The sequence below is a fragment of the Columba livia genome, chromosome 22 (assembly GCF_036013475.1).
Source record: "Columba livia isolate bColLiv1 breed racing homer chromosome 22, bColLiv1.pat.W.v2, whole genome shotgun sequence".
Classification (NCBI taxonomy): domain Eukaryota; kingdom Metazoa; phylum Chordata; class Aves; order Columbiformes; family Columbidae; genus Columba; species Columba livia.
In genome coordinates, this window is record NC_088623.1 from 6262136 (window position 1) to 6525225 (window position 263090).

At 57.2% G+C, this 263090-nt stretch overlaps 14 protein-coding genes and 2 long non-coding RNA genes across 48 annotated transcripts; 10 read left to right on the forward strand and 6 right to left on the reverse strand.

Moving 5' to 3' along the window:
- The first annotated feature begins 9680 nt into the window (after positions 1 to 9680).
- CIMAP3 (ciliary microtubule associated protein 3) lies at positions 9681 to 17908 on the forward strand. Of its 2 annotated transcripts, none has more exons than XM_021298309.2 (6): positions 9681 to 15474; positions 15810 to 15952; positions 16274 to 16372; positions 16836 to 16963; positions 17238 to 17364; positions 17743 to 17908. In XM_021298309.2, the coding sequence occupies exons 1-6, from the start codon at positions 15456 to 15458 to the stop codon at positions 17755 to 17757; spliced, it is 531 nt and encodes a 176-aa protein (XP_021153984.1). In that variant the 5' UTR covers positions 9681 to 15455; the 3' UTR covers positions 17758 to 17908. The 2 variants fall into 2 exon arrangements, with proteins under 2 accessions (XP_021153984.1, XP_021153983.2); XM_021298308.2 differs by having other exon boundaries at positions 9684 to 15474; positions 17754 to 17908.
- A 1536-nt stretch (positions 17909 to 19444) lies between these two features.
- On the reverse strand, positions 19445 to 24980 carry TAF8 (TATA-box binding protein associated factor 8). Its single transcript, XM_005510322.3, has 9 exons — positions 24892 to 24980; positions 24061 to 24217; positions 23463 to 23561; positions 23188 to 23250; positions 22822 to 22946; positions 22391 to 22538; positions 21548 to 21690; positions 20974 to 21118; positions 19445 to 20693 (listed from the first exon to the last, which is right to left on the reverse strand). Exons 1-8 carry the CDS (start codon positions 24949 to 24951, stop codon positions 20975 to 20977), a joined length of 939 nt encoding a protein of 312 aa, XP_005510379.2. The 5' UTR covers positions 24952 to 24980; the 3' UTR covers positions 19445 to 20693; position 20974.
- On the forward strand, positions 24565 to 59780 carry CCND3 (cyclin D3). 3 transcript variants are annotated; one of them, XM_065038999.1, is made up of 6 exons: positions 36405 to 44804; positions 44901 to 47179; positions 48786 to 49001; positions 54975 to 55134; positions 55665 to 55807; positions 58025 to 59780. In XM_065038999.1, exons 2-6 carry the CDS (start codon positions 46982 to 46984, stop codon positions 58184 to 58186), a joined length of 879 nt encoding a protein of 292 aa, XP_064895071.1. In that variant the 5' UTR covers positions 36405 to 44804; positions 44901 to 46981; the 3' UTR covers positions 58187 to 59780. The 3 variants fall into 3 exon arrangements, with proteins under 3 accessions (XP_064895073.1, XP_064895072.1, XP_064895071.1); XM_065039001.1 differs by lacking the exons at positions 36405 to 44804; positions 44901 to 47179 and adding an exon at positions 24565 to 24986; XM_065039000.1 differs by lacking the exons at positions 36405 to 44804; positions 44901 to 47179 and adding an exon at positions 25557 to 26122.
- LOC135576062 (uncharacterized) lies at positions 49008 to 51684 on the forward strand. Its single transcript, XR_010467652.1, has 2 exons — positions 49008 to 49489; positions 51453 to 51684. It is a non-coding gene; the product is annotated as an uncharacterized LOC135576062 (long non-coding RNA).
- A 1013-nt stretch (positions 59781 to 60793) lies between the features above and the next one.
- On the reverse strand, positions 60794 to 63581 carry BYSL (bystin like). Its single transcript, XM_065038998.1, has 7 exons — positions 63296 to 63581; positions 62775 to 62937; positions 62566 to 62704; positions 62174 to 62307; positions 61880 to 62040; positions 61590 to 61692; positions 60794 to 61432 (listed from the first exon to the last, which is right to left on the reverse strand). Exons 1-7 carry the CDS (start codon positions 63579 to 63581, stop codon positions 61084 to 61086), a joined length of 1335 nt encoding a protein of 444 aa, XP_064895070.1. The 3' UTR covers positions 60794 to 61083.
- A 10-nt stretch (positions 63582 to 63591) lies between these two features.
- MED20 (mediator complex subunit 20) lies at positions 63592 to 67307 on the forward strand. 3 transcript variants are annotated; one of them, XM_065039003.1, is made up of 5 exons: positions 63592 to 63743; positions 63841 to 63995; positions 64547 to 64568; positions 64725 to 64926; positions 65585 to 67307. In XM_065039003.1, exons 1-5 carry the CDS (start codon positions 63730 to 63732, stop codon positions 65798 to 65800), a joined length of 609 nt encoding a protein of 202 aa, XP_064895075.1. In that variant the 5' UTR covers positions 63592 to 63729; the 3' UTR covers positions 65801 to 67307. The 3 variants fall into 3 exon arrangements, with proteins under 3 accessions (XP_064895075.1, XP_064895076.1, XP_064895074.1); XM_065039004.1 differs by lacking the exon at positions 64547 to 64568 and having other exon boundaries at positions 63593 to 63743; positions 64673 to 64878; XM_065039002.1 differs by lacking the exon at positions 64547 to 64568 and having other exon boundaries at positions 63601 to 63743; positions 64673 to 64926.
- A 2416-nt stretch (positions 67308 to 69723) lies between these two features.
- On the forward strand, positions 69724 to 89149 carry USP49 (ubiquitin specific peptidase 49). Of its 8 annotated transcripts, none has more exons than XM_065039006.1 (7): positions 69724 to 69826; positions 81720 to 81855; positions 82749 to 84159; positions 85958 to 86162; positions 86384 to 86492; positions 87214 to 87419; positions 88164 to 89149. In XM_065039006.1, the coding sequence occupies exons 3-7, from the start codon at positions 82777 to 82779 to the stop codon at positions 88352 to 88354; spliced, it is 2094 nt and encodes a 697-aa protein (XP_064895078.1). In that variant the 5' UTR covers positions 69724 to 69826; positions 81720 to 81855; positions 82749 to 82776; the 3' UTR covers positions 88355 to 89149. The 8 variants fall into 8 exon arrangements, with proteins under 8 accessions (XP_064895078.1, XP_064895082.1, XP_064895081.1 ...); XM_065039010.1 differs by having other exon boundaries at positions 87214 to 87268; XM_065039009.1 differs by having other exon boundaries at positions 87298 to 87419.
- A 3420-nt stretch (positions 89150 to 92569) lies between these two features.
- TOMM6 (translocase of outer mitochondrial membrane 6) lies at positions 92570 to 93422 on the reverse strand. Its single transcript, XM_065039028.1, has 3 exons — positions 93243 to 93422; positions 93035 to 93136; positions 92570 to 92864 (listed from the first exon to the last, which is right to left on the reverse strand). The coding sequence occupies exons 1-2, from the start codon at positions 93374 to 93376 to the stop codon at positions 93040 to 93042; spliced, it is 231 nt and encodes a 76-aa protein (XP_064895100.1). The 5' UTR covers positions 93377 to 93422; the 3' UTR covers positions 92570 to 92864; positions 93035 to 93039.
- A 59-nt stretch (positions 93423 to 93481) lies between these two features.
- On the forward strand, positions 93482 to 104840 carry LOC102091949 (collagen alpha-1(I) chain-like). 9 transcript variants are annotated; one of them, XR_010467654.1, is made up of 15 exons: positions 98504 to 98952; positions 100275 to 100379; positions 100640 to 100753; positions 100958 to 101110; positions 101201 to 101353; positions 101580 to 101671; positions 101840 to 101976; positions 102079 to 102167; positions 102250 to 102378; positions 102486 to 102520; positions 102664 to 102762; positions 102911 to 103114; positions 103237 to 103428; positions 103907 to 104014; positions 104313 to 104395. XR_010467654.1 is itself a non-coding variant. In XM_065039017.1 (14 exons), the coding sequence occupies exons 1-14, from the start codon at positions 96460 to 96462 to the stop codon at positions 104493 to 104495; spliced, it is 1764 nt and encodes a 587-aa protein (XP_064895089.1). In that variant the 5' UTR covers positions 93482 to 96459; the 3' UTR covers positions 104496 to 104840. The 9 variants fall into 9 exon arrangements, 7 of the variants coding, with proteins under 7 accessions (XP_064895089.1, XP_064895092.1, XP_064895086.1 ...); XR_010467653.1 differs by having other exon boundaries at positions 98505 to 98952; positions 103237 to 103395; positions 104313 to 104424; XM_065039017.1 differs by lacking the exons at positions 98504 to 98952; positions 102486 to 102520 and adding an exon at positions 93482 to 96465 and having other exon boundaries at positions 104313 to 104840.
- A 184-nt stretch (positions 104841 to 105024) lies between these two features.
- On the reverse strand, positions 105025 to 112337 carry PRICKLE4 (prickle planar cell polarity protein 4). Of its 4 annotated transcripts, none has more exons than XM_065039024.1 (8): positions 111877 to 112337; positions 108049 to 108201; positions 107751 to 107858; positions 107540 to 107677; positions 107247 to 107447; positions 106800 to 106986; positions 106314 to 106625; positions 105025 to 106046 (listed from the first exon to the last, which is right to left on the reverse strand). In XM_065039024.1, exons 2-8 carry the CDS (start codon positions 108196 to 108198, stop codon positions 105556 to 105558), a joined length of 1587 nt encoding a protein of 528 aa, XP_064895096.1. In that variant the 5' UTR covers positions 108199 to 108201; positions 111877 to 112337; the 3' UTR covers positions 105025 to 105555. The 4 variants fall into 4 exon arrangements, with proteins under 4 accessions (XP_064895096.1, XP_064895094.1, XP_064895093.1 ...); XM_065039022.1 differs by lacking the exon at positions 111877 to 112337 and adding an exon at positions 110210 to 110662 and having other exon boundaries at positions 106362 to 106625; XM_065039021.1 differs by lacking the exon at positions 111877 to 112337 and adding an exon at positions 110210 to 110662.
- Positions 112338 to 114318: 1981 nt separating this feature from the next.
- FRS3 (fibroblast growth factor receptor substrate 3) lies at positions 114319 to 124470 on the forward strand. Its single transcript, XM_065039025.1, has 7 exons — positions 114319 to 114547; positions 115595 to 115729; positions 115923 to 116011; positions 116536 to 116722; positions 118657 to 118818; positions 119390 to 119547; positions 119909 to 124470. Exons 2-7 carry the CDS (start codon positions 115720 to 115722, stop codon positions 120830 to 120832), a joined length of 1530 nt encoding a protein of 509 aa, XP_064895097.1. The 5' UTR covers positions 114319 to 114547; positions 115595 to 115719; the 3' UTR covers positions 120833 to 124470.
- A 141-nt stretch (positions 124471 to 124611) lies between these two features.
- Positions 124612 to 130865, forward strand: PGC (progastricsin). Its single transcript, XM_065039027.1, is given in 10 exon segments — positions 124612 to 127259; positions 127261 to 127361; positions 127647 to 127785; positions 128191 to 128308; positions 128878 to 128996; positions 129358 to 129557; positions 129708 to 129830; positions 129916 to 130060; positions 130305 to 130403; positions 130524 to 130865. Coding segments are annotated over 10 exon segments (1266 nt in total). The 5' UTR covers positions 124612 to 127190; the 3' UTR covers positions 130677 to 130865.
- Positions 130866 to 132910: 2045 nt separating this feature from the next.
- TFEB (transcription factor EB) lies at positions 132911 to 148128 on the forward strand. Of its 4 annotated transcripts, none has more exons than XM_065039029.1 (9): positions 132911 to 133067; positions 142826 to 143095; positions 143171 to 143425; positions 143513 to 143593; positions 144261 to 144381; positions 144591 to 144647; positions 145050 to 145125; positions 145229 to 145376; positions 145711 to 148128. In XM_065039029.1, the coding sequence occupies exons 2-9, from the start codon at positions 142901 to 142903 to the stop codon at positions 146143 to 146145; spliced, it is 1368 nt and encodes a 455-aa protein (XP_064895101.1). In that variant the 5' UTR covers positions 132911 to 133067; positions 142826 to 142900; the 3' UTR covers positions 146146 to 148128. The 4 variants fall into 4 exon arrangements, with proteins under 4 accessions (XP_064895101.1, XP_064895102.1, XP_064895104.1 ...); XM_065039030.1 differs by having other exon boundaries at positions 132928 to 133067; positions 142851 to 143095; XM_065039032.1 differs by lacking the exon at positions 132911 to 133067 and adding an exon at positions 133117 to 137332.
- A 17877-nt stretch (positions 148129 to 166005) lies between these two features.
- Positions 166006 to 180198, reverse strand: MDFI (MyoD family inhibitor). 2 transcript variants are annotated; one of them, XM_065039034.1, is made up of 5 exons: positions 180046 to 180198; positions 179468 to 179555; positions 170543 to 170716; positions 167590 to 167844; positions 166006 to 167164 (listed from the first exon to the last, which is right to left on the reverse strand). In XM_065039034.1, exons 2-5 carry the CDS (start codon positions 179535 to 179537, stop codon positions 166908 to 166910), a joined length of 756 nt encoding a protein of 251 aa, XP_064895106.1. In that variant the 5' UTR covers positions 179538 to 179555; positions 180046 to 180198; the 3' UTR covers positions 166006 to 166907. The 2 variants fall into 2 exon arrangements, with proteins under 2 accessions (XP_064895106.1, XP_064895105.1); XM_065039033.1 differs by lacking the exons at positions 170543 to 170716; positions 179468 to 179555; positions 180046 to 180198 and adding an exon at positions 170044 to 170529.
- Positions 180199 to 185598: 5400 nt separating this feature from the next.
- Positions 185599 to 238644, reverse strand: FOXP4 (forkhead box P4). Of its 6 annotated transcripts, none has more exons than XM_065039037.1 (17): positions 238421 to 238644; positions 220289 to 220493; positions 213729 to 213818; positions 206348 to 206470; positions 204498 to 204584; positions 200377 to 200524; positions 199684 to 199888; positions 199297 to 199401; positions 196986 to 197073; positions 195009 to 195092; positions 194353 to 194554; positions 194174 to 194250; positions 193863 to 193964; positions 190123 to 190244; positions 189932 to 189998; positions 189647 to 189813; positions 185599 to 189438 (listed from the first exon to the last, which is right to left on the reverse strand). In XM_065039037.1, exons 2-17 carry the CDS (start codon positions 220475 to 220477, stop codon positions 189294 to 189296), a joined length of 2001 nt encoding a protein of 666 aa, XP_064895109.1. In that variant the 5' UTR covers positions 220478 to 220493; positions 238421 to 238644; the 3' UTR covers positions 185599 to 189293. The 6 variants fall into 6 exon arrangements, with proteins under 6 accessions (XP_064895109.1, XP_064895110.1, XP_064895113.1 ...); XM_065039038.1 differs by lacking the exon at positions 238421 to 238644 and adding an exon at positions 237447 to 237582; XM_065039036.1 differs by having other exon boundaries at positions 188094 to 189438; positions 195003 to 195092.
- Positions 235451 to 236713, forward strand: LOC135576064 (uncharacterized). The gene is made up of 2 exons (XR_010467655.1): positions 235451 to 236206; positions 236292 to 236713. It is a non-coding gene; the product is annotated as an uncharacterized LOC135576064 (long non-coding RNA).
- Positions 238645 to 263090: the final 24446 nt, after the last annotated feature.

Sequence of the window (263090 nt, forward strand, 5' to 3'; positions counted from 1 at the left end):
AGTTAGTATCAAACCAGGCTGGGATTTCTGAATGAATATTCTTTGGCAGAGAACTGGGATTGTTTCAAGCCATTGTCTCGCAGCCCCGGATGCCTCCCTTGGCGTGCACCGGGGGAGGATCTGAAGCCGCAACTCTGATGCGATCCCCAGCGAAAACGCCTTCTCCTCCTCTGGCCGGGGCCTCATTTAGCATCTCCACAACCAGTGGGTGCAGCTGGAGAAAACGGAGGCCGGGAATGAGATCACTGGGGTTTGGCTCTGCCCGGGGTGCAGCCCCGCGGAGGCTGAGCCATCGCCGTTCCCACCGCGCCGCTGCCGGCGCTGGCACAGCGAGTTCACCGCGGCGCTCCCCTCCAGCGCGGCTCCCCCATATCACAGCTCCCCCTTATCACAGCTCCCCCTTATCACAGCTCTTATCCACCCTAGAAGAGGTGGCTGTAAGAGATCCTGCCCAAGCAGAGGTCTGTGCTGACCCCATTTTGTGTTCTGTGCAGCTTAAAGGAAGAGCTTTGGGCAGCAGGCGCAGAGCAGGGTCAGCCCAGCAAGGAGATAGAGCCAAGGGGTCCCCAAGTCCTCCCCCCTCCATCTGCCACCCCATTCATCCACAGAGCACAAGGAATCAAGCAAATCTCTCGCTATAAACCAGATTTTCCTTTGTAAGCTTTGAAATAAACCCAAGGATTAAAGTCTAAGGACTTTTTTGTTGTTGTTGTTAAATCAGCAACACACATGAAAGAGCACACGGGTGCATGTGAAACACAGAGCACAGCACAATGCAGGGGGGTTATTTGTCCTGTGGCAGCAGCCGGAGGCCCGGGAAGAGGATGCACAAAATTACGAAGCAAGCAAAACCATCCTGGTGGAAGACACCTGCATAGAAATACCTCAGGAAAAGCCAAAGCAAAAATAAAGTGGTTTTCTACTGTTGTAAAGCACAGGAGGCTCGAGCAGAGCTTGCGGTGTCAGCAGAGAGCAGGGAAAAGGGCTCGTTTCCCCACCAACACATCCCACTGGATGGGATCACCCAGTCCTGAGTCACTGGGTTGGAGCAAGAGCCGTCCTGCCCTCCAGCCTGCCAAGAATAGCGCTAATGGCGAGTGCGGTTGGGTTGCCATTAGGGCTAACAGTGCTCAGCAAGCGCTGCCGATGACCCAGCCCCGGCGAGCAGGTTCCCCTGGTTCCCCCGGCTCCGCGAGGGGATGAAATAAGTGGTGGCACCATTCTCCAAATTCAGATCCTCCATTTATTCTTAATCATCGTCTCTCTCCAGGCCGGGTTCGCACGGCTTAGGGCCTTTGTCTTGTGTGTGTTCATATGGTCTGACACAGGCCCCGGTCTCCAAAATCAGATTGTCTTCGTTAAGCCCTCCCAATAAGAGATTTCCTGTGGAGCTCAAGGACCTCTAAGCGGGTTACGTGCCCATAATTTCTGGCCCTGTTACAAGACTGCAGCCTTAAAGACAGGGCATAAGACTTAATACATGTTTGCAAATTGCTTTGAGGAGTTACAGAGTAAACAAACAATTAGAAAATAAAATTCATTTAAAAAAAGAGAAGTTAGAGCTGGTTTTAATTCTGTTCTGGCTAGATCGGTTTCCGCCCTGTGTTTAGCTGGAAATGGCTGAGAGCATTTAGATTTCAATTTAAAAAAAACAAAGCAAAACAAAAAACCAGAACCCAATAAACCTCCCCATAGCAATTGGCCAGACTGGGTTTGTAACCGGTTTGACAGGACCCAGGAGTTCAGATAGGCCTTCAAACGCCCCGGCCCTGTTTATCCAAATGAGGTTCAAAACCAGTTGAGCTGGAACTTTTACAATAAAAGGGGAACATTTGGCTTCCAATCAAGGGTTAAAGCTGCGCACCGACAGCCCAAGCTGCTCAAGAGTCAGCAACTCGGCGTTTTACACACACCTAGAAGGCGGCTGTTCCCACGCTGCGCTCGGACTCGTCAAGTTTTTTGGGGGTGACGACATCTTGTTCAGTCTGCTGGGCTGAAGTTCAGGAAGCATGAGACACAACCCGATTTCGAGCTGTCCTCGAATACCGGCGGTGAGCTGCCCGTCAGAACAGCCACGGTGTGAATTCACATCCCCCCTTATCACCAGTAACGTAGCTACACAGAATTAACATTCAAATCCCCCCCATCAGACGTGTCCCACACATTGCTAAATTAGCTGTCACTTCTCCCGGATGTTCCCTCCCCATTACCCTAGAGGTTGAGAAGGATTTTAAGGGTTTTTCTGTGGATTTGGGAAGCCAAGGGCTGGCTTTCTTTGTAAGAAGAGAAAAAACAGACCCAGGTCTCTGGGAACAGTTCTGAACTGTAAAAATATGAGACGTATTGGGCCAGTTCAAATCTCATTATCTGTCTCTGCCGGACAAGGCACAGACAATGGTGCGGGCAGTGCCAGCAGCACCTGGTGCTGACACCAGCTCAGCACAATCACTGGGAATTTAAGGGGAAAAAAGCCAGGGGTAAGCTGGGCTATATGTTTAATCACAGCTGTAATACGTAACCTGGGTCTGACCCCAGAAACAGGCCTAGCAGGCAGGGTAAACAATAAAGCAAGAGTCTTAAGCCCAGCCTACACTTAGAGCTAATAAGTCCTTTCAAAACACGCAGTTGTGAAATAGGCTGTGACTGAACCGTGTGAAATGCAGCTGAGGGGGGAGAGGGAGGACAGGGACAGAAAACAAAGCCTGTTAACCTGTGAGCTGCTACATCGGACCATGTTCCACAGCACGTATCGGCCCAGGTGGCCTGGACCTCGGTCGGGACCAGCACGTCGCCTCTTCCAGGCGGGCTGAGCTCCGAGCAGCTTATCATCCCGCATGACTTCATGGCGCTGGGCTTCGCCAAGCACCTCGCCTCTTGTTGTGGTGCCTGAGTGTCTTTTGTCAGCTCGGTCCTTTGTTCCGGCTGTGTCGCCTGTAACCTGACTCCCCAGCTTGTGCCTTGGGATTTGGGGACATGTCCGGACGCATTTTGGGCATGTCCGGGCCCAAAATTCGTTCGTAGACTATCAGGAAGCTTTGAGTGTTCCCCTCAGCTCCTGAGCAGATCTGTGTGCGGACTGAGAGCTGGATGCTCTTCCCCACGGCATTCAACACGGTGGCGTTTGCAGCCCAAGGCCAGGGCTCCAGCGAGGGACCGCACGGTCCCCAGGAGCCGTCTTTTGCAGAACAACCTCCCTCTGATCCACTTTCCTTGCTTCATGCCATGTTTCCTCATGGAAAACAACCCATCTGACCCACTGCGAATGTCACGTCTGTTCAGAAGTATTTTAGGAAGCAAACACTGCTGTACTCAAGGGAGACACTAGTAGAAAGAGTTGCTTTTTATTCAAGCTCCCTAGGACTTTGGACCTAGTTTTCCAATGGTGCTGAGCACTCGCTGGCTCCAGCTGCCTTCAGCGCACTCTGGGGTTTTCTCCTGGGCCCTGCGAGCTCCTTGCTGACCCCACGCTGCCCAGCGTCTTGTGCAACAGGACATGCGTTCAACGCTCAGTATTATCGGCCAGAGACAAAGGCTCAGCCTACAGCTCCTCCTGAAGCCGCCTCCTTGGGGAAGGTGTGCAGATGACCTCATGCTGATTTCAGAGATGGTTTCCTGTTCTTTCTTTGCATTTGGTTATTGTTTTTTTCCACATCCTCTCTGCAGGATGCCACTGCCCTCGCCCACCTCTGTTCCTGTTGAACAAAGCTCGAGAGGGTAGATGGGGACCAGAGAAAAGGCCCAGCGGAGCGCTCGCCACGGCCGCGGCCGCGGAGCAGGTGGGGATGGAGGTGTTTGCACACTCAGGTCCACAGAACCTTGTCAGCTGCGAAGGCTGCAACAGGCTTGTTAGCTAATGAGATAAAGGAGTCCTGAGCCCTGTCTCAACCTCGGAAATGGAGCAAGGAGCAGCAGTGCTTGTCCCGCTCCTCCCGTCCTGCCCTTGGCCAGCCCTTGGCAGTCACATCTTCCTCCAGCACAGGGTCAACAACACATGTGAGACACCGACATGCACAAAGTGCCCCTCGGTAATTCACCCGTATCGCAGCACCCTGGGGTGTGTCTGCCTACCCGGGCGCTGCTCTTTGCCCCTCTGGAAAGTCCCAGACTAAATACCGGCTCTGGTCAAAGCGTGATTTCCCTCCCCACAACTGGGAACATGTAAACCCACCACTGTGGGCAAACCCACCGACAACACACAAGCACCACAAAGACACACACGAACAACCACATGAAGTGAGGAGTTATGGTCTAACGTGGGAGAGACAGACAGACAGACAAGCAGCACGGCAGGAAACCGAGCCCAAGAGATGCTGTGTGTTGTTGGGAGCCACAAAGCCGAGGCACAGGGCCCTCCCCTGGGCTGCTGGGGCCACAGGGCGAGGGGCCGACGTTCCTCCCGGCCAGCTCGGGTCTATCTCACGCCATTCTTGCTGCGCGAGGCTGGAGGGTTATATATGGGGGTTTCACCCGTCACTGACGTGCAGCCATGCTATGAAAATGGGACTTTTCTTTTATTAGAAATGAGAAGTTAAAACAAAAAACCCACAACCCTCTGGCCGAAAGCACAAGCCGGGATTTTTTAGGTGGTGAGAATGTGACTCGTCTGCCAAAGTCCAGCTCAGGCGGGGAGCAATGCTGGACGAGCTGCCAAGCAGCACACCGCCGAAATCTGCCTTTATTGCTTATAAAGCATTAATGCAGGATAACGTGTGTTGCTGCACCATAGCAACCCCGATCATCGGCCAAAAACAAAGGCGAGGGCACCAAAGGCACTGTTGCTGTAGCAGCTGGTAAGTGAATCGAGTGACCCTGCTCGGAGCCGCTCGACATCTCGGCCCTGCCTGGGGTCTCTGTGGGCTCGAATGTGTTTTCTGGAAGCCTGTGAAGAGCAGTCGGTTTACCCACACTTGAGAGGAGAAGAGCAGGGGACACTTACGGATTAAAGCAATTTCTATTGCGGCATCAGAGACCTGAGCTGCCACCACAGTGTTCTTTGCTTGGGGGTTCAACATACAGTGTTGAACAGAAAACGAAATCTTTCTGGGTAATTCTGTGTCTTCCACAAGGCTGAAGAGATGAAGCCAGTCCCACAGAGACTTCAAAGATCCAGTGTAGCAGATGCTGCTTCGCAAAAGAGAAGAGAAGTAGCTTTAGGTCTTCCAGATCTTGGCCGGCTCTGGTTTGCGGCAAGCTGACCTGGTTGGGGTGATCTCCGGAATCTCATCACCATCCCAGGCGATGGATCAGCCCCATGGATCTGCCTTCCCCTCCTCTCTCTCCCCACCAGCCCCTTCTTGGTCCCCAGCTCAACTTCACAGCATGGATTATGTCAGACACAACCTATAGCTGCTATGCAGGCAAAGCTCTGCCCAGTCTATATGTCCAGAGTGCAAATCTATGGGGGGACTTTTGTCTCACACCCAGCGAGAGCTGCAGCGTGTGGATGGTCCAGGCTCCAGCGTGGGAGAGGAGGGACACTGGGAGAAGGTCCTTGGGGTTCTTCTCAGGCTACACCCACAAATATGAAAGAACCCAGTGCTTCCCAGAGCCCAGCAAACCTCCCAAGCCCTGCAAACATCAATTAGCGCACGACGACGGCCCAGATAAAGCAGGGCAACACCCTGCAAGGGCTTAGATCTGGGTGGTGCCCTTTCCCAAGCGGCAGGTTGATCCCTCCTGGGCAGCAGGTGGACTCGGCAGGGCTGCTCCGGGCTGTTCCCAGGAACCCAGGACTCCTCGCCCTCCCTGGCAAAGGCAGCTAATTGGGTTTTGGTGGGTGCTGCACCTGGGCAGGGGGCGGCTGGCACAGGGTGTACCACACACACCCACCGCCCGGGCTTTGCAAACCTCACTATCCGCAATTTCGCCTGCGCCCAGCGCGCTCTCCCCACCACAACACAAACCCTTGGCAGGCAGCGCCAAAGGCCGGCAGAGCATCAGCGCCGGGCAGAGCCGGGATCAGCGCCTGCAGATCGCTGCCCCGTTTCTCTGCTCGCTGCCTTGCAGAGAAACAGACGTGGTTTTCTTCACTCTGCGCGTTGCAGAGATCCCACAGGAAGTTTTGTTGTGTGAGAAAGGCAGGGCGGCCGGAGCCGAGCAGATATCTGGAGCTCGCCCTGCGCTGCCAGGGTGTGTGCGCCCAGGGAGGGAGTTGGTCGGTTATTAAAGTAGGGGTCATTTACTCAAAAATCTGGGTTTAGGCATGGCTTTGGATTGCATACAGAGTTCATCTCGGTTCGGATCCCAAATTTCAGGTTAGAGCCACATTTATTACTCATAGAAGCAGCACATAAGCTCTCTCTTCATATTTCTGCATTTCAGCAACAGCGAAAGCTCCAGCAGGGTCTCTGGGGACATCTTTCCACTCATATTTAGAGGAATTAGGAGTCATGATTTTATCTGTGTACATTTGAGGGCAGGAGGTGAGGGCTGGATTCCTGAGCCGTTTTCAGGTCAGACCTTGGTGCCTGTCCAAGGCCTTGATCTATTGCTCAATTTCTGCTCAGGACTTTGGTCTCGGCTTTACGAAAACCCAGGAGCTTCATGCAGAAGCTAGGCTGGGAATGAAGCAGGCACATTTAAACCTGCTTAAGCTAAACATAACTTCAATATCCTGGGAACAGTCTCCAGGAGGCTGCTCTGGGGTCTGCCAGGCATGTGATGGCTCCAGACCTGGCCCCGAGGACTGTGCTAGAGCACAGATGATTCTGAGGGACCAGCCACCCTGGCCCAGGTGGCTTCAGTCCACCCCAATGACCAGTGTTCCCCAGAACTCCTCCGAGTGATGGTCCTGCACACGCTCATCACCAGCTCACACTCTAATTAATGCTTTTGGGCGCCCAGTTATACCCCAGCCCTGCCCCAGTAATGGCAGGGACGGTCCCACTCCCACCCCAGCCAGCTATGTCCCCGTGTCCCACAGCGAGGTCAGCGAAGCTGTCTGGGATCTCTCAGCACCAGAAACAAATACGGCGTCTGAGACATGCCAAGAACAGCGACTGGAAATCCAGCGCACGGACGCTGTTCCCCACGAGGTGACAGAGCCAAAGGCTGTGCAGAGCAAACACTGAGCATCTGCGATGCCACGGCGTGTGGGAGGATGGAGACGGGGCTGAGCTGTGTCACAAGGGCAACAGCTACGTGGTTGTAAAAGAAACAATGTGCAGCTCACTTGTTGGCGTAATTCCCCCCCAAGGAAGAGCTACCCTCGGAGCAGGACGCTGGAGAGAGGCTTTGGCAGCAGGGCTTTGCAGCCACATTCCTCAGGAAACAAAAGGTTTGGAAAAACAAGGACAACAATAACCCACTTTCCCCTTCCCTTACCGAGCCCTGGCTGAGGCCGTGCTGAGTGAACGATACGTGGGGCTCTGTCGGGAAACCTTCTGCACAGCTGGGAAAGCCGCGGGACAGCAGCACCGGCCAGGGGACAGAGTGCCAGGCAGGGATGGATGGGAGTCTAGGGCAGGGATGGATGGGATGCTAGAGCAGGACACGTCCCGCTGCCTCCCTGCACAGCCAGCACCGCCCGGCACCGCGGGCTCAGCATCTCGCCCCCTGCACGGGGGGTGCCAAGGCCTGCGAGACTCACCTGGCTTTAACACAGCTGTCCCCCGGCATCAGCCCACAAAGTAGGGTGCTATTTCTTTTCCTCTATTTCCCAGAAGGTAAACTGAGTCACAGGAAAACAGAATGGCACGCCTGGGGCAGGCCGGCGGTTTGTGATGAACTGAACTGAGACGTCCCCCCAAAACTCAGATTCCTGCCGACCAGGTCACACGTTTGTTGGCAGCGTCCCCAGCAGCTCCGGTACCAGCTGAGCCCAGCCCGCGGTGTCGCACGCGGTGGGGCTGATTCCCCTGCTGCCACCCGCCTGCTCCGGCTTTGCAAAAGCAACTCACTTTGTCCCAGTACGTGCCTCAGTTTCCTGACACACATGGAGCCTCACTGCCCATCATAACAGCACCTGGGGACTTCTGAACATGAAAAGGTGCGTTTCTAATGAGTGGAAGGGCCTGGAAACACAGCTCTGAGGCACCCCCTGCTACAAAGAGGATGAGAGACACAGAAAGCACTGTGGAAGAGGAAAGGAGAAAATCGCCTTCCAGTCTCCGTGTCGCAACAAGCCACATGGAAACACAAGGCCCAGGTGTGTTTTCTTGCAGCCCCCTCAGAGGGGCTGCTCTGAACCCAGGTCATGGACGCTCAGTGGGAAATGGCCCCGTGGAGCAGCAGAACATCCCCTGGGAGCATCGTCCCGCTGCCAGGGCTGCAGGGCTCCCGCTCCTCCTGCGCCCGCAGCTCTCCCCATCATCACCATTTCGGATTTGCCTCATATACATGCCCTTGAAACCTGCAGAGCCTGGAGGAGTAAACAGACCTTAAAAGGGTCTCGAATTCCTGCCTTCGCTCCCTCATTCTCAAGAGCACTCCTGAGCAAAGCAGCTTTTGCAGAGCCCAGGCAACTGAAGGCCCCTTTCACCATGCAAAGCAGCTAATAATAACTCACAGCCTTCACCCTGCCTGCTCCAGAGCCCAGGAGGGCCCTCGCTTGGCAATTGTACACATTTGTCTGCCATAAATGGCCGCTTTCCCACTTTCTAGCAAGGCCGCATTGTACTCAATCTGCGCTGTTCCACCATTAGAAATTCCAGCTCCAAGTTGCCAATGCTTGAGATCCCATCACAAGTCTTCTCATGTTTGAAGCTTTTCCTTCCCTCCTGCAAGGGGTGAGCTTTTAATTAAAATAAAAAAGATTATTGCTAAGAGGAAAACTGTGCAGACTGGAACATATGCATTAGAAAACACCCCAGGTGTACACGTATGTGCTGCTGGCAAGCGAGACGAGGATCTGGTCCACCCAAAGAGCGACCAGGTGCCCTGTGGGCAGCTCTGCTGAGTCCCAGACAAGGACCCTTGTGCTGATGACACCCCCTCCTCGAGAGCGAGAAGGGGTCCCCCACAGCCAGAGTCTGGGCTCCAGTCTGCTGCAGAACCGAACCACCATACGAAACTCCTTTTCTGCACGAGGGAGTTAAACCAGAGCACTTCTCCAGCCAGCTGTTTTCTCAGCAGGAGCTGAACAATAACGTCCACTTCAAAGGTGCCAGCTCAGACGCACCTCAGATGACTGCTTTAGAGACATGTGAGCAGGTCAGTCATTTGAAGGGCCACCTTGGGCACTGTAAGTGCCCCTGGGTATGCAAAAAATTGGCCACAATTACTCTGTGGGGTGCTTACCTTACATAATTGTCTTAATTATATGGGGCTGCCTAATTACACTTTATGCAGCTCTAACTATGCAAAGAAAGGCATCACACGTGGGATAGAGAAGATTCTGACCGCGTCTTGGCCAACACGAGAAAAACAGGAGTATTGGTGTTGTCCCTGTGCGTCCGGCCCTGTGACCGCGCTGGGCAGGTCTGCAGCGCAGCTCCCATCAGGCTGGAGAGCTGGTGTGACCCCAGGTACCGCAACCCCCAGAGCGGGGAGCGCTGGGGCCCCGGGACGGGGCTGGGAGGGGAAAAGGGACTTTCCAGCTGAGCAGCGTATCCCACAGCGGCAGCACTGTAATTGTGCTTCATTTGGGGCTGTTTATGCAAGGCTGGAGAGCTGTTCTCAGATTAACTATCTCCTCCTCACAGCTCTGTCACCTTGGTAGCCGGCTCTTGTTGTTTATTTTAGACTGCGCCACGTAGGCGCAGAGCAGAGCTGGCTTATCTCACAGCCACCCGCACGACGGCGAACGGAGCAGCGTCCAGCGCGGAGCTGCGGGAGGGCAGAAAGGCCCAGCCCGGCCGGCGGGCAGGATGAGTGCGCTGGGAGCGAGCCCTGCGATGATGCTGCATCTCGCTCAGGCTTCTCCCAGCAGCTGAGGCGCAGTCAGGTGGGGATTTGACTTAATCCTGTCTTAAAGACTTATTGTAAACTGCCCGGATTTCCAAATGTGTACGTGTACATATAACCCACTTTGAATAACATGTCAGTTTAAGCGTGCTCTGCTCCAGGGCTGGTTTGTCCCCCATTCCCAGGCACCCAAAAGCCCCCAGACTGAAGCTGGCGGTGGGAGTGGTTCTGCCTGGCCACCCCAGTTCTCCTGCTCCACAAACACAGACTTTCTGAACCCCCAAAAGTGCCCCAGTTCAGGTGCTGCCTCGGGACACGACACTGCCAAGATTTATGGAAGGCAAATGACAATTTCAGTTTCAAAAAGCAGGGTAATACAGCTGCACTAGAGAAGCTGGGATGGGGGAGTGCCGTCGGCGGAGAAAATCTAAATATAACTGTGGAAGAGCATTCCACTCCAATTAATTATCAGCAGTGAAATAACATTTTTAAAAGAGAAAGGAAAATATTGTGCTGAGCTAAGAAAAAAGAGGGAGGTCTGCCAGTCCTGGAGTGTGTTTATCCTGGGTATTGTTGAAGCTCTTAGTGCTAAATTACTGACAGAGCCCAGCTGTTCCCGAATCTCAGCCCTCTGCTCCGCTCGGGCCAATAGACTCTGCTCTTGTCTGCACCCAAAAAAGGACCGCGCTTCCCTCGGCGGCCGTGCCTGACGTGGCCGGCTCCGCAGACGTCAGCAGCACCGGCTCCTCAGCAGGAAGCTGGCGAGAGCTTCTCAAAAACATGTGACGTCGGGGACGGCCGCGCCACCCCGAACCCTGCGCGGCAGAGCGGGCGCGACGAGCAGAGCCGCGCTTCCAAACAAGGCGAGCCGGCCTGCCGCGCCTCGGCGACAAAACCGGGCGCCGGGCTCCGCAACCGGGGGTTGTGGTGCTGCAGTGGGCACCGGTGGATCTGAAAGTCTTTATAGAGGCTGGCATGGCAACAAAGGGCTGCTGGGGAGAGGCACACACGTGGATGCTTGGAAGGATCCTGGGAAGGCAGAGAGGCACAGAGAGCACCACAGGTCCATGCAGGGGTGGCTCCGTCCCAACCACAGGTGGGACAGGGTGAATTCATTTCTCTGTGGGTAAAATAGTCAGAAAACTGAAGTGAAGCCCCTCCACACCCCCCCTCGCCGTGTCTGATCGACGAGGAGAAATTATTGTTGTTGCAAGAGACTATCACCCAGATGCTTCTGTCCCACTCCCTCCTCCACCCCAAACCCCCCTGGCAGCCTCTCCAGGCTCCCTCTGCCCCAGAGCAGCCCCAGGAAAGTCCCTCCCCATGCTGAGATACGAACACCAGATTAACCAGGACAATGCCCTCCTCTGACTTCCCTGCTCCCACGCAGAGCTGCGCAGAGCCCCGTGCTCCCCTCCCTGCAGCGGGGCCCTGAGTGCAGTGAGTCATTGGGAGCTTCTTTGATGAACTTCACTTTTACTGCTTTCAAGTTCGCCACAGTCCTCAGCCTACCTGGCTCTTCTCTCATGTCGGCAATATTCAGAATGATTTGATGATTCTGCTTCGAGTGACACCAGCCAGCAGAGACTGGGGCTTGTGAAATGCGGTCTGGCTTCAGACAGGGCCGAGCAGGGCGAAGGAGAAGCTGCAGCTCTCCCAAGCTGCTCTGAACGAACTTTATACAAGCAGCAACTCGCCAGCCAGCACAGAGGTGTCCCTGCTGCCCGCTGGACCCGGGCTCAGAACCACGGTGTGCACGTCCCCGCCGGGTACACCCTGCGTACACCCTCCCTGCATGCACCCTCACTGCTCAGAAAGGTCTGTAGGCAAGGCTTCACCCCTCTGTTGGCACTGATTGCTGTGAGGGGAATGGGATCTCGTTCTCTGTGCCAGCCCTGAGATGGAAACCTTGACTGGGGAAACAAGAAGATGCTCTGCGAGATAAAACCCATTCCAGCAAGATTTTGAAACAGAACTGCTCTTTAAAAACAAGGACAGTAACTGATGAAGCTTGGGGACACAGATAAGGTCTCTGCTGAACCAGGGGGGGTCACACCAACCCCTGAGCTATTTTAGGCGTTTGAGGTTAAAGAGCATCTCGAGCCGCTGCTTCAGTGGTGAATGTTTTATTTAAAGGCTATTTGGTTGCTAGAACTTCTAGGGCCACAAATGCTATTGAATTATTTTAAAAACCTTCACTATGCTAGTGAGAGCATTCACAGACGTAAGCGAGAGGACCACGTACCCTTTTGGGGGCGTGTGACGGTCCACGTACATGTTTAGACCCCTGTATTTTTCTGGTTCGACGGCCGCGAGGCGGCTGGAGGCGCGGGGTCAGCTCCTCCCGGCGCGCAGACACTCGCCTGGGTTGTCTCAGCAACAGTTGCTTCAATACTCTCTTGTTATATCCTGTAAATGTTTAATGGGAAGCTTATCTCTCTTACCTATACAGATGGCTCAGGTTACTGAGCTTGTGAACAAGGATTAATTGGCAATGGGCAGATGTCAGCTAACCAGGAAAGGAGCTTAGTCAGTAATTAGATGAGCTGGGATGCTGCTGTGGGGGCAGAGCCTCCTCTGAAGGGTTCCGAGGAAAAAGGACAAGCCCAAAGGAAGTTCCCGTAGCCCTGCTCTAAGTTATCGCTCCCATCTGGGCCCCACGGGCGCGGGATGCGGACAGTGCCCGGCTCGACGCGCTGCGCTGCGGGATGGACCAGCACCCAGCGCCCTCAGCTGCAACCCAGGGCAGCTGGTTCTTGCCTCACAGATAATGGGGATTGTCGGGGTGAGATGGATGGGGAAAACCGGTCACGTTGCAGGGAGCAGCCTGCCGGAACCTGCCGCTGGGGTCCTCTCTGTAAGGAGTTCAAGATCTGCATGCCTGCTGCTGATATTTTTCTAAATAATAGATTATAATAGTTTAGACTCTAATGTGCATTATCAATCTCAAGTGGGGTTTTGAAGATTACATACTTTAATAAATCCAATTTTGAAAAGATCAGACTATAAAAACGTGCATGTGACAAAAGGTGCATAAAAACAGACGAAGAAAAATCCAGAGCAGCTGAAACAAAGCATTCTTCACGTGATACTTCCTTATTAGCTGAAATGACAGCCCTGTGCATGTTTGTTCATGCACATACAGCCTTTCTGCAGTATGTTTTGCCCACCTGCACACACCTGCACTTGGGCACAGATGTTTATGTGCAAGGCAGCAGTCTGTGAATCTATATCCTATGCACACATGCCCCCTTCCGAAGGCCTGTCCTCATGTCCTCACTTGCCAACGGGCCAGGAAATAGTTCTTGGGGCTAACACTTGGATACCAGGGCAGGTGGAAGGATCTGCCGCCCGTCCCTCGGCACCGAGAGCACCATTCTCACCGGGGAGCGGCTGAGCGCGCCGCCTCAGTCCTGATCACCAGGGAATATTCGTAGGATGCCTGCAGTGCAGAGTCAAGGTTTATTTGAGGAACAGGATGGCCAGAAATCAAGTTCGAGTGTTTCACAACATCAGAGAAGCTTGAGATTTGTTTACGGCACCTAATTATAGCAGTTTAGTGCCAACAGAGAATAAGGAAAGATGAAAGATGTGCTGTAAGGGAAGAATATGCAATGGCTGATTGCAGTACTGCATCAAATTCCTCATGAAAAGAACTCTGCTAAATCCTTATAAAATATACCTGGGGACAGAAGGCGAATAAACGATGACGCTCTGTGGAAGCAGCCAGGGAAATGGCTGCAGCATTTCGTAATCAGCGTGAGTCACGGATGATATTTCTGGGAATGTACATGCAGAAGGCAAGAATTTCCCCGGGGGGCAGGGAATGGTTGGTATCTGAAAATCAGCAGTTCTTTAGTTCCACTCAATGAGCTGTGGAGGGAAGGGAAATCAAATGGAAGATGTGTGAAGCAGAACAGATCCAGCCTTTGCAACAAGGAGTTAGCACTGGGGAAAACAGGCTTTAAACCAGAGATCTTTAAACAAATGTGCCGGTGTCATAACAATCAGAGAGATCTGAGTCCCTCCTGGCTGTCCTGTACAGGAAAAGTGCCCTGAACGCCGGTCTGCACCAAGTCCCAGCCCAAGACCTACGAGATGTGATTGTCTTCTGGAGGAGGAAATCCGGGGAGCTTTAAAGCTCCTCATTTCTTGCTGTGAGTCTGAGCAGGAACAGATGGCAGACACCCCCCGCGCAGCCCGCGCTCCTGCACAGAGCACGTCACGCCGCAGGTCGCGGTGCCGGCTCCGCAGCCTGGGCTGCACGCAGGACGGTCCTCCCGGCAGCAGCAACATGAGCCTTTCGGCTACACCAAACAACCTGTTTAGGAGAACAAAAGGGATTTGGAGCAGGACAGCTCCCAAATCGCTCTCCAAGCTCTCAGCAGGGCAGCAGACGCCAGACCCACAGGCTCCAGCTGTCTCCTCTTTGCGCAGATATTATTACACCGGCCACCAGCAGCTCCATGTGCGCACAGTGAAGGACACGTCTGAGCGTTACATGACTTGGAGGTAGCACAGATCCTTTTTCAGGACTCCATTTACAGGCATCGGGTTATAGCGGCAGTAACTTATGCGTACACGTACCCAGCTGGATGCGGAGCCAGATATTCACATGTGTGGCCACTGGCTCTGCAGCCATATTTCCTTAATTCTCTGTCAGATTCCTGAAGTGAAGAGAGTGGGACAATTTCCCAAGCAGCTCAGCAGCCCCCAAGGACAGCTCAGCCATTAAAAGCTGTTAAGCCATTGAGAGACCAGCAATATCACCAAAGCTCTTGATAGGAGAGCTGGAAAACCACTCACTGTATCGACAGGGCTGGGAAGAGCAAGCAACATTGACACCTACTGTTGGATATTTTAATTGCTGATAGCACCCAGCCGCTGACTCCAAGATCCTTGTAAAGCCAGAGGAAGATGCTCTCATTAGTTAAAACACCACCTATGCAAGTCCAACCAACAGGAGCAACTTCTACAGCTGCGTTAATGGTGAAACCTTGGTGCAGAGCTGCCAGGACGGTCTCGTGTTTGACACCAGCTGCTCCTGCTGCAGCTGGCCGTGAAGACACCCATCCTACTACAGCAAACAGACCCCCCTGATCTAATTACACGGAATAAGATTTATTAAATAAAGTGTGCTGCAAAAGCAGCAATCCTCAGTGTTTCAGCTCATCTCACTCTTAATATTTGATGCTCCCTCATTCTCTCATGGCACTTACACTTGCGCTCAGGGAAGGGCCTGAATCCACAAGCTGGACTTAATTCCAATATAGCATTTTCCAGGGGTTTTTTGCAGCTGCACCATGGCAGCGAGACAGGGAAAAAGAGAGCAGACAACGCGCAGAGCAGGCTGTGTCACAAGGGAGATCACACAGAAGGGTCCTGACAGCCCAACCCATAGCTTGCTCCCCCGGAGACCTCTCCCCACTGACCCAGGGGGTGCAAACAGCAGCTCCTCAGAGTAGGACCCAGCACAGCACGATCCAGGGCTTTACTAATCCTCCTCTTTTCCCGCACCCCGAGGTGCCGCCACCACCAGCGTTCCCTCCAGCAGCCTCTGCTCCGCGTCTATGGCAACTGCAGAACACGCACAGTGACCGTGGCAGGGCAGCATGGCCTGGGAGCCCAGAGGTGAGCCTGGCCAGGCGCGCGGCTGTGGGCACCAGCGCTTCCCTTTCCCGCAGCCCCCGCTGGCACGGGGCTGCCCGGGAGCCTTCCCCACAGCTGCTGCGCTGCCCCGTGCCCCGACGGGGAAAACGAGCCTCTGCGGCAGGAGGGAACAGACATCCAGAGGGCAAGACCCCTCACGAACATCCAGGCTCAGGGAAATTCCCATCTGGGAGATGAGGGGGTGGTTGGCCTCAGGCAGAGAGCAGCAGACACTTAAGATGGTAAAAAAAGCAGCAAGCGGTCACCTCCGCGTGGGTTTATCACACTGGTGGAATCTCCATCTCCCGGTCCCACAGATGCACAAAAGCGGATCTCGTTCGGGTCATGCCAAGAACGGAAAATCTTCCCTGCCCACCAGGCCTCGGACAGGCTGGGGATCCAGCTGACAGCCGCTGGGGGGAACCCTTCGCTGGGGCCAGGCTGCTACCTCAGCCAAGAGGTAAATCCTTCAGGGATGTGCTCAGAGCTTTCCCTTCACACAACACACACGGTACAGGAGCGACAGGACCATGGCCAGCCAGACACGGCATCCCCCTCACCTCCAAACCCATTGTACAAGGGCTCCACACATACCTAGAAAAATAAGCTCCACTTCCAAAAGTACCAGTCCTCAAAGCTCCAGCTGCCCTAGCGCCCTACATCAGTGAGAAATTAGAGGTATTAATAAAAATTATACCTGCTGCTCATGTACTTCTGCCCTTCCCCTAATGCAAATGATGTCTTAAAAATGCCAGTGAGACACTTTGGTTTTGACTCGCAGAAAAGCAGCCTCAGATACTCTTTGGGAAACAGACCACTGAGCAACAAAGGCTACGTGATCGGAGCGAGAACGGCCCAGCGCTTCCTGCCGCAGCCCCAGGTAAGAAAGCACACCTCGAAGGGCAGAGCTGCAGCTTCCAAGGGTTTGTAGGCTGTTCCCACCTCCAACATCATCTATAGGGTAGCTATAGATCTCCTTACACGAGTCTAGTGGGAGGTGTTGAATGTAGAGACTGATCACATGAGCTCTGGCAACACCAACACACGTATTTGTATATACCCATTTCTTTGTATCACATACACATGTATGTAAACCTACATATACCGCCTGAACAAACACTCTGTTTTCTGACCTAATTTCTCCAGAACAACAGCATATTAGGAGCAACAACACAGGACACACTGGGTGAGCAGCAGGGAGTGCATCATTGATTTTTTCAGGCTATCGGGGTGGCCCAAGCGGGCACGGAGCAGCAGGTCTGTCCCGCCCCGCGGGCTGATCAGAGCACGTACGAACGGTCTGCAGAACCACATTTTCCATACAGAAATTTCATCTTTTGCAGCCTGTGAGTCCCGGCCCAGCAACGTACCAGCCATTCGGGAAGAAAAGCTGCCAGCCTGCCCACGCTCCATTTTCTGCTAAGACACCACGATTTCCAGACAAGCCTTCAGATAAAGAACTTATCCCTGGGTAATGGAACTCATTTTCTTACACTTTTAATAATAAGCAGGAGTACTGGCAGAGAGAAATACTAAGACACAAACGGGATGTAGGTAACTGAGCTCCTGGTAATGCTTTTTCATCTTCAAAAAGCTCCACTGCTTTAGTCTTTGACTTAGCGTGACGACTAGAATACCACAACGTGCTTCTCTCCCATGGATCGAGGCAGGGCTGGTAAATTCCAGTATAACAAACATCATACACCAGCTCCAGAAATTAGATATTTCGTGCCTGTTTTCTTTAGACCTGGAACTTACGAAGCAGAAAAGCAACTACACAAGAAACTCACTTGGCCAATGAAGTTTGGGTCTCCAGACTGGTCTTTAGTGCCAATGCCAGCAACAAGGATGCTGAAAACGGAGGTACAGAAGGTAAGGGCAGGGTAAGGGGTGTTAATCCCAGCTCAGTGCTTCTGACAAGTGAAATTGTGGGATTACTTCGATGCATTCGCGCTATGTTTTGTCATCCGTTCCTCACCAGCCTGCTGGGTACAAGATACAAAGCAATTTTCTATCAAAAAAATGTCAGTTTACAAAAAGTTACAGTCCTTCAAAAAAACCTCCTAATAAGAAATGTACTCTGGAAGTTTCCATCCACAAAGTGAGAGAACCAGAACACAGACTTCACTGTGTAGCTCTGCTGAAAAGAAAACCTTTCCAATTTAAAACATAGGTTAAGGTTCTCGACGCCGCCCCACATCTTCCTGCGCTTTCCTGAAGCCATTGTCACTGCTAATATCTGACGGATAGTTGTCTTTCAGCTGAGCTTAGACAGAGAATGGAGGAGACAGCGGGACCGAGCGGCCTACCTGAGCCTGTACTTCAACTGAGGAGCCGGGGCCGCCTGGCCCCTCCGGCCAGCCCTGGAGTCGCCTGCACCGCTCAGCCTCTCCAAATAAAACCATCATGAAAGAGCCATTTCTTGCCACTGTTTGTGCTTCCCTGCTATCGTGCCAGGTGTCTGCTCTGCCCCTGTGGGTGTTTGGGTGCTGCTGGGTCCCACACACAGCACCCCGAGCCCGGTTCCCTCAGGCCCTTGGGCCTGGCCGCCATTTTCTCTGGGTCGCCATGGAAACACATCACTATCTCCCTCCCTGCTCCTTTTCCACCCCAAATCCCACCCCTGCTGACAACAACCAGGAGTCTTATTAACACAGATAGAACATGGCTTGGCTGCTGCCCTGTCTCCTCAGCACTGGGAGCAAATCCACCATCTTCTCCTCACCACCATCCCCTCATCTCCAGCGTGCTCCAGGCTGGGCCCAGGGCTTCACCCTCAGCCCAAGCAGAGCTGCGAAACACGGCGGCGTACATGGCACAGCCACCGGTACCACGGTGTGTTCAGAGAGAGTATAACGGGTTTGTGCGCAGCCAGCAGCCGTATCAGAGCAGCAAACGTCCCAGAACGCGGCCGTGCTGGGACCGGCTGCAGCACCGGGCCTGCAAAACCTACATTTGCATCACGAGCTTTTCCCTGCTGACACGAGGAAGACATTCTTGAGCAAGGAGCAAGCAACGTGCTGCTAATTAAGAATATGGCCACAAAAATAACTCTAGTCTGAAACAGAAAGGTGCTGGTATTCGTCATTAGTCATTTCTGTAATGTACAACTCGGACTGTGGGGATTTCTATAAATGTTTACAAATCTTCACACACAGGCTCAATCTGTCTGATCACAAGCTTGATTCAGTCTCAGGGGAAACTAAGAGCGGGCAACATTCAACCTTGGTGTAACTACCAGTCACAATGAAAGCTGTCAAATTTTCTAGCTCTGTTTAGCTGTTTCTGTAGCAAATTTCAGCTGCAGCCCAATTTCAGCTATAAAACCAAAATGCATTCTTCTGATTTCCCACTTTTTGCCTCCGAGTGCTCTCACATACGCACAACAGCTGCTCGGGAGGTGTCTCCTTCCCTCCCAACCACGAGACACCACGTTGCCTGCAGCCGTCAAACAGGGAGGTACCTGCCGATCCACAGCTGCCCCTTCTGCTGAGACCTTTGGAGGGACGGGGTGAGACTCACTGGAAACTGTACTCTCCTAAGACCTGGGCTTTACGGCTGGTTAAGGCTCCATCTTTGTATTCATGGCCAATACTGCATAATTCACCTCCATCTGTCTTGGTTTTCTAATCAGGAGAAAAATACACGTGTAAGAGGAGATGTAAAAGAACGCGAGCAGTACCTATGATCCTGCAGTTCTCAACCACACGTTCCGCTGTGACTGGAGAAAGCTTTCACAAAACTGACGGTATTTCAAAAGGCACTTTGTCCTCACTCAACGCGCTTCTAACAAACCAAAGGTCTTATTGGAAAACTCCCAACTTTCCCAGCCATCACGTGTTGCTGTGCAGAAGGGAGGAGATGCAGAGAGAAGGACAAGATCTGCTTGTAGACCCCACTGAAAACACACTCGGGCGTTTTTCTACTCCTGAAACTTTAAGGACTCAGCCAGTTTTGCTTGTAGGAGACAAAATTTCTTTTATTATGAACATAAAAATGGCTATTTTCATTCTACAGTTTTCCCCTACCTAGTGAGGGATTTCCTCATTATGAACAACACTTAATCCAAGTAAAAAAAGATATAAACTTTTATATTTACATACATACACAACATCTCTGTACATCTGTTATTCTGTACAACCAAGGCACCAGCAGAAGTGACAGCGGCACGTGCAGGACTTTTTACACTAGAGATCGCACTTCACACTGTTTGGCAGCAACAATCTCCATTCTCACAGCAGCAATCGCTCCCTTTCACCTTCCCTCCCTGGCGCGGGCGGATGCTCGGACTGAACAGGGCTGAACACGTACACACCTAACGCTCGTCTCCCGCGGTCTGTGGGACTCGGCGCGTTCCCCTGCTGCCTTCCCAGCTCCGCATTCTCATCCAGACATCATCCAGGAGTCTTTTGTCATTGAAATTTAACCCATATTTTGCCTAAGCAAGGGCTGAATGAAAACTAAAGCAAAGCTCTCCAAAACCAGCCAACAATTACAATACTCCCATCACCAGCCGTTTTCGCTGCTGAAATAAAGTCTTCTGCTCTGGGGAAATAAAGAGGGGGGAAAAAGAGCAACTTCTGTTGATAAAAGCCCGTATTTGGGAACGGACAAAATGGAAAGGTGCGATCGATAGCATGGCCTTGCAGACTGCCATCAACAACAGTTTTATTCCATATTCCAAGTTTTTCAGCACAGCATCTTCCCAAACAGCTGGCGAAGGCGTGAACTCCCGAAGGAGCTGTGCTGTGTTCAAACTAACAATGGAACTGAAAACCAGCCTGAGGCAGCGGCTGAATCTTGCCGTTCATCCTGCTAAAAATTATCTCAAGGCAGAACAGCGTAAACACCACACTCAGCGCTTTTAAGTTAGAAGTGCAGCTGCAGTCAGAAAAGTGAGAATAAAACGCCATCTTAGCTCTGTATTTACACTTCACTCTCCTACTAACACATCAGACACTTTTGGTTTATAAAAGAAAAGTCTGTTTGCTTTTACCTGCCAAGAATCCAAAGAAAGAAACCTCTCTGGGGTTTTTCTGTCTCAGTTAACACACGCTCCTGAGATTCTGAGGCAAGGTTGATTGCAGAAGCTGCTTTTCCAGCCAGCCATGAACGAATGGCGCCTTTGTGTGCTGCAGAGCCCGCTGGGAAGCACCGGGCAGCCAGAACCTTTGTGTCCGCGTCTCTTCAGAGAGCAAATCCTGCCGCCAGCGAGAACAAACCACCGTGAACGAGACAATTCCCGTCTGCAACCCGGTGGCCTTCGCCGCTTTTGAGGCCATCGGCCATTGACCGTTGAGAGTCAGCAGGAGAGCAGAGGGGAAAGAGGGAGCGTTGCAAAGCGGGAGGGGAGTGCGGTTCAGCACGCAGAGATCACCCCTCTGCCTCCGCTCCAGCGGGATCGCCCCTCCTGTCTCACCGGTGCCCTCGGCCCCAGCAGCGGAGGTGAAGCCCCGTTTCCTCTCCCTCTGCTGCCCGCACCTCATTTCTTCCTGCGGATCTTGGGCTTTTTCACCGGCCGGAGGTAGGGATTGTCTATCACGTTTTCCTCCCCGTTCCGACTGCCCGACAGGGACGTGTTCTGCTGTAACACTGAAGCGTTCTCCTTTTCGGGTCCTGAATCATCCTGCCACGTAAAAATAACCAACATAAACAACCCAAGTTACGCTAAACAAGCTTAGAAGTTCAAACCACACAACCAGCGGGCAAAACAGATAACCAACTGCCAAGATAAACAGCAGCACATGAGGAGCTGCGTTCAAGGTGAGGACTCCCGATTCCTGACACAAGATTCCCTTTGGGAACAGTGCATCCCAGGAAAATCCTCTCTCCTCTAACATGAAATGAAGCTTGTACTGAATGCTCCTGATCCAACCTCATTTTGCTGCAGAAAGAACCGTAACAACGTTTAGTCATTGACACCTGGTAGAACACAACCCCCTCTGCCAATTTCCACCCACTCTGCCCAGCTGCAAGGAAGACGGGCAAAGAACCGGGTTTCAGAAGTGTCAGAAAGCCGGGCCCAAGAGACCTTGATCTCTCGGGCCGGACGTACCGTGCTCATGTGCAGGGGCAGGTTCTCGGTGTCTGTCTGGTCGTCCTGCTCAGATGAATCCGTTTCTTCCATTTGCTGCATTTCCAGCTCGGAGGGGAGCAGAGCTGTCAGGTAGGGCACGGTGAAGGGCCGGGCGGCAATCACTGGGGCGAGGGACAGGGACACGGTCAGCACGCTGGGACAAGGCTCCTCAACCCAGAGATCATGAAGCACAAAGCCAACCAGTTACTCAGAGACCAAATGCTTTCACTGGTTCTGGTTTTAAATACCAACACTCTTTTCCTCCCGCTCCCAGGGATCAGGAATGAAATATACTGTCCCTAAAAGAGGGCAGTCTCTCCTTTCCTATTTGCTGAAGCCTCATTATGCTTCCAGCCAAGCACATGGCATTATACTAACTCTAAATGTCCTTCCTAACTTGCATAAAAGTTCGATTATCTGACAGGCTGAAGCATCATCCCTTAGTCCCCCTCAAGATAACACTGACGCCTGTGCTGCCAGCGAGCCTCGGGAGGTGGGAATTCTCATCACCGCTTTGCAGAGAAACAGGAAAATCTCCACTGCCCACCACAAAAACATCAGAGACAAGAAATCACTTGTTTAAAAGTTACAGGGGGTCAGAGACAGGACTGGGATGAGCTCTGAATTTAGCACCTGTCAGCCAACGCCTTCTCCACCAGCAGAACAGTGACCCTTTGGTTTTCATCCCCATTTTAAATAGAAAATTACTCATTTTCCAGCCTTCCCGTGCCTCAAAGGGCAGACACGATGTGGTCGGTCAGTGGAGTGTCTGTTCAGCCAGGCAGCTGCCATTTATAGCACAAAGTGTCCTGGATAACTCACGTGGGAACGTGCTAACGTCGTCTTTGAAGAGACTCTGTGTTTCTCCTGTCTTAGCCATGAACCGAGTGAGAGCTCTTTCCACGTCGCGCCGTTGAGATGCTGCCTTTTCCCGTAGGACCTGATAATCAGATACCGGCTCCCGGTACGTCTGGAGCAGGGAGGGAAACAAAACCACCGTTAGTGGATGCACGGCCGACAGCTGGAGTTCCAAACGCTATGAGGACGCAGATGCTACTGGTGAGCATTGACCTTAAACACACGCAGATTTTCAGGGAGCTACAGAAATCTACAGCAACCCACACAAAACATCTTCAGCCAGGAGAAATACTGTTTTGGTTAAATGGTATCAGCACTACAGTAAAAATATCGATGCTCTTGGTGTCACTGACTTCAGACAGACCCGAACAGCACAGAAGTCTCTTTTCACTCACTGGGGTCTTGATGTAGGTGTGAGGATCCGGAAACTCCGGGAAGTGACCAGGAATGTGAGGAGGATGCGGCTTGTTCTGTCCGGCTGTCAGGGCTTTGGGAGTCACGGGCTGGTTTGTCACAGGAGCTGCAGTTACAAAACACGCACACACAGATCAGGCAGCTTTGTTCTGCCAAGGGTTCCGCACAACGTGCTCCCAAAAGGCAGCAAGGATTACTTGACCGTCTCTCCTACATGGGAAGAGCAAAACTATCTGGAGGATTCTCATGTGCAACGAGGAAGCTGAAGCAGAGGGGACATTCCTCCACCAATTACACAGCCATTATATACATTTCCTGCATAAGAAGAGAAAGAATTTCTGACATACGGGCAGTGATGACCATCCTCTGGGAGCGCTTGGCATACGCAGGGAGCGTTTCAACGTTGAACCCTGAAATACAAAAGAGGAAATGGAAATCACACCAGGAATTTATCCTGTTGAAAACACCTTCACTTACGCTTCTCTAGAATTCTTCTGAGAGCTCCAAATTACATGAGAAAGAAAATCAGAACAGAGGGTGTCACACGAACACCAGAAATGTCAGGGACAGATTTTCCTACCAAGGCAGGCAGCTGGAATTAGTGGGACCATCAACTACTCACCCATTTCCACCAGAGTGACCACGATATCAGAGAGTGTCGGCTGCGTTCTGGCCGTGTGTTCGCAGTAGGACTTTGCACTTCTCCCAATTTCAGAAATATCTGGGGGGAAGAAAAAGCCACCACCACATATTGGATTCAGCCCATGACCACACACACGTATCGGCCCAACCCTGGCTTCAGAGACCTGAATTTTTAGTAAATTCAGCAAGGAATTAAAAATAGCCCCTGGAATCCAGTGTCTTACAACCCGGGTATCTAAAATTAAAGCACGTGCAAAGTATGGAAACACTAAAGATCAAAGTATCAGACGTTTTCCACAAATGCAAGAGGCAAATCTGCATCGCTGGCATGAAAAACACAAAACATAAACACCTCTTGAGTTCAGAAGAATAAGTGACCTGAGACCCTGGGCACATCACCCAGCAGAGCAGGAACTGCTACAGCCCCAACCACCCGAACGTCTGGAGCTTTGTTATTCCTCTATTTATTCTGGCAGCGTCTCAATATGTGGAGCTGACTGGATACCTAATGAGTAGGCCAATTTGAAAACAGAGAAACAAGAAGCCTCGGGGGCCCGGAGCGGCACTGCGACACTCACAGCTCTGCAACATCTCCGTCAGCGTCTCCACCGCCGCCTTCTCGGCGCTCTCGAAGCCGGCCTCGGTGAGCAGCGAGCTGACCACCACCTGCAGCGTCCTCCTCCGAGCCAGGTAGTAGTTATCGGCGGGCGTGCTGGCGTGCTTGCTGCCCGAGCGCTGCGGACACAGAGCCCGGGGCTCAGGGACACGGGGACGCCCCAGAGCCCGGGGAGCAGCGGGACCCCCGACCGGCTCCTGGATCCCACCCGCGCTGCCCTGGGATGGGCTGCAGGCAGGGCTGCCTGCGTGATGCCTGCACCCGGAGGGCAGGGGCCGGCCTGCCTGTCCCCCACCGCAAACACACACCTATATACACGTGTACATACATATACACGCATAAGTCTATACATATACATACACACACATATATACACACACAAACACGTATATACACACAAACATGCACAAATACACACACATACATGCATAAAAACACATACGCACATACATACGTACACATACAGACATATACATACACACATAGAACACCGTTTGGAGCGCGGCCCCTTTAAAAAATCCGCCGCACGGGCACCCCCGACCCGCTGCGCCCTCCTCCAGCCAATCAGGGCGCAAGAACTTGAGCCAATCAAGCCCCGCTGCTGGGCCCCGCCTCCCTCCGGCCACTCAGCCAATCAGCGCCTCCCTCTCATCAGCCACCGCCTTAAAGCCCCACGGGCAGGCCACAGGCGCCTTAGCACCATGAGAGGAACAGACCGCTGCAGTTCTGCCCGGCCCCCGCGGGAGCCTCCACTCCACCACAGCCCCGCGTCCCGCCGAGGAGCCGCCGTTACCGTGCCGGAGCCAGCGGACGCTGTGTCGGCCATCTTGGAGCCATAGGAGGTTGTGCGCATGCGCCAGATGCGGCGGCGCCGCGTACGCCCTGAGGGTGGGTGCGTGGGGCATTGTGGGATTCGTAGTTTGGGCGGGAAGGGGACACGCGGGGCCGCTCCCGCCGGGGGTCCCTGCGGCGCAGCTGCCGGTCTCGCCCGTGGGCTCCGAGCACCGGCTGCAGCTCCGTGGCCCCGCCGGGGGCCGTGAGCCAGCGGGCCCAGGGGTGAGAGATCAGTCTGCCGTGTTCCGAGGTGCTGAAGAGCCTCTGTCGTCTGCTGAGCTCTTCTCTCTGGTGACCAGTGACAGAACCCGAGCGTGTGGTAGGAAGATGTGCCAGGGGAAGGTCGGTTGGACATGAGGAAAAGGTTCCTCACCCGGAGCTGCTGGACACTGAACAGGCACCCCAGGAAGGTGTCACAGCCCCACCTGACAATGTTCAAGAAGAGACTGGATAATGTCCTCAGGTACACAGTGTGACCTGTGGGGTTGTCATGTGCAGGGACAGCAGCTGGACTCCATGATACTTGTGGGTCCCTTCCAACTGAGGACATTCTGTGACTCCGAAGCTTGTGGTTTTCCCTTCTTGGGGGCACACCCCTCATCCTGCCTCTACCAGGTAACCGGGAAAGCAAAACCCCGTGTAACGGCATTGCAGCGGCACTGAAACAGCCCGTGTTCCCATGAGGGTATTACCGAAAAAGCTTGAGAAGTGCCAGCGGTGTGCCAGGAACCCTGTAACCATGGGAGCGCTTATGGTTTTCCTGTTGTAAGCAATGTGTACTCTTAGCTGAACCTTGGTGTACCAGCTCGTGTGCTTAGATCTTTTGATCAAAGCTTTGGTGTCAGTTCAGTGTTTCAGAAAGACAGAACAGGAAACCCCCAAGCTACAACTCCCACCCCTCGTTTCCTGTTTAAGTACATGTGTGGGAGAGCAAGGAGGTTGTGAGAACCAATTACTGTGTGTGAGAGGGGGAAAAAATGTGATGTAAACAACAGCTGCCACGCTGGAAATTAAAGGTCCTGATCTCATTTGGTTTGGATGGTAACACAGCTTCCACACGCTGCTGCTTTTCAACAACAATAGCAGCAAAATCCGTTAAGAGATAGGGAAAGCAAGGAGGCAGAGGAAGGTGGAGGCTGGATTGTTCAAAGCAAACATGCCTGCAGAAACAAATTTCTTGATCATCAAAGGTAGGAGGCAACATATCTTCAGAGACTGAAAAGTGGTGTAGATGCCTTGCCTGCTCAAGCAAAACCGCTGGGGGAGGATAATTGTGCTGACGATATTAGAAGTGCCTTGAAATGGCTGTATGGGGTCGGTGCTGACTGGGGATCTTGTTGCAGTTTGTTGATGTGATTCCCAGGGTGTTGTTCTGCCAGACTGATGCAGCCACTTTGCCACCCCTGGGTGGGGATGTCGTGTCCCCAGGGCTGTGCAGCGGGGCTGGGACGGGCTCTCAGCCCCCTGTGTGTTAGGAGAGATGCTGAGCCCTTGTAGCTTCCAGCTGAGGAGCTTCTGGAGGTCTGCACGTAAATGAAGCTACAAGAGGGGAAATGTGAGCACGTAGTGCTGGTAGGTTGCAATCTGCTGGGTAACTATTGAGAAATGTCTGACCCCAGTTGTTTGGGGAGTGAGCGCAGACAGGTCTACAGTGAAGATGTGGGTGCAGTGCTGCTGCAAAGACAGGCTTGAGCTGAGCCAGAAACGTCTGCAGGAGACAGGAGGGGAGCAGCAAAACCGCAGCACTTCAGTGCCACACTGGAGGATGTTGCCAGGGATCCAGTTTGAAGGGGATGGAATTTGGAAGCAGAACTCGGCTGGCAGCTGGTGTCCATAGGTGGAGGGTGGGATCTGCATTTCAGAGCCCATGTGAAGTGGAAATGACATTGCCACTGGGAGAATTTGCCAATTCAATGTGCCAGTTTCCCTAGGCGTGCTGTGAAATTGGTCATCTGGCAGCCAAATGAAAAAAAAGCAGGATGGCAATAGTCTGTGTGCCTTCCTGGGTATGTCGTGTTTTCCCAAAGGTTGGAACATTTCCTCTTGTTTCCCATTTTTTAGCAAAAACAACAAAAAAACCCATTTTCACATTGGTGCCAAACTGAGAAGGAAAAAAGTTAATGTGTTTTTATTCTGGATTGCAAGCAGATTATTTAAAAGAGGCAGCAGCTGGGATTCCCAGGTCTGCTGACACTAAACAGCTGTGTAACCCCAGACAAAAAGGATATTAACCTTGTTGAGATACAGTTGTATAGTTATTCTGATCCGTACAATCCCAGATGAGAAGCTGTACATTTGGAATTCATATTTGAAAAGAATAGTGGGAACTGATGACCTGGACCCTTCGGACAGCGGAAGCCCAAGCTGCTGCTGGTTCCTTCAGCCGCTGCCACCAGCGTGGTCCGTCTGTCTGTCCCAACCAGCAGCGGCGCTGCCACCAGAGGGCACGGTGGCACCGGCATGTGCTTACGTGATTCTTACAGCCCAGAGCTGTGAGGGTGCCACCAAAATCCTCCCTGCACCCATTTATTGCTGAAGGGCTCCTGTGAGCCCCCAAATTCCTGGGCTGACCAGACCTGAGGGGGTTTGTTGCGCAGTTTGACAAACATTTACTTTGTGTGATGTCTTTTTTTCCTCTGACATTTGCTTTTGCCTTGTGGAAATGAAAACTCAAATGCAGAGAGCTTATAGCTGTGTTGCTGCTATTGGTTATTTACTGTTTTATTTACTATTTGAGAAGTATTGTTTCTTTGCTAGTGGTATTATCCTCCTCTCTAAAACAGCTGTGGAATGTACACGGGGAGGAGAAAAGCTTCCAGAATGCTAAGAGCATCTGATTGTGTGAGCTGGATGTTCAGCTGTGGAGTTTCTCTCAGTGAAGCTTGAAGCTGTTTAGTCAAACCTATAAATAATCACAAGGGGAGAAGGTGTCTGGTGGTGGAGGGCTCTTTGATCTAATGGCTCATAAAAAGATGCAGGTGCTGGAAGAGCAGATCAGGTCAGTACAGTTAAAAGAGGAAATAAGATGCATTTCTTCATGGGAGATGTCATCAGGCTCCTCAAGGGTGCAGCACACTCCCAAACATACCAAGACGGTCTGTCCAGAAGATAATGCTGTGGCTCAGCTGCAGGCTGCTGAGCTAGGGACAGAGATGAGGTGTTTATAGGCGGCTCAGAGCCAGGTGCCACTGTCCCCTGTGGGGCAGTGACCCTGGTCCCTGGCTCAGCTCCCTGCCACTGTCTCCTTTTGCAAGCCATGCTCTGTAAGGATGAGCCTACAGCAGCACAGAGGATCCTGGGGGCTCTGTTTGGCCAAACTGGAGTGTCAGAGCATCTTCATTGCTTAAAGCAGGTCCTGGGTGATTGATATTTACTGGGCCTTTTGTTCCAATGCTATTTAGCTGATGTAAAAACTGTTCCTTCCCACTGTACCAGCTCATAGCTGTGTTTCTGAGTCAGTGCCGTGTCTAATCCCCCAAGCATGTGAACCCACACCTCTGGGCTGGCCGGAGCCGCCGCTGCCGAGAACTATTGCAGATCTCTGGTCAGCTCATCCCGCCTCAGCAGTGACTCAGGGTTCTGCTCTGCCATCCTGTCCCTGCCTGAAGCTCTGGGGTCCACAGGTGATGAGGAGATGGGTAAATTCTGCTTTTGTGGAGCCGGTTAGATGTGGATTTTATTTTCTGCGGAACAGCAGATGGTAGGGTTTGCTGAGGAGAGGAACACTGCCAGGTTTAGGAGGTGTTCTCTGGTGCAGATTCCTCCAGACAATGCAGATTGTCCTCACCTCCCTTCCTGTGCTAGAGAGGACAAGAAGTTCTCTGTCCAATCTTATCTGCAAGCTGTCATTCTGACTTCCCATCCTTGCTTTGGGCAAACTGCAGCTGCTTTGGACTTGCCAAATGCTGGATGTAACAGCCACTGATGCAGTCCCTTGGTATCAGGGATGCTGTAAATCAGAACATCCCCAGCGGTGTCAGGGAGAGCCAATGGCAGGCTCAGCACAGCCAGGACTTGTCTGGCCCAGTCTCACTTCTGTCTCATCAAAGGATGATGATGATCTGGCTGCTGGGGACCCTTAAACCAGCTGGAGGGACTCTGGGAGGAGACTCATTGCCTCTGCCTTGTCCTGATCATGGATTCATGACCCTAAACTTCCTTGAATCTTCAATCCTTCTCACTTATCCTTGCCCAAGAAGTGGCGAATGTGGTGTGTAATTGCAGCAGAAGCAGAATTATCTCTGTTTGCTGACCCCTGTATCCACACTTGGCATATTTTGCCTTGGGCTGTGAGCCTGTTCCCCACCTCGAGTATTGGCCTGACTTTTAAATGTCATCTGCAGAGCATCAGTCCTTGGGGAGGAGGGGAAGCGCTGCACAGCAAGGTGGACACTGGCTCCCTTGCAAAGCACATACCAGCATCAAAGCTCGGCCAGGACAGCGTCTCCTGTGTTCTTTGTGCGCTTCCCCCATGGCTAACAGCTTGGCAGCTGCAGCCATCTCTGCTCCGAGCCAGAGCTGCATCGCATGTGCCTTTGATATCTTGCAGAGGGTGCAGTGTTGCCGGCGGCCCCGCAGGGTGACAGCCGTACCCCAGAGCACCGGCAGCTCTCGGCTCCAAAGAGGCCACTTACCACATCTGAGTTTCTTGCTGCTGGCTTTGCCGAATATTGCTGTCGTTTCAGGAAACCACACAGTGGGTGGTATCTTTTCAGGGCAGGGTTGGGGGAAGGAATCCTGCCCCTCCATGCAGAGGCCCGGGATGGGACTGGGGTGGTGGGACAGTCTGCTCTCTGGGATGAAGCTGCCCATGCTTTTTCTGGCATGGAGCATCCAGAGCCAGCCTGAGGAATTCCTGCATGGGCTGCGCTGTGAGCGGGCTTACCTGGCTCTGCCTTAGAGTAGAACACCGTGAAAGTTTGGAAGACTCCTCTGAGCTGTGGTTGTGCACTGCTGCCTATCCCAGCTGGGCTTCAGGTCCTTTTTTTGAGCTCTTATCTCCAAAGGACAGGGAAGTGGTTTGGATGGGTTCTGAAGAGCCCACATGCCTCAGCTGGGTCCAGATCATTTAATGGAATAAGCCTGAGCTGGGAGAACTTTTTTTCTCCAAATGGCTCTTTCCACAGGAGCCTGACCCAAAGGCTGTTGGTCTGTGCAAGTCCTGAATCAGTCAGACCTGCCAGGAACCCCAGACTGGATCCCTCCAGCACCCCAGAGCCAGGCTGAGCTGTTTGTTTCTCTGGGGGCTTCAGGAGCGGCAGTGAGAGACACGGGTGAGGCAGAGATAGAGGGTGGCAGCAGCTGTTCAGGATGTGTTGCTGATTCTGTGACATCTCCCACCCTTTTTGGAAATCAAGAGTTTGGAGCAAGACAGAAAAAAAGAAACAGTCGCTGATAAAGCTTCCCATAGATGACAGCCCTGTCCTCAGTGAGCTGTGACCCACAGCCTGGCTCCGGGGACCCACACCAGCTGGGAGGCACCGATAGGCTCTGGTGCTTATTCTGGCTGCTCACCCCCTGCTCTGGCCATGGGGATGGGTTCATCTCCCTCCCTCAGGTCTGTGGCTCTTCCTCTCTGTCTGAAGCTCTCTCCACAACCCCTGTTGAACTTGCAGAGTTCCTGGCTCTGCTCACTGACCCTCTGTTGTGCAGCTCCCCAAGGACTTGTAGCCTTGGTCCCCGAGGGTGTCGCCTAGAGATGGTGGGCTGGGAAATCCCAGAGTGTGCTCTGTCCTAGGAAATGCAAGTCTCAAGAGACAAAAGGAAAATAGCGAAGAAAATGTTTGTGGCTGGAAACTGCTGATGTTGGACCATGTTCCCTGGACAAATTTTTCTTCAGAGCACAACTGTGTGTCACTTGGGTTTGTTTGTGAGGGACTGCAAGCCAAGAGGATGTTGGTGTCACCCCAACAACTGATCTCCTGTGGGTGGTGGCAGTAGGACACCTACTGAGGGACAATGGAGAGGCGGTATCTGCTGAGCTTGTGTGGCAGAGAAGTTGGGAACGTGGAGTCTGGTAGAGCATGAGTTTCCTCGGCCTCACTGACAGCAGGGTCTATTTTGGGGTAAATATTTAAGACTGGGTCTTTGAGAGTCTGATAAACCGAGTTCCCACGGCCCAAGCAAAGATCCTGTGGCTTCAGGGTATACAGGGGGCTACGGGCCACATTTCACGTGCAGACAACTGTCACCACATGCAAATTGCTTTGTTTTGTCTTTTTTTTTCCGCTATAACAAGTGAAGAGGGTCCCCACATCTGGCTGTGGCGGTTAAACAGGCTTGATTTAATCACAGACTGCTCTAGGAGAAAGGAGATGAGAGGGGTGAGAAAGGCAGAGCACCTGCTGAGCCCCAGCGCCATGCTGGGAAATGCACAGCCCGCGGGGAGGGCACGGGAGAAATGAGTCGCTCGGGTCCTGCCTGGGGGAACGTGGGTTGGTTGGGCCCTTTTGCAAAGGTTTTCTGCAATCTGCACCTGGGCGGAGTGGAAGCACAACAGGGATGCTGGTGAGGGCTGGCGGAGGGCTCGTGCTGGTCCATTGCACCGCAGGAGGCTTCCAAAGGGGCACACGCGCTCTAAGGAATGCTTTGCCCAGGGAATGTGGTCTGGGATAGTTTGTGGGTGAAGTGTCATCTTCCCGGCTGAAGAATTTGGGGAAATGCAGGAGCATGATGTGTGGTGAGAGGGGAGACAAATCCAGCGAGAGGAGCAACTTGGCTCTTCTGTGAGGAGTCCCCCAGAACCAGGATTTTGGGGCTGGAACCCCAAACTGGAGCCTAAAAATGGGCTCCTCATTGAGGAGCTGGTCCTCCCACCGGGATCCAAGTGTGTTGCTGAGACGGTGATGGGTTTTGCCATGCAACCAGCACTGGGTTTCTTTTTCCCCTTCCGCTCATCTCTTGCAGCGGGTGAGCACGTTAACTGAGACAACAGTGTTGCCAGACCACCCCCTCTTTCCTCCCTCCACCCCCAACCTGGTTATCAATTAAAGCAGATTTGACATATGATAGGTCCCAAGATAAAAGCAACATTACAAGAGAATGTAAGCAACAGCGCGGGGGGACAAAAAAATGCCCCAAAATAATGCAGGCACGGGCAGGGTATGTGGTGGCAGCCCAGTGCGCTGGGCAGAGCCCTGCCTGCTGCAAAGGGTTAATGCCAGGACTGCTGCGAGACTTTGGAGCCCTTTTCACAGTGGTTTTGAAATCTGATTTTCTTTCTGCAACCAAGTGAGTTTTTTATCGACTTCCTATTTGAGAGCAGAAGTCAGAGCTGGTGCAGGGAGGCTGGTGCAGGAGTTCTGGCTCGTCCTGCCCCGTGCCTTTGCATTTATTCGTGGTAAGCAGTGTGCTGGCAATGCAAGAACCGCAGCTTGGGCAAATGGGAGGTTTGGGGTGGGGAACAGCCCTGCAGTTCGGTGAAATCAAGGGTCCTGGTTTATTCTTGGTGTCAGCCCACAGGCCAGCCCTGCTGAGACCTGCACTGTGCCTCAACTCCAAAATCAGAGGGGCCACAAATCAGCTCTGTTGTGGGCTCATAGCCTAACAGCACCTATATACGTATATCAGCGTGAGGAGGTGAGGAGCAACATCCCTGTGCAGGCGGCTCCATCCTGCACTGCTGTTGTACCTGCGGCCACCGCAGCATTGTCTCTGGCGCTTTGTCGGCACACGCAGAGTGGAGCGGGTCCCTTGCTTCACGCAGATGTGCACGAATCCTCTTGCTCTAACCCAGGAGCTGTTTGCACAATTTGTAATTGCTTTCTGGATGTGGCTGAGGCTTTTCACTTGAAGTGTCTGTCCCAAACTCAAGCGCTCAGGGACTTGCACTCTTCCATGCTCGTGTTTTGTGGAGGAGCTGGGCCCAGGCAAGCACAGACGCACTCGAGGCTTATGGAAAGTACCTTTCAAACCAGCCCTGTTTAGATTTCTAGCCTGAACCAGAAAATAACTAAATAATGGAGCTCTGCCCTTTTTTGTCTGATGTATTTTATTTCATTGACAATCAGAGCCCGGGTCAGCCTCTCCGTTGGAAATACCCCAGAAAGTCTCAGATTTTGCAGAGATTTCCTAAATTCTTCAGCTGGGGAGGTAACACTTCTCATCTTTATCCAGTAACTATCTCAGCGCTTTTCTGTTCTCTCGCCCAGGACAGAGCCCATGCTGGCTGTCCAGGCCGCCCCTCCAGCCCTGGCACGCACAGACACGGGTCACCTGCCCTGGGTGACACGGCTTCGTCAAAGCAGGGAAGGCTGTGATCCTGATATTGCTTGTGATGCCCCAAATCACAGATTCCATCAGAGCAATCATAGGATTCAGCAGAGGGGAGTCTCAGTTCCGCCTGTGCTGCTGACACACGAACAGCTAATGGAGTGTGAGGGCAGCACTGACAGCACCAGAGCTGCGAGAAGCTGCTGCGGCTGTAGCTGTGACAGGGTGTGCAGGGAAACTGCTGCCGGGATGCTGTGTAATGTTCAGGCAACTGTCTCTCTTCAAAGGTCTTGTGCCATGTTTTTCTGCCTCGCTTGCGGTTGTTTTTCTAAGCTGGTGCCTCTGTTAAAGCTCATTGAAACTGTCAGCTTGCGAAGCTGAAGGGTTAAACACGGGGTGTTGGGTGGGCCTAATAAAGCAGGCTGCTTTGGCTGGGGCCTGCCAGCTTCATCACTGCTCTCAAAAGGCTGTCTCTGCCCCAAAGCAGGTTTAGCGCAAAGCATCATCCACGTGTGCAACCAGATGCATCTTCCTTGGGCCCTAAGCTGTGCTGGCAAGGGCCTTGCTGAGCCAGAGCTGCAGGTGCAAAAATGACAAGAGATGGGGAGTGGAAATGGGTCTGTCTTTAGGGCCGCAATGTAGTTTTCAGCTGTGCATCCAACCATCAATCTCTGCAGGTGAGCAGAGATCGTTGCTGAGCATCTATTTTCTCCTTCTTAACTTTTACTGTGCAGGAAGTAAATAAACACTTATGCATGCTTTTAACATATTTGTCAAGTAATTGTGGTAAAAGCAAGTTTGCATATTGTGGGGCTGAATGGGCTGAGAGCTGCTTTGTGTTGCACATGGGAGCCCGTTGAAATCAGTGGGGTCTCAGGGGTATAACTGGTGGCAAACATCAGCCCGTTTTTAAGCCTTTTGTGTCGCTGTCCCAGCTGTTGGCACACGGGGACGGTGCCCTGCAGTCCTGCCAGCACCCGTCACAGGCTGTGCGGGGGCTGAGCGCTCCCCTGAGCGCACCAGGGAAGGAATCATCCGGGATTTTGATGCTTCTAACTGTAAAATATAGGAGTCTGGTCTTTGCAGCATCTCTTACTCCCATCTCATAGGAGAACCCTGTCAGGTTCAGAAGTACAAATGCACAGTCCCTTGTATACAGTTTATTACTAACTAGGATCAACTGTAATCTCAAGCAGTGTATGCCTGAAAAAGATCTGTTTCCATGGGCACCAAACTGGTATACAGAGCTGAGTAAATCTCCTGACCCGAGCAGGGCTTTCCAGGGCCTGTTGTTAGCTGCTGGTGTCCCTGGTTGATGCGTTCCCAGTAATAGCTGACACCAAGATGAATGTGTCTCCCCTCTTTCAGATAGATCATAATCTCCGTCCCGAAACAATTCATGCAGACACTTGGCATCGCTTCATACCCAGCCAGCAGCCGGAGCAGCGATGCACAGAACACGGCTGTAGGAGAAGGGAGCTGCCCCGGCGGAGCCTGGCGAGTCTCAACAAAAGGTTTTTCCATGTGGAGATATAAAAAGAGTTGGATAACCAAGATTTTTTTAACCAGGTCACCACCTTACCAAGCAAAACCATAGTGTCTGTATTTCCTGTAAACCTGGTACCTTTGTTTCTTCAACAAATTCAGCACAGCGAAGGGGAGAAGCAGCATGTCCAGCTCACTTTGCTGAGAAGGTTGTAGCAAGGGCAGGAGGAGGTGGTTGGCCAACAGCTCCCAGCCCTACCGTACAAGAGATTTTGGATAGGAAGTGAAGAGCAACTTTTCCCATGGGAACTACAGAGGGAGGCAAACTGGACTGAATGGAGGCCTCATAAATCAAAGACATACGCCTTTGACTTGCTGCACTATAGCCTTGGGCAGCTGGTATTTATATGCCCAGTCAAGAACTTAAAAAAGAAAAAAAAAAGCCACAAAATGCACAAATTATTAAAGAAATTGCGTTCTGTGAATGTCTCCATTAGCGTCAAAGTACTGTGGAAGGGGAGACTGAGGCACAGCTTGGGGAGTCTGTTTGCTGAGGGTCATGCAGAACCTCAGCCCTACAGGGATGGGCACAAACTGCTCTTAACCGCTTGCTAAGAGGCGAAGGGCTCCGGCAGCGCCACTGGCAGGAACATCTGTTAAGTTAAACGCATATTCCATGTGTTTTCTTCACCCAGAAGCAGCAGCACTTGTGCTGCCTGCTTGAGGAATCTACGCTGTCCAAGCACTTTGCAGGTAGTAACTAATTCACCGCTGTTGAACTGCGCTGATGGGATTTTCCAAAGCTGTTGTTATTGGCCTAAGATGGGAGCAAAACTCACAGCAGCTGTGATGGAAATAAAGTTAAGCACGCTTCAAAATACACAGGCCTAGGGAGATGTGATTCAGTATGGATGATACTACTTCTCCATCAAAGCACCTTCTAGCCTCCCCCTTGTTAAAAGCAGGAGTTATCAGCAATCAGTTCTCAGCCCCCCCAGCTCAGAGCCGATGACCAGCGAGGGTCAGCCTGGACACCAGCTTGGTGTCCCAGCCCTTTGACCCATCACCAACCCCAGCTTGCGCTGTGGAGCTAGGTCCAAGCTTGGTGTTGTCGTAGCTCTCGGCACCTGCGGGAATCCCACTCTGTTTAAAAGCTCCTTTTGCTCACAGACCTCCCTGCCAGCCTGCAGCATCATCCCCACCTCTTGCAGGCCACGGGTGGATTCTCTTGTGTCTGTTCGTATCTTCCTGTGCAAGCCGATCGCCTGCTCAGCCTGCAGGTTTGATTGCACAGCTACCTCTACAAGGCAATCAGCTCTTTCCCCACCTTGCTGCCATCAGTCGTCCCTGTGCGTAGGGATATGAGCCTGCCAACACCTTGGGGCAACCTCTCCCTCTTGCCTGGGCATTGGAAGACAGTGCCAGGGGCGTACAGAAGCACTATCAGTCGCTGTACCCGTGCAGTTGTTTGTCTTTTTCTTTCTGAGGGCAGCTAGATTCTAAGAAACCCGGGCAGGGAGACAGGAGCACAAAAGGACCTTTTGCTTATCTCTGACCTTGCTGGCATGGATGTGTGTTGCGGGGTGGCCTTTGGGACCCAGATAATGCAAAAGCTGGGATGCGTGATTAGGCATTGAGACACCATCTGCAAAGGTCTGGTAAAGACCTGTGGGGTGACAGCGAAGAGAGAACAAATAATGAAAGGCAGTGTCCTGCAAAGTGGTGAAGAGGCAGGGTGGAGGGATGCTCGCTGTGCCCCAGTGCTGATTTTTCTATGTGTTATCTGGTGTCTGAAGGACTGGATCGATTTCTCAGTGGTAGCGTGATGTGGGTCTCTCTTCTCCCGAGCTGCCTCCTCGTCTGAGACTTGTGGGAACATAACACTGGTGGAACCTTTACCTGATCAAGTCAGACTTGGTCAAAACTGGCCAAAGGATTAAGAATTTACGGGAACGGGAGGACGGATGCACGCAGCAGGATTGCATATGTCTTTTTGCTTTAGAAAACAAGGCGAGAAGCGCTGAGAGGCCTTGGCTTCATCCTGGTGCAGAACAGGAAGATTTTTGTGGGATGGGAAGAATGTTCCCTGCCCAGCTCTGGTCCGTGCCGCAGCGCAGGGAGACCCGCTGCGGTCAGTCTGGGCTGCAGCGCTGGGGCCGGGACAGACAGACAGCACCACAGGGTGTGTTTATGTCCAGTAGCCTCAGTAAAAATCCCCCTTCACGGTACCGCAGCCAAACGCTGCTGCTTCCACCCCAGAAAGGACGGGCAGCATGGCATGGCCTTGAGGGAAACACAGAGAGATGAACTGGGCAGAATATAACATACCTATATGCTTATTTTCAGGTAGAAAAAATCAAATACTTTCCCAGCCTCTTTGGAGAAAAACATCCTCTAGAGTTTCTTGTTTTGCTGAGGCTTCTCTGTCTCTCGAGCCGTTTCCAGCTGCTGTGGCGGGCGGGGGCCAGAGCCCCGTCCAGATGTGGCAGCTCCACCCTGCCCGCCCGGGAGCCGTGTGCTCAGTACCAGGGTGACGAGGGGTCAGCTGGGGTGTAGCCTCTGATACTTATCTTTGTGGGGCCTTGAGAATATTATTTTTTCCCCCAAATGGTTTGTTTTTTCCCCACTCTTCTGTGGTTAGGCTCTAGTGACCCAGCTCTGATTTCCTATTTTAATTAATTGCAGTAGTCTCGGTTTCTGTGTTTCACATGGTAACGAGCGTTTCCCATGTTGCAGCTATGATTTATGCAGCGTATCTGCCTGCTGCCTGCCCCGGTAACCACGGGGGCTCAGAAGATGCAGGTCTGCTCTGCGCTTCGCCAACGTAAACAGCTCCCGAGCCGGGGGAGGAGGTTTATTTGCCAGCAGAGTCAGAGCAGTAGATGCTTTTATACAAATATGGTCATTAACATGGTTTATTTTACATATATATATACTAATTTAAATATAGTTACATTTAAATGGTTTTGCCACCACAATATTCTTTCCGTGGTGAAATGAGTGAAGTTTTTGCGTGGACGGATCAGGCGGAGCCCACCCAATGCTGGCAAAGCTGACCCGGGTCTCTCCGGGCACGGCGCTCCTGTCTGCACTTGCCCGCTCCGTAAGGCAGCTTTGCAGCCAGCCAGGTCTTGTTTTTTACTGTGAACATTTATTATATGTTTTTATTGTACATCACACTATCTGGGAGATGGGAACAATGCGCCTCGTTCTCTCTGGGAGACTTGTAAAGATACTCAGAAAGAGCGATGGCTGCGCTGATGAAACCCAAGGATCACTCACAGCCTCCTCGCCGAGGAGGAGGCAGAACCACCCCGCACAAGCAGCCCAGAGATCATTTGTGAGAACCGTTATTGGTGTTGACTCTGAAGCGTGTGGTTTAGCATCTCCTCTCATGCATTTTAGAATACAAGGTAGTCTTGATATCCAGAGAATATCCAAGTTCTTTCTGGCTTGTAATCTTGCTTAGGAATTGCAAGAAGTTGGCATTGTAGGCTCAAAAGGAAGTGGCAGGAGCCAGGACTTGTTGTTAGCTGTCAAACCCCCAAAGGTCGTGCTTAGGTTGGGGCACTGAGAAGAACGAGGTAGAAGTGCTGTTGCAAACGGAGAACATTTCCATGCGCTGCACTGTTGTCTCTAGGAAACCTTTCAAGCACTCCCAGGCCCAGCAGTTTGCTAAGAAGACCCAGATCTCAGTCCTTTCACTGTGGTTGCCAGCAGAAAGGGGTTTTTTTCCAAGTAGAATCTGCTCCTGGCTCCACTGATGCTGGTCACAGCTTTTGTTCAAACATTAAGCCCTTCCGTCTTCAGCTGTGCTTTATGCGGGAGCACATCGCCTGATCCTCGCCGGGGCAGGACGGGGTCCCGCCAGCCCTGCGTGCTGAGGGGACTGTGGCTCCCTGGTCACCCAGCACTGCATCTCGGCCCAGCGGTAACTGCAAACGTGCCCACAGCTCCTCTGCGCCGGAGTGACCGCAGGAAAGGGGCTCCGGACAGAAGAGCAAGCGATGCATTGATGTCATACAAGAGACTGAAGTCGTGCTGAGGTCTGACTGTCACCTCCCGTCCCCTCCAACTTCTTTACGTCCCTCTAGGGCCTCCTGTTCTTTCCTCCTCTGTAGCTGTTAAGACTTTGTTCTTCTCTGGCAAGGAAAAGACAAGATCCCAGCTGACCTGGTGTCTTTTGGTAAGTCCTGGAGCTGGGTGCAGACTGACTGTGCTCCCCAGCCTCTGAGCTCAGGACAGGACCTGAACGCATCAGTCACCGTTTGCAGGAATGAACTGCTGTGCATTCGACTCTCTCCCAGGTGTTCAGGCCATCACTGAAAAGCTGGCTCAGGTACTCCCTGTGTTTTTACACTCACATTTTGCACTGCAGGGCCTGTGAGCTGTGAGACAGTGGTGCTGACACAGTGCAGGGAGGCCGGGTCACTGGAGAACACGCGGCCTGGCACCTGCTCCCAGGTGGCTGCGTCAAGGGGGACGATGAGTCTCTCACAGCTTCTGTTCTGACACCCAGACCTGTGCATTACATCTGTGACCACAGGATCATGCCTTTCAATCAAACAGATCTGCTCTCTGTGAAACCTTCATCAGAGGCGTGGAAGGGCAGGGGGCAGGCTTCTAAAAATGCTCAGAATAATCCAGACCCTGCTGCTTCCACCACTGCCTTGAGAACAAAAAGATTTGCTGGCTGCTGAATGCCTTTGAAAACTCAGCCCTTGATCTAGCTTTTAGTTTTTCTTGCCTTGTGCTCCCTTTTCTTTCTCCTCCTGGCTCTCTGCGCATGCATGCGTCTTCCCAGCTTCTGTCTGCCTGGGCTGAGAAGTCAAAATCTCGTGCCAATTTGACGTTTGCTTTTTCTGAATGCAAGAAGCCCCTGGAGCTCAGGTGGGAGGAGAAACAAGTCACTCTACTTTCCATCATGTGTGCTGCTCAGAGCTCAGCCTGGGAAACGAAAGTTCCTTGGCTGGCTCTGACCAGCCGTCTCCTCTGTCACCTTGCCAGTTGAGCCTCACGCATTCGTCACAGAATGAGCAGAACAATGCGGCTCATCTTCCTCGCTTTGCCCGGTTCTCCGCACGTTTCCTCCACTTGCCCTTTGCAGCTCTCCACCCCTTCAGTTCTCCCTTGGTCTGCTGGAGGTGTAGCTGGAGCTGTCCTTTTCCTCTCCCTGGGGTCACATCAGCAAGTCCAGCTTGGCCAGGGACCAGGCTGGTCCAAAACAGAAAGAAAATCCAAAGGGGAGCCTCTAGAGATCTGTTCCAAAGTCACGCTTGCAGAACAAAGGCAGGGCATTCCAGGTCAAGGAAAAGCAAAGCTGACACCGCTGCGCCCGCTGGGCCGTGACAACCCCTGTGTCCTTGTCCCCATGTTTCTCATGAGTGTGCCACATACTCCTCATTCCCTCACAGGCTTTCGCCGAGACATTTTCACGGTAATGACTGTTGTAGGAGGTCTGGTAAGCCCCACGCTCCTCGCTGTGCAGATAATCAGTGGCTCCACGATGGGCTGTTCAGCGGTTCTGCGCTTCCCGTGGTGCGGAGCCCGACGGGGACTGGCAAGGTGGCTGAGCAGCGGGAGCCTCCCCCAGCACGCAGGTGAAGAGGAGCCAACAGCAGCTGCAAGGTCTCCTTGTTTGCTGGGCTGTGGAACAGACACCACGCTGGGACTTGGGATTTGCAGGCTCCCTGTCTAGGCCTGGCTTTCACCTGCCAGGGTGTGAGAAGCAAGTCGTTCCAGTGCCTCATTTTCCTCATCCATAAGCAGGAATGCTCCTGCATTTCTCTGCAGGTCTGCTAAACGCTGCCATCCCCGCGTCTTTCCTCCCGCAGCTGCTAATGCTGTGCAGTTTCAAAATACCAGTAGGAACAGAGGGTTCTTCAGCGTGGACCCGACACTGGATTCATCACTGTGCCAGCAGCCGCCCAGAGCCCATCCAGCAGGATTTCGGGTCTTCCACCCGACATCCACAGGCTGCTCCTGCCCAGACGTTAACGCTTGGTTTGGGGACATGGTCTGCCAGCTACAAAAATAAACTCAGCAGCACTCATGCCTGAGCGCAGGAACCTCTTTGTTTGGCAGTTTGCAGTGGGAAGGAAGTTTGTATTTCAATTGCTACAGACCATATCCTGGTAGGAGGCTGACTCGGGTGTTGCACGACAGTAGATCTGATTCCCTTCTGCTCAGGCTCTTGTAGCCAAGTGACAATGACAATATTTCTGCTCACACACACAGGGCATGGCTGTAAACTGAAGAATTGCTTTCGGTGGCAGGTCTAGTTGTGGCTGTCCAGCAGGAATACCAGTATAGGATGCAATACCAGTATAGGATACAGCCCTTTAAACCACTACTAATTTCAGCTTGTGGTGTCTCAGGAGGCATCTTCTTCACTGCCGTGATGCTGGGAGAGGCAGGAGCAGCAGCTCCCGTGCTGCAGGCTCCGAACAAGTGCAAGGCAGTAGGTTAGTGCTGGAAGACCTGGTTAATGTACCAGGCGACTGCTGGAATTGCTCCACCCAAGATCTGCCTAAATACAGGGGAATGCTGCTTGCCCAGTGATGTGTATGTGTCCACCAAGTGTAGCTCATTAGCGCGTTGTTAATGTCAGTAATTACTGATGACATGAATGCAGAAGCATATGTAGATAATATACAACCACCAGAACTGCTGGGAGAAACACATCCGTATTTTATTACAGATACTAAATCTCGGTGAATTTGATCTCTCTGCATCTGTTGGGATATACAGAGGTACAGGCACAAGAAATACAGGGAGATTTGTGCCCTCGGGGAAAGGCGTTCTGAGAAGGAGACTTCCTGAGGCTGCAGGTTTTCTGAACGATGGCTGCGCTTCTGTGTGGATTATATTTTATTTCCATTTGTTAACACAAGGCTGTGACGTTCCCTTTAGCCCGTACTTCATCACTGCGGCTTGTAGGTCCTTGAAATTTTCCTCCTTTGCAGTTTGGAGGGCCGAGCGTGCCTCACAGCACAGTCCTGCCTCCGGAACCAGCTCCAGCACAGACTTGACTGATGCCATGAGATTCCTGCCTGAGCCAGAGCTGTTTCCAAGGGCTTTCCCTTCTCCCTTCCCATCGCTGCACCGGGCCTGGTGGATCTTCTCTCCAGCACGAACTCCCTTGCTGCCCGTGTGGCTGGGAAGCCTCGAGCTGGCCCCGAGTCGCCGACTGGCAGTTTGCGTTGGCAAACAGGCACCGGGCACCGGGCTGGCCACATCAAACGCCAAACTGCACGCAAGCAAAACTTCTTAGAAAAACCCAAAGGTGTCTCATCTCCCGAACAGGGTGTGCGAGATGTAGGCAATGAGATCAGGGCAGGGAGGATGGACAAGGGAAGGGTGTTGTAAAAAAGTTGTACTTCATATGTAAAATTTCAGGGCAGTATTTTTTAACAATTTGCATAATTGGCGACCACAGATAATCCCCTGAAATGAGCTAAATATATCACAACTGGGGGCTTTCCAAGCCCAGTTTGCTTTCTGAAATTGATTGGTTTCAGCTTTGCATTTTTTTTTCCTATGGTCTGTCTTTCTATCTTTACCAGCTGAATTTGCCTGGTTTCTAAGATGCCTGATTTGGGAGCAAAACTGAAGGTTCACCTGGGGATGGCTCACTAGGGTACGAGTTTGAGTCAATGAAAATGTGACTTAATTTTAGATTTCGTTAGGAAAAGGGAACTGAGGCAGAAAACAGCTGCTAAAGAGACAGATGAAGACAAACTCGTTCCAATGCTCTTCATAAAAAGTCAGGTGAAACTACATTTAAATCTCTGGCCTAAATCATCAGCTGAGGCAAACCGGGCTGACGCCACTGGAGTCACATCTGGCGCAGCTGCTCCGAAATGGAGACGCTCCAAAGCCAAAGCTTTGGAAATTTACTCCTAAGGATTTGCCAGAAGACGTAGCAAATTGCCTGTTAAATGCTTGTTTACAAATGCGTCTCTTTCCATGCATTTATACCTCTTCCCAAGCACTTCTTTGCTCTGTTCTGGAAGCCACCTAAGCAACGGGCTTCCCTACATCCAGCCCTTTCCCTCCTTTAATAAGCCCGGTTAAGGAACGCATATTATCAGATTGATAAATATCCCAGGAACGGGCATGCTGAGATACAGAAGTGATGGATACGGCGTAAACCCAAAGAGTATCAACAGGCACACTCGTGTTTAAACAGACAATTGGTCCAAATTGTACCCAAAGCTGCTCTAATAAGAGGATTTAAGTCAATGATAAGTTACATTTGGCCCTTCGAAGCAGCAAGCTTTCTTCTTTGGGATTCTCATGTGTATCATTACTGGGTCTATTTAAGCATTGCTGAGATCCAGTATTCAGATGATATCACTCCGAACTAATTAGTTGTGCTCAAAAGTCTGACCAACTCAGAGGAAAGGGAAGGGAAGGCGGTGCTTGCCAGTAATGGGAAAGATATTAGGAAACACATCCCCGGGGTCAAATGTTGAACTTGTACTCCACCAAACTTCCCTTCAATTCAGCGAAAGCATTTTTTCTAAGTTACAAATGAACACGATGAGGGAAAGGAGAAAGAGCCAGCTACGGGGGCCGGTCTTGTGCTTAAGCCTGGGACCGAGCCCAGGAAATCCCGGGCTCTCCTGGCCAGCAGAATGGCTGAGGAGCGGGAAAATCCACGTGAAATAGAGCAGATCAGGGTGTTTGGAGTGCTCTGAAATCCTCACACCAGTGAATGTGAAATACCACCTTCGCTCTTTCTCACACACGCACAAAATGGTACCTGTTTTTCAATTTATTTTGGGGATTTCCTACAGCAAATTATATAGTTATTTGCTCATTGGATTTGGTTTTCAAGTCCTTCGTGTATGTTAAGCAGTTTCATTTTGATGTCACCGATGATGCCGTAGTTGCAGGATGACCAAGGCAGAAGATGGCTTAGCTCTTGCTATATCAAAAATTGGGCAGAAGGGAGATATAAAGTGTAAGACATAGAAAGCGGTGTAGAAAAGGTACTGAGCACGTTTGTTGACGGCCTTTGGGGCCAAACCCGCTGCTGCGGAGCCACACACGTAAGAACTTTCTGCAGAGGGGAGCAGGCAGACCTGCCCCTGTGGAACAGCTTTAGTCCGGACCCACGGGCAGGGCTGGCACCGGCTGCCCCTCACAGCCCGGCCTGCAGCCGCGTCGCCCCTTTCAAAGCCCCAGCTGCTGGTCACTCTTTCTCAATTCATCATCAACATACCAAAAAAATGAGCGCCCTTTATGATTCAGCAAAGAATAACATTGCTGGTTGGAGATCCTGGAAGTCTGGAGGCCATCAGGTTTTTTTAATTTTTACTCTGAAGGAATTTCCTTTTATAATATTGCTGTGCTCTCTCTTGCCAAACCAGGAAGCTGACTATCTATGGACAGCAGTGACCAACATTTGGTTTTCCTGGAATTTTCTCCTTTTCCCTCCGCACACCCACACAATAGGCTTTTTAGGATGCCTGCAGTCTGTAATTTGCCTTTCTAGCCTGATAATGTGGCTTGCAGAGGCATCGGTTTTGCCAAGTCATCATCTGGAAGGGACGCGCTCTTATGCAACGTGCTCCAGCCGAGCGGGCTGTCGGAACCACGGGCAGACACTGGGACACGGGAGGGCGACCCGCAAGGCTGGGAAAGGGCCCGAAACTTTCAATTTCAAAAGGCACAGCCCAGAAACCAGAAAGACCGAGACCCCGGTGCTGTGGTTTCCCTTTGCCTGACTAAAGAAAATAGCTGCTATTTTTACTAAAAATGTGGGACGTGGGGCCCTTCTCTTCCCCTGCACAAATGGGGGATGCTGCTCACAATGAGTGGGGGGGGTCATCCCGGATTAAAACCAGCTGACTGGTCCACAGAAAAATCTCCCATAGATTCTTCAAATATTTCTTGCCCACACCACCGGAAGATTTATTTGTAAGGTGGAAGTGAGTGAGTTGGGAGGGGGATTTGGGAATCTCATCTCACCTACAGAAATTCTTTTTCATTTTAAAGCAGGGATGGGATTGATGGAATTCTCTCCCCCTTCCCTTTCTCCGGTTCTGCGTCACTGTGCCGTGTGGTGCTCCCAGGGCGTCCAGCACAACGAGTCAATGCTGACGGCATCATGAACAAATTGCAGTGTTTCCTGTACCTCGCAGAGGATGGAGGCTGTACCGCATGGAGGTACGGAGGCTGTACCGCATGGAGGTACGGAGGCTGTACCGCATGGAGGTACGGAGGCTGTACCGCATGGAGGTACGGAGGCTGTACCGCATGGAGGTACGGAGGCTGTACCGCATGGAGGTACGGAGGCTGTACCGCATGGAGGTACAGAGGCTGGCTGTGCAAGCGTAGGGATGGGATTCCAGCGCCTGAAATGTGTGTTATGTAGGTGACCTTTGGGTTTGCTGTCAGGAGTGGTATTTTGCACCTCTAAACCTCTGATCAAAAAGATGGTTTTCATTTCCAGCACACACAGAAACATCCCAAGCAGGGAGAACAAAGACTTCAGTCTTGTTTTACTTACACTTATTAACTTCATATGTTTGTTCTTCATTAAGAGACTCTTTTTAGATGACTGAAAATATAAAAAAATACTAAACTTGTGAAAATGGCACACATAGAAGTGACTTGTGTGTGGGGAGTAGCTACTGTGGCCATTCGCTCCACTTCTAACTCCTTCGGTTCTCTGTTCATTGACCATTAAATACACACAAGTGCGTGGACCGAGGTGAACTCCAGCAGGACTGGTCGGAGATGTTCCAGCTGAGTCCCCTCTGTATGATACCACATCCCAACAGTCCTCAGTTTCTACAAATTCCATTGCTCCGTCCCCTTTGAACACAAGCGGCTTCCTCCCCAGGGCTGCAGATACGGGTTACTGCTGTGAGAGGAATCTGGGTTCATCTCCATTGATTCCCTGCCCCGTGCTCTCAGCCCCGCAGTCCTGTGCTGCAAAATGGAACACACTGCCCTGTGCAATACAGCGCGTGCGGCTGCGGTGCTTCAGCTGAGAGGGTACAGCGGGCAGGGTGGGCAGGCAACGGTGGAATCAAGCAGAGAAAGAGATGGTGCTGGCCTGGAAAGTATCTCCCACCTCTCACATGGGGGATTATGATCATTTGGTTCCAGCTGCTGCTGCAAATGCCACATTGTGGCACCGTCACCAGGCAGGTCAGCCCATGTGACACATTGCCTTTGCAACAGGTATGGGCAACTTTTGCTAAAAATGGACCTCCTGAGCTCTTTCAACTCTGCGAGGAGCTTCTCATTTGCAAGGTTGAAGGCAATCCATCCCCCCCTTCCAGTTAGAGAATATGTTGTACATTTTATCCTGTTTTCTGACCCTTCCCATTGGCACTTGCAAAGTCAAGACATTGCAGTTTTTGTAGCCAGTGCCAGCGTGGCCAGAATTACAGCCCATTGTCTTCAGTTTCTCATACCAGAAAGCAATTACTGCTGGGTCAACCAGAAGCAGACTTGGGTACTAACTCCGAGCAAATCCTGTGCTCTGGAAGTCACAGCGCAAACTTACTCGAAAGACTTTTAAAATTCCTAGAGTAAGTAGCCATTCAGTGTACAATTTGCAAAGGTATTTCCAAACAATTGTTAATTATTCTGAGAAACCAGCCAAGCCTGACAAGCCCTTATCTCAGCAGACACTGAAGTTGCTATCTCCCATGGAGCTGCACCAGTAGTAACATCACAGTAACTTCTGGAAGACAACAGGCTTAGTACGGACCAGCTCCAAGTACGTACACAGCCAATTATTTTCATAGCCTTGAAGGAATTTGGTCAGACACACACACAAAAATGTATGGGACTAAATACTGAAAAAGTTACTCTTAAAAACTTGCAAATGTTGGGTTGACAGGAGCCTCCCTGCGAACTCCAGGACTGTCCCTCCGCAGCCTGGGCACCGGGGCGCGGCCCCTGCACACACGGGGGGATCCCGTGCGGCCGCCGGTGCCGCAGCAGAGGGACAGGAGGAGACCCGCGGGTGGCCGGTCTCAGCCCCCCAACCCGCGCCTCCAACATGGCAGCAGCCCCCACGTGCTGCCAGCCCGCCGGCGCGCCCTTCGCCCCGCCCCTGGCAGGCGTGGCCACCGCCCGCTTTCGGCGCGTCGCTGCCGGTCGGCTCGCGGATTGGCCGGGAGGCGGCGGTGGCCCCGCCCACTCGGCGCACTTCGGCCGCCCGGGCTCGGTGGGGCGCCCCGGGGTGGGCGGCGGCCCCGCCCCCTGGGAGCGCGGCCAGTTCCCGGCGTCCCGCGGCGGCTGCAGCGGAGCCGGCGGGGTGTGCGGTGCCCGACTGTGCGTTCGCCCGCGCTGCCCGCCCGCGCTGCGCGCCCTGCTCCGCGGCCATGGAGCTGCTGTGCGTGGAAGCCGTCCCCCGTGTGCCCCGCGCCGGGCGCGACCCGCAGCTGCTGGGGGACCGGCGGGTGCTGCAGAACCTGCTGAGCCAGGAGGAGCGTTACAGCCCCAACGTCTCCTACTTCCACTGCGTGCAGCGGGAGATCAAGCCCTACATGCGGAAGATGCTGGCTTTCTGGATGCTGGAGGTACGGGGCTCCCCGCTGCCTCCGCGCCCTGCCCGGCCACCGCCGCTTTTCCGCGCTTGCAAACGTGCGCGCTGCTGCTGCTGCTGCGGCGGGAGAAGCGCGGGGCAGGGGCGGGCGGACCGTGTGCAGGGCTGCAAGGGACAGTCCAGGGGACAGGGAAGTCCTGAGGTCCCAGGGCTCGGTGTGCGCCGGCGGTCATGTCTCCGGTGTGGGGGTTATGCCGGTAGGGAGGAACGGCGCTGCACATGGAGGGTTGGAGGCGGGTGAGGAAGGCGCTCTGCACCGTGCAGTGTCTGTGCTGGGAGACGCGATTGTCCCATGCAGGCGGAGCAGAGAACCCCGAGCCCACAGCCTGTGCTGCCCCGCTACAGAGGGACCCCAGTTTGCGCCCTGCTCCGCCAGACTGGGCGGAGAGCTCAGCTGTGCAGCGGCCGCCTGGAGACGTGCGTGTCCTGAATGGGGCTGAAAACGCCCGATTAAAGGGGGAGAATAAGATCACTACCGTTTACTTCCCTAAATGAAAAATGAATGCAGCTCGCTGCGGGATGCAGTTCAGTGCAGGGGAAACTTCATGGGTCTCTTCGTGAGACCGTCAGGGCAAACAGTCTCCATAGAGAAAGAAAGAACAGATTTTGCAAAGGACAAATGACGTTGGGATCAAGCCTGCCTGCTCTGCACCCCGGCCACCGTTGCAAGAAGCTGCCTGCTTCTGTCAAAAGAAATAATGAACGTTTTGCCTTCCCCCCCACTGCTATTATTGTTCTGTTTCTGCAATTCCCTTCCTGAGAAGCGCAGATAGATAAATGCTGCTCTGGAGCCTGTTCCTGTGCAGCTCTGGTGGCTGTGGAGGAGCGGGTGACACTTGGCAGTTGTCAGGACCGTGTCGGTGTCCCCAGGGCAGCTTGTGCAGGGGGAGGCGGCTGCTGCTGTGTGAGGAGAAACCTCAGTATTTTTATGGTTGTGTTGAAAGAAGGAAGTTAAATATGTTTTGGTATTGGTTAAGAGATAAGAGCAGAGGACTGAAATTCAGAGCTCCTGGATTCCGTTCACGGCTGAAGGAGGAGATCTGTCAGACTCAACCACTGATCCGGGCTCTGCTGTTGATTCTTCTCGTGTCTCTGGACCACTTAAGGTGGAATTGCCAAAAGAAACTGTGGATCCTGCTCTGTTTGGGCTCCAGCTGGAGATCTGCTAAAATTCCTCATTTTCTGCATAGGTCCCCAGTCCCCACAGAGCAGAAGGTGGCAGCTCTGCTGTACAGCTGCCCGGAGACCTTCAAAAAGGGGCCAAATAATGCAATTTTGGTCTTACCTTATTTGTGCACTTTTTCTAGCAACACATAAGTTCTGCTTCTTTCCACAGGAAGATGAAGTCTTAGGGCATTGGTCAGCCTTGTTGCTGCTGTAATCCCCCCGAAGTCATCGGCTTCGCACCCATAGCTCATTTATTCCTTAGCACCGAGGTGCCTCCAGGGCCCTGCAGACAAGTGTGAAACACCATCACAACCAAAAGCTTTGAAGCTGCGGTGCAGGCAGGGTCTGGGGAGTCCTGTGCTGATTAAAACTTCCTTTTCATTTTATTTATTTTTGTAATTGGTTTTTGTCAGGTGTGCGAGGAGCAGAAGTGCGAAGAAGAGGTCTTCCCCTTGGCCATGAATTACGTGGATCGCTACCTGTCGTCGGTCTCCATGCGGAAAAGCCACCTGCAGCTGCTGGGAGCGGTCTGCATGCTCCTGGCGTCCAAGCTGCGCGAAACCATGCCCCTGACCGTGGAGAAGCTCTGCATCTACACAGACAACTCCATCACGCCGCAGCAGCTCCTGGTAACCACCCCTATCTCCAGCCCTCCGCCTCCTCCCCAGCTCGCTTTATCTCCTGCATCCTGCTGCTTGGCAGCACCCTGGCCTCCGTGTCTCCTCCTGTTCTCTTTTTCCCGGTTCTTCACCTTCCTCTGCGTTCCTCAACCACCCTCCTCTGTCCTTGTCCCGGTGGGTGCGGTGCCAAGGGGAGGGAGTGAGCGGGACCTTCTGCAGCCCAGGTCCTGCTCTGCACCCTCCAGCTAGAGCAGGTCTGCTTCGCCTCCCCCACCGCACGCTCAGGCAGAAGCTGTGTAGGCTCTGAAAGGCAAAGCATTTTCTCGTCTGATAAAAGTTCAGAGCAAAGATCCAAACCTCAGAGTTCAACTTTGCCAATGGGGGAGGAAATTGGAGAACCCCTTTTCTTGGGGGCCTTCTGTGCTGGGAGGAAACAGCCACCTCGCTTCGAGTGACAAACACCCCTGGAGACAGTTTGCCTACGAGAATTTCTCAGGGTTAGTCATCGCCTTATTAAATACCTATTTTTTTTTTTCGGGCTGGGGTGGGTGAGATGATCTGAGTGTGATTTGTCCCCAGGGTGGGGAGTGAACCCACAAAACTCTCAGATGTGAATCGGAGGGAGTTCTGGTAACTGGGGAACTCTTGTATGAACGTGGTTTTTCCAAGTGCCCGTGAAGGTTGGGGAAAACCCCCTCAGCTCCATCCCTCGCTCCCCAGACTCACTTGTGGGTGGTTGTTGCCTTAAGTAGCACTCACAGAAAAAGCACGTGGATCATTACCACAAATACCGGTGAGGGATGGGAATGCGCAGAGGAAACACGACTGCTCGTTGCTCCTCTGAATGCTGAGCTGTGGCGGTGCTGCGGGGTCTGCCACAAAACCTCGGTGTGCAAGGGCTTTCTCCTGCTTTGCCAGCACAGCTTCGCCCTGGAGAGGGGAATGGGACTGGCCTGTGTCCACTTTTCTGCTGGGACGGCAAAAGTTGCCCCAGTTGCAGAGGGAACAAGCTGAGCAGGAGGTGCCCAGCAGCCTCCTTGGAGGCAAACGGGCTGCGTGTCCCAGCGAGGCTGCTGCTCTCTGTGTTCTCAGGAGCGTGGAGCTGATCAAAACACGTGTCGTGGGCCAGGGTCAGGTTTGTGTCCCTTCGGAGCGCTGGGTGAGCTCTCTGTCCAAGAATACGGGTTGCAGGAAGGCAAACTTACAGCCATGCTTCACCTCCATCTCCCTCTCCGGTTCAGGCTTTAAAGGGGGTCCCGCTGCCATCACCTCTGCAGAGCATCCCAGCAAATTCTAGTGATTGCTGCAGCGTGGACCTTGGGCTACAAGGAATTGGACTTGGTGTGCACCTTGTGCATATCTCATGGTCCCAACTGTATTTCATTGTGATTTATCTGTTGGTTTATTTTTGGTGAGGGTTGGATTTTTTCAGCTGAATCCGGACCGTTGTAGCAGGCTGTCCCAAGGAGAACGGTTAGGAGACGAGCGGGCAGAGCACGTGCATCATCCCTGGAGCTTTCCCTTCACTCTCGCACTCAAACGCTGACGCCTCCTCGCTCAGAGTCTCTTTTATTTCTTTCCCCCAGAGGTCTGTCAGCAGGAAGCTGTGGCCAAGCGGTGCCACAATGTTCATCTTCCTTTCTCCCTCTGGGCGGTGTCGGGGTGGGGAGGAAGAAGGGAAGTGCTGTCTGCCGCCTGTTGCTCGCTCCCGCTGGTGCAGGTTTTGGTACCGGAGTTCTTCTCCTTTCTGGCGCCTTTTTCCCCACCAGGATCCCAGGACACGCACAACGGGCGGCACAGCTTGACACTGGGCGCCGAGCTCCTTCATCCTTGTGCTCCAGAGTCAATGTGCAGTTGAGGCGGACAAGAATGGCTTCATTTTGGGGGTCAAAAGTCCTTTCTTGGGATAGCCTGAGACAGCTTGACATCCTTTTTCTCTTTCCCAAGGGGGTGCCCGTGAGGACTCAGTAACGTGGGGTTTATTGCTGGTAGTCGGTGCGAGCAGAAGGAATCGCAAACCTCAGCAGAGGTGCTGAGGCGTTTGCGGGTGTCTGGGCAGGAGATGCTCTGCACCCCAGATCCAGGGTCGGCTTTCCCTGCCCCACACGGCTTTCGGTGGATATTTAACCCTGTTGGGAGCAGACCCTGCTCCAGCCTCCCATCGCTCCCCACTCTAAAAAGGGATTGGAGGTAACACCTTTGCTTTGGGACCTGACGAGCGTTAATGCCCTGATTACAAAACCAGGGCGAGCTGCTGTTTTCTTCCTCTGTGCTAATCGTGGTAATGTTACTTCTCTTTCACAATCCTGCAGTGGAAGAGGGTGGGGAGGGGAAGGGGAGCTTCTCCATCCAGGTTTGGACAATGGTGCATCCTGGATCGGTGCCGTCGCAGCGTCCAGCGCGTCCCGTGGCCCTGAGGAAGCGGCTCCCTTCCCGGTGCTTTGCTTCCTTCTCTTGCAGGGATGCTTGGCACCAGCTCGGCGGTTTGGAAGGGACACATTTGAAACAAAATCTTGATGAAGTTATTCTAGGTAGAAGGAAATGATGCAACGAGGGACTTGTCCATTTGGAGGAAGTTGGATTTCCGTCAAGGGTGTTATCTAACCTGCCTTTTTTTTGTAATAAAGGCTTTTCTGGCCTGTGCAAGAGGGTGTTCAGCTGCCTGAAGGCTGGGGAGAGCAGTTGTAGGTCACCTTCATCCTCCTGCTTTGCCACTAATACACTGTCTTGCCTCTGAGGTCTTTGAGCAAAGGTCAGTGTTGCAAACCACCAGGTATTTCCTAGCAAAGACCTTCAGCAGGATCAAGCCACTGGGCAGATAACGGAGCAGCAGTGCCAGGAGGCCACAAAGAGCAGAAATAAGGGCAGGAGGTAACAGCTGAGTAGGAAGGGATGTTCACTTGTGGCAGAGCATTGAGCTCCCAGCAAACATGCTTGTGTTTTACTGCTCATTGCACGGGTCGGGTAGACGTAACCGTTCCTGCATCTGAAGTTGGCACCTTTACCCTTGACATCCAGACTTGAGCTCTGGTCAGGCGACAGAAACAAACGTTTGCCCCAGATTTCCTGTTTGCAGCTGGACTTTCATGGCTGCTCATTTCTGTAGCTGTGTCTCAGCGGCTGGGGACGGTGGGCGGCCACCAGCAGCAGCTCTTTCCACCCGCTTTCTGAGTCAGCGCAGCCTGCTCCCGCTTCGCCGGTGTCTCGCTGAGCCTGCGATCGTGTGAAATGGGACCTGATCAACGGGAGGGACAAAATCGAGCGCAACCTTCTCCTGCAACCAGCGCTGCTGCAGCGTGGAGCTGGGCGCTGCTCCGGCACCACCAGCTCCTGCGTGTGTGGGTGTGCTGAGGGGAGAGCTCCATGTGCAGAGTGACTGTCGCTGCATGAAAAGGGGAGAAACTGGCATGCCTGTCACATCCTCAGCTGCGTTTGCAGAGCTGTAAATGGAGTAAAACCGTCTCTGCTTGTGCCGCGGGTCTGTCTGAGTGAGAGGGGCAGAGGCAGCAGCCAGGGCTGTTTCAGTGCGGTGGGGCTGAGCTCCGAGATCACCGTGTCAGGGCAGGCAGTGGGAAACGCTCACTGCTTCCCTTCCCTTCTGTTCTTTGTGGTGGGATGGAGGGGAGCCAGCCTGTGGCGGGGAGCTCTGTCCTGGGCAGTGTCTGCCCCACAGATACTGGCTGAGCGTGGGGAGCTCTGTCCTGGGCAGTGTCTGCCCCACAGATACTGGCTGAGCGTGGGGAGCTCTGTCCTGGGCAGTGTCTGCCCCACAGATGCTGGCTGAGCGTGGGGAGCTCTGTCCTGGGCAGTGTCTGCCCCACAGATGCTGGCTGAGCGTGGGGAGCTCTGTCCTGGGCAGTGTCTGCCCCACAGATGCTGGCTGAGCGTGGGGAGCTCTGTCCTGGGCAGTGTCTGCCCCACAGATGCTGGCTGAGCGTGGGGAGCTCTGTCCTGGGCAGTGTCTGCCCCACAGATGCTGGCTGAGCGTGGGGAGCTCTGTCCTGGGCAGTGTCTGCCCCACAGATGCTGGCTGAGCATGGGGAGCTCTGTCCTGGGCAGTGTCTGCCCCACAGATGCTGGCTGAGCGTGGGGAGCTCTGCCCTGGTGATCTTGCAGTAGGACCCGCTGCATTCCCAGCAGTGGGGTGCTCGGTGGGCAGCGCTGGCAGCTCACAGCCCTTCCCCAGGAGGGTGGGCTCCCCAGGCGGGAGAAACAAAGGGACATTTTCCATTTTCTTCCTCTCTTTCATTAGCCAGGCAGAGGCTGATTTAATTAGGTGCAAAACAAAATGCCAGGAAAAGGATGTTTGCTATACTGAGTGGTGCCGTTACAAACCTGCTCGCCTATCTCTTGCAGCCTTTTGTTCTGCTTCTTCCACAGATAAGTGATTCAGAGATTCTGACATGCTGCTCTGGAGCGGGGAGTCCCCAGGGTGAGCAGGGGAGGCAGGAGCAGGGTGGGTTGGCAGGAGAGCGGCTTCCCTGAGCTAAATCCTGTGAGCCGGTGACAGTCCTTGGCGCCTGGCGCCTTCAGCTGGCACCTCAGCGCCGGCTGGGGCCGGGACCAGGCCTTTGGAACAACGAGGTTTTTAAGAAGACGATGAGCCTATGTACTGCCTGGAAAAGAGCTGCTTTTGTGCATTGCAAGGGGACGGCCGTTGTCCCCGAGCAGCACTGGTGTGGCAGGAGCCGGCGTGTCCCAGGTGAGGTCTCGCAGCCGAGCTGATCTGCGCCCTGGACCTTCCGAGGACAAAGCGTGTCCCGGCAGGGCCAGGCTCGCTGCCACACGTGCTCTGCTGGCTCCCGGGAGCTGCCGCAGCTCTGGGGAGAAACCAGGGAGCAAGAGCCGGGCCATGCTGGGCTGCTGTCCCCTCCGTGCTCGGCTGCTCGGTTTCTTCTTGCTTTTATTCTGCAAATTTGGCTTAAAAATATGGTGCGTTTGGCCTTATGGGGGGTTTGGAGCAGGTTGAGCAACGCTGCTCATTTGAGCAACCCAAACTGGTGCTGTTGTGTAAGGGGAAAGTGGGTTTAAAGAAAAAAACAAGAGAGAAAATGAAGATGTGCCCTTACGAAAAATCTCACTTCTTCAAAGCCATCTGTTCCGGCAGCCCTTTGGCACGGCTGCGGGCAGCGCTGGGCTTGTAATCCTAGACTGCTTGGGAACAGAATAGATGTTCTGCTGGGTAGGACTGGGCCCTGAAATGGAGACGTCTGATACAAATCCCAGCAGGGAACTGAGCACAGGCGTCCCAAATTCTGTGCTAAGGCTCGAATCGTGGGGTCCCCTTCCTTACACCGTGCTGGGTGGCACCTGGAGCCCGTCGGGTTTGCCGGGTGGTGGCTCTGCCAAGCGCTCTGCGCTTCGGTGGCCTTGGCGGTGTCAGGACTAACGCCCAGAGCTGGCGGAGCCCGAGGGGCTGAGCAGACGAGAGGAGCCCCCAGGGAGCACCTGGCTCTCCCGCCATCTGCTCCCGGTTGCAGCTCGTGCAGAGACCGGATCATGGGAAGTGTCACAGCAATCCCTGCGAGATGCTCGGAGAGCGGCACAACACGGGACGGAGCCGCCGGCGCGTCGCTGGGCAGCACCAGCAGCTGTTGGGTGTGTGTCCACAGGAGAGGAGCGGAGCAGCAATGCGGGAATGGGGTGTCCTCGTGCTGGATTGTCCTCTGCGGGCTGCTGCAGCCACCTTGCAATGCAGAGGCTGTCAAAGGCTGATCCCACTGCACCTTGGGAAGAAGAAACCAGATTTATCGCTTCCTCTCCTGATCTTTATTCCCAGCTTTGCAACAGCTCAAGGCTGGATTTGGGCCATAGTCGCAGGGCAGGAACGTTCCCCCTTTTCTCCGCTGTCTCGTGGATTGTGCTGTTCTGCCGTCCCTTCCCCAAGTGCTGGCCTTACCTGCCCTTGAATCTTGTGAGTGTTTTTGCCTGGTCGAGCCCCGCTGAATAATGTTCTGTCTGTCTGTCTGTCTGACTCTGCAGGACTGGGAGGTTCTCGTCCTGGAGCAGCTAAAGTGGGACCTGGTCTCGGTGATAGCAAATGATTTCTTGGCTCACATCCTCCATCGCCTCCCGCTGCCGAAGGACAAGATGGAGCTGGTGAAGAAACACGCGCAGACCTTTATCGCACTGTGTGCCACGGGTGGGTGTCTGCTTGGCCGGAGCCCCCGGGGTGGCGGGGGTTGGTAACCGGGGGCTGCTCTGCAACCCCCCGGCTTTCTGGGGCGCTGAGCACCTGCCTGCCTTCAAATCAGAGCGTTCGGCTGCTCAGTGACATGTTTTCTGCCCCTGACAAAGTGGGATAATGGTGCTGGGGGCTCTTAGTGGGTACCCAAAAGATGCCAGGGAAGAGCAAAGCTGCCGAGCCACCCCTGTTGCGGCGGGAGAGCACCAGGGTGAGGGCTGGGCTGAATCTGAGCTGTCATCAGCCTCGCTCTGTCACAAGAGCAGCCTTGTCTTCAGGATTTGTTTTGGTGGATGGACCCAGAGAAGCAGCTCCGTGCAGCCGCTCCGGTGCTCACCCTGTCTCTGTTCCTTCACCCCTGTTTCCCTGTGCTGAGCCAGAGACCCCTCTGTCTGCCCTGCTCAAGTTTTCCAGGCACATCAGTGACAAGAGCTCACCACGTGCATCCCTGCTAACGGCCGCTTCTTGTGTCCCCTCCCTGGCTCTAGACCACACTTTTGCCATGTACCCCCCCTCCATGATCGCGACGGGCAGCATCGGGGCAGCGATCCACGGCCTGACGATCTCTGTGAACGATTTCAGTGGCGAGGCCGTCACCGAGCTGCTGGCCAGCATCACGGGCACGGAGGTGGTGAGTGCTCACGGGGGACACAAAGCGGTTTTGCTGCTGGATCTGCTGGTGAAACCTTTCCTCTTTCTGCTGCTCGTTCTTAGAGGGAGAGGCGGTTCGGCTGTTTGTAGTGATGCCGACTTTGCTTTGAGGAACGCCTGGAGATAAGGGAGCATCTCCAAACGCGGTTTGTCGGTCCCATGGCTGCAGTTGGCTCCTGGCTCCTGTGCTGAGCGGGACGAGCTCGGGAGCCTTAGAGCGGCGGCACAAAGGGGAGCGGCTGTTCCCCACGGGCAGGTGGCTGGGGGATCGGGTTGACGCAGTGGGATGGGGCAGCAGGAGAACCCGGGCTCGGCATCTGCTCGACCTGCGCCGGTGTCTGGTTGCAGGTGCCCAGCCTGGGGCGGGAAGGGGGGAGCGTTCCAGGATGCGGGCACAGCGCCGCTATTGGGCTCCCATGTCGCTCCTGCCGCAGTGCAGAGCTTGGGAGCTTTGCTGCTGCCAGGGGCCCCTTTTGATCTTCTCTTGTGGCCGAGCGCTGCGGCCGGCAGCCGGGCGGGTTGGTTACAGTCCCCTGACAGCCGCGCCGGGATTTGGAAAAGGTGCCGGTGCCGCGGCGGGCGGGAGGCTGCGCCGGGGCTTTGTCCGGCCAGGAGAGCGTCCTCATCTATTTGTGCGGCTTGCATTTTTTTAATTGTTTGTTTACCAGATCCTTTTTAAAGAGTGAATCAGTGCAGCCAGCTGCTCTCAAGCTGCTGTGGTGAATGGGGCCGGTGCTGAAACCTGTGCTGGGCCGGGGCTGGTGCAGGAACAGGTGGGAAGCAGGAGGGCACCAGAGGGAGTGAAACGGAGCCCCCAGCCTCCGCTCCCCCTCCCCAGTCCGAGGGAGCATCTGGCCCGCCCGGCGAGGTGCCGCACAGACAGGACCGCGGCAGCTCCCGGGCCACAGGGAGCCCTGGGGACGTGTCCACAGCACTTCAGGGCTCCCGGGGAATGATGCTGCTCCCCAAACCTGGCCTTGCCATTCCCCTTTGGCTCTGCAGGTCCGTGGGGGCGGAGGGGACGATGGCGCAGGTCTGTGGCCGGCAGGAGCTGTGCCATCGCGCTGACCTGGCCTGTGGCAGCTCTTGGGGTGAGGCTGGGGGCCGCTCTGGACCATCCTCATCCCATGTGGGGCAGGACCAGACCCCCGGGTGCCACCCAGAGCCCTGGGCACGGCGGCAGAGCAGGGGGCTCGCAGGCTGGACCAAGCCCAGCTGCCTGGGCAGCCCCTGAGGCTTGTCCAGCGGGGCAGGAGCCAGGCTGCCGCCTCTCAGCACCTCTGCCGAAATTGCCGACCGAGAGCCCGTGAGGCCCCGCAGCGAGCTGCCCGGGGCGGCCGCGCTGACGGGAAGCGGCGCGGGGAAGGGGAGGTGGGCGTTGGGGCGTTTGCTATTTTCGCTCCCCACATCCTCTGACAGTTTCTAAGAACCAGCAGCAGATTCCTGGTAAGAGATTTCGGGGTGTGACAATATCCAGCCAGCGCGCGCGGCCCCGCGGCGTCCGGCTCGGCCCTGGGGTGCAAAATGTCGCCTCTGGCCCCTCGGTTTGAGCCCCACGGGTGCAGGGCCGGGACAAACCCGATAGCGATGCCTCCGCGGCTCTTGGTGCATCGTGGTGCTCTGGTGTCGAAGTGGAGGAGTTTCCTCCTCTGGTTACAGCTCGTGTGGGGAGCACGCAGCAGGTTTGCTTGTATTACAAGAGATGTGCGCTGCTTGCAGTCCCAGCACGGGGCTCCCTGCACCCCCGGGAGTCACGGGGGCTCCCCGGGGATGGCGGGACGGGAGAAGCCTTGAGAGAAGCTCCGTGGCTGCAGCATCACTCTGGTGAAACCATCGCTCGTGGGGCTGGCGGGTTTGGGCTGGTCCCAGCCCCACGGAGCTCGCCGGCTGTGCCGCGGTGCTGGAGCCACGCGCTGCGTCCAGGCGGAGCCCGGCTGCTTTGGGAAGCTCCGATGGGCACAACGTCTGCTCCTTGAGAACGTGGGGAGGTGGGGTGAAGACAACCAGAGCGTGGGGCTTCTCCCAGAGCACAGCCACGCTGGAGATGCCCCTTGTTGGAGAAAGGCGGCTCTGTCTGCTGGGTTTAGATGCTCCAGCAGCCACAGACGTAGCCCAGCAGCTCCTCAGAGCTATTGATAAGGCTCCCACCTCTGCATAGCAGAGAACTGAGGCCTCTTGTCCCTCTCGTGTCCCGCAGGACTGCCTGAAGGCCTGTCAGGAGAAGATCGAGGCGGCCTTAGCCGAGAGCCTGAAGCAGGCGTCCCAAAGCCAACAGGAATACAGCGCCGCCAAGACTGCTGCTTACCCGGCCAGCCAGCCCACCAGCACCCCCACAGACGTCACGGACGTCAACCTGTGACCGGCCCCGCCTTCCCGAGAGCCGCCCGGCCCCGCCGGCCCCAGGGACCCCAACGTCGCTGCACCCCCTGCCCGCCCCTCGGCGCCCGCCGAGGGTCCGTTCCGCTCGCTGGCGGCGCGGAGCAGGATGGGCCGGCCGGGCCGGCGGAGCTCGACGCCGTTCGTCGGCTTCTGTTGGCGGCCGGGGTGAAGCGACGGTTTCCACGGTGGCCGCGCACGGGGGCAGCTGGGGAGGGGGAGCAGGACCCAAAACGCAGTTGTAAGATGTTGCTCAGTTCGTGTTCCTGGGAGCCCGGCCGCTGCTCGCTGTCTCCGCAGGGGTGTTCACCGTGACGACTCCCAGCCCGCGAGGGCGATCAGTCATGGCTAACGAGCCCTTTCCCCAGCCTCCGTGACCAAAATCCCTGTAACCCCCAACCCACGCGGCTCCAAGACAGAACTGGTGTCCGGGCAGAGGGAGCAGGTGCTTGCTGGCCCCGTGGTCCCCGTCGCTTTGTGCCTGTTTGCTGCGGCTCCGGGGCGGGTGGTGCAGCTGCTTCTGCTTGGAGGGGGAAACGTGTGGCTTGTTTGTTGTTGCCGTTAGATTTGGGATTTGTGGGTTTTCGGCTTGCTTGGGGACGTGCTCCCCGTCTGCACGGACGGCAAAGTCCCGGCCTCGGGGAGCAGCTCCCGGGTGAGGTTTGGGCGCAATCCCCTTGGCTTCCCGCTGCCCCACTGAGGCTGCTTAATTTATTGTTAACTGCTGGGAAACAGGGAGGGAGGAGAAGGCGGCCGTTCTTGCTGTGGGGCCCGGACGCCGCTCTCCTCTCCTTCCCAACGAGTGCCTTCGCCCTTGTCCCCTTCCCTTGTCCCCTTCCCCGCCTCCCTGGGCAAGGGGAGACTCTCACTTGGAAGCTGGTTGTGTTTTTGTAGGTAGCTTAGACATCAGACTAGGTTTTAAGAAATCCCTTTGAATGTGCTGCTATGGTCTGAAATGCGTCTTCAGCTCCTCCAAGGCAGGGACCTCGGATCGCGCTCGGGGGCTGCGCTGGGGGTGGCTCCAAGTTGTGTCCTCATCCAGCCGAAAATTTGCTGCGCACTTGAGTTGAAAAGCAAATATTGCAATTTTTGTATTGTTGTTGATCCTGTCTGTTAGGTTTTATAAAAAAGTGTTTAAAAAAAAATAATGCTGCTTTTCTAAGAGGAAAACCATTAAATAGTAGGATTGTATTAACAAGGAGAAGCCAGAGAGACCCCGCGGGAGGGGAGGCGGATGCTGCTCCGTGAGCTCCGGATCTGTGGCTGTTGTCCCGCGGGGACGTGGAACGCGAGGTAGGAATCTTCCTTTTTGGATGCCACTAGAAACAAAAGTCGTATCAGGTGGAAAAGGATGGGGCTGCTGTTCTTCCACCAGCCTGGCTGCTCCAGAAGAGCGTCTGCTGCTGCCTCCCGCTACCGGGGGCTGGGGGCGCAGAGCCTGTCTGTACAAAATTTTTTTTATATATATAAATGAGTTTTAATTTAAGAGTAAAGTGGTTTGGTGTTCACACGCAAGAGGCCCGCTGCTGGGAGAATCAGAGGACCATATGATGTTGCAATAAAGTATTTTAAACAAGCGCGAACGCCTCGAGGGTTTCCCTGCGCGATCCGCTGGGGCTGCGCTGCCCTGGCGGAGCCGCTGATCTGCCCCGAATTGTGCGGGGGGCCCGGCAGCCCCTGGGCTGCTCCCCGAGGCCCCAGCCCCGTGTTCCCCAGCCCCAGCACAGGGTGAAGGGAGCGGGCGGGACAGCGCCAGCTCCAGCCCTGCTGACGCTGCAGCCCCCGCGGGACTCACTGCGCTTCCCCGGGCCCAGGGCAGCTCATGGGTGGTGCTGGTGAACACGGAGCCCAAACGCCTTCCTGTGAGCAAGGTGGCTGCGACTTCACCCCCCAGCAGCTTCGAGCCGCCCTCCCTCTCACCGACAGCGCACGGGGTGCGTGTGAGCCCGGGCTGTCGCTGGCGCTCATTGGCTTCTGGCTTCTTTTTAAAGAAAGGAGATAGAAATCACAAAGCCAAGGAAAAGGCGCTGCGGTGTGTGACCAGCCCGGGGCGGCCGGGCTTCGCGTGCAGCTCCGCTTCATGTGGCTTCTGCTCCCACCGCTGTCACGGGAGAAGGTGGCGGCTCCCGGGGGAAGGGGGGGCGCAGCTGTCCCAGCACAACCCGCTGCCGCGGGGGCTTTTCCCCACAGGCAGCACCAGCAGCACTTTGTGCCTGTTCAGCGGCACAAACCGCGGTGTCGCAGCATCGCCGTCAGCAGCTCCGCAGGGTCAGCTCAGCGCCACGTGGGACACGGGAGGAAAAGCCCCCGCAGGGTTTTCCCGCAGAGGTGGCCCGTGTGCGTCGGCTGGTCGGGCACGCGGCTCCACCAGCCCCACTGGGCAGAGCTACAGCCGGGACAGATGGGGGAGTGTTTTGGGGAACTCCAGAGAGGGCAGAGGGGGTGTGCAGGGGTCCCTTTGCAATCTGGGGACAGGTGCGCAGGGATCCCTCCGCAACTGCAGCACCAGCGACTCCACCTGCAGCTCTGCAGAACCCTGGGGCTGGTGGCTTTGCTCTGCCACCTGCTGGGGACAGGACAGGGACGTGACTGACAGACACGGCTTTGGGTTTTATTTTCCAATACAGGAACAGGCCAAACCCTCGCGGGTGCTGGTGGCACCAGGTTCCTGGGTGGGACGGGGCTGCCCTGCCCGTGACGAGCAGCAGGGAGCACAGTCTGGCTCTGTGGGCACAGCAAACCCGGCGCCCGCGGGAGCAGCAGGACCCCGGCTCCAACGCTCCCGCGCTGCTCCCCGCACTCCGCTGACACCGCGCTCCCAGCCGCACAGACAAGCGTCCCGGGAGCAGCTCAGGCTGCTCTTTTCCCGGCTCTCCCCGCTCACTCCACGGCCGCCGGCTGCTGCCCCTCCACATCCCGCGTCTTGGAGTTCACCAGCTCCCTGCGGATCTCCGGCGAGATCTGCGGGTGGCTGTGGAACTTGAGCAGCTCCAGCAAAGCCTCCTTCTGCTCCGAGGACAGGTCCTCCTTGTAGCGCTGGGCGAAGGCCAGGAAGCTCTGGTGCCACAGCACGGGCAGCTCCCGCTGGTCCGTGCGGAAGGCCAGGAAGTGGAAGACGAGGGCGTCCACCACGCGGAAGGGCAGCGCGTACTTCTTGTCGATGAGCAGCCGCAGGAAGATGCTGTTGGCACCGCTGTACTGCATCTCGGCGATCTTCAGCATGGCCGCGCTGCGGGATGAGGGCAGGAGCCACCCCAAAAAGTGACAAACCTGTCCCTGAACCTTGAATCTCAGCCGCGCAGGGAGGTGAGCGAATCCCCAAGCCCTGAGATGCCGCAGAGGCTGAGGGACAGCCCCGGTGCCCCCCGCAGCCCCCAGCGCGTTACCTGGAGTGCAGGACAGGGATGGAGCACTTGGTGAGGATGCTGCCGATGATGATGGCCTCCCGCAGCGTGCAGGTCCCCGACTCGCACAGGGGGATGAGGATCCCTGCGAGCGGAAAGAGGCAGCGCCTGCGTTAACCGCAAAACCCTGCGATCGCCGGACACACCGCACGTGGGGAACGGCAGCTGCCAGTGCTGGGGCTGCCGCATCTGCCTGCCGTGCAGCCAGCCCCAAACCCCCTCAGATCACCAGACAAGACCGAGCCCGCTCCCAGTTCGCAGGGAGTCCCCACCTTTGAACCAGGCTGCCGGCTTGAACAGCGCCTTCTTCAGAGCCATGTAGAGGTGGAAATTGAGGCGCTTGTACTCGGCGATGTCGTCCCTGACCCGCGGCAGCAGCACCAGGTTGTAGAACCGCTGCGCCATCCTCTCTTTCAGGTTGGATGAAAATATCCTGGGAAAAACAAAGCACAAAGCGAGCTGTGGGGACAGGACTGGGGACGGGCTGGCGTTCTGTGAATCTGCTTCCAGGTACAGAAAGAAAATCTAAAACGTCCCGCACCAGCAGCTCCCAGGGATGATCGTACCTGGTGGCTTGGTACATGGCAGCTGCTGTCCACGTCTCCGGCTCCGTGATGTAGAGGATCTGCTCCCACTTGGACAGGGCAGGAATGATTTTAAACGCCTTGGGGAGTTTCCCGCTCCTGTATTTGGACAGCACCTTAAAGACAGGGATACGGGCCAGGCAGTGACAGGGGCGCTGACAGGGAGGGCTGCGGGATACGTCTCAGGACCATAAGAAAGTTGTCCCCTCCCTTGGCATCTCTGGTAAGAAAGGACCATCCCAGGTCCTAAGAAAGGACCATCCCCGGCTCATCCCGAGCACCGTGCCCAGGAGGTCGACACTCAGTGACTGATACAAACGCCGCAGAAGTTCCTGCGCAGAGCGAGGATGGGACAGCAGCGGCTTTGGGCTCACCTCCCTGACGCCCCTGTAGACCTCCAGGACACGCGGATCCAGCTGGGCCATGGGGCAGCCCGACAGCTCCGACAGCGCCGTCTCCACCTCCGTCTGCTTCTCCGTGATCTTCTCCATGATGACGTCGGCCAGCGTGCGCCTGGGCCGGCGGGGGGACAGTCAGAGACGCCCCGGGGAGCGGCGGCCCCGGCCCGGCCCCTTCCCCTCACCTCAGCGGCGGGTTCTTGTTCATGAACATCTCGATGGCCGCCTCGTCCTCGGGGTCCACGGCCACCTCCCCGCCGTCCTCCCCGCTCCGTCCTGCTGCCAGCGCCGCCTTCTCCAGCGAGGGCCACTCATCGTCCTCCGAGTCCGAGCCGCCCAGCGCCGGGCCTGGGGGGAGCTGGATGAGCCCGGGGCCTCGCACGGTGACATGGGGGGAGCGGGGGGAACGACCGGGGAGAACTGGGGGAGGACCGGGGGAAATCGGGCGAGAACCGGGAGGGGACATGGGGGGAATTGGGGGCAAGACTGGGGGAGGAACTGCAGGGGACAACCAGGGAGAACCGGGAGAGGACCGCGGGGGAACCGGGGGACGACTGGGGAAGAACGTGGGGGGAACCGGGGCAGGACCGGGACAGAACTGGGGGGAAACCAGAAGAGGACATGGGCGAAACTGGTGGGAGAATCGGAGCGGGACCCAGGAAAAACGGAAGGGGACCAGGGAAGAACCGGGGGGACCGGGGCTCACCCAGCGCCGTGCTGCGCTGCCTGGGGCCCGCGGGCTCGCCGGGCCCGTGCTCGGCCTCCAGCTCCTCCTGCTGCCGCCGCGCCTGCTCCAGGATGCGCCGGGACAGCCGCGGCTCCACATAGGCCTCCCCGCCGCCGTCCGCCTCCTCGGGGCCGCCGCGCCGCTTCCCCCGCGCCGTGAGCCGCGGGGCCGCGTCCTGCAGGATCTGCTCGGCCAGCGGCAGCACCGGCCCGGGGCCGGAGCCGGAGCCGGGGCCAGAGCCCCGCGCCCGCCGGGCCTTGGGCATCGCGGGGCCGGGACCGGGACACGCACACGGGACACGGACACGGGACAGACACGCGTGCGCCCCGGCCACGCCCCTTCCGGCGGCGTGGCGGCCACGCCCCTTCCGGCGGGCGGCGGTACTTCCGTCCCGGCGCGGCGGGCGGCTCAGCATGGGGGTGACCTGGTACCGGCGCGGAGCGGGCCGGGGGAGCGGGGCGGGGCGGGCCGGGCCGGGCCGGGCCGGCCCGGCGGGTCCGTGAGCGGCTCCTCTCCGGTTGCAGCGTGGCGCAGGTGCCGGTGGCTGAGGGGAAGAGCGTCCAGCAGACGGTGGAGCTGCTGACGCGGAAACTGGAGCTGCTGGGGGCCGAGAAGCAGGGGACGTTCTGCGTGGACTGCGAGACCTACCACACCGCCGCCTCCACCATCGGCAGCCAAGGTCGGTACCGGGAGCACCGGCACACCCCGGGTCCCTCCTTCCCCGCCCCCCGCAGCCCCCGCCTTGCCCGGCCCTTGGAGGAGCTTTCCTGTGGGGGTTCACAGAACGTTTTGATTGGAAAAACCCTCAAGCTCATCGAGTCCAACCACAACCCACCCCCAGCACTGCCCTGTGTCCTGAGAACCTCATGTCCGTCTGTCCAGCCCTCCAGGGCTGGTGACTCCAGCACTGCCCTGGGCAGCCTGTTCCAATGCCCCACAGCCCTTTGGGCAAGAAATTGTTCCAAGATCCAACCTCAACCTCCCCTGGTGCAACTTGAGGCCGTTTCCTCTGCTCCTGGCGCTTGTTCCTGGGGAGCAGAGCCCGACCCCCCTGGCTCCAAGCTCCTTTCAGGCAGTTCAGAGATCAGAAGGTCTCCCCTCAGCTCCTGTTCTCCAGCTGCACCCCCAGGTCCCTCAGCCGCTCCATCACACTTGTGCTCCAGGCTGTGTCCTGGGTTTATTTGCTGTCTGTGGGTTTTTCTGTGAAACTTCTTAAAATGCGTTTTGCAGGCTGCGTTTTGCTCTTGAGAGGGTGGGTGCGAGTCCCTCCATCCAGCCCTGCCGTGCCCGTCCCCGAGGGGCCGTCGCTGTCACTCGGGGGAGGCGGGAGCCCAAACGCCGCCGCTGTCGTTTCAGGGCAGACAGGGAAGCTGATGTACGTGATGCACAACTCCGAATATCCCCTCAGCTGCTTCGCCCTCTTTGAGAACGGCCCCTGCCTCATCGCGGACGCCAACTTCGATATCCTGATGGTGAAGCTGAAAGGGTTTTTCCAGAACGCCAAGGCCAACAAGATTGAGAGCCGGGGCACCCGCTACCAGTACTGCGACTTCTTGGTGAAGGTGGGCACGGTCACCATGGGGCCCAGTGCCCGCGGGATATCTGTGGAGGTGAGAATTGTCTGCGGAGGGTACGGAATACAGGTGCGGAGGGTACGGAATACAGGTGCAGACGGGGAAATCCCGCAGTGGAGGCCAGATGAGAAATCCCGAGTCCCTTCTGCGTCTCGGTGTGTTGCTCGTTGCTGGTGGTTTGTCCTGGATGTGTTTGTGTACGCGCCAGGCAGGGTGCTTATCTCCTGTTCACAACAAGGTTTAATTTAGGCAGGTGTTTTAGTACTTTGAGTTTAGTAGTTTTTTCAGGGTTTGCGTTTGAACTTATTCCTGGTTTGGGGCCAGATTCATATTTAGTAAAATGCTTTAAGTCCAATCCCAAGGCTTTTTCCAGCTGGAAGATGTCACAGCCACACGAGTGGTCGGACCTACCGGCACACGGGAATGGAGTTTGGGTTTGGCAGGGTTACTGTTAATGTGGTGTTTGAATCGGTGTCCTGAGAGCTTAATTACTGGGGATTTAATAAAAACAGTGCCCTCACAGGGTGTGGTTCACCTTCCCTTTCCTTTGGGAGGGGTGGCTTGCATGTCCATCCTCTGTTGGTATTTGTCCTTGTTACATGCAAAACGTTCTCTGATGTTTCTGTGGAAGGGATTGTCTCTCTAGAGGAAGCACGTTGCCTCCTGCGAGGCTGAGGCCGTGGTTTCGCTGCAGGTGGAGTACGGCCCCTGCGTGATCGCCAACGACTGCTGGAACCTGCTCATGGAGTTCATGCAGAGCTTCATGGGCAGCCACGCTCCCGGCGTCCCCTCCGTGTTTGGCACCAAGCACGACAGCGTCTACGGCCCCGCGGACACCATGGTTCAGTACATGGAGCTCTTCAACAAGATCCGCAAGCAGCAGCAGGTGCCCGTGGCCGGGATCAGGTGAACGGGAGTCCTGGAGCTGGAGCCTCCGCGTCCTTCGGCCCCTGGGGACCGGGGGTCCCTCTGAACAGCCACGCTGGAGGCAGCCCCAGGTCGTGGGTTTTGTTGTTTTCAGTCTCTTTCCCGTCTCAAAGCAAAGTTCTGTGCGTGTTTCTTGTTCTTCTTCGTGGTTTGGAGCGTGTCTGGGACCGGGCCCGTGCTTCTGATGGTGCTTTGTACGGCGCTTTGCGCAGGGGCTGCTGTTCGTGGAGGGGAGAGGACGAATTCCAGCCAAATGTGTGCGAGGGCAGAGCTTCCCGATTGCAAAGAGCTGCAGGAGAGACTTTTCATTTTTGTTTTTTAGATATCTGCATCAAAATATCTTGTTATTTTTCATCAAAATAAAAAGCTGTATTTTGTGAGGAGGTGGAGTCTTTCCGCATAGGAAGCGTTGTGCTGTTTCGTATTGTTTATTTACAGCTTTTGAAACTTTCTGTGGAATGGAGACAATTCTTCAGCATGGTTTTATCTTCAATTTGGCTCGAGAGCTCTATATCCCTGAAGCAAACTAATATTCCTGTGGCAAAATCTGCAGGAATTCTGGCATTCCTGTTACAGCTGTGTTCTTAGCTTGCCTTCATCTTTTATATCTGATGGGAGCATTCAACCCTTCTACCTCTCAGCTTGAAGCCTCGTGATGAATAAATGAGGCAGGAGCCCTCTCACGCGTTGAAGAGAACACCAGGCGTTTATCTCGTGTTTGACTGGCGCGTGACGAATGTCCCATCCCTGCACACCATCTGAGAACCGTAACTTCACCAGATTGAATGGAGGAAGGAATGATTTGGGGAGGAAGAGCCAAAAATTTACTATAAGACTTAACAATACAATATCTCTTGAACATTTTTCTTGTAGCACTGATTTCTTTTTACAGCAACCAGGGAAATGCGATCCCTTTTGCGCTACCTGTCCCATGGGTTTGATGTGTTCTGTATCTATCTGGCTCGCAACTGTCCTTCTTTTAATTCTCCTGCTCGGTCTGGGGTTACACAGAAACACCCTCATTGCGCCCCCCCCTTTGCGCGGGGCTGCCCTCCCGGTTTCGGGGATGCTGGGAGCAGCAGGTTCTGGCTCTGCAGCCCGTGTCCCGCACACGACGGGCGGGCGCGAAGGAGGCGTGGGGACGGTGTTAGGACGGGAGACTTGCAAGAAGGACGGTGGTTCCTCGGGAGGAGCCGCGAGCGTCTCGCTCACAGAGAATCTCGTTGGGTCTTGAAGAGTCTGAAGAGCAAATAAAACAGAAATGGATTTCTCCTAAATGGATTTTCCCTTCTGAAGCAGGACATTTGTGACTTGATTGCTGGTGCAGAACTAGTTATTTACATTTATACCTTTAAGTCTAATTAACTGTTAGAGTGCTGTAGCTTTTAGTCTGGGCATTTAATAAATGTAAACAGCACTGGGTCCAGAAGGATCCGGTTAATGAGCCGTAATAAATGGCATAATGTGCCAAAAGTGTGTTAGAAATTCCAGCACGCTGAATATACTGGATTTTTGCAACTCTTAGCTCAAGTTCATGACACGTGCACTGACTTCAGTGGGACTATTAATCTTCAGTGATGAAAACTCAGCGAGAATCTGACCTGCTGTTGTTCCACATAGTGAAACGTGGCTGGGAAAACTTAGGAAAACAAACTGCAGCCTTTGTAGGGGTGGTTGTTTCTGTCCTGTTGCCCATTTTAAGTCTTCGGGTTAAAACAAAATACCTTTTAATGACCAGATTAGTCATGCTGAACGCTGCTAATGGTTTGTTAACTCCCGAAAGATGCGTTCCGTAACCAGAGATGTCAAAACTCCGGTCTTAAAAACATAAAGTGTGTGCTGGAATCTCTGGGGACTTGAGCGCTCGTGTTAATACATTGTGCTGTTCCTAGAGCAATGAAACGGGACCCCTCGGGCTACGTTCTGCCTTCAATTACCCGTTGCAGCGGTTGACGTCAGCAGCTTTCCACGCGTGTGAGGATGGGTGGGATTCGGCCTTTTTTGTCTTGGCAAAAACGTCTGTTGCTGTAGCTGCGTTTGTGAACAACGGGATCAGCTGCCCCGCCTGACGAGCTGCGTTCACACCCAGGCTTTTTACTTTCTCGATGGACAAAATGACCGTTTTTCAGTGTTATTAGCTGCAGTAATCCTCATTCTGCCCCCCACCCCCAGCATCCATGTGGCAGGTTAACGCGGCTTGGAACGTGCTCGTCTGCATCTTAACAAGTCTTCAGGGGGCTTTAAATTGTGTTACGTTAATGGATTGAACCAGCATAATTGAAAACCACCCTAATTTTGCCTGTCAAGGCGCGGTGTGGAAGGTTGTTCTCCCGCTGCTGCCCGGTGTTTTCTCAGAGAATGCAAGATCTAGAGGGAGATGTGGCCAAGCTGTAGTCCTGTGCCACTCTGGATGCTCTTTGCTGCTCCTGTACCTCTCAGAATCGCAGTGGTGTTGCTTTCCGTGAGTTGAAGCCTGACCTAGACAGGATCTCGGGGGTGTGGGTCTCACTCTTGTGTCGTTGCAGCTTTTCTGGCTTTAAGTAGAGCCTTGGTGACGTTTCCAGGGTCACCAGCACTTCAGCGGCTGAGCCCAAGTCTTGCTGCCACCCTGGGGGTGCCGTGGGCTTTTGTCCTGTTTTGTGCTGTGCTGTTTTTCACGAGGAGGCGCTTACTGCTGCACCCTGCTAAGCTTTACAAAGAGAGCGAGGACATAGGGGCCTCATCAATCTTCAGTTTTGATTCTTAGCAGACTTTGCAGAGTGAGGGCTCATTCCGGGGGGGCGGTGGTGCAGCTGAGAGGTGTGCGATGGATTGCTGTGCAGGTATGGGCTCTAAACGCACCGGGCGCTGGGCAGAAAGGGAAGGTGTAGAGGAGGGGCAGCACATCTCACAGGAGATGGAGTTTGTGGGGAGGCTGGTGAAGGAGCTCATGACGGAGACCGCAAGGCTGTGGAGTGTCCTCTTGCCATGGCAGAAGCAAGTGGGCTCCCACCTGTCGCTCTGCTGGATAACTTGACGGGACGGGAGGGGAACTTTGTTCCTGTGCAAAGGAATTGTGTCTGTGGCACCGCTGACCTGTGCTCTGTGGGTCAGTGTCTGTGTCACCACTGACCTGTGCTCCGTGTCACTGGTGTCTGTGGCACCGCTGACCTGTGCTCTGTGGGTCAGTGTCTGTGATACCGGTGACCTGTGCTCCGTGTCACTGGTGTCTGTGGCACCACTGACCTGTGCTCCGTGTCACTGGTGTCTGTGGCACCGCTGACCTGTGCTCCATGTCACTGGTGTCTGTGGCACCACTGACCTGTGCTCCGTGTCACTGGTGTCTGTGGCACCGCTGACCTGTGCTCTGTGGGTCAGTGTCTGTGACACTGTTGGCCTGTGTTCACCTCAGGGTCCCCGCTTTTACCTCAGAGCCCCCGTGGGGTCCCCCCATCACCTTTGGGGTCCCTCCCCTGTCACCTCGGGGTCCCTCCCCTGTCACCTCAAGGCCCCTCGGGGACGCGTCAGCTCCCGCGCCGCCCCTTTAAGAGTCTCTTTGTCTCCTAAACATCCTTATTTACCCTCTCGTGACTCAACCGAACTTCAGCCCGGGATTCACAAAGCCCGGTACGTCACCGTGCGGGGCGTGGCCCGCGCAGTCCCCGCCCCTCGGCGCGGCCCGCCGGCTACCCCACCGTAAGCCATTGAAGAGCTCCCCCTAGCGGCTATGCAGAGCCTGTAAGCTCCGCCAGAACTCTCCCCGCCGCGGCGCAGGCTGCGCAAACGGTGTCCGCCGGTGCGCCCGCCGCGCCGTTAGCGCCCGGCTCCGCTCTACGGAATCGGCGTAAGCGCCGGCGCTGGATGCGGAGCGGGGCGAGGGGGCGGGAGAGAGCGCTGTGTGGCGTGCGCTGCAGCCAATGGCGAAGCGGGGCGGGGCGCGGCGGGCGGCCAATGGGCGGGGAGAGGGGCGTGGCCGGCGGCCGTTGGGGTGTCTGGCGCTGGTGACAGCTCGCGCGTGCTGATGATGGCGGTAAATAAAGGGGCCGGGGGGGGGGGACATCGCGACCCGCCCGAGGGGAGGTGGGAAGGGGCTGAGGGGGGGACACCCCGCTGTGAGGAGGGTGCTCAGGGGTCCTCGGTCCCGTCCCCCCAAAGGGGCCCCCCTTCCCCTCAGTGCGGTTGGGGGGCGCGGGGGGGACCTGAGGCGAACCCCGATCCCCCCCCCCCGGCCCGGCGGCCGCCGCCTTTGTCTGCGGGCGGGAGCCCCGCGCCGGCCTCGGCGGCTCCGCAACTTTCCCTTTGTTGAGGCGCGGGGGCCGCGGGAGCGCCCCCCCCATCCTCCCCGTCCCTCTGCCCCGGTACCGGCCCCTCCCGGGGGCTCGGCCGCCCCCGCGGGCCGGAGCGGGAACAGCGCGGGGGCCGCGTCCCGCGGGGGGAGAGCGCCCAAAAACTGCCCGCAGACCCCCTTGCTGCGCTCGGACCGGGGGTGGAGAGGGCGCAAAAATGGGGAAAGTCGATGCTGATTTATGTTTGTGTGAAACAAGGAAAAGCCGCGGGGTTTGCGTCCCCCGCCCGCCGCAGCGGTAAAAGGCTGAAGTTAATCGGGGGCCTGGGGGTTGGGTGTCTCGATCGCTGGTGTCTGCCCAGGGAGCAAAGCATCCCTTAAAATCACGTTTTAAACACAACTCGAAGCAGAGGGGGCGGCAGCAATTTGTAGCCTCCTCCCGCGAATGCTCGAGTGACCAAAGCAAATAACGAGCCAGTTTTAGCAAAGCTGCTGATTTTAGGAAACGCGCCCGCTAATCGTCTTGCGTGCGGTTGTACGTAGGAAAAAGAAGCGCGATCCGTGTGTCAGAACAGCTCCTGATGTGCAGGTACAGCCCGCGGGGACACGGAGACGCGGCGATGGAAGCACCCGCTTGGTTTGAAAAATACAATGGGAGGGGGGAGAAGTGTCTTTACTTTTCAGAGCTGCACTTGTAGTTTTAATGAGGGAAAGATGCTGTGAGCTCTTGAAGGCGCTGAGCTCATCTCGTGTGGAATGTTGCAATATTTGGTTCTTTTATGTCCTGCTGCTGCGGAGGAGCCGCTCGCCGGGACCCGGGGAGCGCGGGGAAAGATGCGATGGGAGCAACCGGCTCCTTAGCCCGGGCAAAACTCCAGTTGGCTTCGGCGGGAGCTGCTCCTGAGCGGTGTCGGTCGTTCTCGTGCAAAGGCAAGGCGAAAAATAGGGATGAGATTAGAAGGGATGATAGGTGGGAGTGGAAGCAGAAATAGGGTGCCGGGGAGGGAGAGGAAGGTGGGGATCTGAGGTGCTCATCGAGAGGAGATGCACGGCTGGGATGTGGAAACGGGGAGGGGAGAGGGAGCTGCAGGAGAGGGTGGAACTGCGAGTATATAAACTGCGTGTATGTGTGAACGCCGGGGATTAAACTTGCCCTGGGATCACGCAAGTGTCGGTGTAACAGAGCGGCTGAGTTGCGCCGCTGGGCTGCTCTGCCCTGGGCCGCGGCGCTCGGGGGTTGATCTTGTTTTACAATCATCAGATGAGTTGGCATGGTTAAAAAAAAAGCTGGGGGGGCGGGCCAGCAAAGCACTTGGTGTTTTTAATTGCTTTGAAAGTATTCTAGGTGCAAACATTCGAAAATTATGTGCCAAACATGAGCAGCATTTGATGTCTCTGAGCTACGTGTGCTTTCAAACACGAGGCTGCAAACGGTAAACGCTTGTTTATTTTTCCCCTAATCATTTTTCCTGTTAATATGAGCTGACTTCAAGTGAAAAGGGTGTTTTGAAACTGGCAGCTTTTCAGCTCTGGAATAGCTCTTGGTCTTGTGCAAGTTCTGTTTGTTACAAAGAATTTTGCTTATTTGCGAGCAGGGCTTAACAATAGTCACATATGCAACGGTTTAGAGAGTGTTGCAGCTAGTATGGCAAGCCTGGGGATTTATTTAGCTGTTGTGTGTCCAAAGATCGTTAGTGAAGAATCTGTGGCCGCGGTTCCTGCGTGTGGTGCAGAGCGCTGTGGTCGACGAGGCACGCGGGAGGCCTGAAGGACGGAGGAATGGTCAACAAGTCTCATGTGCTGCAGCTTGCGAAACAAAGCGGCGCTTGCTCCGGTTAGTACTCGGGTTTGTAAGCTCGAAGGGAACGGCAAAGCATCTCATTTGTGCATTGAACTGTTAATCATAGGAATACTACTGATAAAACATGTAAAAGTCACGTTTAGCTTGGTGTACGGCCGCTCGTCTGAGAGCCTGAGTGCTGGTTCTTGCGACTAATCGTGATCCTTCGCACGGCGTTGGCTTGTTTGCGGCTCTGTGCACATCAGACATTGCAGGCTGCTTTTTTAAATAAGGCTCACTAGAGAAGTTCATTTAATTAGGTGATCATAACATGATGCACTGCCAGGTCTGTCCTCTTGAGAACTTCACTGGGAAAGCAGAAGACAAATACAGAAGCAGCGGCAGCTCTTTCCGGTGCATCCCCGCGCCTCCCGCCATGTGCTCCTCGCTGCTCTCGCCGCTCTGGCTGTGTCATTCAGCCGCGTTTTCAAACGAAGACAGAGAACTGGAACCCGCGGCTGTGACAGCTCAGTTAGTGTGAGTGCAGCTGAAACGCGTCTTGGTGACGTATCAGTCGTGACAAATTACTATTGTAGAAAAGCGTTCCAAGGAGGTGCTTTCTCGACGTTTTGTCGTTTTGCTAGCTGGAATGCAGAACGGTGCTTCAGCCAAAGCAAAACCCGCGTACTTGGATGTAGGGATCCCTACAGAAGGCAGGAATTACTAAATAACGTGCTCCATCTCGATCCTTAATAGCATGGTTGCTCATATTGTACCTCAGTTTGTTGTTTGTATCACGAAAACTTTTACACTCAACCTCTAAACAAACACCCTGAAAAAGGAACTTTTTGTTTTGGCCTCTCTGGGTGAAGGCAGTTTAGAAAGGACCAATTTAATGGAGAAAAGCTTTAGCTCACTTATGTTCTTTTCAGGCTTTTCAGTCGAAGCATGGAAGATCAAGCCAAGAGTTATGGGCCACAGCTGTGTTCCTCCATTGAGACCTTCTATAGCGCATCAGCTGAGCTGATTAAGAGATGGTGACCACAGCTCCCTTCCCTTTTTCCCTCTGAAAGGCAAATCCGTCCACTTGATTGAGAACCGCTGCGCTGCAGCCGTGTTTCCCCATTCACTTTGCGGTGGGCGGCTCAGATCTGATGAAGAAATGCTGTCCCGTAATTGCGTTGTGCCCCTGTCTCGTGGCCTGAGGAGGCTCTGCAGACAGCTCGCGGTTCTGAGCCGCGGGCGGAGCGAGCGAGGCCGGCGCCGCCTGCGAGCTGGGGATGCGGATGAAGAGATAAGCAGCTTGGAGCCAGAAATACGCGGTGTCCTCGCGGGCAGCGAGCGCCTTTCTGCTCCGTTTGTTCCCCTGTCCGGGGCTCCGTGTCGCTGAGCTCGCTCTGCTCGATGCGTTTGTGCCAAACGCGCTCGCCTTTTCTCCAAACAGCAAAACTGTGTTTTATATTGAATCCGTTATTTTAATGTGATGAGCCCTGTTTGTCTCTTGCCTCGTGCTGAATACAACTTCACCCGCTAATTTTAGATAGTTTAGAATTCCACGTTCTGTTGTATATTAAATGCGTTCCAGCTGAATAACAAGAGCCGTGTGAATTAAGAAAATGATAAGAGATTTGTGGCTGCCTTCTAGCTCGAGCATTATCTGCATAAACACCGAACTGTAGCCTGTCAGAACCAACAACTTTCTCATCCACTAAACTTCAGCAAGACCAGTTCTGCACTAATTCCTCCCGTCCCCCCCACGCAGGTTTGTGTAACTCAGTCAAACGAGGAGCAAACATTGGTTTTGGCTAATTTGGCCTTGCATTTGTGTTCACTGGGAGGGTTTTATACTTGGTAAGAGTTGGTGGCTCTTCTGAGTGGAGAGAGATATCTAAATATTGATTTAAACAGACCGCACGTCTATATGCTTGTGTGTGTGTATCTATAGATACTGGACAGGACAATGTGCTTTGGGATGCGTGGGGGTTTTCAGTCATTACCAACCGGTGAAAAGCGATGTGTTCTAATTCAGAGATGGCAGCTGGTTCAGTGCGAGCCAGGGGGACCCTTAACGATAAATTAATCAAAACTTGGGCTGTGCGTTACTTAAAATTAAACCCCGTTGTCTGGGGATGTAGATCGGTGGCTTTTTCTCTCCTCGCTGTCCCATCCGTGCTTCCTCTCATGGAAGCATAGAGAGCAAGAGCAATTAATTAAGGTGGTTTGTTGGACTTCTGATTAAATTGAGAGAGTGATGGTTAAATATCTCTGCAAAGATACAAAAGGAGGGGAAAGACGGCTCCTCACTCTCCTTACTGGTGCCTTTCGGTTTTTGATGTGCTTAAAACCCACACAAACGTGACAAACATGTTTGAATTTTGAGTGTTCTAGACTTAGCATAGTATTAATTATTCTCCAAAAAATCCGTGTAAAACTCTGCTGTTCTGTACAAGTTGAATCAGCTGTTTATTCAGTGGAGTTGTGAGAAAGGGCCCTTAGCTTGGGTTTAATGATGTTTAATCATTCTTTCAAAAACACAAAGGAGGTACTAAAAGCCGTTCAGCTAAGCTTTAAAGAACTAATAGCTGTAACTCAAATTCAAAAGTGATTTAGTTCAGAGGTAAGTCTATAATCCTACCAGTCATGAGTTAATCTGTCATCAGACTAAGACTAGAAGCAAATCTATTTAACTAAGAATAGTTAATTCACCTGAATGAGAGCGAGGCTGAAGATCCGTCTCACAAGAGCTGATTTATTTGCAGAAAATGTCACTCTGAGGCTGGTGAACACAGCGAGTGCTTCTCAAAGGCGGACGCAAAAACCCCGCGTGGACGTTTGCGCTGCTCTTCGGCCCCGCGCAGGGCGGCTCGGCAGCGCTGCCCGGCCTGCTGCCTCGGGCGCCGCGCAGGTGACTGGCGCGGGTAACATCCTGCTGCTTATCAAACGGGAAGGCTTTAGGAACAGCTTTTTGAGGCACTGGATCGCGGCATCAAAACCAAATCCACCCCCGTCTTCACAGAATCACAGAATCGACTGGGTTGGAAAAGACCTCAGAGATCATCCAGTCCAACCCTTGGTCCAACTCTAGTCTGTTTACTAGATCATGGCACTAAGTGCCATGTCCAATCTCAGTTTAAAAACCTCCAGGGACGGTGAGTCCAGCACCTCCCTGGGCAGCCATTCCAATGCCTGACCACTCTCTCTGTAAAGAATTTCTTTCTAATATCCAGCCTAAATTTCCCCTGGTAGAGTTTAAGCCCATGCCCCCTTGTCCTATTGCTGACTGCCTGGGAGAAGAGACCAATCCCCACCTGGCTATAACTTCCCTTCAGGTAGTTCTAGAGAGTGCTGAGCCCACCTCTAAGCCTCCTCTTCTCCAGACTAAACAAGCCCAGCTCCCTCAGCCTCTCCCCATAGGTCTTATGTTCAAGTCCCTTCACCAGTCGTGTTGCCTTGTCCTGTTGTTTCATCTCGAGACAAATTGATGCGATGAACTCTGACCTCTTAGGAGGATAGTTTATTAAAATAACAGATGCTATAGAATCGGGCCGCGGTTGATCTTCCATTCTTAAAGAAGATTAACAACCTGATATTCTGCAAATCGGGTTCCCCCTTCCTGCATCGTTCTGTTACGTCGTGTTGTGGTGAGGACAAAGGCGCAACTCAGATATTGCCCGTGATTTATAGAGAAGGATTTCAGCCCAAACAGGATTCCTAGTATGCAAATTGGGAATAATTCCATCAGGAACAGGGGAGAAAAACAAAAAGGTGCATATGAGCAAGTGAATTATTCCATAGGTACCAGAAGTAGAGGCTCAAGCCTCGCCTGCCAGCTGGACGTCGGGAAGGGTTGAGGTTCTTAGTTTTGCTGCAGCCACTTCAGGTCTCCTTCTGCACACCCGGGAAGAGGCAGGTTTGCGTTTATTAAAACCCATAGAAAATGTTCTTGCTGCTGCTGTGTTTCGCTCACTTGGGGTTTTAAAAGGCTGGGTAGGGGCTGATTGGCAAGGGAAGGGGAGGAAATGATGGAGAGGAGTGTGGAAACCCGTCGTTCTTTCATCTGGTAATCCCTGCTCCTCGAAGGCACCTCCCCTGCTCAAAGCGCAGCCCAGTGTGGCTGTGGCATGTTGCACTTTATATTTAATACTCTTTGCCTATTCATGACGGCTGGGAAGATAATAAGCCCCAGTCTGCTGGGTTGTCTTGTTCTTTATTGCTTCAGTAGATGGCACTGACATGTTCGTCTGACTGATCGCTTTATGTGTTGTATCAGCTGTGATGTTGTTTTAGATTAGTTAATAGTCTGTCTAAGATTTTGCCAGGATGAATATGAATTAAAATGGGGGAGGAAGAACAGCAGAGGACTACCCATAACTTAGCAAGTATTCAGTGCCTGGGATAATCCGTCTTTGTGTCGATCACAAAGAGATGGTGAAGAGGCTGCTGAATGCCAGGGCTGTTCAGTGCTCTGCAGCCGCCGGGATTCTCCGCGGTGCCGGAGCCAGAGAGCTTCACCTCGTACCTGTGCCACGGGGCTCCGGCCTTGCTTTGGTGTTAGGAAAGTCGCTTGTCTTTTGATACAAAAACCATCAGGTTTTGCAAATGCTGGGGGAGCGGAGCAAGGTACCATAGGTCAAAATCTGACGGGTCCTGACCTTGCTGATGGCTTTGCCAGCAGCCGAAAGTTACGTTTAATTTGTTGATGTTGTTGTGGAAATTGTGTATAATTTGCCCTATCAACGGTGGAGTTTTAGTATTTTTAATATCTCATGTCTGAACTATTGCTGTGAGCGTCAACTCTGTATTGTTCGCGTGACAATCTGACGAATGTGATACGCACTGGATGTGAGAAATAACGGTTACAGAGCGCGGTCGGAAGGAATAATGCTTTTTGTGTTCTGACAAACGCAGCGCTTTGGCTGCCTTGCAGTAGGCCAAGACTAAAAGGAAGGGAAAGTGGGGCCGTAAGAAAGCGGCTGTTTCTCTCCTCTATTGCTGCTTTGTTAGGCCTTGTTGAAACATAACATGGCTGGTTTTGTTTAAGTGGTACCTTGTTAATTATTCCCAAGCTGCCCTGTTCGCCGTGCCGGGTCTGGGCCCGTGAACACGTCAGCGCATCCTCTGTCCGTTCCAGCAGCCTCGCTGAGCTCGACTCCTTGCCCAGCTGGGCAGTGCTAGGAGTGAAAGGAAACAAAAAGGCACCAGTTTGGGTACAAACCCCGGCAGTTTGGGGCTGGTGGGGAATAAAATCTGCATTTCCAAATAGTGAGAATTGCTGTGGCTCGGAACTGGGAGTCGGTGCCGCTGATTCTGTGTCTGCTAAAGCTGTTACTGCCGGTGCCAGCCGAGTGTTGTTCAGGGGCAAACATGTAGAACACTTCAAAATGCTGTGGCATGTCGCAATTATGGAAATTACATGAAAAATATATGAAATCACGTTGTCACAATTATGGAAATAGAATTCGTTGGGAATTCATGGATTCTACAAAGCTGGTTGCTTGACCCATAAAGTGAAATTATTGCTTTCTGTCGGGCAGTTAGCATCTACTCGCAGGCCGTTGTGACGCCAAACATTTCGTCGTGTTGGGTGGCTCCGGTCGTCTGTGGTTGCTCTGGCTGCCCCGGGCTCGGCGGGTGCGCGTTGCTGCCCGGGCGCCGTCCCTCGCGCACCAGGGGAAACGCTGCCAGTGGGGCTGATGGAAAGCGGGGCCTCCGCTATACGTGTCCATATCGTGGTGCCCAACTTATTGACGCTTCCAAACGCCAAACCGAAAATCAAACCCGGGAAGCCTGTGAAAGGGGAGGGAGGGGACTTAATGTTTCTCCGTTTATTGCGCTACATAAACTTCTAGGAAGCCGGGAGCTAAGGGGTATATAGCATTTTAATAATGCTTTTTACATCCAGGGCTGCTATGGAGTAACCGCCCACATTTTCAGGGAACTGCAGGACATTGCTCGTTTGTTTTGTGGTGTCCTCTAAAATCGGATACAGAGCAATATCTGCTTATTTTAGCTTCCTGAGATGATTCAGGGAACAAAGTCCCGCAGAAGTTGCGTTCACCACTGAGGAAGCCTGTGCAGGAAACAGGGTTTTCTTCACCGTTCTATTTCATTCATCGCTTTGCTTGTCTTTTCAAAGAGTCGCTGAATCTTGAGTCGTCTGTACCATCTGTAACTCTTCCTCACGTGTTTTCCTTTGTTTTCCCTTTGTCCGCTGTGTTCATTTGCCTGTAACTCACTCGATAGCGCGTCGCCCTGGGTAGAGAGAACCCGGCAATCGGGGGACAGAAAGCTGAGAGGTTTCAAGAAAATCTGCTTCCAGAATAACTGAAGAATTCTCTGGGGCTGTGGTCGCTCTTTGGAGACGCGATGTGAAGGTCTGAAAGCAGCGGGTTTGAACTGGAGGAGCCAAGTGGAAACTCTTCCTGCCCGGGCGAGCGGGCGGCTCTGGGAGAGAAGAGCACAAAGAGCTTTCTGGGTGTTTTCCGGGTGGGTGGGTTAAAATAACCAGAGGAATCAAGTGTTTGAGTAGTTCTATGCAATTTTAACATATATATATATATACTCTCCAATATCTCCTCTATTGCATTTTTGAGTATTTGCAGCAGGCTGGAAATTCTGCTCTAGGTTTGTCCCTAGAAAGTTGTTCACTGGAGGCGAGAGGGGAAGGCACTTGTGGTTTTGCACCCGAGGTTTTTAAACCCATTTGGTCAAAAGCGATATATTTGTGTAGGGTGTGTAGTTTTGACCACAAGAATACCCCCAGCACCTTCCCTGGGCCCTGCACTTCTCTTTTCTTTGCTTTGTGCACATTTATTGAGAAAAAGCAAGTACCTGGTGTCAACGGATCTGTGCAGATGTCTTTAATCAGTTTCCAAATGTGTAACAATGGTGCAAAGAGACATAATAAAGTCATGTGGTTTATTTTAACACTCTTTTAGGGTCAAGAGCCAAATTGTTTCTGCTGCGTTTGGTTCTTGAAGCTATTACAGGATCTTGCCGTAGGTTTCTCCAGGATTATGAGGCACGGCGAGAAAAGCAAGCAGGGTCCGACCCGCTAGTTAAACACCGCAAGTGATTTGCAAGGGAAGAGTTTTTCAAATTGTCTCTAGAACATCACTGGGAGTCCAAGAACAACTGGGGAGTCCACTGTCCTTATTTTCCTTGTATCTCCTATGCTATTATTTCAGCTTTAACTCACCGTTAGTGGCATTGCGGTGCAGCCCCATCCTTCTTCTGGTACCTCTGCTCCATACTGAGCAATCAAGTTGTTCCCCCAGCCCTTATCTGGAAAAGAACAGATCTAAGTAGGTGAGAAAGGACAACTATACAGATATTTCTTAAAGTGAGATCTACCTTGATGGAAAAAACTGCACAGCCAAGAAATAAACCTGATGTACCGTACTTGCAAAGAGTTTTTGTTCATTTCCAAGACCTTAACATGTGAGGTGTTAATTCTCCATCATTAAGCGCTCGTGTTGCTCATGGCTTGTCCTGGGCTGTCACGTCAGCCACGTGAGTTACTGTTCACTTGCAATATCTTAAATACTTCCACCCCGGCGTCTTTGCAGGGTTGGTTTGGTTTTCTTCCCCTTGTGCAACTCTTTACAGGTCCTGACTCATCTCTGTGTTTTCCTTTGATCGCGGCGCTGTAATTTCTCCCGTTGGTGCGTTCTTTGTACTCTCGCTAGTAGGTTATGACAAGCCGTTTGTTTGCTGATGGAAAAGAGGAGCACATTTTGTTCTGAGTCGTGTGCGTGTCTCTCAGTGACTTATTTAACGGTTGGACCCGCAGACACCCGTTAGCGCTCGCGTCTCACGGTACCGCACAGCCCGTCTCATTGCAGTGCTCTGGGTTAAATAAACTCCGTTTATTTCTAACTCGCAGAGCAGCCGAATGTACGTGGGGTCAGGGCTCAGATTTGCGAGAGGAGTATCCAGAGATGCCTAAAGAGAAACAGGTGGGGAATATCACACGCAGTATCAAAGATGCTTTTGTGCTGAGAATTGCTGAATTAAGGTGTAACAAAGCTGCTTTGTTAACTGACCAACGCCGTTCCATTCTCTGTCCTTTCTCAAACAGGAAATCTTGCCGGCCCGCACAGGAAAAGCAAAAGGCTTGTAATTTATATCCTGACAGGCCGCTTCATTGTTAAACATGATTCGGTGCCGCGCCGGCTCTGCCGGTGATTGATTTCCGCGCAGCCTGTTACCCAGCTGAAAGCAGCGACGTGTCAGCGGTGTTCCTTTCTGCTTGGAAATTAAGGATCAATTCAGTGCTCTTGGACAATCTCGTGTCCTGAGCCCTTGCAGGGCTGGCGAGCGACTGCGCTCGGGCCCTGTTTCATCGGCCTCTAGGAAATGGTGTTTAGTAGGCCTGGTTTTTGTTAGACGGTACAAACCTGGTGAGACGCAAGGGTTAAATTCCCAGCACTGTCGCATATGGCAGTGAGCAGAATCACAGATGTTGATGATACAACATAATTAGTATTCTTTTATGTAAATGAAGGCTGTCAATGTTACCATAGTGTCTATACTCTTTGGAGCTGGAATCTGTGCCACTCGGTCTCACCAAGGCGAGACGGGATTATTCCACAGTTCTCTGTCAAGACCTGAGCAGGAAAATTAAGAAGAAAGAGGGAAAAAAGGTCAGAGAGGAAGGTGGGACGGGATGTTTCCAGTTTGGAAGGAGGAGACCCAGTGTGTCCTTTGTTTAATGCGGGATTTCCCAGAGTGTCTTGGCGGGGTTTGTGAGGGGACGAGCGCAGCGCTGGGCACGTTCTGGGCTGCTTTAAATCAATAACGAAAACGGTGATTTAGGCACCGCAGAATCATTCTGTGCAGATGGATTCTGGAGTGGCCACTTGTGTTTCAAGTTGAGTTCAATAGTAGAAGAGCTTTGATTTTTGTCTTTAACAGATCCCACCTTTAGCAGCAGCATCACTGGAAAAGGAGAGTCATTTAAGTAAATTAGCATGATTTGGGGACCACTATCAAGATGTTTTCTTGACGTGGTCAGGTGGGTTTTCTGCGGCTGGTTGGTGTCTGCCCTGAAGCTTCGGGGCCTCCGGGGTGCTGGACTCTGCCCCTTGTAAACGGAGTTTTGGTCTCAGTGTTCGGTACGCAGAGCTGACGCTCTGTGACATCTGTAACCGCTTGTGCGTGCTGCCGCTGTCCCTCCCGTCACCACGTTCTGTTGCGTTCAAGTGCTGTAGTTGTAGATGTGTAAGCCAGGGAATTTAGTCTTTCTTGGATTATGACAACGGATGTGTGTTTTAAATCTTTCCTGCCTTGGGAAAAATGCAGGTTTTTGCTGTTTTTCTTTCCTCTGTAGTTCTTATTTTGTTGCCGCTCACATTTGAGAACTGTTCATTGCTTCATTTTTATTGTTTGCAAAATCATCTAGAAACCAAATTTAATTCAGGATAGATTTCCCTTTCTTTTCCCATCTCCTCCCTGCTCCTTTCCCCGAGTTACGGAAGCAGCCAGAACGGGCGCGATCACGGGAGCTGCGTGTTTGCGCCCAGTTCTTTTAACTCACATCTTTTCTTTGCCATATGCTGGGGCACCCACTACTAAAGACTTGTGGAGAGGCCACGTCGTCAGCACGTTTATAGATTATCAGAAAATGAAAGCGGGAAGATGGAAATTCCAGACTGCCTCTTCCATGTGCCGTTTCTTACCATCTCTGTGTTTGTGTCCGAGCTGCGTTCATGCTTCGACTTCCAGAAAATTCTGGTTTCTGTAATAAACGTGTTCTCCGCTGCAGCGCTTGCACCGAGGGGATTAATCGTGTTGGAAAGCAGCTCTGCCCGCGTTCTCACTTTGTGTATGTGCATCACAAGAATATTCTCTCTCCAGGGCTTTGGAGCTGAGCTGCCTCACAGCGAAGACTTGAGCAGTAATTAACCCCTGGCAGAGGCGCCGCGGCGGACATGGGGCGGGCGGGCGCCCCGGAGGCGGCTCCGCGGAGGGGAGGATGTTCAGCCGGGACCCCGTGAGTAGCCGGTCCTGCCCCCGGTCCTGCCCCCGGTCCTGCCCCCGGTCCTGCCCCCGGTCCTGCCCGCGGCGCCGGGCGGCGCGGGGACGGGCAGAACAAACCGCGGCGCTGGCGCACGGCGGTTCGGACACGCTCTTTGGGTCTTTTATACAACACGGGGGCACAGGACACGGAGTGAAAGGTTTTTGCAGCTTCGTGTATCCCCGATTTGATTTATCTCCACTCACACTATAGAGATTTAGTAAATCAGTTGCTTTTACTGCTTGTGCACTCACACAAACGTGCACATGTACAGATGTTCCTTTAGGTTTACTATAACATGGTCTTACATATTTCATTTTTTTCCCCGTTGATTTTCTTTTTAAAACATGGGAATGTGCGGGACGCTGTGGGAAATCGGGGAATTCGAGGATAGAACGTGAAGCCTGCAGACTTGCAAATGCTCTGGTTATGACAATTATCTGATCTTTTTGTGGCTTCTGTGGGAAGTTGGTAACCTCGGCCTGGTTCCCGATGGCATGCACTCCGATTCCAACTGCGTTTCGTATGTATCAGTTTCACAAGGGCAGCCAAAGATCAAACGTGTGTGTGGACGGAATGAATCGTTTCCCCGGGGGGGCCGCTCTGGTTGGGTGAGGTGGCGGGGGCCGCCTGGGCCATCCTGAGCAGACACAGACACTTTTCTTCTGTAGACCTTGTCAACCCAATATCTTTTGCTGCTACTAAAAACCACTTTTAAAAAACTAAGCAGAAATAATGCAAACTGCGGTTGGGATTGACAAGACGTGACGTCTGTATTTTTATAGATCTTTACAGCTGGTACAAGAGAGAGAATTTTGAATGCGTATAGTGGCTCTAAGACCTTCTCCTTTCTCTTTTTGCCCCCCAAGGTCGAAGCAGCGCAGACTCCTGTGAGACATGGATAGATGCAAACATGTTAGGCGGCTACGACTCGCCCAGGACCACTCGATCCTGAACCCGCAGAAGTGGCACTGCGTGGACTGCCGCACCACCGAGTCCCTCTGGGCTTGTCTCAAGTGCTCCCACGTGGCGTGCGGGACGTACATCGAGGAGCATGCCCTCAAACACTTCGAAGAGACCAGGCACCCGCTGGCCATGGAGGTCAACGATCTCTATGTCTTTTGCTACCTTTGTGAAGATTACGTCTTGAACGATAACCCGGAGGGCGACTTGAAGTTGCTGAGAAGTTCTCTGTCGGCGATTAGAAGTCAAAAACATGATCCGTCGACAAGGAGCGGCAGGACGTTGCGATCGATGGCTTTGGGAGAGGACGTGTGCAGCCACCCACGGAGCCCTCAGGGACAGTCTCAGATGCTCACCGCGCTCTGGTACCGGCGCCAGGCCCTGCTTGCCAAGGCGCTGCGGACCTGGTTCGATAAGAGCTCTAGAGGCCAGCTGAAACTGAAACAAAAGAGGCAAATGGAGGAGTTGGAGAAAAAGAAGGAGGCGGCTCGGCAGCGGCGGCAGGAGATGAAGAGGCAGCTCCTGGAGGAGCTGGCGAACACTCCTCCGCGCAAGAGCGCCCGGCTGCTGTCTCACGCGCACAGGGACAACTTGATTCCAAGGAAATTCAGGGAGGTGGCGGCCGCTTCTCCTACCTCAAGGCAGGTGCAGAGCAGCAGGTTCAAACAGTTCTATTCCATCCGGCGTAAGCCTCTGATGACTCCCGGGGTGACAGGTCTAAGGAACCTGGGAAACACGTGTTATATGAATTCTATTCTGCAAGTGCTAAGTCACCTCCAGAAATTTAGAGAATGTTTTTTGACACTTGATCTCTGTGAAACAGAAGAACTCTTAGCCAAAACTGTGAACGGGAAGTCTCGGATGCCTGGCAAATTGGCAAACGGGTCGGCCGCTAATGAGCCGGGGAGGACTGACAAAGTGGGACCCTGTGGCGCGCAGGGCCTGCCAGCTGCCTTAAACGGCGGCTCCTCCATAAGCAGGAGTTTAGAGCTCATACAGCCCAAGGAACCGAGTTCAAAGCACATCTCCCTCTGTCACGAGCTGCACACCCTGTTCAGAGTGATGTGGTCGGGGAAGTGGGCGCTGGTGTCGCCGTTCGCCATGCTGCACTCCGTGTGGAGCCTCATCCCCGCCTTCCGAGGCTACGACCAGCAGGACGCGCAGGAGTTCCTCTGCGAGCTGCTGGACAAGGTGCAGCAGGAGCTGGAGTCGGAAGGAACCAAGCGCAGGATCCTCATCCCGTTCTCGCAGAGGAAGCTCACCAAGCAGGTCCTGAAGGTGGTGAACACCATTTTTCACGGGCAGTTGCTCAGTCAGGTAGGCACCTGCTTTTGCACAGAAATCAACTGGAGCCGCTCGCACCAGGGAGCAAAGGCGCCGATTCTTGAGGAGCCACCAGACAGGGAGAGAAGTTGCTTAGGAGCGCCTCCTGAGAAAGAAATCTGTTGGGTTGCTGTGCAGGTTGTCACGTTTTTGACATTTGTCACGTGTATTGTAAATGCAGTTGGCTTCTGCCACTTCAGAATGAAATCTGCACAAGTACAGTAGTTCTGTGCCCTTAGTTGTAAGGTTTTGCCGTGTTTTAAAGTGTCTTTGTAATTTGTTCTGTCCCTGCCTGGTTTTGTTTCTGTGGCTAGAAAGAACGTGATGAAGGACAGAGGGAGCAGTCATCTCGTGCTATAAAGAGTCAGCTCTCCGTGATCATTTTTCTTTTTGCAGGCATGTCAAAGTCATCTTGCAATACTGACCGTGCTTACCAGGGGTTTCTGGAGATGAAAGCGCCGGTCGTGCTGCTCCCTGCGGTGCTCGTGCGCAGTTCCGCTGTCTAAACTCGCTGTTCCCACGGGGCACACCCTGGCAGCCCAGAGCGTTCTGAAAGTCCTCAGTTGCGTTTGCTTTCCAGGAGAAATGAAACGTGTGCACCGCTCAGCACCGAGGGTTGGCAGGACCCGCCCACACGCAGTGTCACACGTGTGTGTTCTCACCACTATTTATATCGTCCCTCTCAGTGCCAATCTTACCGAGCTTACCGCCCGCAAGAACTTACGTGCACGTTAAAGATTAAAAGGTGTATTTTCCAAGTTAAAGCTTTTGGCTTTTCAGGGAGAGGAAGTTTGAAGTCGTGGTTCGTTGGAATCATCTCTGCAGCGCGTGAACTTCTTCTGGGCTTCTCAACTAAAAGCTCTTTGTTGGGTTGGCTCTTGACTCTGGACGTGGCGCGTGTTCTGAATTCAGCGGTAGGTCTGTGTTAACAGCGTGAAGATGCTCACAGATCAGTGTAGTTTATCTGCTGCTACGATACACTATAAATAACTTGCCAAGCTTTTTATTCTACTTATGTAACTCCCGCGTACACGTGCTGGATTTAATTTCAAACCCCTCCATGCGCAGAGTTCCTTCCCCAACTACGGATCCGTCTTGAAGCTCCTGGTGCCGTCAGCGGATGAAGCCGCAAGGTTGGGAGTTGGTTTCTGGCAAATAGTTCTCGCAGTGACACAGAGTTTGAGCAGATTTGCTTTCCGGTTTTGTTACCTCCTGTTCTCACGTTCTGCCTCTGAGTTTAATTGAAAACTTCTCTGCTGTTCTTACTGAATGCTCTGGGATGACATAAGGAAACAAGCGCGTCTGAAATTTGTCCTTTCATGCTCCATTCAAGAATAATTTTTATATAGTTAGCAGATAAAACACTAAGGGAATTATACACTTTGAAATATGCAAGGAAAGCAGAGAAAATGTGGAAGTAGGATTGCATGATAAACGCAAACGTGTACTTTTTGTAGTAGAAAAGAGATCCAGGGTGCTTGTTACCAACGGTGAACTGGTGGTGTATCTGTGATGGTGTTTTTCTCTGTAATGGTGTTCATCCGAGGCAGTGAAGGGAAACAGTGGCTCTATTCAAAAACATGAATCGGGGAAGTAGTTTAAATGATGTGCTGCAGACAGGCAGCTTGCAGACTGGAGTGAGCAGCGTTTCTTCTGCCTCGCAGGTCACCTCTGTGCGCGAGAAACTGCGCTGCCCTTTGGCCACAAACCGGCTATTTACTGTGGGCATAAACGCCCGTCTGCAGGTGTATGCGTTCATAACTTCATCTGTGCCTATGCATTTCATTCCCAGGTCACCTGTATAACATGCAACTACAAATCCAACACGGTTGAGCCCTTTTGGGACCTTTCCCTGGAGTTCCCTGAGCGCTATCACTCGATGGAGAAGGGGCTGGTCCCGGTGAACCAGACGGAGTGCATGCTGACCGAAATGCTGGCCAAGTTCACCGAGACGGAAGCCCTGGAAGGGAGGATATACGCGTGCGACCAGTGCAACAGTGAGTGGCGCGCTGCTGCCGTGTTTTAAACCTGTGCGTTTTGATCCTAGAGGTTCCTGCTCTGCGAGGGGATTAATGAGAAGCGTTTCCTCGCGTGTCCGTCCTGAGTGCATGCGTCCGGCCCGCCGCCTCCGGAAAAAGAGCTCACAATGTGCTCTTTTCCCCTTCTGAAAATGAATGACACCCTCACCCCCTTTGCCTTGATTTTGTTTGTTTGGTAGGCAAACGGCGGAAGTCTTCTCCGAAACCTCTTGTTCTGAGTGAAGCTAAAAAGCAGTTAATGATCTACAGACTACCTCAGGTCCTCCGGCTGCACCTTAAACGCTTCAGGTGAGTGGGGCGCGCTCCGTGGGCAGCACGGGCTCGCGTGGGCGCCCAGCTTCCCGCGCTTTCCGGGAAGTGCACGTGTGTAGACATTTGACCCAAACCAGGTGTGCGATGCCCTGCCAGTACTACTTACATTGCAATCAGTAGCTTGTTTGGAGCACGTGTTCTATTATACACACAATATAATGTTTTGTAGATGTTAATGCTGATTTCCGCGCATTGTATTCAATGATATTTGTCTGGGTTTGCAGACGATTTGAAACAGTGGCTGTGAGGTGGGTGAACTGACGAGGGAGAGTTGTTGAAGCTGGGAGCCTGTGAGAGTTAAATCCCAATATTCTGTATATACCTGCTGAATTAAACGCAGCAAAGTTCAAAATGTTATGGAAAGCTTCTAAAGGGGTTAGCACAGGGAATCGAGGTGTGTGGGGGTGGTATTTATGTAACTGAGTATTTAAAGTGCTGTTAGACCGTCACAGTAGGTGCGTGTCCGTCTCTGGCTGTTGCAAATCTCAGCAGTGTCCTAACAAATAACAAATGGGCGTCAGCTGTATGCAAAAAACGCCGATGTTAGAGTGAAAAGAGAGGTGAAAGCCCCCTGCCGCCCGCTTGCCCCGGCGCAGAACGCTCCTCGGGGCCGTTCAGCAGCGGGTGCTGTGTGCGCGGCTCCCCCGGCCCGAGCCGCCGGCCGGACGCGGCTTTGACGGTGCCCGTGTGTTTGCAGGTGGTCTGAGCGCAATCACCGTGAGAAGATTGGGGTCCATGTCCTCTTTGACCAGGTATTAAACATGGAACCTTACTGCTGCAGGGACTCTCTCTCCTCTCTTGACAAAGAGACCTTTGTCTATGACCTCTCCGCTGTGGTGATGCATCACGGGAAAGGGTTTGGCTCAGGACACTACACAGCGTATTGCTACAACACAGAGGGAGGTGCGTGTGCCTTGTGACGAGGAAACAAATGCAAGAAACTCGTGTGCTGTGCCATAGACGTAGTGCGTTGTAAAGCTTTATCATCCAAGTTGTTTGGAACCAAGTTTCCTGACGCACGGTAGTTTGTTTCCCAGAACGTGTTGCTAGTAGCATGTTTTCTTTTTCTCTCTTTTATTTTCCCCGTAAAGCACGGGTTGCTGCTCGTTGCTTTGCGGGTCCCTTTTACCGCTCGCTGTTAACAGCATGAATGCCTTTCCCATGCGATGTAACCCCGTGGAGCTGCTCCAGCTGGGCGTCTTTTCTCAGTATCCTTGGGATGATGAGATAAACAGAACGTGTTTTGAAACTGGACAGGGACTATTCATGAATAACATCCGCAGGGTTCTGTGATTTTCCAGCAGTCCTTTCTGCAGCTGAATTAGTATTGACTCTGCCTTCTGACGTGCAGAGAAAGACGTACAAATTGGCCGTCCCCAGGGAAGTTTTATTTTCCTAATTGAGTCTTGGGGCTATAATTTACAATTGGTTAAATTATGATTTGGTCTTTCCAAACTCAGTTAACAGCACAGAAACTATCTAAATGTTTTCCAGATTAGCGCCTCTGTTCCAAAGCATCTGTAGGGGAAAGACAGCGATGCCTGTCTCCCGTTTTCTCTGTGGATGTTTCCAGTGAACAGTTCCAAAATGCCCTGGGAAGGAGCGCCGCCTCCCTCACTCGTGTCCTCTCTCTCCTTTGATCCCCAGGTTTTTGGGTCCACTGCAATGACTCCAAACTGAATGTATGTAGCGTGGAGGAGGTTTGCAAAACCCAGGCTTACATCCTTTTTTACACTCAAAGAACAGTGCAGGACAAAGCAAGAATCTCAGAAAAACAACTTCAAGCTCAGGTGCCGTCCAAACATAGCGATAAGGACAGAAGGCTGACGTTCCCATGATGGGAGCTCTGCAGCTCCATCAAGTCTCAGTTTTTTCAAGAACCGTTGGCGCTGGCATCTTTCCTCGCCGCAGGAACGAGGCTGCGGGAAGGGATCGGGTCCTGGTTGCCGCCCAGGGTCCGGAAAAGCGTTACCGAGCTGTGCAATTCTGACACGTAAGATTGTCCTCAGAATCTTGGTTTTAAAGCATCTTCTTGTTAAATTATGCTCACAAAATCCAAGGAGAAAGATCGACGCTGTATTATTCATCTCATATCAAAAGGGAATGGCGTAAGGTGTGTAACAAACGAGCACAGCCAGGAAACAGAAGCATTCAACTGGCTTCAAACCCCACTGGTCCCAGTAATGCTGGTATGACTCCAGAAGGAGCAGGTACAGAACCCTCCCCTCTCACTGCCGTGCAGGTTTCCAGGGTTTGGATCACGCAGTCACCCAGGTATTTATTGGACGGTTGTCGGGTAGATGGGGGTGACTGTCTGCAGAGCCGTTGTGCTGCAGAAATGTTCCATGTTCTTCTAGCAGAGAAGATGTTCCCCCAGGCCCCCGCCAGCTCTGCTGTCCCAGTTGCTTTGCCATCGTTGGAGGGCAAACCCAAGGCCGGGGAGCGTTGTCAGCAGGTTTCACACTGTTACCGAGGCTGTGCGCACACTGGATGGTTTATTCTCTGGGCTGAACTGAAGTGGCAGCTCAGTTCACTCCGAATGTGATCTTAAAACCAGTTCTGCTCTGGAGAAAGTGTGTTTAAAAGCAAAAAACCAAACCCCTGTAATAAAACGGGAGCGTTCCTGTGTGTCACACCCGTTTACAGTGGCAGCAAAACCAAAGCCTGCGCGAGGGCTCCTGCAGCACGACTTTGGTGAGCGGGCTGAGCGGAGCCTGAGCCCGGCCCGCGCAGCCCTGGCAGCGGGAGGGGACGTGGGGGCGCCTCAGGCCGCAAACCAGCACGCGGTTCAGCCCCCAAAGTCTTTATTTCTGCTGGGACGTAAAGGGAAGGAATGTAATTAAATCTCAAATTCCATGTTGAGTTTGGAAGGCTGGAGAAAGGTCTGTATCCATCATCATCTTGATTTGAGAATTGTGTGTGAAACGCAGGGCCTTAGGTGACTGTTCCTAGTCACCGCTCAACCTACAGTTGCACCTCAGGTGTTCTTATAATTTGGGGTTGGCTGTTCACCTTTCATGTTTCAATCAGATCTGAATATGTAACTGCAGAGACACGACCTTTTCAATCGTGGTTTCTTGAGTTTTTAAAGTGGTTAAAGGTGAAGTAATCTAAAACACGCGGCTCCTCAAACAATTGGTGTCCCAAATACCATTCACTCCTCTCTTTCCACTGCCACTACCACAACTCTGAATCTCCTCTCCTACGGGTGAATGGATCTCTCTTCCCTTGGCTGCTGGTGATGGCTGCGGCCACGCAGACGTGAGCACGGCAAACAAGAACCTCCTGCTTTGCCAGAGCACGCTGTCGCACCCGCTCTCCTCCGTCCTTCAGGTCCCCGGGGCTTGTACGTCTGAGCAAGTGCTGCTTTTCGAGCCAACAAAACCCACCTTCTCGACGGTTGAGTATAACTTGGAGATCACATGCTGTTATTTTTTGGAAACAGTCCTGTGGGAACCGATTAAGAAGTTTGGGGTTGGTTGTCTACACGTGGCAGGGTCCGGAAGGATTTCTGATGAATGTCTGCCTTCAGGTGATGGTTCGGTGCCTTGTACCCCATAATATTTGTCATGGGACAGAAACATTTGGGAAATGTCATGAATTTCCCCCTCCTGACGGAAGCGGCGGGTTTGTGTGTTTCCACCCGTGCTCGTGCTCACTGGTGTTATTCACGTCCTATCTCTGTGAGCGCAGTTACCAGCAAGCTCAGCAGCTCGTGCTTTAGATGGTTGAAGTCTCTGTATTTGTCATAGCGCGGTGTCTGGGCTGTGCAACTCCCCACCTCTGATTTACGGCGATGTTTTCATAACGAGTGTCATCTTCGCGCACCTTTAAGAAACGAGCGGCCTCGAGGCCGTTTGCTGCTGCTGCAAGAGGAATGGCACATTTCCCTGCGAAAACCAAGTTTCCACCTCGTTTATCAGACGTGTCAACTACAGTAAGTTACCGCTGCCAACCTGGAGCCACGTAAAAGAGAGTTAGGTCCTGTTTTCTTCCCTGCTTAACTTCGCGTTGGTTAGGCAGTCAGACTCTTTAAGCCACATCTGTACATCCAAGGAGCAGTTTACAGGAGAGGAGCAATGGATGAGTTTGTTTCCCGTAAAACTTCCTTTCTACGAGTCTGTCTTTCCATAGAAGAAACTTAAACACATCTTAGAAAGCTAAAACAGCTTTTCGGAGAGGAGTGTTGGGCTGGGGCAGGATGCTGCCGGGACCCCCCAGTGCTGTCAGGACCCCCAGTGCTGCCGGGACCCCCCATCGCTGCCGGGAACCCCCATCGCTGCCGGGAACCCCCATCGCTGCCGGGAACCCCCGTCGCTGCCGGGAACCCCAGTGCTGCCGGGACCCCCCAGTGCTGCCGGGACCCCCAGTGCTGCCGGGAACCCCCAGTGCTGTCGGGACCCCCAGTGCTGCCGGGACCCCCAGTGCTGCCGGGACCCCCAGTGCTGCTGGGAACCCCAGTGCTGCCGGGAACCCCCAGTGCTGCCGGGACCCCCAATGCTGCCGGGACCCCCAATGCTGCCGGGACCCCCAGTGCTGCCGGGACCCCCAGTGCTGCCGGGACCCCCCAGTGCTGCCGGGACCCCCCAGTGCTGCCGAACCCCCCATTGCTGCCGTGACCCCCCAGTGCTGCCGGGACCCCCAGTGCTGCCGGGACCCCCCAGTGCTGCCGGGACCCCCAGTGCTGCCGCCCTGGCCGCGTCACTCCTGACTTGAGCAGGGCAGAATTAAAGCGCATCTTTGGCACTTTACAAAGTTAATCCTGCTCTAGGAGACGGGTGCTGGGAGGGAGCTGTGGGGAGGAGACGAGCGGTTTTGCTCCGGTGTGAAGCGCTGCGCCGTGTGCTGGGGAGAGGAGCCAGGGGGTCTGGGAGGGTCTCCTGATTTTTCAGGGACTCTGTGGGGTCTTTAGGTCAGAGCAGCGTGTGGTTCCCGCCTCACGTTCCTGGTACTTGCGTCACTAACGACTTAAGCCGGTGCCGCGCTGTGCTCGCAGCGAGGCCGCCGGTGCTTCGAGGGCGCTCCCGGGCAGCAGCGAGTGACGAGAGAATCCAATTAATTACCGAATGTTTCTGGCAATCTGTCCAGCTGTCTCACAGCTTGGGGCAGCCGCGCTGCTCCTAATCGCAGGTTCAGCAGCTTTTGTTTTAATCAAGGTTTGTTAAGACAACATCCAGTAAGTCACCTATGGCAGCCTTACATACTTAACCGCATGAACTGCCCCCCGCCTGAACCCAGGCCCTGGGAGGAGATTAGTGTGCTCTAAATCAAAACTAAGATTAACTATAAAATGATTTAAATGTTCTAATTAATCCCCTTGTCCCGCAGAACTGTTTCTGTATAACTCAGATTATCCGTACTTCAAAAGAGCTTCATTTCTCTACAGGATGTTAAAAAACCCGCTTTGAAAACAGCGTTTTTCTGGGTAGCGGATGTTTGGCTCGGGGCGGCTGTGGGGCGGCTCTCGGTCACAGAGCGCAGAGCAGCGTTTTAAACCGAAAACCCGACAAACGCATCCAAAGAACCTGAGCCCGTGCTGTGGTCCCGCTGCCTAACGCTCCGGGCTGGGAATCAGTCCTGCTTTATACCCAGGAGCATGGTGTGGGTTCACACCAGGTTAAATCGCGGGCGCAGCTCCCTCGGCCTCGCGTGGCGCTTCCCCCGTCCCCTCCGCAGCTTCAGCACCCGCTGCACCGCTGGGAACGGCAACCTGGTCCCAGTCCAGGGCGCTCCAATGCTATGCAACGCCAAACCGCTTCTTCCTGCCCCGCTCACCCCTCCAGCGCCCGACCCGGGTTTCTCTCCTCCACACACCCCCAGGAATCCTCCAGGGGCCGAGTTCACCTGCGGCTTCTCACAGGTTCGTTTGTCCTTGGAATAATTAGCCGATGGGTCCTGCTCACAGCCCGGGACTGCACTCGTCCCTTTGTCTTTTGGGTGTGAAATATAAAACACGTTTTTATGATTTTTTTGTAAATCTTTACTCTTTTTACACCTTGTTTTTGTAAGCTGAAGTTTTCTTATTAAAAAAAAAAAAATGAAATTCCAGTGGGTTATGTCGTTATGCTACGTTACTATTTATTAAACACCTCGGGGGTATGGAAGCAAATTCCACACACGCTGGCTTCCCGTCCTCGAGGAGCATTCCCGTTGTGCCTTGTAGAACAAACTGAAAATCGACTCTCCCTCTCACCCCCCGTGTCTTTCCCCCTCGCTGTAGCTTCACGCAGGAGCTCAGGAGCGCGAGCCGCAGCTCTGCCCGGCAGAACGGGCTCCCGAGCGCACGGCGGCGCGAACGGCCGGTCCCGGCGTGCGGGGCCAGCTCCTCCCGCCGGCTCCGCCGCTTTCCTGGATCGGAGATTAAGCGGAGTTAGACAAGCCTGTTCCTAGTCCGGACTAGTGCTGTGCAGCGATTGAACAGCTTCGCGACCCCCGGTACAGACCAGCCTGGGTCGGGCTCTCGCCCGGTCCGGTCCCCGTTATTCTGCGGGTGACCCCCCGCTGTTCCCCGGACTCACCGCCGCTACGGGCCGGGCTGCGGGGCCATCAGGTCGATGTCCGTCAGGTTCCTGGCGACCCAGACTCCGGCGGCGAAAAGCCCCAGGTTGACCAGCAGATTCCTGAGAGACAAACCGGCAGCGCTGGCTCCGGGGCCCGCTCCCGCCCCCCGACCCCGCTCCCGCCCCCCGACCCCGCTCCCGCCCCGCGCCCGCCGGCGGCACCCACCTGCGGAAGTCGTTGCGGTCGGTCGCGAAGCGGTACGCGCTCCGCAGCCACCCGCGCAGCCCCAGCGGAGCGGCGCCCGCTGTCCCCGCTGCCCCCGGCCCTCCCGCCACCGCCGCCCCCGGCGCCGCCGCCATGCCGCCGCCTCGCCTGGCCCGCTCCGGCGCTGCCTGATGGCGTCACTTCCGGCGCGCGGAGGTGGGGGCGGTGCCCGCGAGGCGCGTGCTGGTGCGAGGACCCCGTGCAACAACAACAGCGTGCGACAACAACAACAACGTGCGACAACAACAACAACAACAACAACAACAACAGCGTGCGACAACAACAACAACAACAGCGTGCGACAACAACAACAACAACAGCGTGCGACAACAACAGCGTGCGACAACAACAACAACAACAACAACAGCGTGCGACAACAACAACAACAACAACAACAGCGTGCGACAACAACAACAACAACAACAACAACAGCGTGCGACAACAACAACAACAACAGCGTGCGACAACAACAACAACAACAGCGTGCGACAACAACAACAACAACAGCGTGCGACAACAACAACAGCGTGCGACAACAACAACAACGTGCGACAACAACAACAACGTGCGACAACAACAACAACGTGCGACAACAACAACAACGTGCGACAACAACAACAGCAACAACGTGCAACAACAACAGCGTGCGACAACAACAACAACAACAACGTGCGACAACAACAACAACAACAACAGCGTGCGACAACAACAACAACGTGCTACAACAACAACAATAACAACAACGTGCGACAACAACAACAACGTGCGACAACAACAACAACAACAACAACAACAACGTGCGACAACAACAACAACGTGCGACAACAACAACAGCAACAACGTGCAACAACAACAGCGTGCGACAACAACAACAACAACAACAACAGCGTGCGACAACAACAACAACGTGCGACAACAACAACAACGTGCGACAACAACAACAACGTGCGACAACAACAGCGTGCGACCACGTGCACCGAGCGCGTGTTTCCCCGGCACGGCTGCGCTGGTGCTCGGGAACAGCGGAGCACTCCCCCCGCAGCGCCCGGCGAACCCCGGAGCCCTGAGCGCGCGGCGGAGCTCGGGGCTCCTGGAGCCGGTTTGCCCGGCGGCGATAACGGCAGCGGCTGGGACGGGGAGAACCGCGTGGAAAGCCGGCAGGGTGAGCGGGCGGGGGTCCCTCCCGCCTGACCGAGCGTGTTGGGGCGCAGGTGCTGGACCCGGAGCGGGACGGGCGCTGCCGGGACAGCGCAGCCCTGAGCACCGGCAGGACTTGGCAGACGTCCGCCGCTCCGTTCTCCCTTCCCCTCCGGCTCTTTCCCGCTCTTGCGCTCTGGTTCGTGGGTCTCGACCGGCTCTGCCCCCGCGGGTCCGGCCGCCAGCGACCCCCCCGCAGCCTTTGCGGCTCTTGGGAAAAGCAGAGACCAGCTCTCTGCCGCTCGAGGCGTCGCAGCGTCCCCAGGAGGCGCCCGTTTCCACCAGCAGCAAAACTCACGTTATTAGCGCTGTTAAGTCTCACACATGTACCCGCTGTCAGGGCACCCTGCGCTGGCGCTTGCCTGGTTGTTCATCACCTTTTCCCAGCGCCCCAGCACTTATCTCACTGTAATTATGGCACTTTCTGCCTCCATTTCCCCCCTCTTTGTCAGCACATGATATGTTACTGTGCCCACGTTCCACGCCAAACAATGCAGGAGCAGCAGCCGGGGTCACCGCGACGCCGGGCACTGCAGGACGGGGCGCTCACCGGGGAGCGGATGGGGCACCGGCTCCTGTGTTCTGCTCTTGTCCCCAGCAAAAGCCGCCGGCGGGACCGAGAGCTGCTGGGGTGACGCGGCCCCGCGGGGACGTTCACCGCAGAACCCCAACCCCAGCGGGGTTTGCACCTTTGGGGTGTCACCCGGTGCTGTGGGGACAGGGAGGTTCCTATAAGGATCCTTGATGGAATGAGAGCTGCTGCTGTATTCCTTTCCCAAATCACAAAGAGCTAATTGATCCATCCAGTTAATTAATTGATTTATAGCTATTAAAGACTATAATTAACTGACCAGCTGGGAAGCTGGGTGTTACCTGCTCGGTGGGAGCAGGCTGAGAAGCAGCTCTGGTGCGCCCTTGGCTGCCCCGTCCGTGCAAACAGCTCCACTGTTTGGGCTCTTTGAGGGGTTTTGCTCCAGCTCAGACTCTGCGCTTTCCCTTTTATCTCCTCCTGTGTTAACATTTGGCGCAGGAGCTCAGCCGAGCCTCGCCGTTCTCCCTTATCTCCTCCCGCATTCCTGCAAGGTTGCAAACAACTCGTCTTGAGGAGTTTGCGCAGCTGGACAGACCAGTTGGGACCAGCTCGTTATCAGAGCGCTCCCCGCCCCGCGCAAAACCTCCCGCTGCTGTCAGACCCTGACACCACACAGATGTTCCTTGGGTGACGCATCTCATCGCTGGGCCGCAGAGATGTCTGTGCCTGGTACCAGCACATCTGGCTGATGCTAACGAGCTCCTTGGAGTGCTAATGAGCTCCTGGGAGTGCCGTTCCCTGTTGGAATGCAGGGAAACAGGGAGGAGATGCTGTAGGTTGTGGCAGAGGCTCCCCAGAGGCCATGTGCTGGCAGGGCAGTGGGTTCTGTCCGCGGGGCTGCTGGGGGGCGGCGATGCTGCGAGCGGGGCCCAAACCCGCTGCAGTGTGAGAGGGTGAGCGGACACCGGCAGCCAGAGCTGAGCCGCAGCCTCCCGGCTGTGCCAAGGGTGGGTGCGCTGGCAGCGACCCTTCCCGCTGGGCCCCGTCCTGCCAGGCCCTCTCGCCCTCTTCCCTCCCCTGCTCGTCCCTGCAGGTTGTGCTGCAGCCCCTGGGGGGGACCCTGCTCCCCCAAATCCCCCGGCACAAGGCTGGGAGAGTCTGGGGGAACCGTGTGGCTGATCCAGGTGATGCTGGAGCTGCATGCAGGTGGGTGCTGGGAGTGGGGGCTGGAACAGGCACTCAGTTTACCTGAAGCTTAGCCGTTACTTCCTTCTCTCAGTTCCATGCTTTATTTGGTTAAGAAGGGTTCTTATAAGCAAGCGCTATGGCCTTCCTGTAATTGTCCTTGCAAGCAGAATAACTCCCTTCTTTTAGCACAAATCATAACTACATTTTTCATAGGAACATCTGGGGGGACCGTGTGGCTGATGCAGGTGATGCTGGAGCTGGATGCAGGTGGGTGCTGGGAGGGTGGGCTGAACGGGCACTCTGTGCCCTGGGGGTTCAGGGTCCCCCTTGCATGGACACGGTGCCCTGGGGGTGCAGGGCCCCCCTTGTTGGACACGGTGCCCTGGGGGTTCAGGGTCCCCCTTGTTGGACACGGTGCCCTGGGAATGCATGGCCCCCCTTGTTGGACACGGTGCCCTGGGGGTTCAGGGTCACCCTTGTTGGACACGGTGCCCTGGGGGTGCAGGGCCCCCCTTGTTGGACACGGTGCCCTGGGGGTGCAGGGCCCCCCTTGTTGGACACGGTGCCCTGGGGGTGCAGGACCCCCCTTGTTGGACACGGTGCCCTGGGGGTGCAGGGCCCCCCTTGTTGAACACGGTGCCCTGGGGGTGCAGGGCCCCCCTTGCCCCGCAGAGCAGCAGAGGTGGGATGGAGCAGGACCAGGGGCTGCACCCAGAGGCTCATGCGGTGCAGAGTTTGCAGGTCTTGCACCAAGCTCAGCTTTAAGCCAGGTTTGCTGAGTGTGAGAAATGCAGTTGTGATTCGTGCTGAGAAGATGTTTGATGTTTACAGATAAAACCAAATGAGGCTCTGAACCTGGAGAAAGGAAAAGGTGGTTAAGCTCGATGTAAAAAGTTGTGAAACTTGTTTATGAAGTTATATTGATAGAGGGAAGTAACATTTTAAGGGTTAACCCACCACATAATAAGGGCCTACTAACAAACTAACACTTTAAGCCACATAATGAATGCCTAGTTTAGAGCTTTGTGTAACCAGTTGTGTTAAGAAAAACCAGAACCTCATCGAATGCCAAGATAAGGAGTTTTACAGCACCAGCTGTGAGCTTTGAGGAGACAAGATAACCAAGATTTACAGCAAAAGGGGGCGCCGGTCTGGTTTGGCAGACTTGGCAGCTCGGGTTCCAGCCAGCTCATCATAATGAGCCAAAAAGGTGAAAAGTTCACTGTGAGGAAGCTGAAGGAGCTTCATCCACAGACCCCCAAGGACCCTCCTCAAAACCACCAAGTGACACTGCGCAGGTGAACAGGGGAGACTATGGAAATGGTTATCTGAGACTCAGAAGTGGGGAAAGGTTATGAATGTGTATAGGTGCTCCTGGGGTCATTATGAATATGTAACACCTTACTGTATGTTATAGACGATCGCGATAAATAGCACACACTCGTCGGAATAAATTGCTTAGAATTTATTGCGGCAAGTGGGCAGAACAGCGCTGGGCGGCCGGGGAGTCTGTGCTCCACCGCGGCGCGCCTTTCCCGTAGCAGCAAGCCTGGTTAAATGTGCTAAAGGATTACGTATTCATGGTTATTCCAGGAACACCTATACATATTCATAACTTTTTCCTTGAAACGGCCATTCTTATTAAAATCAGTTCCAAGGAATTATATCTATAGTGGCCACCTTTGGCTCTTTCCTGTTGTGCCTGCGCAGTGTGTCCGGGTGGTCACGGGCGGGGGTCTTTTGGATGAAGGCTGCAGTCTGTCTTGTGCTCTTCTTATCTTTGGCCTAGCACGCCGGGTTTGGCCAAGGCTCCAGCGGCTTGAGCTGGTTTTCCTCCCGCTTTCTGCTGAAGCCCCCCCTGTTATCTCGTTCACACAAGGATGCAACTGGGCCCTTATCCCTGTCAATCTCTTACTGAATGTTCTCCAGGGTACACTAAATTAGGCTTTTACACATATCTGTGGAACAAGTTTTTTACAAAGACTACATACAGGTTGCATTGTTTAATGGCAGCATGTACTAATATCATGTTATATGCTCGGGTTTCACAGCCACTGATAACATATCCATTTAGACCGGTTTGATTAACAAATACATCGTTAAGTCTATTACACTGTATTTAAGCACACCTCATTGTTAAAAGGTGTGCGTGTTGGGCGGAGCGAGTCCCACCCCCCCTGTACCCAGCGCTGTTTTGCTTGTGCTTTAATGAACCTGCGTTTAAGGAATACAGTTAAGGAATTGGATTAAATGCTGTTTATTCATGGAAAAAGCGTGAGGTACGTATTTCACTGAGGGACGTCAGGTAACCAGAGGGACTGGGCTGTCCCTGGTGCAGAGGCCAGTTTGGGCAGAGGTCTGTGCAGCCCCCAGGGGATGCAGGGGAGTCCGTTGGTCCATCAGTGCTGCTCGTTAGCGAGTGTTTGTTCTCGGCAGCTGAAATGGGAGTGAGGAGACGATCTGCAAACAGGAGCGAAAGCTCCTGGAGGGGATCTCGGCTTTCAAGGAAGGGAAACCGAGTGCTGGGGAGGGCTCGGCGGGAGCTCCCTGGGCGGGAGGCAGCACCTGGCCGCTGCTATTGGCTCGCGTTGGGCAGCCGCGGGGCGGGGGATGCGGGCGGGCCGGAGGGATCGGGCCGGAGGGGTCTCGGTGGCTGGCTCTGCGATGGAGGGCTCTCCCTTCGGCGCTCCGCGGGGCTGCGTCTCTCCGGGCGGACGAGCTGCTTTCCAGGTCCACCTGGGACCCATCTGCCAGGTAAAGCCTCCGCGTGGGGACAGGAGCGTTCTGTTCTTCCTTTTCCTCTCGGCACCACCTGGTCCCTGCCGACCTGCGAGACAAAGCGTGGTGCCGGTAACTCCTGCCAGCCTGGGGCCTTACTGGTGTTACTGGTGGCTCTGGGAGCCCAGTGCCCCGGCCGGGCTGGGTCTGGGTCCGGGCATCCCCTGCTCACTGGGACGGCATCCGGACACACTTACTGCACGGAGCAAGCAACACGGGTTTACATACGTGATCATTATATCCAACTCCAGGTGGAGGAGTTAATATGCGGAAGGCAATTAAGCATGCTCACTAAAACCGAAGGGCACAGAAGTTCAAACTGTGGTTTACAAAAACAGGGGATCTCCCTGGTGATACCTCCTGTTAGCTGGTTGGTCAAGCTTAACTTTCCTTTTCTTATCACAAGCTGCACGTTTTTGTGAAGGCGTGTGGTGGTCGTTGGGACCATGACGATCGCTGGTCTTTCACGCAGCCCCTGTGGCCCCGTGCTGTGGAAACCACAGAGTGAGGAGCGCAGGGTTTGGACCCTGTGCCCTCGCAAAGAGCCCAAACCTGCCGCGATGGAGAGCCGGGACACAGCTTGATGCAAGCGAAATGTCAACTTTATTGTAATTGCTAACATATTTTATACCTATCCTAAACAGCGCGTCACACGCTGATTGGTTTGTTATTCTTGCTGGATACCTCCTGATTGGCTAATGTTTGTTTAGGCAGTTGCCCTCTTGATTAATGCACTCTTCTTAGTGTAGCAGCAGCAATTCCTTCTTGACAACCTTAGTAACTCGTGATTTTTACCTACACAAAGGGTTTAGCACATCCTGTCTTTAAGTACTGTTTCTGTTTTTTGTCACCAGGGTCTGTGACCAACAAGCTCCAGCATCAGTTGATAAGTGCTGGGAGTTTTGCTGAGGCCAGCCAAATCCTGTCCCACACCTGCCCAGCTGGCCCCTGGGACAATAGCGGGAGGTGCCACTGGGTGCTGTGACCCATGGGGTTTGCACGGGGCCATTGAAATGTGGCTGCGGGTGGGGGCAGGGACGGGGTGCCTGATGCCAGGGGAGCAGTCCCAGCACTGCCAGGAGCCGTGTCCCCTCCTGGGACGGGGAGCGGGTCTGTGTCCCCCCAGCTCAGCCACCTCTGCGTCCCGGCTGGTGACGATGCCGTGTGGCTCTGGGTGTGACGCAATGCTCGGGGCTCAGCAGAGCTGGGGACACTGCGGGTGGCACCGAGCTGGCATTTGTCCCCAAGCCGGCAGTGACGTCTGGGGGACGTGCTCACCCTCGCCTCTTCCTTTGCAGCTGAGTGCTGACCTCCCCGGGGCCTCCTCACTGGGACCGGGGCAACAACCGGCTTTTGGCAACATGTTCCCCCCGCCAGGTGGCAGGAGGGGCTTCCCCAGGGAGGTAGGCGGCTTTGCAGCCCCCCTGCTGCCAGCGAGGTGCGAGCGGAGGGGCTTTGTGGGGCGGGATGGGTGTCTGCTGCTCTATGGGTTGGGATGCCAAAGAGCCAGGAGGAGCAACCCTGTGGCATGGGGAAGAACTGGGAATGGTCTGGGACCTTGGTGGGAGAGGAGGGTGGATGGATGGGCTCCGGGCTCAGCATCCAGCCAGTGTAAGGGAGACAGGGAGGGTCCGATCCTGTGTTCCCTGTGTCCTCTCCCCAGCCTGGTCCGTGGAGAGCCGGGCCCCCATGGCCCCATGGTCCCAGCCCCCAGGACATCCGGGACGAGCCGCCCTGGAAGCCCCCACACAGGAGAGGCCACCGCGGGCGGCATCCGGTAAGGGAACACAGGCTGGGATGAGCAGACAGGGGAACGGAGCTCCCGGGGTTCACCCACCAATCTGGGTGGCCCAACCCAGGGGCTCCCCAGTGAGCAGGAGAAGCAGAAAGAGCTGGGGGCTGCGTCAGGAAACGGGAACTGCAGCAAAACCAAAACGCCGCGGCGAGCTGCTGGCCTCACTGGTGGCGCTTTGTGCCGCAGCCCCATCCCTGGGAGCCCAGACCCTTCCGTGGTCCTGCCGACTTCCACGAGGACGGGAGCTGGGCACCCCAGGACTGTCCCCCGCCACCCCCCTGGGACAACTGGGAAGACAACCAAGGACCTGAGGACCATTTTGGAGAGAGCTGGCACCCGGTGAGGGGGAGAAGGGCTGGGGCTGGGTGGCAGCTGTGTGGCTTTCCCCAGCATGTCACCATCCTCACCAGCAGCAATTTGCCATTGCAGCCTGGTCCCTGGGACCCCAGAGACCCCCCTGGCCCTCCTGACTTCCCTTGGAAGGAGGAGGACAGGAGATGGGCACCCCACGACTGTCCCCCATGGGTTGACACAGAATACAATGGAGGACCAGAGGGCAGCTTTGCAGAGGACTGCTACCTGGTGAGGGGGTGGCCGTGGGACTGAGGGCAGGGAGTGGGTGACATGGGGCAAGGGCCATTGCCTGTCCTGGTGACAAGAACAGCATGCAGGGACAGACCAGTTTCCCTGTGTGGCGCTGGGAGCAGCGGCAGCCCGGCTGCTCCGCTCTGCAGGCACAGTGTCCCCATCCTGCCCCATGTCTGAACCCCCCCCATTCCCCATGTCTGAACCCCCCTGTTCCCGGCAGGATCCGCCACCGCCTGGCCCCGGCTCCTTCTCCCGGCCCGAATTCCCCGCAGAGGAGCAGTGGCCACCCTGGCCCCCCGGCAGCCAGCACGGGTGGGTGTCTGTGCCAAGGGAGGGGGCACGGGGGGGGCTGCGCTCAGCTCTGCTTTACAGCCCAGGGCTGCTGCAGCGATGCTGCTGGCCCTGCTCAGGGTGGGGGGGTTTGCACCGGAGACCCTTTCCAGCCCCAAATCCCCCCCGGGGCTGCTTTTGCTGCTGCAGGGAGCAAGGGGGCTTCCAGGATGGCTGGTCATCTGGGGGCTACCGTGGCCTGGGGAAGAAACGCTGCCGACGCCTTCGCCAGAGCTGCCGACAGTTAACCATGGTCCGCCCGGCCCCGTGTCACTGGCCCGCCAGAGGTTTGTGTGACCCCGTAGCGGCTGCCAGGAGCCCTGAGCTGCTCCCCAGCATCTCCAGGTGCAGAGCGAGGAGTCACTCCCGTCGTGTTTCGCACCCTGCAGGGAAGCAGCCACCCTTCAAGTCTAATGCTCCCCGGCCACTTCCATCCTCCAAAGATGCTGCACAGCACAAGGAGCAGACACCTCCGGTTGTAGGTTTTTACCCCCCATCCCAGCACCGACCCCGGTTTGCACCGTTTGCTGCCGTGCCCCTAACCGCTGTGGTTTCCCCAGGGCCCTCCGGGAGTGAGCGAGAAGGTCCCGGAGCCCCCCAAAGCGGCTGACACCCCTCAGGACAGCCTGGCCGCGGGTCCCCAGGCTGCGGCAGCGGGTGCAGAGCCCGAGCAGGCAGGAGTGACGCCGGTAGGAGAGCAGCCCACTCGGGGGCTGGCAGGGGGTCTCCTGCCCCGGAGGTGCCTGGTGTTGGGGTCTCTGCAGCCACTGTGACATCTTCCTCCTCTTCCATCCAGCCCTTTCGCTCTTCACTTCACTGTCTCTTTACCAGGCATGGACGTGTTCCTGACTCTTCTCTGGAGCTGCAAAGCCCCGTGGTTTCCTTTGGGTTTTTGCTCCCCATCCATCCTGTCCCCCAGCTCTTCTCCCCGGGCCACGCGTGTGTCCCTGCCTCACGCCATTGTGTGTCCCCAGGTGGAGCCGGGAGCCGGGCAGGACCCTGAGGGCAGCCAGGACCCCTCTGCTTTGCAAACAGAGGAGGAGAGCTCTGCCAGGACGGGGCAGCACCCTGAGGTACGAGCTGATGTGTCTCTTCTTCCCACCTGAAAGCAGCACCCGGGGGAGGTGGCACCTCGCCATCCCCTTTGCAGACCTCTGGTTTTGCCCGGCGTTGTCAGCACTCAGCGCAGGCTCTCTGTCGCATCTGTAACGCTTTGTGCAGGTGGAGCCCAGTAGCCCGAGTGTCCCCGAGGCTGGCGCAGGCGGTGGGTCACGTCCCCAGACGCCCACAGCCCCCACGGAGCCGGCCCAGAGGGTCTGCGCGGCCACTGGAGAGGGGGACGCTGAGCTCTGCCCACAGCCCCCGGGACGGCAGCGTCTGCCTGGAGCAGCTGGAGCAGCCGAGGCAGGATCTGCCCACCATGGGGTGCGTCTCGGTGTGCGGGGGCAGCTCCCTGGCGTGTCCCCCCAGCAGGAGAGCCCCCCCAAGGCTCCCCGCACTCCTGTGCAGCCATTGCTGTCCTTCCCCAACCACCTTCTCTCCTGCAGCTCCTCAGTGACCTCCAGACACCCGAAAACTCGCCAGTCCCCGCAGGAGCTGCTGCCGAGCCTGGTGCACAGCCTGGCCAGGCTGGTTCCGACAGCTGCACCGCACCAGTGACCTCGCCAGGGACGTGGCACCCTCCCGGGTCTGCTGAGACAGAGCCGGTACGAGGTCCAGGTGCCTCTGCTCCCCCTGAGGTATCCCCGTGTCCCCCTGTTTGCAGGGTTATGGAGTTAAAGTGCGGCTTTGTCTGGAGGCAGAGCCCGTGTCAGCCCCGCTGCCGGCTGTGCCGGACATGCTGATAAACGGGAGACAGCTGGGAAAACAGCCAAAAAAATAACTGGAGGCTTGAGAGTGTGCTGGAGCGTGAACAATCCTGGGACTCGAGCTTTAACGAAGCAAACGAGACCATTGCAGAGTGGCTTAATTACTGCCTAATGGGGAAGAACAATCTGCTGGCAGGGCTCTTGGGGCGATGCCGCCAGGACTGGGGTGGAGCGGGGGGCGAGGGGCAGCTCCCGCACCCACGGAAGGGTGGCAAACCAGCACCCCAGAGCCGAGCGTGACCAGTTCCTGGCTGGCAGTGGGTGCCAGCAGCCCCAGTTTGGCCCCAGCCTGCCCAGTCCCTCTCCCCTTCGAAGCACCTGATCCTTCCTCGCCTTTTCCACCGCCCAGGCTGCAGATGGCCAGCACCAGCTCTGCTCCGTGCCCCCGGCATCCTCCCCGGCCGGCACCGACCTCCGCTCCGCCACCGTCCTTGCCAGGAAGGAGGAGATTGAGCTGGTGAGTCCCGGGGAGCCCCGGCAGAGGTGTGGGGGGGTCTCTGAGGACCCTTTGGACCACAGGATGAGAAATTATACTGGGTGAATTTGGCATTTTGGGGTCACTGGGGAGAAACCCCCCCTCCAGGTGACGGTTGTTGCAAGGGAAGGTGCTCGTAGGCAAGAAGGGCTCTGCAGGGGCTTGGACACTGTTATGGAGCTCATGGACCATCCCCAGGGGGAACAAATATCCCAGGGGGGCACATACTATGTGGGGAGGTCTAGGGGCACCCCTGCTGAGCCCGTGTGCTCCCCGGCAGTCGTACCAGCAGTTCAGCCTGACCGTTGCCGTGGTGGCCACGATGCTGCTGCAGAAGGAGCCGTCCATGGAGGCGGCGCTGGGGCTGGCGCTCAGGGCCAACCTGCGGCAGCGCCGGCTCCATCACCTCCGTGAGCTCGAGAACTTCATCGACAGCTACGACTCGGCCGCTCTCAGCCGCTGAGGGGTCAGGCGGAGCAGACAGACCCCCCCCCCGCCACCCAGGGCTGGGGAGTGATGGGAGGCCGTGCTGGCACATTGGGGTGATGGTGCTGAGCCCTCGTGTCGAGGTGGTGTGGATGTGTTGGCACCGTCCCACCAGCTCTTGGAGATGGAGGAGGTGGGTGGTGCTTGGTTTTAGCCCCTCTGTATGTGCAGGGAAAGGGGGAGCTGGTTTCAGTGAGAGAGAGCAGCTGTGTGGAGCTCCCGTTCCCCCCCAGCTCCTCACTCCATTCCCAGTTCACAGGGATGTGTCTGGTTCACAGGGTTGTTCTTGGTTTTAAATCTAAAATAAACTATGGTCTTTGCAGCCCCTGCCCTGCCATTGCTCTGTGCCACGCACAGGAGGGGTCCCGCGGTGTCCCCCCATCCCAGACACTATGGGGGACCCCAGCTCCAGCAGCTGTCCCCAGGGATCACGCCCCTCTGGTGACATGGCCAACACCGCAGTGACCCCAGAGGGGAGGAAAGGGGCAACCGAGGTGGCTCCTGCGTCCAGGTCTCAGCTGAGCTTTATTGGAGCATCGTCTGCATCCCCTCCCACCCCTTCCCCGCTGTGCCAGGGGTACAGGCTCCCCCAGGGCTGGAGAGCATTTGGCAATGGTGCTTGTCCTTCCAAGAGGTGTCCCAGGGAAGGCTCTGGCCCTGGCTGCCAGCACCCCTCCTGTCCCCCAGGTCCCTGCAGCAGAGCCATGCAGGCAGCTGCCCTTGTCTGGAGCACCCGCTGCCCCCCCGAACGTGGCTGCTCTTGGAGCTGCCGCCTTGCCCGAGGTGGAAGCCCCGGTGCGGGCTGCAGCGCTGGGCTCCCTACCTGCTTTACCTGTTCCTAATTGCAGGGGAGGCCGGCAGGAATTGCAGGCTGAGCTTTGCCAGCAGCCGCCAGGGGGAAGGATCCCAGCGGCTCCCACCAGTCTTGGGCTGCGTCCAAAATGCACTTGGAACACATTCAGACTGTGGCAGGACCCGGCAGGATGGCAGGACCCGGCAGGATGGCAGTGCCGGTCGAGCACCCTCTGTCCCCTCTGCTAGGACACACTGCAGTGCTTGCTGCTGCCCCACGGCTTTGCCGTCCTGCCCGCAGCCCTCCCCGGGGGCTCCCTGCTCAGGGAGCTCATCCCAGGCTTGGGGATGGGCTTCCCGAAGAAGAAACCCTCCTCCTCCGAGTCTGAGTCCGAAGATGAAGAGCAGGTGGGACACCAGGAGTCATCCTCCTCTGTGATGTCCTGCAGGTCGATGTCCTCTGGCCATGGGCTGTGTGGGGCAGGGCACATGGATGGGAAGTGTGGATTCCCATGGCCTGTGGGTGTTCGGGGGTCAGGGCCTCCCAGAGCTGTGTGATTGTGGGCTCCAGCCCCATTGGGACCCTCTGTGTTGGGCTGGGGGGCAGAGGGGTCTCCAGCCGGAGGTCCCAGCATCCCTGTGTGTGCAGCAGCATCCCTGCTCCGCTCCTTGGCTGCCCCGCGGTCCTCCGGGCTTCGGAACGCTGGATGCATAGACGCCTGGTCCAGAAATGTGTCTAGAAGAGGGAAAACAAGGCTGGGTGAGGAAGGGGAAGGCTGAGCCAGCCCTGCCACAGCCCCTGGTTCAGGGATGGAGGGCTGTACCCACCAAACCCCGGCTGCCAGTGCTCACCCTCCCGCGGGAGGCGGCTGGGGGCTCGTCACCGCTGCCCCAACCCTGGGGTGGGCTGTACCCATAAAACACACCCCATAAAGTACCCAGGGGCCAAGCAGAGCCGGGTTGTGCTCCCACACCCCGCGAAGCAGAGCAGCAGGACCCCTACCGGTCCCTTCCCCGTGCCGCCTGCAGCCCCCGACCACCGCGGTGCCACCTGTCCCCGCCGTGGTCCTGCCCATGGGGCCAGCTCGGGGTGTCGAATTGGGGGACGGAGCTGAGGTGAAGGCTGAGTCCGAGGAGTCGGAGGTGGTGGAGGACGCGTCCCGTCCCAGGCTGCAGGTCTCGGAGCAGAAGAGGCGGCCGCGGCGGCAGACGAGGGGCTGCCCGCGCAGCGGCTGGCGGCAGCGGCTGCAGCAGAAGCAGGCGGCGCGGGCATGCCAGCGCAGCCCTTGGTGGGTGGCCTCCTCGCTGTCGGCACCTGGGGGGCAACCTGGGGTGAGGGGGAGGCTCTTCCCACCGCCCTGTGCCAAAAACCCGGCCCCCGCAGCGAGCCGCGGGCCTCTGGCTCCGCAGCGCTCCCAGCCCACGTCCCACCTGCCCGGGCGGGGATGTCCCGCCCTGCCCTGGGGACACGGGGACAAGGGGGCAGTACCGATGGGGTCCCCGCAGGCCTGGCAGGGCTCGGCAAAGAGGCTCTCGAAGCAGCTGCAGCAGCAGGGCCGGCCGCTCGTCATCACGTAGCGCTGCCCGCGCAGGGGCACGTCACACTCCAGGCAGCAGAAGTGCTCCAGGTGCCAGCGCCGGCCCTCCGCCTCGATGCACTCCTCCATGAAGATCAGCTGCAGGGGGAAAAACAACCTGTCCTCTCAACCTCTAAGCACCCAGCGAGAAAACCCGTAGCCTGGAGGATGCTTTGCTGTGAGGAGGAGCGAGGGGGAGCCCCCGTGCCTTGGCAAGGGCACAGGGCTCTGCAAGGCTCAGAAGGAACTTTCCTCCTGCCCACCACAGCTCTTGCTGCCTTTGCAGCCCCCAGCCAGGCACAGGAGCTTTAATCAACAGCAAAAGGGGGGGTGAAAGCCTCTCCCCACTCAGCACCCACCTGGTCGCAGGAGGCACAGCGGGGCCGGAAGAGCTCGGCGTGGTGCCGGCCGCAGTAGATCCTCCCGTCCTGCTGGAAGTAGATGAGGTCGACCAGGGGCTGGTGACAGAAGTGGCAGGAGAAGCAGGACGGGTGCCAGAACTGGTCCCCCAGCCGGGATGCTGAAATCCCCGGGTCGCCTTTGTTCAGCCTTCTGCCACACTGCAAGGCAAAGGGACGCGGGGTTCAGAGTCCGGTTGGCTTTTGGGGACAGATCCCCACTCAGGAGTGGGTGCCTGGGGGGGATGTCTCACCTTCTTGCAGGGACAGCCATGGCAAGGACCTGGCACGGGACACGCCAGCCCCTGTCCCAGCGCCTCCCGTCTCCGTCGGGCGCTGAACGCTCGGAGCTGCCTCCTCTCCTCCTCGGCGAGGTCGGGGCAGAACCGCTCCTGCGTGGGGAGGGGGGTCAGGGGATGCTCGGTGGGGGAGCGCGGGGGCAGCACCCACCCACCCGTGTCTCACATCGCAGTCCTGCGGCGGCAGCTGCTGCAGGAGGGCTCTGGCACGCAGTCGGATCCTGTCGGCGGCCGAGACGGGCTGCGGCGAGCGGCTGCCGGGGCACAGCGGGACCTTGGGGTGTTGCACGGAAGAGAGAAACACCAGCAGATTTTTAGGGGGATTAAGCTGTGTTGCTCAAGGTTGCTAAAATGCATTTCATTCTGGGGTGTTGGGCTGCAGGTACCACCCAAGGATGGCACCCACAAGGCTGGGGGAGAGCGGGGAGCGAAGGGAGCCCTGGCAGAGCTGCGGTGCTGCCCACCTCGGGGAGTGCAGGGTCTGCGGGGGGCTCCGGGTACTCTTCCAGGGCACAGCCGGAGTCGCTGTCGGATGAAGCCGGCGGGAGGCCGGTGGCGGTGCCGCAGGGCGGTGGCTCGTCTCGCTGGGGCCATGCGGGGCTGGGCCGGGACATGAGCTGGGGAGAGAGCGGCAGAGCTGGTGAGAGCCGGGGGAGCAGGGTCCATCCCCAGGACACGTGTCATTCCCATGGCAGCGGGACAAGCAGCCCCTTGCCCACCCCAGCCGGGGTGATGCTCGGTGCCACCGCAACCTCAAGGCCCTCAGTTGAATCCCTGCTGAAATCCAAGGGCTTTTGGATGCTGTTCCTTTCTCTGCTGGGGTGATATGCAAACCCACCCCGAGGACATGGGTGCTCGGCAGGGCAGGGGTTTGTCTGCAGAGCAGGAGCAGCTGAAGGGATGGTGACGGAGAGAAACTGGGCAGGAAAGACCCTGGATGTCTGTGCTGAAGCTGGAACAGGTTTTTGGGAAATAGTTCTGGCCATTCGCTCACCCGCAGCAGGAGATTTTCCCGGCTCCCGCCAGTCCTTTGCCGGCACGGAGAACCCCTGGTCTGGTGGCCAGTGAGCAGGGCTGTGGGAGGAGACCGAGGTCTATCCCAGTTCAGTGGAAAATAATTTATTCCCCTCGGGCTGCTATTGTTCTGCCCGGAGCGGCTGTTCCTGCTCGGGCAGCCAGCTCGCCCAGCCGTCACCATCTCGCCCGGCTAATGGTTACACGGTGGAAACCCGGCCGGTCCCGTCCCCTCCTCCCCACGCCGTGCTGTCCACCGCTCGCTTCCTTCCTGCCTTGGCTTTCCACAACACAGGCGAGATGGTGATGGGGTGGCTCCTGGACACCGGCCCAGAGCCGGACGGCCTCTGCCCAGGTTTCCTGCCCTGGCGTGGGGAGCAAGGGTGGAATGTGGGTGGGATGGGGCTGAGCCGCTGCCCCAGGGGACAAGTCCCAGTGCTGCAACCAAACAGCCCCAGGACACCGCCGGATTCACCCATGCAGTGCCCACTATGGACTGATAACTGCTCTGGAAAGCGTTTTATACAGCAAGTGGCTTGGCAGGGGCTCAGGCTGAGGTGGCAGTAACCCCCAGGTCCTCCTACATCGCTGTCACCACAAGGACCAGTTCATTCTGCTCTGGGATGGTATTTCTGCATGTCTGGTTTATCCCCCGGCCAGCACCAGCACCTGCATCCCCACTGCTCCCACTAAACAGCTCCAACACCCCCAGCTCAGCCCCTGCTCCCACCGTGCTCCCCCCTCCACAGCTGCCCATTTTTGGGGTGCTGCAGCGGGTGGAGCAGCTGGGGCAGCTCAGGTTTCCCTGCCATGCACCTGGGTCAATGATTAACGCTGCAGATTGGCTGATCAGTGGAAGAAAACAAAAGCGCTGCTTACTCCTTCCTGGGGCTTGGGGTCTGCCAGCCCTGGGGTTGATCTGGAGAGGCTGCAGGGCTGGTCACAGGGGGCTTCTAAAGCTGTGCTCAGCTCTAGGACCTGCACCGGGATGGAATCATCTGACCCAGCTCTATGTATCCACAGCCCTGGCCTTGCTGACAGACCACTGTACCTGGGGACCTCTGTGGGCTCTGTGACCGGTCCCAGCTCTGCTGCTGCCTTGTTTGGGTGACACAGGTCTCTGCTTTCCCTCCTGGTGGGAGGCGGATGGCAGTCCCAGGCTCTGCTTGCCTCATTAAGCCTCCAACCTGCATTTGTTTAATCTGCTGGGGCTTTGCTGTAATTAGAGCCCTCAGACAGACTCAGCAGAGCTGGGGGTGCCCGTGTGGCCCCAGCCCCATGGCAGGGTGCACAGGGCACCTCATCCCAGGGACAGGGAGCCCAGTGGGTGATGCTGGGGGAGAGTGGAGGGCAGGGCTGCTGGAAACCCATGGGCTGTGCTCAGAGCCCAGCCCAGCTTGATGTGATTATGCTGGCTGGCAGCTGTCTGGGCTGGAGGCAAGTCCCTGTAATTAGCCCCAGACGGTGACAGTGGTATGTGCCTCCCATGCTAAGGAGCCAGGCAGCCCCAACAGGTCTGTCTCCTCTGCTCCCTGTCCCCTCTTCCTTCCCGCCGTCCCTCCAGGCACTCCTGCTATTGCCCTGCAAAAGGGATACAGGGATGCTCCCCACCTGCCAGGCTGCAAGCAGCCGCCCCGGCTCCGGTCCCAGTGCTGGCACCGCCTGGCTCGGTGGACCCTCAGGATTCCCCTTCCTACTCCAAGCACATTTCCCACAGTAGCTACAGCCCTTTGCAAAGTGGTTGCATCTCCCTGGGTACAAGAGGCTAAAATTCACAAGAACATTAATCTCATTTGGCTCCCTGGGAGCAGCCCCCGTCTCCAGCTGGCATGTGTGGGCTCCCAGCCCTCTCCTGCCAAGGTCACACATTAACTTGCAGCGCAGCCACCCCGGCCCATTCACATTCAGGACAGCTGCTCCGTTCCCAGCATGGCCAGGGGCTGGTTGGCATCTCCCCCACAGCCTTTCGGTTTTCTGAAGTCACTTCTCCATCTTACAAGAACCCGTTTCAGACCCCTCTAGCCTATTTTTCAGAAGCACCAAACGCCCCCCAGCTCTGCAACCCTGAGGAAACACAACAGTTCACCGTCACCAAACCCACCAGATCCCCTTTCAAGCACCCAAAAGCACCGGCAGCTTTCAGAGGTGCAGCTCTGTGTTCACCACCTCACCCACAGGATAACCTGTTTTTGCTTGAGCTCCTGTCAACACAGCTGCAACGAAGGTACGTGGAAATAGAGATGAAGAGCCAGAAAGATGTATCTTTTCTGGGGTGAGATAAGCTGAGGTCTGGCAAGGCGAGCCCGAGCAGCTAGTTCTGCAGCGCAGCCCAAGCCAGGCTGCCCGAGCTGGAGCCTCTTGGGAAGGAGCCCACGGTGGCTCTTGGGGCTGCGGTGGCACGAGGTGGAGCAATGCTTGGATGCTGCTGTCTGGGTGCAGCCATCCGTGGGCTCACGATGTGGAGGGACAGGGTCAGCACAGCCCCTCAGTGACAGGGGGTCTCAGCGTCCTGCTCTACCATATGGCATCGTGTTGCTCACGTCACCGGAGGGGACTGTGGCCAATGCGGTGGCTTCTTTGCTCACCGGGGAATGTGCCAGTGCTGCAAAGGGCTTTTCTTAGTGTGTTTTCCCCCATCCGGAGTGCACAGGCACGGCCGGCTGCCCTAGCTGGGAGCAGTAACCCATTAACCTGCCCAAACTCAGCCATCCATACACAGTCGGGGACAAACGGAGAGCCCCCCACCCACCCCACCTGCCCCCACAGCCACCAGATCCCATCCGGCATGTCAGTGTACGACGGGGCCCAGCCAACTCCAGTGGAAAACTCCATCGCTAACCCCAAAATACCCCGCTCCTGCCGAATCCTGTCTGAAGGAGGGATGGCGGAGCCAACACTCCTTCCTGGGGTCCCGAGGGACGTGGGCAGCCCTGACCGCCCTGCCAGTCCCCTGCCCGTGGACCTGCCCGCGCCGGAGCGGCCGCACACCCGGGATGGCAGAGTCCGGTAGGATGGCGCAGATGCCGTCTCCTGCTCTCAAGAGACGTTTTCCCATAAACAAAGACCGCGGGGGCAGCAGTACCACACTGCTTCTCCCATTTATTTCTCCCAGGACACCCCCAAATCACTCCCTCTCCCCCCCTTCACCTCCTCCTTGCAGCGATTCCCAGGCGGGGATTCTCCAGTGTCCCCCCCACTCCCAGGCACCTTGTCCCCCCGCTCCAGCTCAGCTCGGAGCTCGGAGCTGTGGCCCCGTTCCCGTTCCCAGCCGCACGTACCTGCGGTTTCCCCGCGCTCGGCTCCGCGGGCTCCGCCGCTCCGCGCTGCGCCGGCCGCTCCAGCGCCGCCGGCCCGCCCCGCTCCGGAGGCGGCGAGCGAATGGAGCCTGAGCAGGGGAAACTTTGCAAAGCGAAAGGAAAACATCCAAGCTCGGGCAGGGAAACAATTATATTATTTTTCCTTCTCTCTCTCTCTTTTTTTTTTTTCTTTTTTTCAGCCCGCCTGCCCAGGAAACCGGAGCTGTGTCAGCCAGGGTCCTAATTACAGGCTTTTTAGCCTAAACCTACAGAGACAGCCAATGGCAGGGAATCCCAGCGGCGGGCAGGGAGGGGAAGAGCAAAGGATGGCGGAGGGGGGGGCATGTTAACCCTACAGGGGACAGAGCTCTGCGTGACATCTGTTTTTCTCGCCACCTCTCATTTTCCGAGCGTCCGCGCCCTTCCCTCCATCTGCGGCTCAGTTCACCCCAGGTTGCCGTTTTGATGACTTTTATGATCCACGCGGTGATTTATTTTCCTACGTAGATCAGAAAGAGTCAAAGCTTCATGAAAGAGGGGAAGTGTCATTACACCCCAATTTAGAGGTGGAGAGACTTTGGCTGGGCTCTCACAAAGGAGTTAGCCAGGGGCAAGTCAGGATGTCCCAGTTTTCACAAGCCCTGGACACCTGACGAGCCTCCTAAAAGCCATTTAGAGGCCTTGACTGAAGCAATTGCACTTGAGCACGAGTCAGGGCAAAACTGATCAGAGTCTCCAACACAAGGCAGAGCGTCTTTGTTGTATTTCTCACATGCCATAAAATTTTCCTGCCTGATGATGTGGCTTTGGGGATAAGCAAAGCCACAGCATCCCCCAAAACCCCTCATCTGCAAGGACTGGCCCACATTGCTGTCCCCCGCGTGGGCCGAGCAATTCGCTGCCCAGGAACCGCACCTTGTTTTGGGGCTCCCCGAGGGGTGCGGGTGGCTCGTGTGTTATGTAGGTCCCTGGGACCAGGATCGGGACTGCAGTGTGAATCTGCAGGGGTGGTAATTTGTCAGAGGAGGTGGCCAGGCTCCCCGGCAAACCGGTGGCACTGCCAGGAGAGGCCACGCAGGGCTGTGCTGGTGCACAGCTTGTTGCACTGGTAGTTTATATCTCTTCAAAATCACCCCCCGGGCCGGGAAGGAAGCAGGAGGAAAAGGAAATGAGGCAGGTGAGCATCTCTGCAGGGTCCCGCAGGGGCTGCTAAACCAGCGCCGCAGTTCCCCAGGGACCCTTTAAGCTCTCAGACGTGCGCTGGGGAGGTTAATCCGCTGTTTGGCTTTGGTGGGAGGTTGGTCTCCACAGCTTTATCTAGACCCGTTTGCTGCTATGGACTTTGTACCTGCTGCTGCCTGTGCTCCATGTCCCTCTGCACGGCAGAAAGATTAATGGGCAAAGTGCTCGTTAGGAGACCAGCCAGGCACAGGGACTTGGACTGGACAGATGGGTCACTCAGGGCTTCCCAAGGAGGGACCAGCTGCCACTCCAGTGAAGCCACTGCCCTGGAAACGCCACGACATCCCCCACGGGCACTGGGTGACTGTGCACGTGTGATGGGCAGGACACTGGGCTTCTCTGCTGCCAAAACACCGCGGAGCAGCCGGCACGTGGCCGGCAGCGTCCCCACGGAAAGGGCAGGGCTGCAGACTGCGGCTCGGTGACTCGGCGCTGGAGCAGACTGGGAGCATTCACGGGTCACGAGGAGCCAGCAGCCCCTCCGGATCCACAGCTGATGTCCAGCAGCTCTGTGGCATAACAGCACGGACAGGATTGTAGTTGCAGAGCGTTCACAATTGTACAAATTGCAAGTGTAAAAACAACAAGTGTAAAATCTGCAGCCCAGCCTGACTCTCCCCGTGGCCTCCCTGTGGTCCTGCTGTGCGGCAGCCCCCTTGCGTGTACCCAGAGCCTCCCAGGGACCGAGGCTGAACACGGGCCACGGGTGTTATTGTTGAGCACTCAGGAGCGCGGGGGCCGAGTCGGGACCCCATGCAGCCCAACCGGGAGCAATCGAAGGAGCCCAAGGGTGCAGCCGCCTGCGGGACCCCAGCACGGAGCTGCCATGACTGTGCTGGTTTAGTGCTCCGATACTGGTGGAGCTGGGGCAGGTGGTGTGCAGGGATGCTGTGGATGGGGGGGCTGGATGCAGAAGGCAGCCCTCAGCACCCCGTCCTGCCCCAGACCCCCAATCCCCTTTCACTGACCCCCCCCCTAGAGCATCCCTCCACCCCAGACCCTCAAGTCGCCCTCCACTGAACGCCCCAATAAAACCTCCTGCCCCTCGCTCCCCCCAAACCTCCCGCACGTCGTTTTCCCGCCCCTAGACGGCTAACGAGGCCACGCCCCCTCTGGCCCCGCCCCCGCGGCGGAGGCGCTGCGGACCCAGCGCGCCCCCTGGCGGCCGCGCTGTTCCGTGTCTGGGTCCTCCCAGCCCGAGACGCTCTAGGCGGCGACCGGCGGACTCGCTGCTCCCGGCGGGCCCGGCCCGGGCTGGGGACGCGGCGCTGGCGGGGCCGGACCCGCTCCCGGTCCCCGAGCCCGAGCCCAGACCCGGCGGGCCGGGCAGGGGACGGGCCGGGCTGGGGACCGGCCGGCAGCGGGGGCCCGGGCCTCAGCTCCCGGACGGCGGAGCCGGGCAGCGCCTCAGGTACCGACCCGCGGCCCGGGCCTTTCCCCGGCACCGCCCGCATGGCCCCGGCCTCCCTCCCGCCTCCCTGTCCCCGCTGTCCCCTCGCAGCTCCAGCCGCCCCCCGCTGCCCCCCGGGACTCGCCCTTTCCCCAGGCCCCCGGACGCACGGGCTGTGCGGGCCCCTTCGTCCCTCCGGCCCCGTCCTCCCTCCGGCCCTTCCCGTCGCCAGCAGCCCCTCGGTGTCCCCGGCAGCCCCGCCGCTCCCCGGTGCAGGCGGGGGTCGCTGGGTCCCGGTGGGTCGGTGTGGGGCGGCGGGCACCTCCCGCCGGGTGTCCCCGTGTCCCCGGTCGGGGCTGTCCCGGGGGTCCCGCCGGGGCCTTTGGGGTCAGCTGGACCCTCATGGTCAGTCCCGGCTTTAGGAGAACCACAGGGAGGGGTGTTCTGCAGGCTGGGGGTTTGGGAGGGTGGGAATCCCGGCTGTGGGGCCAGGAGCGCCGAGCTGGGCCCAGGAGGCTGCAAAAGCTTCTGGAGGGTTTGGTTGGACTGGTCGAGGCTCTGAACGGGCAAACAGCCGTGGGAAAGGTGCGTTGAGAGCGCTGAGCTCCCGAGGCTCTGTGTCTGCCACTAAAATATTCGCAGTGAGGAGCAGCAGGAAGCCCTGGGGGGTGCTCAGGGATCCCGCTATGATTTTTTGTTTCCTTGTTTGTTCAGTTCTGACCATAATAACTGTTGGGGATGGGCGACAGCGCTCCAGCCTAACCCCCTCAGCGGTTAGACAGGTGTGGGTGAAGGGAGCAGCAGGGGGACAGAGGAATAAAGAAGAAAGAGTGGGCAAAGGTGACAGGTTTTCTACTAGATTTTTAATTTTTACTGATGGAATTGGTGAGATGTGAATGGGAGGGCAGAGACAGGAGAGGACGAGGACCCTAGTGACCAGATTAGGTGAAGCGGAGAGGGATCTGTTGCTAAATTATAGATCAAAGCCTATAAGGTCAGCAGGGAGTAAATCCATACTGAGTCTAGAAAGCTGTTTTTTAATTTGTTTAATTGTATTTTCCTTGTCAGGTGGAAGATGGGGCAGTTTGCCTGGTGTTTTAGGTGACTCTGACACCTGGTCACCATGAAGTCCCAAAGGAGATAGAGGGACAGCGGTGGGAATTTCTTCTCACTCCTCCAAAAAAACCCAACAAATGCCTAATGGTAAGAAAGCTGTTGTTTTTAATTAGCCTTGTATTGCATGGCATCCATGAGTAAAGAAAGGTATTGAAGAGTTTGAGATCCAACCCCCCTGGGCCACATGCAGGACACAGGCTGTAAATGCTGTGTGTCTGGAGAGGGTGGGAGGAGCTGGTTCCCAAACCTGATTGCCCTCGGTTTTGTGTCCCCTCCGCAGGGATTTCCTCTTACGCTGGCGTCATGGGGAGCTGCTGCAGCTGTCTGTGCAGAGACAGCATCCCAGACAACCATCCCACCAAATTTAAGGTGAGTATTGCACCCTCCTCCGCATCAGAGAGGCTGTGACAGCACCGACAAAGCCCAGCATGGGTTGGATTCCAGGCCTGAAAGGCAAGAAAACCTCTGCTCTTGCACAGGAGTCTTTCACTTGATAAGATTTGCAAATAAGTTACTGTTTTGGTGGTAGTGTTTTTTTTTCTTTCCTTTCCTTGAGCAGCCTCTGCTGCAAATGTGTTTGTATTTGCAGTAAAAACTGCCTTTGCACTGAGATTCAGCTTGAGTGAGGAAATAGGGAACTGGAGAGAAACCTTTTATTGCTCAGGGCTGTGTTCCAGTGTCTGCTGAGACGCGGCAGCGGAACTGCCAAGCGCACAGTCTCCAGGTCTGCCGGCTTGGCGCCTTCTGCCAGCAGCAAATTCATGCTCCCCGCTGAAAAAAAGGCATCTCAGTCAGCGAAGGGGGAATCCGTGGGAATTACAGTGCCTTCGTGAGTGGGTTTTTTTGATACCAATGCACCGAGTCTCCTGACGTGAGCTCTCTGGGCTCTGCAGGTAACGAACGTGGACGATGAAGGTAACGAGCTGGGATCTGGGATTATGGAGCTGACGCAGACGGAGCTCATCCTGCACACGCACAAGCGCGATGCCGTCAGGTGGCCCTACCTCTGCCTGCGCCGCTACGGCTACGACTCCAACCTCTTCTCCTTCGAGAGCGGCCGGCGCTGCCAGACGGGGCAGGGTGAGTGTGGGGGCTCCTGCAGGAAGGAACTGCTGAGCTTTGTGTTCCCGGCAGCCGGAGCGAGCTGGTGCTCGTGTCGTCCCATATTCCTGCGTTTCATGAATCAACAGGTTCTTTAGTGTCTTCCGTTCTCCCAGAATACCAGAGCGTGCGTGCACATATAGTTAATAGTCCTGATTAAAACGCTAGTGAGAACAACATCGTGGCTCAGGACCTGGGCTTAAATTTAATGGTCTCATTTTGCCAGTGCGTCGCTGCTCATGAGGCAATGGGTGAAGCAGGCTCAAGCGCTGGACAGGGCGTATTTAATGTCAGGGAGGGTGCTGGTGACACTGTCTCTCCCAGTGATGCACAGCTCTGGCAGGAGGGGCTGCTGGACTAGAAAGTGCTTTTTGCAAGCCTGAAGCTTTATTAAGCATCTTTTAAATCCGGGGATAAAGCAAAAGGGCAACACCGGCACCTTTTTGCAGGTCCCTCTTCGGGTTTGCTCGTTCCCCAGCGCACGTCAGCAGCAGTGCTCGTTTGAGCACGCTTGGTGTTTCTCACCGAGTTTGTTCTGCCTCGGTTAGTGCAAGTTCTGCTCCACGCTTTGCGTGTGGTGTCTGGCAGCACGTTGTAACGTAGAGGGGAAGGAGTTTTCCTGATGCTGTGCAGGGGGATGCTGTGCTCAGGGAAGGGAAGTGAGTCACCCAGGAGCACATGCCAAGTCATCAGCAGCGCTGGGAACAGCCTCCAGTTTTACAATGGCGCCTGTTCGTTCCTTTACCAGCCTGTCTCTCTTGCTTTAAAGAGCTGAACGTTTCCTTGGCATCTCCATCCCCGGGAAAAAAAAAAGTTTGTTTCCTCATTCTGTTAATGTGTTTGTAAACTCCTCCTTACCCAAAAGGGCTCCACATGACTGTTCGGTGTCTGTGTAAAGCGCCCTGCAAATCTGTAGTGCCGTATGCTGCTTTTTAATATTTATGAAGCGGGGTTTTCCTCTCCCGGAGTCGTGTGCGTATCCGTTGCCAGCGATGGGCGCTGCTTGTCTTCGGTTTCCGGTTTGCCTTTTGCAGTGATCAGAATTCTGCCCTGTGTGTGTTTTGGTTTTGTATTTGATCCAGGTAGAGGGCCTAAAGCAGAACCGTTTGCTCTTAATGTATTACAGAATTTTTAGCAGACACACACTTACTCATCAGTCTTAACGCAGACAGAAGTGAGGGGGAAGGCATTGTGTTTTCATCAGTTTTCTCCCTTCCTTGCAGGATTTTTTTGAACCTAGTTAATTTTATTGGGCGGACTCCTTCCTTATGCTGCTCCCCACTTTATATAAGGCAGACGTAGCTATTTTTTTTGGCCAGAACGTTTAAAACCTTATTCTTTGGGGTAGCAGCGGTTGTTGCCATGCCGTTCTTGTTGCTATGGCTTTGTGTGTGTGCGTGCCAGTTTGGGATTGGTTAGCTCTGGTTTGGGCTGCTCGCTGTTTAATTCCACACGTTTTGGAAATAGGGTATTGTCCCTCCCTCGCGTGCCTGCTCCGCAGGGCCCAGTTCGGCTTCAAGCAGTCGCTGGAGAGACTTTCCCTGGTAATGAGAATTGGACTGCACACCCAGTGAGTTAAAATAGAACGTGAGAGATGAGACAAGACTGGGTAGCCTGTCCTTTTCACACCTCTGCTCGTGCAGGATTGGCGGTCATAAGATAACTGGAGTGCTCGCTGTTTTCTCGTCCTAATGCCCGTTTGCTCAGACGGCTGTTGTCCCGCTGTATTTCTGTTGATGCAATAAGCCACTGACTTCTTAGTAATTCACCTGTGGCTTGCGGGGGTTGATTGTGTTAAACACAGCGAAAGAAATCCAAATTGCCTGTTCATTTAGAGCTGAAAATTACATAAACTCTGGTTGAAGCAGAATCACTTTCTTGCTTTTCTGACCCTCCTCTTCGTTACCGTGCAGGGATTTTTGCCTTCAAGTGTTCCAGAGCAGAGGAGATCTTTAACCTGCTTCAGGACCTGATGCAGTGTAACAGCATCAACGTGGTGGAAGAGCCTGTTGTCATCACCAGGAACAGTCACCCCTCGGAGCGGGAGCCAGCCCGGGCCCCCCAGGCGCCCAACAGTGAGCCTCCTTCTGCGGGACAACTGGGGGGACACAGAGCCGGGGGGGGCTGCGGTCACGCGACTGAAACTGCCCTTTGCAGCCCCTGCATCTCTTCCCTGCGCGGCCTCACTGTTCACCCGGTTCTTTCTGTCTGTGTGTGCCCCGTACAGCGTGTTTATTTTAAGGTCCCACTTGTCTGCAATGTGGTATTTTGTTTCCAAGGAAATGACAACAAAAAGCCCTTCAAATAGTCCACCGAGGTGTCGCTCTTCGGTTGGTTTTCACCTGGACCGCTGCCAAGCGGCCTTTTTAAGTAGCACCTACAAGGGTCAGGTGGTTCCAAGAGGAAACCACATCTGGAAGAATTCGGGTTTGCTCAATTCCTGTCTCCATTAGAAGTGGTGTAAATAGATTTAAACAGGAGAACCCAGCCCTTGTATTGATAGGAGATATTTCATGGTGGGATCTTCCCCGCACAGGGTGATTGTGACGTGCAGGGTGCAGTTCAGAGCCCGCCTTGCTGTGAAAATGAATCGACTCTTGTACCAAACCAGCGCTCTGATTGTTTTCTGTCCCGGTTCTCTCCCAGGTCTGGGTTACGCTGTCCCAGGATTTCCCAATGGATTTCCCAGCTTCCCCGGAGAAGCGCTGTCGTTCTCGGCAGGCCGGCAGCCCTCGCTGAGCAGCCTCAGACATTCCTCCGTGGGCGAAGACTCTACTCATGCCCTTATTGGGCCCGATGAGCAGGTAAACCTGCCTCTCCTCAATTCTGCTATTTGCAGGCAGTGAACAAGCAGTTTGTCATCCTAGGAGTCCTGCGCAATTCTAGATTCTCTTACTTGGGTGCTCCTCTTACACTGTCATCTTTTTTTTTTCCTCTTTTCCTTCATTTTGCACTTGGAGACTTCTGCTCCCTGGCACTTCACTACAACAGACACTCTGTCGAGGCCGACGGAGTTGGCTGCTTTGATCCAGTAGTATTTCCATGACAATTATTTAACAACTATTAAATTAAGAATTTTCCAGGCCTGTTGTTTTCTCAGCTGGTGGCACCTGCTTTGCTCTTGTCTCTTCTCCTTTCACTGTCCTTCTGCTTCTCTCCTTGCAGTCGCACACCTATGTCAACACGGCCAACGGTGAGCAGGAGCCGAGGGGCCGACACTGTATGCACTCCTTGCCTGAAGTCCACCCTCCTTTCCCCCCTAGGAACCGCAGCTGCTCCCTCGAGGACCGCAATCCCCAGGTCTTCCTGCAGCCGGGGGAGGTTAAATTCGTGTTAGGTCCCACGTCCAACTACAGACGCGTCTGTCGGCAGCACCGCGAGTGCAGGACGCACTTCTGCCCCCCCAACAACAACAACGAGTGCGAGGGGGAGTGCCCGTCACCCCAGTGTGTCTACGAGAACGTCAACGGCTTGCTGCCCCCCAGCACCTCCTCTCTCTGCCGAGGCGGACGCTTGAAACTCAGCCGGGAGGACACGGGTTTGTCTGGCTGCTCCCACCGCAGAACGGCCTTGCTGCACTATGAGAACTTGCCGTCGCTGCCGCCGGTGTGGGAGTGCCAGCCGCTCCGGCATGGCGAGGAGGACGTGGGCGCCGCGGATGTGCTGACGCCTTCTCCCAGCGGCTACTCGGAGGCTGGTGAAGAAGAGCCCCTGCAGAACTACATGAACTCGGAGAACACGGCGCTGCACGGGGGCAGCGGCCAGCGGCGCAGCAGCTTCTTGCCGAAGCCTCGCCGCGGCTGCGTGCCCAGCGTCTTCAGCTTCGACTTCCCCCGGCCCTGTCCAGAGCAGCCACGACAGCTCAACTACATCCAGGTGGAGCTGGAGGCCGAGCCGCACAAGGGACATCAGAACCCGCCGGTCCCCCGTGTCCCCCCTCCTGCCACCCACGACGCCCGCCGGACGGACTCCTACGCGGTCATTGACCTAAAAAAGACAGCGGCCATGTCCAGTTTGCAAAGGGCCCTGCCGAGAGACGATGGGACTTCGCGGAAAACTCGCCATAACAGCACTGACCTGCCTCTGTGAGGGGAACGCCAAGTGCAAGCGCCGTGTTGTGGCTTCAGTCCCTGCTCTTCAGTGTAATTCCATCCCCTGTTGCCTCTGCTTCCCCATTCGCCCCATTCCTGGTGTTTCGGGGTGGCTCCTACAGCTGATGTTGAGGCTGGTCTGTCTGTCTGTCTGCCCCTCTCCATCTCTCCCCTGTAGTTCATTTTTAAAGCCTTGTGGGATATTTGAGGGTGCAGTTTGAAGGTTGAATCTCTGGTGAGAGGGGCAGGAGGTGCCGGCAGGAGCGCGGGTGCGGTGTGGATGCAGCTCCAGGTTTTGCCTTGTGGTTTCGCCGGTTTCTGCTGACGGAGCTCGTGCTGCGGTCTCTGCCCCCTTGACTCGCTCCTTTCTCCCCTCTGCACTGTTACCGATTATCTCGAAGCACGTAAAAGCTTTTAATACTCCCGTCCCTTTCTCAGATTAAATTTAAGTTGGGCGGTTCTAGAAACCACTAGAGGAGGACAGAGCCATGGGCACGGACACTGTGATCACATAAACCCCATTTCCTGAAGAGACCTCGCTTTGAAAGAGGGGGGCAAGACCGCAACTGTGAGAGAGTTTGGAGGTTTGAGATAGAAAACTTTGATCATACCGTATCCGGTTTTGATTTTTAAGGGTTCTTTTCGGTGGCTGTTCAGAGGTGTTGTCTGTCTATTTATTTGTTTACTTATTTATTTATTAAATGTTCTTTTCACCCCAGTGGTAATTGCCAAATCCAGTGCCAATGTGAAACACGTACTCGCTGTGAGTCGCTCCTTCCATCAGGAGACATATCTCGGCAGAGGTGGGCGGCTTTGCTGAGCTGCTGTTGGGGAAAAGAGCAGCTGTGAATCAAGAAGTTGGTTTTTAGCTGGGACTGAGCGTCAGGGGGTGGGTGGGAATGGCCCGGGAGCCGTGGGTGCGCGAGCGGAGCTGCCTGGAGCCCTATCAAAGTCATCGCTGCACCCACGTACCCGCCTGGGTCCGCGAGAAACGTTTGATGCGTGTTTGGGGTGAATGCGCAGTTTGTTTCCTAAGCTGCGGCCTTGGAAGGGCTGAGTTTCAGCTCTCGGGTGTATTTGTGGCCTTTGATGTGGATTTTGCTCCGTGGGTCTGAGCTGTCAGGCGGGTGGCGGTGCTGCCTGGGCTCTGTGCCCCCTCCCGCTGCGGGGCGTCCCACCCTCCCCGGCTCCTCTTTGCCATTAGCAGGTGTTTGGAGGGGACGGGAGCGCTCGCGGTCACTCTGGCGTCCACCTCTGCTGTCTGTGTTCTTCATCTCCTGTCCGTCCAGCTGCAAACCGCTGCTGAGCTTCCCATTTCCGGATTGTTGAAATTTGGCCTTTTTTCTTACTTTGGTGCTGTAATGTCGTATTGAACCGCAGCCCTTTGAGGGGCAGGGACGTGCCATGCCGTTCAGAAGAAGCGACAGGAGTGTGAGTAATGCCAAGCCTGTGGGGGTAAACATGGATTTCTTGGCTTGCCGTTGCACTATAAATTCAAAGTGCACCACGTGCTCAAAATCCCTGCTTTTGCCTTTTTTTTCTAAGTCCTTGTGCATGTCTTCCATTCTTTTTTCCACCCAACCCTTGTGTAATCTGTAAGTGAAAGGAAACGCAACTAATATATTTTTATATGTATACCAAATGACTTTATTCAAAGGACACAAAACCCCAACAAGTAATAGGTCCCCGTAAATCTAGCTTTCATTTAGGAAAGGGAGAGAATAAATTATTTATATTAAAAAGTGCATTAAGCTTTAAATAAACTGTTTGAGTGAAGAGTTTCTGAGCTGTAGGTGTCACCCCGGGGCTCCCCCAGGGCAGGGCTCCGGGAGCCTGGGGTGACCCTGCCTGAGCTGGGAAATGCAACATGCTTGTTCCCCTCTTGCCCCAAAAAAGGGCAAAAAGGATGAAAGGGCCGTGGTGGAAGAGGAGAGGGCCCTTCCCACCCGCGCAGGCCTTGGCAGGGTGGTTTCAAGGGAAGATGCTGGGGTACAGGTGTCCCGGGAGGACGAGGTGATACTGCAGCTGCTCGGCTGTTCTTCATGCCCCAGGTGCTGTGGAAGCGCCGGGAAGGAGCGGAGCCGTGTTGGGACACGGGCGGTGGTTCTGGAGGCACAGGGAACAGAAATGTCACTTTGGGCTTCCTCCCTGTGTCACAGCCCCGGCTGGGTCGCGGCTTCCTCTAGTGGCCACGTTTGAAATGGTTTTGGAGGAGAAACCAGGACTGGGTTGAAAGACAGGACATCGCAATTCGCATTTTCTCGTTCCTTCAGCCCCTTGGTTTGGGTGACGGGCGGGAGGGATCTTTCCTTGTTAGCCTTTGCTTTGGTTGGAAAGCCTGTTTGTGCAATATGCTGTGTCTTTATGGCACCTCGTGAACTATCGCGTTTGCTCAGACTTTGGTTCTGAACGAAGCTTTAGGCAGCAGGATGCCGCTGGCCGGTTTGTGCGTTGAGTCCTCATTGCGCTCCCCCCACCACGCGTGAGACCGAAGTTCAAGGGACGGCTCGCTAAGCAGCCCCATCCAGACAGTTTCACTGTCTTAACCTTTTTGAGTGATTCTTGTTTGAGCTTTGAGTTAATCAATGGGAATTATTCCCCGGTGAACGCATAAATAGATCTTTTACCCTTCCCTTTCCCAGCGACCTGTTGGTAGGAAGACAGCTTCCCCCAGCACTCAGTTGTCTTTTCATTTGTTTTTAACCCAATTTATGTGTCTGCATTTCCCCGGGGAAGGAGGTTGGGACGTCAGCTGTACCTGCCTTACAGGGCGAGGATGGCAAAGGAGAGCCTGGGTGGTGAGGGTTAGGGGATCAGTATTTCTGCAAAGAGACTCGAATGGGTCAGTTCTTACTGAAATATTGTTATTTTTATTACTTTAAGCCATGCTGTTCACTGGGGCTAAAACACAGAGCTCGGTATTAGAGCCATCTGTTCTCAGCCATTTCTCCCCAGGTCTTTCCTCTGTCCCCTGTGATGCTTCTCAGCCCTCTCGGGTGGTGTCTTGACTGTGAAGTGTCATTAACCAATGATCGTTAATGAACGCATTGCCTAAATCTAGCTCCTGGGAGGGCTGCCATCCTTCTTTCTGGGAAGTTTGTCTTTCCCTCCAACTTGGCCGGTCTTGAAATGCCGTGCACAGGTAGCAGAACAGGTTTACATTCCTGTACTGAACGGGTGAGTACATTAGTGGAAATCCTGAGAGCTTTGAAGTTGGCAATTACAGGCCAGGCTATGGAAAAGGCTAATTGTAAAGAAGGGAGTTAATTTATTTTCCTTCCACAAGTGGATGTGATTTTGCAGTTGAAAGGCGCAGATGCACCCGTGTTATCTCCAGCTCCTCTCCCACGCGGTTCTGCGTGTTGTTCCTTGTGCCGGTGTCTTTGATACTGAACGTTTCTGATGCGGCAGAAGAACGAAGGCGCTTCGGGGCCGTGGCCACCGGGGTTCGCTGCTCCGAGCAGGGCGTTGATCTCGCTGTGTAATTGCTTCTTCGGGTTATTTCTGTGGAAATCCATTCCACCCCTCGATCCATCCCACCGGGGTAACCCCACAGGCGAGGAGCAGCAGCAGCGCTCGTGTCTGACCTTAACGTGCACCATGAATGTATACAGAATAAACCGAGTATGACGATCGGCCCGTGGTCCTGTCGTTTGTGTGTGCTGCAGAAAAACAAGTGTCGTTTCAAACCGAACTGTACTTCTTATTTGAAATGGAGAGGCCAGCAGGCACCAGTTGTCCTCATGCAATTCAGGCTGGATTTCTTGCAACCTCTGTTTTCCAGGTCTCCCTCCCCTGAAGCAGTAACGTCTCTGTCCTCCTGTGTTCTGCCTGGAGCAACCAACCTGCTGTCTCCCACCCGGCTGGTCCCACTGCAGAGAGCTTGAACAAAACAGAGATCATCATCATGGAGCGGCTGATCCCCGCCCTGGTTTGGGAAGTTAAATGTTAGACCGAGAGCCCAGCAGTTCATTTCAGGAGCCGTTCTCATGGTTGCCTGGGAAAGGAGGAATATTTAGATTAAGGTGGCTGGAAGCGGTTCATCTGCGTAATACAGCCGGTGTTTTGGAAATAAACCGCTGAAAGCAGCTTGGGCAGCGCGGGGCGCAGGGGACGTGTGTGCGGTTCACACACAGCTGCCCCGGCCGTGCCGCCGCGGCTACCGCCGCCCGTTCTCGGCTGGCAAACCGCGCAGAGAGCAGTTCTGCTCCAGGCAGAGCCTACAGAGCTGCTTCAACTTAACCACACCGAGCAAGGCTTTTAAGTGATGAGAGCGTTAACTCCAGTGGGGTTTGGCACCTTCGGGAGGGGTTTGAGCTGGCGCGGTGCTTACAAGAGCAACAGGGAAGCTCCTGCCAGTCCCGTGTTCGTGGTTGTTAAGCTCCGTGCTGCTGTTTGTTGAGGTGAACAGCAAGAGCGGGTGTCTGGGGCAGAGACACAGGAACCAGGCTGGTAAATTGTGCTGGAGTCGGGACCGGTCACTTCTCTGTGTTTTTGCCGTGGGTAGAGGGGAGCCTGGAGCAGAGCAGGACGTTCAGGGTGATGCCGAGGTCCCGGGCAGGTGTCTGTCCCGGTGGCGCTGCTGTCCGCAGGCAGGACGGGGCTCCGGGCCCTGGATCCCGCTGCAGAGCCCGTTTCTAACCCTGCGAAACGCTCCGTCGAGAGCTCCCGGCCTTCGGGAGACGGTGCCGCCCCTGCCCCGGCTGTTTGCTCTGCTGGAGCCCGGCACACCGACAGCTGCCGGCCAGCCTGGGGTCAGGAATCGCCAAAAGTGGAATCCGTGTGTGTGCTGTAGAGGGCACCTGATTCCTTTGTCTTCTGGCAAGGCCGAGTCCCCGTGGGGACCTGCAGATAACACTCGCTATATCGACGTTTTGATAACTGCTCTTTGCTTTCAGCCAGAATTTGCTTTTTTTATCCCATCTTAATAAGTTGATCTTCCTATCAATTCTGCTAACAAACAAGATAATTGCTTTATTATAGTCTCAATATCCACCAAAGGACACACACTCCCAGGTGCTCCCGAGGGAATAAAATCCGTGCGGAGCGTCGACACGGGATGAGGACAGTGACAGTGACAGTGGAGACACCAGCGGGACCAGGAGAGCTCTAGAAAGCATTTCATAGGATCGCAGAACACTTTGGGCTGGAAGGGACCTTAAAGATCACGTAGTTTGAACCCCCCTGATTATTTTTGCCTGGCTCCCTCCTCGCTGAGACGTGTCGCTCCTGAGCTTGGACAAGCTGATCCTTGAATACTAAGCAGAGTTTTGGGGCCCCTCTTCCCTCCAGGGCTTTGTCCCCTGATGTTCTGCAAGCGGGTCCCTCGAGAGGCCACATTTGCTCCCTGAGCGCCGGGCAGGGCTTTGCTGTGCACCCTGAACCACGCCAAGGCTGCCCCGGCGCTTCGGCTTCTAACTGCAAACAGCTTGCTCGGTTTCCTAGAAAATATTTAAGTTGTGACCAAAAATATTTTGGTCCATTTGTTAGAAAAATATTTGGGTTATAACCAAAAATATTTTGGGCCATTTGCTAGAAAATATTGAGGTTATAACCGAAAACGCCGGGGTGTTTGTTGGCAGTTCGGGAGGTCTGTGTTTGCCGTGCAATTTTTCCACAGGAAAAAGAAAGTGAATGGGGAATTTCCTGGTTTTCTGGGCTGGTGCAGGACCCGGCGGTGGGTTAAACCGCCCCATGCAGGAGGAACAGCACCTGCCTCCTAACGCAGGGTGGAGAGGGAATTGGTTGCTTCAGAAAATTGTTTTTAAAATAAAATAAAATATGGGATTTCTGTCTAGAATAGTGTGAAAGCGGGAGCAGGATTGCGGTGAGTGACATGTGGAAATGAGCAGTACCCGGAGGAGAGGATGCTGAAGGACTGGGAGGCTGAAGAAGAGCTGGGGGAGCACAGAGCAGCACAGAAACCACGGCTGGGGAAGCACAAGGAGCCCCTGGGGCTGGGGAGCGGAGCTGCAGCCCCAGCCCTGGGAAAGCGCCCGCGTTTCCATCCCTCCTCCCGCCAGAAGGTCCCGGCCGGGCGGAAGAACCGCAGACAAGAGTCCGACGCGTTTTCCATCCTGCGCCAAAAAAGCCGCGAGCGCCTTTGTTTTGGGCAAAGGTTTGAGGCGGTTCTGACGAACACGATAACGCCCCAGCGCGCTGACGTTGTGGGTCACTCCTCTCCCCGCGGCGATAAGAGCCGGGCGCTTATCGGATGGTAACGCTTTGATCTCGCTACCCAAGACGTGTGCTGCTCTACTCTCACCTGAGCACCTCGCTAAGGACACAAACTCCTCAACATCCTCCTGGCCCAAAATACAAAGAAAGCCTTGAAGCCGGGGCTGCGCGGGGTGGTAATGGAAAACGGAGGTCAGCAGATAAGCGGGTATAAAAGCGGGGAGCCCGCGCAGCTCAGCCGGCTGCTGCCGTCGCGGAGAAGGCGCTCGGGGAGCCCGGGGTGACAACTGCAGCATGAAGCGCCTGGTCCTGGCCCTGCTGTGTCTGCAGCTCTCGCAGGGGCTGGTGAGGTGGGTGTTGCAGCAGAAAGAACAGGGAGAGGGTGGGTAACAGCCAGGCTGCAGCTGGAGCCCACACAGGCTGCCCCGTGTCCCCAGGGTGCTGCCCACGTGTCACCGGGGTGACTCCAGCATCCTGCATCCCGCAGAGCAGCGGGGCCGAGGGGACACGAACAGCAGCCCAGCGGAGGGTTCCACGGAGCCCAAAGCACTCATTAGAAAATGCCTAAATCTCCTAATTTATTGCTGTGCCACGTTCTTCATTGTTTTGTTTCGTTTTGTTTTTCCTCTGTACAGAATCAAGCTGAAGAAAGCCAAGTCTATACGGGACAAAATGAGGGAGGCCGGCGTGCTGGAGGACTACCTGAAGAATGTTAAATACAAGCCAGCCAGTGAGGCCCAAGTTGTGTATGAGCCGATAACCAACCACCTGGATGTGAGTCCCAGCTCCCCTCTCCCGCTGCCCTCCTGCCTGCAGAGGGATCTGTTCACCCCGAGCCCCCGGGAGTGAAAGATCTGCTCCTTTCCATTCTTTTTTAAAGCTTCTGGTTTAGACTTTAGAAAAGTTCCCCCCGCCCAGCAGTCAAACGCGATGGTTTTCTATATGTAAGAAAAGGCATAAAAAAGAGAAATATTTAATATTACATCTTTTGGGAGAAAAAGCAAGGTGAGAGTTCGCTCCATTCCTGCCTACTTTGTTATGTGCAAGAGCGATCCTGGTGTTCCCCAGCACTGGGGACGCTGGCACGGGGCTGGGATGCGAGAGCCTGGTCTGCGCTGCGCCCGTGGCCAACGCGGCTGCGCCCGTGGCCAACGCGGCTGCCCCCTCTCTCGCCCGCAGTCCTCCTACTTCGGGGAGATCAGCATCGGGACCCCGCCGCAGAACTTCTTGGTGCTTTTTGACACCGGTTCCTCCAGCCTCTGGGTTCCCTCCACCTACTGCCAGAGCCCACCGTGCTGTGAGTACCGCAGCCCCCCTCGCCGGGGAAATGGCGATGCCAGACCAAAAATGACCCCGGCACGCTGCTCTGGGACAGTGGCTGCCCAGGACCAGCTGCTGCCTTGCTTGGGAAGTGCAGAGCTCCCAGCCTGGCGTGCTTGGCTAACGAAGACGGCCAAATCACTGTGGCCATCGTGGGTGTCCCCAGAGTGCAGAAATCGCGGGGGTTGTGCCTGAGCTTTCGTGGCCAGGCTGAGGGGGAGCTGCAAATGGTGGAGCTGGTGTCCCGCTCCCCGGCAGAGCCCATCGACGTAACTCGCTGCTGGCGATGGGGATGCAGCTGCTGATGGCTTTGCTCCTGCTGGGCTGTGATCACAACAGCTGTTCCCTTGAGGGGTGCGGGCAGTACTGGGATGCAAACCCTGCCTTGGAGAGAACGGTGAGAACACCCGTTCTGCTCTTCGCAATCTGCTCTCTGCTGGGGAAGCCGCTGCCCCGGGCGTTATCCCAACAGAGCAACTGGCACCGAAATCCCATGGGGGCCAGGCCAGCGTGTGCCCAGGAGCTTTGTCCTCTTCTCTCACGCAGACAATCACGCCAAGTTCAATCCCAGCGCGTCCTCCACCTTCACCAGCAGCAACCAGACCTACAACGTCTCGTACGGCAGCGGCACGCTCACGGTGCTGCTGGGCCGCGACACGCTGAGGGTGAGCAACCGGCCTTGAGTTACACCAGGGGAGGCTGAGGTTGGATCTGGGGAACAATTTCTTCCCCAAAGGGCTGTTGGGCTTTGGAACAGGCTGCCCAGGGCAGCGGTGGAGTCACTTGGGCAAACCAGGGCCTGAGATGGGCAGAACCCCTCTAAAGTGGTTATTGCCACCCTCAGTTACCCAGCTTTGTTTCAACCCAATTCCTGCATATTTTCCCAGCTGCCTGGTGATGTTTTCAACAGCTGTGACCATGCACTGTGCTCTTTGGGCTTTCAGAGCACCAGCCATCCCACCTGACGGCCGCTCGGTGGGATGTCCCCAAGCATACGGGCTGACCTGGTGTCTCGTTCCCCTCCAGATCCAGAACATCACGGTCACAAACCAGGAGTTTGGGCTCAGCAAGAACGAGCCAACCCAGTCGTTCTACTATGCGGATTTTGACGGGATCCTGGGGATGGGCTACCCCTCGCTGGAGTCGGGAGGAATGGCCACCGTGCTGCAGGGCTTGCTGCAGCAGAACCAGCTCGCCCAGCCCATCTTCAGCATCTACTTCTCTCGGTAAAACCCTGCCAGGGATCTTTGGACATCTTCTTGTGCTCCAGTGTCCCCTTGCCTGTCCCTATGCAGATTCTTGGGGACTCTGTTCCTCGCTAGCCCATGCGTATCGCCCTGATTTACCCATCTCTGCTGCTGTTACTGTTTTTACAGCGAACCCGCCTACAACTATGGGGGAGAGCTCATTCTTGGGGAAGTTAACACTCAGCTCTTCCGTGGGGACATTCTGTGGGCAGCGGTGACCCAGCAGCGTTACTGGCAGGTGGCACTTGATGAGTGAGTTGTGTTTGTACCTGATGGGGACAGGTTCAGTTGCCAGCGGGTGCCTGAAGTGACGCCCTTCTCCCCGTGCTCCTGCCAGGTTTGGTATCGGAGACATGGTGACGGGCTGGTGCAGGCAGGGCTGCCAGGCCATCGTGGACACGGGGACATTCCTGCTGACGGTGCCCCGGGAGTACATGGGCAGCTTCGTTGAGGCCGTGGGTGCCCAGCAGACCAGCTATGGGGTAAGTGCAGGGGGTGCTGTGGAGGTGCCCACAGAGCAGTGGGGACACTTGCGAGGGAGCCAGAAACTGTGGGCTTGAGCAGATCCTGCAAAACTCAGGTGGCATCTGCAGAGCATGTTGCTGCAGGCGTGTCAGAGAGGTGACGTGGCACTGGCAGGGGACAAAGCGTGTGTTACCCCACATATGGGGGTATCTCTCCTTTTGCTCTTCCAGCCATAACCTCCTCTTCACCCTTTCCCTGCAGTATGAGGTTGAGTGTGATGAGATCCAGAACATGCCCACCATCACCTTCATCATCAGCGGCGTTCAGCTCCCGCTCTACCCCTCCGCCTACGTCCTGAACGTATGTATCATATCAGCTGAGCAGCTTCCGCCTGCTGAGTCCTTGAGGGCCAGGACTCCATCCCCGCTGCTGTCCTGGGGCTCGGTTGGGGCTCTGACTCCCCGTTGTTCCCCCCTACAGAACAAAGGCTACTGCATTCTGGGGGTCGAGGCCACCTACCTGCCCCCCCAGAACGGGCAGCCGCTCTGGATCCTGGGGGACGTCTTCCTCAGGGAGTATTACACCGTGTTTGACATGGCTGACAACCGCGTTGGCTTTGCCCCGGCGGTGTAGAGGAGCGCAGCAGCAAATCCAGCCCCTCTCCTGGCCACACACAGCACAGCCAGCGTTGCTGGAGCACGACAGGGTTCCTATGGACCTTTATGTCCCTTTACATGCCTGCGTGGCTCCCCATCCCTCCGGGATTTCTGTGTAAGGGTGTTCTTACAGTCTCCTGTTACAAATAAACCCCAACATCCCAAATTGTCTCTGACCTTCTGAGTTTGTTGAGTGATGCCTGAGCACAGAGCGACACGTTGTGTGTCTCAGCTGCTCTTTCTGCAGCAAGGTAAGTGCCGCGATAAACTCCCGGGCTGATTTCTGCCAAGTCAGCACGGGAAGGCGGTGGGGACGCTGTCCCTGCGTGGTGCAGAGCTCAGCACTGATGTTTCTTGCAAAGGGGTACGGTGTGTCAGCTCCGCCAGGGGCTGCAGATTTGGTGCGGTGGGAAGCAGGCGGCTGCCGTCCCCCAAATCGCAGCCTTTGTGCCTGCACCCCACTCCTGTCCTTGTCGCCAATGAGGGACAGGCCCAGAACGTGGGTCCTCACCTTGTTCCTGCCAGGGCTTTGCTCCCAGGCTGTGCCGCTCGGCCGAGGGTAGAGCCATGGGGCCGGTCGGTCCCCACCTCCGTCCCTCTTGCTGGGAATCGGGAAACCTCGTCAGAGGTGCGTGTGGGAAGCAATTAATCTCCATTGCAGCTGGATAAGGTTTAATAAAGTCCTCTGATTAAGTGAGAGCAGGAATATGAAGGCAGCTTAGGTGAGCCATGACATTCAAATGACCCCTAAATCCTGAAATGGGGCTATTCAGTCGGGTAAAACAACAGCCACTGTATTGGGAATCACGATCTGTGGCTGAAGGGGACGGGGAACACCTTGGCTGGGGGAGGCTTGGGCAACACTGCTCTTTCCTGGGCTCCAAACTCATTTCTTAGAAGCTCTTTATCATTGGAGCTCATTATCAGATATATTAATAGCTCTGTCATTTCACCAGAGAAAGGACACAAACTCCTCTGTGCTTTGTGTCAAAATATTGACACAGGCTGAGCGCAGCGAGGCGGAGATCAGGCAGACGGGGTAGCAGGGACAGACATCGCTCCTCCCTGTTCCATGGGGAGGTTTCGGAGAGCCGAAGCTGCTCCGGCAGGACGGGACAGGTGACAACCGACCATGTCCCTGCTGGGCTTTGCTCTTCCATTTGCTCCCCGTAGGGTCTGTCCAAGCAAAGGCAGATCCACCGGGATGCGGGGGGGCGGGAAGGGCCACGGGGGTTTTCCTGAGCAGCTCTGGATCCTCAGCACCCTCCTCCTCCTGCAGCATCGCTCAATCTTCCACGTGGCCAACAGCAGAGCTGCCTTTGCCCTGTCACCATGGGGGTGCTGGGGCTGGCTGGGAAACCAGGGTGACCAGGAGAAATTCAGGCTGTAGCATGTGCTCAGCAGTGGCCCAGGGACCCCAGGGCTGAGCCGGTGTGGTCGCTGGAGGCTTCAGAAACCAGTTTGGAGCAGGATGTGCAGAGACAAGCTGCGTGTGAACAGCGCTCAGTTCATCAAGTTTGGGGGAATTGCCCGCACATATTTGCAAATAAATTAAGGATTGGAAAGGGCCATGCAAAGACACTCAGGCTGAGGAAAACACCCTGGTTTTCTTCTCCAGGGGTAAATCTCTTCATCGCTGCAGCCTTGAAGGATGGGGGATGAGAAGGAAGGGGGTGGTGTGCCTGGGATACAGCTGTGACCAAAGCTGTGACTGCACAGTTCCCCCGGCAGCTGCTGGTCCCCAACAGTCCCATCCGGAGGGGCCAAGCACCCCTGTGGCTCGAGCAGGCACACGCTGCTCCTGCTCCCACCACCCTGCGCGGCTCCAGGTCACTGCTGACCCTGCATGGCTGCAACGGGCCTCTGGCACCAGTGCAAGGAGCTGCATAATCCTGGTGCAAGGGGCTGCATGACCCTGGTGCAAGGAGCAGCATGATCCCAATGCAAGGGGCTGCATGATCCTTGTGCAAGGGGCTTCATGGCTTTGGTGCAAGGAGCTACACGATCCTAGTGCAAGGGGCTGCACGATCATGATGCAAGGGGCTTCATGGCCTTGGTGCAAAGGGCTTCATGGCTTTGGTGCAAGGAGCTACACGATCCTGGTGCAAGGGGCTGCACCCCCCACCCTCTCGTCTCGCTGTGGGGGTGGAAACCCCCCATTTTTGGGAAGGAAATCCCCTACCCCGAAGTGCAGCTGTGGCCGAGGGGGGAACTACAAGTCCCGGCAGGCGCGGGCAGCGCGGCCCCGCCGGCCCGGCAGCTCCCGGCGTGCAGCGAGGCCCGGGCGGGGCGGGCGCTGCTGCCACCCCCGGCGCGGGAGCAGCGGGGCCGGCCCGGGCGCTCGGTCCCTTCGGCGATCCCCCCGCCGGTGAGTGCAGCGGGGGGGAGCGGGGCAGCGGGGCCCGCGGCTCGGAGCCCGGCGGGGCAGGGGGGTGGTGGGTGCTCCCGCTCCTGCCCCGTCCGGGGGCGCTCGGACTCGCAGCCTTGGGGTTGTTGCTTTTTTTATTTTGTCTCCTTTTTTTCCTTCTTTGCTGTAAATAATGAGGATCCCCCGCCCGCCCCCGGGACCAGCCCCCGCTTGCAGGAGGTTCCAGCCCGGCTGCCTCACTTGAGCAGCTCGGGGGGCTCCGGCAGCTTGGCCGGGTGTCCCCTCCGAAAGGCCGGGGGTCCTGGGCGCTGCGGGCCCCCCGGCAGCCGGGGGTGACTTGCTCGGGTCGCCTTTACAAGCGTAACCCCTCCCGCCCCCCACACCGTTTACACGGTGCGTGGGGAAACTGAGGCACGGATGCTCCAGCCTTCGGTGCTGACACTGGGAGCGCTGGGTTTGCTCGAGGGTTTCTGTGAACCCCCCCGGCTGCAAATCCTTGCCAGCCTGGGGGGACGGGAGCTGGCTGCCCCCAAACCCTTCTGCTTTTGGGGTCTGCAAAAGGCAGGGAGAGGGTTGGGGTATCCCCGTCACGCAGCTTTTAGGGGATCACAAAGAGGACCCCCCCATCCCAGCCTGCAGCTCGCTCCTCCGGGGCAGCAGGAGTTTGGCGGGGGCACAGGAGGGGGCTGCACCTAACTGCCCGCCGCCAATTAATTATATTCATGAATTAATTGCAAAGCAGGAAGGATTACGCCAGCGTTCATCCCCATGTCCTCTAAAGCTTCAGTGAGTCAGATGATGGGGAAATTTCCTTAAAAAAAAAAAAAAAAGTAAAAGAGCCAAAATATGGTGGTTATTGTTGTGCTTTTCTAAGACAAATAAATAAGCCCGTGCAAGTCCGGGGACAAGCAGGGCCTGTTTCCAGGATCGCAGCGCTTCTGCGCGTTCCTGGCCCTTGGGGCATGGCGGAGTTTGTGATTTGATTTTTATGTAACAGCAGAGTCGAGCGGGCAGCAAAGGTGTGGGGTTCGGGGGATTTCATTTCCCCGGCCGTCCCCTGCAGTTTCTCCTGCCATGTTTGCTCGGCCTCATGCACGGCTGCTAGCCCCGGCCCGCGGAGGGAGCAGAGCTGGTGCCTCCGGCCGCTGGTGCCTCCGGCCGCGGGTGCCGGTGGCGGCTGAGCCTGCGCTCACCTGCACCCGGGGATCCGGCCGGAAAAACCATCCCGGGGCCCGTGGGCCTGTGGGAATTGTGCTGCTGGAGCTGCTAAACCTCCCGGTTCAGGCGGCAGGGTCGGTGCCGATGGCCGCGGCGGGTGACGCGCGGGTCCCGGCTGCGTGAAGGGCGGCCGGCGTGTTTTCCAGGGATGCGGGTTTGCCTCCCCAGGGATGCCACCTTTGCCTCCTGCCCTTATCAGTAGGAAACCACTCTGGGGTGGAGCTGGCGGCAACGGGGCGACTCCAGCATCCGGGTGTTTGGGATGGAGGTTGTGATTCCAGCCAGGTCTTTTATTTCTTTTTCCACGCTCCACAGCACCGAGTTTATGGCACATGTGTTCCTGGTCCCCCTGCTGCCACCGCCTTTGCTGTGACGAGGTTTCCCCGTTTGCCGGTTTTCGGCAGCGCTGTGGGGAAAGGGAAGAGCCCTGAGTGTGTGCGAGCGACAAAGTGATGAATCATCGGAGCAGGGGGGACATTTCCAGGGCTGAGGGTGGGGTGGCCGTGGAGCCTGAGCAGCACAGCCCTGCGGGGACACAAACAGCCGCTGCAGGGAAATGGGGCTGGGGAGGCCATGCTGGGGGTGTCCCCCCCAAAAAGCACATGCACCCAGGGCAGAAATGTCCTTCAGGCTCCCTGTTGCTCTCTGTGTGCTGGGGGGGTTATTGGGATGCTGGTGTTGCGATGAATCTCAGCCCTGGATCCCTGTTTCTTCCTCCTTTCCTGGGGGTACCGATGGATGGTGGGGAGGGACGGAGCTCTCCCAGTGCTGGCATGGGACATCCCCACTGCGCCATGGGACATCCCCATCGCCTCTGGGCTCTGTCCCTGGGGGCAGCAGGAGTTTGTGCTTGGTTTCTGTGGGGGGGACCTTGAGCTGCGCCCACCGAAAGGGACCTGTTTCGTAACTGCCCCACGTGGGGTTGTCCTGCACCCCAGAAAAGCGGAACCGGCCCGGGGGGGGAAGCGACTTGCCGGGGCCGGCTGAGTGCAGCGTGTCCCCGGCGTGGGACTGCAGCCCGGCAGTGGCACCGTGCCGCTGGCGCGTCCCATAGCTGCAGCCTGCGCCCGTGGTGACCCGTGGCACCCGTTCCGTGGCAGCTCTCCGACCGTCTCTTTGCTCTGGGAGATGTTACAGGGCACTTGGTGGCTGCGGGAGCCAGCGCTGGGTGTTTCGCAGCCCTTTGGGAGAGGAGGCTGATCGGGGGTGTGACGTGTGGGGCATCCCGGGGTGGCCTTTCTGCAGTGGCATCACCTCAGTGAAGCTCGGGGAGGCAGCAGCTGGGGCTTTGCCGAGCCGTGGTGCGGTCCCGGTGCGGGCTGGCCGGGGTGCATCCCCTCTTGGGACCGGCCACGGTCATTGTCACCTCTGCAGCTGAGCCAGGGGAAGGTGCTGTGGGTTTGATGCTTGGAGGGATGAAACAGACGATCTCTCTGTGAATGTGCAGACAGGAACTATGTGCTCATCTGTTTTTCCCCCCATTGGTATGGCCAGAAAGAGCCCCGGCGGTTCCCCCAGATTCACTGCAAGGTCGTGCCGCGCAGGGCCGTCGCCTGGCGCTGGCGTTTTGGTCAGAGCGGGTTTTCTCTGGGGATTTGCGTGTGCGTAGGTTCCCGCGGCATGGCCAGCCCAGGGGTGCAGGATGCTGAGCCCTGCGCTCCAGGACGGGCTCTGGTTCCTGCTCCTCACCTTCCGGGGAGACCCGCGTGTTGGCCGGAGGTGGAGGTGGCACATTGCTGAGAACACCAGGAATGCCGGCGGGAGGCCGGCACCGTGCCGGCCCAGTCCTGTCCAGCTGAGGCTGACAGCTGCCTTGGAGGGAGCCATCCCTTCTCCAGACGTCTTCCCCCTCACTTCCTGATGAACAAACAGGCAGCGGAGCAAAGCTATAAATACTAAATTTAAAACAAGAAAAAAGAGAAAAGAAACCAGACGATTTCCCGGGGGGCGGAGGAAGAGCAGGTGAGGGCTGAGCCCCGGTGACAAGGGCGCGCAGGGCCGGCCGGACCTTGCCAGGAGCAGCTTGGTGTCCACAGCCTTTGCAAGGAGTCTGTGCCATCTTATTTTTAAACTCTTCTCAGAACTGCTACAGGGGTTTCGTCACCTTTCCTACAAGCGCATTTAACTCTGAACAAACGCCCGGCACTCTGCAGCCTCCTTAAATCCCTCCTTTAGGTTAATTGGTGCAACTTTTTTCCAGATAAACCTGAAACGCCCAGGCAGCATCCTTCCCTGCTGGTTACATTCCTCTTTTTCCTTCCCATACACGCACACTATTAATGAAAGTGATTTACTTCGCGCATAAACAGTTGTGAAGCCGAAGGTTTCCCATCTCCCTGCCCCGGCTCAGTGTTATTCGGGGACTCCTCTTGGGTTGTAAATTCTTCTTTCAGCACATGGCCGCATCTCCAGCGCAGTTTGTGCAGCTGCTGCAGTAGCACCCAGGTGCCAAAATCAGCAGGGCCGAGGGGGCACCCGACCTGGGCACCTTTGGACCCCCCTGCGTGGCACTGGGAGCAGGCAGAGCTACTGGGGGTGCTCCCTGGCGTGGGATCCAGGCTGGGACATCTTGGTGGCAGTGGCTGGCAGTGAGCTTGGGGACAGCCAGGGGAATCCGTGGGGCCTCAGGGACAGGGAGGGCAGCGGCTCTGGCGTTCACAGGGCTGTTTCCCCGGGGTTTTGGGGGAGTCGCATGGTGCTGGCTGCAGCACCCCCCATCTGCAGCAGGGTAGGTGCCACTGGGCACCGCCACCGCTCCTCAGGGACCGCTCCGGGCTGGGGACAGGCAAAAATCTCACCCAGAGAAACAGCCCAGCCCGATGGGAAAAACCTCTGGGCTTCTTCATGGTCAAACTGGCGTAACTCGTGCCGGGGAGGCGGCAGCAGCCGTGGTGAGGACCTGACCCGGCTGCAGCGGCACCGTGCCAGGGCAGGGGCTGGGTTGGCAGCAGGGGCTCCCGACAGCCCAGTTTGACCTTCACGGAGCAGGAAAGTGCCGGACTGAGCCTGGGGGAGAGGAGGGGAGAGCAGAAACCTCTCCTGTGCGGGTAAGCGGCGATGGCCGGGGCTCCCCTGGGCGCGAGAGCTGCTGCTGGGGCCGGGATGGCGACGGGAGAGCCCCAGGGCTGCTCGGGAGGACAAGTCACAGGCTGTCCCCAACTTGTTTATTCCTGGGGCCGGGGAACAGCTGTGGCTCCCATGGCCGGGGCGGCCGCGGCGCTGGGCTGCAGCCACGCTGCGGTGACATGAAATCCGCCCTCAGGAGCCTCCTGGCCGGGTGCTGGGGGCTGGACGCGGCGTATTTATAAATATTACCTCCTTGCAGCAGCACGGGCCCGCGGAGGGAGGAGGGAGCGGGGCGGCACTGGGGGGTACAGGGCGTCTGCTGTCACCTCACGCCTTCTGCTCGCAGCAAGTGGCACCATGAACTTGGGGTGCGTGGACCTCAAGGGCTGGTTTTGCTGAGCATCCCCACTTTCCAGGTGCGGTTTCTAGGATTTGGTGGCATGCGGTGCCTCTAAATCCCATCACCATGGTGCATTGCATCTGCCCTGCTGGAACCGAGCTGGGTGGCGGGGATGGTGCTGTCCTGCCCGTTCCCCTTGTTGCTTACTTGTGCAGTTATTAAAAAAAGAGACACCTACACCGTCACCCAAGTTGTGTGGAGTCGGCCCACGCTGGAGCAGGACGGGTTTGCTCTTTGACCGCGGGTGCGCGCGGGGCCCCGCTCACTCCTGCAGAGCCCGTGACCTTTGCCGAGGTGAGCGGGACGTGGTGTGTCCGTGTGTCCGTCCCCACCGCGGCCCCTTCAAGGTCACCCTGCTCCCCTGCTCGTGCCCCTGCTGGAAGGCGCCACGATACGGGGCTGTTGCTGTTGAATCACTCAGCGCGGGGCGTTGCTGGGCTGCGCCGTGTCCCCAGCGCCGGCGCTGCCGTTGGCTCCTCCGCGCCCAGGAACGTCCTTCTGCCCGTTAACACTTTTATTTATAATTGCGGCTGCGGCGGGGGGCGGGAGGGAGGGCAGGCACTTGTCGGCTCGGGCTGTTGTTGCTGTTGGGCTGTGAATTCCCCGGGTGGTCAGTTGGACAGTGATGTTTCAATTGGGATAACCGCCCTGCGGGAAGGGCTTTTGCTCCAGGTGGGGTCCCAGGGGTCCCCAGCCCTGCTCCCGGCGCTGTCGCAGGGGTGACAGCCTGTACCCGCTGTGCTTGGCCAGGAGGGTGGCGCTCCTGCTGTCCCCCTGCTGTGCCACGCGAGGCACAGGGGCTTTTTGGGTGGAAGGAGAGACTTTTTGGGCTAAGGAGAGGCGATGCAGCAGCGCTGTGTGTTGTTAAACCCAGGCACAGGTGGGATCTTGTGGCTGCACCTTGGTGCCACCAGAACAAGGGGGCTTGTTTATGAGCCCCATTTATTCTGCTCTGGGGTGACACTGTGACAAGGGACACTCAGCCCTGACTCTTGGTACCCAGGAAATGATGCTTTTCCCTCTGCAGGGTCCCTGATGCCTCCCTGGCGAGGCCGGCTTACCTGAGCAATTATGGGACCGCTTAACCAGGATCCTGCTGCCGTACCAGACTTGCGTTAATGTTTTTACTGTGCTGGATACCTGGGCCGCTTCCAGGAGTTGTATTTAACTCATGGAAGGGAAAACATTTGGCCTCTGACCCAAGCGCCTGTTAACAACACCACGGTCCACGTTTCTGAGATGCCGGGGCTAAAAACAGTCCCGGTGACTCAGTCTCTCGTTGATGTTGTCAACTGACCCCGGCGTTTTTTTGCCAAGTCCCTCCGCCTTCTCCTTCTCCCTTTCAGGGCTGCGTGCTCGCCGCGGGGGAAAGCACCTCTGGGGGGTAAAGCACCTGCCCAACCCACCTCCTGCCCGCCCAGTGGCTGATGGGGAGGGCACTGTTGCTCTCTGAGCTTGGGAATGGGGCCATCCACCCCTTTCCCCCCACCCCATCCTCATCCCAGAGGAGCACAGGTGGGATGGGACCTCGGGAGCCTCTGGTCCATCCCCAAGCGTGACCAACAGTTGGGTTAGATCAGGATCTCCAAGGATGGGGGTTGTTCTGCTACCAGGGTTTGGCCACACTCGTGGTGAGGAATCCCATTCCCCATTCCCCAGGTCAGACCCTGTCCCGCTGACCCTTTCGGGGCTGCCAGCCACGGCACCGCACTGCCCTGCGTGCCGATGAGGATGAAGGACCCTGGCCTTCCTCCCACTGGGTGCTGGCGTTACCCGACCCCTGACACTGGCACGGCATAAATCACGACCACGGTGGCCTTGCCAAGTCAGGGCGAGCACCCCGAGGGAGCGGGTCCCAGCTGCACGGAGCGGATGGGTGCCAGCCGCGTTGCTGGCGGGGTGGCATGACCGCGGCTCACCGGCCCAGCCTGGCGGGGCTTCCCTGCCAGGGGTGGCTTTGCACAATGGGGGTCCCCGGCACCGTGCCAGGTGTGTTGGGGCATCACACAGGTGTCCTTGTCATCCCCTGGCTTTGCCATCTCCATCCTGGTTGGTGGCAGCCAGCACTAGCATCGCCATCCTGGTGGGGACCCGCTGTGGGTGCTGGAGGAACCCGGGTGCTGGCCGGCAGCGTGTGGAGGCGCGTCTGGCTGCGTGATGCTGTGCACAGGGAGGGTGAGGGGTCCTGTGTGCCACAACCCCTGCAGGGACACGGGACAGCTCTTGCCCCTCTGTGCATTGGCAGGCAGGGATGTCACCGCAGGCAGCTCCACAGCCGCGCTGCCGGCAGCTCCTGACGGGACGCGATGGGGCACACCCAGCCGGGGCTCCGGCATCCTGGTGCTGGCTGCAGCAAGTTTTGCCACGCGTTTTCTCAGCTCGACTGCTAACTCGTGTGCTGCAGCGAGACGAACAAGCAGGTTGGGAGGTTTTTTGCAACTTCCTCCCCTTGGACCCTGCGCGGCTGCTGCTGCGTTAGAAGCAGGGTCCTGAAAATGAGGAAACGCGGGGCTGGCGCAGGAGCCGGGCTGGCCCCAGCGAGGAGCACAGAGGAGCTGCGACCTGCTGGCCCCGGCGCCCAGAGACCCCCCTGGCCCTGCCGTCCCGCACCCAGGTAACCCCGTCCCCACGCAGCGGGGTGGCAGCGGAGCCTGTCCCCGGGCTGCGGGCACCCACGGGGCGGCTTCGCAGGTGCCCGGCGGGGTGGCAGCTCGGTGCTGCCGGAGCAGATCTCGGTGCCGCCGGGGCAGATCTCATTGTGGAACAAGCACCACCGTGCATCCTGGCCGGGATCGCAGCTCCCGCCCCCCAGCAGCCCCAAAACGGCAGCGGGCGCTTGGTCCTGCCCGGGCTGGGGTGCGCTGGGCTCCCTCGCTGCCCCCACATCTCTCCCCCCGCCACATTATTTGAAAATGAGAAACGAGGAAGGAAGGCTGGGCGGGCACTTGCTGCCGGTAGCAAGAAGCGGAGCTGTTTTCACTTCTTTCTTCTCCCTTTGCTTTTCGCTGCCCTCTTGGGTATCAATGAGGTGGCCCAGAGTGGTGGGTGGGCAGTGTGGCCCCCACCCTGGCCCCCACCCTTCCCTGGGGTCCCCACTCCCGGCTGAAGCTGCTGATTGATTTTTCCGCTCATAAATGGCCACAATTGACTGGGAAATAAACACACGCGGGGGAGCGGGGCCGGGCAAGCGGCTCCTCAGTGCAATGAGTTTGGGGTTCTCAGCTCTGGGGCTGAGCACGGCATCGCCCCCCTCTTCTCCCTCCAGCTTTTGCAGGGGTGGGCAGGATGTTGCACTTGCTCTGTATGTATGTGTACGTGCCCATGCGTCGCAGGCAGGACAGACAGCGCGGGTGCCCGTGGGCTGCCCGGGGCGGGTAACGCGATCCAGGGGCTAAATCTGGAAACTGCCTCACGGCGGCTTTGATTTCTAACCCGCACCTGGGCGCAGCGATGTGTGCGGGGAAGAGGTGCTGGGCACTGCGGGGGCGCAGGACGGCGCTGTGCTCCGGGCACTGTGTCACTTTGGGGTGGCACTGGGTCCCCACACCGTGCTTTGTTTCTACCCCCCAGACTTGCTCAGGCTGGGTCCCCATCCTTTCCCTCCCACTCGCCACCCTCCCACTGGGGCTGACTCAGAGTGAAAGCAGAAGCTGCTTGGTGTTTTGGGGGCCGGGGTGAAGCCAAGCAGAACCAAGCGGGTTATTTTAAACCTGACCTAATTTCCCCCCTCTCTTTATCGGGCTGGGCTCTGGCCACCCTTCCCCATCCTGCCCTGGGCAGCTCCCATCTCCGGAGGTTCCCGGGGAGAGGGCAGCGCTCCGGGCTCCCCCTGCCCTTGTTTTCTGTATTTGGGGTTATTACTTCTCCTCCGTGCGTCAGCTGTGATTTATCGCCCCTCAGCCTTGTTTTATCTGCTGTGGCTGTCCCCGGTGTCTCTGAGTCCTTTCCCAGGGCTCTGCTGTTGCTTCATCTCAAATGTCCCCATGTCCTCCTCTAAGGCTGTTTGCGGCAGCTGTCTTAATGAAGCTCCGATTGATAACTGTCCCAGGCTCCTCTTCTCCCATCCCCCTTAGATGGGCCACCATGTCTAATTAATTACCCTCCTCTTGCTGTTCAATAGCTGGCTCTTGATCCATGTAATCATATTTCTGTCCATGCTGGCTTGATTTAATTTCCCCCTTAGGAAATCGCGTAGCACTGTGCATCGGATGCCTCTCCGAAACCCCGGTGTGCTCTATCCGCTGTGGCCTCTTTGTCCACAATTACACATTGTATTTAAACAGCAAAACCCTCCAGATTTGTCTGGTTATGCCGCTGCAGAGCAAACCCTGGCTGTTTGGCTCCTGCCTGTTCCCCCGGCAGCGTTTGCTTTGGGTCCTGTGCTTCACATCACCTCCCGCCCTGTGGATGCTGTGGGATCCCCACCCTGCACAGCATCTCCCGCATCCCCATCCCCGTCCTTGAAGACCCATCATCGTGCCCAGGAGAATCTGGCATCCTGGCATCATCTCCCCCCTCCATGGGCCACCGTCCCCTTTGTACGGGGGAACAAGGGCCGTTCTGTGCGGCGCGGGGGCCTCGCACGCCTCCCCCCGCCTCCGCGCTCGCGTGCCGGCCCCGCACAGAAGCCGCGTTGTTCGCCCCGCGCCCGAGCCGCGGTTTCGGGGTGGCCAGGCTGAGGGTTAAACTCTGCCTCCCTGGGACCCGCCGGCCTCTTTCCCTTTCGCTCTGCTCCCGGGCTCTGGTTTGTCCCAGCCCTCCTTGCTTTGCTCCGGTGGTTGGGAAGTTGGTGGCTCAAAGCTGCAGCTGGACCCAGCGGTATGTGAGTCCGTGTTGCTGGGAGCGGAGTCCTGGCCACTCCCTGCCCTCCCTGCCCCCCCTGGGGTGCCCCGGCTGTCCGCAGGGAGAGTGGTGACACGGTGGGGAGCCGTGGCAGGAGGGCAGAGCCATCCAGCTGGCGTTGGGGCGATCATCCTGGCTTGGTCACTGGCTGGTACGGGTGCTCCAGGATGTCCCGTGCCGCGGTTTCCCTGCTGCGATATGCTGTTCCTGATGCGCCTTGTCCTCCTGTCAGGGTCACCTCCGTGTCCTCCTCTCAGGGTCACCTCCGTGCCTGGTGGGCGCCTGCGTGTCCCGCCCGCAGTGCACCATGGCGTCCCGCATCGGGCTGCGGATGGAGCTGATGAAGCAGCAGGCGCAGCAGGAGGCCGAGCGTGAGCGCGCGCAGCAGCAGATGATGATGAACTACGTGCAGCAGCAGCGAATGCCAGTGGCCTCCACCCCAGCCATCAACACCCCTGTCCACTACCAGTCCCCACCGCCCGTGCCTGGGGAGGTCCTCAAGGTACAGTGCTGGGGGTGTCCCCACTCCCCGGTGCCGAGGGGTGCGCAAGATCCTTGATGGTTCCTGTCCTCACAGGTCCAGTCCTACCTGGAGAACCCCACCACCTACCACCTGCAGAAGTCACGGGACAAGAAGGTTCAGGCTTATCTCTCCGAAACCTACGGGAACAAGTTTGCTGCCCACGTCAGCCCCGCCAGCCACTCTCCCAAGCCGCCCCCCGCCGCGTCCCCCGGCGTCCGACCCGCCCACGTCATGTCCTCCTCAGCGGGCAACAGTGCGCCCAACAGCCCCATGGCCATGCTCAACATCGGCTCCAACCCCGAGCGCGAGGTGAGGAGGAGCCGCTGGGCTGCTGGGGGTGCATGGGGCTGGGAGGCGTAAAGATGCCCATGAACACCTTACACCTTTCTCTTGCAGTTCGATGAGGTCATCGATGACATCATGCGCCTGGATGACGTTTTGGGCTATATGAACCCCGAAGTCCACATGCCCAACACGGTGTGTCTCTGATGTGTGTTGGGAAGAGATTGGAGCCTGGGCTGTGGGAGGGAGGGTGGCCTGAGGGTCCTGCATCCCCCTGCTTGCTGGGATGGAGGTGGCACGGAGGGGACCTGTCCTGCCACATCCCAGCAGTGATGCCCAGGTGGCCCTGGGAACCTGGGGGAAGAGAGGCAGCAAGATCTCCCTTTTGCAACTATAAGAGCCAGTTCTTCAGCTTCTTTGCCTCTTTAATGGCAGTGGGGAGCCCTGAGAAAAACCCAGAGAGACAGGAAAGGGTGCCGGGACGGACCGAGTGTCCACTGCAGGATAGGGGGACATTGGTACCGGGTGAGGTTTCCCAGCCAGAAGTTCACTCAGAGCGGCATCGTCTCCTGGGTCAGGTCCATACGGCAGCTTGTGCCTCCCAGTGGGATTCATCCTGCCGAGCACTTCTCGGATGTGATTCATCTGCCCTATTTTAGATGCTGGCTGTGGGAGGGGATGAGCTGCGTCCTTTGAAGTCCTGTTTTCTTTGCTACTCTGATTATAGCTGTTTTAAGGGCCCAGGAAGACAATTACACCTGCCTGGGCTACGCACTCGCGCCCTGGAGGCCGAGCAGCTGGGCTTGAGCCCCAGTCCCACAGCCCTGGATGGCGCTGACCCGCCTGTCCCTCTGCCTTTCAGCTCCCCATGTCCAGCAGTCACATGAATGTCTATAGCGGGGACCCCCAGGTGACGGCCTCTCTCGTAGGTGTCACCAGCAGCTCCTGCCCTGCCGACCTCACCCAGAAGAGAGAGCTGACAGGTATGTCCCCAGGGAGCTGGCAGGTCTGTCACCAGCCCTGGAGCTGGCAGGTGGTGATGGCGAGCACCAAAGCCGGCTGGGGCTGCCCTGTGCGCAGGGGCTGGGGGTGGCTCTGGGGGTGCTGGGGTGCTCCGACACCAGTCTGGGATGCTCGTGGGGCGAGATGCAGCTTTGCACCCTCTTGGTGACGTTGTGGGACTCTGTTGCAGATGCTGAGAGCCGGGCCCTGGCAAAAGAGCGCCAGAAGAAAGACAATCACAACCTGAGTGAGTTCGGTGCTGCCTTTCCCTCTCCAACCCCCCCAGCCCTTTCACCATCACTCTTCATCCTCGTTCCCCTTCTTTCTGAGCTGGGTCTCCCTTCCCATCCCACCTCGCCCTCTGGAAACATCCCACAGCCCCTGCCACGGCTCTGCAGAATGCCCATGGTGCAGGAGGGACCCTGTTGTCCTCATTAGCACTGGGAAAAGGTCAGACTGACTCGAGCAAGGTCCCAAAGGCTTGGTTGGCCCCAGAGGTTTCTCATCCCTGAGCTCCAGGAGGGTCTGGCCAGGGCACGGCCAGCCCCACGTCCCAGGAGCAGCAACATGGCCAGTGGGGCTGGGGAATATCGAGCTGCTCCTGCTCCTGCTGCCTCCTCATCTCCTGCCCTCTCTTCTCATCTTGCAGTCGAGAGACGGCGAAGGTTCAACATCAACGACCGCATCAAAGAGTTGGGGATGCTGATCCCCAAGGCCAATGACCTGTACGTATCAGCAGTTTCTACTTGCTTTTTGGTGGAGAAGTGGTGAGGGGACACACGTTGCTGGCGTGCAGGTGACAATCTCTTTTTCCATCCTGCACGGCAGAGACGTGCGCTGGAACAAAGGAACAATCCTGAAGGCATCTGTGGACTACATCAAGAGGATGCAGAAGGACTTGCAGAGGTCACGAGACCTGGAGAATCACTCGCGGCGTCTGGAGATGACAAATAAGCAGCTGCTGCTCCGCATCCAGGTGAGCGTCCCCCTGCTCGTCCCTCCCTCTGCTCCGCTCCAGCCCCGCGAGCAGGTCCCTCCCATGCTGCAGAGGGATGGCAGGGGCTCTGCTCCCTCTTATGGCTCTCAAGTCCCCGGAACAGAGTCTTCAGACAAACGTCTGAGGTTCAGGTCACCATGACAAGTGTTGTTGAGCTCTTCATGGGACACCATTTTCCATCCTTCATCTCATCCATGGGTTCCTTCCCTGTGAGCTTCTCGGTCCCTCTGTCCCTGCCACCTCCGTCGATGCCCATGTGCTGTGTCCCTGTGCATGACGTCCCCAGCAAAAACCTCCCGCGCTCTGTTGGCAGGAGCTGGAGATGCAGGCGCGTGTCCACGGGCTGCCCACCTCCTCGCCCTCAGGTGTCAACGTGGCCGAGCTGGCTCAGCAGGTCGTCAAGCAAGAAGCCAGCGGGGACGAGGGGACACTGGAGCCACTGCTGCCACCCCCAGACCCCGAATCGCAGCTGGTGGTGCCTCCACCACCCCAGTCTCCCTACCACCAGCTGGACTTTACCCACAGCCTGAGCTTCGACGACGGCTCCCGCGGCTTCCCAGACAGCCTGGAGCCTGGCCACAGCGCGTCCTTCCCGGCCCTGTCCAAAAAGGAGCTGGACTTGATGCTGATGCAGGACACGATGCTGCCCTTGGCCTCCGACCCCTTGTTCTCAGCCATGTCCCCGGAGGCCTCCAAGGCCAGCAGCCGCCGGAGCAGCTTCAGCATGGAGGATGCCGACATGCTGTGACGAGGAGCTGCTCCGTGCTGGGGACGAGGGCTGGACCGTCAGGGCTGGTCAGTGGAGCTACAGGGCGCTCTTCTCATGGAAGGAGCCCGTTCTGCCACGCACTTGAATGGACTTAGGAAGACCTTTTCTCTATGCAACGGGGGGCTCGGATCGGGGCTCGCTGGGTACCGCTGTGTCTTACGCAAGCTTTTTTTTGCCAAGAGCTGGAGCGGACCTTCTTGGTTTGCCGTGGTGTTGGCCTGACTGCAGATTCCCCAGCCCGGGAACGTGATCTTGGCTGCTTTGCCTTTCAGCGAAACCCTCCCGGACCGAACCCCTTCCCAGGGTGCTGGCTCAGGGCCGGAGCGGGCGGGAGCCGCCGTGTCCCTGGGAGGAGAGGGACGATGCTTTTTGCCTGCTTGCTGCCTCCTTGCCACCCTGCTCCAGGAGCCCACGTCCCCAACGAGTTGTCCCAGCAGTGGCCTCCGAGCCCTGCGGATGCTTCACGGTGCCAAGTCCTTCATGGTTCCTCCCTCCTTGGCACAGCTGCTGCCTCCGAGGGTCACAGGGCAGGAGGGAGAAGAGGCGTTAATTGGAGCAAGTTAATTCATGGGGCACCAGGGGTGTTTTCCGAATGGGTTGGGTCTGAGGCTATGAATTTGCATTGAGGACTTCTAGAAGAGCTGGGATGGGGTGTTGGATGCTCAGTCAACCCCTTGCTGTGGCCCCCACCTTGAGGGGGGACCTCCCCTCAGGATTCGGCAGCACCCACTACGCCAAAAGCTCTCGCTCTGGCCAAGGATGAAGGAGTTTTACACTTCTCTGGGGGGATACTCGTTGATGTCTTGTCCCACATCTGGGCAGGAAGGTCCAGGCTCTGGCCGGGGACCAGGAGGTGGTTTGTACCAACTGCCAAACCTGAGCTGCCGCTCGCTGCCTTTGGCTTGTGGGGTGTCTGCCTGGTGTCACCAGCTCGTTCCCCAGCCAGGATGACTCGGTGACAGGGATGTGCTTTGGGCTCTGTGTCATCTTCTGCCTCATCAGCCTGGCTGGCAGTGGGGAGGGAGCTGGGCGGGGGTGAAGGACGCTGTCCCGCATTAATTTGTTGTAAAGCACAGGGAGGGCTGGGGGGAGGAGACCCCTTTGTGATCCCACATGATAGTGCAGTGTCACCCCCCGGCTGTGAGAGCTGGGGCTGGATGGCCGGGAGCCCATCGCGGGGATGGGGGTCACCGGGTGCACCCCGTCCCGGACCAAGGATGGGGGATGTTGCGGGGTTGGGACTGCAAGGGGAGAGCCCAGCCAAGGAGGGACAAGCTCACTCTGTTGTAGCTGGATTTGGGATGGCGAGGTGGGGGCAGCCCCAGTGCCCCCCCAGAGAGGTGCCTGTTGGATGTGAGGGTGCGGGGAGGTGCAGAAGGTGGGGAAAAAGGGGGAAAGAGGAGATGTTGGGGGGGTCCCTGGGGCAGGGCAGGCTCTGGCCGCTGCCCCGCAGGGGGGCAGGGAGGACACCGGGGGCACATGGGGGTTCACTGGAGGCCTTGGCATCCTTCCTGTGCTGCCGTTAGTGCCTGTAAAGAGAATAATCCCCTGGCAGGGCAGCAGCAGCCCGTACGCTGCACTGGGCACCTGTAGCTGCGGGTGATCTGTGGAGCGTGCGGGGGCTTCGGGGCAGGTGTACGGAGCCCCCGCTCACCTGGGGTTATCCGGGCTGGAGGTGGTTGTGCTGGGCCGGCGCTGGTGGCACACGGCCCATGGGGGGCACAAGCCCCGCTCCTGGCACCGTCCGCTGCTCATCACGAGACGAGGCGTCTCCCCAGCCCTGAGTAAACAGTTGTGGATTATTATGATTTTTTTTTTAATCTTTTGGGGTTTTTGTTTGTTTTATTTTTTTTTAATGCACTGTGCTCTGATTAAAAAATTTTACTACTGTTTTATAAATAAATGTATAAAAGAATGAACTGGAATGGAAGAAGAATCATTAAAATATATTTATTTACAACATCCCGGAGCGTTGTGGCGTGAGCTGTTTCTTCTCGTCCCAGAGGAGGGAGGTTCATGCATTCCAAGCTTGGAGGTCGGGTCGGGCTGCAGCAGCATCCCCATCTTAGAGGGGAGCTGCCCTGGATTTGGGGGGCTGCTTGGGGGCTGGATTTATTTGTGCAGACAGGCCTGGCTCAGTTGCAGGGGGGAGTGCTGCTGTTCCGCTCACTCCACCTGTCCCAAGGCGGTTCAGGGTATTCAGGGTCCCTCTGGAGCTGGATGCTTTGGGTGGGTTCGTGCTGAGCACAGTTGGGACTTGTTAGGTGCTGGTCCACCTGCTGATTGCTTAATTGCTTAAGGGGCGTGGTCCCTTAATTAACAGTAGTCACAAGGCCCTAGAGAGCAGAGCTGGAAGGGGTTGTGTCCCTGATCATGCTGCCAGGGTCAGAGTGGGTTTAAAGTGGCTGTCCTGGTCTGTGCTGGGTGACAGTGGAGCATCCCAGGAGCTCAGGTGTGCTCCTACCTGTGGGGTGGACCCTGGGGCTGAGTGGGGGCTTTGCTGCCCCCTCCTTACTGCTGGGGCTGGCTCAGCATCACCCCTGGGTGCTGCAGGGCCCCTGGGACAAGCAGGGGAGGGGTGAAGTGTCCCCCAGCTGCAGCTGGGACCCTCCTGCCCAGTGTGAGCGACAGGAGGAGTGTCCTTGCAAAGTCTCCTACGTGGCACATTTCCAGACCCTGCCTGTGCTCCCCTTGTTCCCGCTGCCCCTTGCTCCCCTCCGCGATGGTGTTAAACACACGTGCACAAAAGGAAAAAAACACACCTTAAAATAGGCTTCCCAGGCTGGAAAATCACAGGGGCTAATCTTGGAAACTTTATTAAAAGGAGAAAGTGGGGGGGGGGAAAACAGTGTGAGGCTGTGGGGAGAGAAAGAGTAAGTAGTTTCAGACACTTAAAAAAAAAAAAGTCCCTGATTTGATTTATCTGGGGAGTGTGAACACTAAATAGAGAACAACGCCTGAAGTGTGAATTATTTCCTATATTAACACAGAGAAAAACTGATAGCCTTTTCATGTCAAGAGAATAGCGCGGAGGGGAGGGAGGGGGGAGAATGACATTGTTCAGTCTCCGGGTTTGCTCACTCTTTATCAGACTGAGATCAAAATTTATTCCCAGGATGAGGCCTGCGGCCCAGCTGAGGCCCTAGAGATTTTTAAGGGCCTAATTAAGAAAACAGGATGAAAATGGCGAAATAAGAGGGCAATTTACTTCTTGCAGAATAGGGAGATCAAATCAACTTATGAGCAATTAATGTGCACAAGGAGAGAATAAAGGGATGCCGGGATATGGTAGAGGGCCTCATTTTAATGACATGCTCTGGTGTTGGCATAGAGGATTACTCTGAAGGTCAGATGTAGATTGAAACGACCTTGCAGATTCTTAACCCTCCTTCCAATTAACAGAACCAACTCAGAAATGCAAAAGACCCTGGCTTGGAGCACTGTCATCCCTTTATGTTCAGAAAGGAGAGGGGAAAAAAATTATAAAGGAGAGAGAGGACGAAAGGGGGTTTCCTTTGCTTAAACAGCAGCTGCTGGAGATGGGCGCTGCGGCAGGCGGGAGAGAAGGGCTCTTAATTACAGTCTGTGAGCCACCCACGGAAAAAAAATCAGTGTCAAGGCTCCAAGTGGGATATAAAAGGGAGGGAGTGTCGGCTGAGGCTGTGGCGGGGGTGATGAGCTGTGGCTGGGTTTGCCTGTGGGGATGGACGGACAGGGCAGTGGGATGAGGACCGGGCAGTGGGCGGGCGGGCGGGCTGGCTGGCTGGCTGGATGGATGGATAGGGCAGCGGGATGGGGACGGGGCAGTGGGTCCCTACTCCTCCTGGTGCAGCCCCTTGGCCATCGCACCGCGGGGACCTGTGGTGCTGCACCCGGGGAGTCCTCGCCTCTGTCCCCCGCCCGTGTCGTGCTCTCTCACTCTCACGCAGCCTGTGGCACCTTTTCCGCGCTGCCCCACGCAATATTGCGGCTCCGGAGGAGGCGCCGGGCGGAGGCGTCATGCGCGCCCCGGTCCGGGCGGGGTCCCGGCGGGAGCAGAGAGGCTGCACCGGGGCTGAGCAGCCGCCAGAGAGAGCCAGACCGTTGCCGGAGAAGCGGGGGCTCCGGGGGGGCGGCCCGGCCGAGGCTGCGCAGCCCCGGCTGCTCCCGGGACCCGGCGCTTACGGAGCCGCTGCAGCCGCGGGGGCAGGAGCCGCCCCGTACTAAACGCAGCTCTCCCAGCAGCTGGTGCTGGGGTTTGTATGTCCTCGAGAGCCCGAAAAATCGTTTAGGTTGGAAGAGACCTTTAGGATCATGGAGTCCAACCTTAACTCAGCGTGTTATACTGCGGCTGGTGCCTCTGTGAGCAGCAGCATCTTCCGCTTGCCCTCTCAGCATCCCCACGCCAGGGCTGCTGCCCCATCTCCCTCTTTGAGCTGGCTTTGGTAAACTCGGGAGGGTTACACCTACCAGGCTGGCTGGTAGAGGTGCTGAGCGGCTGCTGCTCGCTGCAGGGCATGTGCTCAGCATCTCCCACAAACCAACCTGCTGAGCTTTTAACTTCTCTGTGTGCAAAGTGCCAGGAAAAGCTGGGGGAAGGGAAAATGAACCCCTGGAAGAGGCTGGGGGTGACCTGGGCTGGAGAAGAGCGCAGGGGCTGTGTGATTGGGGTGATGAGCACAGGGCCAGCACCCAGCCGGGACAGGGTTGAAAGCCACTGATGTGTGGGGACAGGAGCTGAGCTGTGGGCATCGCGCTCTCCAGGAGGATGCAGCCGCGTCCCCTTGGGCTGCTCCACGGGAAAGGTCTCAGGCCTGGGTTTGGTTTTGTGGTTTTGTTGAAAATGGAGAACAGCCTGAAGAGAGCTGGCACATCCCCAGCACCATCCCTGTAGACGTGTCTATAATCCCACTCACAAACGCTGTTGGCAAATTGTTTCTGGAGTCCCAGAGAATTTTCTACAAGAAGTTTTCTTGGGGAAGGCAAGAACCTTTAGTAAAACAGAAGATAGGCTTGATCCCAAAGCAAGAAGAAATGAGCACAGCCCAGCCCAGTCCTCAGCTCCTCTGGAGCAAGATGCTCAGCCAAGCAAGGGGACCCTTCCCCAGAGACTGGAGCAAAGAGCAGCGCAGAGGCAGCATGAGGAGTGGGAGATGGCACAAGGGCTTCCCCTGCTCTGGCCAAAGGCACCCCTGCACAGCTCCATGGCATCCCTGGCATGGGACCAACCAGACCTGCAATCTGGAAGCCATCCCATGTCTCGGTGTTGGGCTGTTGCTGAATTTTCCTTCTTCCCCTGTCTCCCTTCATTTCCTTTCTGGCTCTTGCCGGAGCTCCTTTGATGGGTTGAGCACTTCGGCTACTCCTGCTGCTCCTTCCCCACCTGAAGCCCTAATCCTCCGCCGGTGACGTCGCCAGGGGTTGTTGTGGCAACGGTTGGGATGAGGTCAGGAGGAAGGGATGGCTTTTTCAGGTGGGGGAATACACAGCGTGTCAGCCTTGGCTTGGAGAAACCAAAGCAGCTCTTTGCAAGTAAATCTTTGTGTGTAATAAAGAGGGAGAGACTGGAAAACCTCTGATGCCTGTCCAGGGATTGCTTCCAAAGAGAAGGGGCTAGGCTGGTCCCTGGTTGAGTCCCTGGCTCGGAAGGGTTACTCCCTGAATGCATTTGGCCTGTTGTTTTTCTGTCAGCAGCTTTTTAAAGTCGTGTGGTTGGGGAGCCCTTGCAGACAGTTTATCAGCTGTTGGGGCAGCAGGAATTTGCACCCCAAAATCTCCACCAGAGCCAAACGCCCCTGCTCCACTGGCGGGGCTGGGACTGCTGCCAACCGGAGCTTTGGCCCGCGATACCCGATAGACTTGACTGCAGCAGCCCAGCTGGATTTTCCATGCCCGATGTTGAATTTACAGTGCTGGATGCTGGAGCATTTGCTGGCTGGCTTGTTGTTGGAGCACGGTCTTGCTGAGAACAGAGCAGCAGAGCCCTGTCCCTGCAACCAGAAGAAGGGACAACAGGCACTCGGAATGACAAGAGCAGCAGCTGCAGCAGCAGGAACCCGGGAGCAGCGGTGCCAGGGCCCACGGGGGTGCCGGGACCCCCGGGAGGGCCAGGCTGGGATGAGCAGTGCCCCGTTCATCTTGGTGTCTAGAAACCCCCTTGGAAATGCAGTCCTCTTGTGCTTGTGCCACACGGGCACCCCAGAGAGGTCGCTGTGGACATGCTGGGACCCCTTCTCCCACCAACCCCAAATTCTTGGCAATCAGCTTTCCCGAGGATGCTTGTGTGGGAGCCACCCTGCATCCTGGGCTTGGGATTTGCTTCCCAGCTGGGATCAGGGGACTGCAGGGACCTTGGGGACACAAGATTCCTTGTCCCAAGCCCCTTCAGGGTCCTGCTGTGGGTTTGTCCGTCTCCCAGGCCACCGTGGAGTCCTTTTCCCTCTTCCCCCCACACTGCAGAGCTGGTTTAATCAGCTCATAGTTTTCATTTCATGCCTTTCTCTCTCTCCTTTTTTGAGGGGGCAGTGAAATTTATACAATATTTAAGCAGCATAGTGGAGTCCTGGAAGATATTATTAATGTAAAAGGGACAGGCTGGAAATGCACTTGAACCTGGTTACAATTAGAGGGTGATTTTTCTAAAGGTCAATGAATTCAGATAATATCCACAGGGGGGAAAAGAAATTTAATACCTTTTTAGTGAATTAATTAATTATAATATTATATCGGCTTGGGGTTCTTTTCCAGAGTGATTAAGGGAACGATCTGTCTTCGGAGAGGCTGGGGGAAGGCAGCGAGCGAAGGGAAGACTGACAGAGGGAAAGGAGAGAGGGGGAGAGTTTAATGGGAGAATAATGGAGCCTTTTCTTTCCTTTAAAAACTTACAGTATTTCCAGGCCACACGATCCCTGCCTGCCCAGACCCTTTCCTTGCAGTCTCTAAAGGCTGTTGGAGGGATTATTTTATATTTTTACCTTTCCAAAGTGGCTTTGGATGCTTTAGCATCTCGGATACCGGACATGGTGCAGGGGCGGCCGGACCCCCTTTGGTAACCACATCCCTGGTGCCACCAGCACGATGGCCCAGGGCTGGAAAAGGGCTTTGTGCTGGCTCTGTGTGTGGGGACGCGGGGTCCCCAGGAGCCATCGAGAGCCGCGGCCCTGGCACGGTGCCGCTCCCGGCCCCAGCGGTGTTGGTTTATCTGCAGCCTGAGCTCAGGCTGGAATTTACACTCTCTGCTAATCCAGCCAGCCCCAGAAATTAATTACAGTCTTGTACATAAAAAATTAACATAACCTTTCTGGATATATGTTCTTATAGTACAGGAGTGGGCTGGAGTCCCTCGGCTGCCTGTAATTGGAGCTGCTTTTCTTCTAATTCTTCCCTTCTCCCTGTTTTTTGAAGATGTGGACCTGTGAAGTCATTAATCATGGAGCCTGGTAGCTGGTAAAGTTTAAGCGGTTTGTAGCTGTGTTTGGTCCTGGCAGTTTGCAGGGAAGGGGGAGAGGAGGCGTCTCGATCATGGAGGGTGAAGGGGTGTGGGGAAAGGGGTGCCCGTGTTTTCCTTACATCTCCTGGCACGGGTGAGGCACCAAAAACCCAGCAGGGAGGTTATCAGGGCTCGGCTGCAGGAGACATGGGCTGCAAGGGCTTTTGCAGAAGTTGCTCTACGATCTCCCATGAGCCCCATGCAGATGTGATTCCAACAGCCACTTTTCCTCTCAAATAAAGGCAACTTTTCCTGGGGGCCCATGCTGTTTTTCCACTCTTCTGCAGAGCCACAGGCTGCAAACACCCCGGCCCAGCAGGTCCTGCACTGTCCCAGTTCTCCCGCTGCTCCCAGGGAAGCCTTCATCCCACAACAGCCTTCCTCCTCCTCTTCCTCCATTGCCTCCAATGGGGCACAGCACTCGCCGGACCTTTGGGCACATCTTCTCTTCCCTCCTTCCCCATCTCTGCTCCTTAAAACCCCACCATCTTTTATCAAACCAGCCCTTTCATTTCTCTTTCCTCCCCCCCTCTGCCACCTCCACCTCCCTCAGCCAGCGACTGCTGGAGAGAGCCAGCTCGCTCCCATTGTGCTATCTTTGGGTCCTAAATTAAAATTTATGACATCTTGAAATGAGCAGTGAGGGTAATTTTGCTTCTGAGCGAAGATGCTAATGAGTCCCCTTAATGGCGTGAATAAGGAGTTGACGGGTCGTGTGTCACTTTGCGCAGACCGTGCTGGTGGTGTAATGGCCGCAGTAAGTGTCTGTAATTATACCCTGTCTCGCTGTATTTTGGCAGCCGTTGTGGGAGAGCAGGCGGCTCAGCCGCGTACAAGGAGGGGGGGGAGGGAGAAGGGAAGGAGGGGGGAAAAATCCCAGCACCTCCTGTGCCTCCCCCGTGCTCCTGGAGTCCTCGTCCCTCGGTCTGTGCGGTGCAGCGCGGTGACATCACTGGGCTCAGCTCCGGCCGGGAGGAAGGTTGGCCACGGCTGATTTGAGGATGGGATGCTCCGTGTCCTGTCTTGTTTTGTCCCCTTTAAAACAGGGTGACAAACTCACATGTCCCCAAGACCTGTTGGACCCATGTGTGTGGGACAGCCCTGCTCAACATTACAGGTGATATGGGCTCTGTCCTCGCCAGCCCCAAAACGTGGGGTCCCGGCTCTGTCTGGGGAGCAGATGGGGAGTCCCCTCCTCTGGCTGGCACCGAGACCCCCTCAGCTATTTGTCCCCTTCCTTCACGTCTCCTTCCTGCTCTGCCATCACCAGCCGCCACCTTGGGCTCCCTGGGGATTCTGGGGACCCTTTGCTGTCCCATTTTTGTGGGTCTGGAGCTCGGTGAAGTGGCAGCTTTGGGCACAGCCCCACTGAGCGTTGCTGGTCCCAGTTGTCCCCTTGGGGACACGCAGTGTGGTCCAGCTACTCTGCCATGTTCTGGGCTGGAAGGACATGTGTTTAGCTTCGGGCACAGATGTGCCCACAGGCAAGTCATTGTCATCTTTGGCGATAGCAGGGATGATTATCAGAATAAAAGCATTCAAGTGCGTGAAGTATTGCCATTGTGGGTGCTACACGCTTGCTTTTAGAAGAGCCTGGGAGCTCCTTGGAGGCGAGGAGGCTGCCTGTGCCCCGGCTTGGGCAGCACGGGCTTGTCCAGAGCTGCTCAAGGGTGGCTGATGCTGAAGAAAACCCCAACAGTGCTGTGGTCCTGGCACAGGGTCCTGCAGGTGCTGGTGTGCACCTCCATGGCTGGGGTGCCAGAGGCTCCGTGCCCACCCAGTGCAGCCCGGGGATGCCAGTTCGACGTGAGCCCCGTCCCGGTGGGAAGCAAAGCTCTGCCGCGTCACCAGAATCAATACAAGTGTCTGTTACAGAGGCACGTGGCAGCGTTTTAAAGGACAATATCAATAAACTCGGGAGAGCTGTTTGCGGGCTCCGGCGAGGGCTGGCAAGCGGGCGCTCCCCGCGTCGGCGAGATCATGACCATTGAAATATTGAAGTACTTGCATATAAACTGTGCTTTCAAGTATTTTTGACAAGGGTACTAATTAAATCTTAATTGACACTGCACTAATTAGCTTCTTAATTACATGGAACCACATAATTAGCAGCACACTCTGTGCTAATTGTTAATTAGGAAAACCAGGCTTCTCCCTGTCCCCCCCCCATCCCTCCCCTCCTGTTGTCGCTTTTAACTAAAGAGCCTCTGGTGGGAGGAGGAAGAGGAAGAAGAGAGGAAGCTGTGAGCCCTGGGCAGTGGTTGGTTGTGCTCCCAGCACATGGTACTGGGATGATGGGTGTCCCCAGCCATGGGGTGGTGTCCCCAGCATCCTCCTCCGCTTCTCCCAGCCCTGAAAGCTGCTCCAGCAGCAGTCTGGCCACCGTTCCCTTGCAAGGGGAGCAAAATCAAACCCCGAGGCTGCAGTTTCACAGGCCTTTCCCTCTCTCTTTTTTTTTTTTTGTTTTAATTTTTTAATGGTGAACTTTTCCAAGAAATACAACAAATGGCTTAACAGCTGCTGCGGAGCTGGTCTTTCCCAAGAGCCCAAGGGAGCAGGGTGCGGGGCACAGTGCGGCCAGGACACTGCGGCCCCTGTTTGTGGGGAAGAGGTGGAGGGAAACGAAGAGATCTGGTTTTCACTGGGGGAGAAGAGGAGGAAAAGAAAAGAAAAAAAGTGAAGAGGTGAGAAAATTGTTCACATTTGACAAATCTTTCTAATTAGGGGCCAATTATGTCCTCAGATTCCTAATTGGGATTCCGGCAGGTTTTCAGGCTTGTAGGGTAATTACAGGCTCGTAATTCTATTAAGATGGAAATTTGGGAGAAATACCTTATCATAACATTTAGATTTTGCCATCTGTGTTGACGGGCTGCAGCTCGGGCGGGAAGGGGCTGCTGTCGCTCCTGCGCCTGGAGCCCGATCCCCAGCTGGTGCCACCGGCATAGCTGCGGGCAGAGCGCAAAACGGGGATAGAGGGGCCTGAGCATCTTCTCGGTCCCGTAGGGATGTGTTGGGGTCCCCAGGGTGCTGCGGACACGGGTTTAGGTGGAGATCCCTGGGCTTTGCTGGGACAAGAGGGCTGGATGTTGTGCGCTCCATCCATGCTCTGTCCTCTCCGAGCATCATCTCAGTGTTTCCAATCCAAAGTAGCCATGGCAATTGCTCTTCAACCTCTGACTTGCAGGAGAAAAGAGCTCCCTTAGCTTCCAGTTTTCATTTGCTCTAACCTTGATCTAAGTGCAAAATCAGGGAAAAATATGGGTGTAAAGTCCCTTTTGTAGGACCCAGAAAGCAGAAAAGGGCTCAGGGCACCCGTGAGTTGCTGGGGATGGGGCCGGCAGGGACGTGCCATGGGGCAGAGGTCACCACGTGCTGGCATGTCTGGTTTTGGGTCCACACCGAAATTAGGGGAGAGGGAGAAAACTAAACCTGGACTTTGGGGAGGGTGCCATGGGTTCACCAGAACGCTTTGATTAACCCCAGGCAAAGCGTTTTGTGCCGGTTATGTTGGCTGGTAAAGAGCAGGGCCCTTCCCCTTTCAATGCATGGAGGAAAAGCTCTTTTTTTTAAAAAAAACAACAACACATATATTTTGTTTCAACAATTGCAATTTTCTTTTTTCCTCTTTCCCCTGGTACATTTTTTGCAGGAGCTGTTCTGTGTGACCCAGGTTGACAAGTGGCCAGAGCTGCAGAGTGGCTGTGGGGACACAGGCCCTGGCTGTGGGGACCCCCCGTGCTGCTGCTCTGAGCAAACCGTCCGTGTCCCACGGCTGACGTGTCCGCACGGCAAAGTTCCCACGGGGGATGCTGTAATTTGGGGTTCCCCAGGTCACTAATACTAACGTGGCTATTTTAATCTGGGTTTCTGGGTGGGAACAGAGCTTCTTCTGGACTTGCAAATTTCTAATAACGCTAAAAAAAGAAAAAGGATAAAAAAATAAAGAAGAAAACCCCCCTCTGCATAAGAGTCTTGCTGTCTTTGATCTTTTGTGTGAGGCCTCTTATCGAGACCAGAGTAGGTTTACACGCTGGAAGATAGGGGAACAATACTGCGTGGAGATAAGCTGCAGCCCGGCTCGCCTTTGTGTGCCAAAGTTGATAGTACTGGGAAAATGTTTACTGGGAGACTTTGGGAGGGAATTAGTCCCCAGCGCAGCTGAGAAATATAATTGTTTAGCATGATAATTGCAGGGTGGTGGGCTGGGTGTCAGCCCAGCGTGGGGTGGAAGGAAAGCGTTGGTTTGCTGGGAAGCCCCGTGGCTTTACCGGTACAGCCTGTGGTGGGGTGGCAGAGGGGACTTCTCATTATTGCCGTGGCCAAAACCCCTAATGAATGGCCTGACGTATCAGATATTAAAGCGCTGAATTATTTTGGTGGGATGAGTGGGGAAATGGAAACACCAGGGGATAGATGAACATCCTTGGGGTGCTTCGGGGGTTTGAGCATTGTCACTGACTTCAGCAGGAGCCGGAGCATTGTGGTGCAGCCAGAGCATCTTGATGCAGCCGGAGCATTGTGGTGCAGCCAGAGCATCTTGATGCAGCTGGAGCATCGCAGTGCAGCCAGAGCATCTTGATGCAGCCGGAGCATTGTGGTGCAGCCAGAGCATCTTGATGCAGCTGGAACATCTCAGTGTAGCCAGAGCATCTTGATGCAGCCGGAATATCTCAGTGGAGCCAGAGCATCGTGGTGCAGCCGGAGCATTGCGGTGCAGCCCCAGCAGCTCAGGAGAATCATCCAGAGGGATCAGAGGCGACCCAGCTGTGGGGACAGCTAAAACCTGCTGGATTTCTGCTGTCTCTGCCAAAAGGAGTTTCCCAACTCGTACAGGTGCCAGGAGGAGTTTCCCAACAGCTCTTACAGCATCTCCAGATGTCCCTTGACTCCTGGGCAAGGACATTGCTGCCTCCCGGGGACATGGGGACTCAAGGGGACCATTGGGGGCCGGGAGCCTCTGGAACCGGGGGTCACCCAGGAGCAGCCCCCGCCACCCGCTGCCGCGTAATTGGTTTCTTATTAATCTAGCTTTTTATTATTATTATTATTATTGTTATTATTATTAAACATCTCTCTTCTCCCAAATCATCTCAGAACCCTGGCGAGGTCCCTGGTAATAGCTCCATAAATTTCAGCCATAAAAAGTAATGGAGGGAGACAAATGAGATAATTAGGAATAAATCTTGGCGAGGTCTCTATTCATCAACATCCCCCAGAACCGACCAATATTCCAAATCATTAGCAAAGCCCGTAATTAACAAAGAGCCAAGGCTTCCAGCGTTAATAAAGCTCGCTCAACTCTATATTATCAGGTAGCGGCTGACGAATCAGCCCTGTTAATATTATGGCCTTTGTTAAGGATCTTCTTTCTTTCTCTCTCTCTTTTTTTAAAGCTAAAAACCCTGTGTCATTTTTTTTTTCCTCTTCTGCTAAATTTTAATTAGATTTTGCATGTGCATCTGTAGAGGGCAAGTGAGGGGACAAAGGGACAGGGTTTTTTCTTTTATACTTGTGGATACGGGCAGAAGAAGAACCTGATAGATATTTTTCCAGTCTTACTACTGTTATTCATTGCTGCACACCTCTGACTCCTCCTCAGGGAGAATCCCTTGGGGCTGGTGCCAACTAACAGCCGATGTTTATTATCCTCTCCCTTCCCTAGAGCCTCGGGATTTCGGAAACATGCGCACAGGCAGAAGGCGCCAGGTCAACCCTGCACACTTGTCCCCCCATTACCCCCAGCACCTCTCATTTGGGTGAAGAACAGAAGGGATTTGCCTAAAAGCAGAGCCAATGCAATGATTGCCCATTTCTGTCCTGGCTTAAGAATTATGTGTTTTTTTGGGGTTGCTGAAGACCAGATGACCCATGTGGTCCTTTCCAACCTGGCATTCTGATGCTATGAGCTCCAGGTTGGACAGCTACACACCAGCCGCTTTGCAAGAAAGTCCCTTTTAACCGCAGGTGCGCAAAGGTTTACGTGCTATCAGCATTTTTGTTTTGTTTTGTGCAAATGGGGGTATCTCTAGATCTGGTATGGAAAACTGGGAGGTTTAGGAAGCTGAATAACTTTGTGTTTTAGGCTTGGGCTCGCCAGCTCTCCTGAAATGATTTCTTTTTTGGCTTGGTGCTAGAAACGGCTGCAGATGTAGTTGTGTAAAATCTTTGTTAATGCGACGGGCTCCTCCGGATGCCACTGAGAGGCACAGATGCTGAGCACTTCAACAAAAACGGGATGCTCACGTCTTCATTTTCCACTCGAGGAACTAAGCAGAGGCCCAAGGACTGACCACTTGGGAAACGGGGCCCAGTGCCAGTGTGGACGGGAGGCTGGGATGGCCGGTCGTCCCTTCACTAGAGGGCAGCATCATGCCAATAAAAATTGCCTTAAATCTCTGCGCTTTTGGATTAGCCAGGTGGGAGCAGGCACAGACCTTCACACCTTGGGCAATCTGGCGCGGAAAGTTCTGTTGCCAAAAGCAGCCGAGCGGGGTGCAAGGGGCGGATTCTGCTTTCGGGCTTGGGAGGGAGCGGGAAAACGTGCCCAGGGCTGGGGCAGCCCCGCTGCGCCGGATTTGTTTGCAACATCTGGAAACGGCTTCTGAGTGGTTTTGCTGCCCAGCTGATGTGCGGCAAGGGGAGAGCAGCTCCGGGGGGGCCGAAACAGGGCTCCCCCAGGATCCGCTTTATTGCAAGGAGATAAAAGGTGGCTGGATGGCAGCACACGTGGGTAACCCCAGCCTAGCTGAGCCGCCGTGTCCGGCCAAGCCTGTGTGCTCAGCACAGAGTGTTGTGAGAACGCCCTTCCCGCTGCCAAAATCCTGAGCAGCACCCTTTGTGGTGGGGGGGGCTGCAGCAGGCAGGCGCCCAGCAATGCTGAGCCCTCAACACGCTTTAAAACTTACATTAAAAATAAAGTAAAAAGTCCTTCATTACTCCTGGAACTCAGGCACAAATGATAATGTACATAGTACCACTGGGCTGGTTTAGGGAAAAAAAAAAAAAAAAAAAAAATATATATATATATACATAAAATTTATATATGGGTAAATATATAAATATATACACAAATGAACGCATAAAATATGTATCTCTGTAAATATACCTACACAACAAATGAATGCGTAAACCTCTATGTGTATGTAAATATATAAATATATACAAATATTTAAAAATATATATATATATATATACAAATGAATGATTGCATAAAAATATGTATGCGTGCATATATATATATATATATATCTCTATATATGGAGGGGTGTGTGTGTGTGTATATATGCATACACACACACACACACACAGAGAGTCAGAAAGGCTATGCAGCACACAGCAGGGTCTGTCTCACACACACACACACACACACATATATATATATGTATATATATATATATATATACACACACACACAGAGTCAGAAAGGCTATGCAGCACACAGCAGGATCTGTCTCACACACACACACATATATATATGTATATATATACACACACACAGAGTCAGAAAGGCTATGCAGCACACAGCAGGATCTGTCTCTCACACACACACGGGAAATTGGAGCACTCGGGTCACCTCCCGGTGGCACCGCACGGGGGGAGCGGGTGGGTGTGCGCACGAGGCCCCGCACGTACCTGGGAGTGAGTTAGTGGGCGGGCGGTGAAGGGCTGTTTGCCCCGTCACGCACGTGTGCGCAGCGGGTGCCAACTTTCCCTACTTAGCAGGGACGAGCGCTTTGGTCTTAGAAGAAAAATGGTGCCACTTTTTTCACCCTATAACTCACTGGGGCTGTTCGGCACGTTTCTGTGTGGGGTTAAAGGTAGGGCCGAATTTTCCTCCCAAAATATTCCTGTTAATGGCTTGCAAATGTTGGCATCCCCGGCGGGTGCATGCACATGTGTGTGTGTTGGCTGCCGGCGCTGTCTCACACACAGCAAACTCCCCAGCTCCCAGATATTTAAGCTAAAACTCCATCTCCTCTCCGGTTTCAGCCGCGTTTTTAAAGAAAACAACTCCCACCGACTGCAGCAGGAAATCGCTATTTGGGTTTATGAGGCACCTCTTCCTGACGAGCTGTGCGGAAAAGACTCTGCTTGCTCTGCAAGGCAGGTATCGCTGTGCTGGCGGGGCGGTGCGGTGCCTCGGCATTGCACACCAGCCCTCAGCGTTGCACACCAGCCCTCGACATTGCACACCAGCCCTCAGCGTTGCACACCAGCCCTCGGCATCATGCACCAGCCCTCGGCATCATGCACCAGCCCTCGGCATCGCACACCAGCCCTCGGCATCGTGCACCAGCCCTTGGCACTGCATGGCCAAGAGGGACAAGGTGACATTCCAAAGCCACTCACGCAACTGCTGGCGCTTTTGCTGGCAGGAAAAAAACCACATGCTTGAGCTGATGGGGGCTCGTAACAGCTCTGTAGATTAAATAAGGTACGAGTTAAGGTGTTGAAGGCATAAGAAATGTTATTAAAATAAAAAAGTATATGAGCCCCAGGGGCCCATGGGTCCAGCTGTGCATCCTGGTTTTGTCCCTTATTGTGTCCTCAGGGCCTTGGTGTTTCTCTGGGGACAAAGCCCTCACCTGTCCTCTTTGCCCGGGTCTCTGTCGTAAGGGTGACGGGCTCACCGGACTGCTCAGTTTCTCTCTGCTCCTCCCCAGGCACCAGGAGAGGGTTAACCCGAGTGTTTTTCCTTCTCCAAGTTGGTAGCAAGGCAGAATGTGGGGATCTCTGGTCTCTGTTTGGGTCCCGGCCTCCAGGGCTGGCTGGAGGAGCCGGCGCTCGCAGGCAGATTGCCGTTTGGCAGCAAAACCCTCCGGCACTTGCCAATTCTGCACTGCTTCAGCTATCGCCGAGCTCAGACAGCTTCTGCACCCCCTTCCCTCGAGACACAACCGCTTTCTGTGTAATCTCTGCTGGAGACAGCAGCATGGAGCCGTCCCCCCGTCCCCCGCCAAGCTCCCGCTGTCTCTTGTGCAAGAGGGTGAGGTGTGACAGTGCCGTTGTGACACCCCACCTTGGTCCTGACCCTCTGGGACACCAGGGACACAAACTGGGTGCTTGTGCCGACACAGGCACCCGGTTTGTCCTTCAGCAGCTGCTCACACTTCTGGCAGGTTCAGGATCAAAGCAAAAATCAGCTCAGACCAGATACTGTCAGATGCCAAGGAGTGGGAAAAAGTGATGCTGCTGGGCCTGTGGCCTCAAGCTGGGGTTTGGGGAAGGGTGAAAGCGAGGAGAGGAGCTGGTGGACCCGAAATGTTAATTCCTTCCAGCTGTTGTTGGTCTGGCAGGTTCTCAAAGGAAGTTTAATAGACTGCAGTCGTCTCCTCTCAGCCCGTCCCCCAATCGCCGGGCGATGCGGAGCCAGCCCAGCAGAACCTGGGATTACATGAGCCGCTGTGTCTTCCAAAGACCTACTTTTAGTTTTTTCCCATTGGCTTTGAAAGCGTTTTCTGGTGTGTGTGTGTGTGTGCACATGTGCGATGCCCGTCACCCCCACTGCCCCTGGGACTGCAGGGAACGAGAAGGGCCAGTCGGGATTCAGTGGGGCTGGGGCTGGGGCAAGAGCAGGAGCAGGGGACTGACCGGTGAGGAGGAGGAGGAGGAGAAAGAGAAGGAGGGGGACAGGACGGCAGCATGGGCCTCCTTGCTGGAGCGCTCCCCAGTCCACCGTGTGAACTTGGGAGGAAACAGGATGAAGAAAGTATTTGGAGTGGAAAAATAAAAATCCTCTCCCTTGTTTTATCGATTGCGATTGTGGACAGAAATAGCTCGGGCTGTGGAAAGTATCCCTTGCCCAAGGAGCAGAGACACAGCCAGGCTGTTGCGATGCAGGGCTTGTCTCGTACGACATCCTTCTGCACCCACAGCACGTGGAGGAAGAGGGTGCCCAGAAACCTCCTGGCAATGGGGTGAGGTGGTCCCGAAGCAGGAGGGTTCCTCACCGGCTGCTCTGGCTCCCGTGTGGTTCCCAAGCCCTGCGCTGTACATCCTGCGACACGCTGGCTGCACCTCTAGACACGCTCAGCAGGGGAGCCGGGCAGCGTGGACGTGGCCCCAGGGATGGCCTGGCAGTCTATTAGCAATTAGACAATAAGCTCCCATCATTAGTAAATCTCACGTCCCTTCCATAATCAATCGCCAGCAGAAAGTGTGGGAAAGGCAGCAGGCATGGCAGCCAGGTCTGCGCGCTGCCCGTCCAGGGGTTCCTGCCACTGAGCTGCTCTAGAAAGCAACAACAGAGCAAGGCTATTTTGGGCATCTGGGCCATTTAATTAATTTTAGCTGGTTTCATTGAACTGTTTCATTTAAGACACCAAAGCAGGAGCCAAGGAAGGAGGGCAGGAGAACCCGGGGTGCCCAGCACAGCCCAGGCTGTGGGGCCAGCAGCCACATGGGCACAGTGCTACAGCTCCAAGAGACCTGTAAAAACCAAGTGCTGGCAGGAGAGTAATTAGTTAAATTGGAGCACATCTGTTGTTAATTAATTCCCAGGCAGGAGGGTTTAACTCTTGCCTTCCCTGGTGGTTTGCAAGGTAGATGGCCAGCATCAGCTTGCATCCAGAGGAAGACTTGAACTTTGCTTTACAGGGACTTGAGTTGCTCTGGTCCATCCTTCCCACATCTCAGAACCACCCCTATGGTTTCCAGGAGCACCCAGGACGTGAGGGGAGCAGCCGGCACTGCTCAGGGCAGTGAACGTGCCCCAGGCTTGGGACGGGGCGGAAAAGCCTCTGGCTTTACCCGTCAGTGCCCTGAGCACTGATGGGACCTCCCGGAGGGCGGGTTTGCAGAGCATCACCCTGCGGGGCTGAGCGGCGCTCTTGGTAGCCCTGCACTGGCAACTGCTATTTTATTTGGGTTTTTTGAAGGCAGCTGTCACTAAAGTACATTTGTAGGCGTGAATATCACATACATTCAGCAGCACATCACGCTCTGTGAAGAGCCCAGCTCTGCTCCCCACCTCCCTGCTCTGCCTTGCCCCGAGTCTCAAGTCCTGGTGGGGGGACAGAGCTGCTGCGTGTGGACCTGGTTCCTCTGGAGCAGCACTAAAGGGATTAAAAGAGCAAAGGAGAGGGAGGAGAGGGAGCTGGGTGAGTGGGGTGCTGAGGGTGCACAAGGTCTGTGCGACACCCTTCCCACACCAGGACACAGCCAGACCGCAGAGCCCTCCCGTGCTGGGGGAATCTGTTCCCCATTAAGAGACTCCAGCAGCGCTCGTTACTGCCAGCTCCAACCTCCTTAATTAGCACCGCCAGTGAGGCCAGGCTGGGGAAGGCCAGCGCCTCCGTCCCTCCTTGCCAAGGATGCAAACGGGCTGGAGCAGAGCCTCAGGAAAAGCTCCCGAGCGCCGGATGGGGCCCCGCTCCATCCATCCCGGGGTGGGCAGCGACGTGTATCCCACCCCTGACCCTGCTCTGGGGCTCAGCCCGGGTGGCCGTGCCAGGGCAAGGGCTTAAAAGCCCCAACCCGCCACCCCGAGTCCTCCTCGCCGTGCGTGGGCTGGAGGAAGGCTGCGCACACCGTCCTCTTCCCCTCCTTGCACTTGCACTGCGCCGGGCTCCGACCGCCTTCAGCTCACCACTAAAAATAGGTTTCATGGCTGAAGAGCAGTGCCGGAGGGCAGGCAGCCCAGATCCCAAACCAGCCTGTGTCGCCATGACCAACTGACCCATTTGGCCTCAGTTTTTAAGTATTTTTCCCTCCTCATTCAACTTCAGCCCAGGCAGCAGCCTCGCCAGCACGGCCGAGCCCCCGAGGGGCAGCGGATGCTGGCTGGGGCTGCGTTCCCCTACGGGCACAGCACGGCATAGTCGGTGGTCCCACGGCAGGGCTGGGAGGTGGCAGGAGTGCCCAAGCCACCGGAATGCAAAGGACTGCCAGCTCCTCATGCCAACCTCTGCCCACCCCAGCGCCACAGCCGGGAATTGGCGTCATTTATTTCCTCCTTTAGCGAAGTCATGTCCCTGGGGCAGAAAAAGCAGCTCGCAGGTCCCGCTGCAGGACAGAGACCCAGGAGGAGCAGGGGACAGTGCTGCAATGGGACCAGAGTTTGTCCCTTGGCTACAGAACATCAGAACCTCGACCTGTCCCAGGACTGAAGGACAGGGAGTCCTCACGCATTTCCTCTCCTGGGACAAGAACCAAAGCAGGAACACCCTGGGGCTGTCACTGAGCTGTCCCATGTCCCCAAGGCCAAAGGAGCCCTGCAGCCTCTGTGACAGCCCCTGCTCCCCGTGCCTGCAGACAGGGGGTGCCGGCACAGGGTCAGGGGTGCCGGCACAGGGTCAGGGTCACGGCGCGGCTGCGAGCAGCTCTCCCCTGGGAGTGCCCTGCGGAGCACACGATGCAGAAGCCATCGGTCAGAAATGAAGAGAGACCTTTATTTACAGTAACAAAAAAAGGGACAAAAAAAATAAAATACCATGACACTTCCCTCCCCATCTCCCCAGCCCTTCAACGGGGGCATTTCCCACCCCCACCCAGCCACGGGCCCACCCCAGGGTGATGGGACAGGGGCCAACAACTGCTGAGGGTCATTTGGCACCAACCAACCCGCTGGGACACACGCAGGGTCGGTGACAGATCGGCACAGCTCCGGGCTCCCCCCAGCCCCGGCTGCAGCCCCACCGCAGGGACCAGTGAAGAAAAAGCTTCCCAGCTGGTGAAATGGGGCTGGGCCAGGCTGGGAGTATTGCACATGGCTGCCGACCTCAGCACCAAGGAGGGGAGGCTGGCAGGATGCGCCCCACAGCACGGACCCTGCAGCCTGGCTGAAGGCTTTGGCATCTCTGGGTACCTGGGGGGCTCAGGCTTGGCGCTGTCCTGGGGTGGGGAGGATGCTCTGGGCCACCCCCACATAAACCAGAGCACTGTGCTGGGGCAGAGGCAGGACAGGCTGTCCCCAGCGCTGGGACTCTGGGGTGGCACCTGCGGGCTCTGTGGGGCGCGGGGGTGCTCCTGCTCTCGGCTCAGTTGGCAGGAGGCTCCCGCGACCCCCAGTGGAACAGCCGGGTGTGGGGAGGAGGTAGAGCATTGGTGGGGTGCCAGCCATCCGCGAACTCCCACAGATCCACCCCTCCCCAGGGAGGACCCCAGCCCAGCTCACCAGCTCCCAGGATGAGGTTTGCAGGGGGGATGTCGCTCTCCTCCTCCGCCAGGCTCAGTCTTTTGGCATTTCACACCTGGGTGTCCCCACCGCTGGCTCTGGGACCAGCTGGACTGGGGGGGACCCACTGGCGGGCCCCCCGCCAAGCGTAGCCCCTCAGGAGGAGAAGCAGAGCCCGCAGCACTCCATGCAGATCTCCAGGCAGTCAGCCGACTCGCAGCAGGCGTCGATGATGCCGCAGTCCATGTCGCAGGGCAGGTCGCAGTCTGCGCACTCGCCCGAGTTGCAGCAGCAGCAGCAGATGCAGGAGTCCTCGGAGGTGCAGGAGCCGCAGGTGGCACAGTCCAGCACGATGTTGCAGAGGGTCAGGAACTCGCAGAAGAGGCAGGAGAGGATGCAGTGGACGCAGCAGTCTGCGGAGGAACAGCCAGAGAGTGGGCTGGGGGGGACGCTGGCACCCACGGGCAGGCTGTGATGCAGTGCCCGGTGGACGGATGCTCAGCCTTCCATACAGGTGGAAAGCCTCCCTCAGGAACTAACAGAAGGGATGGAAAAAGGGGCTGGGAGCCAGGTATTGCTCCAGGGGCCTCCATCAACACCCAGGGACTTGCCCAGCTGCCTGGGACATGCCCAGAACCCAAGAGAGCCCAATTTTGGAGGACATGAGATGCCCCCAGCCAGCACCTGCCCTGCAGAAGGCTCCTGAGGAGAGCTCAGCTGGTGCCCAGATCTGGGGGTGCTGTGCGGCAGGATGCTACACGAGACACCCCAAGGGATGCTGAGCTGGAGAATGGCTGGGAAGGGTGTCCCCCCCCCACTACCCAGGGGAAGCCAGTACCTTCCTGCGCCTCAATAGGGATGTGGGACGAGGCCGACTTGGAGCTGCCCTTGCTCTTCTTGCTGCTCTGGCTGTTGATGGAGTGATGCGACTGCAGCTTGCGCTGGGGCTTCTGGGCGCTGGGGAGGGGTCGGCAGACCCCATTCCCCGCCCCCCCGCTGGCACTGCCCGGATCGGGCCCCCGCCCGGCGCCGTTCTGCAGCAGGTGGGTGCAGGGGCTGGGGGGCTGCGGGGCTGCTCGCACCTGGGGCTGGCCTGGGGGGAGAACAGCACGTTAACCCCCCGAACCCTCCCAGCAGACTGGGGGGGAACATGTGCCCAGACCCTGCCACCAGATGGGAACCTGGTCCCAGCGGGACACGGGGTGGCTGCATGGTCGGGGAGGAGTGATGCTGAGAGATGTGTGGTCCAAGAGGATGGAGATGGAAAAGAAGATGCAGAAGAGATAGCTGGAGGGAAGGAGGCTTCAGAGAGAGGAAGAGAGACGTTCCCACACTGCTGTCCCTCTCCCCATGCTGCTGTCCCTCTCCCCATGCTGCTGTCCCTCTCCCCACGCTGCCATCCTTCCTTCTCCCCATGTCCATGCAATGGATGAGAGGATTGCGAACCAGCACAAGTGAGAGGGGAGTTGGAGCATCCATCCTCCTGCCACAGCAACACCGACCAAAGCCACAAATAAAATCCTGCCTGATGGTCTTTCGGCCAAATTTTGATTTTCTTCTCCAGAGCAGTAAACAAAGGATGATTCAGGCAAGAGGCTCGAGGGCAAAGGCACCTCCGGCCACTGGGAACAGGAGCTGCTTTCTGTGCAGGGCGGGCACGGGGCACGGGGCGGACCCATGGGGTGGAGGGGGCACAGACGGTCCCTGTCCCACACCCTCCCTTGCTGCCAAAAATAAAACAGATGGAGGTTAAAAAAACAAAAGTGCATGGACCCAGCACCCAGCTCTGCCTGACTGAGCTGGGCTCAGAGCGGGGCGTAAGGCTTAACCGCATCCTTGGGTGAAATGTTGCATCTTTGACGTGTGCTGGGAACTCCAAGTAACTGGAGCTGAGCAGGAAGAACAGGCTGGAAACCAGAGAGGTGGGAGAAGCGCAGAAAGGAGACATGGAAAACAAGACTTGGATAAAATGGGATGTGTTCTCCCCCAAAAAAGGGTCCTGGAGGGATCTGGATTCCCATGCACCCTTCTCCGCCAGTACCCGAGTGCACGTACTGAGCCGGCACCAAGCAGCACGGGGCGGCACCAGGGTGACTGCGGTGTCCCTGGGCGGGGGCCCTGGCAGCAGCCAGCCCAGCAGGGGCCGATGGCAGCAAATACTCTGCAGCATCGAGCGCTGGGTTCCTCGGGGCGTTTGCAGCAGCAAGCCACGCACTCACTTTAGCGTTCCTCATTGCGCTGCATTCCTCAGATTAAACTGTTTGTAAATCAAGATCACGCTCCAGCTCCAGCGAGTGGCAGAGAGAGCAATCCCCCCTCCAAGACAGGAAAAATAGCTTCAATTTTTCAGGAGAGCCTTCAACTCTCAGAAGCCCAAAGCTTTTCTAAAAGAGGCGTCTTCACAGTATCACAGTATGTTTGGGATTGGAAGGGACCTCAAAAGATCATCTAGTCCAATCCCCCAGGTCTTCAACCTGAGGCTTAGGTGGAGCAGAGTGCCGGAGGTGATGCTCTGTGGGGATCTGCACCCCCTTTCCCAGGGAGGAGAGGGGAAGGAGGGGGTTCCCTGCAGCCAGGCCAGCCCGATGGGGTGTCTGCGCTCCCCCGGCCCCGCTGCCGCAGGGTGTGCTGGGGAGGGGGCTGCGGGGCCGCCCCACGCGGGTGCAGCAGGCTGCAGCGTGACTCAGACCTGCAGAATGTCTGTGGGCAGCCAGCCCAGCTCCCAGATGCTCTGCAAGGGCTCGAGCTCTGCCTGAGGAAACGTGCGCTCTCCTCGCTCCACGTATGCTGTCAGCAGCGCACGGATTTCGCCGTCCCATCCTCTTCCCACCCCGCCTGCCTGCTCTGCGGAGGTTGCAGCCCCGTTCCCACCCTCCCTCTCCCCGCTGGGAAGCATCCATCCACTTTACGCCCCTTGGAAGGGAAAGCTGCATGCTCACCTCCAACAAAAGGGGAATGGCTGCACGTGTTAAGGGGCAGCCGGGGAGCAAAGCCCTCGGATCCAGGCTGGGGGACAGGGAAAGGACGGACAGCGTGGCTCCCGGAGAGCCTGCCCTCCCGTCTGCCACATCTGCCAGATCTGCTCTCCCACCCTTGCAATGGGAAACGGAGCAAGGGCACCCTGACCCCAGCTCTGCTCCCAGCCCACCCCGGGGTTTCTCCGGCTGCAAACTGGCAGGTTTGCAGCATCAGGAGCGGGGAGGTGCTGCCTGGCTTCACTGCTGCCTCCAGCAAAACCAGAGCCACAGCGCAGCCCGTCCCACCCCATCCCCTGCTCACTCAGGCTTTGCACCAGCCTCATCCTTGTCCTGGATCCGCGGAAGCAAGAGCTGTCCCAGTGGGAGGCGTCTCCTCCCTTTGCTCCAGCAAACGGCTGGGACCACAGAGCCCGTTCTGCCAGGGGGCTCTGCTCTCCCGCTGCAGCTTTGGGGGATGCTCCACCCCAGCAGCCAGCTCCTTCCCCCAGGGGGTCCCAGCAGGACCCCAACCTGACCAAGAGCTCCTCCAGCCACCCTCCTCCTCCTCCAGCCCATCCCAAGGACAAGGGAAGCGAGAGACATTGCGGCACTGCCGGATGCCGCCCTTCGCCTTCCCGGGCTCCTGGTGACTCACGCTCAGCTAAAGCCTTTTGCTTTGATGTGGGGAAGAGCAGAGCAAGGAGGAGACGGCTTCCCACCATGGCTGCCCGCCTTTTTAATGCGCCCTGCTACTGATTAGGTGGCAGAAGCCCAAAGCATGGGCACCCATCGGTGTCTGGAGCTGCACGTGCCATGGCAGGGGGAAACACTCACATGTCACAGCTTGGGGAGCACTGGTGAGCTCGGAACAGGGGCCCTTCGTCAGGATTTTTTGGGGCTCATCATCTTCCCGGGGTTTCTCCTTCTTCGGTGCTGCAGGACGGGCGGACGGCCGGGGCTCTGCCGATGGTGTCGGCCTCGGCGAAGGGCACGAGGGCTCACCCGCCTCTGCAAGAGAAACAGGGCTGGAGCTGAGCGACCCGGGGTGCACCGAGCTGTGGGCAGAGCCCCCAAATCACAGCAGCCCACAGCACAGCCCCAGCTGCTGCAAACGGTGCTGGTTGGTGCTTTGGGACTCTGATTTTGGGCATAATCCATCTACGCATCCCCACTGCTTTCGCAGCCCAGAGTTCACAGTGGGGGGAAGAGCTGGAGCCCTGCGAGGGGCCCTGGGTGGCTGGGGATGGGCACGGGGGCTGCGTCACTCTGCAGTCGCTCACCCTGCTGCGACACCAGCAGCTCAGCGGCAACCTCCCAAAAACCTTCCTGAGGTCCCACATTCCTTCTCTTAAAAGCCAGAGGATCTGGTTACACGCAGCGGCTCAGGCTGGGTTTTTCATCCCCCCTTCCCATGAAAGGGCCACTGTCCTCCCTGCAGGAGCCGGTGCCACCTCCCCTCGTGTTCCAGCTCACTGTGGGGCAGCAGCAGCCCCCGCAGGACCCCCTCAATGGGGCAAGCAAAACCCCAAACAAGAGCCGTGTTCTTCCTCATGGGGATCAAGCCCAATGCTGTGCACCCCCTTGCAGAAACCCAGCCAGGAGAAAGCACAACCCCCTCCTGCAGAGCCAGCGCTGGGGGCTGGCTGACCCCATGGCATGGTGGCCGGGGGCTGCGGGGTGTCCAGGGGGCTGCTGTGCTCCCCCACCCACCACCAGCCCCCTCCTCACCGCTCCATCCCTCTCCCCAGCACCCGGAATAGCAACCACTTGCACAACAGGGGCTGGACCGCACTTTATATAAAACTAAATTATAGCCTGGGCAAAGGGAGGGAGCCCAAGGGCCCGTAATTACCCTGGCTATAACAAGAGGTCCTACATGCGGGCAGGCAAGGGCGGGTAGGGGGAAGAGAGCCCTCAGATACTTCGTTATGTTCAATATAACAAGAGTCCTACAAGCAGGAGCCAGGAGGAAGGCAGGCGGCCCTCACATGTGTAATTATAGGGACAAAACAAGAGGCCCTACAAGGGAGGTGGGGGGACCCATCCGCACCCCGGGGTCGGCAGGAGCCGGGACACACTGCCGAGGGGCCGCAACCAGTGTGGAGCGACGCTCATGCAGCTCCCAGCTCCGCTACACCCCATATGCTCATTCTTCTGCCTCAGTTTCCCAACAGGACCGTCCTCTTGGCTCTCCCCAGGACGCTGAGCCAGCCCGGGGTACCGGAGCTCCTGCGACAGGGGTTTGCTGGGGAGGGAACCCCACCCTGACGCACAGCGCCTTTGCAGGGGAGGCAATTTTAGGGCTCAACCAAGGGAAATTCAGCAGATCCAGCTGAATCTTGCACAGCAACGTTGGCTCCAAACCCCAAGCAGGGTGGGAGCACATGAGCCCCAGAAAGGAGAAAACTGATTCCCATGCCCCTGGAAAGCCCAGGGCAAACAGAGGAGGAGAGAGCAGGCTGTCATCTGCCCAGAGGTGTTTGCGCATAGGTGTGGTGTATCGGTGAATAATAACCGCATAGCTGCAGCCACGGCCTCTGTCATGTCCCAACCTGGACCGCCCTGAGTCAGACCTGCGGCGTTTAGTCAGCACCTGATCCAAAGTCTGTTAAAGCCAGACGTGAACCCAATGGCCGAGAGCTCTGGACCCAGCCCTGCGGCAGAGACTCCAGTGCAGAGCACGGGGGGTGCGGGAGCCGCGCGGATGGCGAGCGTGCTGGTCCACTGGCTACCGAGACACGGCTCGTTTTGGCTGTGTCCACTTCACACATATAATTACCCTGCACAACAAGAGGTCTCACACACAACCACAGCGATGCGGGGAGGAAGATGGCAATTAAATTAACTCCCACTGGAACAAGCTGGCCAGAAGAGAGACAAAAATACATGGGAGAGAAATGTGGGTAAACTGGTTCCTTCCCTGCCTTGTGCAGCCCTGCGTGCCCTCACTGCTCCGACAACCCTCGCTTTGGGGTACACAGCCCCAGGAGGGGTTCCTGCTCCCCAAACCACATGAAGCTGAGCAGAGACGACAGAGCAAAGGGAGGAGCAGATCCACCCTTGGTAAAATACGCCAGAGAAATGAAGATAACATAGCACAGGGAGAGAGACTCGTGTTTTCTTTATGAGAACAGAGATAATAAGGCATTTAAAAATAATAAGACAGGCTTCAAGAAATCACAGTGCTGCCGGAAGGTATGAGAGATTAGGAAAGGCGATATACATGGATCTACTTTCTTTGCCTCCCAGTTGCCAAGCCCGGGAGATGCACACAGGTCAGGTTTTCTGACTTCCGCCTATTCACAAAGTCCAAATCCACCCGTGGTAAAAGCCCCACGAAATCAGTGAGCTCCAAAGTCCACCAAGCTGTCCTGAGCTGCAGCTTAATCCAGCAGCAGATCTGCCTGGGATCTCTGATGGATCTGTCCCTCTTATAGCCAAGTGCGCTGGCTAAAGAGGGAGAAGTCTGGTGGCAGGAGATGGCCGGACACCTCGCCCGCTGGCACGTGCCCGTCACCGCTGCCCCACGCGAGACAGGAACACCTCCAACAGCCAGCGGCCAACGCCAGGCTTGGGCTGACGAGCTTAGAAGCAAATCCCAGCTCTTAAGCAAACAGTATGTCAGGATTAGGTGGCGTCAACCCATTGCAAAAGGGAGGGAGAAGGGTCTGGATCTGAGCTCTTCTGCACCTGAAGAGCAGCCAGATCCAATGCTGCGGGTCGCAGCTCCTGCCGGGGTGAGATGCTCAGGAGGGTCTCCCGTCCCCCCATCTCTCCCCATTTAATCCCCCAGGAATAGATGGTCAGGGATGAGATAACGTTGGAGGGGGACACGGACACAGACAGTCTAGCGAGGCGTTTGCCATTAACAACACGCTACCCCGCAGCAATATTTAGTTTGGGAGTTTTCTAATCTGTTTTATGCAGATAAAATGAGCACGTAATCTCTCTTGGTTTTCCCGTACGTGCTGCCCGGCCCAATCAGGTGCCTCTCTGACCTATTCAAGGGATATTTTAGAGCCTGATTAAGTGGTTTCAAGTGCAGAAGAGATGGCACTGAGGCAAATCCTTCCAATGCCACGAGCCAGGCTGGAGGAAAGGAAAGCAAAGTGCTGGTTTGAAAGTTTGCTCAACTGGGAAAAATCCAAATGGCTTATTTACATTCAGTCTGAAATTAATGCACTAAAGTGTTTTCAGATTCTGTGATATTCAGGGAAAGGAAAAGGAGGATGGAGGGGAAGGAGAAGGGCCCCGGACAGACCCAGCACAGCTCTGCTCCCCTCCCGCAAGCGTGTGCCCCATGTCCCAGCGCTCACCTGGGCAATGCTCGGGGTAAACAGGTCAGTTCTGGGACAATGCGGAATACGGTCAAAAATAAAAATATTGGTTTCTATGAAAAGTTACTTCCTAAACGCAAAAAGGCAAAACAAAGCAAAAAAACCCACAAAACCCCAAATAGCTTGCCAGCCTGGGAGTTGTTATTATTTGTTATTTATAGCCGTTGGGTGGGTAGGAAGAGAAGAATTTCGGGCTGGCCAGACAGGCCAGGACCAGCATCTACCCAGCCCGTCCACACTCGGTGTTTGACCTCAGCTGAAAGGTCAGGTGGTGACAAAAGCCTGGACTCCAGGTTTGGGGCGCAGACCCTGTGCCAAGGTGACCCTACAAACCCCATCACCCAAAGGTCCTCGCTGACCCAAGCAGCACAGTAGGCACAGAGCAACCCTCACGGAAGAATTGCTTCCCCCGAGAGCAAGGACACGGGGATGTGGGGACAACCCTCAGGAAAAGTAAGAAATAAACTCACAGCAAGAACCGGTGCAGGATGACCCCCCCGCGCTGGCCAGAAGGACATAAATCCCCACACCGTGCAGCCTGGCACGGAGGAAGGATGCAGGAGATGCTGCGACTTCCCAGGTGTCCTTAAGGACCAGCAATTATCCCTGAACCCTGGAAAGTGGCTAACGTGATGCCTATCAGATCCAAGGAGATGCTTGGAATTACAGAGCAAGGAGCCACATTGCTGTGCTCGGGAAAATTATGGAGAGTCTAATTAAGGACCATGCCAGTACAGTAATTGTGTAACCTTACCGGGTCAAACCAGCACAGGCTCTGCCAGGGAAAATTTGTGTCTTTCTAACCTGCTAAGAGTCCTTAAAAAAAGTTAATTGAAGAGCAGATAAATGTGAGCTGGTGGACATCATTATTAACGAGAATAATAATTTGCACTTATGCAGCACCTTTCATCCTGAGATCTACCCAGCGCGCAGCTCTGAGCCAGTGCCCAGCACACATCACCCAATCTCCATGTATTTTACATCAGCACAGCTGCAGCCTTAAGATGCTGTGAAGCGGAACCTTATCATGGGTCGGCCCAGTGGGGAAACTGAGGCATGTAAAAGGGATTTACCCAAAGCACCATCCCACGGCGATGGAGACCAAGCTTTGCAGTGCTGGGGCTCAATGTCCCACTGGCAGGGCTGGGGTTTCTCCCAAGCACAGACCCCAGAGCAGCTCGGGAGGAGCTGCAGCGGCACGGGCGAGGCGGGAAGCGGCTCCTGTGCCACGGCGGGCTCGGCGTGCGCGGCAGCAGCGTGCCTGGACGGCAGGATGGCGGCGAGGAGGCCAGCGATGAGGCATCGGGTGGAGCGAGTAATTGCTCCTGGAGTCAGCGAGCCGACCCGTTTCCTCGTGATGAAGGAGCCGCTGGGGGGAACACGCTGTGCCGGCGGCCCTGGCACCCAAAGCAGCCAAACCGGGCGAGCATCGTCCTGCCTTGGGCACAGCCCAAGGAGCCGGCGCCGGGAGCCGCCTGCGCACCCATGGGGAGCACCCAAAAGAGGATGGGACTGGGGGGAAAGCGTTTCCCAAAGCTCCTGCCCGTTCCCTGATCCACCCCATTGCAGAGCTGGGGATGCAGCTGTGGAAAGACAGTGGGACAGCACTGGAGAAATGGGGGATCTCCCCCAAGTCAAACATCAGGTTCACCAGGGCTGCCAAAGCCTGCCGGAAGATCAAGCGGAGACGGGTGAAAACGTGCGTGCACGTGGTTGCAGTGAGCAAAGCCTGAAGGTTGGGATCTGGGGAAAAGAAATCCCAATTATCCCACCCCTGCTGCTACGCATGAGCTCATTTCCACCAGTACAACCCTGGGCAGCGCATGGGGGGACGTGGGAAGGGGCCACCAGGAAGGACGGACACGGTTCTGTCCCACACCAAAACCCGCAGCCCAGGAGCTCTGGTGCCCGTCCCAGCAGCTCACGGCCGGGCTCTGGAGCACCAGAAACAGCACGGGAAGTGCCCGGGGCACCTTGGGCTTCTGCAGCTCACAGGCTCCAGCAGGCGCTTTCCAAGGAAACTCAATCGGGAGCTGGACCAGGACCGAGGCGCCGGGGTGCTGAGCGGCACAGCCCCGCAGGGCCTGCTTTGCTTTGCTTTGCTTTGCTCAAAAACAGAACCATCTGAGAAAAGCCAGAAAACTGCTTTTCTTGAGTTTTGTTGTTGATGTTCAAAGAAAAGAAAAAGAAATTAAGTATTTTCATAAGCAGACAAGAAATCTTGAAAGAAAAACAGAGAAGAATCTTTTGGTGCAAAAAGTCTTTATCTGGCATTTTTTTAAAAAAATGTTTATTTAGGTTTGGGTTTTTTTGGCCCCTTCGCACTTACAGGATGTTTGTGTGCAAATCTGCAAGCAGCTTCACTCAAATCAGTGCTAAGACAAGCAAAGCCCCTTTTGTTTCAACCTTGCAGGGGGTTGTCCTTGTTCCTGCCCCCCCTCTCAGGAATGGGTGCCCGCGTGATGGTGGCACTGACTGCTGCCCAGCCTCCCCTGCTCGGGGCACCCATGGGTGCTCTGGACCCCGAGGGGCAGCACCCTGGTGCAGGCAGCTGGGCCCCGGTGTTTCGGGTGAGCGGGGCAGAGCCGCTCGCAGCGCAGCGCTGCAGCGCACAACAGCTTTCCTGCTCCGGTTACACCTCGGGGCAAATGCTTTGGAAACAGGCAGAAATAATTAAAGAAAAAACCCCATAGCGTGTGAGTGTCCTGTCCCTGCCCCCCCAGACCAAGAGCCGCGGAGCCGCCGGTGCCCGCGGCCAGGCCGGGACACGCACACGGAGAGGGGACATGGAGGGGGACGCGGAGGGGACCCCACGCAGCAGATGTGGGTCCTGCTTGGAAGGCAAAGACGGGAGGTGGGAGCGAGTGGAGTCAAACCTGAGCGAAAGGCTTTTCTTCTGGAGGTGGATTTGCCTCCAGCACCTTCACATCCATTTCCCATAAGGAAAGTTCCTCTCCCTCTGTCCCTGTTCCCCCTTGTCTGGCTCCCCACAAAGGGAAGGAAGGACAAAAATAATGTCACCAGCCAAAGGGCTGTTTTCTCCTGTTTTCTGTTAATTCTGCAAAAAAATAATTATACCCCCACACTCCACACATGCAGACGACTGCCTGTTCTCCCTGAGGCTCCTCTGCAAACCACCTGGGGCTATTTCAAGGGTTTGGCTGGGCACCGTCTGTCCCCGCCGGGCAGGAGGAGGCTGCACTGGCACGGGCCCATCTCCAGAGACGGCGAGAAACAAACTCCGGGCAACGGGCTTTGTCTTGGGCTGGGGAATCGCACCAAGCAGGGCAATGCCAACCTGACTCTGTCCACAACGCACCAACTTGGGCCAAACCACTCCAGCACTTCAGTTTCCCCATTTATTTCACGGGCTTGGTGTTACAGAATTATCTGGTCTAATGTGCAAAGCATCGGAAAGGGAGTAGAGTAAAAATTCCCAGGCTCCGTGGTGCGTGACAGAGCCACTGGACGCTGCCCAAGCGATAATGGCTCTGCACTGAGACGTCACGAGGCCAAACAAGCACGAGAGACAAACCGGACCCTGTCCATTCATTGCTCACCAAAACAGAAAAATAACAAGGAAAGAAAGAAGTGGTGTGAGCAAGAATTCAAAGCTCAGGACGTGGAATCAAAGAGCTGGTCTCTGAGACAGGCCAGGGATATTCTCTTGTCACGAAATTCAGCCCCCAGAGCTTGGGCAGGAAGAACCGGAGGGTGTCCTGGGACCCCCCGGCTTTGCACACTGTGAATGGGGTCCAGCTCTGCTTGGGTTCACCCACCGTGGGTCCATGTTCCCCTCGGGAAGAGCTGGGAAAGAGGAGGGTGGGAAAAGACGCAAAGCCCTTTTCTCCGACACATTTAACAGATCTCTAAACTACTTTTTAAAATAACCCACACTTGCTTATACAGCGGATAGTGCACAGTGCTCCTCCTAACCCGGCCTGGTGGCAACTTCCCATGCAAAAGCTTTTTTGCACTAGGTTCCTGCATTAACAGTTCACTGCTTCCCGCCTGGAAAGGAAAGTGGATGGAAGGAAACTCAGAGAAATAAGCTCTGCACAGCCCCTGCGCCGGGACGCGGCTGCAGCACAACGCAGCTAAGAGTCCAGCCGGGAAGCAGAGCCGGCAGCATCCAGCTGGAAAAGCAGGGGGAAGAGAACAAGAGGATGTATTCTCCAAAAGTTGGGCCCAGCCGCGCTCCAGGCCAAAGCCAACAAGGGGAGCGATGCAGCTGTGCTCAGCTGGCGTCTGCGCCGCCGTGCCCGCGTCCCACGGCAACTCTGCCCGCGCTGCCCCTGCCCGGCAGCCACTCCGGAGCTGCTCCCGGGGTAGATTCGGCCCCTTTGCGCCTGGTCTCACAGCACAGCACCAGCAGGATGTTTCACCTCTCGCCATCAGCTTCCTGCTCTAGTATTTTTTTCTCTCACATCTGGACTTTTAATGCAGTTTCTGCACGTGAGCCTTGGCAGGGACTGACCAGCACCGGACACCGGCACAGGTCCTCGCGTCCCAGGTAGAGCCACCGCACATCTGGACAACCGAGGGGCTCAGATCTGCCCCTTGGAAAAAGAGAGTGATTCCCCAAACTTTTCCATCCACTTCTCCACAGCCTGATCCTGCCCCCACGGGGAGTCGCTGTGGGGTGGGGAGGGGGCCCCACCACCGCCAGCCCCAGCCTGCAGAGCAGCCCCCAGCCCCTCGCTCCCGTCCCTCGGGGGTTTTAACCCCGGCTCGCGCTGGCCCCGCGCCCCGCCTGCCCCGCGCACTTGGCCGAGTTTCAGAAACTGCTGCAAAGTTTGTGCTCTGAACTCCCCCCGGGGCCGCCGGCACCAGCTGCGCTCCCCCCGCCAGGCGCAGGACACGCACACGGACACGCACACGGACACGCACACGCGCGGCCCGGGGCGCGAACACGCTCTCAGCCGTACACAAGCGCGGACACACGGACACACACTCAGGCACACCCCCCCCCACCAGCCGAGCACACAGAGCCACGCACACAGCACCCCCGGCCATCGCCCCCACACACATTCCTCCGCACATCCCCCCACCCACAGCCCCCCAGCCACGCACACACACACTCCGACACCCCCCCCTCCATGCACAGTCTCCAGCAATGCACCCCCCGCGGGACACCCCCCAGCCCTGCACCCCGCGGCCGTGCACCCACATCCCCAGCCCTGCGCCCCCGGCCCGGCGGTGCACCCCCCAGGAACCGTGTACACACAGCCCCCAAGCCCCCCCAGCCGTGCACCCCCCAGCCATACTCACACAAGCACGCACATACGTCCCACGGCCGTGCACCCCCCAGCCATACACACACAAACACGTATAGACGTCCCCCGGCCGTGCACCCCTGGCCGTGCACACCCCCCCCTCACCCCGTCCCCCAGCCGTCCCCCCCGACAGGAGCCCCGCGTACCTGGCGGCGGGGTCGGCTCGGCTCGGCGGGGCTCCGGGCGGCTCTGCCGGTGGCTGCTGGCCTGGGACATCGGAGAGGGGCACGGCGGCTGCGGCGGGAGAGAGGCTGAGTGCGGCCGGGCCGCCCCCCGCCCCGGGGACGGGCTCACCTGGGGCCCCGCTCAGCCCCGCGCCCGCCCCCGCCGCGCATCCCCCGGCCCCGCCGAGCGCCGGCCGCGCTCCCCCCGCCGCTCCCGGCCCCGCCGCTCCGGCGACCTTTAATGAGTCGGTCGGGGGCGCGGGCTCGGGATTGGGTCTTTTTCTTTTTTTTTCCCAATTCCTTAAAAAAAAAAAGGCTGCGAGAACAAACAAACAACCGCCCGCGGCCGCCCCGCCGAGCAGGAGCCGGAGCAGGAGAGGTTTCTTTTGGGGGACGGAGCAGAGCCGGGGAGGGGAGCGGCGCGGGGCAGGCAGAGGTTGGTTGTTCCCAGGGCCAGCCTCGAAATCGGGGTTTCTCAGCTGTGCTGCGCTTTTGGCTCAGTGGTGGGTTTGCCCCCTGAAAATTCTGGGGGGAGTAATGGGGGTCTGGGAAACACCCACCGCCCTGCTTGGGACCCTCAGTGGGGGCTCCAGCCCGTCCGCTCTGCACCCGGGCGAGGAAGCAAAGAGGGTGTTTTTATTCCCGACTTTGCTGGTGTGTCCTCTGGAAAGCCTCTGTCTCACCCACGCCTCCCTGCCTCAGTTTCCCCAACTGGTAAATGAGGTTTGGCTCCTCAGGGTGATGCCTGGAGGTGCTGGGATAGGAGGTGACAGCGTCGTTGCTGTCATCGGCCCCAAAGTGATGGTGTGAAATCGAGATTTCAAGCAATATCAGCACTTCCCAACCTGGTGTTCACGCATTTGCTCCAGCGCTGTGTCCCTGCAGGGTCCCCACGAGGATTCATGTAGGACCCTGTGGGACATTTTCAAAGCTGCTTTTTTATAACACCACCATGTTTTCCTGCATGTAAAAAGCCGGCATTGCAAAGTGTGCAAAAGGAGGCTGTGGTCACTCTGGAGCTCAGCTGGAGCTCGGCTGCCAGCGTGAGGCTGGAGCTGAAGCGGGGGGCAGCGCGGGGGCTGCACGGGGCCGGGGTCACCACGAGCTGCCACTTCCCTTGGTCAGCGCTTCCCGGACACGCCAAGGGCCTGGTAACAGCTCGGTTTTGCAATGCAAAGCTATGGCTCCGTGTTCCCAGAACCGGGCTGGACCCACGGGACAGCCCCGGTGCCTCCCCACATCTCAGTGCTTCCTTGCCCGCTGCGGCCACCCGGGCCGGCTCCTGCTCTGCGTGTGCAGCGTTCGCTGTGGCGAGGGGCAAGGGGAAGGAACTGAGACGTCACCACCGTGGCCACATGTAAAGGAACTGGGTTGAGAGGGGGGAAACAACATAGTCTGGGGCACAAAGTGGGACTGGTGGGAGCCCGGTGTGCTCGGGATCCTTCGGAAGCTCCAGCCTGAGGCCAGTGAGAGGCCAGACAGCCAGAGAGGGTCATGCAAGACCTCAAGAACTGATCCGTTTTGAAACCAACTCGTCACTACGTTTTGTGCCTTTTAAATAATCCTTCCAGGGGAGAGCATTCCTGTCCACACCCTTCAGCGACCATAAAATCCTCCTGCTGGAGCTGCGTCCTCTGGGCGCTGCCAGGCGCATCCTGCCCCCCCGGCTCTGCCGGTGCTGCCCGGCACAGCCCCTGCGCGGCCGCTCGGGACAACAGGGACCTGACACCCACAGAGCCCGAGTGCTCCCTGCCCGGGCGCAGTGGGTGCACTGGGAGCAGCACAGGGTGCAGCACCATGCAGGGCCCTGCACCCCCCTTCCCAGCCACAGAGAGCCTTTCTCTGTGCATCATTGTCACGGAGGGTGAAGCATCCATTGACACAGTGACACCCTGTCCCTGGGGGGGCCACCCTGGCACAGGTCACTCCGCCAGGAGCCAGCTACTGGACCATTTCCTTCACCTGAGGCGGCTCCGCTGGCCGCAGCCCTGGCAGGACCCTGCCGGCTTTCACAAGGGTTCATTAGAGCCGCGTCCAAGCGCGGGGCCGGCCGTGCTGGTGACGGAGAGCGGGGCCGCGGGGTGTGCCCGTGTCTGTGAGTCACACCGCGAACACGCCAGCCCCACGCGCTGCCGCTGCACATTCCTCCCTGTTTACCTGTTAAAACACCCGTGAGCTGGGGCAGACGCACCCTTGCTCCCCCGGGGGCGCCACCAGATCAAGGTGCTCGATGCAAGAAGGACCCAGCGGCCCCGGGTTGCCTGGAACCCGGGGAGGGAGGGGGGCGGCTGTCTCGGGGGTGATGCTCTGCCTTGGGGGACGGAGCGGGAACCCGGGTGCCACGTGCTCGGCTCTGGCCACGCGGCTGCATGGCCGGATGGGGATCAGCGGCGCTTTGTGCCGACAGCTCGTCCCGGTCACCCAGCTGCCCCAGCCCCAGCTCAGCCCTCCTCTGCCACCTCCTTGCTGCCTCCTCCCATTGGGATCTCTGTCCTGTCTCACGCCACGTTCATTCAGAAGCAGGAGGCAGAATTTGGCAAGGCCCAGCCTTCCCTGACCTCTCCTTAGTGCTCTGTGTCATGGGGACAGTTCAGCATGTCACCGGCAGCATCCGCCACGGGCAGCGTCTGTGGGACGAGTGGCTCAGCTGTCCCCGCTGCCACTGTCCCATGAAGGGCCCTGGAAAACAAAACGTGTTCACATTGCTGCTGCCCAGCCGTGATGAACCAGCCCCAGCTCCATCCGTCCCTGGACGGGAACGCCCCAGGGAGGAGGGGAGCAGGGGGGTGCGAATGAGTCTGCTGAGGTCTGTCACGGGGGTTACAATTTGCTCAGTGATGCCGAGCACCCAGCATTTTCCACAAAAGCAAGTATTATTTTCCCCCACAGCATTGTCCCCTCTAAAGACAGTTCCCTGGAGCAGCTTCAGCAGGGTGCTGGGCGGGCAGGAGCGGGGCTGGGGACACCCCACAGTGGATGAATTAATCCCGCAGTGATCACACCCGGGCTAATCCAGCGCTGCACCGGCACTGCTGCACGGCCGGGAGCTGTGGGAGCCGGCTGTATTTTGGAAAACAAGGCCATGTCTGTAGGTGTGGGACTGCCCTGACCCGCATTCCCAACCCCTGGCACCAGCCGCCGCGCCGAGCTCCTCCGCAGCCAAAGTAAACCCACCCCAGCGCTCCCGGTGCTCCCAGCGCTCCCGGTGCTCCCAGTGCTCCCAGCTCCCGGCTGTGGCTCAGGCTCCTTGGCAGGAGCTGGTCTGGTCCCCATCGCCCCCGGGGCCGCAGTTCCCCCCGCACCCCGGAGCCTAAACTGGCTGAAAACCCTCGCTGACCTTCCCGGCTCCGGTGAGGATTTAGCACTAAGCCTCAACTTTGCAGTTCAAAGGGGGTTTTGCAACATTCCCGGCATTTATCCCTCGGCAAACCCTTCGCAGTTTCGAAAGAAAAATAAATAAATAAGAGAAAATGCGTGCAATCTGAAAACAAAAAGCCCCGGCAGCCGCAGGCTGCGGCGCGGTCGACCCGCCGTGAATGGGGCTGCAGATCCCGGCCGCGCCGCCGCACAGAGCCGCGCTGTGCAGACCCAGCCGTGTTGTTTTAGGGTCCCGGCCATCACCCCCCGATCTGTTGAGCGTAATTACCAGTCGCTGGGCGCACACAACATCTCTAAACAAAATAACCTCCTCAAACCCTTCTGCGCGGGGCGGGCTGGGAGGGAGGCGAGGTGCTGCGCTCGCACTGAATGACCCCACTGTTCTACATTTTCTGCTAAAAGATTTTGATGAGTCACGAGCTATTTCTGTAAATAATAATAAAAAAAAAAGGAAATGGACATTTGAAAGAAAAAAAAAGAGGGGCCCCGTGAACATTCATCTTTTGAAGATGGAAAAATTAAAGACTTCCCCCTCCCCTGAGCGCCACTCCGTCCGGGGGCTGCGTGCAAGTGCTGCTTTGGGGGGCAGCAGCACGTGAGTGGTGGGGGAGCATCGTGCTGTGCTCGGTGGGGCAGCCCCCCCACCGCCACCTGCCACGGCTGCACCCGGGGGACAGCGGGGGGACCTCGGCCTGGGGGCTCGGCCCCCCAACAGTGCTGGGGGGAGTGTGACCTCTGGGGGCATCATCGGGGCCTTTGGCAGGGAAGGGAACTGAGGCATGAAGAGCATGGCCGAGGAGGATACGGGTGCACCGGGGATGGGACACCCAGCAGCTCAGGGATGGGGACACTGGGCACCTCAGGGATGGGTACAACGGGGACCTCAGGGATGGGGACACTGGGCACCTCAGGGATGGGGACACTCAGCAGCTCAGGAACGTGGTTCCCAAGGGGCAGCAGAGCGCTGGGCGCCTCTGCCACCCGTTTGTGGGTGCACGGGGTTGCTCTGCACCCCGGAGTGGAAGGAAGGGGGCGGCTGGTCCCAGCCTCTTCCCCCGTCCCCAGACCGGTTCAGCAATCAGACCGAGGACACTTTCATGTCCATTGCGAAAAATAAAAGGAAAAAAACGTTTCTAGTTTAAAAGTTAAAAGCTCTTTCTCCAAGTGTTAAATCAATCAAAGCCACATGCTCCCCAAGCCATCGACAGCCCGTGCCCATTCGCGATCCCCTGCGCCCTCCCCGCGGGAGGCTGGGGACGGTCCCCTCCGCGTGGCCTGTGCAGTGCACCCATGGGTGCTGGCTCAGCCTTGGGGGGCGCCGGGGGCACGTTCAGCGCCCCAGGAAGCCACCGGCGAGCTGGCTGGGGCTCAAAGAGCCCTGGAAAAGGGCCACTGGAAAAAAGATTAAGCAAGTTTGGCCGAGACGGGGCGGTGGAGGGAAAGGGGATCTAACAGTCTATTAATATTGGCGGGGGAGCCGCGGTTGGGAGCCAGGCGCGGCCGGGCCGCGGGGCTGCGCGGGCGGCAGAGGGGCCTCGCTGCAGGACGGGGCTTAACAAACAGGTTAAAGAAGAGAGAGGAGAAGAATTCCCTAAGAGCTGTAGCAAAAACCCTCTTACCTCCTAATTATTAACTTCTTAGTAGTTGTTATTTTTCATTTGAACAGGCTGATCTTCACCGCAGTGAACATGCAGCAACTCACCTTGGCCGCAGCCTCCAGGAAAACCCTTCCCAGCCCTGCAGCGGCTGTTTGTGAGGAAGGGGAGGGACCCTCCTGGCTGAGCTGCTGGTGCGCTTTTCCAGGGGCCACTGCTACCCCATCCCATCCCATCCCATCCCATCCCATCCCATCCCGTCCCGTCCCGTCCCATCCCATCCCATCCCATCCCATCCCATCCCATCCCATCCCAGCTGCAGGAATCCCCCAGCCCAGCTGGGTGCTCTGTCCTTCCATCAGCACATGCAGGAAATCCAGGCCTTTCCTCGGTTCCAGGGATGCAGGGAGCAAAGTGCGAGGTTACCAGCACATCTTTTCTTTTATCAATAACCATAACAAAGCAGCAGCACAGCAGCGCGATAGGTAACTTATTTTATTGCATTTTATAATGCCATTGTCCATACAGATTACATGCAGCTAGATCTACTGTACAAGGGTTTACCGTCTGCCAAAGCAGACACACGGAAGTTCAGAGTACAAATACACAGCGACGCTATTTCCTTTACACAGCGCGAGGGGGGCGGCAGGAGGAAGGGTCGGTTTACCCCCGTCCTCCTGCCCGCCGCCCCCCGGCCCTCGTCCCCCGCCAGCGTCACCTTCCCACCCGGCGCCGGAGAGGACGGAGAAAGGGGAAAGAAAAAGGAAAGGAAAAGGTTGTGGCCGGGCTGGAGCGTCCCCGGAGCAGGCTGGGGACCGGGGTGTCCCAGCCCTGGCACCCACCGGGGACACCGTGCGGGGGTCCCCAAACCCCGGCTCCAGCCTGGCCCTCCTGTCCCCAGCGCTCCCGGGACAAACCGCCGTGGGAGCGTGAGGCTGGGCGGGCGTGTAAACAAAGCAAAACCCCTTTGGTTTATCGCAGGTTCAGCTGCTGCTCTCCCTTCGCCTCCGCTGCCCCCAGCAGCGCTCCCAGCGCCCCATCCCTCCCAGCGCTGGTTTCTGACCACCCTGTGGCTCGGCCCGTGCTCGCTCGTCGGGGAAAATCATCGGAAAACGAAGAAAAACACGGAAAACTGAGCAATTCCTTCAGTGGGAGACACTGGAAAAACGCCTTTACTCAGAGAGGTGCTCAAACCTGCCCCTGGCGGAACTGCCCCGGGGGAAAGAAACAGGCAGTAAAACAAAGAAAACAGAAACAAACCAAAAAGAACAATTGGTGTTGGTAGGTTTAAACCCAGTATATATATATCTCAGTATATACAGACATACAACTCCGCCACACGTTGCGTTTGGTCCTTTATCCTTCTCCCCCCCGCCCAGCGCGCGTTTGAGGTAACACATGCAGAATCCTGTAAAATCCAAACCAGCAAAGCTAAAGCGGAGGGTGAGGGACGGGGCGCAGGCGCCACCGGGGCCGCGGGAGCCGCGCGCGGATGGGCCGGGCCGCGGCGGCGAGAGAACCACTTACATTCACCCCTGAGTACCAAAGCGGGCGCGTTTCTCACCAAATCACCCCTCGTGATTCCCGTTTCAGCAACCGAAGCACCACCCGGAGCCACAGGACTTTCCAAACCTGTGCACGTGTGTAAAAAACAAACCCTCCTTTATATTTATATATTTATTTATATATATATAATATATATATATATAGTGCTCTTGGGAGCCAGGATGGCAGCTGAGGACCTACGGCAATGTCCAGCGCGGAGGGGAAGGCGCCAGGCTGGCCCGTGGGGCTGGGGGCGCCGGCGGTGGGGAGTTTGGCTGCAGCCGCGGGGGCACACGGCTCGTCCCGCCCCGGGAGCCGTCGCGGGGATGTCAGTACCTCTGGAAAAGCTTAAAAAACTATAAATCACCCCGCAAGCGGGACCCGTGGGGTCGCTGGGGGGGTCGCCAGCGCCGGGCACGCCGGGGGTTTGGCTGAACCGTATGTGAAACAACGGGGGGCTGCGAGCTGCTAAGAAATTAGACTTGAAGAGCAGGTGGAAGAGGAGGGAAAGGACCCAGGAGGAGCAAACCAAGGGGAGCAGCTGCTGAAACACCCCTGAAACAGCGGGGGGTCCCCGCAGCCCAGCGAGCTCCCGAGCGCCCACAGCACTGGGCTGCAAAACCTCCCCCTCTGCGGAAGGACGATGACACCAGTACAAACCAGGTCACTCCCAGTACACGGCCAGGTCGTTCCCTCCCCAGGGACACCGGGGTGTCCTCCCGGACACGCTGGAGCACGCAGGTGACACCGGGTGCTGGCGCTGCCCTAAGAGGCACAATTGTCCCCCAGTGGGGACATGCAAAGCAAAAACCCAAAAGCCTGATGGGGCAGGGGATCCTGCCGAGGGGCTGCGCCCCCACACCCCGAGCAGCTCCCCGCTCCTCCACACAGGTAAAGCAGCAACGTGCGACACCAGCAACACCCACCCCGCAGCTGTAAACCTGTGTGAAACAATAACTTAACATCGAAAGACCAAAAAAGAAAAAAAAAAAAACAAAAAAAAGGGAAAAGGAAAGCAAGTAGGGGAAGTACAGGATGGCTGCGGCCCCCCTGGTGCTTTGGAGGTACAAGGGGACAGGGCTGCACCAGACTGCAAGGGACGGGGTTCGGTTCACACCCCAGCCAGGGCAAGGGCTTCGGAGTCCGGCAGAGCCCGGCGGGGCCGCGGCGGCTGGAGAACCTCCTCACCCTGACACGGCAGCAGACGAGCGAGCGGCTGCGGGACACACGGGGCGAGTGGAGACACCTAGCGAGGGCCAGCACGGATCGGCACGGCACCAAGCACAGCACTGAGTGCCCCGGCACACAGCGCCCACGCCACACAGCACCCATGCCACACAGCACCCACGGCACACAGCACCCACGGCTGCACACGTGTGGGCTGGGGCACCAGGTTGTGCATGATTTTCTGGGTTTTTAGCAAGATAAAAGGGCCCCTTTGCAGCACCAGCCATGGGTGATGGTGAACCCCATTAATGGCCCCAGTGCTGCTCCCCAAGGGTCTCGGCATCCCCTGGATGGTGCCGGGGCAGCGGAGGGGCATGGCGGGGCGCCTTGCTCAGCCTCACTGGTGGCTGCGGGGGAGCCAGGGACCCCCCGTTTCTGCAGGCACTGAAGATGCAACGGGCAGCGAGAAGGATGCGCTGGGACGAGCTGAGGTACAGGTGTCCCCAGGGCCATCACACAGGGGACGCATGTGGACAAACAAGCACACAACCCCCGGCTCAAAGCTGCATATTGCATTTTCAACCCAAAACGCAGCTCCAGGGGTGCTGGCACCAGGATCTGGGGCAGGGGACCGTGTGCTGGGCAGTGACACAGCCCCAGCTGCCACCATCCCAACCCGGGGACAGGGACAGGCAGGGACGCAGCAGCGCTCTGGGGGAGCCCCGAGCTGGGCTCAACAATGAGAGCAGCTCCATGTCTACCACAGCAAGTCCCCCCAGAGCCCGGTGCGTGCCAGGGCACCCAGATGCTGCTGGTCCCCGGGGCCAGCACAGGACACTGGGGAGGCTACAGCTGCGGCTGGGATGAGCCAGCGCTGGTACCCACGTCACCACCACGGAAAGAAGGAGCAGGGAGCAGAGGGCTGCTTGGGTGTGTTCTTCTCGTTATTATTTTTTTTTTTTGGCATTAATACCATCTGTTCTCCTGAACTATGGACCTTCTGTCTCGAGAAATCTTTTGGTATCTTCCCATCTGGATGCACACACACGCAAAAGGATAACGCAAAGATGAAAGTGGAGCCCTCGCGGCAGCAGGCGCTGCTCGCTGGCCACGGCCACGTTTGGCCGCCACGAGGTTTCAGCGGGGTTGGCTTTGTCACCCGCATCGGTGCCTCGGAGCCCCTGCCCGGCTTCGGTGGAGGAACCGGGCACGTGTGGCACCGGGAGCCACTGGCCACCCCCTGTGGGCTGGGAGAGGTGACACCCACTGCAGCTGACACAGAGAAGGACGCAGGGACATGTCCTTGCTGCCTGGTGCTGGTGGCCAGCTGGGGACGGTCATCGCTGCTGGGTGTCACCAGCTGCCCCACCAGTGGGGACCGGGGGGCTCGGGGAAGGTGGCAAACCCGGTGTGGGCTGCTCTGCTTGCTGGGGGTTTAACAACCTGCCGGAGGTGACACAGCCAAGGGGACACAGGCCCACCGACACGCCAGTCCTCATCCTTTCCCAGCACGAGACAACGGTGCGAGCCCGACATCCAGGCCATGGCAGAGGACTCGCCCCCATTTCTGCTGTTTCTTCCCCCAAAGCTGGGTGGAGGCAGCGTGTGGGCAGGGTCCACAGTCCCTCCTAGTGCAAAACCCACCAGGCACGGAGAGGTGACAGCGGGTCCCTGCCATCGCCTTCCCTCCCGGGCGGTCACTGGAGGCTGGAGCATCGCTGGGAAGAGGGCTTGGAGCTGCCTCTCCCGTGCCCACCGCGCACAGGGGAGGAAGGAGGGACCATTTCGGACAGAAACAACCTACCATCCTCGTTCACCAGTCACTAACCAAGGAAGAAGGGGAGGAAAAAGTCCAGCTCTTGGGTTTTTGCTTCTCATGTCGCGGGATGTCCCTGCGGCAAGGGTCGGTCAGTCACCGGAGCCGTGGTGTGGGGCAGTGGGGGGTGGAAGGGATGCGCCGACAGCAACAGGTTGTTGCACCAAGGAAACCCTTTTGCTTTGTGAAGTGCCTTTAGAAAACAGGTGAACGCCGAAGGTCACCTTGGGGAGGTGGGAGCTGTCGCTTGGTCTCCGGCCGGGAGGGTGGGAAGGGTTTCCCCGCGGTGGGGAGGAGGAAGGGGTCCTTAGGACAAGTCTTCCACTGGCAGCTCCTCCTCCAGGTCCCTGTCGTCAGGAATCGTCACATTCTGGTTGGTGGTGGCCATCAGCGAGACAGGTCTGCTGTCATCCTCGGCCTCGGCTGGTTCCTCCTTCACGTGCACTGGGTGGCTGTGGGGGGGAAGCCTTCAGCCTCGGGGAGTCGGTCCCACCAGCTGCAACCCCCCAAAGTTCTTGCTCCAAACCCTCCCATCCCCTGGCTGCCCCTCACCCAGGGACAGGAGCCACAGGAGGCAACGAGTCACTCCTGGTGCCCGCAGTGCCACTGTCTCTTATCCCCAAAACCCCCTGTAACACCCCTGTCCGCGGCCAGGCTGACCTGTACTGCTGCGGGGACAGGCGCGGGCTGTTGCTGCCGTTGCTGTTGACCTGCTCCACGGTGCTGCTCACGTCGTCGTGGCCCACGTGCAGCATGGCGCTGGCCGAGCTGGTGTTGATCATGGTGGGGCTGTTGAGCAGCGGGAAGCTGCTCTCTGCCAGCGCCGCCTGCGACACAGAACAGCAGCAGCTCAAGGCACGGAGGACATGAGACCACGATGGAAAACGGGACGGGGGAGCGGCAAAGGTTTAGTGTCCCCTGCCAGGGATGGGTCTGGGTCCTTACCTGGTAACTTGCATTAAGTGCTCCGTAACCGAGTCCTGAAATCATGTTTTTGACTAAAGTCGGACTCCTGCAGAAAGAGAGGAAGCGGAACGATGCACGGCTGAGCGCTCCCGGCCCAGGGACGGGGGCTGGAGCAGCGCTGGGCACGGGAGCGGCTGCGGGGCCGTGTCCCGCAGGGGAGCCGGACCCACCCTGTCATCTTTGGTGGCCTTCGCTTTTGGTACTCGTGCTCGTCGACGGTCCAGACGGCTCCCTTGACGTTCTCCACGCGCACGAAGCACTTGTGCAGGCTGAGGTTGTGGCGGACGGCGTTCTGTGGGCAGGGCAGCAGAGAGCTCAGCGGCACGGCCCTCGCCCGCACCCTCCTCCCCATCCTCCTCCTCCCGCCCCGCGGGTCCCCACGGCTCCGGCCGAGCTCAGCTTGTCCACAGCCCAGCGCCCGTGATGCTGCAAACGCTCGTGCATCCCAGCAGAACCGAGCAGGTTCGGGAGCTGAGCCCTCCAGACGCAGCATGGACACAACCCCGGCCGGACACAGGGAGATGGGACAGAGCGGGACAAGGACGGGCCACACCAGCGAGGACCCGGGAGCTGCAGCTCGCTCAGCAAAGCCAGCAAGTCTTTTTCTTTCTTTTTCTTTCCCCCCACCCTCCCATTTTGGTCCTTTCCTTCCCTTTCTTCTTTACATCGACCATCTTTACATTTCTAAATGTAAAATAAAGAGACGCACACGTAGGCAGACAGTGCAGCCCCGAGAGATACCAGCTCCCTTTTCCCCTTCCAACTCCCTGCCATTTGCTACTGCCCCTATTTCATTACCAATTTTAATTTGCCTCTAATTAAATCCTGTGTATTTTTCCGACTCACTTGCTAATCCATGAGGGAGGCAGGAGGCTGGAGTGGAATCTCTCCGAGCTATAATTACAAAGGGCCTAATCACGCCGGGGCTCTGCCTTTGAATAAATTTCCTTGCATTAAGGTTCTCGGATTCTCTGCCTTGCAAATGAGAATGACCCCAATTTCAGCAAGTTGGCCTCGGAGGGTTCTTTTTTTATATTTTTTTTTTATTTCGAGTCCTGATTCGTGATGAGAGACTAATTCGTTACGCTAAAACATTAACAGCAATTTAAAAGGTCGAATGGGGGCTGTATAAACAAAGGAGCCGGCCAACACAACAAGGCAAAAGGAGACACAAGGACCGAACCCCCCCACGCTGGAAAGTGTTGGAGCTCCCGGAAACTCATCAAATTGCACTGTCGCCCCTTTTTCTTTTTAATTTAAGGACAAAACCAAACAAAGCTGGGCTCCTTCCCATCCGTCCGTCCGTCCGTCCATCCATCCATCCACCCGTCCATCCTCCAGCTGCCCCCTGGCCACCCCACTGTTCCTGGCCATGCCGCTGTGCCCGGCACTGCCGCGGTGGCCGTGCTGAGAGCCGGGTCCCACGGTGACAGGCAGCGTCCCTCGTCCTCAAACCCCGTGCTGGCAGCACCCGGAGAGCAGGGCACCGCGCACAGACAGCCCGGCAGCTGCAAATCCCGGGGGGACCCCAGGCCCTGCTGCGCTCCCCGGGCAGTGATGGCGCAGGACAAGTCCCCGGTCCCTGCTCTGCCCTCGCACCGTCTCTGTGCACCCCCCGCTCCTCGCCCGTGCCTGGGGGGCCGGGGCGGCCGCTGCCTTGAACCCCTGTCCCCGGCAGCCAAACACAGGAACTGCTCCGCGCCGGTGCCGGATCCTGCCCCGCGCTCCTTCCTCCTCCTCCAAACAAAGCCCTGACTGATGGCACGAAACATGGCAAAGCCAAAACCGTCCTGCACGTGGTGACGCAGCCCTGTCCCTGTCCCCTGACACCCCCTGGCCCCCCTGCTTCCAGGGAACATGAATTTGCAAAGCCAAAAGTGGAGATACATCCTGACACCAGGCAGGACACGATTCAGCAGCATTGGAGCTGGGATGTCCCGTCCCTGGCACTGGGTGCTGGTCCCAGGACACACAGGTGCCTGGCGAGACCCCCCAAACATGGGAATCTCCCCCCCCGGCGCTGGGGGGGGTCCCTGCATCATCCTAACATGGCTTTTGCATTTCTGAGTGTTTGTTCAGTGCCAGACTTGGCTGCTCTGTTTGCTCCTCGTCTTTGTCTTTTCTAATGATGTTTGCGTTATGCCCCCCGCCCCGCTCCTCGTGATGTGCCGGGGGTCTCCCCATGGGCCCCCCGCAGCTCTGTCCCGCTGTGGGGCAGGACCCAGCTCGGCCCCGCACCCGTCCCAGCCCGGGCAGGACACCAGGGAGAAGCTGCTGCAGAAATGGTGGTTTTCTGAAGAGCGGAAATACCTTATTTTTTTCCTGCATATCCCCCGCCTTGACGAGAAGTCTGGCCTTGGGCACTGAGAGTTGTGAAGTGAATCATCGCCCCCCAGCTTTTTTTAATCCTCAACATCCCTTTTGGTGGTGGAGCAGGAGAAAATAAAGAGCAGCAAAAAGGGAACCAGGAGGTTGGGGATGCCCCTCTGAGCCATCAACTCTGCCCTTGAGTGACACAGGGTGTGGGTGAATCACAAAGAAAAATCCCCAAAACACTTATTCCTTTCAGCTAGTAGAAGGCGAGGAGAAAGGCATCTTCACCCACCATTATTTCCTTCTACAGATGGGGAAACAGAGGCACAGAGTGGGAAAAATGCTGTCCCAGACGGCCCCTGCTCTGCCCACGGCCACACACCATCCTGGGAGCATTGCCGGCCGCAGTGGGCTCTGCCCACGGTGCCCGTCCCTTCCAGCGTGTCTCCAAAGCCGGGTGTCCCCAGAGCCGGGTGTCCCCAGCGCTGCAGTGTCCCCAGCGCCGGGTGTCCCGGTGCTGGCCGGTGCTGCTCCGGCGCGGTGCCTGCAGTGCCGCTCCCGTGCCGTGAGGGGGACTCCAGACCCACGCAGCGACACGGCCAGGACCAAAAATAGCCCAGACACCCCTGCCAGTCCCACATCCGCCTCCCCGGGGATGCTCGGACGCGCCTGCCCCAGCCGGCACCGCCTCCTGCACTCGGGTGCCAAAACACCCGTTTGTTCACCCAAAGTTGGCTGCGCTGAACCGATCCCCCGCCGCAGGCAGCTCCGATCTGCAGCAGCAACACACGGGGGCCCCGGGCTCCAGAATAACCGATTCCTCCTTAACCCTTTCAAAATGCATCTTGCTTATTCTCATTCTGCTTTTTAAGTGTTTGCCTCCCTCAGCCACGTTGCTGCTCGTTTCCCTGAAGCCGTCTCAGTAAACACGTGCAGCAGGAAACATTCAACCAATCCTTCCTGGCTGGGGCAACAACTGCTCCTTCTCACAACCGCCCCTTCCCTCCACAATGAGTTTTCTCATTTCTCACAGATTTAGTGATTTCTACACAACCAAGGGGGAGCAGCCCCAGTGCCCAGGTGCTGTCCCAAAATCCACACCCGTCAGCCCAGGCCAGTGCCAAACCACCCCCTGGTGCCAAACCCCTCAGCACCCGCACATGCAGCCCTGTGTGCGCAGCTGGGCACAGGCACCGTGTGGGGTCTCGCTCACCCACGGTCCCCCAGACACCACCCATCCCCACGGACCAGCACCCGCACCTGCAGCATCTCCTGTGTGCAGCGTCCCTGCCCCCGGGTCAGCAGTGACCTTATTTGCTGTCTCCAGTCTCTATTTTCTCTGCCCTTCTCCCAGCTCCGCTCCAGCCCCAGCTCCGCAGAAAGCCCCAGGTTTCTACAGCGCAGCCCTTTGCCACATCATGCTGCATGCATGATGTGGCCCCAGCGACTAGGGATGCATTTTTGGGGGAAAATTTGGGATTTATCCAAAAAATCGTTTCCTGTGCCATCTCAGGGCTGCGCAATGAACTGGTCTTTTACCACAGGTGCCCACACAAGCTGAAGCATCTCCTGCAGCGCCGAGCGGGGCTGCTCTCACCTTCCAGGTGGCCGTGTTCCTCCGGAAGTAGGCGAACATCCGCGTGAACCAGTTATAGATTTCGTTCAACGTTAGCTGCCTGTCGGGGGTCTCCAGGATGGCCTGGAAACCAGAGAGGGGACAAAAGCATCACTCACAACGTCCTGTGGGGTCTGACACCCGTCCCGCAGTGAGGCATGAGGGGCAGAAATGGGGGTACAGCAGGTGTGGGGGCTCCCCCAGGACTGAGAAAGCGGGGAACAGCATGGCTGTGCCCTGTGGGCAGGTCTTGGGGTGCGGAGTTGAACCCTGTGCCCTGGGGAGCCACTCACCTGCCGGATGAGCGAGGCGTACGTGAAGGGCGGCCGGACATCTGCGTTTTTGTAAAACTCGTGATTCTGTGCGAGTTCTGGAGAGGGGGACAAGAAATAGGGAGGCAGGGGGTGAAGTGACCCACTTCGGGAGCCGCAGCTGCGTGATGGAGGCTGCAGAGCCCCATCCCCGAGCTCACCTGAAGATATTGGGGTGCAGAACTTCTCCGAGTTTCTCCTGCGGATGGGTCCCACGTTGTGTAGAGTGGAAGAGCTGATGACGGAGGGGCCCTGCCGCAGGGGGGTGATGGGCGCCGTGGCAGAGGTGGGGGGATGAGGTAAACCGTCGGGGAACGTGTCGGAAGTGCTCTTGGAGAGGGTGGCACTGGAGACCAGGTTCAGCTGCAGGGACAGGAGGGACGGAGGGCAGGTGTGGGCACCGGCACAGGGACGGCAGGGGCTGGCAGAGCCCTCGCAGCTCCGTGGGGCTGAGCCGGCTCGTGCGGCAAAGCAGGAGAGAAGGGCTGCAGCGGGGGACTTGCTGGGCTCGGCAGGGATGTGATGCAACCGCGGGAGGGGATGCATCTCCTGCACTCTGAGCCCGTGGAGCAGCACAACACGCCAGCACAGGCTGCCTCTCGCTCCTGATGCCTTGTCCCAGCACAAGGGACCAGGCTACCTGCGCCGGAGCGTGCTCAGGGCACGTCCATCTTTGGGAGCCCGTCCAGCTGGGCCATGCAGCGCCGTGGTGACCATGCAGAGGGCAGGGAGGGGACGGCAGCCAGTGACGAGGGCGAGGGAGGGAAAGGGGGCGGCTGTGGGGGTGTAGGAGGGCAGGAGGGGTACGCACGCTTACAGGCTGGCTGAAAGGCTTTGGCTCTGAAGGTCTCATGTGAAGATGGGCCATCATCGCTTGGAGACGCTCGCTCTCCTTCGCCAGCTGCAGGAGGTAAGAGGCAGAAGAGGTGGTCAGGAGGTCAGACGGCCGTGGAGGTGCCCAGGGCTGGGGGAGCTGCCCGCCAAGACCCCTGCCCTGCCTGCGGGCAGGCAGCATCTCCTGTGTCCCCAGGAGCCACCTCCTGCCGCCCCAGTGGGACCGCGGCTCCGCGGGGGCTCGGCTCCCGTGCCGCAGACACAGGTGCTGCTGCTGCTCTGGCTCCACGTGTGCAGCCGGATGAAAGATCTGTGATGAAACGGAGCCTCACACGTCCCAGCCACCCGCTGCAGCCCTCGCGCTCCTTCCTGGGAGCTCTGGTCCCTGTGCCAGCCATCCGTGTCCCCTTCACCCTCCTCCAGCCTCTACCGCTTCCTGCTCACCCCCTGTCCATCCACCCATCCCTCCGTCCGTCCATCCATCCACCTGGACACACAACATCGCTTTAATTGCACGCTCCCGCCTGTTTACTCCCCGGAGTGCGGAGAAGGGTGAAATATTCACTGTGGCACCAGGAGAGACTCTGAGCCTGGCGGAGGCGATGGGATCTGACACCCGCTCTCTTCCCGTCACCTTCCCTTTCCACCAGGACCCCTCAAGCTCGGGGCTCGGCCGTGTCCCCGGCTCCCCCCAGCCAAGCCCCCTCCCCGGGCGGGCGCTGGAGCCGGGTGAGGAAGGAGTTAAAGCAGGAGCCGGAGCGGAGTTTGCCGCAAGTTTGGAGCAGCTCGGATGCTTTCGTGCTGTCGTGGTGCTCATTAGAGCTGACAGGTCTCCCCTCGTGATGCAGACGCTCTCCGCCGGCACAGCGGGGGCTCTGCGCTGAAAACTTTATAATTGGTAGCTCTGGTGGCAGGTTCTCCTCTCTGCACACACAGCTTTCTGCTCACCCTTCAGCTTGCTTTTTTTCCTCCCTGCCTTTTTTTTTCCTTCTTCCCCTCCTCTCTTTAAGCCCCAGTAATTACTTTCAACCTCTCGCTCTAGCGAGGGCTGGGGAGCAGGATGCTTCCCACCCAGGAAGGTTTTGCTGCGTCTCCCCCACTCCACAGCCCCATTACTGTCACTGTGGGCGGCTGCCAAGGCTGCCCCACGCCATGTCCCACTGTCCCCCCAGGCTGGCATCCCCCGGGATGCCACCGCCGCCATGCACAGCCATGGGCACAACCGCGTCCAGCTCCCGCCAGCCCCTGGCCCACCCCCCGGGCACCCTCGCACCATGGAGGTCTCGGTGCGCGACCCTCTGACGGACCCCTGCCCCGTCCCACCTTCCCCCTCCATGGCTTTTAAGTCCCAAGATGAAAACCCTCCATTTCCTCCTGTTTTCCCTCCTCCCTTCTCTATTAACCGAATTACACACGGCACGCTGGGGAGGCCAAGATGCTGGGAAAAGCACTATTTAAAGAACTGCTTTTCCAAAAATAGCACCCTGAGGTTGGGCTCCAAAGACACCGAAATAAGTGGCCTGATTTCCATGAAGCCCAGCAGCCCTGTGGCTCCCGCTATGGTGGCACAGCCGGGCACGAGGGCTGGGGCACAGGAACTCATGTCCCGCCTGTGGGTAAACCCCATGGTCACTTGTGGTTTCCAGGTCTGTGCCACCTCCTTGTACCCACAGGGCCGCTTTGGGCAGGAGGGGTGGCTTGTCCCTTCCTCCCTCCAGCCCCAGGACAATTGTGCAGGGATGCTGGTATCAGAGGGGGAAATCGTCTGAGGTCCCTCCAGGTCTTGATACCCCCTATTTGGGAAGGAGGGTTAAAATGAGCCCACATGGCACCGGGGGATCTCTCTGGGGGTCCCTGATTGCTACCCATTCCTGCAGAGAGCAGCCGAGACACAGCACGTGGAGTCAGAAAGGAGGCAGCTTTTAAAACGTGTGTCCTTTGGGGCTGGGGCCGTACCCACCTGTATTTCCAGCTGCTGTACCACTTGCATCTGGACTCGACACTGGGCTGTGCTGCGGTCGTCAAGTGCATGTTCTGTATTGAGGTGTCTGGGGAGAAGAACACGGGGGGGTTATGCCTGGACATGCCCAAAATGCTGCCCACGTCAGTGGTGCCCAAAGTGCGACGAGCAGAAGGGAAACTGAGGCACAAAGGCAGCCAAGCAAACTGGGCTGTGCCTCCTCCCCAAACCTGGGCTGGAGGGCGGCTGTACAGACCCCAGCAGCACCTGGGTGTTCAGGAGGAGCTGCTGGTTGATGGAAAGTCCTTGAGAAGGGCAGGAGCCGCCCGACCTGAGGAGCAGGTTTCCAGGACAAAGGCGGCTTTATGGAGATTTACTTACACCCTCTGCGGAAACCCCTGAAGGCAGAGGGTGACATTTCCAGAGCGCTCCTCATCCTACTGCTTGCGTGCCTCATGTTTACAAGGCACTTTATGTTTAAAAAGCACCAGGACCTTTGGTCCTCGCCACCCTCCCTCCCTCCCTCCTGGGAAGGGGACAGTCAGAGGCCATCAGCGGGTGACACTGCTGGCTGCAGGGACACCCCACATCGCCTTGTGGGGTCCCCACCCCCAGACCCAGCAAAGCAGCAGCTGGGGATGCACCCAGGCCTGACCGCGTAGCCCTGACCGTGCAGCCCTGACAGCGTCGTGTGGCCGGGCTGTGTCCTCGCTGGGGCGGGTGCAAACACGGGGGTCCTCACCAGAGGGGGACAGGTGAGAGGGGGGTGCAAACAGCAGCAGGGCCACCCCAGGGCCAGCCCAAAAGGTGGCACCTACATGGGGAAACATGCAGGCATCCCAGGGTCACAGGTCAACATTCTCCAGGACCAAGACTGAGATACTTTTGCTGAGATGTCCCAGGAGAAGGTTCCCCAGGAGTGTCTGCCCTTGGTCTGGATGTGGAAGACAGCGGGAGTCTCGCCCGGCTGTTTGTGAGAGGCTTCCAGCCCCAACCTGCACAAACAAGTCTGGTACATGGACCAGCTGCCAAGCCCGCGTGCGAGCGAACCCCGCAGGGCTGCGGCCGGACCAACCGCCGCTCCTCTCCCCGCACGCAGAGCCAGGCACGGCCGCTTCTACCGGGAAAGGCCATCGAGAGCCCAGGCTGCGCTGAGCAGGACCAGAGACGGCTCCCACCGGCCCTCACAGGTGATTAGAAACTGCTGCTCAGAGGACGTGCTGCCCCTTTGCACCCCGGCGCTGAGGCCTCCTGGGCTGAGGCTCAAGGCTCGGACTCAAAGCCAGGCCCAGGCTGCAGCTGGGCTCAGGCTTGGGGAGCTGCAAGCTTTCTGTCTGTTTGTCCTACACCCCAAGACATGCTGACGTTGGCAGAGAGGGGACAGGCAGGTGGGACACAGGGACCCTCCAGCCCTGGCCATCCCCAGATGCAGCTCCCAAAGCCAAACTTGCTGATCTGCCCCACCATGTAAACATGCCCGGAGAGGAGATGCCTTATCCGGGTTCACCCTGTGAGTCAGAGGAAGGCGGACGCAGGCGCCTGACTCATTCCCTCGCTCAGTCACCACCAGGCAACGCTCCTGCGGCCTCCCCAGGCGGCCTTCGCACCTCCTCCTCCTCCTCCTCCCAGCAAGGTCTCTGTCCAGCTCCGTCCCTGGAACGGGAGGCTGGCGCGGTCCGAGGGATGCTCCGCTGGAGCCACCCCAAGCACATGGCAGCAGATGGGATCGCTTCTAAAAACCCAAAATCTCGCCGAATAGGAGCGAAACGCACACCGGAGCATCTCGGCTGTGGTGCCAAGCAGACAGTCGGAGAGGCGGGGGGAAAGCAGCAAGCAAGCCCGTCAGTTCCTTCTGATGTCTTTGCTAAAAATCCTGGCTACAAAGAGATCTAATTGCAAATGAACTAATTAAGTAAACCTCTGACGAAGCGTGAAAACAATTTGTTTGACCCTGACGCTAGCAGAGGGCTCTTCGACAGCAGAGTTAATCAGTCAGTGCCGGAGCCCACAAGCAGCAGCAGCGGGCGGCCGCGCTGCCATCTGCTTCCCCCCGCCTTGCCCCCCAGGAGGGAGCTGCAACCCCCCCTGCCTGCTGCCTGCTCCTGCCTGCTCCGGTGGGTCTCTTCTCCTCCAGCAGCAATCCCTGGTGTTTCCTCCTTTTGCACAGGGCCCCCCAGCTCTAGGCAGACAGTCTTTGGGGTGTCTGGACCTGTTTCAAGGTCTCCCGCCTGCCAGCCCCATGCTGTCCCGGTCTGAGAGCATGGGCTCTCCCCGAGTCCAGGAAAACCTCCCCAAAAAGGGTGAAACTTACTTGACAAACTGTCCCAAGTCCTCACAGAGGGTTTCGCAGCCAGGCCACTTGCACTCTCCGTGGCCGTAGAGTGGGTGGGAGCTGGGGGTCTCTTCGTGGGAAGAGCTGCAGAAGAGGGAAAAGGACCATCAGAGGGGCTGCTGTGATGCTCCAGCGTTCCCATGCACAAGGCCAGCCCTTGGGGACCCATGGGAGACCCCACAGCAATGGCTCCATGTCCTCTGTGGGCACAAGGGTGCAGCAAAACAGCAATAGCATTTGCTTATGGGGTGGGCAGAAACCCCCAGCCCTCCCAAGCCTGTTGCCAGCCCACAGGTGACAGATCCCGGCCCCTTCCACCTCTCTGGGGGTAAAAACACAGAGTGCCAGGGCCCAACCCGGCTCTACCTGTCCCTTCTCGGCGTGTGCATGGTGCTCTGTCCATTGGGCAGAGGGTGATGGGAAATGGGAGGCGAGACCTTGGCGGCCGAAAACGAGGTAGAGTTGGAGGTGTTGGTGGTGAGGTCGAGACCTTCTTGCTTGATGCTGTCCTCGACGGGCTGGGCGGCCGTGACCTCCTTCCAGAGCTGCTGGAGGTCCGAGGGGCACACAGCTACGCACGGGGAGGAAGCACCGGCCGTCAGCGGGAGAAGGGGCAGCCCCCCCGGCACCCGCGCACCGGGCTGGCGCGGGATGCCACGGGCCCTGCCCACCTGGCACAGCTCAGCCCCCAAAGCTCAGACTGTGCACCGGGAAATCACCCCCAAAGCTGGGCACAGCCCTTTGTGCTGGCACCCAGGGAGCAAAGGCTGCACAGCCCCAGTGCACACCCCAAAACAAGCCGCCCGCAGCGTCCGAGGAGCCCTGTAGAGCTGTCCCAGCGGGGAGGGGACCCCAGCCCCCCGCACCCCCACAGGGGCAGGCAGGGCCCAACCCTGCACCCACTCCAGCCCAAACTCGCCCAGGCTGCTCCAGCCATTAACGCCATCAGGCCCCAAACTTTCAACAGGCACAATCGGAAAAGCCGCGGCCCAGCCCCCTCCCTCGCCCGGAGCAGCTGCCGCCGCGGCCTCCCCAGCGCATCCCCCGCAGGGTCCTTACCTTGGGGCAGGGTCTGCAGGGGCACGGTGCCCTGGCCCGGGGGGAGGCTCACCAGCCCCTGGCGCTGCAGGTTTAACAGGTGCTGCTGCTGGAGCTGCTGCATCTGCAGGAGCTGCTGCTGGAAGGCCAGCTGCTTGTTCCCTAACGGCTGCCGGGAGACAAAAGGGAGAAATCAAAGCGTGTTATTTCCAGCCTTGCAGCACAAACGGCGCGGGGAGGCCGGGCCCGGCGGTGGCGGCCGGGGACGCCCGTGGCGGTGGCACCGCGGCCGTGTGTGCCTCTGTGCTGCTGCCAGGGCCTGTGCCCGCGCAGCTCGCGGCGGAGCCGGACGGAGGCTTTGATCTGTCGGAAGAGGAGGGGAAGAGAAGGAAAGGGGAAGGGAAAAATAAAGCGCTGAAACGAGAGGGAGTGAGCAGAGCTGTGGGCTTGCTCAGAGCGGAGATCCAGCTCTGCCTGCGAGATGGGAGCTGGGAAACGGTCCCTGTTTGCCAAAAAATGGCCATTACGAGCTCGTTCTCAATGGGGGACAGAAAACAATGATCTGCAGGGGGGCAGACACCCAGCACTCCCAGCCCCGGGCAGCAGCATCGGAGCCCCCAGCCCAGCCACAAACACCCCCCCGCCGGTGGGCGACTCCCCCACCCGTCCCCAGGAGCTGCCGCGCTTCGACCAGCCCTAAACTAGTTAGGCAGGACAGGTCCCCTGGGAGGCACCAAGAAATCCATGAGAATTAACTGAAGGGGAGAGAATTCAATTAGGGCTGGGGACAGGCAGCTGCTAATGCGAGCCGGGCAGGAGAGGGGCGCTGCCCCCGGCCTCATTAGCAGGGCTGGCGTCTCCACAACCCCGTGAACCCCTCTGTGCGCAGACGGTGTGTGCGGGGCCAAGGAAACGGGCTGGCGGCCGCCCGGCCCCTCCGTGGCAGGGAGAGGTGCCAGGGCCCCCCGGGTAAAACACATCAGCTGAGCCCGTGCCGAGGCGCTTCCCCCCGATCTCACTGTGCTCCCCACCGGGGGCACTTTGCAGCCCCACTGCTTGGCCAAAGAGAAGTATTTTCATGTCCGTATTCTTACTGATGAGTGCAAGAGCTTTGCGATGGGAAATGTCCTTTCTTTTTCAAACTTCTGGCTGGGTCTGAGCATCGTGGGCACTCAGGCCCCGGTGCAGCAGGGATCCCCGGGACCTGGCGCAGCCCCGGCTCCTGCTCTCCGTGATCCCTGAATTTCAGCCTTAGCGCCAACCTCTCTCCTCGGCCACTGCCCCACTAGCTTTGCTCGGCTCCCCTCCCCTCAGAAAGACCCAGCCTGGCAAATACCGGCTGAGTCCTTCCCAGAGGGGACCCCCAGCCCCTCTGTGTTAGGGCCAGATCCTGTGTTTGGCCCCCACCCCCATCCCAGTCCCACCTCCCGTCCCCGCGCGGGGGCTCAGGGTCCGGAGCGTCGCCCGCGCCCGCCGTACATTAGACGCAGATGACTGGGTGCAGCTACCGGGGTAAGAGCCGCCGTCACTTTGATTTATGAGCACATCAGGAGGAGTTTTGGCGTGACACGCGGGACTGACAGGAGCAGTTCATTAAGCTGACATGGAGGTTAGGCAGCAGGCAGCCCCCCGCACCACCCCCCTCAGGACGGGGACAGCCCCCACCATCGACTTTGGGGGCACACAGAGGCCCACCGGCCTCACCCCAGGAGATATTGGGGTCTCTGCTGGGCTTGGAGAGGCAAAGAGCTGGGAAGGAGCAGGACGGCTTCAGGAGGGCGAGGGGCTGCCTGGAGCTGTACCAGCCCTGAGCTGCAGCTCCTCGTGCCCCCCGAGCCGAGGACGCTGCTGGGGGTTGGCCCTTACACCCAATGCAGGAGAACATCCTGGGACAGGCTGGGATGTGCCGCAGCTCAGCCCCGTCCCGGCGGGATGCAGGACCAGCCGTCCTGCTCGGCCCCTTCCTTGCACTCCCGCTGCGGCGCAGCTCCTGGCGGCCCCCCCGCATCCTCTGGGACAGGATGCTGCCGACAGGCGCTTCCGACACGTTTCCATCCTCCGCGCTCCCTCTTTTCCTGCTCTCCCCTTCCCTGCGCCGCCAGGGACCTCCAGCCGCGCCGCTCCTGCCGAGATCTGAGCTGCTGCTCCATGAGCTGCTGCTCCAGCACCTTCCCCGGCACGGTGGTGGCACAACACCGATCCCACCTGCTGATCCTCCTCCGCACTCCCAGACAAGCCACTGCCTTACAATTACACCGAGCTGAGTCCTTGAAATCGAGCAGAGAGAGCAGAAGGTGCTCGGTTTACAAACCTTGCAGCAGGGCCGTAATTAAATACCGCCCTGGGTTTCCATGAAGGAGCCGACTGCGGCCACAGCTCCGCGGTGGCATCCCCGACATGCCAGCGATTCCCCGTGCCGGCACCGCTGCTCGTGGCAGACGCGCTGCTGCCCAACACAGGCTTTGTCAGTAGCAGCTGCCTGAAGTCGCAGGGTGAAGCTGACCCTGCAAAACCTGGCCGTGGGTTCTGGGGAGGGAAAACTCTGTGGCAGCCACTCGTGGGGACCCTCTCGCTGGTTTTTGGGGCCACGGGGCGGTGATGCTGCCGGGAGCTGGACACGCACCCCTTTAGCACCACCTAAAGCGCCTTTTCCCATCACTGGCCACTCAGACTTCCTTAGCGGATAAATTTCTCATCTCCTCTGTACCATTTAATTAAAAGTTAACATGAGCTTTTTAAACCAGGAGCCCGTTAAGGAAGCCCTTTGTTAGAGTTTAATTATATCCCTGTACGTTGCTGCAATATAACATCGCCACGGCCAAGAGGAAAGTCCTTGAGGAAGCTCAGATTTATGCCTCCCCCGTTCCTGGAGCACGAGCAGCTACTCCAGCTCCTGGAGATGGCTCCGATAAGCCTGACCCCGCACACGCTGTGTAAATACAGCGACATCCCGCAATGAAAGCCCGGGTCAGAGTCTCTCGAAAGATCGAGTGGGTGCCGGCCCGACCCCGAGCCGCTCGCGCTGCCCTGTTCCCCCAGCGCGGGAGCGTGTTGCTGTCGAGCCCCCGCTGCAGCCACCCCAACGCGCAGCCTGGGCTTAAATGCTTGCTTCTCAAAAGAAAGCTGAATTTTTAAGTGCTGAGAATCAATGAGTGTCAACTAGGGTGTTGGATTTCAGGAGGGGTGATGACAATGAGCAGCCCCCGCACTCCACTCTGCTGCTTGTGCTGATGCTCGGCTGGGGACACGTCCCAGGGAAGGACACCCGGTAAAGAGGACAGTGACACCAGACAGCAGCACATGCAATGAAAATACCACCCCGGTGGTACCACCTGCACCCATCTAGGAAGAGAGAGGGGCAAAAATATACCAAGAAAAGGACGGGAGCGCTGCTGTCTGCCTGTGCGACACCCCCAAAACTGAGCGCTGCTGATACACAACACCTCGCAGGGCATCGCTGTGGGAAAGGAGAGCAAATCCTGTTGTGTAAAGGGCATTACACAAGACTGATGCAATCACACCGGGATAAACACTTCACCATGCAAACACCTCCCCGGCAGAGGGCCCACCGCTGCCCGGGTCTGGGAGTCCGGCAGCATCCCCCGTCTGAGCGCCTCCCGTTGGAAAAGCCCTTGGCGGCATCCCTGCCATTTCACGCAGCACTGGGGTTCTGCAGAACCGCCTTTCCTGGCAGGAAAAGCCCCGGTTTGTGCTCCTGCCTGACCTGACCCAGCCTCCTCTGTCCCCACCGCGAGGAGCATTTGGGGAGCCCTTGCTATGTCCTGGGGGGCAGCAACCTGCCCCTCCATTTGGGGAGGGCCCAGCAGCTCTGCCAGCCCACACAAACTTTGCCGCTGCCCACGGTTTCTAGATGTGCTGACAAGGATGCGGCGCTGAGAACAGGGCAGCTCGGTACACGTGCCAGAACACAGACAGGGAGGAGAAGGAGGAAGAGGAGAAGGAGGATGAGAACCCCCAGTGCCCGGACTGGCCGCTCTGGCAACACGATGCCCCCATGTCCCATCCCCGCTGGCTCCCGACTGGCTGCCTCTGGTGCTGATTCACACACCCCTTGTTTTATGCTGGACCCCTTTGATTCAGAGCCAGATCTGATGGCCCAGAACCCGTTGGCGTGAGCTCACCTCTTTGGGTTGCTGCTTTCCGGCTTGCTGCTGCGTCAACAGCTGCAGGTGAAGCTGCTCCTGTTGCTTCTTGTAGTATTCCTGCAGCTGGGAGGGCAGGAGGCAGGGACGGGAGGGGACAGAGAAACTGGGATTAGCAGCAGAAACACCCTGCTCGTGTCTCCATGCCTGCGCTGCCCCGCGCCCAGCGCCGCGCTTTGCCACAGCTCCTGGCACCGAGCCGGCAGGGCAGGCCTGCGCTGCACGGCGGGATGAAAGCACCTGCCCAGAGAGCCAGGGCTGTGGAAAAACCCTTGGAAACATGCTCCTGCGGGCTCTGGAACCCAAAGCAAGTGAAATTCCCAAACGGCACCAGTACCAAACCTGCTGGGTTTTAATGTCGACCAGTTGCCCTGGCTTTCTGCCACCAGCGCCAGGGAGAAGGGTCACAACTCCCAGCTCAGTAACTCCTGTGCATGCTGGGCATGCTGCAGCCGTCCTGGGGGTTTGTGCAACACCAGGAGGGGGGTGATCCCTCGAGAGAAGGGGGCCCAGGTGCTCTGGCACATAAGCCAGTGTTTCAGCAGCGGAGAAACCCCATTCTCAGCATGGTGGGGCCCCAAAATACCCCAGCAAAGGTTGCGAGAGCTGGGGGGCTCCTGGCTGGGAAGGTGCCGGGAGCAGCCACGGTCCCTGGTCTGTTTGGTGCAACCCTGCGAGTGTTGGGGACTCAGACCCGCGTCCCCCTTCACGGGCACCATGGGAAACTGTGGGCAACCGGCTCCTCGCAGCTCCCCGCTCAAAACAGGGGGGTTTGCTGGGCTGGTAAAACAGAGAAAAACACCCCAGCCCTGCAACGAGGCACCGAAGAGGGTCCCAGTCTGCAGGAGCAGCGCCGGGACCTGCCGGCATTGACGCCAGCTCTCACCCCAGCCCTAAATAAACTGTTGGTGATGGATCTGCTGCGCGCAGGGGGGCAGAGGCACCGGGAGGTCAGCGAGACCCGCAGCCCCCTCCCAGGCTCCCGCACCCGCGGGCTCAGGAATGCCCCTGGGGATGCCGGGAAGCCTTTATCAGCTCGGGGCTGACAGCGCTGACAGCAGCAACTTTGCTTTTTCTGTCGGCGAACAGGTTTGGAGAGCCTGGGTGTTTACCCGAAAGCCAATCACAGCCGGGTCTCTGCAACATGGTCGAGCGAGGCTGCGGGAACATTGGGTCAGGGGTGAGAGGTGTGATGTTTGGTTTTCTTCTGGTGGAGAATGTGAGCTATTCCGGCCTGGGTTGTTTAATTTGCAGTCAAACGTGTTTCTTTATCCGGCTCCAAAGAGGCTCGGAGAAGGACCCACCCAGGGTAGTGTTTACCCTTTGTTCTTTCCCTGGGGCCAACCTTGAATCCTTATCAGCCTGTTTGGAGTAAACAGGTACTGGAGGCAGGAGGAAGGGTGTGGAGGATGCTTGCGGGATTTCTCCTGCTCTCCCTCCCGCCGGCCGGAGGTGTTTACCCAAGCAGACCTGTTTTGTTTCGGAGCTGAGCTTTGTTTTTTTTTAATTCTCCTCATCTTTCTTCCATCCCCGTTCATTTTACTGTTGACAGAGCGCTCCGGAAAAGCTGAGCAGGGCTGTGAGAAACAAACCCAGGCGCTCAGGCCTGGACCTACCCCTAGGCCAAGCACCTGCCCCAAAGCACAGCTGAGCCTGCCCAGCCCTCCCCGGGCAGCTCTTCCCACCCCTTGGTGCTGGGGATCCCCAAGGAAACGTGGGGAGAACGCAGAAGCCCAAGAGGAAAGGACCAATCTGCCTGTCCCCGGGGACCCGCAGCGGCCACGGGCACCGGGGAGAAGCCGCGTGGCCGGGCCGAGGCGCAGCGGTACCTGTTGCAGCATTATCGCCTGCTGCTGCTGCAGGAGCGCCTGGAGCTGGGGCGGCGACAGGATCTGCTGCATCTGCTGCGGCGTGATCATCTGCGGGGACATCATGGCCACGGACACGGGGACCTGCGGAGGGGAAGGACACGTCAGCACTCCCAGTCCCGACCCTGGAACACCCTCCCCAAATACCTCCCAGCCCGCAGGTTCTCCCGGGGCCTCCCCTGCGTCCCTGTCCCCTCGTCACCTTTGGGCGAGCCTGTGGCCATCAGCCCCTCCTGGCATGCTGAGGCCATCACTGGGGACGTGGTGACAGCACAGAGATCCCCGTGGTGCAGCTGGCACCGGGACAAGCTTCCTAAACCATGAGCTGCCCTCACCCTGAGGGCAGGACGCTCTCTGCCCGCAGGCTCTTCTTTAAACGCAATTTAGCTGCAGGAATTATGAACCGAGAGGAGCCAGGCAGCTCCAAAGCACAGCCCCCTCCCCTCCTGCGAGCACGGGTAAGGTATCGGGCACCGCTCCTTCCCTCGGGGTCCCAGGGGATGCAGGGAGAGAAACGCCAGGGGAAGCAGGGCAGATACCGATCATCCAAGTAACTTTGCAAAGCAGACCATGGAGAAAGAGGTTACCAGGTTTTCCATCAAAGCTTTACTCCAGTTGACACCGGTAACTCTTGTAATTACTGTGCCAAGTGCAGGGAGGGCAAAGAAAACCTGCTGACCCCAGGCCCTGCCTTTGGTTATCGCAACGTGGGTCCACACCCCGCGGGAAAGCACCGGGGAAGGTGTCGGTGATGGATCCCAGCCCCGCCAGAGCGATACTGCCTCCCCAGCCACGGCCACCCAGAGCTGCCCCGGCGCAGCCCGCTGTCCACCCCACACCAGAGGCTTCCCGAGGCTCTGGGCAGGGCTATGGCCCTGCTGGGGTTTAAGAACCCTTGCTGGGTGCTCCCTTTTCCGAGGACAGCAGATGACGGTGGCTGGTTGGCGCAGGGGAGCTGGTGAGCTACCAGCCACCAGCAGCCTCAGGCTCCTCCAGGGGACCCCTGGAGATGGAAACTCCTTGGTGTGGGGGACATTGGAGAGCCTGTGCCAGGCTCCTGGTGCAAGCCAAGGACCCAGTTTTGATCCAAAGTGGATGACTTCTCATCCCCTCACTCATGGGTCTCAGACCTCAGAGACCAAGGGACAGAGAAACAAAGAACTGAGGTTCCGAGCACCTGGCAAAGTCCATCTGAGAGCCCAGGACCTGCCAGCCCCTCCTGTCCGGGACCCTCAGCAATGCCCTGACGCCCCAGCCTGGACCTGCGTCCCCCTCCAGCCACCCCGATGGGACACGGAGCGGGGACAGGACCCGTGGTGGCCCGTGCAGTCCGTGCTGGGTGTCCAGCCAGGCTGAGCACGCTGACCTTCAAGGGAGATTGCAAAGGCTTATCTGTTTGCTCAGGCATTTTGCTGGAGGGCTCAGTTTCATTTGTCGCCGGTGATCTGATCCCCCCCAGGTGGTTCCCCCCCAGGTGCCTCCATGTCAGAGTTATTGATTAATTGCTGCATGTTCACACCCAAGGGCTGCGCTGGGCACCTTCGGCTGTCCCGGCTGGGCTGGCGTGGGGGGCTCGGGGGCTGCAGGAGCATCCCTGGCAAAGAGCCGCATCCCTGCCAGGCTCCGGCGCTGCCAGAGAACCCCATGCACCCCAGCCCCGCACAGAGCTGCCATTTGGGTGCTCAGCTGCTCGCAGCCAGCTGTGCGAAGCCCTGGGCGAACATCTGGGCAGGAGGGAGCTGGCGAGGATGGCAAGATGAGAGCGAGCGGGTGCGCGCCCGCTCGCTGGGAGCTAAGCATCCTGCTAATTTCCCTTTGCCAATTCATCAGCTGGCAACGTGCTCGGAATGAGAGCCTCTAATTAATTGCTCATCCGCATCCCCCATCCGGGCGGCCTCCCCGCCCCCACCGCCGCCGTGCGGCCTCTCGTACACGTTTGCTGGCATTTTCAAATCGGAGGCATCCTAATTACCGGAGAGTTATAACACCTTCCATTTCTCGCCCAGCGGACTGACACCCTGTCAAGAGCAAAGAGAATTGCCAGAGGTTTTGACAACACTAATTGCCCCTATAATCTAAAAACACAAAGGAGAGGCGATCAGTCGAGAGGGCCCCAGCTCTCGATCCGACACGAGGTTTTCACAATGTTACAAGAAAACAAAAGCGACGCTTTTTAGAGTTTGATGGCTGCTAACAAAAGCAGAATTATATTTTCATACAACCTTTGTCTGCATTAAACGGCTTTTTCTTCCGCGCTTGGATGCGGAGCTGACACGGGGAAATGGCGGCGGCTTCGCGAGGGGTGAGGTGTGAACAGGGCGAACTGGTGCCGGCTCCTGCAAGCGGCGATCACCTCCCCGAGCTCCCATGGATGTCAAAGCCACACAAAGAATTTCCCTCCGGTGTGGGAAACATCTCCCTCCCAGCTAAGGTTTCCAGGGAGGGCAGGAACTTTCTTTAGTAAAAGGGGAAATTCCCGTTTATGGCAAGTTTTGCTCCTGCTGCAGCCATTCGTGCCCAGAGAACAGGCTCTGGGCAACGGCCACCCCCAAAGTTCAATCCAAGCAGGCACGGGGTCCAACGCCAACATGAGAGCCAGGACACGGAGCAGCGCGGCACCGGGGGCTCAGGCTCGCCATCCCGCCACCCCGCAGCAGAGTCCCTCCCCAGCCCCGGGGATGCTCCTGGCACCCAGCACATCCCTGGGGCCGCGGGTCGCGGGGCGGCTGGTCCCCGGCCGGCACGTCACGAGCTGGCATCTGCCAGACACCGAGTCAGGAAGGGCTTGACTCACTCCCTGGCCGGCTGCCACTCCGCAAAACTGCTTACTAACAGCTTACTAACAGCTCCGGCTGCCGCCCAGAGAGCCCCGGCGCTGCGGCTCCGCGCCGCATCTCCAGGGGGTGATTTTCCGGGCGGCCCCGGCTGTGATCCCCCGTGCCAGAGGCTGGGGCGGGTGCGGATCGTCAGGCAGCGGGTGGAAAACCAGACGGGTATCACAGGGGAAACTCTGCTCGGCGTAAGCACAGAGCCACCCTGCCAAAGCCGGCTGAGGGACACAGGATTTGGCTGGGCTAACACAGCAGGATGGGGGAGCGATGCGTTTAGTTGGATTTTTCTTAGTTGTTGTTTTTTTTTTACGGGAAGCGGATTGCAAGTCCCAGGCACGAGGCAGAGCGGGGAAAGCCACGGCCCGACGCCGGCCTTGGCTCCGGGAGCGTGGGGCTGTCACCGGAGCGACGGCTGCCCTGCTGACCCGGGCACAGCTGCCTTGGCGCAGCGCGCGGGCCGGGACGTCCCCGTCAGCCCGGGGCGGGTGGTGAGCCCGCGGGCTGCTCAGCCTCGAGCAGCCGCCCCGCAGCGCCCGGCCGAGCCAGCGCCCAGGCCGCGAGAGCCGCTGCGTCCCTGGGCCAGCACGCCGCCGCTGCTACGGGACGGGGCACCTCCAGCTCCACACCTAAAGCCACACGTCCAGCCAGCCCAGCCCTCGTCCTCCCCCACCCTGCTGACCAGGGGGCTCTGGGATGAGCAAACCCCACCTCGGTGGGTGCGCAGCAGCTCCTGGGGTGTTCATGTGTCTCACAGTGCCCAAGGTGCTGCACATTCTTGTCTCTGATCTAATCTTGGGGTTTAACTCCCGATGAGAAAAAACAGCAAACATGTTTGTGCTGTTTTTCTTTTTTTTTTTTTTTTAACACCCTTTTCAAATCCAAAACCAACAGAAACAAACCGAGCACTTGGCGAGGGGGGCTGGGAACCAGGAACAGAAGAGGAGGACCAACCACCACCAAGAGCAGCTTTGGTTCTGCTGTTTCCAGGGGCAGGGGATGAGCAAATTCCCTCCCCGAGCACCCACAACAGCTGGAGCAGAGCAAACCTTTCCCAGCGAGTCCAAGCAGAGCTCACAGGTTCATCCACGGGCACATCCACACGTCCCCTCCTGCGCTCAGCATCCCCGGGCAAACCCCGAGCTCAGAACATCTGCAAGAGCTTCAAACGCCAGGGACGTGCATGGACCCCATGCACACCCGTGTCACCCCCACCAGGGACACACACCTGCTGCGTGGCACAGGGCACCCAAACGCTGCCCAGCCTCCAACTCCACAGCACACCTGGACTGTACCAAGGTGGGACAGAGACCACAGGTCAAAACCCACCCAGGGTCAGAGGAGACACCCAGATCTGCAAAGGAGCTCCAGCTCCACGAGCCAGGTCAGGCTCTGAGGCTGGGGGGTCATTTATGAAACCTTTGGACAGCTTTAGCACCGAAGGAGTAGTTGCCGGGGCGAGCAGGTGCCAGCGTAGCTGCGTGGAGGACGACCAGCCTCTGATGTTCAGCCGCACGCAAAGCAACGGAGGAATCAACCCCTGGATGTTCAGCCCAACGTGCGTCCTCGTTAGCACAGCGTGCCCCGCCGGGGAAGCACTAATCGCGTGTAATTGGGCTGTGAGTCGCTGGTCGCTGAACGGGGGATGCTTGGGCAGGGGGATGGGACTGGAGCACTCGCTGCCCCATGAAACCCGCGGGGATTGAAGCGGCTCCCCTGCTCCCCGTTAGCCCCACACAGCGCTGCAGGGCCGGCGGAGCGGGACGGGGCCGGCGGCAGTGACGGGGCTACGGGCCGGCTGGGCCGGGCTGGGAGGGAGGAGGGGGAGCGGGGACGGACGGCGGTGCCGAGAGTTCAAATGGAAAAATCTAGCGCCGCGCGAGCCGAGACGGACGGGCTGCTGGATTTTTTCCTGGAGAGGGAACGCAGAAGGGCTGGTATTGATCTGTCTTCATTACCCATTTCACTCAAGTTTCAAATCAACAAAATACACTTTTCCGCTCCGCTGCCCTCCCCAGCGCAGCAGACAAAAGAAAAGCAATTTCCCGCAGTTTGCTCCAAACTCCTCTCCCAGTTCAGGGGCTTTTTAACCTCAGCAAGTGGCTCTTGCCGGGGGCCGGGAGAGCCCTGGCTCTGGGGCCGGGCTGGGGAGGGAGCCCAAAGGGCACCTGTGATCCAACGGTGCCTCCGAGCCACAAATGGCCCAGCGCCGAAACCATGGGGCACAGAGTCCTCGCTGCCTTTGCAAACGTGGTCCCGCACCTCGTGCCACGGGCCCCCCAGGTACCGGCTGCACCTCCCCGTGCCAGCGGGATCCGCTGCAGCAAAAGTCCTCAAATGCAAAACTTTGTTGGCATCTGTTTCTAATGGTTTAAAAGTTGCAAAGAAATTAAAACTGCTCAAAGATGTTTCGGGGTGGGTTTTTTCAGCATCTTTTAGATGCAGCTGCAACTGGAGCATCAGCTGGGAGGCTGTCCACACACACCTCCAGGCATCTGGGGCAGAGAGAGTTCGGACTCAAAAACCCCCAAGATCCCGCCCGAGCCAGCAGCTCCTTGTTTGTTTTCAGGAGCACGCCGTTAGCGACTGTCGTTAATATTCCCGCTGGCTCGGTGCCCCATGAACGTCCCGTCCCCATCAGCGAGGTGGCAGGGAGCTGCACACACATGGTGTCAGCAAGCGCGGGGGATTCGCGGCGCTCCGGGGTGTTGGGGGCTGCAACGGAGACCCCGGTCCTGCTCTGCTCCCCCCAGCCCGGGGCTGCTGCGCCAGGACCCGGCCTTCCTCCTCCTCCTCCTCCTCCTCCCGCCGTCCTGGCCAGTCTCACCCACACCCCTCTGCCGTTAGATAAACTTCCTTTCAAAGGAGTCTGCTTAATCCTCTATCTCCCCGCGGTCAGATCCCGCTCCAGCTGCCGGCCGGGCCGCTGGGCCGGGGGGAGGAAGAGGCCGGTCGCTGTGAGTTATGAGCTATTTCTGACTCACGTCTACAACTTTCACAAGTCCTTTTGCAACACAAAAAGGGAGGAGGGGGGAGGAAGGCAGATCCAGTTCACTCCAGCAAAGCCGCTGGCCAGATGGGCAGGGAGAGGAGAGAAAACAGCAGAGAAGGGAGAAGGGGATGGTTGGTGAGCGAGCAAAGCGTGTGTGCAGCACAGCCGGGAGCAGCACGGCAGGGGCAGACAGGAGGAGAGCGGGCAGGAGAAGAGGAGAGCGGGCAGGAGAAGCGGAGAGCGGGCAGGAGAAGCGGAGAGCGGGCAGGAGAAGAGGAGAGCGGGCAGGAGAAGCGGAGAGCGGGCAGGAGAAGCGGAGTGCGGGCAGGAGAAGCGGAGAGCGGGCAGGAGAAGCGGAGAGCGGGCAGGACAAGAGGAGAGCGGGCAGGACAAGAGGAGAGCGGGCAGGAGAAGCGGAGTGCATGGACCCGCACCCGTGGAGGGAGTGAGGCGCCGGTTACCGGAATCTGACTTCACCCTCGCTGCCTTTGTCCTTCGCAGACATTTTCCATGCAGCGACTGCGTTTCCTTCCTGCCAGCACCGCTGGAAAAAGCCGCCTGTTCGTGCCGCGGGAGCCCTGGCCAATTCCCGCTGCTCAGACCCCGCTGCTGCTCCCCAGCCCGTGAGCCCCGGTACCGGCAGCACCGGGACGGCACTTGGTGCCAGCGGAGGTTCAGCCGTACCCTGGTGATTGCCCATCCCAGCCCTGGCGATTGCCCGGCCCAGCCTGGCACAGGCAGGACCTCCAGCTCTGAGAACGCTTGTGCTAATTACTTTCCTTTGTTAATTAAACCCACGTGGCTCTAATAAGGTAACCTGCTGTTCTCCGATAAATTTAATTAGCCTGAGGGGAGAGCCCCTCTGCACAGCTATTTAAATTGTCACTTCCCATTGCGTGGGCTTTGCTTCTTTCTGCCTCCCCCTCTCTCCACCTTCAAGCCCCTCTTTGCCTCTTTTCTGCCCATTTGCTGCCCTTTCTTTTGGCCAAGGGCAGCAAGGAAGCAAAGGGGAGGCTCCCCCATGCCTAAGGCACCAGGATGCCACCCAAGGGTGCTGCACCCACCCGAAGCCCCATTTTCCACCCCAGATGGGCCTTGGTCCCCTCCCAGCAGCTGTCCCCATGCTGGGGGACCCGCTCTGGCCCTGAGGGCCTGTCCCTTGTCCAGCGCCACTCACAGCAGCAGCACCGACCCTGGGGAACTCTGCGCCTCCCAGTCCCAAATGCTGTCCCAAGGTACAATGGCACATGGTGACCCTTGGTCCCCACCGTGAGCCAGCGCTGCCCTCGCATCACCCCTTCCCACCACCTCAGCACACAACGGGGACCACAACCCCCCCACCAAAATAAAATAAATTAAATTTCTGAAGGTTGACGGGAAATTTAAGCCTTTGTGGGCTCCTGGGGGGCTTCAGCCACCCTGAAGATGGAGGTGACGCGTGTCTGCACGGGCACTTTCCCACGGCACCGGTGTGCAGCCGAGCCCTTCCCGAGCAGGAGGGGATGGGGGACCCGGGGCTCACCTGCACGGCCGGCTGCTTGCCCTCGGTGCTGCTGGGGGAGCTGAGCCCCGTGGCCTGCTGCAGCAGGAACTGCCGAGCCACCTGCAGAGCCTGCAAAAGAGACACAGCGGGTGGGCGGGAGGAAGGCTGCCCCCTCCTCCTCCTCCTCCTCCGGGCACGCGCCCCTCCAGCTCCCCGGGTGCGATGCACAAGGAGGGCAGCGCTCCACGACGCTCCCCATTCACACTCTCCTGCCACACCAGTATGACCAGCACAGCCCACTACAGCCCACCGCACGGGGCCATGGGGACAACCCTATCTCCTTCCAGAAACCCCCACCCCGTCTTCAGCAAGTCGCCAGGTCCAGCATCTCGGTGCTTCTGGCAGGTGTTGGTTTCACGGGTCATCCCCAGCCCCGGCTGCTGCTCCCAGACCCGCTTCCTCACGGGCTCCTTCGTTTCACTTTCAAGGGATTTTTTTTGGTGCGTTTCTAACAACCAGGCCATTGTAGCCAGGCTCGCGTTGGGCCCGGGGTCAGCGCCCGGCCCGGCGCTGCTGCCAGCGGCACACGGTTCCCCGGCTGTCATCACCCCGGCCGTAAATCACCGTCCCGCCTTCCAGGAGCGGCCGTTCGCCCCGAGAAAGGGCCAACTTGTTAATTCTCTGTGTTTCCAGCTGTAGAGAAGAAAGCCCCCAGCCCGTGCGCCGCCTTCTCCGGCCCTCCCTGCCAAATCTGCTCATGAACCGGAGTGGTGTTACCGGAGCGGCGTTACCGTGGTGTGGATGCACCTCAGCACGCAGCTCCGCTCTGCTCGCCGGTTTATTTAACCCCTGCGAAGCAAGGAGCACCCCCGGCGCCCTCCGACAGAGCACCCCCTCAAACGGAGCATCCACGGAGCCTCGTCACCTGCGGTTTAACCAAAGGTCCCATTTTGTGCCCCCGTCTGCCCGGAGCTGCCAGGGAAGCGCATGCAACAGATGGAGAGCAAAGGACACCCCAGATGCTTCACGTGTTTTTTTTGTAGACAAATCCACCCAGCCCGCTCCTTGCACACGAACAGGCGTCATTACAAGTGCTCTTGCAAAATGAGAAGTAATTTTAAAGTTGCTGCTGAATCTGGGAGCTGAGGGCTGAGCAAACGCAGCCTTGCTTATTTCATTAAAAAAACCCTTATAATTTCATAGCAAGTGACCCACACCCAACAGCTGCAGCCCACACGTTTCAAAAGCAGATGGGAGCCTACGACAAATTGCCGGGGCTGCACCCAAGGGTGCTGCACCCAAGGGTGCACCCAGGGCCCACCGCCTCTTCCAGCTGCTGGGGATGCTCAACAACTGCACGACCCCTAACTCGCAACAAACTCACTTCATCCAAATGATTAAAAAATGAAACCCTTGAGGACAAACGTGGCGATTTGCTGCTGGTGGGAACCCGCGGAGCGAGTCCCGGGGCCGACGCAGCCCCAGCGCTCGGCACGCTCCTCCACGGGCATGTTATTTCCCTGTTATTAACAGTAATAGATGTGCATCGGTAATGCGAACACAAAAACCATGTGACAGTTATGACAGCTCAAGGTCTGATATTTTAATTACTTTTTGAAATGAAAACAGTAATTGCAGTTAAGAGCCAAGGGTGGAGGAATTCACGCGGCGGCTGCGTGCGGCAGAGCCGGCCGGCCCAGGGATGGGTGCTGGGCCACGGCTGCATCCGCGCGTGCACGGCGGCCGCCTGAGCTTTAGCCATCTTTCCACGTGCCTATCCGACAGAGCTTTGTGTGGATTTGGCTTCTGTGTGTGCAACACGTGAAACTCCTCCGGTGTTTGTACGGACCAGCCCGCGGAGGTGACCCGGTGAGGAGGACCCTGTCCCAAAAATCCCCCAGCAGGTACGGAAATACAGCAAAGGGGAAACCAGGAGAGATGCAACGGCAGCAGCCCCGCAAAGAGGAGGCAGGACTTGTCCCAGAATCTCTCTTTCTGAGCCCAATCGCCACCTGGCTGGCGGGTGCCACCGCGTCCCCGGCCCCGCTGCCCGCGCCGCCTCTCAGCGGGGAATTTAATTCACTCCCCGCTGGCTCTCTCACTTTGTTGTGCTCTGAAGCACGAAATTACAAGATTTACAGGAAAAAAAATGACATGGCCTTACAATTGCACACGGGGGCCTCTCCGGCAGCGCCCCAGAGCCGCCCTCCGGGCTCGGCCCGCGCCGCAGGGGCGCTCGGGCTGGCAGAACCAGGGCTCCGCACCTGCTGCAGAGCTGCACAACGCGGGGGGATCCCCGAGAACTGATGTGGGGATGCAGAGCCCCCCGTTATCTGCATTTGTCACCCCCGGCCCCAGGGACAGCACCAGTGGGGCGGTGGCGAAGCCTCCGCAGGGGTGCTCAGTACAACCTCTGCTCGGGGCTCGGCGACGTGAGAGCAGCAGGAAGAGTTTCCCCGTGGGAGCGGATGGGCTTTCACCTCCCGGCTCTGCCAACCGCAGAGAAAACGATTTAAACAAGAAAAAATTGTATCCTGCTGCATGGTGTTATTCAAGAGTCATTAGCATGTTACCCGTAATTAGGAACGAATGGGTTGTGTCAAATTCATCATGCTCCTGGATGGCCCCCTTTGATCAGCAAATTATCCCATTAAAAAGTTTGTAATGTCTCAGACACTCCAGCAGGAGCTGGTGCTGGTCGGCTCTGCCCCCGAGCAGCAGCGCGCCCGGGCGCAGGATGGGGACCCAGGGGACAGGGACCCAGGAGCACGGGGACCCAGGAGCACCGGGACAGGGACCCAGGAGCACGGGGACACCGTGGCTCTGTCTGAAAGGCCTCCCCAAAATCCAACATTTAGGGGAAAGCCTTGCCCAGGGTGTTTTCAAACGGCCTCACTCTAGCGGGTATTTCACTTGATGAGGGTGCAGTTTTTAATTACGCCCGCCCTGCGACGGAACCGCGGCCCAAAAACAGCCCAGGGATTTTCCACCTGGATGGGATCAAAGCTTCGCATGGGGCTTTAACCTCCAGTGAGAGTAAAGCCACCCTAAAATTATGTTAAACCAAGAATTTTGCAAGGAAGTGGCCAGAAAGATCTGTGAGGAGAGTCTGTATCGTCCCTGGTCCCTCGTGCCTTTGGGAGGGCAGAGAGAGCTTGAGAAGGGATGAAAAAATGTTAAAAAAAGAGGTTTTTTACACTAACCTCAGAAAAATGACATCGTCACATTCCAGAATTGGAGCCATTAAAACAACACACACATGGGATATTTTTAGATGGATATTAGCGGTAAATGATGCCATATTGAGCAGCACTTCCAGCCAGCCCAGCCCTGGCCCTGCTAAACCAGAACCAAACGGGCAAAGAGATCACAATTAACAAAAATGCCACAATGCCTCGCAGGAGGGACAGAGAACACGGGGATTTCAGGGCAGCTCCCGCTGTTCTCGCCAGCGCTCCTGAGCTGCCTCCTCCTCTCTCAACTCCTCAGGCCCCGCAGGCGAGGGGTTAAACCCACTCCCGCTAACGGAGAGCACAGGAACAAGCTCCTGACAATCCCACCCCAGGAAAAAAACCTAAAAATAGGAAAAAACCCCTCCTGCATTCGTCCTCAGTGAAATACGAACTATAAATCAAGGAACCTAATAGAGAGATGAGTTTCACTTAAGTGCTCCAGTCTCGTTTTTATCTTAAATACCCTAATAATAGCAGATTACACAATATATTTGAGATGTGATCACATGTTTTATGGAGCAGTATCTTTCCTATGGCAGAGAGTGTCTCTCCTCCCCCCTCCACACCCTCCTGCAACTACCAAAAGAGTCCAATTCGCTGCTTTTTCAAAAAATAACCAAAATCTTGGTTTTGCTTGATAGCTTGACATTTCTTTGGCATGTGTCTGCAATAAACTGCTGGGTTTTTTGTAGTAAAACCAATGCAGAACAAGGCTGGAGCAGCTGGATTTTCCAGACGGCTCCTTTTCCATGGGACTGCCCGCTGGGAAGAGCTGCGGTGCGGCCGCGGGTCCCGGGGGCTTTCCCAGGACACCCCCGCTCCGAGCACCCCGAGCCCAGACCCCTGCACCCCGGTTTAACCCCAGCCCCGGGAATTGTGCAGGAATGGAGGGAAACGTCAGACAGACCGAGCAGCCCCGGGTGGGCAGCGCAGCCCCAGGTGGGCAGGGCACCCGGTGACGCCCAGCGCAGGAACCCCCGGCACCGCCCTGCTCCCCAAACCGGAGCACCCCCCGTCGTCCCAGCGCAGGGACGTGACGCCCCCGTAACCCACCGCCCTGTTCCCTGCCCAGCTGAGGATTCCGGGGGGCAAGGGGCCGGTCCCTGCCTTAGAAACTCCTGAATGCGCCGGGGCCTTTGCGGCGCGGGCGCAGGATGTGGCACGCCGGAGGTCTCGCCGCGTTCCCACAGCAACGCGGGCAGCCCTCCCATGCCCCCGGCCGACCTCTCCCCTCCGCCAACCCCGCCACAATGCGGGCGCGCGCTATTCAGGCTTTTCAACCCGATCCCACCATTGAAATCCAGGGATTTAACCCAAACGCCAGCCCTCGGGCTGGGGGAAAGCTGGGGAGGGGGTGTCCTTTCCCCATCCATCCTGCTGGGCTCCCGCTCCCCTCCAGCCTCTCCGGACCATGGGATGCTCTGAACTCGGATCAGGACGGACAGAGTGACAAAAGCTGCGGTGTGCACAGGGCAGGGTCGGTGCCACAGCTGGAAACCCCTGTCCAGGGTGGTGCTGCCCGGCACCCACATCCTCCTGCTCTGGGGACTTCCCAGGGGCCAAACAACAGCCTGGGGGTTCCCTGAGCACCCCACGGTACCCACACCTCCCTGCAAATGAGCCCCGGGGCTGCCTGGGTTCACCCTTTCAAAAGGGTGAAGGCGGAGAGGCTGCAGGCACCCAACAAGGTCCAAACCAGCTCGTTTCAGCAAAAGGTGCAAAACCAGCGGAAAGCGAGGGCAGAGCACGTGCCCTGGGAGCGGCAGTGCCCCAGCAAACCCCCACGGACACGGGGCTCCAGGCCACTGGTGGGGGGGTTGAGTGCGGGTCCCCACCCCTCCAGGCTGCCTCATGTTAAATAAGGATTGAGCACCAACGCTGCAGGAGCTGCGGCGGAGCTGGGATGGAGAAACTGTCAGACGGGAACAGCCAGTGGTCCGGGAGCCTGCGAACGCTGGATGCTCCCGAGGATGGTGCAAAGCCTCCATAAAGCACCTAATTGTGCAAAACTCTCTATATGGGGACATTTATTCCTGACCCCAGCTGGTGCTCAGCCTGTTCCCTGAAGCATGAAGATTAATAGTCTTCAGGATGTTTCTTTTTTCACCCCCAAGGTGCTGTCATTGCAGATGTCATTTGTTTTTTGGAAGTTTACCAAACCCTCCACCTTAATAGCTGCACATTTCCAGTGAGCTTCCCAGGTTAATTACCCTGGGAATCCAAAAGAAATGCAAAAGGGTGACACTAAACACCGCCGTGCCTTGGGCGGGATTTGCTGGCTGCGCTCAGGGAGCAGCGTCCACGGGGCTGAGCCAACAGCAGCAGCGCTCCACGCCGAAAAAGCCCCTTTTTTCCTTATTTTCCGGAGGAGATACCCCATTTCAGCACCACACCGCCCACCCCCATCTGCACCGCTTCGGCCGCGCAGGAACAAGCGTTTTCTGTCCCCCCGTCTCCGGCTGCTGCTCAGGGAAGTCGGGGCCGTCCGCGGCGCGGCTGCGGCAGGGGTGACTCGCAGCAGCATTACACGCATGATTACCCTTCAGATCAGGGGAACAGGGGCTTAACTGCGTGAGAAACGGCTGTTATTCAGGTAATGGATTTACAGCACTCACTACTAAAGTATCAGACACAGCAATTTTTTACAGCTTTCACGCTGGAATTTATGGCTTAGGGAGGCGATCTCCATACAAAGCAGGGATCATTGCCTTATTTAGTATCTGAGGAGGAAAATTTATGTTTTTGCCAAAGTTTGTTTTGAAAGGTAACCTGCAGGCCCCCCCCGGCCCCGGCGTGCACGGTGCGGGGGTGACGTGTGCTCCCCGCGGCGCACAAGGACAGCGCCGTCACATGCACACGTCACACGTGTTTTATGCCACGCGTGGGAGCTCAGTTCTTCAGCTGAAGGCACCGGCAGCCCCAGAGAATGAGGGGCCGGCTCTGGTCACCCCCCTGCTTAACCAAATACAGGCTCAGAGGAAACCTGCTCCTTGTTTTACAGCCAACAGGTCTTTGCGCTTTGCCTGCACGGTTTTCCCCGCCGATGGGGGCCGAGCAGGCAGACCCGCCAGCGCAGGCGGGACCTGCCCCCAAATGCAGCAGGTACCGGCCCATGAGCTGCACGGGGGGTCGGGCTCCACCTCCCAGGGATGTGCACCACGAAGGACGGGCACCGGCGTTTTGGGGCAGCACTTGCACCCCGGCTTCAACCGGGATGAGCTGTGCAACCCATCTCCCGCAGCAGCCCTGGGGATGAGGGGAGGCTAAAATGGGGTGTCTGCCCCCAAACCCAAGCCCTCGAAGGACCCACTCCCCCATTGCCTTGTGCGAGGCCGGTGGGAGCAGGACACGGGCCGTCCCTCCTACCTGCTGCTGCTGGAAGTGCAGGAGCTCCACGGGGCTCATCTCGCCGTTGGTCTCCCCGCTGGCGGCTCCTTCGCGCCCCCCGGCCCCTCCGCCGCCCCCGCCGCCATCGGGCTGGTTGCTGAGGCTGCTGACCCCGTTCTGGCTGGCAGGAGCGGAGCGTATCGTCTCCGAGGCAGATTCAACCATCATGACTTGCTAGCAGGACCTGGGGAGGAGAGAGCAGAGTTGGCAATCCCTGCTTGGCGTCCTCACCTCCGCCAGCTCTGGCAGGTCCACGCAGGGGTGGGATGTCAAACCCCGGCCAGTTTTAGCTGCGTTCAATTTGCTCCAAAAAATAAACGTGCGGCAGTGTGAGCTGCCATGGACTCGCTGCCAGCCCTGCGCAGCGACGGGGCGAAGCAAGTGCAACCCGTCCCTTAGGAAAACACCGCGTTTTCAGCTTTCTCCCAGCCTGACGCACGACATAAAACCCCAGGAACTCAAGCATTTTTCACAGAATTGCAAAATATTTCACTTTGAGAAGCTGGAAATGGCAAAGCTGAAGCTCCAGCGGAGCTGCGCACCAAACACACGGAGCCTGCGCCACATATTTCACCATGAAAATCTCAACAAAGTTGACACGTTTCCACAAAGGCTTCAGCTCCCAGCAAAGCAGCACGAGAAATCAGCCGGCAGAAAGTTTGCTGCGCGGTTGAGGAAAACCAAAGGTGCCGCGGAGCTGGGACGGAGCAGAACGGGAACAGGGCAGCACTTCAGCAAACGCCAGCCGGGAAAGGCCCCTCTGCCCTAGACCCTCCATGCCCTGCGAGGACCGAGCCGGGTCCTTCGCGCTTTGATCCGCGGCGCAGGGGCCGCGACACCCACCGCGTCTGAGCCCCAACCAGCCCCGGCGCGGCGCCCGAGCCCCGTGCGGCCAACGCCAGCTCCCGACCCCGCGCCCAGCTGGGGGAGCACCCGCACGGGAGGGACTCCCCAGCAGCTACAGGGGTCGGGCTTAAACCAATACGACGAAGAGTCCTTGCTCAGTTGGGTTTGATTTGCCAGCTGTAAACCCGAGGGTCTCCATCCCAGGAGAAACTCGGGGATTTCGGGCTGACAGCAGTAGAAACACCCACCACGTCCAGCACCAAACCAGCCGAGCCCCGGGGCCGCGTCCCACACATGCGGGTGGGGGTCACCGGGACCCCCGAGCCCAGGGCCTCCCCCTCCTCCCCAACACACTCTTTGCTCTGCAGAAAAGCAGGAGGCGGGTTTTTATCGCATCCTTCCCCGTCAGCAGGTACCGCGGCGCCCTCGGTGCTCCCCGCTGCGCCCGCAGAGTTTGAAACACAAGGGAATAAAGACACAGGGACAAGGAGAAGAAACACTGTTTCTCCCTTTTTCTTCTTTTTTTTCCCCCATCTCCCCCCCAGCCCCAAAAGACAGAAAGACAAACCGCGAACAACATAATTGCTGAAATGTGGCGTGTAATAATAGCTATTCAGAAGCTGATCATTCATATTAAACAGGGTGAAGCAAGCTTCTCATTTGCATGTTTGAGATTATATGCATTTCAAAAGTCATTTCCGCAGGGTATATGACTGACATTAATTCCCATGCGGAGCTGCCGGCTCCCTCCCGCAGCCCCGGCGCCACCGCACCCGCGCAGGGTGACACGAGGGTGACATAAGGGTGACACGAGGGTGACATGAGGGTGACACAGCGGTGGCCGCAGGACGGCTCAAGGTTAACGGGTTTACTGGCGCGGGGCTGCTGGAAGCGCAGGAGCCGGGACGGGCGCACGGCGGCCGGAGCAGCTTCCCGAGGAGAGACCGGGACAGGACGGGACGTCGCCTACGGATGCTGGAAGAAATAAAACACCTTTCAGCCTCAAAACCTACGTTTTCTCCTTCCCCCCACAGATGTCAAACAAGAGCCTGCAGAAATACTAAATTATTGCCGTTGCTTTTCTCATTTTCCTTCCAAATCTCCGCCGCCTGCTCGGTGCTGGGCGGGCGGGCGGCCCCGCCGGGCTCTGCCGCGTCCAAGGCATCGCCATGGCCAGAAACTCGGCAGCACTCAAAAAGGGATCTGACTTTTATACGGAGAACAAGAATATCCAGAGTTACAACAGGAAGTATTAAAAAAAAGTTTCTGGAAAGGATATAAAACTTTCCTGGCTTCGGGGCACAAATCGAAGCTGAACTCTTGGGAATTGGGAGGAAATCTCTGCTGCCGCGGAGCTGTGACCGCGGAGCTGGGACCGCGGGCTGTGCCGGGACCCCGTGGGGCGATGCCGGGACCCCGCGCGGGACACCCGGCCAGTTGGGCTCCATCTCCAAGCCCAGTAAAACTCCGCTTCCCGTTCACAACCCCAGCGGGATGCTGGTGCGTCCGGGTTCCCAGCGCGGCAAGGGAAGTCATAAAAGAAAGTAATAATAATAATAATAAAAATCTTTCCATTCATATAAAAGTTTTACAAAACCTTAAAGAAAAAAAAAATGAAGGCAGTGTCTGCAATGTTCTAAAGTCAATTTAAATGGGGAACGAGCCCTTCCGCAGGCAGGGCTGGTCGGGACGCTGAAGCCGCGCTGGGAAGAGCGAGAGGCGGCTGCGGCGCACGCGTGATCCCGCACAGCGCGAGGGCTCCGCCGCACCCCGGCTCCCGCTTTCATCTGTCCCACTTCAAACACATCCAGTAGTTTGGGGATGCTCGCACAGCGGTACCCAGGGGTTCACCGGGATCAGACCTTCCCGCAGGCACCACGGCAGGGCCCTGTCCACACAGCCGGCAGCAGATACGCCAGACAAAGTACAAAAGGATGGGTTTACTTGTAAGGGGAGGGGAGGAGACCCCTCTAATGGCAACGAGCAACAGAAGCTGCACAAATGGATTGCTAATTGCCATTTCAGACTTAAAATCGCTTCACTGAATAAGCACTCTGCCTTTTTTTTCACCATTACTTAAACGCACACCTTTGGCAGGACAAAGAAATGGAAACAGAGAATCACCAATGCAGTGAAGAATCCCCCTGCCTTTAGCAGTACCATATGGCAATGAGAGTGTATTAATTACCGTTGCTTCCTAATTAACAATTGCTTCATCTGAGCAGTAACGTTTCCTTGACATCCCGACTCGCCGCTAACCTGTACAGTGCACACGCCATGCCGAGTCATCAATTCATTTTTATTGACACCACCCCCCCAAACAGCCACCATACCAGGGGTTTCCAATTAACACCTCCGCACTCTCTAATTAACGCAATTAACAGACTGATGGATGCCCAGAGCTTCCCTGGGAGGGAGGGTGTGGATCAGCGGACGGGGCTCCCGCTGTGCGCACGTGTGTGTGTGCGTGTGTGTGTGCGCGTGTGTGTGTGCGTGTGTGTGTGCGTGCGTGTGTGCGTGCGTGTGTGCGTGTGTGCATGTGTGTGTGTGTGTATTTGTGTGCGTACCCGACACGCGCGTGCACCGAAGGACGTGGAGTCTTTAGGACATTAAGCATTTACAGAGCAATTTCTCCCCCAGAACTTCCGATGAATTTTGGGGCACCCACACTCCCCGAGGCGCTGCCGCTTCCCCACTCGTTCAGCTCCACAAAGGCTACAAGCAAACAGCACTTCCAGCCCTCGGGACACGCAAAGCCAGGTGCAGCCAAGAGCACGAGCTCCCACGAACCCACTGCCTCAACACCCATTTCAGCCGCTTCTATTTTTGAACACCCTCAATACCGTGGTCCTCAGGGGCTCCGTAACTTTGGGCTGCCCTTCCCGGGCTGCCAGCAGGACCGGCGCTGCTTGTGGACACAGTGTCACAGGTGTCCCCTACCCGCTGCCAGCGGGCCCCTGTCCCCAAGCCCCTGTCCCCACCCCCAGTTGGCAGCAATGGGTGCCCCTTGGCCTTTGGTTTCCCTAGATGCAAAACCGAGAGCATCCCCATCTCAAAACCACCACCCGGGAGGGAGGAGGACGAGCAGTGGGGACCACGGGTGGGAAAACGCCCCCTCCACGTCCCCACGAGCTGAGCGAGTCCCCAGCGCTGAATGGCGCTTTGCGAGGGACAGCACAGAAGACGCAGGTGACACGGCGCGTTTGCGAGCACCCCGCTACCGTCACGCTCCAGAGGCTTCTTCCACCCTTCCCACCACATCCAGCCACAAAGTGGTTTTCCAGATGCTTCCTGCCAGTTCTGGCCTCGCCAAGACCTGCAGAGGAATAGGGTTCCTCCGTGGCAGAGCGAGGGCTCCCACTCCGGCGCAGGAGCCAGACGTGCCGGCAGCCTCTGCCGTGGGTACCGGTGCGGGATGCAGGAGCACGGAGCGAGCAAATCCAGCCACGGGCGTTGGAAGCGCTGCGGATGCTCCTCCGCACAGCTGGGAGGAGGTGAGGACTTGATCCCAGGCACCGGATCTGCTCCCAGCTATGGAAAGTTGAGCAACCTGCCCGTCCGGATCCGGCACCGCCGAGGCTTTAGGAAGCGGCTCGCTAATCTTAAAAGGCTTTGGCTTGAAGAGAAGCAGCAGCCGGGATTGCTCAGAGAGTGGCTTTTTACCCTTTAATTAACACATAAACACATGGAAATGTGGAAAGGGGATTAAAATAAAAGTCTGGGGGAGCTGAAACGAATCTAGAGCATTACCGTAAATTAAGAAGAGATTTAAGGAACCAAGGACTGGCTAAGCCCGGGCACCGCTTTAATGGGATCTCACCTCTGGGCACTTTCATCTCCCTCTTTCATCTCGCTCCCAGAAACTTCTTTGGGAAGAACCAACCTCTGGGCGCTCGTCCCCGCCGGCGGGCTGACCTGCACCCTCCGCTCTGCTCCGCGGTGCCGGCACCACCCCGGCCATGCTCGCAGGCGCAGCGACCGCCAGGCAGCGGAGAGCTCTTGCCGCTATGCAGAAGTCAAGCGAGAAACACCGCGGCGAGGTTTTTTTCCTCCCCAAAAGGTGGGTCACTCCATTCGAAGAGCCTGGAGATCAAGGGAAGTCTCGGGGACTGCACGGTGCTGGTCAGCAGGACGTGGGGACACGTCTCGCCAACGCATCTCCCTCGGAGCATCCTTGGCTCTCCGGAGCTCGCACCCTCGCAGCAGCGAGGACACCCCGGCCGCATCCAACTCCCAATGCCCGCCCCAGCGAGGTGTCCCACGTGGGGACACGGGCACCCCGGAGCCGGCAGCTGTCCCGGTCCACGCCGAGCTTCGTGGGCAGTCACGCCACGGGCTGGCCGGACGCGCCAGGCCGGTGCCGGGCACGCGCCGGGCGCTGGGGCCGCTGCTCCATCCCGCGCTTCCTCGCTGCGCTCTCGAAAAGATTAAAAAAAAGAGAGCCCCACTCCATCTCATTAAGAAAGTAAACACAAGAGCCGTCTAAGTGTCTAATTAAGCTTCTAATTAGTCCCTGCTTGTTACTAATGCAAATTAGATTACGCCGCTTAACTACAGCATGTCCACAACACCCTTGTTAATTGCGGCCTTTTGAAATTAAATTACTCCCTAATTAGCATATCAAAGCCATTGATTCGGAGCCAGGAAAGATGAGGGCAGGAGGAAGCCGAACGCCAAGTTTTGTTAATCAGGGACGTCTAATTAAATAGTGACGTGGTGCACGGGGGCTCCCGCCTCGCTGCCCGGAGCCGCATGTGTGGGCCCGGGGGGACCCTCGGTGGGTGCCGGTGCTGCACCTGGTGACGGCACCACGGCCGTGCCGGAGCATCCTTGTGGGTTGGGGTGCAGGTGGAGTGTCCCAATGGGTCGGGGTGCACGGCGAAGCATCCCAGTGGATTGGGGTGCAGGGGGAGCATCCCAATGGGTTGGGGTGCAGGGGGAGCATCTGCACCCCAGCAGGTGGAGCCAACAAGGCTGGGGTCCAAGCCCGAGCGCCGGGAACCCCCACGGAGCTACATCGGCTCCCAGGGCACCAGGATCGGGCCCTGGCAGCAGGGATGGAGGTCAAAGCCCATCCCAATTTCCCATCTCCAAAAACTTGCTTTTGTTCTGCCCAATGTGTTCCAAATGGGAACTCAAAGGGAAAACAGCCTGCAGCCCATGGGAACAGGGTCGTCCCCTCTCACTGGCCCCCACAGAGCACCCCCAAAATCCTGGGTACCGCAGGCGGGAGCAGAACAGGCACCCAAGGGAGGGCGGGCAGGGCTGGGAACAGGCAACAGCATCTCTCAGGTGTGGGACCCCAAATCCAGCCCGGCACTGGACCCCTGGCCACACAGATGGACAGGACAGGGCATGGCATGGGGGACACCAAATCACCCCAGAAAATGCACCCCAGTCACCACCAAACCGCCCTGGACCCACAATGGGACAGAAATAATGGGGGCACCAGGGAGGAGCCTGGACCTGAAGGTAACCAGGTAGAGTCACGCCAAGGAGAGCAAGAACCGAGCTAATGCTATTTTTTAAGCTATTTCAATAACTTCATGAATGACCCAGTTCTTTACATTTTATAACTTTTCCTTTTTTTTTTTTTTTCTTTTTTGGTTAAAGAGTTGGAAAGGAAAAAAATAAAGGGATGAAGATTGGAAAAGTTTAATAGAGGGAGAAAAAGTCTATTAGAACAAAAAAGCAGGCGGGCCGGCTCGGGGGAAGAGCTGAAATATGAAAGAAAGGAAAATCACTTCTCCGGGTGCCGAGCCAGAGAACAGAGAGGAGCCGGGCACTCGTCACTGAAAAGAGGGAGATTCAAATGAAATCTCCCACATCCCCGATGAAGAAAGGAGGAGGCCGGGCCCCGGCCGCCCCGCAAACTCGCTCGAGCCCCAACTTCGTGTCTCTCCCGCCTCAGAAGTTATAGGAAACAGGGATGAGAGAAAGGAAGGAGAAAAGGGTCCTTTATACAGGAGAACTCAAGGGAATGGGGGAGGAGGGTGGGGAGAGAGACCAAGTTTAATTCATTTATTTTATGAGATGAGTAAAAATAATATATATAAGAAAAAGGCAGTTTTATAATGTCGCTGTTTGGCAGCAGCGGAGCGGGGGGAAGCGGCTCAGAACAGAAGGGCCGGCTCCAGCCCCCCGCCGCACAGGCCTCTCTCCCAACGAGATTCAATTAATTGATAACAAGAGGCATCAAATTAATTTTTCAAGGATGTTAGATTTTGATGAAGGAAAAAATCTCTCTGATTTTAATCGGGGCGGCGTTTAAAAGGCATAAATGAATATCCCTTTCTAATCATCTGAGGCGCCGAGGAAGCACCAAGCGGTTAACGTGAAAATTCAAATCGTTTAATTAGGGGGGGCCGGGGGGGTGGCCGAGGTGGGGGAGGGGACCCGGGCTTTGCTGTTTAAAGAGCTTTATGAAGAAATTATTTTAAAATCATTTCTTTCAAGCATCTGTGCTCTTCGCCCCCACCCCGAAACACACACGCACTGGTAAAAACGCGTCGCTGAGGTTCTCCTTTTGAATAGAGACCATTCCCCATCACAATCTAATTAACACAAATGCTAATGAATAAGGTGGGGAAAAAATTCATAGGGAACAAAAAGATACTCCAAACTCCCAGGGAAAACCCAAACAGGAGGGAGAACGTGTGATTCCAACACGCACGACTCGCTGCCGAGAGCGGCCCCAGCGCCGGGGCTGCAGAGCCGCGGCGTCTTCAGCACCGACGGCTGCGCACACACCTGCGGACACGCAAACTGTGCGTGCTGGCACATTCACACACAGCGCACACCTGCACACAGGCTTGTACACACACGGCGTGTCTGCACACAGGTGCACGCTTGTACATACATTGTGCACATGCACACACTGCGCGTGCTTGCACACACACACATTCGCACACGCACATCGTACACGTTTGCACACGCACTGTGCATGTTTGTACACATACACGCTTGTGCACACATGCACACACGATCCTGGACATCGCCCCAGGGCCCCGCGCCAGCACCCGCGTCCATCCCCGCAACATCACACCAGCATGTTGCAAAAGCTCCTCCAGCACGTGCCCGGCACACGCAACACGCCCGGCACACGCAACACGCCCGGCACACGCAACACGCCCGGCACACGCAAGGCGCTCCCCTGCCCAGCCCCTTCAGGCAGAGGGAGGAAGGGAACGACCCGGGGCAGGTGCGGGACAGACGGACCAGGCCTGGGACAGACAGACCAGGCCCGGGGAGCCATGGGTGCGAGCGACCCGGCGCTGGGACAGAACCCCCAGGTCAAACCCCGAGCGAAATTTCCCAGCCGAGTTTGCGTGAAGTCCAGCTGGACATTGCCCAAAGTCTCTTCGGGCCTTTACTCTGGAGGGCAGGAAAACCAAGCCACGGTGCCTATCGAACAGGAGGGAGGAACTCTGATACCACAAGTTTTCCCAGACTCCGTCATGTTTGGACAAAAATTCATCCAGAAAACGCTCTATTTAACATGCTCTCTGCCGCACATCGATGGTTTCTACTGCAAATCCCATTTCTATGCAGGAAGGGGCCTGGTTTCCATCTAGAAATAATGCTGCTCACAAGGAGGGAGAAGAAAAAAGGCAGTAGTGGGGAGAACTATCCCTGGGCACTTGCAAAAACTCCAGGTCTGAGGTCCATTCATTTGCATCCAAATCAGAGGCAAGCACGACCCCAGGTCGGCTCCATCCCGCAGCCACCGCCGGAGCCGCCTCGGCGCCTTCAAACCACCTTCCTGGTTTTATTTCTGCACAGCTCAGCTCCATCTCACATGGACTCAGCATCTCCGGCGCTGCCCGAGCACCCGGCAGCCCCAGCAGCAAACTGCACCACGACGGCAAACCCGCAGCCCCGACGGCAAACCCGCAGCCCCGACATCTCCACCTGGAGCAGCACCAGCAACACCCTCCTGCACTTTCTTAGAAGCTGGGAAGTGGCGCTCAGCAAAGGGAAGGCTGTCCCGGGGCCTGCAGTGATGGGCACAGGGCCACAGCGTCACGCGGGGCATCAGGAAGGTGCATTTAACGTTTTGGGCATTAGGGAGAGGCCAAGGCTCAGAGGGGAGGCACGCAGCATCCCTCCGGCCGGGGAAGCGTTTTTCCCCATGCAGACCCTCCGCCAAAACCCAGAGAATGCCAGAGTCCCCCGTGCTCTTTCGCCGGGTGCTCGGGATGAGCCACGTTCATCTGCCACGTCCTCGTCACCGTCCAGTGTCCCCTCCAGCACCCTTGGCGGGGGAGTCCGGCAGGGTGACCCGGTGCACCCAGAGCTTCTCCGCTCCCGGCGGGACGGCAGCACCTCCACCGTTCTGGCAGCACAGGAGGGTGATCTGGTCCCACAGCAGCACTTTGGTGTCACCACAGCATTCCCAGGTCGCTCTGATCCATCCTGGCTCCCGAGCCCTGCGCACCCCCAGAACGCACACGGGGACACAGCACCTCCCCGAATACGGGCAGCGCATCCCGGCTTTACGGATCGGGACAGAGCTATGGAAGGTTAAAGCAAATCAGCAGAGGTGGTGCAGCAAACCTGTGGCAGAGGAGATCTGCGCCCCAATCCCTGCCCAGCCCAGGTGATGCCTCCTCCCGAGGACGGTTTGATCCGGAACACGCTCAGCACCAGGGTGCACGGACACCGAGAGCAGCACATGGCGGCTGCTGACGCTCCAGGCCAGAAGACACCGGGACCTTCCCGCTGGTGTGGGACAGATGGGTCCGCGCAAACCCAGGGGTAACTGCCGTTAGCTAGTGCCGCACACATCCTGGCTGCAGAGCACGCTTGGAAAAATGGTGAGTTTTTCCTCTCTCCACCCCTCTTAAAAATAACGTTTAAAACACCAGTTTACGATTCCCCATCGCAAGCTGCACCACCCCGCACCTCGGCCAGGCCCGCCGGCCCCAGCCCTGCAGTCCCAGGAGCCCACGTGTGGGTGCTGGGGCAGAAAGGGGATCAGGACACCCGGTACCCTGCGGCTCTGACGGGTCCCTCTGCCCGCGGAGAACCCACCACCGGCCAATGGGAACCCCAGCAAGACACCCCAGCAGCTGGGGATCCCGGGACCCCAGCGCAGGCCCCGCGGGCTCTGGGGTGCCAGGGACGGTGTCCCCGGCTGCGGCACACGCGGCAGCTGCACCGCGGCTGGGCCCCCGCCGGCTCCTCCGCAATCAGGTCACATCATTTTTCCGCATCTCCCGCTGAGACAGGGTCACACACAACCCTGTCCCCCTGTCCCCAAAGCACATCCCCCGGGCGGGGAGCGCACGCTCCATCATCACTGCCTGTAGGAGACAGTGACATGGGGTCTGTCACCGGCCACCCCACGCATCAACTCAGGGGACGTCCCCTTCCACCCCAGACCAAAATCATCACATCACGTCCTCTTTGGGGGCAGAGGACAGGGCTCTGTCCCTCTGTTCCTCTCCCAATAGCCCAAATCTACAGCTGGAAATTGAGCAGCACCAACACTCCCCAGTGCAGCATCCAGCGCTCCGGTACAAGTGACCAGATGGCATCGACCTTCCCTGAAGCCAGCGCCAATCCCCAAACGAGTCCCCTCGCCTGTTAAACTCCATCTCATTGCATTTCTAAACGGACCAGCCTTTTCATAAGGGAGTATTTTAAAACCACCAGCTCTATAACCCAGTGACCCAGGGGGAAATGGCTCCAGCGCTGCATTTGCCAGCCCCACGGCCAGCGAAGGCGGTGTTCACCTGCGTGGTGTACCTGCGTGGTGCGGGAACACGGCGGCGTTTGATCCGTGGACACAGATGCTCAGCAGCCCCGAAGTCTGACCCAGATTTGGAGCTGCGGCTTCATTTCCCAGGGAAAAGGACATTTGTTCAGGGCTCGAGCCCGACGGCATCAAGGGAAAGGCTCCAAGGGGTTGTGAAACAGGCCCTAAAAGCAGACTCTGCCTTGCTGGTATAAATAACAACCTGGTTTGAAAGGAAAAGCGTGAATAACCTGAATAGAACGGTGCTGAGCAGGGAACGACCCCGACCTGCCCCCTGCATCCGGAGAGCCCTGAGCAGCCTTCGGAGACACGGGACCCACCGGGGGCAGGACGACCCCGGACCGGGCACCGGGAGGCCGAGACAAATTGGGAGCGATGGGATGCACAGCAGCACCCTCCTCCTCCCCCAGCCCCACATTTACCTGCATGGCAGGGGACAAACGCCCCTTTTGTTTTCCAAATGAGAAATCATGTCGATTTTGAGGTTTTAATTTATTAATGGTGAACATCTGTGCCAGGCGGAGCAGGCGCAGCCCGGTGCGCCACATCACGCTCCCGGCAGAGCCGGAGCCGAGCACAGGGCACAGCGCACGGGATGGGGAGGGGAGACCCTCCCTGCCCACAAACCAAACCACAGCCTGCCAGGGTCCTGCTGCAGAAACGCCAAATAAAACCGGCATCGCTCTGGTCAGGAAGCGACTTCACTGTGGGGAAAGCAGTTGGCGGTAAAACAGAAAATGTAAATACTTTGCAGACAACCTCGGATAAAGTTGGGGACACACAGAAGTTATGGGACACTCTCCCCGCTTTATTTGCTCTCCTTCTATTTCTTAACAGGCCCAACAATGCTGTATTTGTATTTGAGATCAGTTACCCCGCGCTCCAGGGACTTTCTGCCCCAGCGTCAGGTCTGGCTGCATCAGGAGGGATCGGCTGGAGGAAGGACCAGCCCCACAGGTGACACCTGGGGTGGCCCGGAGCACCTCACCCATCTCACCGCCCCCCTGCCCCACCAGCCGGAGAGGGACAGGGATGCGGGGCCACAGGATGGCCAAGGTGTCCCTGAAGCCTCACGTCCCCATGGTGTCTGGGGACGGTCCTGCAGCCAGGAGCATCCCCCAGAAGCAGCCAGGACGCTGTGGCCCGAGCAGGGTGGGCTGTGCCAACAACCACATCCGTGGTGGCCGTTGCAGCCGCCGCTCCGTGACCCATCACGACACGTGGTACCGGCAGCCCAGCGCGGGCTCCAGCAGCCGAGCGAGCGACCCCGCGTCAGTCACTGTGCAAACACGTCCCCAAAGTCACTGCGCAAACATCCCCGCCGACCGGCAGCTGCGCACAATCCGCAGGCACAAAACCAAAGGCGAGGGGCCACCAGGAGGAAGGGACATCCTGGGCAGACGGGATCCCGGCGCATCCTTCGCTCATAGGTTATATTTTGCATTAAGCAACCGACCTCGAGCCTTCCTCCACTGTCCCCCTTTCCTAAGGTGAAGCCGTCTTTGCCCAAGCCCTCGGCAGCTCCTGCGAGGTGGTCCCCAGCCAGAACTCGCTATGGGCGAACAAATGAAGGACAGTCCCCGTCTCGCAGATTCACAATACGCAGGCAAAAGAAAGTCACTCACCTAACATCTAAGGTTTGTGGAATAATCCAGGACTCGGAGGATGCAAGGGAAGGGCTGGGGGGTTTGGGTCAGGCTCCGGCAGCTCCCGGCCCCCGGGGCGGCTCCGCAGCGCAATGCTCGGCTGCCCTGCCCTGGACGCGCTCGCTCCCCGCACGGCACCGTTGGTGGTTTATGCCTTTATTGGCCTCGGCACAGTTAAATCCCACTAGATAAACCCAGCTCTGCCGGCGACCTGGCAAAGGTGTGTTGAAATACGGTGTTTCAACACCGCCTGCTCCAGGCGAGCGGCTCATCCCGGCCACGGCCCCCCCGCGGCCCCGGGTTTGCTTAAACAGGAGCATTGGTGCCCGAACAAAAACACCCTCCGGGCCGCGGAGCTGCCGCACAGCCCCGAGCACACAGCCCCGAGCACACAGCCCCGAGCACACAGCCCCGAGCGCGTCCCCATCGCTGGGGCCTTCCTCCCTCTCCTCCTCCTCCCAGCCCGGCCGCTCTCCCGGTGCCACCTCCCGCCAGAGCCGCTCACGGGGAGGAGGTTTGGCTACTGAGGCAGAATAAACAGCTTCCCAACCGCCGCCAAACTGGGGCCCCCGCGGGAATTCTTTCCCCCTCTAGTACCTTTTTTTTTTTGCATCTTTTAATCTTCAAAAAAAAAAAAACCAAACGAGTTCTACAATGGCACTTGTCGCTCCTGACAAACGCCCAGGAGCCCCTGACAGCGCCGGCCGCTGGGACCAGAACACATTTCCTCCACTTTGCAGCCACTCCCTTACTTTGCTAAAAAATACTCATGTTTTTGCTGCTGATGGGAGCCAGTGGCACGAGGGGATGCTCCGCTGGACACACAGCACCAGACCACTCGCCAGCTCACCGGGGCACTATTGAGAGCCGGGTGGCAAGTGTCACCCAGGGCCGGTGAACCCGGCACCCGCTCGCTTCACCTGGGCAGAGCTGCTCCCAGACACAGGTGGTGGTTTGGGTTTTTTGTTTCTTTCTCCCTTAAAATAATACAAAGAGGATCCCAAGTCCCCGCACCAAGCGCTTCGCACACACGGGGCTCATGTGTCCGGGTACCAGGTGCCGTCAGCGCACACATCGCAGTCCCTCAGCGACTTCCCACCAGCTCCGGCCCCGGTCTGATCTCTCCTCCGCAGGATCTTTACAAAACCAGCCGTGCCGACAGACGGTTCCTTGATGCCGACCTCTCCTCTCCTCTCCTCTCCTCTGCTGCTTCTGCCTCCCAATTCTCCCCTCTCCCTGATGCTGTTCCACTTGCAAACACTTTTGTCACGGGCAGCCTGACCACCAGCAACATGTTTCATCAGAAACTTGCCCGTGTGATTGCCAAAAGGGGGTTAAATTAGGAAAAGTTAAAAAAAACCCACTTTGCTGTATTTTACACAATGAACACTGGCAGTTGGGGGGGGAATAGGAAGTTTTTCAGGCTGTGCCCAGCCCCATTCTATCTGCGAGTTGTATCTGACTTCAAAAGCTGCAGCGCAGGGAGCAAGGGGAGGGGGAAGGTTTTGCCGGACGATAAAAGGTGACCCAGCCCTGCCCGCTGCCACAGCCCCGGGTTTGTGGCCAAGCCAGCAGCTACTGCAGCTCCTCTCAGGTGCATCTGGTCCCCAGAGCCAGCGCACAGGGGATTTTACATCACCTGAGGAGAACGATGGGTTTCCAAGTGCATTTGCAGTTTTATTTCCCCCAGAGGGTCCGCGAGGTGCCCCCCGCCCCGTGTGCCCCGCGGCCGCGCCGGAGGAGCTGGAAACCCAAGGAGACGGGACAGGAAATGTGGCGTTTCCAGCTCCAGGGGCGGCAGGTGACGAGGGGCAGGGGGTCATTTCGGGAGCTGCGGTGCACAGGGGGATGGCCCTGGGATGGCCCCGAGGAGGTGGGACCCCCCGCACCTGGGGAGGCGTTGGGTGTGAGCAGCGGGAGCATCCCCACAAAACCCCCCCAACCACCTGCGGCCGCAGCCCGGGGCTCTCCGTGCCCCCAGCCCGCCGGCGGGGACGGGGGTGAAGAGCGGAACCCACCCAGCTCTCCCTTCCGCAAACAACAGAATTTCCCTGAAGATTTCCTCCTCCCAAACCCCACTCTGCAGCGGGAAAAGCGACGCAAAGAGCCATAAACGTGTATTTCTTTAAAAGAAGCGAAAGAAAAGCCGGGGACTCTGCGCTCTCCCGCCTTTCCCCGGTGGAAAGAATGAGCCCGTGCGGCGGGGGCTCCGCTCGCCCCCCACCTTGCTGCCACAAAGCAAACCCAGCGCCGCACCTCTGCTCCCCGGCCCCCCCCCCTACCCCCCCGCCCCCCCCCCCCAGCACCAGTGAGAAAAGACGAAAAGGGGGAAAAAAACAATAAAAGGAGAGCAAAAGCTGAAAGGCTGAGCCTGCCCCCCGGCCCACCGGAGACACAGCAGCAGCGGCTCAGAGCGTCCCCTCCCAGGGCAGCAAAGAAAAGCTCCCAGATCTCCGGCAGCAACTTCACAACTGAGTGCACTCGCATTCCTGCCGGGTTACGGGCAGAGAAAGGGCGCGGGCCCGCGGTAGATATTTTAGTGTCACTTGATTTTATACGTCGCACAGATTCTTTTTAAACGTGTCCTGCTCTTCCCTTCCCAGCGGGGCCGTGAACCCCCAGCGCCGTCCTTCCCGGGGCAGGAGCTCACGGGCTGGACGTGCTGCTTACTGATATTTCTGATTTTTGTTGATCAGTATCAGCCCCTTCCCCTCCTCCCTCCTCCCCCAGCAGCAACTTCAATCCGTTTTATTCCATGTCGCTGTGTTTGCACGCCGAGCCCCAGCCCTCCATCCACCGCACCCCCTTCCCTCGCCCCAACCGGCGAGCGGGGGCACCCACCGCCCCCCCGGCTCTGGGACCCCGTTGGGTGCCACATCCCGGGGGTGCAGGGGCCCGGGGGGTTCTCCCGCCGATCCCGTCCTCCCGCGCTTCTCCCTCCTCCGCCGGGTCCAACTCGGCGCTGCGACGGGGCCGGTTCCTCCCAGAGGTTTGGGCTTTGCTGAGGGACTGACCCAGATCGTCCCCGTCCCAAACACCCACCGAAAGGAGCTGGGGATGGGGGGGAACCCGCAACAAAACCACGCGACACCCAGTAAATGAAAACTACAAAAAGCCGGGGAGCATCTGAAAGGCGCGGAGCGTGTCTGCGGGAGCGCTGGGGGCTCTTCCCAGCACCACAAAGGGCTTCAGAGCCCGGACAAAAGCTGCCCGGCCCCGCAGCAGCAATCCTGCCCCTTCTCCCCCACACGTCCCCCCAGCGCGAGCCCAGCAACACACAGCGGGGACAAAAATGCATAAAAAGGGAAATGGGATAGATTTTCCAAATCTGATTATTTTCACCACCCACCCACCCCTGGGGGCTTGTTGCATTTTTTTGATGGACTTTAAGGTGGGGTGGGAAATAAAAAAATAATAAATAAACCAAAACAAATTAAGAGTTTGATTTCAGAAGAGCCTGAGACTTCACTGCGTTTAACTGAGAACACGGGAGGCACGAAGGGAACGCGGCCACGCGAACACCCAGGACCGGGTCACACCGACCGCGCCACACACACGCTGGGTTGGTTTAACATCAAACGCCTGCTCTCCAACACAACGCGTTTCTCGCGTAAATTTTTAACGCACAAGAAGAAATTTGTAAAAGTAAATCCTACTTCTGGTTTGGGTTAAAAACCAACCCAGCCTTTTAATACAGAAACTAATAACATTTTTATTGTATGCCCCACAGCTCTACAGTGCTCGCGGAAAAGCGGGGTCTGAATGCGACGCTGAGCTGGTTCTGAGCGCGGCACAAGGCGACTCTCTGGGTATCGCGATCCCCAGCAGGACCGGCGGATGGAAGCGCCGCCCGAACCCGACGAGCGATCCTGGGGAGGAATTCGGACACAAATTCCTGTTGGACTATATTAAGAATAGCAAAATAAAGAAATTCCCAGTGCAAGTTTTGGAAGCAGCCACTTCCCAAGCACCACTCGGAGCAAAGGGGACCTTGCAGGCGCCTGTGAATTATTCCTGCTTTCCCCTCCGCACATTTTATTCGTATTTAAAGGCGCACGGGGGGGACGGGGCAGACGGCCCTTCGTGTGTTTTCTTTCAAAAGGGGAAAAGAAAAGAAAAATAAAGAATCACTCCCAAATGGAAAAAGAAAAACCAATTACACTCCACTTGTTCCGTCCTACACACACCTTCGGAACGCGCCTGCCAACTCAAACCAGATTTCCTACCACCAAAAGAAATATTCAGAGCAATCTGCTGCTAACGCAGCACTTTCTGAAGCGCCTTTTCTCTTTTAGCGGGAGAGAGGGGGAGAGGGGAGACGAGACAGAGGCGCGTTTGTTCATCACCCAGACAAGGGAGACGGATCGGGGAGAAAAGAAATATCCGAGAAATATCTGAAGTTTGCCGGGGCCGGGAGAGCATCTTGCAGCGAGGGCGGACACGGGGCCGGGAGCGGGATGCGAGCGGCTGATCGGAGCTCCCGCCACCCGCCTCACTAAACCATCTGCACCCAGGAATTTCTCAGCTCCCAGAAGACGACAGCCCCATAATAAAAACTCTTTCCAAACACATTATTATTGCCGATATTCTTAGCAGCGCCCGAGCCAGCCCGCGGAGACCCCCCGCAGGCAGCGGGTGTCGTGGCGCGGATATAAAGATCCCCCCAAACTCTAGGGAAAAACACCCCCAACCTCGCTCCCCTTTCAAACAAAGACACACCGAAGCCTCTCAAACTTTGCGGCCAGGTGAACCGCGGGCACAGGCGAGACACGGGACAGGCTCCGCCGCAGCCGTAACCCCCCTCCGTCACCAAACCTGCCGGAATCGCTCGCGAGTCTCCTCCAGCTCCATCCGAAGCCGCGTTCGCCCTGCTCTCTCCCCTCACCTCGCAGTCTGGGTTATTATTTTAGACACGCGGAGGGTTTCCCAGGACGCTGCTGAGCGACGGCCGGGCTGGCTGCAGGTTGACGGGAACGGCGGCTGCTGCTTCTCCCAGCAATTTCAAAACTTGGGCCTGACTTACTGATTTATCTCAGAGGAGGCAATCGCGCCCGCTGGGCCGCTCGGCACGGAGCGGAGGGGCTGGGGCCGGGTTGAAAGCAATAGGGGTGGGGGGGGGAAGGAAAAAAACAACAAAACAACAACCCAAACCTCCCAGGCAGGCGGCATTAAAACAACACCGCTGGGGAGTAAAGAGACATCGGGGGAAAAATGGGAAGCACCAACAAAGGGAGCGCAGGGGCGGCTGGCGGGGGCAGCCGCGCTCCCCCCGGCGCGAAGCCCCTTTCCCGGGTGCGGGACCCCAGCGCGGCTCCGGATCCGGCACCGGCAGCGCGAGTTTCCCAGTGTCCGACCCCCAGTCTCCCCCAGGGGGCTGCCCCCCCCCCCCCTCCGCCGACCGACGAAACGCCCCGGGGGGCGGCGGAGACCCCCGTGCCCGCCCGCGGCGGGGCTGCCCCGGGCGCGCGGAGCCGGGGGCGGGCTGGACCCTGCACGCACCGGGACCCCCCCGCTCCGTGGTGCGCACCGAGCTCCGGCCCCCCCGGGACCGCCCGCCGCCCGGCTCCCCGAGCCCCGGCCCCGCTCCCTTTGTCCGGGCGCCGCAACAAACTTCCGAGCGCGCCGCGGTCGAGCGCGGGGAACGGAGCCGCCGCGCTCCCGGGGGGGACGGGGACACGGGGACCCGCGGCCGGCGCCCCCTGCCCGCCCCACACCTGCCGGTGGCCAAGGGGCCAGGGGGGCGTCCCGAACCCCTCCGCCGGCAGCGGCTGCGGCGGGGGCAGCGCGCACTCCAGCCGAGGGGAGCGGAGACACGCCGGACCCTCCCGCCCGCTCCCGCTCCGCTCCGCTCTCACCCACCTGGTCGCGCCGAGCGCCGGGGTCCGCGGCGGGCATGCGGCCGCGCCGCCTCTCACCCGCCCCCCCCGCCTTCCCCAAACTTCCGACGGGGCGGCCGCGGCGGGGCTGCGCGCTCAGGAGCGGCGCGGCATGGCGGGGGCTCCCGGGCAGCGGCGCCGCCGCCCCTGGCGCCCTGCGGCGGCTGCTGGGCGGCGCCGGGCCGAGTGCGCCCGGGCCGGCCGGGCCGTGCTGCCGCTCAGGTCCGGCTCGGCGCGGCGGCGGCGCGGGCGCGGCGGCGCGGGGCGGGCGCCGGCCGCCCTACCATAGTTCCTCTAAAGCAGGTGCAGCCGCTTTCCCCGCCCGCCCCCCCTTCCTTCTCCTCCTCTCCCGGCGGGCGGGGGGCGCACACCCCCTGCCCGCCCTTCTTTATTTTTTTTGGGGGGAGGGCGCCCCAACCCCCCGCACACCCTCTCCGCCTCAGACTCTTCCCCTCCGCGTTTTGCTCATTAAACGCCTGCGCTAATTGGTTTCTGCCGCGTTTGGTCCCCGGGGTAAAATGATGCCCTGGGGCTGGGTGGGGATTCACGGGAGGGAAACTGAAGCACTGGGGCGCGGATGGCCGTGGGTGTTGGGGGGGACACACACCTCCACCCGCAATGTGCACAGGACCGGCCCAGGACAGAGCTGCTGACCCCATTCCACAGATGGGAACAGTGAGGTGCTGAGCTGGTGACCCCCACAGCCTGGCTCCATGACACCCCAACATCCCGTCCTGTCCCCTGAGAGAGGGTCCCCAGAGCCCTTTGGGAGCAGAACTCATGTCAGGTTGCTGGACTCAAACCAGCACCTGGATTATGGACCCAAACATCTGGCTGGGTGCTCTAAACCTCCGTGAGGATGCTGGACCCAAAGCACGGCCCAGGCGCTGGGGGGCCACGGAGTGGGTTCGGCGCCCCGGCCTTGCCCTAAGCCTGGCTCTGAGCTCAGAGCGGCACCTCGGGAGGTGACAGCCCCACCTGCCGCAGGGACCTGCGTGGGTTGGGGACGGGTGGTCCAGATCCCACGTGAGAGCGGATGAAGTGCTCTTGGAGTGCCGCGGCCAGCGCGTCTCAGCAGCACCAAAGTGGGACCACTCAATGTACTTTTTTTTACTTCAGAAGTAGCTTTTTTGAAATTTCCATTTCATGGACAATAAAATAGTTTAAAAAGGTAAAAGTGGAATGAAAAGTATTTCAAAAAATCTGCTTTTTTAAAAACAATAATCTATTATTGAATGAAGAGTCTGTACCTGGGAATTTCTGTGTGATGGAAAAGCCAGATCCCCCCCAGTCACAAGCTCTGGTGGCTCCAGCAAAGATCCCAGGAAAATCATCAGTTTTGTTCCCCAAAAAATCTTCCCTCGAGGGGACAAACACGACGGGGCCGAGGGCAGGGCCGGCCGGGAGCACCGTGAGCGCAGGACTGGCCCCTAGGCTGCGCCTGGCCTTAAACCCAGGTGTAAAGCCAGTCCTCTGGGAGGCCTGGGGTTTTCCGGAGGGTTCGTCCTGTTCCAGGCAGCGCTGGGGCTCCCGTTGGATGGGTGTTTGCTGCAGAACCAGGCCCGGGGGGCAGAGGCCCCGGTTGCGGGTTTGGGGGCGTGGGGGCACCGGCCGGGGCTGCGGGCCGGGGGGGCTCCGCTTCCTTTGGGCAGGGACGGCTTTGCTAGTTTCCCATTCGCCTCCCCAAATTTATACCCTAATACCCACTATTCTGACTTTACGAGCTATTCCCAAATATCGGCCTATGAAAAACAGAACGTACATTTTCTAATCCCAAAGTGGCACTTTTCAGAGTGAAAAATAGCTCTGAGTGACGAGCCCTGTCAAACCTGCGCTTGCCCTCTTTTCTCAACATAAGAATAGCCCCTTTGAAGACATCAAATAGCATCCGAGCGGGAAGGGTTTGCACAAAACGACACGGGCAGTGTTCCACCAAGAGGAGTTTGTGCACTGAGCGTGGCCCGAAGATCCCCCTTTGTTCACCTGTGTCAGCCGGGAGAAAAACAGGAGTGGGCAGGAATCGGGGTGAGGAGACGCGGCTCGACCGGACCTGGGTCACACGGCTTCATACGGCAACTCGCTCCGTGGGGTTTGGTTTCCAAGGGACCTGCAACAGCTGGAAAGCCCATGGCTGGGGACATCAGGGATGCGGCAAGATGGCCAGGAGACTCTGGGGACATCAGGGATGTGGCGACACAGACAGGAGATTCTGGGGACATCAGGGATGTGGCGAGACGGTCAGGAGACTCTGGGGACATCAGGGATGCGGAGGGACAGCCAGGAGATTCTGGGGACATCAGGGATGTGGAGGGACAGCCAGGAGATTCCCAGGAGGGCAACAACAAGAGAGACCAGGGATGTTCATGCTACAGCACTAAACTCCCAAAAGAGAGAGAGAGGGAAAAAAAGAAGGGAAAATCTTCCTTCATTCTGCAAGAGGCAAAGCTCGGGGCGTGCGCCACCCCAGAAGGGTGTTGCCGAGGCGGCAGGATTGCCAGCTCTCGGATCAATCATTTGGTTCTCAGCACTGGGGCAGGAGCTGGCTGGGTGGGTGACGGGCACCGCGCTGTCCGTCTGGGACACTGACACCCCAGCTCCTCCCAGCCCGTCCTCGCTCTCAGTCTCTGTGATCAACCCCCGAACTCACCTATGGGAAATGGTTTCTCCTGGCAAAGATTTTTTTCTCCTCCAAAAAGTAACTGTTTTTCTAACCAGAATATTGAGAATCTTTAAAAGGTGAAACTTTTCAAGCAAAGGTTTGCGATGCCGTGTTTGCCTGAAAAGGCTCATTCTCAGCTTGCCGTGGGGCCGACAGCTGAAATCTGCCGCCGAAAAGGCCAGCTCGGGTTTGTCCTGAATCCGGCTCAAGGCAAAGCAGCTCCGAACCGCAGCATCCTCATCCTCCCAGGAAAGGCCCCGCGAGGCGGATCCAAAGCCGCTCGGCCACAGGTTATGGATTGGCCGTTTCTGGCAAATGGGGTGGACAACATCTCGTTTTGTTTTCTGCTTTTTCTTCTATGGGAAGAGTAACTTCAAAGAGAAAACCTGACTTTTCTGAAGATTGAAAAATCGGTGTTTGATGATGTGAACAGTTCCCTGAACCCCTCTGCTGCCTGCCTTGTCTTGGATTTTTCTCCTTCCTTTCAAGGCAAAATGAAGGAAAAACCACATGGGAAGAAGAGAAAGAAGAAAACAGGGAATGGCAAAATAGGGAGAACAAGGGAAGAAGTTACTTTTTCCCTTGCAGAGCAGTGTTCTGGGGCGGGAGCTGCGTGTTGACACAGCTGAGCCCCAAATTCCCATCCCTCCCAAGGTGGAAATTTCAACAGATGAGCAGAAAAGCTGTTTTTTCCACCCAAAATACACCAGCTGTCTTCACACAGCCAGTGCAGCACCCCGACCCCAGCCCTGCGCCCCCTCCCTCGCCTCCCCCGGCTTCATCTCGGCAGCGTTTGCCCCCAGCACCCCCGGGTGCGGCTGCGGGGCAAAGGGTGCAGGGCCCCCCAACGCACCCCCAGCCGGCACGGGGCTGCGGGGGGGTCCCCAGATCCCCGGATCCCCGCGGAGACACCGGCGCGGCCGCTCGGCCCACGCTCAGGACCCGGCTCTGCCCGGACGCGGTGCCGGGATCTTGGACCCGGCTCGCCTCTTGCGTAAGGCACAGAAATGATGCACCGAGTTACTGTAAGTGATGAGAGGCTCCCGGCCGCGTGTTAAAGCGACAGGCTGCAGTGTGCCCGGGGTCCGGCAGCCCCCGCCCCGCCAGCGCGTCCCCGTCACCCCCCGCCCCACAGCGGCACCTCCACCCTGGGGAGGGGGATCCCGACCCCCCTGGAGCTGCACACAGAGGGGAGACATGGGGGAATGCTCCCGGGGTGCGGCACCCCAGGCAGAGCCCCAGAGCCTGGGGGGGCCCTGCAGCCCCTCTGGCTTGCGGCTGTGCCGTGCCTCAGTTTCCCCTGGTTGCGCAGGCAGAGGGTGGGACAGACCGGCTCAGCTGGGCTTTAGTGAGCTGAAGCTGCAGTTAAAGGAGAAAGAGCAGAGAGGCGAATAGCCCAGCACTGGGTGTGCTGCTCCCACCCACGGAGAAAAGGATGAGCCGTGGGGGGCCCCGACAGTGACCAATTTTCCTCCGCGCCTGCAAAGCCTCAGCAGGGAGGGGAAGGAGCCTGAGAGCCGAGGGGCCGCGGAGCCAGACCCCGCTCGGAAGCCCATGTGCCGTGCCGTGCCGTGCCACCGGCACACGGAGACACAGGGCGCCTGGCTTCTCTCTCCCCATCGGCATGGGCCGTTGGGCTTTTTTTTTTTCCCTTCTCCTCTGTTTTTTTTTCCATTTATCTGCTTTTCAAATAACGTTACTCATCCGGAGCAGGACGGCTGCGCTCCCCGCTCCCCGTGTTTGTCTGCATTGTTTCCTTCGGGAGATGCCTACCCGCACGCGGTGACTACTTGTCTGAGTCGTCACGGTGCTGAGCGGCGGGGATTACTCACGGTGTAAGGCTGGAGAAGGAGGAGGGAGGCCAGATTCGGCGCTTTGTCTGCAGTTGTTCATTTCTCACTCTTTGATATATTTTCCCCCTCCTCTCTTGTCCTGCTGGTGCTTTCCACCCGGCTCCCCGAGCTCCCCCCGAGCTCCTCCAGCAGGGCCAGAGCATCTGGGCGGATCCTGGTGGGATGTAAACCAACCCTTGCTGCGCTGTGCCCGGTGCCCTGGCAGGGAGACCCTGTCCCTCCCTGGGGACCCCTCTCTCCTTGCATTGCTGCTCTGGCGCACAGTTGCCCGTTTCTGCTCACTCTTGGCCCAACTTTCCCTGTCTTTGCCAGGACGTCCCCACGTGGCACTCGGCTTCCTCCAAACACAACCCAACCCCAATGTGTAAAACCTCAGGCACACAAATGTGATAAAGGGGGGAAGAACCAGCACCCCGAATGCCCCAGACGCACCAGCCCAGGTCTCGGCCGGGCTCCCCGAAAGGCGCCTGCCAAGGGCCGAGGGTGAATTCCCGAATTTCCGTGTTTGCAGGGCCGGGGCACAACCGCTGGTTTCTGTGTGTGCTCAGCAAGACTCAACAGAAAAGCATTTGGGACATGGACCTTCCCTTTCTCCATGCAAAACCGTGGCAGATCAATGAATATTTTAACAAAGAAATATTTCATTAAAAGAGTTGATTGCTTAATGAACTGTCCCTGTGAGCCATCAAAACGCAATGTGGTTTTTTTTCTCCCTTTAACGAAGGCGAAGATTCATATCACGAAGAACTGGCTTATCAAATTACCGTAATAGCCTGTGTAGACCCAGCCGGGCTGCCTCGCGCGGGGCCGCGGCTCCACGCACCGCACGGAGCGTCCAGACCGCACGGAACGCGCCGGGAGCGGAGCGGGGTCCCTGGCACTCCTGCCGTTTGACCCGTAAATAACCGCGGCTGGGATGGCGTGAGGCAGGTCTGTTTGCCTTTGGGCTGCCAATATCTGAAGGCAAAGAAAATTAGACATGCTTTTTGTTCCCCATCCCGAGAACACTGCAATAAAGGGACAGCATCTGGTTCAAGCCCCGTTAAAAGCCAGTTCTGATGTCTAAGGCCACGAATTCAGCAAAGCTCTGCTGGATCTGCACCAGGGCTCCGGCCTCGTTTACCTGTCTCTCATCTTGGGCGATTAAAACAGAAAGGCATCCAAAATTGTACTGGGCTCTGCTATCGATACAGTTTGCTCGTGTGCTGCGATGGAACAGCCGAGCGCTTCCCACGGCTCCTGCCGCTCCCCTCGGGGCTGCCAGGCAGGACACTGTCTCCTCTTCTCACTCCTTTTTAGTTTGCCTTTTGAAAGTTCATTAATGAAAAGCTCCCTCTTCATCTCGGGTTTCGAAACGGCTCCGCGCAGGACCTGAGCTGCCGGGCCGCGACGCGCCGGGGCTGCCGGGCGGCACGGCCGGCGGGAGCACAGTCATTAGCGGGTGGGAAATGAACAATAACCTGACAAGAAACGACCAATTTTCCATCAATTAGAGCAAAGCCTCTTTTTGTCTTTTTGTAAAATTAAGTTTTGCTGACTGGTGATTACTTTGGTCTGATGACAATTCATTAAAATTTACACGGGGAGGATGCTAACGGCGTGGCCGGGAGGAGGAGGAGGAGAGGGAAAGGTGGTGAAACAGCCAGCGCTGCGGCCGAGATGCGCTCGGATGGAAATGTGGGTCTGGAGGAAGCTTTGCAGGTCGGGATCTGGTCTGTCCAACGCTCCGGCAGCAGGACGGGACACGGAAGACGGCAGCTGTCCCCAAACACGGGGCAGCAGGAACCCAGCCCGCTGGGATGGGATGGGATGGGGTGGGGTGGGATGGGGTGGGATGGGATGGGGTGGGGTGGGGTGGGATGGGGTGGGATGGGATGGGGCCGGGTGGGATGGGTTAAGGTGGGGTGGGGTGGGATGGCAGCAGGGCTCTGATTCGGCACACGTGGCAGCAGGATGGGCAGCGGCAGGAGGGAGCTGGTCCTGCAAGACCAGACCGGGAAGGTGTCACCAGCACCTCGAGCAGCTGCCCAAGCCAGACACAATCGAGGCCGAACTTCTTTAAAGGGTGAGGGGACAATACACACTGAGATTTGCATTTGCAGGTACATGTATGTGTGTGTATGCACACAGGCACGGGAACCTCTAAAAGTCAGGCCCAACAACGGCTCAGAGCCACCCCCATCACAGGGCCAGGCCCCCTTGTCCCCCAACCCGTCCCCAAACCAGACAGAAGTTTAGAAGTTTCTCAGGCTGCTGCTCCATTCACACACACCCAGTGATCTGATGCTTGAGCCCCCTCAAGTACCCTCTGCGCTTTGGGAAACTATCCTGAGCAAGCTTAACCCCACAGCTTTCACTTATTTACTTATTTGTGAATGTTTCCCAAGGATTCCAAAGCCGGCCCTCACCCGCACCCGTTTTCTGCAGAAAGGAGCTGCCTCTGCAATCCCTTCCCCAGAAACGGGATCGGCCCATGGGAGGGGATTGTGAAAGCTCGGGATTTACTGTCCGGGCGCTGCGGTTCGGAGGGTGGCTGTTGGGGGACAGACCCAGCGCCCCCCTGCGGGAACAGCCCCTGGGAAGGGTGCGAAGGTTTAGCAAGGAAGAGAAGCCAGGTTCTCCCAGGGTGTTTCTGGCCCTTCCCCAAACTCTCTGCAAGGTCAGAAGGGGAGAAATCCGCAGCTGGTTCAAGCTGGGCATGCTGGCTGAACACGGGATGATTTGCTCTGGGCACTGTTTTGTGACTTTATTTAGAACTTTATTTGGGAGGGGATTTCCACAAAAAGCCGTAAAAGCTGAGGTTTCCCACTGAAAAACTTTTCATGTTCTTTCTTGACCTTTGTTCAACAATGACCTAATTTCACTCAAACCCTGGCACACGCTATTCCTGAGGTGGGAGGAGAAGTGGCATTCAAAATTGGGTCAGTTTTCATTAAAAATGCTTCCGTTTACTAATAGTTTTTCATTTGTTGGAAGGACTCGGAGCCGCTCGAACGCCCCTCGGCGCAGAGGGGACGGCTGCTGTTCCCGGCTTGAGAAATGGGTTAATCTTCATGGGAAATCACTCGTCACCGCTGCTGATGCTCAAGGACTTTCTGGCTCTTAGCAGAGACCTGTTTCCCCCAAAGGCTCAGCTGGCCGGGGTGCTGGGGAGGGACCGGGCTGCTCCAAGCCGGGCCGTGGCGCCTGTCCCTGTGCCACCTGTGTCACTCCCCTTCGGTTCCGGTGCCTCCGCGCTGGCAGGGAGGCTCCAGTTCAGCCGGGCGCCAGGAAAGATGCAGGAAAGCAGGAGGAGGAAACATCCCACACCCTGACCTAATTCAGAACCTAATCCAAAGCCCGCCCTAATCAATGGGATCGGAACCTTTCAGTCTGATCCCCCCACCCAGTAAAACGCAGCGGGGTTCGGGGAGCAGCCGCCGAGCCCCCACAGAGCTCCTGAGCACGGCCCTGGGCGGCCAGGGCTGCGGGAAGGGGCCGCGGCCTCGGTGCGGTCCCTGCAGAGCTCAGAGCTGCGAAACTTCACCTCTTGGAGCCGTTCGGGACGGGACGGGAGGGGAGACGCGTTCAGAGAGCAGCGGAGCCCGCGGACCCTGCAATTAAACCCCGCAAGAGCCGCGGGGCTGCTGAAAGCTGGCAATAAAACCAGCTGAAAACCGAGCGAGGTGGAGAAGGAAGCAAAGCACAGCACCGGGCTCGCAGACGCGTTCCTGCCGCAGCTTCACAAATGTGCAAATTATGCAGCCATTTCACGGGACACTTAGGAGTCAATTTGCAACGCGGCTCAGGGGGGAAATTGGGCACATAATTCCCCTGAACAATAACCAGGAGCTGCCCGCTTGATTTAACTCCCAGCCCGCGCCTGGTTAGCGCTGGCGAGGGGAGGACGCTGCGGGTGCCGGGGCCACACGGCCCATCCTGACCACCGCGGTGCTGGTAACGACGCTGGGAGAGCGTGGGCAGCACGACCAGCTGGTGCTGGCCCCATGGCGAGCTGTCTGCTGGCCCCATAGCAACGTCGGTGCTGGCCCCATGGTGAGGTGGGTGCTGGCCCCATGGCGAGCTGTCTGCTGGCCCCACAGCAACGTCGGTGCTGGCCCCATGGCGAGCTGTCTGCTGGCCCCACAGCAACGTCGGTGCTGGCCCCATGGTGAGGTGGGTGCTGGCCCCATGGTGAGGTGGGTGCTGGCCCCATGGCGAGGCAGATGCTGGCCCCCATGGCAAGGTGGGTGCTGGCCCTATGGCAAGGCGGGTGCTGGCCCCACGGCGATGCCGGCGCTGGCGTGTCGCACACTCGCCCGGCCGGGCCGCGGCAGCCCGAGCGCGGCAGCCCCGGCACGGTGGCAGCAGGCTGTTCTCATTACAGCCCAATGAGGCTGTTTACTCACCCAGCTGGAGACAGTTAGAGAGTGATAAATAATGAAAGAGAAAACATGATTTTCCCCTCTGTGGTTTCTATTTGTGTAACCATATGTCACAGCTCAATATGGCAGCATTTTTTTCTGCTTTATTCAGGAAAGAGTTGATTTTTTTCCACAGAGCGGCTGTTTTTCTCCCCACTTTTTTTTTTTTTCAGTGCAGTGACCAAAGTACTTCAGTTTGCTTTCCTGTAAAGCTCACACTCAACCTCCTTAAAGTCTGGCTTGTCCCAACAACCGCAAAGGTTTGATGGGACTGTTCTCAGCTTCTTTTCAAGTACCTGTCACAGGGCTGTGGGGAGAACAGCGGCTGAAATCCCACTGGTGAAGAACAACCCCGAGCGGGCTCTGCGAGAGGAGCGGGACCCGCGTCTCCTTCCGCCTCCAATAACTTAATAGCAGAGGATAAAACATACAGGAGCTTTCCTCGGCAAGGGAAGGGAGGGTTAGATGAGCGATAACTGGGACATTTTTGCAAGCAAGGTTGCCTGAGTGCTTTCCCAGGGTACCTGACATCGCTTCAGCCGGTTTGCAGGTAGGGAAACCGAGGCACGGCACCGCAGAGGCTTCACGCAGGCAGAGCAGCTGCGGCGGTGGAGCCCAGCACCCCGCGCACCCCACGCGCCTGCACTGATCCGTCCCGGAGGTTTATCGGTTTATCCAGGGGAGAAGCGGCTGCTGGGAAGGAGCAGGAACCGGCGCAGCGTGTCCTGGGTCGGCGTGGGGCAGCTCGCGTGGGGCAGGTCCGTGCACGGCCCCTCTCCCTGCCCGCCGGGTCCCGCACGTCTTCCTGCTGCAATCATCCTGGCCCGCAGCGCCGCGTCCCGCTGCCCGCGTCTCTTCTGCTGCCATGCCGAGCCCGCGGGCCATCCTCCGGAGGTCTTGGCTCGCTCCCGTGATGAGTTTCCCCTCCGAGTGCTCTTGGCCAGGGGCGTGCGATGTCTTTTTTTGCCCTAGCAAGTTCTCCGGCTCCGTAACATCCTCTTCCCGCAAGATACATCGTTTTGGGAGAGCAATTATCCGAGTGACCTCATCCATGTCTGCGGCATGAGCTCACCAACGTTCGGGGAGCCGCGCACCCGCCCGCTCCAAACGGGTGTGCCGGGAGCTCCTCAGCGCGATCCGGCGTTGGGCTCACTCCAGAGCCCCATCCCATCGCCAAGGAAGATCGCAATTAACTGTGGCACAATTCCCAGAGGCCAAACCAGGCGATCCGGCAGGGTTGGGGGGTGTAGGAGCCTGAGCGGCACCAACGTCCCCGTCCGGCCCACGGCCACGGGCTTCAGGAGCGCTGCGGCAGGGCCGCGTGGGCCCTCTGTCCTGTGACAGCTCCCAGAACCACATCCCCCTGGCACAGACCTCCCGAAACAGGACCCATCGCTGCACCGGGGTCCAGGTCCCGCCACCCAGGGGTGATCACGGTGTGTACACGGTGTCACTGCGACACCTGATCCCCACGACCAGGACCCCAAAGCCTTCGCTGCACACGTGTGCACACGCATGACACGAGCATTCGCACAGCACTTTGCTTTGCTGGTTCCTACATCTGCTTAGTGGTTTAGGCAAGACTGGTATTTCACCAGCTGCACCAGCACCCTCCGGTCCTCAGAGCCGAGGTTCCGCCATCAAGATCATTGTCAAAAATGTGCTCAGATTCACCCAGATGGTGAAAACCCAGCTGGTACCCAAACCGGAGCCACCACGTCCCAGCAGAAACACCCAGCTCAGGTTTGAACCGTACGCTGAGTGTCTGAACACTGTTAGCGTCAATGGAGTTGTCCTTTTTCCAAAGCAATTTACCAGAATAAAATGGGTATCTTCTTGCTCCAGGTCACGGGAGCTCTGGGTGCAGAGCTCGAGCCGGGGGACGACGGACCCCGCGGGTTCCCCGACCCCCTCCCGCCCCAGCAGCTCTTCCAGCCCTGCCCGAGCAGCCCCAGCCCGCTCCTGCAGCCCCCGGTCCTGCTCCTCCCCGCAAGCATCAAAAAATAAGGGCTGGGAATTTGTTGCAGGTTAATTGGGGTTATTTCATATTAAAGCCCCTCTGCCTCTGCAAGCCGAACCTTTGCTGCGCGGCAGGGCCGGGTCCGACGTGCCTCGTCACACGTCTGGGCGCAGCGCACAGGGGCTCTGTGCCCTGCAAAGGACGCCGGTGTCTCCCCATCAGCTCCTGTGGCCCTCGGTGACACTCCTGGCAAACGCGGGACGTGCCACCTCTTACCTGTGTCACCTGCCCAGCATCTCAGCAGCCAGGAGGTGACAAACCCCAAGTCCTCTTGCTCCTGCCGCCCGGCAGCGCCTGGGTTAACGGGAGGCTGCTGGGTGGAAAAGGCCCCTTTTCTAAATTGTAACAGCAGATACGGAGAAGAAAACGCGCTAGAATCATTTATCTGGCTCACAGTTTTGCTAATGCCCTCGGCTTTAGGCCAGCGTGAGATATTATGAGGTAAATCGGCCAAGTCATGCTATACAAACATTTCAAGAAAGAAAGATACTCTGAGGCTCTCGCAGGAGCCCAGCGCTCCCCGTGCCCCGCGTCGGGCACCGCGGGACTCGGCGGGTGTGCAGCCCAGCCCGCTTCTGACGTTCGTCTGCGGGTGTTCCGAACGCAGGAGACCTTGCAGCAAAAGTCGTCGCTGGGATCTGGCACGGGGCCGCTCAGCGCCGCGGCCGCCCCGGCCCCCTGCCCGGGTGTGCAGAGGCCCCGGCGCCTCCCGCTCCGCGCACCAGCAACCCTGGAAGCACAGATAGCGCCGGGAAGTGGGCACGGTCAGCTTCTGAGGGTAAAGATGGATTTTAACTTACCAGGAACTATGTACGTTCAACAATACATACGTTTTTTATTGCTTACAACATTTAAATGGATGGGTTCTTCATTATTTATTAAAGGGCAACTGAAAATGTCTCTCCCTTCTTGTACCTGTGTCTTGAGCGGTTCATTAAAATGTCCACCTTTCTCATCATAAAACCCCCGCACGCAGGCTAATATAATCCAAAAGTACCAGTAAAGTCCCCACACACAGAATGAAAAACCAAAACCAACCCCCACGGCCCATATTGCAAGTGCCCACGTAAAACACGGGGAGCGGGGAAGGGGCCGCAGAGCCTGGGGAGGGCGTGAGATTCCGTCATTGCCCCCCAGGCGAGGGGAACGGCTGCTGCGGAGCCCGCGGCTCGGCTGGGCCGGGTTTAGTGAGGAAACCTGCCCGAACACGGACCTGGGACTCGCACTCACGGAGCAATCTCTGCTTTCCACCCGCCTGGAGGGAGAGGTGTCTGGATCCAGGATTCGGCGCCATTTCCAGCCTCCGATCGATGGCACGTTGGGCAACAATACTTCAGTGCATCATTATCGTAACAACCTCAGAGCCAGCCCGGGACGTGCTGTCCTGGCCCGACGGCTCCATCTCCCGCACCGGGTGCCGGTGGCAGCGCTAACAAGGGGCAGCAGCACCCTTCCCTGCACCCCTCGCTCCCGCTTTCGGCTGAGCCCCCCGAGACGGCCAGAGCCCTGTCCTGCAGCATCCACCGGCATCGCGCCCCGTCCCCCCGCCTGCGCCCCCCGGGAGCTCCGGTGCTTTGCTGGAGGGCACGGAGCGAATCATCCAGCAACGCAGAAATCTCCGAGTCCTCTTTAGCCGTCCCAGGAGGAGGCAGATCTGAGGGAAGGCAGCAGAGAAGACGCCTGCAGCAATGTCAGTGCTAGAACAGCCGGGCTGACAGGATTCAGAGTGGGGATTAAGGTTGGGATCAGGGATGCGGGGAAAATGAAAAAGAGACCCTGGCTTTCAGGCACTCCTCCGCTGCGTCTGTCTCCTTGTTTGCTCGGGAGCAGGACGGGCTCCCGGCTTTAAGAGGCCCTGGACTGCCCTGCTCCCGAGGCCGGGGCTCCCTAGAGCCCTGCGCGCCGGGTCTCTGGAGGGCAGGGGACGCGCTGGGCACGCTGTGCCGGCCCTGGCGCAGCACGGAGAGGCCGGAGGACCAAACACTGTCCCGACAGAAGATGCATTGAGCATTCCCGCCCCACACATCTGGCCCCACACCTTCGACCCACGGGCTCTGCAACCAGCCACCGGCCAGGCCGTATTTCAGTTAAAGCAAATCTGGACTCTCCTCCCTTCAGCCTTTCTCTCTCCCTCCTCCTCGCCTCCTCCCCTCCTTATCTCCACACAACCACCAGCTTTCCGCCAGTGCTGCCCGCTCTCGCTGCGGCTCCTCCACACGCGGCCCCGGAGCAGCCCACGAGACGCCCGATGGTTTGTTCGCTCCAGCATCCCTCTCCGCTCCGCCACGCCGACTCATTTCGAAGCTCCCCCTTGTCCCCCACTGAGATACAAAAGGCACCAAGTTTCCCTTCACACCCCTCTTTCCCCTCTCCCCTCCCCTCGGTTCGCCCTACCCAACCCTCCGTTTTCAACCATTTTTCTCCTTCTTTCCTGCCCCTCTCCGCTTTTTTTTTTAAGTTTTTCTTTTAACTTTCAAGGTCAACACGGACAGACAATGCCACCAGTGCCTGTTTGATATGTGAGCGCTATTGGCGTCCATTGCCACGGTTTCCGTGGTAACACAGTAACCATTAATTTTCAATTAAAGTAGACAAAAAGCCCGATGACAGCTCCAGGTCTGCTGAAGATGTCAAGAATCCGTATTAATATACAGCAAGAGAGCATAATTGTGTGTCCATCTTCCCGAGCAACGAAAATGGAGGGATAATTACCAGCTAGAAAGCCACTCTGTAATTTTGTTCTTACTGTCACCACAACCCTACATATTAGCATAAATTAAAAGCAGGGTTTATTGTTACCAAAGTGCATTGATATTTCCAGCCTATTTTCTTCCTTTTAACTGTTTGTTGTTGATGAGCCGCTCCTGGACACACGGTGGGTGAGCCCGCAGCAGCGACGGCGGTGCCAGCAATGGATGAAGCCTCGCGATGCCACCCAGCTGGAAGGGAGGGAAGGGCCGCGGTGCGGAGCCCCGGCCGGCTCGGAGCCTCCGCCACCCCGGGGCCACGGGAGCCCTGCCCAGCACGGTCCATCCCACTCAGTCGTGGGGACGTGCCGGGGGCTCCGCCGCTGTCCCCGTCACCGCTGTCCCCATCGCCGCTGTCCCCATCGCCACCTCCCCGGGGCTGGAAGGGCTGCGAGGCCCCGGCTGCCGCGTTTAGTGACAGCCGCTGAATTCATGAATTTAAGTGAATGGAAAAAAGCGGCTTCCTTGTATCATATCCAGAGAAAGCTGTCCTTCAAAAGAAAATTTAGTGTAATTACCCTTAAGGGAGCGATCCTCACTCAGTCAGTCACAACACTGACCTGCTGCTAGGATCTGACAGGGAAATTACAGGCTGTGTGCTCAACAAAAGGGGCTTCCTTCCTTCTTAGAAGAAAGATGAAATGCCAAGGTTTGAAAAGAAAAGTATTGGCTTGTGGGTTTTAAATCAGTATCTCACACAGGGCTTTCCTTTGCACAGAAATGAGAAGGGGGTAGAGGACCAGGCCAGGGAGGGAAATGGGCGTTCTGTGGGCTGCAAAAAGAACCAAGGAGCTCCAAATTCCCACCGAGCGAGGAAGGTGGTTTCTCAGGGCTCGCTCTGGTGACAGACCGCCAGGCGATGGGCACGGAGACGAGCGGCGGGACGGCAGCTCTGCCGGGAGCGGGGCCCATCGCCGTCCGCGCCAGGCCAAGAGCAGCGCCGTGCCCCCGCTGCCATGGCCCGCGAGCTGGCCGGGGTCCGAGCCCCCTCAGACGCTGTCACCATGCCAGGCGGGCACGACCAAGCTTGGAGAAACCTCTGTGACTCCCCCTCGTACCTCAGGAGGGACCAAAGCCCTCTCTGATCCATCGCTTTGCATCTGCAGGAACTCAGAGGGTGAATTCCCGGGGGACTGGAGAAGACAATCATAACATCTATGATTAAAGGGGGGAGGACTAGTCAGAATAAATTGATACTCAGAAAAATACACAAATAGATTATTAAGCAATCAATTTGTAAGGAGCTAAAAGATAATGGTGAGGAGATGGGTTTGTCTAGAATATTGCGGCAAGGCAGCTGGCCCGGCTGAATCGGGGGGAGCAGCAGATGTGGCACAGGCTGAGCCCAGGACGGCTTCGGAGCAGCCTCCCCGACATCCTCCACTAACGGTACCGTGTTCTGGAGCTGGGAGCACCGGCCGGCAGGCACAGCGGGGTGGGGAGCAGCCCAGGAGGCAGCAGCAGCTTGCTGTCCAACCCAAGGACTTTCTCAGGGCTGGGGCAGGAGGGGCTGGTTCATATTTTAGTGGTAAGTTAGGCTGCAAGCAGAAAACAGGCGCAATGTCTGCGGGAGCCCCCTGGAGAGGGGCTGCCACGGGGGGACGGGACGGGCATTCAAAGCCATCTCAGTAAAAGAAATGAACGACATAATGAGCTGCAGTCAGGCTAAAGGGACGGGGAACAAGAAGCAAAAAGCTGAACTATAACTTTTTTGCAAAAGGTTGGTGAGGCAGTGGTGCAACAAGGAATGAGATTTATACTTGATGGCAAGCCTGGTGTGAACTGCCAAATCACCCAGTGCAGCTGGCGCGAGGAGAGCTGCGGGAGATGCCGGAGATGCTGTGGGAGATGCTGGGGTGACGCGGGAGATACTGGGGTGATGAGGGAGATGCTGGGGTGATGAGGGAGATGCCGGAGATGCTGCGGGAGATGCTGGAGTGATGCGGGAGATGCTGCAGGAGATGTGGAGAAGCTGCAGGAGATGCTGCAGGAGATGCTCCACGGCGGGCCGGAGTGGGTGCCTGTGCCTGTCGGGAGGCAGACTGGGAACTGGAGGGAGTTCAGAGTCAGCAGAGAAGCAACGATAAGAGGTTTGGAAAACATGACCCATGAGGAGAGACTGGAAGAGCTGTGTCTGTTTAGTCTGGCCCCGAGAAGGCTGAGGAGGGCGGCTGATAACAGCCTCACCGTATAAAAGGTTGCTGTGAAGACTGGGGTGACCAACTGCTCTTCCCAGTGCAGGAGGAGCAGAAAGAGGCTCCACTTACAGCTTTACAACAGGGAAAACATTGTACAAACGTTCTGCAGCGGAGGCCACAATGTTTGTCATAAAAAGACTTAAAGAAGAGATCAGATGGCGGCGTGGATGCCACCCATGGGAGACCAGACCCTCGGAGCACCCCTGACCCGGGGGAAGCTCAGGACCCAGAGCAGCCTTGGGTGCTCAGCCCAAACTCTCTTGGAAGTCAATGCCTGCAGGGGACTAAAACAAAGATTTCCATAAGAAATGTTGAGGTACTTCAATAGCCAGGTGATCTGAACCTTCTTCAGTGAGTAATGAGGCTAAATACAGCACAACTGGCTAGTTGGGGCCCAAAGGAAACCTTTCAAAAGCAGGTCAGCTTCAGCAATCTCATCGGGGTGGAAATAAGGAAACAGGAGCAGGCCGAGAGCGCCGTTCGGCAATGGGAGGCAGCTTGAGCAGATTTGTTTGGAGAACATTTAGTGCCTCTAACACTGAAAAATATGACAACAGTTTTAAAGGCTCAAAGCAGGATCATCTGATTTCTGTAAACACAGCCCTCAGTCAGCTGAACTCTGGGTGTTGGTTTTTCCTCCCAGCTCCAGCTCATGCTAATTGAAAAAAGTTTCTATTCTATTTGTGGACACAAATTTTCTTTTAAACAGTAGGATTTGCACTGATCATGAATCTATATGATGGCTGCAAGAGCTGGGGCCCAACAGCTTGAATACTCAGAACACAGCAGGTTAGGACAACAGTCTGTAGACATTTCTGGCTGTAAAACATCACACAGAATTATCACACCCATTTCCAGCCCTACCTACAGCTTCAGGGACGTGCTACCAAAGCCAAGACTCACCTTTCGGACCGGACGCTCCTGGGATCACTTTGTGACATGCACATGAACCTCATCTGTCTCACAGCTCTGAAGCACAGGGCCAACACACGGCCCTGGCGGGTGAAAGCCCAGTGCAGGGAGAGAAACTCCATCTTTTGGGGAACACAGCACTGGCCTGAGCCCCTTTTCCCTGGGACCACCGTGCTGGGGCGTGCCAGCTGTGACCCCCTCTGGCTCTACTGCCTGCCACCAATGTCACTTGAAATACACCTTTATTTGACCCGCTGTCTGCTAAGGTACTGGGAGGCCGTTTCCAGCTGCACAGCGGGGCTCCGGCGGTGGCTTTGAGCTCCCGCATCAGCCCCAGGCTGCCACAAAGCCAAGGTCGGTCTGGGCTGAGCTTTGCCCGTCTGCCTCCCGGGCCGTGCATCCTTCCTGCCTCCCCTTCCCTCCCGAGGTTTGTCGAGCCTGCAGGCTGTCCAGGGCGGGGAATCCTCACCAGACACTGACCCAGGCGGTGCCTGGCACGGCGCGCTCAGCCGCGGCACAGAAACGCTGGTGCTGGCCCAGAGCCCCCGCACACCCCGCACACCCTGCACATCCTGCACACCCCACGCATCCCGCACACCCCGCACACCCCACACCCCGCACACCCCATGCACCCCACACACCCCGCACACCCCACACCCCGCACACCCCGCGCACCCTGCACACCCCGCACACCCCACGCACCCCACGCACCCCGCGCACCCCGTGCACCGCACACCCCCCACGCACCCCGCACACCCCGCACCCCGCACCCCACGCACCCCGCACACCCAGCACACCCCGCACACCCCGCGCATCCTGCACAACCCGCACACCCCACGCATCCTTCACCCCCCCACCCGCTGCTCTGTCCCCAGCCACAGCCCGGGGCTCCGTGTGACAACAGCCCCGACCCCGCTCCAAAAACAACCCAGTCCACGGAGCCAGAGCTGGGAAAGGGTCAAAGAGATCCGAGCCCTCCTTCCCCCCCAGATATAAATACCAGCCTACCAGTCGACACAGAGTACATACATCTTAAACAAACACTTGGCTGGGCTGTTTATCTCCACAGCCTTTAAACAAACTCTTTCAAAGGTTTCTGCTGATATGAGAGATTTACTGAAAACCATTCGCCCTTCTTAAAAGCCTCTCAGTTTATGCTGCTATGGGTGAAACGAATAGTGTTTTAGCCTGGAGTTTTCTGTCTTCTGACCGCATGTTTATCCTAGGGGCCACTGCTGGCTTTGATACGAGGGCAGCACGGACACAAATCTTTACGAGGGAAAATATAAAATAAACCCAGAAAGTCTGTGTGCGTGTGTGTGTGGCGCAGCAGAGGGGACCGGGCAGGACTGAGGGGTTTGTCCTCGTTCGTGCCACACTCGGCAGGCCTGCGGCCCCGGTGCCCCAGGTCGCCATCCCGCGCTGTACGGCTCCCGGGAAACTTCTCATCCCAGCGCTGGGTGCGGGGCTCCCTGAGACGAGCCGTTTCTAGCAGCTCCCAGCAGCACCTGCGGCGGGCGGCTCAGCACCTGCGGCGGGCGGCTCAGCACCTGCGGCGGGCGGCTCAGCACCTGCGGCGAGCGGCTCAGCTCAGCACCTCCGCGGGGCACGCGGCCCCCACACGGGGTGGCTTGTGGAGCGGCTTCCATTAAACCCCCAGCAAAAAATAAGAATCAGAGTTACCGCCAGAGCAGTGAGGACGTCTGGACAGCCCGAAGCACTTTATATTGTCTTGGTGCGTTTTCAGCCCCATTTCACAGGTGGGGAACCTAAGGCAGAGGGAAATGATGGGCTCAAGGACACTTGGGAAGTAAATGGGAGGAACTGGACCCGAGTTTAGATACTAGATGGTCCTGCTTCGAGTAAGGCTGAGCTGCTACTTCTGACTCCAACACATGACAAAGAAATGGGAGAGTACAGGTTGAAAGCAATGACTGAGTGTTCGATTTGCTTCTGCTGCAACGTGCCACACAGAGGAGAATCTGTTCCCCCGCTTCCAGCAGCCCAGGGCTTGGCAACCTTACGTGTCATTTCTTATTTACCGTCCTCCCTCGCTTATGGCACATTCAGGTAGAGACCTGTTTGTTGTCAGTGTGACACCCACGCTGGTAAACAAGCTGAGTTTACCCAGGCATCGATCAGGGAGCTGTCGATGGCAGGCGCGGGGCGGGCGGGAGCTCGGGCCGTGTCCTGTCCGCCCGTAGCCCGGGGTCCAGAGGACGAGCTGCTGATCCACCATGGCCCTGCCAGGGTGAAGGCTGCAATCGGGTCTGGGCTTCTAAAGGTTTTAAAAATTTCCTTGCTATATGAACATTTTCTGCCCCCTTTGGCTCTCGAGCCCCCCAGATCTCCCGGCGTTCTAGCGAGCCGGAGCGAACAAGGCCGCACGGCAGGTTTCCCAGTGAGCGTCGGCCACCACGAGACTCCTGCCGAAACGGCACAAGCTCTGGCTGCCCAGCCAGACTCGGAGATAGGACCTGAAGCCCTGGCAGGCCTGCAAAGCGGAAGGCAAATAAAGAAAACCCCAACAGATTTCCCAGGGATGGCCATCACAGCCTTGTGCCATCAGTTTTCAACCCATCTCAGAATAAGCCGGAGGCTCCCAGGGGCTGTGCAAATGCTGGCGCTGAGGCCACGGCCCCTCCATCCCCCTCCGGCCCCCAGCTCCGGGCAAAACAAACTCAGGTGCTCCTGGGTCCCCCACGAGCGCGGGGCCCGAGGCTGCCGGGAGGGAGGAGGATGAAGATGACAGCTCCCGATGTCTTCCTGCACCACCACGCACACAGAGACACGGAGACGGGCCGACTCGGGCTTCTCTGGGGACAAAAGGCGGTTTCGTATGCTCTGCGTTTAGGAGAAACCCGGCAAAAAAGCAAAGGTCAGGAGAGAAATGCTGGTGTTTATTTATACAGGAGAGCTTTGCGAACAACATGTATTTGGGAGCATTTCGAAACAACATAACTCGCCCTCCAGAGCTGCTAAACCAGTTTGGTAGCGACTCGTGCACAGACACGGGCAGCACCGGCAGCGCAAGAGCTCACCCCGAACCCGGGGGCTCAGGGCAGCCCGGGGGTCCCTGGGACCCCCATCTCTGTAGGGCAGGGGCAGCCCCATCGCCGGGGTGAGGGGCAGCAGGGGCCCAGCTCTGGATGGAAACCAAGGGAAGAAAGCAAAGAGCTGCCCCGTCCTGAGCTTTCCTGTGCTTGGGAAAACCTTTGGAGGAAAACCCTGGGCTTTTCAGCCCCTGCATTTATGGCACTTGGGTAGTAGGTGTTCCCATTTCATGGGAATCCTGGGGTGCTCGGGATCCCCACACCAAACCCCAACCATCCCCAGCCCCCAAATCAGTAGCCACTTCTGAAAACTCCTGGCCATCTCTGTACAGCCGGCGTGGGGCTGGGAGCAGAGCCGGGGGCCGCGGGGCCAGCCCGCAACAACCGCCTCCCTTCGCATGGAAACCTGCCCTGATTGAATCGCCGGTTTATGGCTCTGACAGGCAGGGATGAACGCGGCAAAGCGCAGCTGGGGACCGGCGGGGACGTACACGGGACCCGGGCAGGATGCTGCTGGCTCGGTCCCGTTCCTGGCAGCTCGGAGGGAAATCGTTCTTTATAAAAAGGGCTTTCTCTGAAGCCTCTCACTGCCGTGTTGGTCCTGCAGGATGATGGGACGTGCACCCATTCGGTGGGTTTGCTGTCAGTGTTTTGGGTTCCCCATGGGGCCAGCCCTGCTATTTGCTGCTGGCCCTGGCTCCGGGAAGGCAAAACGCCGCTGGTGGGGGCTCGGGGGGTTCTAGGCGCCCTGTGGCCAAATGCAAGTTGGTAATAGCAGCGTGGTCAGTGGCCTTTTCTGAGCTGTGTCTGTAACAGCTCAGATTTGTCATCCACATACCATTTCTGGGGGTCCTGCCTGCTGAATGAATGACCGATCCCCCGACATCTCCGCCACAGCCAGAGCTCCGGAGGAGAACAAGCGCAGGCGAGCGCTCTGGCCGGAGCACGGCGAGGCCGAGCTGGCGGCCGGCCCGCGCAGCCCCCGGGGACCGGTAGCTCGTGTTCTGCGCACACCCCGACGGGCAGCTCAACCCAAACGCGTCCCAGCCCCGTCACCTCGTCAGGGGCTCCCGAAGCCCCGGGCAGCCCGGCCCCGCGGCAGCGCCAGGTGCTGGTGACGGTCCCCGCACCGGCGGCCACGGCAGAACGTGGGGAGCACAGACGGGCCCTTGAGCATAGACCGAAGAGAAGACTTTTTGTTCGCATGTGTTGGCTCAGCTCAAATAACTCATCGGGGACGCGAGCTGCAGGCTGGAAAGGGAAGAAACTCTCTCCAGATGAAAGGATGTCAGAAAATTGTATTTAGTCAACTGCGTGTGTGTGTTGGAAAGGGGCGGAGGGAGGAAGGGGCCGCGGAGGCTGTTACTGTGACTGACTTTCTGACTTCTTAACTTGTCAGCATATCCTAAAGTTAAAAATGCACATGCACACAGGACTGCAGCCAAAGAGGCTGTCTAGCCGCAAATCCAGATGTGGGGCCACTGCAGCCAGCCAGCCCTGCTCTCCCTGAAACGACTTTCAGACTAAACAATTGTGACTTGGCTGTGAGAGGCAGCGCAATTCCAGATGCTGCTTTCCTTTCACGTTGTTTTAATTGGGCTGGCAGGCGCAAGGGCTCTTTCAGTGAGAGGAAAGCTTCCCCACGGGACCGCAAGGTTTTGGCAAAGCTCCCACGTTGCTACCTTAAGAGAGAGAGAGGGAGGAGAGGGAGAGGAGGGGAGGTGGTGGTGGGGAGAAAAATTGAGAGCGACTTTCCAAGGTGTTTACTGCTGCGAGCGGCGGCCGCTTTGCGTTTTTATCTGCTGAAATTCTCACCTTTTTTTTTCCTTGGGTTCGGTTTGTTTAACGGCACCCTGGAAAAACCAAACCACACAGGACCCGGGGCCGTGCTGGGAAACGGGGGCTCGTCCCTCCCAGCGCCAGGCGGGTTTGGCTGCCCCGGCCCCCGGGTGTTCGCAGCCACGACAGCCCCGCTCGGCGCTGCACGGGACCCGCAGGATGCCATAAGGGCTGCTAAAGTCGCTACAAATCTACCCCTAAGCCACGCAGGTGCTGACAGCAGAGCCTGCTCCAAGGGGGACAACCTGCGACTGGGCGATGAACCCCCTCACTTTGTCCTGCCCGAACTCCCCCGGCAGCAACCCCACGCTGGCTGAAATGGGTCAAACCCACCCGTTCTGGTGCCCTCCTCACCACCCGTGCTGCTCCCCACCTGTCCCCTTCTCCCGCAGCACAGGGCTCGACCGCGCGGCCCTTCCCCGGCGCGGTGACACCCGAGCACCCCGGGCCGCCCGGGCGCTGTGCAGCGGCCGTGGCGCTGTGGGAGCCTGGCCCGGCTCCTCTCCGGGCCCGGCTGGGCCAAGGGAGGCGCAGCCGCTGCCCAGATGGGATTTTAAGTTGCACTCTGGAAACAGAAACAAAACCAGAACCAGCCCGGGTCTCTGGGAGGAGCGCGGGCAGCGCGGAGCTGGGGCAGCGTCCCGGCGGCGCTGGGAGAACACGGCTCCCGCTTCAACACACAGCGCGGGAGGTGCAAACCCACGGCTCTGCTAAAGCCCCGGGGAGGGCTGCCGGGCACGGCCCCTGCCCGCTCCCCAGCACCGGCCCCGGCGGCGCTGCCTCCAGCCGGGCTGAGCGCCCGCGGACAGGGACGGGCCTGAGGAAAAGCCTCATGGGCTCCTCCATCCAGCGCTTCCCGCAGCGACAGGTACTTCCCATCCGTGAAATACAAGGCACGAAAAGCCTTGTGGGGTCGGGGGCTCTGACAAGGAAAACAGCGCGAGGAAGTGCCACGGCTGGCCCAGCCCAGCCTGGTTCTGGATGGGGATGTTAAATCATCAGGAAGGTTTTCTAGACAGGAAAAAAGAAGTCCCAAACACATCCTTAGCCTGTGCCCTTACAAGTCCCTCAACTCTTTCCCCCCGAAACGGGAGGGAAATCGAAACCCTTTTGCCTTGGTTTGTTTGAGGGGGTTGTTTGTTTTGTTTGTTTTAAAACTTTGGCCTCATTAATTTCCAAAAAAAATTTCCCCCCAATAAAAGGAAAACATGGAAAGAAAAACAAACTATTAGAAAAGAGAGGAGGGAGGAAATGTTATTTAAAAGGTTACCAGACCACATCATTTTCCAATGATATTATATACTCCCTGCAGTATCCAAAATATATATGGGCCCTAGGCCAAGAATGTGAAAAAAAAAGAAGAAGAAGGAGGAAAAGAAGAAAAAAAGCCCAGGCAGTGTAGACACAACATCTGGACAGAGGCTGAACAAAACCCCCATTTATCACACTTCATCCCGCAATGAAGCAGTCAACAGTTTACTTCTGTTTTGCTAATTTAGCTGCTTTCATGCTTCCGAGGTGGAAAAGCCAAAGTAAAAGCTTTGAATTAAGCGTCACTTTGTGAAACTACTTCTCCTTTTTCCCTTCTTTATTTTTTTTTCCATAAAATTTTCTTCTCCCTTCTTTTTTTAATCCTTCTATTCATTCCGCCTTCCCTGCCCCCTCCTGCTCTTTCTGTGGCCGGATCAGCCGGAACCCCCGAATTGTGTCCCCGTGCCCGTGGCCGGTGTTGCCCGGGCAGGCTGAGCCGCCGAACCCGCTGAGGGTGCCCAGAGCCCGACAAACGATCCCGGCAGCTCGTACGGCCCGAGGTGCGTGTGTGTGTGAGCCGCTCCGCGCTGGAAACCGCGCCCGGGGCTTCCCGTGGAAAACGGGGTCTTCCCGCGCCAGTGCGGGTGGTGGGGGCCCCTGTGTGCAAACGTGCCTTTCTCCCCAGGAACCTTCCAGCTTTCCACTGAAAACCGAACCACGCCGGGGCCAGGGCCCTCCCTCCCCTTCCAAAGAGCCGGTGGCCACCCGGGCAGAGGGAGCAGCCGGGTCTGGGCGCATCCCCTCCGTCCCCCTCGCGTTTCGGGGTGGTTCTGACCTGACTGCTCTGCTCCCCTGAGGAAAGCTCACCTTCTCAGTAGAGAAAAGCTCCATTTCCTGCCCCACTGCGGTGCAGCTGGGGGCTGGTACATGTGTCTGCTGCTCCCTGCACCCCCGCGGCTCCACCATCCATCACCGCGGCGGATCCCGCCATCCTCGCACTGCATTCTGCCTTCCCACCAGCCATGGGGTACGAACCCCCGCTTGGGCCTGGTGAAGATAACAACAACCACAGCATCAACCACGGCATCCTCCATCCCCGGGACTCACGCACTCCCGGGGACTCTCGTTCAGCTGCTTGAATGTGGGTTTTTGAGCCCAAATTTGAGCTTTTGAGTTGGAAAAACGCTGGCGGCTCAAGCTGCATTGCCCCCAGGGCAGGCTGGTCTCATCCCCAGGGTTAACAGAAGCGGAGGACCAAACCCCGTCCTGTCCACGCCGGGCAGAGCAGCGGGAGCAGGGGGGCGGGCAGGACGGTCGCACCCCCCGGGGTCGCACGCCCCGCACGTCCGGCCGGGCAGGGGATTCGCACGTATTTACTAAACACAGTTATGTGGTTGCTCCTGTAGCTTCTTCAGATTATTTTTGTTGTGTCAAGAGCAAAAGATACAACAAATACCCATCCTCAGAGGCTTAATTAATATTTGTTAAGACCAAATCAGGCTCCATCTCCGCCCGGCAGGGTGTCCCGCCTGCTCCGAGCCGAACGTTATCAGGCAGCGCTTAATGCAGCGTGGGGAATTAGGTTTATTTTTGGGGCTGTCTGGTTCTCTGCTATTGTTATCCTATGGTGTTGCCGTCGTTTCTCTTGACTTGATGTGGTTTCGTGTGTGTGTCAAAGGCTGGCTTGTGTCTGCAGACACGACTTAGAGCTGGTTTAT

Bases quoted from the DNA above. Each gene is read 5' to 3' on its own strand.
- TAF8 (XM_005510322.3), bottom strand. From the start codon at position 24,951: ATGCGCACAACCTCCTATGGCTCCAAGATGGCCGACACAGCGTCCGCT. The intron at 22,539-22,821 runs GTGAGTGAAAAG...TCCCTGCTCCAG, and splicing joins ACACCTACATCAAGACCCCA to ACGTACCGGGAGCCGGTATC. The intron at 21,691-22,390 runs GTGAGTTATCCA...CCCTCGCCCCAG, and splicing joins CGACGTTAGCACGTTCCCAC to TGATTGCCGCCCGGCCCTTC.
- CCND3 (XM_065038999.1), top strand. From the start codon at position 46,982: ATGGAGCTGCTGTGCGTGGAAGCCGTCCCCCGTGTGCCCCGCGCCGGG. The intron at 49,002-54,974 runs GTAACCACCCCT...CTGACTCTGCAG, and splicing joins TCACGCCGCAGCAGCTCCTG to GACTGGGAGGTTCTCGTCCT. The intron at 55,808-58,024 runs GTGAGTGCTCAC...CGTGTCCCGCAG, and splicing joins GCATCACGGGCACGGAGGTG to GACTGCCTGAAGGCCTGTCA.
- FRS3 (XM_065039025.1), top strand. The intron at 118,819-119,389 runs GTGAGCCTCCTT...GTTCTCTCCCAG, and splicing joins GGCCCCCCAGGCGCCCAACA to GTCTGGGTTACGCTGTCCCA. The intron at 119,548-119,908 runs GTAAACCTGCCT...CTCTCCTTGCAG, and splicing joins TTATTGGGCCCGATGAGCAG to TCGCACACCTATGTCAACAC.
- MDFI (XM_065039033.1), bottom strand. From the start codon at position 170,311: ATGTCTCTCGCTTCCCTTGTCCTTGGGATGGGCTGGAGGAGGAGGAGG. The intron at 167,845-170,043 runs GTGCAAAGCCTG...TTCTCCCCCCAG, and splicing joins CCAGGACAAGGATGAGGCTG to GCCAGCCCCAGGTGCGAGCA. The intron at 167,165-167,589 runs GTACTGGCTTCC...GTTCCTCCGCAG, and splicing joins CCCTATTGAGGCGCAGGAAG to ACTGCTGCGTCCACTGCATC.
- MED20 (XM_065039002.1), top strand. The intron at 63,996-64,672 runs GTCGGTACCGGG...CTGTCGTTTCAG, and splicing joins CTCCACCATCGGCAGCCAAG to GGCAGACAGGGAAGCTGATG. The intron at 64,927-65,584 runs GTGAGAATTGTC...GTTTCGCTGCAG, and splicing joins CCCGCGGGATATCTGTGGAG to GTGGAGTACGGCCCCTGCGT.
- PRICKLE4 (XM_065039021.1), bottom strand. From the start codon at position 110,467: ATGTGTGACCTTGGCAGGAGAGGGCTGGGAGCCCACACATGCCAGCTG. The intron at 107,448-107,539 runs GTGAGACATCCC...TTTGCCTTGCAG, and splicing joins ATGGCTGTCCCTGCAAGAAG to TGTGGCAGAAGGCTGAACAA. The intron at 106,047-106,313 runs GTAGGGGTCCTG...TCCCTCTTCTAG, and splicing joins GCGGCACGGGGAAGGGACCG to ACACATTTCTGGACCAGGCG.
- FOXP4 (XM_065039036.1), bottom strand. From the start codon at position 220,477: ATGATGGTTGAATCTGCCTCGGAGACGATACGCTCCGCTCCTGCCAGC. The intron at 197,074-199,296 runs GTAAGTTTCACC...TCTTCTCCCCAG, and splicing joins GACTTGGGACAGTTTGTCAA to ACACCTCAATACAGAACATG. The intron at 194,251-194,352 runs GTGAGCTCGGGG...CCCCCTCTCCAG, and splicing joins CTGCACCCCAATATCTTCAG to AACTCGCACAGAATCACGAG.
- TOMM6 (XM_065039028.1), bottom strand. From the start codon at position 93,376: ATGGCGGCGGCGCCGGGGGCGGCGGTGGCGGGAGGGCCGGGGGCAGCG. The intron at 93,137-93,242 runs GTGGGTGCCGCC...TTTGTCTCTCAG, and splicing joins GACCGCAACGACTTCCGCAG to GAATCTGCTGGTCAACCTGG.
- LOC102091949 (XM_021298257.2), top strand. From the start codon at position 98,809: ATGCGGGCGGGCCGGAGGGATCGGGCCGGAGGGGTCTCGGTGGCTGGC. The intron at 100,754-100,957 runs GTAAGGGAACAC...TTTGTGCCGCAG, and splicing joins GCCACCGCGGGCGGCATCCG to CCCCATCCCTGGGAGCCCAG. The intron at 103,115-103,236 runs GTGCGTCTCGGT...TCTCTCCTGCAG, and splicing joins CAGGATCTGCCCACCATGGG to CTCCTCAGTGACCTCCAGAC.
- USP49 (XM_065039006.1), top strand. From the start codon at position 82,777: ATGGATAGATGCAAACATGTTAGGCGGCTACGACTCGCCCAGGACCAC. The intron at 86,163-86,383 runs GTGAGTGGCGCG...TTTGTTTGGTAG, and splicing joins CGCGTGCGACCAGTGCAACA to GCAAACGGCGGAAGTCTTCT. The intron at 86,493-87,213 runs GTGAGTGGGGCG...GTGTGTTTGCAG, and splicing joins CTGCACCTTAAACGCTTCAG to GTGGTCTGAGCGCAATCACC.
- TFEB (XM_065039029.1), top strand. From the start codon at position 142,901: ATGGCGTCCCGCATCGGGCTGCGGATGGAGCTGATGAAGCAGCAGGCG. The intron at 143,426-143,512 runs GTGAGGAGGAGC...TTTCTCTTGCAG, and splicing joins GCTCCAACCCCGAGCGCGAG to TTCGATGAGGTCATCGATGA. The intron at 145,377-145,710 runs GTGAGCGTCCCC...CTCTGTTGGCAG, and splicing joins AGCTGCTGCTCCGCATCCAG to GAGCTGGAGATGCAGGCGCG.
- BYSL (XM_065038998.1), bottom strand. From the start codon at position 63,581: ATGCCCAAGGCCCGGCGGGCGCGGGGCTCTGGCCCCGGCTCCGGCTCC. The intron at 62,041-62,173 runs GTACGATCATCC...TGTTTTTCCCAG, and splicing joins GCCATGTACCAAGCCACCAG to GATATTTTCATCCAACCTGA. The intron at 61,433-61,589 runs GTAACGCGCTGG...CTCATCCCGCAG, and splicing joins ATCCCTGTCCTGCACTCCAG to CGCGGCCATGCTGAAGATCG.
- CIMAP3 (XM_021298308.2), top strand. The intron at 15,953-16,273 runs GTAAATCCTTCA...TTTGACTCGCAG, and splicing joins GCTGCTACCTCAGCCAAGAG to AAAAGCAGCCTCAGATACTC. The intron at 16,373-16,835 runs GTAAGAAAGCAC...CATCTTTTGCAG, and splicing joins GCTTCCTGCCGCAGCCCCAG to CCTGTGAGTCCCGGCCCAGC.